The sequence below is a fragment of the Diospyros lotus genome, chromosome 12 (assembly GCF_014633365.1).
Source record: "Diospyros lotus cultivar Yz01 chromosome 12, ASM1463336v1, whole genome shotgun sequence".
In the NCBI taxonomy this organism is placed as follows: Eukaryota; Viridiplantae; Streptophyta; class Magnoliopsida; order Ericales; family Ebenaceae; genus Diospyros; species Diospyros lotus.
This window is the reverse complement of record NC_068349.1, coordinates 19,098,711-19,368,336: the sequence shown is the minus strand read 5'-3', so window position 1 is coordinate 19,368,336 and position 269,626 is coordinate 19,098,711. Positions and strand designations below refer to the sequence as shown.

The 269,626-nt window shown below is 36.7% G+C and overlaps 6 protein-coding genes across 16 annotated transcripts; 3 read left to right on the top strand and 3 right to left on the bottom strand.

Moving 5' to 3' along the window:
- Window positions 1–36,767: 36,767 nt before the first annotated feature.
- On the bottom strand, window positions 36,768–38,886 carry LOC127814028 (probable membrane-associated kinase regulator 2). Its single transcript, XM_052355247.1, has 2 exons — window positions 37,690–38,886; window positions 36,768–37,432 (listed from the first exon to the last, which is right to left on the bottom strand). The coding sequence occupies exons 1-2, from the start codon at window positions 38,693–38,695 to the stop codon at window positions 37,326–37,328; spliced, it is 1,113 nt and encodes a 370-aa protein (XP_052211207.1). The 5' UTR covers window positions 38,696–38,886; the 3' UTR covers window positions 36,768–37,325.
- Window positions 38,887–56,456: 17,570 nt separating this feature from the next.
- LOC127786642 (uncharacterized) lies at window positions 56,457–64,952 on the top strand. 4 transcript variants are annotated; one of them, XR_008020022.1, is made up of 4 exons: window positions 56,457–56,924; window positions 61,920–64,112; window positions 64,339–64,452; window positions 64,677–64,952. XR_008020022.1 is itself a non-coding variant. In XM_052314172.1 (3 exons), exons 1-2 carry the CDS (start codon window positions 56,569–56,571, stop codon window positions 64,075–64,077), a joined length of 2,514 nt encoding a protein of 837 aa, XP_052170132.1. In that variant the 5' UTR covers window positions 56,457–56,568; the 3' UTR covers window positions 64,078–64,112; window positions 64,339–64,670. The 4 variants fall into 4 exon arrangements, 2 of the variants coding, with proteins under 2 accessions (XP_052170132.1, XP_052170131.1); XR_008020021.1 differs by having other exon boundaries at window positions 61,920–64,452; XM_052314172.1 differs by lacking the exon at window positions 64,677–64,952 and having other exon boundaries at window positions 64,339–64,670.
- A 648-nt stretch (window positions 64,953–65,600) lies between these two features.
- LOC127786645 (guanine nucleotide-binding protein subunit gamma 1-like) lies at window positions 65,601–67,515 on the top strand. The gene is made up of 4 exons (XM_052314180.1): window positions 65,601–65,905; window positions 66,620–66,672; window positions 66,760–66,804; window positions 67,183–67,515. The coding sequence occupies exons 1-4, from the start codon at window positions 65,720–65,722 to the stop codon at window positions 67,268–67,270; spliced, it is 372 nt and encodes a 123-aa protein (XP_052170140.1). The 5' UTR covers window positions 65,601–65,719; the 3' UTR covers window positions 67,271–67,515.
- A 425-nt stretch (window positions 67,516–67,940) lies between these two features.
- LOC127786643 (uncharacterized) lies at window positions 67,941–177,858 on the bottom strand. Of its 8 annotated transcripts, none has more exons than XM_052314174.1 (11): window positions 177,739–177,858; window positions 177,197–177,250; window positions 140,663–140,722; window positions 123,609–123,710; window positions 108,217–108,293; window positions 107,960–108,083; window positions 101,170–101,234; window positions 87,069–87,138; window positions 69,715–69,790; window positions 69,426–69,516; window positions 67,941–68,501 (listed from the first exon to the last, which is right to left on the bottom strand). In XM_052314174.1, exons 2-11 carry the CDS (start codon window positions 177,243–177,245, stop codon window positions 68,394–68,396), a joined length of 822 nt encoding a protein of 273 aa, XP_052170134.1. In that variant the 5' UTR covers window positions 177,246–177,250; window positions 177,739–177,858; the 3' UTR covers window positions 67,941–68,393. The 8 variants fall into 8 exon arrangements, 6 of the variants coding, with proteins under 6 accessions (XP_052170134.1, XP_052170135.1, XP_052170133.1 ...); XM_052314175.1 differs by lacking the exon at window positions 177,739–177,858 and adding an exon at window positions 177,654–177,672; XM_052314173.1 differs by lacking the exon at window positions 177,739–177,858 and having other exon boundaries at window positions 177,197–177,732.
- A 26,111-nt stretch (window positions 177,859–203,969) lies between these two features.
- Window positions 203,970–214,546, bottom strand: LOC127787695 (respiratory burst oxidase homolog protein A-like). Its single transcript, XM_052315761.1, has 14 exons — window positions 213,678–214,546; window positions 213,399–213,558; window positions 213,143–213,191; window positions 212,402–212,515; window positions 210,869–211,291; window positions 206,952–207,338; window positions 206,753–206,848; window positions 206,437–206,552; window positions 205,852–206,019; window positions 205,619–205,778; window positions 205,204–205,401; window positions 204,986–205,114; window positions 204,552–204,630; window positions 203,970–204,403 (listed from the first exon to the last, which is right to left on the bottom strand). The coding sequence occupies exons 1-14, from the start codon at window positions 214,342–214,344 to the stop codon at window positions 204,294–204,296; spliced, it is 2,856 nt and encodes a 951-aa protein (XP_052171721.1). The 5' UTR covers window positions 214,345–214,546; the 3' UTR covers window positions 203,970–204,293.
- A 40,816-nt stretch (window positions 214,547–255,362) lies between these two features.
- On the top strand, window positions 255,363–256,064 carry LOC127787546 (uncharacterized). Its single transcript, XM_052315604.1, has one exon. The coding sequence runs from the start codon at window positions 255,363–255,365 to the stop codon at window positions 256,062–256,064; it is 702 nt and encodes a 233-aa protein (XP_052171564.1).
- The last annotated feature ends 13,562 nt before the right edge of the window (window positions 256,065–269,626 follow it).

Here is a 269,626-nt window from a genome sequence, read left to right as displayed (position 1 = left end):
ATTGTGAATACCTTTATGAAATCTGACCCATTTTTGCTTACCAAATATGCAGTGCTTACAAAACTCTAGTTTTCCAACACTCTGCCATTCAAGAAGTCTTTTTTTGCTCAATTTAGCCATACCTATTTCACTTATATGTCCAAGACGCATATGCCATAATTGAGTGATATTGGTATCAAATAAAGAAAAAGTAGAAACATAAGCATCTCCTATAACAATAGAACCCCGTAGAACATACAATCGACCGTATTGTTTTGTACCTTTCAAGAACACCTTTACTGACCTTAATAACTCCACCTTTACCAATGAATTTGTACCCATTAAAATCAAGAGTACTCAATGAAATAAGATTTTCTTTTAGATAAGGAACATGTTTGACATTAGTTAAAGTTCGAACAATACTATCAAACATCTTAATTTTAAATGTTCCAATGCCAACAATTTTACAAGAAGAATTATTACCCATCAACAACATATCCCTAGAAGTCAAATTTTTATATGTCGAAAATCAATCCCTATTAGGAGACATATGAAACGTGCATGTTGTGTCAAAGATCCAATCTTCACTAGGCTTGATAATTTTATTAGTTGCCACCATAAATTTCCCATCATTACTGTTATCTTCAACAACATTAGTTTCACTGGAAGATTCTAATTGTTTCCTTTTTTGATCAGATCCTTGTACCTTAAGTTTGTTATGTAACTTATAACACTCATTTTTTATGTGTCATTTATTCTTACAATAATTACAAGTTTTTTCTTTGTTTCTACACTTGGATTTACTTTTCTCTCTACCACTAGAGTTTCTATCACGTGTTCTTCCTCTAATTAACAAACCCTTCCCCTAATTTTCAGAATTCCCCAATAACTGCTTATCAATTTTTTTCTTTCAAGAATAAAGTATCATAAACTTCATCTAAGATGACAGTACCACGACTATGAAGTATGGTGTCTCTAAAAGTTGAATACAAGACCAGTAAAGAACATAACAAAATTATATCCAAATCCTCATCATCATACTTAACCTCCATGCTTTCCAAATCAGAAACAATTTCTTTAAAAGTTGTTAAATGGATTTCAATCGAGGTACCTTCTGCCATTCGATGAGAATATAACCTCTATTTTATATGCAACTTATTGGTTAAGCTCTTCATCATACATAGCTGTTCTAGTTTCAATCATAGAGTAGCAACGATTTTTTCTTTCAACCATCATGCAAAATTTGATTCGATAAATACATATGTATTTGAGATAAAACCTTACGATCCTTATGTTGTTTTTCCTCAATACTCCATAATTATGACATTTTTCCAAAGCCCAAAGTGCATCATCTAAATCCATCTGTACCAAAATTGCACACATATTAATATGTCATAGCGAAAATATAATATTCTGGAGTTTAACAAAGGAATATTGTGTTAGTGTTGGTGCCCTAATACTAGATTTTGTGACATTTATTATTATGTGACTGATGATATAATTCTTACAATATATAACAAAATATGTTTTCATATTTTGAGGTCATATCTTCATTCATAGCTCTCCAATCATTATATATGAATGAGTTCCTAGATTTTCTGTTGAAAGTCTTATTCTTAAGTGTTAAGAATATGTGACAATTGACCTTTGTAATAAGGATATCTCAATATAATTCACAATTCTTAGACTTCTCAAAATGGGACTATGATTAATCGAATACGGACTGACACATGAGATACTACATTTGATTAGTATAAGATATTAATGATAAATGATAGTGAGTCGTATGCCATAATCTATGAGATATATATAATATATATGTGGGTAGGTGGTAATGAAACATTTATTGAATGTGACGCACATGATAGATCACAGGTTTACTGAGAGGATCTATGATCTATCACAGGTTTCGATTATGTTATCAGTTCTTTGACCGAAGGCAACACAATTATCTTGTGTGTCGGTGCCAGAGATTTGTCGTTGCTAAGAACCATCTGATTATTAGGTGAGAGATTCACTGTGTAGTGGCATATGGAGGCATGTGATTACTAATGAAATTCATCAACCTCCAGCATGAGGTAAAGGCATTTTTGGGTGATGGCATTTTTGTTATTTTTGCACCCTTTGGTAAGTCTCTCGATAAGGCTATCGAATTGTCAAGTATGACCCTAGATATACGCCTCATAGTATAGGATTTTGGCAACCACAAAATAATAATTAAGGTTCTTGGAGAAACCCCACACCTACTTGTGTTCCTAGGGTTGAGTGTCATAATTTGATAACTAGTGTGGTTTGAGTGAAAGAGTGATTACTTAATTAGAATATTTTAATTTTATTTGTCAAAAAATTATGTTGCAAGAGGATTTAAAATTTTTCCCTTAAAAAAATACATCTCTTAATTTAGCAAGTCTACCCCACCATTGTGGGGATCACAGAGAACATCTAATTATGAATTGGTTTTTTAAATCTTATATTAAGAAAATTTGTTAATTTTATTCTTAAAAAATGGTAAATAATATAGATCAAATAATTGTTTTTACAAACATGATTAAATAGAAGAAATATTGGTACAAATTAATTTACAATAAGCCTTAACCTTGCCTAAACTCTACTCAAAGATCGAGGACTCATGCCACCAGCTTTGAGTATTTTTAACCTTAATTATTAGAAGGTGTTTGATATGGGAGAAATTTTTAAATTCTTAAAAATGTTAGATTGAGAATCTACATTATCATATTTGGTACAATTTTTTTAAGAAAGAATCCCAAAAAAATAACATTTTTAAAATTTATTTTTAATTAATTTTTTCACAAAAAGATTTTCATAGAGGGATTTGGGAATGTTGGATTTCCATGAATTAGGAAATGTTTTTAACAAATAAAAAAAATAAAACATCCCTTACCCTCTTATAACCCCGTAGTCATTTTACGATTATCTTCGTCATAACTTCCTTCTTATCGTGTTTCTCACACGCCCTAACCCTCACAAATATACATATTATGTATATATATAATACACATATATACATAATGTGTAAAAAAAATAACATTTTTGACTTTAGGTTTTAATATTTTATTTACTAAAAGGAATTTATCATTTTTAAACAAAAAATCAAATAAGGATAATTTTGAAAAAAAAAACATAAATTTTTAAGAACGTTGCATTTAAATCAAATATAAAAATGTAAGATTTCTAAAAAAGAATGCTCAACATTCTTGAAAATGTTTAAAATTAATCAAATATAAAATTACATAAATCGTAAGAATTAAAGATTCCAAAAAATATTTTCAGAAATCATGAATTTTAGAAATTTAAAATTTTCTCCTATACCAAATACCATCTTAAAATTATTAAATCATTTATTATTTTTTAATATTTTCATAGGAATAAAATAAATTAATTTTCCACTAAAATTATTTGTGGACCCGAGGGAACCCACTCCCTATACACTTAGGCCTGGTCTGGAATTAATCTTATCTACAATTTGATTGATTTGAAGACTATGATTTGATCTTTCCCCTCTATGGATTGTATGATTTAAATCTCTCTGATCTTTATCCTTTAGAGAGGACTGAGCAGAATTTCTTTGATGTCATTCACACTATAGACTTCAAAATCCAAACCAGCGGTTGGGGAAGGGACACAAATAAAATTGCCATTACTTTATATTTGCAATCAATCACAAAATAATAAAATATATATTTTTATTTTCTGTATTTATACATTTTTTATTTAGATATTTAAATTTTTTATTGTTTCAAAAATACCCTTAAACTATGTAAATTCGAGTCAATTATACTCTTAAATTTTTTGTTGTTTCAATTATATTGTTAAATTTATTATTCTTAATAAATTTATTGAGTTGTATAATTAACTCGAAATTATATAATTTAGATATGTAATTAAAATAATAAAAAAATTTAAGAGTGCAATTGAGTCAAATTTGTAAATTCAATGATATTTTTAAAATAATAAAAAGTTTAAATATCTAAATAAAAAAAACTATAGAGTTAAAATATATATTTAGTTTTTAATTTTTTATTAAAAATATCTACTAACAAAAAAGAAAATAAAATCGTAAATGGGATAATTAAAATAAAACCCCCCACAAAAATTGTTTTAGGGAAGCAGAAGAGATGGGATACCCCAAACCAAGAGGAATCATAGTGGTGAAGTGACTGTAGAAGACAAAATCATTATCAAAGGGCTTACTCACAACAATCCATTATTATGCATATAATAACTCACCCCCCCCCCCCCCCCCCCCCCGCCCCCCCCAAAAAAAAATATATATATATATATATCTCAAAGGCAATCAATTAATATGAAAAAACAAGTTTTAAGTTGGAAACATTTTGATACAACAATGATCATAAACTTTGAGTCTATTAGGCGAGGTAATACTGATACTAGTTATTTTGCCTATAATTCATGGTTTTTTTTTTTTTTTGATTAATCATAAGGTGTTTAATCTTCATCTAACTAATTATCAAGAACGGGTGACCTTTCCGCTGATATATTCTTCGAATAAATTTAAATACGAACACAGTTTATATACACTCAACGCTAGACATTCGGTACAGTCCATGCAAGAGTTAAGGATTTCAATTAGTCGCTACACTGATTTGAATCTCAATACTTTATGTAAAATATGAGATGCTTTATCACTATACCATGTCCATGGGAGGACAATTCATGATATTTTAATTTAATAAGTTTTATGTTGTCTATTGACTACTTAATGAAAGTGTCCTCCCGTCAAGGCTGAGATAAATTAAAAATAAGAAAAACATTTTAATATTTTAGAAAAAAAAAATTGCATGTTTGTCAATCCAAACCAAATAACATAAATTATGAAAAAGATAAAGAACGGTAAAAGTAATTAGACTAAATAATCTCCTCGAACTAAAAGATGAAAATATATGAGAAAATTAAGAATTTTATGATTAATGAAATTATTTAATCTCAACTTTAAACGAAAAATAATGCATACAAAGACACGAGAACCCATTTGTATAAGAATAAATGAGATGTATTAGGATCGAATCACATAAATTATATAAAAAATAATATAGAAAATTGAATGTGATCAAATCTCGAAGGAAGATCCCAAAATTTGGATAATGCACTCAAATCAATCGATGCTATCTACAACTTTTAAATGGACTAAACTGTAAACTCTTTTAGTCCACACAACTTGAATAACTTTAACTTGGTTACTAACTCTTAGATAACTCTAATTATTGAATGGGGATGCGTTCTAAATTTATATAAGGTGACCTATTTATTGGAAACTACCACACATCCCTTTTTAGGATTGTGAAAATATACCTAAGAGGCTAAACGATGTTAAAACTTTGGGTAAAATTTGCTTAGATTTCATTAACTAGTATTTTTAAAAATAGCACCTAGACCGTTCGGGTTCAATCTTGGCCCCCTCTCTCGACCCGTTTCTGGGCTCAATCTCGGCCCATCTCTTGGTCCTACGTTAACATGTCGCAACATCATTACAACCCCCACTGGGTATTCGCGCAGTCGCCCCAGATCTTATCCTCATTAATGGCGGATCACATCCACATTAATGAGGGTTCTATTGCCACCATGCTACCACCTGCGAATCTCCACCGGCTCAAGATATTTAGTTCCATCACCTGCAAACGCATGACGCATGCATGCAGGAGGACGTCTCATCCTCCTATATCAACCAGCTCTTTCAAGAGGCAATAGATGTTCTACCATCTAACCTATTGATACACTGTCATTTTCTTACTCTTACTCACTCGAGCGTCGGAGTACTTGCAGGTGCTACATGCCCCTCGGACAGATCCGTCGCAAGAACCCGCGCCTTGCTGTTGCGACCTTGCCTCCTTTTAGTCGGGAAGTAACAACACCAACCTCTCTTGAGATTAGTACTATGTTAAATAAGGACAGTTAATTTTATCAAAAACTCCAAAATGTTCCTATAATTAAAAAAAAAAAAAAAATATTGATGGTGGCTGGCCATGGCTGTTAGCCACCACCGTGGTGCCATCATCGATGGGTTTAGAACTCATCGGCGATATAGTTGTTATCGCTAGTGCGACGGGCAAAGAGGGAATTGGGAGAGAGAGAGAGAGAGAGCCCATTGTCGAATCTAGTAACTTTTGGTAAGAAACATGGTAATGTCTTGGAAGAAACCAAAGCTCTAGAACATAACAAGACAGGGAAACTCACACCACTCGTTGAAGATTAAGGAAGTTGGGTCCAATTTGCGTATACGGCCATCCCAAGAAATTGGGTCCAATAATGATATTTTTGTACAGATTGAAGCTAGATCCTAAATTCTATTACTGAAGCAAAGCAATAACAGTCAACATATCGATATTATAGTCAAGCCTCCCCCCCCGTAAACTAGGATTGAAGAGTGAGTGGTCGTCAATTAATTCTAATTCTAATGCTAAAAACTCTTCAACCTCCCCAAGTTTCCAAAGCTTTCTCGGCAATCAAACACACATTAAGAATAGAAAAAACACAACAACAGGAGGAAAGCGTTTAAGTAAAATCTTGATAAAATTCACCTGGTGTTTCCAAAGCCTCTGCTCCAGAAACCGTTTGCTTCAGGCTTCAGCGAGTTCATGAGTGCTCTTGACTGACAGTTGATACTGACTGACGAGAAGCGTGCTTTGCTTTGTAGACATCCATTGACGAATTTAACCACAAGGATTCAGCGCTGCGTTATTGCGATTCATTTCTTCCTTCCTGCGCCTCCGCCCTCGGTTGTTCGACGGCCCATTTTCGTCATTGGATCCCCGAGGCCGCAACTGAGAATATAACGAAACAGAACAATTCAACGAATATGCGGGGGTAATCCTGTTATTTCACATATAAACCAGGGCTAACATCGTACTCATGATCTCACTTGTTTGTTTAAAGTTTAAGAAAAAATTTATTTGCAACAACGTGTTTTGCACTGTTATTTTTTTTTCACTAAAATTGAATATGATAAAAATAAAACCTATTTTTACCCTTTTAAATATGCAGCCACCTTATATCACCCTAATTCTAAAGTTTGGGAGTTTTGTCTCGTAGACTTGGCTAACTCATGATCTAAGTTTATGAGTTTGTATTTTTTTTTTTCTTATTTGATATTGAATTCTTGAGTAATATTTTAGATTTATGATTTGTTCAAAAGTGAAGTAAAATTGTGTTTCTTGTAATATATATCTTGTAATATTCATTATATATTTATATATATATTTTGGCATACTCCTTGCAAAAATGAGAGTGAATAAAGAAGAACTAGAATACAAAATTGCTAAAGAGATCCGTCGCCTAGTTCTTCTTTCTTCGGCAATTTTTAATTTCAATTTTTCTTTATTTATTGACAATATTGCAAGGAGTATACCAATATATATATATATAATGAATATTACAAGAAACACAATTTCATTTCACTTTTGGATAAATCATGAATTTGTAACATTACTCAAAATTCAATATCAAACAAGAAAAACAAGCACATACTCATAAACTTGGATCATGGGTTAGCTAAGTTCCTCAATAAGAGAGTTCAGGAGTTAAAGAGAAACAAAACTCCAGAACTTTAGAGTTCGGGAGGTTTATTTTTTCCCAAACTCTAGAGTTAGCGATGCATTGAATTTTTCGATTTCTTTAGTGCGGGAAGATATGGTGATATAAGGTTGTTGCATATTTAGAAGGGTAAAAATGAGTTTTTCTTTTAAGTCATTTTTTTCATATTTAATTTTAGCAAAAAATAGTAGTAGAGAACAAAATACGTTGTTGCAAATAGAATTTTCCTAAAGTTTATTAAGGTTATATTAGCTTGATTTTCAACTCAAATTAAATTCAAAATTGAGATTAGACTCGTTTATTACAATTTTGCAACATTTTGGATTGGATTCATTTATACTAAATCAACTTTTAAGAGAGACCTTTGAAAAGAGCATTTGCATGTTTTAGTAACAAACATAAAATTAGTATACTTTTATGTGCCCTTGAAGTATGAAAAATTGCAACAACTATCATTTTCAAATTTTGTTGTGATTTCCCCTCCCAAGAAATAACCGTTGTTAAAATTTTTTTAAATATCAAAAGTTCCCTTATATTCTTTCTCTCTCTAATCTCCCTCAATCAATTTTTTTTGAGCTCAATCATCTTTCTCATAACTTCTATACTCGTTATCCCTATGCTGCAATGGCTAGTGTATTTGGTTAATATGACTATTGTCTCTCTCTCTCTCTCTCTCTCTCTCTATATATATATATATATATATTCCTTTGCATTCTAAAAAGATTGGGAATGATGTGGCAATTGGTGAATATAAAGATTTTGAGATAGGCATCTCTCCATTTGACTTATTACAAAGAAAACTAGGGGAAAAAAAGTCCAAGATAGAGAAAAAATCAAGAGACTTGTAGAGAGACAGAAAGTAAGGGGTTGATAATGGGTACACAGTGACAACTAATCTTGATAAAGGATATGATAAAGAGTAGCAAAGGCGATCGTTGTGGTTGTTTGTAATGAAAAGAATAGATAAAAGAAATAAGATTGGGGGAGATAGGGGAAAGATGATGGTTAATCGAAGATCCTCATAGTTATAAATTGATGGGAGAAAAACTATGATTCACACTTCATAATGACGTCAAAGGTGAATGATAGTTGAAAGAAAGATGATGGCTAGTCGTGAAAGAAAGATGACTAGATAACACTTACTTAAAAGAAAATAACACTTATCCAATAGATGGTGTTGGTTCTACTGATAGTAAATATATCCCAAGAGGGGGGAGTGAATTGGGATTCGTATAAATTTTTCGATAATTAAAACATTGATTGATAGCAAAACACTATATTTCGAAATATAGGGTATATGTTTCAAAATAAACCTTCATGTTAAGTAGGTTTTGAAACCTATTATATATGTTTCGAAATATACCTCATTGTTTTGCTTGTTTCGAAATATATAATGTATGTTTCGAAATATACCTTTCTGTTTTGCTTGATTCAAAATCTTTTAGTTTGTATTTTCAAATAGTGATCTTTGGCAAAGATGATTTACATAAGTAAGAGTATACCAAATGTGTTTGAGATCAAAGATATGTTTATATGAATATGTAAGCTTATGCTCAAGAAAAATATGTTTTAGACTTTGATAACAATTCTTTTGAAAGCTTAAGAAATAAAGGATAAGCAAAAGCGAAATATTAACTACACACAAGATATATAGTGGTTCAGCACCCCGCTTAGTCCACTACCTTCAAGCTTACTCACTTGAAGGATTTTTCAATCTCAATTACTTTTACTAATGATCAACCACAACAAGGGTTTTACCACGGTTCACCCCAAAACCTTGTACATTGAGTTTTTACAAGTTCAACTCAAACCTTACACCAAATGAGTTTTAGGCTCAACTCAAACCTTTGACACAATGAGTTTTAGGCTGAACTCAAACCTTACACCACAATGACTTTTAGACTTAACTCAAACCTTACAACAATCAACAAGATAAATAAAACTTATCTTTACAGCCCAATAAAATATACAACAATGAAATGCCTTACCAATGGCTGCACAAACCTCTTAGATTGAAGTGAGGAGAGCTAACGAGATGATACTTCTTGTTTTCGATGTGCTCCTCCTTTATACACACATAGCACTACAAATGTATGTATGGATCTTCTTTGGAAGCTCAATCAAACTCTTTGATCACCATTTGTGCTTGTGTATGTGTCTCTAGTGTGTGCTCTCTTGTTATGTCTAATTTTGTCTTCAAATGCCTGCTATTTATATCAAGAGATAGAAATCTGACCGTTTATACCCGTTAGAGACAAGATTTAAAACAAGGTTTCAAAACATAGATTATTGGTTTCGAAACATCACAAATTTACACTAAGATTTTGAAACATACTCCTCATGTTTCCAAACATACAGTCTTTCCAGCTGGACTTGCACTTAGAGACAACAATGAGTGGGAGACATAATCTATTTCCCACTAACATATAAAAATGATCTCCAGTTTCAAATTTGAATTTGAATTCTTAGAGCATGGAGAATACATTTAAAAATACTTTGAGAAACTTTTAGATAAATATTAAAATGCAAAACACAAACATCTCGGACATTTTAAATCTTTGCTGGTAGAAATGTCAGAGGTTTCAAAACATAACATATAGGTTTCGAAACATAGTCCAAAACCTGATTTGAAAACAAATGTATTGCATAGATGTTTTGAAATAGCATATACACTTAGAAAACATGAAAACCTTTTCAAAAGGGGTTTCAAAACATGCACAGAAACATGACAGATTTTTAGAAGGATTTGGTTCACAACACAATCCATAGCATGTATATATTACAACATATTTACATCCACATTTTCTTTTATTTATATTTTACCTTCCATTTACTTTAATACATAAATGTAAATAAGAAATTACCCTATATTTGGATTCAATAAAAATATCCAAAAAATCAAAATCCATAATAATAAGAAAGTAGAATTTTGGTTTTAGAACAAACTCAGAATTTAGCGATTTTACCATTTCCAAAATACATACTTTCTATTTCTTGAAAAATTCATTAAAAATAATTTTAATATTGATGGATATTAGCTATCGAAATACTGGGAGATAGTTTTTCAAAATGAAAAAAAATTTCTTATATGTCTCCTTATAATGAACTACCCTTCTAGACTTAGAAAAATAGGGTTTTGCAAATCTTGATACTTGGAATTCATTTGGTTTTCATTTTACAAAGTAATACTTGATATTGAAATTGATATATGTTGAAAACCATAATTTTGACTCATGACTTAGGGATTAAGCCAATAAATGTTTTTCATCATCAAAACTGATATACAAAAGTTAAACAATAGAAGGTTCATGAAGCAATAATAGTAATTACTTTTTTATTAAAATAAAATTCTTTACATTCATAAAACTTTACAAACTCTTTTGAATTTATGTTAAGATAACAAATTCATTTGAATCATGAAATAGAAAATTAATTAATTTTAGTGTAATTTATTTGGAGTAATAATGTAGATTAATTGTCATTTTAAGCTCATTTGAATAATATTAAAATATATTAAGAGAATGTATAATTTTTCAAAGTTCATTTAATTTGTTAGAATAGTGTATCTATTGTAGTTTAGCTATTATACTATGTTAGTACTGATTGCACTATACTTGTACTGCACGCGACCCATGGTCCGTTACTTCTTGCATATAATTGACTTAGTAATATCGATAAGAGATAACATAGATTATTCACCCATAGGGCTTTTCTCTTTAATTTTCATGGTATCAAGCCTGAACCCTAGAGTCTTGCTATGTTTCTTTTTCCAGCAGCATCCATACCCTATTTTCTCTTTCTTCCCACTTGTCTGGGCTTGTTTAACCATTTCTCGATGCCGTTTGAGAAATCAAACCACACCATTGTGTTTAGAAAAGTCCAATTGTCTTGACCCTAGAAGCTCGTCATATGAATCATCATTTTTTCTTCTATTGGTGCCACAACTTCAAACCTCCAATCTTGCTTTTTTGGTGGTTGTTTCAAGACACCAACCATACCACTGGAACCAACACCTTTTCCTAACCCCAAAAGCCTACCACTAGAAACTGTCGCGCCCTATGCGCCTTCATAACTATTCCAAAGAGGTTTATACACTGTTTTGGCTCTTTTTTGACCTTATTTCACTCAAATTTCGAGAATTAAGAGCTGTCTTCCATCCAAATCATGTCTACCACTAGTTCCTCTATTGATTCGGGATCCAAATCTAGTATTTTCTCTTTAATTGTCACTCATTCTCCAATCATTACCTCTTAAAAGCTTATTGGTAATGCCAACTATTAGAATAATTATATGGTAGGATATGTAATACCCCAAATCAAAATAATTAATATATTGAAATATCCCATATTTTATGATGTTAAAAGAGTCAAGTTCAAAGATCTTGAAGACAGTTTAATAATTTTAAATATTTGAGTCAATGGAAGGGAGTACCCTAGAATGTAAATGTCTAAAGAAAAGGGCATGTCATTAACAAGTATCTTGAGACAAGATTTATGACGCTGAAAGAAATCAGATCAGAGACAGTTTTTGGTACAACTATAATTCAGCCTAAAAAATTAAATGACCGTAAAGGATTTCCGAAAAGTCAATGGAACCCTAAGAGGATTCAAAATTTGCATAAGAAACAAACCTGAAGTGGTTTTAGGATGAAACAAAAGGATTCACGATCAAAACGTGACATTATATATATTCGGGCCTAAGTTTTTAATTCTAGATGAAAATGGGGTGAAAATGATATTTCTCCAAAATTATTGGGCCAATTGAGAAGAATGGAACTTAGGGGTTCAAGTGATGAAATATCAAAGCATGAGGACTTGAAATGAGGGTCAGAATGCAAAAGGAAGAAGCTAGATAGTGCCTGGTTTAAAATTAAAGCGATGGTGGTTAACTGGAAGCACTATGCATGATGGAGTGGTTTGCCTATGAGGGTGAAGGTAATCCCTAAGAGGTCTAAACAAATCTGGTTCCAAGGGGTTTTGATTACCAAGATCATCCCCATGACCATCACGGATTCCAGGTGGTTGTGTCGACATGTTATCATTTTGTTGAGACATTGAATGTTGCACAATAAATAGTTCAGTTGCAGATAGAGAATCTATAGAATGATGTGGATAAAATTGTTGCTCTAGACTTTTACCGGATCTAAGTCTCATACACAGTACAAGAATTTAAAGAAGCTAAAATACCATAATATACTCAAAGAAACATAATGAACTTACTGAAATAAGTGACCAGTTATCCGAATGCTATAACTGATATCCGGATGGGCACTGTCTTATCCAGATGTATACAAAGAATATCCGAATATATGATTTGGTTATTCGGATAGATCTAAGTAATATCCATATGTAAACTGTGGTATTCGGATGGGTCAGTCACATATCCGAATGGCTGCTCGATTTTTTTTTTGTTTTTATTAATTTAAATTATTATTATTATTATTATTATTATTATTATTATTATTATTATTATTATTATTATTATTATTATTATTATTTAGTTTATATATATATATTTTAAATGTCTATCAGGTGGCCTAATTAAGACAAAAGCACACTATTTTAACAGCAACAACTATCTGAGGATAATAATTTAAAGAAACTAGTATATATATCAACAGAAACAAAATTATTTTTTTTCAGGGAATAAATTATTACATACCGTAATCTCTCCGGCAACGGTGCCAAAATTTGACTGCAACACTCACTCAACAATTAGTACACTATTTATTGAAAATAAGATAGGTATTTATACTCGTCAGTGTACGAGTGAACGTGTAGCGCAAATTTAATTTCTTGATGAGTCCAGGTCAATTCACTAAAAGATTGTCTATGGACGGAAATAATTTTACCAGAAATTTCTTTTAAATTTGAACAATAATGTGTTTAATTAAGCCAAGAGTTACAAAGGATGAAATAAATGCTAATTAAATGTAGAGACCCTTGAGTCAAAGCAAATTCAATACCAGTCCCATGATTTCCCAATATTTAAATAACTGAAACACAAATCTGGACAAATTTGCAAGGTTCTGCTATATTTGTATTTCAAGATGATGATAGCTCTAGATTTAATAATTTTCATAAATTATATGAGAAATTCTAAGTAAAAAAAAACTACCATAAATTAAGGTACATTCAATATGCAGAAAAATAATTCACTTGAATCTAAGAACAATGGCATCTCTAGTTTTAGTAACCTCCATACATGATATGGAAACTCTAGGCTACGCTCATGCTTATAACTTAAATCCAAAAATTCAATGCACACACAACACTTAGGTTAACCATATTTCTATTCATGCATATGGAATTTGGTTATTCTAGACAGTCTATGACACTGAATTGCTCAACCACAAATTTCTATTATTATATGCATAGGATTACAAAGTATGGAAGAAACATAGACTCACAAAATGCAAACATTCAATGTGTAATTTGCAATGTTTAAAGTGTCAAGAACTCAACTTTGAAAATCAAAGGTGTAGATGAACTTACGTAACTAAAAATGCTGGAAATGGAGTTTCTTGAACAAAGACAAGACAAATCTGCTTAATCGAAATTGGAAGAAAAGAACATTGCGAGGAAATAAAGAAAATAAAATAAAATAACCAAGCAATTTGACAGTAGTTGAGTCTCTGCTTCCAGGTAATTGGCAAGGAGATTTTGATGATAGTCATGATCTGGAGAAAGAACTTTAGAAAAATTCCATAATAAAATTCGCCCTCTTTTTATTTCTTTTTTTTTTTTTTCTAACGGAACTCCCAATTTTCAAATCTTCCAACAGCTCTTTTTCATTTCTCATTATTCCTCATCATTCCTCTGCCCATGCTCTGCAAAAGACTTTCCATTCATGCTCACTTTTCAGATGTAAAGCATTTTTGTACTCAACTTGCTCCCATCGTGCGAAGGTGTGCTCTATGCAATTATTTCTCATGTATCCGGATATGTAATGTAATATCCGGATATGGTTTCACTAATATCCGGATACGTTGTGGAGTATCCGGATGTTAATCTTTTCCTCTTCTCTCTGATATCCGGATACGTTGTGGGATATCCGGATGTGTTGGGGGAGTCTTGTGTCTTGTATCCGGATATTTCATTGACGCATCCGGATGAGGCTTCATTAATATCCGGATATGTTGTATGACATCCGGATGTATCTTCTTTGGAATTTTTCTCTTGTATCCGGATGTGCTGAGGGACATCCGGATATTTACTCTTCATATCTAGATACGTTGTGAGGTATCCGAATATCTCTCTTAGCAGCTTCTTCATTTGTATCCGGATGCGCTAAAGGACATCCAGATGCAGCCTCTTCATATCCGGATGGCCTTGGATGACTATTCGGATGTGTCTTCATGCATTCGGATGCGGCATCTTCATATCCGAATGGCCTTAGATGGTCATCTGGATGTGCTGGGTAACATCAGGATGTTCTCTCTCCACACACCCAGATATGACTTTGATTACTTGCGCAATTTACATAGCTTAGTCAAAATTTCGAGAAGCCCTTGCAAAAATAAATAAACATGCCAAATTATCATTTTTATTAGATAGAAAATGGAAGAAAATATGATAATATTTGGCATATTTAACCTCTAATCACACCCCCCAACTTGAATATTGCTAGACCCTTAGCAGTTTAAATTATTTCCTGGGCTATGCTTAACCACAAACTCAACTTGGGTGATGAATTTTCCACTGTGGGGCACAAAAGTGATATGATAAGTAATTTCACCCACACAACAAAACTTACTCATTGGGCAGTTGCTAGTCGGCATGTAATCTAAAAATTCTATTGATTCAATCATCTTTTGAATTTTTTTAATTTTTTATTTTTTATATAAAAGGAGAGGTGGAGACAATCATACATGAGCTAATGATGTAATTAACACACAAAAGTGAGCACAAAATTCCTGCTGTAATGAACAAAAATGAATCAAAGTTGTAAACAAGTCAAACTTAATCCATTACAAAATAGGATTAAATGGTCCAAAAGAATTAATAGTACAGAATCATGAGGTACTAGGCACTGGAGCTAGGAAAATGAGAGAGAAAAGGCTGGTTCTTGCAACGGAGTGACACGAAGTCATCGGATTAATCATTGGCCCAGCTGTTAACCAATTCACGAAGTCTCTTTTGTTCTTCTTTAACTTCTTACAGCTCTGAAACTATCATGTCCTGCCCCTGTAGTAGATGCAAATGCATTTCTTCTTGCCTGCTCTGCATTTCTTGCATTAGTTTGCACAACCCCTCAATAGACTGTCCATTTCTCTCACTCGTGGCTACCTGAGGATCAATTTCTAATCCTTCTGATAGGTCACCCTTTTTTTGCATTGGATTTTCACTCCTTTTCAACTGTCCCACACTCCTATGTGAAGAGGCTAAACAGATCCATGCCATCGGATTAATTATTTCAACCCCTCTCTTTTCCTTAACTCCGTTCTTTACTAAGAACCACGTGATAAGCCCACCGAAGGGTAACCCACCGCTCCCAGCTGGGGTCCGGCCAGCTGAATCAATGATATCAAAAATATGTTTGGCCAAATCCACATGTACTCCCTTTAAAAGCCTCCCAATAAACATAGCCTGATCAATAGATACTGATGACACGTATTCCTGAGGTAAAAAATGAGAACAGACTAGCCTATGCAAAACATTACATTTAGGAGACAAGCGAGCCTTAGAGAATCTTGGTCCTAGCCATACTGCACCCTCCTTATCAGCCAATAAGTTTGCTAGATCTGTTTTTTCTAACTTAGGATCTTGTTCTTCCGGCATCTGAATAGGCGCTTCTCTAGGCAACTCAAACATCTTAACAATACCATGGGGTGTTAACTGCAACTCAATCTTCCTAACCAGAGTCTTTATACATTTTTGCCCTGAGTCATCTTTGTTTGCTATAATGTTGGAATAAAACTCCTTCACTAATGGCACTATAGCCTTATATTGGAAATCCACCCAAGTCTGCCATCCTCTACTTGTTATCAACGACTGTAACTCATAAGGGGGTTCAACATAATCAGATAATTTTATCCCTCTTTCACACAAAACTGGCCTTTTAGCAAATCCCTCAGTGTATTTCTGTTGGGCTTCAAGACTAATGAATCTAGGGTTCGAGTATGGGGTATTGGCATCATCTAAAGGGGTTTCTTCTTCTGGTCTTGGTCTCTTAGAACTTTCCCCTAGATGCTGTGAAAATTTGGTCCTAGGTGCCATGGCCGAGAAGCTACAATTTGTGGGACTTTTATGTTTGGAAATCAGGTTCGGCTTTTCATCGAACAGGTAGTGTGCACAGTCCTTCTTGTTCTTCCTAAGCTCATTCGAAACTATCCATTCCACAATATCTCAACAACACTCCTCCATCTCTTAATCAATCTATTCTCCCTTCTCAATCACCAAACCCGAACTTAAAAGAAAGCGAGAGTTTCGGTTTACCTCTTTGTGATATCCGAATACTCCCAAGCCCTAATGCTTCGATTAATCGGTGATGCTCGGCTTTCTTGAGTTGGCTTGCTCCTTCGAATGATGCAACGATGACCCTGGATTGAACACCGATGCTTAATGGTGATTTGGCAATGGATTTGGTTAGATTTTTGAAGGGTTTTGGTTCGGCCAAGAACAAAAATGAGCGCGTTCGAATGAGGTGTTAACTGTTCGGATGGGTTTAAATAGGACTATAGGTATTCAAATATGCATAATAGCATCCGGATAGATTCTCGTTGCATCCGAATAAGAGATATTCATATCCGAATATAGGCCTTTCATTCGGATATGTTGGCTAGGCATCCGAATATCCAAATTAAAATATATAAATAAATTATTATTATTTTTTTAATTAATTTTTTTTTATTATTATGCACTTAGCAATATCAATAACCATATAACCACTTAAAAATGAAAAACTAACTACAACGCATAAACAGTTTACATGATTAAGCATGAATTAATTTTATTTTTTTTAATTAAACTGAATTATTATTATTATTATTATTATTATTATTATTATTATTATTATTATTATTTTATTATTTTTTTAAACCATCATTCTTAATTAAAACTCACCCCCCCAACAGAATTGTGTACTGTCCGCAAACACAATAAAATGTAGATACAAGGTATACTTGAAAACTGCACTGGCTTGATACACAATAAAAAGAGTTGAGATTAGGCGTACCTGGTGATCGGCAATGTAAGAAGAAGGCAGATTTTTCTTTTTTTTGTAAACTGAATTAGAAGAAAGCATAATCGTGAAATACATAAAGTCATAATAAACAGATATCCAAGGTTACAGAACATTGAAGAAAGTAATGATAAAATACACACAGGAAATCCACAACTTAGTAATCTAATTCTCCAAATGCTCATTGATAACTTCGGCCAAAAACAATAGCTCCTAGTTCATCTACGGCTTCGAGTTCTCCATCTGGCCAGGGGTTATTGCTGGCATTAACAGGGTCTGGATTATCCATGAAAAACGCTTCATGTCCACCATTTGGAAGATGTCCAAAACTAGTTTCTAGGAGATTCCAATTTGGAACAACTTGCGCAATTGGACACGAGCTAGCAAGCAAAGATTCCTGCATCAATGCAAGCTGGCTTGCAGATAGATGATCTGTTATTGGAGGGTAAGTATGTGGGAAACACAACCATATATGGGGTCGTGAATCCTGGCTTGGGCTTCATACCAGAGTGAAAATACAGCCCAAGCACGGTCATTTTCTGGAAGTTAGGCCAAGATCTTTGAAGCGTTACTAGCACCAAACACCTTGTGAATGGCGGCAAAATCATCATGTCCTTGATTATAAGAGAAGTAAGGGGCAAATATGCACCCTTGGATACATTGTTTTCTCAAAAACTTGCAAGCATCACATGGGGAGCCGATTCCTGGCATGGTTTTTTTTTTATGGTATATTTTTATTTATTTATTTGTCAGGGGCTCGAAGCGGCTGAGGGTGATGAGTATTGGTAGTTGGGATTTAGGGTTTGGAGTTGGTGATGATGATGTTGGCGAGACACACATACAGATGTAAAGTCCAGGTGAAAGAGAGAGGTATTAGATGTATGAGACAAAACGAGAAATAAATAAATAACTTCATAAAAGTAAGAATGCTGATGATTTGGGGCTCACCGTGAAGTTGACTGAGGAAGATATCAAAGACGTGGATTGACAGATGTGGATCCGATCGATGAGAAGATGAAGAGACAAGATAGCGACGAGGCAGAGGTGATGCAGAGATTTGAGGGCGAGGGTTTGGTGAAAATCGTGCCAAGAGGGAAGGAGAATAATTGACCCTATCTAGGTCGACCCCTTTTTTATTTATCGATGTATTATTATTATTATTATTATTATTATTATTATTATTATTATTATTATTATTATTATTATTATTATTATTATTATTATTATATATCTATATCTATTTGTTGAATTATTCCCCTTTTTCTGGATCAATGAGATCCATATCTTCTTCTTCTCCAGATGACATCTCAAGATAGGGTTTTAACCGATGCCCATTGACTTTAAGAATTTGCCCTGACTCAAGATTTTCTATCTCACATACCCCATGGCTTGAGATGGAACAAATTTTGAATGGACCGATCCATCTAGACTTTAATTTTCCTGGAAATATATGAAGCTTAGAATCATAAAGAAGCACACGTTGTCTGATTTGAAGAATTTTTCGGTTGATGTGCTTGTCATGTAGCTCTTTCATGTGGATCTTGGATAGCTTAGCGTTTTCGAATGCTTCATTTCTAATTTCCTCAAGCTCATTTATTTGAAGCCTTCTATTGAGACCTACTTCATTCATATTTTCATTGATTCGATGAATGACCCAATAAGCTTTATGTTCTACTTCCACTAGTAAGTGACAAGGCTTTCCAAAGACAATCCGATAGGGAGACATGCCTAAAATGGTTTTATATGCAGTTCGATACGCCCAAAGAGCATCAATTAACTTGAGGGACCAATCCTTTCAGTTTGAGCTGACGATCTTTTCAAGGATCCTCTTAATTTCCCTATTGATGAGTTCGGCTTGTCCATTTGTTTGGGGATGGTATGGGGATGATACCTTATGAATTACCCCATATTTTTTCATTATGTTGCCACAAGTTTGTTACAAAAATGAGATCCTCCATCACTTATAATTGCTCGCGGCATCCCAAAATGGCTAAAAACATTTTCTTTCAAAAATTTCATTACAATCATATGATCATTGGTTCTAGTTGGTATGGCCTCCACCCATTTAGACACATAATCAACGGCTAGCAAAATATATTCGCACCCAAAGGAGTTAACAAAAGGTCCCATGAAATCTATACCCCAACAATCAAAAATTTCGAGCACAAAAATGGGTTGCAATGGCATCATGTGTTTTTTTGTAAGGCTTCCTAGCTTTTGACATCTATCACAAGAGGAGCAGAACTGATGCACATCCTTAAACAACGTGGGCCAATAAAATCCACTTTGTAAAATTTTTGCAATTGTTTTCTTGGTGGAAAAATGCCCTCCACAAGCAAGTGTGTCACAAAAGTTTATAATGCTATGTTGTTCATGCTCCGGGATGCATCGACGAAGGATTTGGTCAACATAATATTTGAAAAGGTAAGGTTCATCCCAAAAGAAGGTTCTGACTTTCATAAGGAATTTATGTTTGTCTAACTTGGTCCAATGGTCTGGAATGAGATCTATGGCCAGATAATTTGCAATGTTAGCATACCGAGGTACTAAAGATGTTGTAGAGACAACATTTACTTGAAACATTTGTTCATTTGGGAATTTTTCGCAAATTGGGTCATCAAATTGGGTAAGGTCTTGACTTGGGATTCTAGAGAGATGATCAGCCACTACATTTTCTATTCCTTTCTTATCCCTGATTTCATTGTGAAACTCTTGGAGGAGTAAAATCCACCTTATGAGACGTGGTTTGGCATCTTGTTTGGTGAGCAAATATTTTAATGCAGCATGATCTGTATAAACAATGATGAACGAACCCACTAGGTATGATCTGAACTTATCTAAGGCAAAGACAACGGCCAACAACTCTTTTTCTGTGGCAGTATAATTTTTCTGAGCTTCGTTGAGTGTTCGGATGGCATAATGTATGACATGGGGTTTTTTATTCTTTCTTTGCCCTAACACCGCACCTATCGCAAAATCACTTGCATCACACATTAATTCAAAAGGGAGAGACCAGTCAGGAGGCTATATAATAGGTGCTGAGATAAGTGAACTTTTTAATTTCTCAAATGCATCTTGATAAGTCGATGTCCATTCAAATGGGACATCTTGAGAGAGTAAATTGCATAAGGGTCTTGCTATGGCACTAAATGAGGCAATAAATCGCCGGTAAAATCCAACGTGACCAAGGAAAGACCTAATATCCTTAACAGTTTTAGGAACAGGTAACTTTTGGATGGCTTCTATTTTAGATTTATCTACCTCCATCCCCTTAGATGACACAATATGTCCTAAAACGATGCCTTGAGTGACCATAAAATGACATTTCTCCCAATTGAGAACAAGGTTTGTTTCCTCACATTGAGTCAAAATTTTGTCTAAATTTTCCAAGCATGTTTCAAAAGTATTTCCATAAATAGAAAAATCATCCATGAAGATCTCCACAACATTCTCAACCAACTCACTAAAAATACTCATCATGCACCTTTGAAAGGTGGCTGGTGCATTACATAATCCGAATGGCATGCGTTTGTATGCAAATGTGCCAAATGGGCAGGTAAAAGTTGTTTTCTCTTTATCTTCTAGAGCAATTTCAATTTGGTTGTAACCCAAATATCCATCTAAGAAACAACAGAATGCTTGACCTGCTATTCGCTCTAAAACCTAATCCAAAAATGGAAGTGGGAAGTGATAATTCCTTGTCATAGAATTAAGCTTTCGATAATCAATGCACATTCGCCATTCGGTTTGGATGCGAGTTGGAATTAGCTCATTGTTTTCATTTTCAACCACTGTCACTCCGGATCGTTTAGGTACCACCTGTGTTGGGCTTACCCATTTTGAATCAGAAATCGGGTAAATGATGTCAGCATCTAACAGCTTGAGTACCTCTCCTTTTACTACTTCTTTCATGTTCAGGTTCAACCTTCTTTACATTTGTCAGACAGGTTTTGCATCTTCTTCTAAAAATATTCTATATGTGCAGATTAGGGGGCTAATCCCATACAGATCCGCTACGGTCCATCATAAAGCTCTCTTATGATCTCTTAATAGATTGACCAGCTTTTCCTCTTGCTGAGAGGTCAAACTGGATGATATGACCACTGGGAAGGATTCCTGATCGAGCTATCGAACACCGATAGATTAGATGAATACTGATTCGGATTTGCAATAAGGGTGCAACCCAAAGTCGTCTCCCAACGAACCTCAAACGGATCTGTCAAAACAAGATTAAACGAGGGGGGTGTGATGAAAACCGGAATTAAAAGCGTTCAAGAATGAAACAAAGATGAACTAAAACGTAACTCGCTACAAACCCTACCTCTTTACCATGGTAATCCTCATCTCATTTATGAAAGCAATCTGTTTGGTTTGATTTTCTTTTGATTTGAAAAACTCTTCTACAACCGTAAAAGATTAAATCCAATCGAGCAATCGCTCATACAAATATACCGTTTCTTTCTAATCAAAGCCTCAACCGAGTACATCAATTAAACCCATCCAAAGATCATGCATGCATTCACACAACCGTATAAAAGAAACATACATAGACTTAGAGAAGGAAAAGAAACAGAATCATCAATAAAAACATGAAAATCGAGTTCCAAACCGGATTTAACAATATGACCGAGACTCAAACTGGGCAAGGGGTACGAGAATGTAGCGAATTACAATTGAATTATCCTTCCATCTTCTTGGTTGAAATCGTGAGAAATCCTCTCAAAATCGGCCACTTAATGTGCTTAAATAGAGCTTAGGGAGGAAACCCTAGGTTACGGCCACTTCACAGCCGATTTAGAATAGGATAACATGCGTTTTGGGCTTCGTCCCCTTCATAAAAATTATGGATAATGAATATTATATGAATTTGGGCTTTTAAATCACTTGATTTGGATATCGGACGCCCAAGTTATGGCCTTTTAAAGATTCAGCATCTGTGCAGCTTTCCTAATTTAACCCAGCTATCTGGTCCCGACTTTGAAGCGATGTTTGGAGACCCAAACGAACTCGGATTTGGACAAACTATACCATTACAGAAATCCCAAGAAGTCCTCTACAATATCTCTGAAGACATCATTCACGTTCTGGGATTATAACTTGGCCAAAAACTTGAAAGAAGCACAGAAGGTCAAATCTGTGAGTACACTTTTGCTTCTTTGTCTCCAATCTCCTTGTTTCCCTTCTTGCCATCAAAATTCCTCATGACCCAGGAAGCCCTAATATGTCCAAAATAAGATAAAATAGTGTGAAGCCCAATTCCTATAAAATAAAATAAAACAAAATCAAGATGAATAAAATGACACAACTAACGTGCAAAAAGACTAAATATGAGGGCTAAATAATATGAAAATATGCGCTCTATCAATTCCCCACCTCCTAAAAATGCATATTTGAGGTTACTCGGTAGTGGTTTCCTTTCAGGGGTAGGTGGACAGCTTGAAGATGATAGGGGTTTACTTGCTAAAGATCCGAGAGGTTCTGTCTTAGGGGTTAAATGAATTATGGGCATTGATAAACTAAGTTCGCCTCTCAAACTATCTAGCTGTTCTTTTTGTTCTTCCTACTTTTGATCTGCTTGCATGATTTCATGGATAAATTCTTTTTCAAAGTAGTCTTCACTTAATGTTTGAATCAAATCAACCTCCTCTATCTCATCCTCGATATTAGATTGCTTGGAAACCCTAAAGATGTTCATTTCTACAGTTATATTTCCAAAGGATAGTTTCAACACTCCATTCCTACAATTAATGATAGCATTTGATGTGGCAAAGAATGGTCGACCAAGGATGACTGGGACAGGAGGCTGAGGACCATGATGAGGTTGAGTGTCTAGCACTATAAAATCTACCGGGAATAGAATTTGTCAACTTGAACTAAAACATCCTCCATTATTCCTTGAGGGATCTTGACGGATCTATCAGCCAATTATAGGGTAACTCTAGTGGGTTTGAGTTCACCTAACCCTAATTGTTGATAAACATCATATGGTAATAGGTTGACGTTTTCCCCTAAATCTAAGAGTGCCTTATCCACTTTTTGGCTTCCTATGATTCATGCAATGGTTGGTCAGCCAGGGTCTTTGTATTTCGGAGGAGTTTTGAGTTGGAGGATGGAGCTAACTTGCTCGGTCAAGAATGCCTTTTCATGCACATTGATTTTCCTCTTGACAGTGCACAAATCCTTTAGAAATTTGGCATATAAGGGTGTTTGTTTGATTGCCTCTAATAGCGGGATGTTGATTCTTACTTGTTTAAACACCTCATAAATATCTGCATTTAATTAGTCCTTCTTTGTGGTGGTCAATCTTTGAGGGAAAGGAGGTTTTGGCTTAAATTGGGTTTCTTCTAGATTCGTTTTGCCTATTTCCTCTTTCTTATTTTGCTTTTGTTCTTTCTCTAAAGTTGTTTTATTAATTGTATCATGGTGATCAGCTTTCTCTTTTTCCTCTTGAACAGCAGGGTGCATTGTCCTAGGGTCAATAGTTTTCCCACTCCTTAGGACAGTTACAACTTGAACTTCCTCATGACTGTTCTTTTCATCGGACGATGTTCCTACTATATGAGCTTGGCTACTAGGATTAGGATTTGGTTGAGATGGAAATCGTCTAGGTTTTCTTACACTCATTGTTTGGGTTAATTTGGTCAATTGACTTCTAATGTCCTCCATGGCTTTATTGGTTTGTTCTTGAAATTTGGCCACTTGTGTGTTGGTATTCATCTGACCTTGCATGAATTGGTTAAGGGTGTCTTCTAAAGATCTCCTATGAGGAGGTTGGTATGTATTAGACGTAGACCCTTAATTTGGTTGAAATTGTTGGGGTTGTGATGGGAAGGGTGCCTGTGGTTGAGCTATGGAATCATTTCTCCATGAGAAATTTGGATGGTTGCGGGAGTTGGGGTGATAAGTATTGATGTAACGACCCATTAGAGGGTTTAGATTTTTATTTAGAAATTATTGAATTTCTTAATTAGTTTTGTTTGGAGAATTTTTGCCAATTAATTGTTAATGTGGCAATTTAGAGATTTAATTGAGAAAATAGCATTTAATTATATTTAATTATTGTGAAAATTAAATGCAATGACGTGTTGGTCATTTAAGGATTTGATATTAGCATTTAATTATTAAATAAAGTTATTTCGATTAAGGGATTAATTAACCCAGTCGTGAGGAGGATTCGGATTGAAAGACTCCTAGTTATATTATGAGAGTGAGATGGGCTTTAGGGCTTCAAAGTATATATATATATATATATAGCTTGATGGCTAATAGCTCTTCACATCGTGTGAAGAACAAAAGAGAGAAGAAGAGGCAGAGAGTTAAGAAGTCTTAGCAGTGTCTTGCTTAGTGGATTTCCATCGGAAGAATCGATCAAGAAGATTATAAGGCAAGTATCATTCCCCTGTAATCCTTTCTTACAGGTCTTGATTGAGTTTGATATCAGATTTCCAGAATTGAATTAGTTCCAGTGCATGTATATATATATATATATGTGTGCGTTACAGTGAGTTATATCCGTTCAGTGCATGTTTATATATGTATTTACATGCGTACAGTGAGTACCAGCCAGTTCATGCATGTTCCTTACAACGTTTTCATTAGTTATGATCAGTAAATCATCCCTCAAGTTACTTCATATCAATTGGGATTGTTCCCCAAGATTTCTTTTGGAATGGTGTAGTAATGCTAAGTTTGAATCCAAGATTTAGTCTCTGCTATCGTAAGCTTCGTTTTGTATAAGTTTACAGTCATTTGAATGAGCCTCTTTGTCATTCGAATGAGCTTAGTGGTATCCGAATAAGTTTCAGTGTTATCGTAATGTTTTTTTCCCTTATAATGTATCAGTCATTCGAATGAGTTCCTTGTCATTCGAATGAGTCCTGAGATATCATATCATTCGTATGAGTTTTTGAGGTCTTTAGACTGTCATTCGAATGAGCCTTATTGTCATTCGAATGAGCCCTCGAAGATTGATCAAGTTGTTGCTTGTATAGCTTAGCATTCGAATTAGCCTTCTTATCATTCGAATGAGCCTTCTTGTCATTTGAATGATCCTCAAATTGATTCGAATAAAGTTACTGTTGCATTCGAATGAGTCGCTTTTTGCCAGTTCAAAAGTTGGAAATTTTCAAAATTCATTCGAATGAATTTGAGAGTCATCCGAATGAGTCCCAGATCAGATCTGTATAGCCTTTGAATATCATCTATCATTCGAATAAGTCTCTGTCATTCGAATGAGTTTTCTGCCATTCGAATGAGTTTGCTGAAATCCCTTTTTTTTTTTTATTCGAATGGGCTACTTTTTCATTCAAATTGCCTCCTTAGACTTTCTCAATCATCCAAATAGTATCAAATGGCATCCAAATAGCTTCCAATAAATTCTTGATTCAAGTCTTAAATTTAATATAAATATTCAATTATTCAAATATTGAATTTTTAAGCCAAGATATGATAAAATCCAATATGCCAAGCCTATACTTAGAAATTTCAGAATATTTGAATCTCAATATTTCTAGTAAAAATCATATACCATGTTTAGCAGTTCATTATGACATGGTCAGCATTATTTTGTGAGATTATGTGCATACACATTGTATGAGCATTGAGCATGACTTATGTGGAGCACTACATATCGTGTGCCAGCATTTATATCAGCATTGCATTATGCGCGCCAGGCGGCTTGTCCGCGGGGATCCCACTAGTATCAGTACAATTATATCTCAGTTATGAGTTGCTCGCCTGATGTCGACCAGGGAGCTAGGGGTATGTTGCCCAAAGTATGTGCTTACAGTTTTTATGTTTGCAGGACTCAGATCAGTCAGGTATGTGTTACAGTTATGTGGGCCTATGGGCCAAAGTTGCATACCTGCATTTAGTTTATAGTTTATGTGCATTACATCTTACAAATGCCATCCAGTGATTATTATATCTCTCAGTACAAGTTCAGTAAGTATTTTTATCAGTATCGATATTCTTCGATTCAGCTTCAGTTATTCTTTCCAGTTTATTACTTGCTGAGCTTTGTAGCTCACCTTGTACTCTTCACCATTCCAGGTCCTAGTGGGGGAGTACCAGATGTGGGGCCTAGCAGCAGTGTCCAGTAGTGTGTGTACGTGGAGCCGCTCAAGACCAAAGATGTCTGGGAGTTGTTAGTTTGTTAGTTAGTGCTTGATCAGTTTAGATTCATTTTATTTTCCAGTTTAGGGAATTTCCCTTAGATGCAATTATGATTTCAGTTTTTGTTGACTCAGAGTCTTATTACAGTTAATTGATATATACAGTATTGGTATCAGAATTCAGTTATCAGTCAGTTTATTTTATTATCCCCAGTAGCACCTCTTCTCGAGCAGTTCTAGGAGATGGGGTGTTACAATTGAAATTTGGATTATGATTTCCCGAATAAAAATTTCCCCCTTGATTTCCTAAATATTGCCTTCCTTCATAGTTGTATGAACGTGTATTACTGGTTTGACCATACAAAACCTCCTTGAAAGCAGGTAGTGCAGGGCAATCATCTATCTTATGATTGGAAGTTTCACATACGGCACACCTGACCTCAATCTCATTGACGGTTGGAGATTTTTTTAACTCTAGAGTTTCTATTTTCCGGGTCAATGAAGCTATCCTAGCATTCAAATCATCACTTTCATTTAACTGATATTTACCCCTAAGCTGTGGATAATCCCTTGAATCATTGGAAGATGTTGGCCCAATTTCTCAATTTCTTGTATTTTCTGCTAAAGTGTCAAAGAAGTGGAATGCTTCTTCTAGGGTTTTCTCATAGAATTCTCCATTACACATTGTTGACATGAGCATTTTTAGTTGGGAGTTAGGGAGTCATGAAAAAAACTGACTACTCTCCATTGCTCAAAAGCATGGTGGGGACAAGCATGGAGTAGATCCTTAAACCTTTCCCAAGATTGGGCAAAATTTTCAGTTGGCTTACAAGCAAAATTCATTAGTTGTCTTTGAAGGGTAGCAGTTCTATTGGCAGGAAAGTATTTTTTTAAGAACTTTGTTTGCATTTCTCTCCAAGTACCAATGGATCTAGGCTCAAGAGTATTTAACCACATTTTTGCTTTATCTTTTAACGAGAAGGGAAAAAGTTTTAACCTAACAACATCCTCATTCACTGTTTGGTCCATACATGTAGCACAAACTTCCTCAAACTCTTTCATGTGAGTGTAAGGATTTTCAGAGTCCATTCCATGGAAAGTGGGTAGCAACTGGATAGTGCCTGGTTTAAAATTAAAGCGATGGTGGTTAACTGGAAGCACTATGCATGATGGAGTAGTTTTCCTAGGAGGGTGAAGGTAATCCCTAAGAGGTCTAAACAAATCTGGTTCCAAGGGGTTTTGATTACCAAGATCATCCCCTTGACCATCATGGATTCCAGGTGGTTGTGCCGACATGTTATCGTTTTGTTGAGACATTAGATGTTTCACAATAGATAGTTCAATTGCAGATAGAGAATCTATAGAATGATGTGGATAAAATTGTTACTCTAGAGTTTTACTGGATCTAAGTCTCATACACAGTACAAGAATTTAAAGAAGCTAAAATACCATAATATACTCAAAGAAACAAACTGAACTTATTGAAATAAGTGACCAGTTATCCGAATGCTGTAACTAATATCCGGATGAGCACTGTCTTATTCGGATGTCTACAAAGAATATCCGAATATATGATTCTGTTATCTGGATAGATCTAAGTAATATCTGGATGTAAACTGTGGTATCCAGATGGGTCAATCACATATCTGAATGGCTGCTCGATTTTTTTCTGCTTTTATTAATTTGAATTATTATTATAAATTTTTTTTAGTTTATATATATATATATTTAAATGTCTATCAGGTAGCCTAATTAAGACAAAAGCACACAATATTTTAACAGCAACAACTATCCGAGGATAATAATTTAAAGAAACTAGTATATATATCAACAGAAACAAAATTACTAAATTTTTTTTTCAAGGAATAAATTATTTACATACCGTAATCTCCCCGGCAACGATGCCAAAATTTGATTGCAACACTCACTCAACAATTAGTACGCTATTTATTGAAAATAAGAGTGAGTTATTTATACTCGTCAGTGTACGAGTGAACGTGTAGCGCAAATTTAATTTCTTGATGAATCCAGGTTGATTCACTGGGAGATTGTCTATGGACGGAAATAATTTTACCAGAAATTTTTTTTGAATTTGAACAATAGTGTGTTTAATTAAGCTAAGAGTTGCAAAGGATGAAATAAATGCTAATTAAATGTAGAGACCCTTGAGTCAAAGCAAATTCAATACTAGTCCCATGATTTCCCAATATTTAAATAACTGAAACACAAATCTGGACAAATTTGCAAGGTTCTGCTATATTTGTATTTCAAGATGATGATAGCTCTAGATTTAATAATTTTCATAAATTATATGAGAAATTCTAAGTAAAAAAAAAACTACCATAAATTAAGGTACATTCAATATGCAGAAAAATAATTCACTTGAATCTAAGAACAATGGCATCTCTAGTTTTAGTAACCTCCATACATGATATGGAGACTCTAGGCTAGGCTCATGCTTATAACTTAAATCCAAAAATTCAATGCACACATAACACTTAGGTTAACCAGATTTCTATTCATGCATATGGAATTTGGTTATTCTAGACAGTCTATGACACTGAATTGCTCAGCCACAAATTTCTATTATTATATGCAAAGGATTACAAAGTATGGAAGAAACATAGAATCACAAAATGCAAACATTCAGTGTGTAATTTGCAATGTTTAAAGTGTCAAGAACTCAACTTTGAAAATCAAAGGTGTAGATGAACTTACGTAACTAAAAATGCTGGAAATGGAGTTTCTTGAACAAAGACAAGATAAATCTGCTTAATCGAAATTGGAAGAAAAGAAAATTGCAAGGAAACAAAGAAAATAAAATAAAATAACCAAGCAAATTGACAATAGTTGAGTCTGCTTCCAGGTAACTGGCAAGGAGATTTTGATGATAGTCACAATCTGGAGAAAGAATTTCAGAAAAATTCCATAATAAAATTCGCCCCTTTTTATTTCTTTTTTTTTTTCTAACAGAACTCCTAATTTTCAAATCTTCCAACAACTCTTTTTCATTTCTCATTATTCCTCATCATTCCTCTGCCTATGCTCTGCAAAAGACTTTCCACTCATGCTCATTTTTCAGATGTAAAGCATTTTTGTACTCAACTTGCTCCCATCGTGCGAAGGTGTGCTCTGTGCAATTATTTCTCATGTATCCGGATATGTAATGTAATATCCGGATATGGTTTCACTAATATCCGGATACGTTGTGGAGTATCCGGATGTTAATCTTTTCCTCTTCTCTCTGATATCCGGATACGTTGTGGGATATCCGGATGTGTTGGGGGAGTCTTGTGTCTTGTATCCTGATATTTCATTGACGCATCCGGATGAGGCTTCATTAATATCCGGATATGTTGTATGACATCCGGATGTATCTTCTTTGGAATTTTTCTCTTGTATCCGGATGTGCTAAGGGACATCCGGATATTTACTCTTTATATCTAGATACGTTGTGAGGTATCCGAATATCTCTCTTGGCAGCTTCTTCATTTGTATCCGAATGCGCTGAGGGACATCCAGATGCAGCCTCTTCATATCCGGATGGCCTTGGATGACTATTCGGATGTGTCTTCATGCGTTCGGATGCGGCATCTTCATATCCGAATGGCCTTAGATGGTCATCTGGATGTGCTGGGTAACATCCGGATGTTCTCTCTCCACACACCTAGATATGACTTTGATCACTTGCGCAATTTACATAGCTTAGTCAAAATTTCGAGAAGCCCTTGCAAAAATAAATAAACATGCCAAATTATCATTTTTATTAGCTAGAAAATGGAAGAAAATATGATAATATTTGACATATTTAACCTCTAATCAGCAAGTACGAGATCATCCATTTGACATATTGGCATGCTTTGATATGTATACACCATGTAATTGCATTCACATGTCATGATGATTAAATATGCATATGTTCACGATGATATTATTGATCATGCATTGCATATGTTTGAGAGTACGGACAGGTATCGCTGCTCTACCACGGGTGTTGTACAACACCTCGGCTTGGTAAAGAGGTTGTAAAATGGGGAATAGCATTAAAAGTGTGTTTAATGCCTCGTCGGTTCAAACGAAAAGAATGAGGACATTTTGCATTTTGCATACATGCACGAAATATGAATTTTGTACCCTTACTTAGATGATTTAGCATCTAATTGGACTTTATCCCTGGAATATTCAAACGTTTCAGATGAAGACGTGGCAAAAGCAAGCATGGAAGAAGTATGTAATGGCACTTAGAAAAAGTGCATGTTGTATTGACTATATGTTTATGCAGCCTATGTATTTAAGTTCTGCTACTTTGAATTCTAAATGTCTTGAAGAATGATGATGCATAACCTTATTTATGGTTAATGTTAAAATTAAGGTTCGATTCTTGTCTTCTGCTATGGATTAAGTACCTAGCTTAGCTTAATTGATGTATGAATCCCATGCTAGCTGGGTAAATGAAAATTTTGGGAGTATGTGTTATGTTGAGATTGTTCTGGAAAAAAAAATATTTCCACCAATTTCCTAAGTTATAACACGCCTGGGAAGTGGGGTGTTACAGTATATAAATTTAAAAAAATTGTGTATCAGATATACACAGTGGAAGAAAGATTCTACACTAACCCTATTTACTTATGCAACACGATATTACTTCATAAGAAATACAATAAATGACGTACCTAAAAGCCAGATGTCAGGTGGGTGTAGAAATTGTTTCTAAACTAAGACAGAATCCTCTTTAGATTGTGGAGGGCCTAGACCATTCTTGTTGTACCACTCAAAATTGGGGGAAAAATCTAAAGCTCTTTCCAGAGAGACGTTCTCTTTGGGTATTGAGTTCCTCTCCAGTGAGAGAAAGCCTATCTGGGTAAACCCCCTTTTAGGTAAGCAAGCTACTTTTCAAAGAGAGCTTTTCTTCGAATCCTATGTTCTTTTTCGGAGAGAATCCCTCTTCGGGTCTTATGATTCTTTCTGAAGAGACATTCTCTCTGAACAAGATGCAAGAAACTTCCAACTCACAAGGATACAAGACACGTGTCCCCTTGACATCCTCAAGAATCATGCACTATAAATACCTAACTACAAGACTCAGAAAAGGACTTCCACTTTTGGTAAAATCTATACACACTTATTGCATTTCCAATATTTCTGATCTGTAATGATCTACGTCTATTATTGACTTAACCATCGAAGGGTCATCGCGGGTGAGGGATCCCTATAATCCTTCTAACATTCTATTGGTATTGATAGTGACCCGAAGAAAGATACTTGAGGTAAAAATCCTTCCCGACAGAAGCCAGTTTTCTCCAGAAGCCGACTGCATCCTTCCTTCTCGAGAGATGCTAGTTCTCTCTGGAAGCTGACCAAATCCCTCATTCTCGAGAGAAGCCAGTTCTCTCTGGAAGTCAATCACCTCCTTCTCGGGTGAACCTCAATCCTCCCCGAAAGCCATCCATTTGAAGTAGGCCACATCTAGAGAGATTCTTTCTAGAGAGGCATTCTCTCCGGAGTCATACTCATTTTGGGGCCAACTTCTCTCGGGTGACTCAAATTCTTTCGGGTGACACAAATCTTCTTGGGTGACTCTTCTCTCTAGGTTAACTAACTTCTCTCAGGAGACTTGACCCTCCTGGAGCCTACTTAGGCATTCCATAACTCATCCCACGTTATAAATTCTAATTGTTGTATTTTTGGCAACAATAGTCCACACTTAGCAAGTTTTTTGGTATCAACTCGTAGTCATCATCCTGTGCTAACCAGAGGATGTTGAGTCACCTGTACTCATCAGCTTCTCCTGAACTATTCAAAAATTCCAAGCTCAACGATTGAGCTATCTCCAGCTAAATATAGAAGTAGAAGTAGAGAAGCATAAAGTATAAGAGAACAAGCCAAAAGAAAGAAGCCAAAGTTCTTCCAAAGTAGAAGTATATGGTGGGCGGGACCAACCTCCCTTGCCTTACCATTTATCTCCCTAATCCAACGGCATGTACCTCTCATTGTTCCGAGTGCTCCATACTCCCTAATCTGATAGTCTGATTGTCTTCAAGTATTGGAATGTTTCTCAAGCGCACCTCATTATCTAGGTGATCTTCCAAAAGTCCAAGTACCGCAGGGTGCACCTGGCTGGGGTCCCCCGTCCTAGTATGAGCGCTCATTCAGGTAGGGTTAGGCAAGTTTGCCAAACTAGTTGATCTCGTCCATCTCGGCATCTTGCACTAAGATTTGGCTTTTAGTTGCGTTTCCCACAAACATCGCAAAATTGTTGTTGCCAAAATACAACAATTAAAATTTCTAGAAATGGGATGCCTGTGGATGCCAACAGTCTCAAGGCACGGTCAAAGCTCGCAATGAATTAGGGTAGGCTTCTAAAGAGATGCTTTCGAAGGATTTTTCTGAAAGGTATTCCTGAAGAGGCTAGGAAAGTCCTTCCGAAGGGTATTCCCAAAGTTCCCTCCCAAATGGTGAGTTTGTGTAAGTGATGATCTCTTAGGGTAGCCAAAGGCCTTTTGATATAGGGTGCTTCCGAAGGATTGCTTTCGAATGAGTCTTCCGAAGGGTTCTTCCGAAGGAACTTGAGGATACACAGGAGATGGTGCTTTCGAAGGGATGAGCGTGACCTTCCGCAGGAACGTGATCTTGGCAGGGCCTTCCGAAGGAACTTAGCTTCCGAGGGGAGTTGATTTTCTCCCAAAAGCTGTCCTCCTAAAGGAATAGGTGTGGCACTTCCCGAAGAACTGTAGATGGCAAACAAGGGTTAAAAGTCTCGTGGGATTTTCCTCCCACAATGGCCTTCCGATGCTTAAGTCAATAACAAAAGGAAAATAATCTTATGGAAAGGAAAATAGGCCAAGTTTCTATAGGAAAGTGAAAATGGGTTACCAATGTTCAGATCCCTTTTTGAGAACTGTAGCTGGGCTTTTATAGGGCTCGAGTATTGAGGATGATCACAAGTGAACACGTGTCACTGATCTTGAAAGAAACGTGGCCCTCGAGAAAGATCCTTTCCGAAGCTTCCTTCCGAAGGAGGCTGGATGCTACACGTGAGGAAGCTTGGGCTTCCTTCAAAAGCCTCCTTCTCCAACTCCCTTCTGAAGTTTCCTTCTAGAGCTTCCTCTTTCTCCTTTCTGATTATTGGGGTACAACAAATGGGATCTAGTGCATTAGTACTGGTATAATCGCTTAACTTCCTTGAAGAAATGACTCTCCTTGAAGAAATGAGTCTCCCCAAAGAATTTGCTTGAAAAGTCTCCCTAAAGAATTTCCCTGAATAAATGTCTTAAAGAAAAGTCTTCCTTTATTTAAAGGATTTGTCTTCCCTAAAGAAATATCTTCTCGAAAGGATTCCCCTAAAGAAATGCCTTCCTTAAAAGATTTGCCTTCCTTAAAGAAATGTCTTCCCTAAAGGATTCCCCTAAAGAAATGTCTTCCTGAAAGGATTCTTCCCTAAAGAAATGTCTTCCCGAAAGAATTCTTCCCTAAAAGATTTCACTAAAGAAATATTTTCCTTCAAGAATTTGTCCTCCTTAAAGGTAAGTCCCTAAAGAAATGTCTCCCCGAAAGGATTCTTTCCTAAAGAAAATTATACAGTGTCCCCAAAAAAATTAAATTTCCCCCAAAAAAAATTTTGTGTTAAAAAATCGTGCCAACCCCCCACTCCTTTTTTCATTGTGCTATTTATAGGGAATAGTGCCACATTTTTCCTTGGACAATTTTGCTCTCAAAACTATGCATATTTACATTATTAATTATTCCTTTGCCATTTATTCATGATTTCTTCTTGGAAAAAATATTCCCACTTGGGATTACTCATTAATAAATTCAACAATTGTATTTATTGATTTAAAATATGTCCACTTTGGATTTATTAATTAAGGACATCCTTAGGTGAACGCTCGAATGTTCTATGGCACAACACTACTAATTCATATTTTGAATAATTCTTAAAAGATAGAAACTTTAAAATTCTATTACTCAAATACATTGATCCTAAACATGAGCAACACTAAGAAGTATTGCTTGAAAAATATACAACATTTAAATTCTTTCAAGAACTTGAATGATTTTGCTTATCAAGCAACACGCATTTAACATTATAAGTTCTTCAAGTGTTATTTCATTAGATTTCAGAACATGATAACTTTTAAAAATTTAGGCCGCATTCTCTTTATTATTTTTAAATTATTTTTAGTTTTTAATTTTGTAAAATAATGAAAATGCGTTTACTTTGTCCTTTTTAAAAATACATTTTCAAAAATAAGAAAAAAATTTGTAAAGGAAATCCAAAATAACAAAAAGTTGTTTTGGTTATTTTTAAGCAAAACAATCTCTAAATCCAAAACAAGGACCCTTACAAGTAAAACATCTAACTCAGTACTTACTACATACTTGTCGTTCATACTTTCTACTAATTTGAGCGTTGAAAGCTAAATCAAGAAAATTAGTACTACCTTCTCTTACAAATACTCATATCGAAATTGATTCATGGTGGTTGGTCCCCAATATCATCAATTATTATCAAATTATTAGAAATAGTAGTGATACGAGCATTTTCACAATTAATGCGGTTTTAATGCAAAATTATTTTTATTTTTATTTTTAAAATTAATCATACTGTTTTTAATTATAAAAATCACTATCTTTTATATTGTGACAAAGAGATTCCTTCATATGAGCCAACAAACATTACATCTTAGGCACCGCCTGGAGAAAAACAAGTCTCAGCCGCCTAAATAAAAAGATGATCTCACCACATCGATTTTGGTTAACTAGCATTTGGTGTATATATTACATTATTAATTACAATGAAATTATGGGTCATTTGATAAAACGATGAATTGATCTGATAAACTTAACTAATAATGAAGAGAGGACTCCACAAGACTTAATTAAAAGGACTAAGTAAGAATTTTGAAGATTTTGTTGTAAAATTATACATAATTCACACACACATATATATATATATATGAATTTGTAGTAAAATTTTAGATGAATAGAATAATTAAAATAAATAATGTAGTTTACTTTTATAGGCATCGGTGGTGGGAGCCATTTGACACGTGACTTGTTGATGTGTGATTTGACTTTTCAAGAGAAATGTTACGAATGAGGTCGGAGAGCTTAAAAATACTTTTAAGAATGAAATGTCCCGAAGAATATTTCCTAATACATATCCATAAAGACTCATCGAAGTTATCAGGTGACTTGACTTGAGGAAACTCTTCGAATGAATCATGGACTTATATAAGCTTAGGAGCTAGACTAGCCAAAGGCTTTTTGGAGTCTCTCAAAAACTCTTGTCCGGAAAACTTGAGTCTTCATTGAGTCTCCGTCTTCTAGGAATACTTTTAGGATTTTTAAATTTTTAATTTTAATTTTTCTAGTGCCCCCACAATAACAATAATTTTTGAATAAAAAGAAATAACCCAACAATGGGTTCTTCCTTCGCTGGGTCAATAGCGACAAACAATGGCTATTTTTTGTGTTTTTATTTTTATTTTATGTATATGTTACATCATACTTTTTAATGAATTTTTTAATAAGAGAGTAAATTGTAACAAAATTTAAAGTTTAATAATTTCTATAAGACAAATTAAAATGTAAGAACTAATTTATTACAAAATATAAAATTTAAGGCAACGATATCATTTACCCTAAAATTATTTTAAAAATCCATGAATTTAAGTTAAATTTTAATTATAATTATTTAATTAAAAAAACTCAAATTCACCCCTAACACAAGAAAAGGAACATTGAACTGATGGAATCATGAATTAAAATCCAATGGCAAAGGAGGCCAAGGAAAATCGATAAATTTAATATAAGGCTATCTATGCCTAAAGGGAGGAGGCCCCACTTGAAAATTGACTTTCATATGATAAAACAAGAATTCAAGAAATAATTGAACAATAATGAGATGATTAAAACGCTATTGATTGGTTTTGGCAAGCTTGAGAGTGACAAAAAGCCACCCACACTCATCATTCATTATCATTAACATCTACATATAAAGATAAGATATAGATACAACAAAGCTTGAACCTGCTGCAATGCACACACACACACACAGCCACTCCACTCCCCTCCCCCCATAACACAGTGCTATATTATTCTTAGACTTCAAAGTACTGGCACTGACCACTGACCCCTGATTTTGTAGATTCATAAAGATCTGATTACCCTCCAAAGAGAAAAAATATGGAACCCTTTTTCTACCAAAAGACGATAGTGAGTGAGGTTGGTTCCATCTGCACGGGTCATTGTCACCAGCTCCTGAACGCCATTGCTATTTGCTGCTGCCATCTCTCTCTCTCTCTCTCTCTCTCTCTCTCTACCTTTGAAATCTCTTTTCATGAATTTACAGAGGAAAGCCTTCAAGTGGGATCTCATTTTTCCACTGTTGGACACTGTAATGGTCAAAAACATACCAAAAGATAACGGAAAGATGATTCCATCAGCCCCCCTTTTGAACGCTTTTCCCCTCTTTTCTGCTCAAATCCCACTATCTTTCTGCTTCTCCGGGCAATTTTCCGGCAGGTTCTTTGATATCTCTGGCGATGGGTCGCTGGCTGATCTCGGCAGAAGAGACGACTCCAACTCTGAAAACGACCCACAAAGATATACAACGGTATAACTGTTAGGACCGCGCAAACGCAAACAATATCAATATATGGAGAGAGAAACTAGGAAAAATATTTAACCAAGTAGTGAGTTTTAGATGATTTTCACCTTTTTTGTCTATTACTGACTTACTGGTTGTTCAAAGGGACGTAGCTGTGGATATGGCGACTAAATCGGATTAACTTCCCTTAATCCGAATCAACAAAAATAATGATAACTGGAATCGATTATATACCTGCACTGGATGAGTTGAACGATCTCTTGCAGTGCAAAATGGCGCTTTGAATCCCATCCTGTTGCTCCAAAAACGAGTCGTCCCGCCGGTTCGCCGAAATTGAACCAGAACCTGCCGCCGCCGCCGCCGACGCCGATCGGCTTTTCCCCAAATGCTTGCAGACCACTCTCAGCCCTGCCGGAATATTCCCCTGTTTCTGGCACTTCACGTTGCCGGAACGTTCATCCACGTTCGTCGGTTCAGTCTCGGCCTTCGCCGCCGACGGCGAGTTAAGCGGCTGAGACGGTCCAGATTTTGTCGATCCCAAGCTTATCTTCTCGCCGTATCGCTTCGAGACTCGGATGTAGAGAGGTTTTACCATCTTCAAGTACTTCAAACTCAGCTTCTCGTCGGAAGCCGATTCCGTCTTGCCCTGTGGCTTCTTCTCGGCATTGTTGTTTCTCGTGAACAGAGACGCAATCTTCGCTTCTTCAACCTTCAATTTCACCTTCAAGAACTTGCTCTTCTTCTGTCTCTCCTCCGGCCGTTCAGCCTCTTCCGGTTTTTCCTTTCCCGTCGTCGATTTCTTCAGCTTCAGCATCATGACTCGAAGCTTCGTCGCCGGTTTCGACAAAGAGAACGGCGATTTCCAGTCCGGTTCCGAGCCGTTCGAAGCCGCCGGCGAAGGCTCGACGGGCACGAGCCGACCCTTGAAGAAGAGATCATCGGAAGGAGAGCGCGAACCGAACGAGAACGTGAGCTTCAACTCGCTCTCGTTCTCGCTGTCCGTTGCTTCCGGCTCTTCTCCATCCACGTCGTTGTTACAGTTCGTGCAGTCGCCGTCTTCGTGCTCTCTTTGTTTCTCCTTGTTGGGCACCGTGAATTCCAAGTCAAAGAAGGGTTCGTCGTCGTCGTCGTCGCCGGTCGTGGCAGTAACAACTGTTGCAGTCTGGGTGGTGGTGGCGCTCTCGACGACGGTGGTAGCGTGGCCGCCGCGCCAGTACTTGAGCAAGCTGAAGGCGTCCATGGAAGGCAAAAGTGAGTAGTGGGAAAAGAGGGTGGAAGAAAGGGGAGGGGAGCGGCGGAGTGGAATGGAGGGAGCAGAAGCAGAGTAGTAATGGAAATGGTGAGGGTGTAAGCTTTTTGCAGAGCGTAGAGAGAGAGGACGCACAATTGGCAGTGTCCCTGCGGCCTGCAGCGGTTATATTATGGCATCGTGGTACTTGGATTGCTATCTCAAATTTTGAAACCATTCCCTTCTTCAAATTTAAATAATAATAATAATATTATGTTTGAAGGGCTAAAAATGTCTTTTATCATGCAATTTAATGGTATTTTGGTCCTCTTAAATCTTGATTGATCAATGAACTTGACCTTTCCTTTTCTTTTTTAAACAAAAAAGTCTAAGTATTTAGGTAAGCCTAATAAATAAGAGGTAAGAGGATATCAAATGTAATCATTCCAAATTTAATGCTTTCTGAAACAAAGATGAAACTGATTGAATGGGAGGGTGTTTTGAAAGAGATTGGACATTAGATGTAATTATGGTTGTTGTTTATGCTCCATCAATGGAGTCACACAGATATGTGGTTTGACAAGAGATTGTGCAACATAAAGAGGATTTGTGAACATAACCCCCCTAGGTTAGTTTTTATTAATGGGTGAGTCTCTCTCTTATTTTATTTTTTTTTTCTCAACTCTTCTCCTTTTTTTCGTAATTGATGACAAAATGAGTCGCGAAATATAACACCTCACTTTTTTGAGTGTGCTATAATTTGAAATAATTTTAAAATAATAATTTTTTTCCCTTCAAATTAATGCTAAACTATATCATTCTTTATATCTATCCTAAAATTTTTATATATTTATCTCGAAAGAAAATCATCATAAACATCAAATGACGAAACTAGAATCGAACTTGACATTTTAATATTAATCATAAATCAAATTCTTACATTACATTTCTTGAACTTAATCCCCAATTCAAGGCTATTCATCAATGAAACACAAGCTCCTTAACATGACTTAAAATATAACATACGTTCTCAACTAACATTAATCATAAATAGGGTTATACATTACCATTTCTCAAAACGTTCAAAATTCAAAATAGCAGAACTTAAATACATGGGCTACATAACATCATTCAATTCATCATGCATTTTGCTAAATGTCATTTCATGTCTCATTCATCCTTATTCTGCTACAATCTCCATCTGGAATGTTTGAATATTCCAAGAGTAAAGTCCAAGTTAGATGATTAATCATCTAAGTAAAGGTATAAAATTATTTTCGTGCATGTATGCAAAATGCAAAATGTCATCATTCATCATTTCCTTCCGTGAATCAACCGTACCTTATGCTACCCCCATTGCTACAGCTTCCTATCCATGCCGAGATCAATGGATGCAGCGGTGCCGGCCCGCATTCCCGTTGAATCGACCTCACCTTAATGCTACCCCCATTGCTACAGCTTCCTATCCATGATGAGGTCAATGGGTGCAGCGGTGCCGATCCGCATTCTCATTTGCACCTTAATGCTACCCCTCATTTCTACAGCTTCCTATACCATGTCGAGGTAAATGGGTGTAGCGGTGTCAACCTGAACTCATATGCAATGCATGATCAATAACATCATCGTGAATTTATACACATTTCATCATCAATACATGTAAATACAATCTACATGATGCATCGCATATCATGGCATGATAACATGACAAAATCGTTCACATAAAATTGGGTTTTGAAAAAACCATTTACGGGGTAGGACCACTCACAAACCAAGCCTTTTCATAAAACTAAATGCCAATTGAGTAGTACCACTTACCTCATTTACATCTCATAATATCTTGATTCTCGTGCCAGACTTCTATAATACCCGGTATTACGTGGTATTGAAAAAGAAATAAATTTGGACTATTTTGCCAGGAGCTCGGGTGGTCCGGGAAGCCCAAGGGTCAATCTCGAGAAATTAATTAAAAAAATTTCTGAATTGGCGGCCGGGAATACCCCAAGACTTGGATGTCCAAGGAAAAGGGCATGAGATTGGTGAGCGTCTTGAAAAGAGGCCAATGACATTGGAAGCGGTACGATCGGGAATAATTTTTGAAATAAATTCTGTATAAACCCGAGTGGGTGTCAATACCGAATAATCGGAGATGACCTCCTGGAAGCTGAGGGGACCCTAGGGGTGGTTCGATTTTTTTGAGTAAGACAACCCTCAAGTGTTTTCGGGTTGAATAAAGGTCCCGTGTAGGCGCAGGGACGAGGTCGGTATTTTCAAGTAGCGGTCGGTTATTAATTTTGATAAATTGAGGTTTGGTGTAGCTTAATGGTATAATTTAAAGCCTTGGGAGGGTCCAAGTGCAATTATCAAAATTCCCAAGTGTAATTAAAGTTTTTTTTAAGTGGGATTAATGTGAAGTTGGGGAATTAATTTAATTTGTGTATTATATATTTATGTAATTATGTCTGCGCGCGCGAGAGGAAGCTTCGTTGAAGCTTCCTAAGTGATTGCCTCTGATATTTCAAAATCAGAGAGGCACAAATGTGTAATATACACACATATATATACATATAAATATACATGAAGCTTGGAGGCCAAGTGTGTAGCAGTGGCCATTCTCTTTGAAATCTGAGAAACAGAGAGATGAGATTGAGGAGAGTGAGCGATCGAGAGAGAGCATGGCCGAGAGAGGCCTCATGCTCGAGAGAAAGGGAGACCACGAGAGTGAAAGAGAGAGCATTGTGAGGGAGAGTGAAGATCGGCCATGGCAGAAGCTGCCATGGCCACGGTTAAAGCAGCTGTTCGAGGAGCTAGAAGGGGCTCCAATGGCGGTCCAGCAAAGCCGATGGCCGCAGTTGAGGTCGGCGATGCAGCAGCAGCGAGGAGGCAGCCGCGGCCTGTAGCAGCGGAGCTTGGTGGCCGGCCATGGCGGACGCGAGGGCAGCAGCAGTGCAGCAACAGCGTCGCGCAGGGGAGGCCGCGATGGCTCGTGTTTGAAGCGTCGATGGCCGGCGATCGCGCAGCAATGAAAAGCGACCGACCAGTGGCCGAAAGTGAGCTACAGCGGTGGCCGACCAGTGGCCGGTTGCTGTGCGCGCATAGGCACTGCGCGCGCATGGAGTTCGCGCAAAAGAAGAAGAAGAACAAGGGCGCGGGAGGTGAAGAAGAAAGAAGGAAAAGAGAAAAAGAAAAAGAAAAATAGAAAAGAAAAGAAAAAGAAATATGGAAAAATTCTGGAAAATAGGAGAAAATCCCGAAAAATTCTAGAAAATGGGGGAAAAGTCCTGGAAATGATTTTGAGGCTCGTAGAGCATACTGGAAGCTCGAGAATGGAATTTCGGGCATGAGACGGCAGCTCGGGAAGCAACGTCGGCGTGGGCGTTTGGCCGATTTTTCCTTCCAAATTGAATGAGGTAATTAATTAATTCTTTTGAATTAATTGAAGTAAATTAATTTAATTATTCTCATTATGTGAGATAATGAATTAGGTAGTATTAGTTGGATTAAACCCTGTGTTGGGGTTATTTGAAATTTGTTAATGAATGATTTTGGTGATGTGCGGCGTAGTTGAGGGCATTGGTTTAATGCCAGAGGTTAATGGAGTTGGGATTTTGTGTGTGGTTGCATCTAGGTTCGACCGGGGAGACGGTGATCCTAGAAGAGCTTGAGATTCAGGTTGGAATTCGTGCCGAGGCAGAGATAAGACTTCGAGCCAGGTAAGGGACGGCCCCATGTGGAGGTGGCCTTACAAGTCGATAAATATGCTTGATAATGTTTTTATGTTGCATTGGCATATAGTGGTTATATCTTGTGTGATGCAAGCTCTAGTGGACCTATGGCCATATGGAGGACTAGTGTGGTAGGGGCTGATAGGTTGATGCCTCAAACCTTAGTGGGTTGTGAGGATAAGTGGGCCTAGCCTCATTTGCATGCATTTGGCATACATAAACATGATTGTATTCATATTTACATGCATTGCACCCTTACTGAGTCTTTATGATTCATGAGGTTTTACCTCATGTGTAGATGATGCAAGTCCGGATGCAAGCAGGGATGGAGCCGGGAGGCCGTTGTGGCAACTAGCTGTGTTGCCCGAGTTATGTATTTTTAATATTGCTTGTATGTATACCCTTGTGAATAAACGTCTGTGTTATTGAGCTTAAATGTATTTAATTGTTGTAATCATCAATGTGATAGATGATTGTGAGATTGCTTGTTAAATGTGGCATAGTCGGTAAAGCCAAGTTTCGGACCGAGTCAAGATCAGCAAGGTATGTTCTCATAAATCCCCAATACTCAGCGAAGTGTTTGCATGCTAGCTTTGTGCCTGGGTCACCTCTGGCTTGTTATGGGGTGAGCTGAAGAGAGGTGAAGCTCACTCGGGTTTCGGGTCTTAGTCCGCTGGATTTTCTTATTTGAGTTGGGACTGATTCCTGAGTGGAGCGAAGGGAAGGACGAAGCCTAGTTCCCACCTAGGGCGTTTCCTGTTGAAACATAGTCCAACCCTTCAGTTGTGGATTGTCGGGTGAGTAATCCTATCGATTATTTACCGGTGGCGCCCGTAAGTGGGAGCGAGTCGTTACAGTTGGTATCAGAGCATAGCTAGCTATATAAGTGAGGAAGCCTAGCGTGCTTGGGTGTTGTGTATGGTCGGTTAAGTGATTGATGTGAGCGATTGCCAGAGTAGTGAGTCGATGATGTCTGGTATGAATTCGGATATAAGTCAGAATGTCTTAACTGCTGAGTTGGGGTCGAGAACAATTGATTTGAAATTTTGAGATTTCAATGTAAGGGTTGGTCCGATAACCTTGAAAGTTAGACATGTGATCCGAGGACCCTAAGAGATTGGGTCGAGTCATTGAGGCCTGCAATGGTTTGAATGGTATGTTGGGATATTCCTGTTCTAGGGATGAGAAAATACCCTGGATTGAGATGATATAAGTATGAGAGGTATACGGGTCGGGGCAATGAGGAACCGGAAACCTAAGTGTGGGTGTTGGTGTTAAGTAAACCCGAATGTGGCATTTCGGGGTTATGAAGAGTATTAAGGATGGGAATTTCTTGAAATTGAAGTGTTAAGGCTCGTGTGGGGACACGAAGCCGAGTCATGACTAGTCCGAGAGGGGATTAGTGGAGCGTCCCTATGTTAGGGATCTGCTGAACGTGTTCGAGGGAATAGAGTTGTCCCTTGGAAGTGGTGCAGTAAGGCATGTGCGCTTGAGATAAAATGAGCTAAAGTGAGTGTTAGCTCGAGGCTCAAGGAAAAAGATTTGACATCAGGCGATGTGATCGTATTGTTAAGATAATCTCGGAGGGGATGTGCCTAAGGTATGAGTGGACCCTAGTTGGTTTCATGATGAGACGGGGTCTATCCTTAGGAGTGATAAGTGTGTGGCAAGTGGACCCTAGCGGGTGTTTGTATGAGATGAAAATCCCATGTGAGTCGAACTGGAATCCAGGGGAATCCAGATTTGGGATTAAGGAGTTGGGCATGTGTTGATATGCGTGAGAGCCATTGGGTTAGAAGTCCTAGTTGTGAAGGGCCAAAAGACCGTTCATGTGATTAATGGATGAGGGGCCAATCAAAACTCTCATTATGACGCTTGGGGTCTGGTGGGATGCCTTAGGTTGGGAGATGAGAGGTGAATAGACTCTCATTATGATGCCTGGGGTCGTGATGACGCCTAAGGTTATGAGACACTTTATGGGAGACGCGGAGGTCACCCAATGAAGGGTATGAACGATGTGTGGTCCGAGGGTGATGAGTGTGTGGCAACAGGACATCCATAGGCTATGCGCGCAATGGAAATGCCAACTTCGGATGCCAAGTGGGCAGGGGCATGGTGAGCCATGTGAAGGCCCCGAATTTTATATTCCAAGTCATGGGAGCCTGAGAGAGGCCTGTTGGAAGGCCAAGCTGGGCATCGCGACTGAATACACTATGGGTGTGCAAGGAGAGACGAGAGGTCTCAATTTACCTGGAGGGTAATGGTAGGTGCTCGATGGTTATGGGTACCGGAGCTTGAGATAGACTCAGCATGTTGGTTGTTGTTTGAGAGTCTCTTAAGCGATAAGAGATGTAGAGTCTTGAGGAGCGAGACTCATGGTATGAGCTTAAGGTTATCAAGGCAAGGATAATCAAGTAAGATGGCTTGGTAAGATGGCGGTGGAACCATCGTAGCTCAGGAGGGCCTTAAGTAGCCTTGATGCTAAGGGTGTAAGGCTCGGTGTAACGGATCTGATGCTATAGACCGTGTGGCAGAGGACTAATGAGTTGGCTCGCGTTGAGGGCAAGTGGCCCATGGGCCTGAGCAATTTAGTGAACTGCAGGTGGCGATCAAAGGCTGAAGATCTGGAGCAGCACCCTAGGAAATTTAGTCTGGTGAGATCGAGAATCTCCTGTAAGGGATAGGACATTTAGAGTAGTCCTAAAGAGGAATAGCGGAGCACGTTAAGGATCTAATAGATTGTTGTCGAGTAGGACGTCTGGTAAGAATAGTGGTTGCGAGCGTGGCAAGGTAGTCATGTCGAGTTCGATATCAGAGGTGTGACTGAAAGACGGAAAGTCACATTACGGGGTGCGAAACAGATCAGAGTGGGACCTGAGCCATGTTGTTGGAAACTGTTGTTGGGCCAGTGTAAGGGAGCCACATGGTAATAATGATTAGGTGTTGACTCTCTGAAGCACAGGGCAACACGATAGGGAACCAGTGTTGGGCCAGTGTATGGGAGTGACATGATGATGATGACCAGGTGTTGGCTCGCCTAAAGCATAGGGCAACTTAGTGATTATGCAGGTGGTTAGGGGCTAAAGATTTGTGATATGCACGATAGGGGTGGCGAAAGCTGTGGTCAGTTCCACAACTCAGCTGTGAGTAATAAACAGTGTTGAGGCGGTTTAGCGAATGTTAAGATGTTGTAACACCTCGAGATGTTTGAAAAAAAAAATCGGGAAAAGAAAACGGGTCTAGCGTGGGAATAACGCTACGACTGATGCCTATCGTTGACGGGTCTAACACTAAGGACCACTGGATATAGACGGTTAGTTCACGGGAGGGACTGCAGCCCTCTATGTGGAGTAACCTGTCTGCGGTGGAGACAGTTAGACGCCGAAGACTTGGGGTATGCTGTAGGTTATGTCTGGGCCAGACCTAAAATTTTCGTAAGGGTTGAAGAATCCCGATAGTGTCTTTTGTTGTCTAGGCAGCAAGAAGATTTGTGAATCAAGTGGGTGATATCTTGTAGTGTGGAAACAAGATGTGTGGCGATACTCATTGCTAAAGGATGCTATCGCAGTTGTGGTTAAATTGATCGCAGTTGACCGAGAAAAATTTGAGATGATAGACCTTGTGTGACCTTGCAGTGATGCATGAAGATGGGTCGATTGGTGGAGTTGGTAAATGACTCGAGAATGCTACGTAAGTGCCGTGGAGGGTGAGACTTACGAGCTGGAAGCCAACCATGAGCTGGGGTTATTGAAGCGTGCAAAGGTTTCAAGTATGGGGATCTCTAATCATGTGATGTGAATTGTGGCAAGCTGAACGTGTGGCAGAGGCATGGTTTGAAATTCGCGAAGGCTTGCAATTGCACGGTCTAATATTGGTCCTGATGTGTCGATGCGAAAATGAAGAAGTATCCTCATGTAGCACTGGATGGATTTCCGGTTGATGACACAGGATCAGTTGCCAGGTAGTAGCACCTAATGGCAATGATAGGAGCGTGAGGCTCGAGGATTGTGATGTAAATCCTTGTTGTTTGACCGTGTACATAAAGGTTCAGCGGGTCCTGGTGGCTAGACTAGACGAATTTGGAGAAAGAGATCCAAGGGGATAAAAGATGGTCTGTCAAGGCAAAATTGTGCCACTTGAAGGAGTGCTACTCCGTAATGAGAGTTATAAATGGTGGAGTTGAAATGTGTCCTGGGTAGAACGCGAGAGGTTTTCTTGAGAAAAGTTGAGCATTGGGAAACAACATTAAATGGACCTCCTAAGGCACTACCACTCTAACAAAATAGATTACTCGGGGAAAGCTAGCAGGATGGCAAGAGCTTGAGTAGGAATGTGAGTCCTACGGCATCGAGTGGAAGTGTGAGTTCCACAGGAGTAGCATGGGTGATTTCCAATGGATGGAGTTTATATCGAAGCGGTAGTCGTTGATTGTAAGTGTAGTGCCTGGAGGAAGATTGTGTTGGTTATGAGCTGGGCGATCCGGCTAAAGCTAATCAGGTTGGTTAGTCGGAAGTGAGGGCGAATTTAAGATGTCGCCAGTGGGTGACGAGAGCTCGAAAGAAGAGCTTGTGGGACGAGATTTGTTCCTAGATATGGTGTTTAGGTGATGAGATCACCTAATAGCTGTGAGTGATACAGCTAGAAGGATGCCTTAGAATGTGAGCAATTGATGAGATTTAGTCTCGTGGTTAAGGCTAATGGGTGTGAAAGAAAGTAACTAGGGGAGTCGATTGGTGATCAATCGGGGATAGCCGATGGCGACCGAAGACGCCGACCGGTGATAGCGGCGGCAGTAGTGCAGCGGCGGCAGTAGTGCAGCGGCTGGTCAGGGTCGTGGGGAGACGTGAGAGTAGTCGGTCAATGGCGTAGGTGACTCCTAAGTCGCGGTTGCAGCTGGATGTGGCGCTAAGCGATGGCAAGATGTCGTCTTAGTCGGTGATGATGGCATTAGAGCCCATGTGGCCGCTCACCGAGTGGTGTGAGCTGATTGAAGCAAAAGTTATGAGAAGTCCGGGAGAAGCCAGAGTCTCTCAGAAAATTAGCTAGCTGCTATAAGCATAGTAAAATGATATGAGGAAGGCGGCCTAGGGGTGGGGTCGTGCTGGTTGCATTGACCAATGAGAGTCAAGGAGTAGCGAGCCTTTGAAATGGCATGGTGGTGTCATCGTCACTATCAGGGAAAAGATGTTGTCAGGAAGGTCAAAGGAAACCATTATGTATGGTTTGTATCAGGTGTTTATCGCAAATTGAGAATGAACCTGATTTAAGTTGGCCGAAAAGTTTCGTGCCTCTAGAGTAAGAGGCTCTGTTGAGAAATGGTGAGATTTGAAAAGTCCCAATGAAATGGAAGCTGGGCGAGTAAATTTGGCTAAAAGACCACTACTAGAGTGAGGGTGTAATCATGTTAGCTTTTTGTGGTGCGGACCAAAGGCACGAGTCATCCTACAGGTGCAATGCAATAAGTGATTGTGCAGATAGTAATAAGACAATCACTTGTGCCACGCACCGTGGGTGATGACGATGGCCAATTAATGGTTCTGCGACCTTAAGCGAAATGGTAGGATCCTTGACTCGCAGTAGGGTTTAATAGCCAATGTAAGGCCTAGCATAGGGCATGATTGTGAAAGCTGAATCGGGTGAAAAATTGAAGAGGGGTTGCTCAGTGAAGAGTCCCCTAGTATGGGTATGAGACCTCCCCTACTAGCATGCAATATCGGCCAGAAAGGAAGGCCAAGGTATTATGTGTGCTTGTGCAAGAAACTCCTGGTTGGCAGAAGGTTGTGGCCCGAGCATGGTTAAGCTCGAGGTAAGATGGTAATGGTGTGTGCATCGTCAAGCTCGAATTGGACTCGGGTAATGCAAGTATGGTTGAAATGTGTAATTACCTGACATGGTGTTAGGTATATCGATTATGCAAAATCGTATCGATAAATGAGGGTCGGCTGGTCAAAGTAGAAGACCATGTATGAAATGGTCGAAGTTGGCAGGGTAAGCCAAATGGTTACTTCCCAAGTAGTGCTAGCATAGTAAGTTGATCGGTAACGAGAAGTTGCCATGAGGATCAACTCAAGCTATGCATGCGTGTGATTAATGGCTATATGCTAGGGTGGAATGGGTGTTCGAGTGTCTAGTGGGCACTAGAAGAGACATTGCGGCTGATGATCAGTGCTAAGACGTTACTGGTTGGACCAGCGTAAAATCGTGGCCATGTGTGATTGGCAATGGGAAACATTGCCGTGTGTGATCGGCGTAAAATCATGGTAGACTGATCAGTGATGCAATGTTAACGAGAGTTTGTTGTGGTTGATGTGAAAAATGGGAAGTGGACTGCAAAAGCGATGTTTCGAGGCAAAGGAAATCCATCAGGAGATGGATGTCGTTGCAGTAAGCGTGACCAGTGACCAGCAGTGCCATTTGGTTGGAGGCCAAGACGGTACTTGGTTGATGAATGTCCTCGAGAGGCGGAGGACCAAATGCCTAAGTGAAGCCTTGAGGTGGGAATAACCCGAGGTAAAGGCTGAAAAATAGTTCGGCTACGAGGTTCTCGAGTAGGGGATTCGGGGAGTAGCCGGAGAATGTGATTATCTTGGGCAAGAAATTAAGGCAAAGTGAATTTCGAGGACGAAATTCTTTAAGGAAGGTGGAATGTAATACCCGGTATTACGTGGTATTGAAAAATAAATAAATTTGGACTATTTTGCCAGGACCTCGGGTGGTTCGGGAAGCCTAAGAGTTAATCTCGAGAAATTAATTAAAAAAAATTTTGAATTGGCGGCCGGGAGTGCCCCAAGACTTGGATGTCCAAGGAAAAGGGTATGAGATTGGTGAGCGTCTTGAGAAGAGGCCAATGACGTTGGAAGCGATACGATTAGGAATAATTTTCGAAATAAATTCTGCATAAACCCGAGTGGGTGCCAATACCGAATAATCGGAGGGGACCTCCTGGAAGCTGAGGGGACCCTATGGGTGGTTCGATTTTTTTGAGTAAGGCAACCCTCAAGTGTTTTCAGGTTGAATAAAGGTCCCATGCAGGCTCAGGGACGAGGTCGGTATTTTCGAGTAGCGGTCGGTTATTAATTTTGATAAATTGAGGTTTGGTGTAGCTTAATGGTATAATTTAAAGCCTTAGGAGGGTCCCAGTGCAATTATCAAAATTCCCAAGTGTAATTAAAGTTTTTTTTAAGTGGGATTAATGTGAAGTTGGGGAATTAATTTAATTTGTGTATTATATATTTATGTAATTATGTGTGCGCGCGTGAGATGAAGCTTTGTTGAAGCTTCCTAAGTGATTGCCTCTGATATTTCAAAATCAGAGAGGCACAAATGTGTAATATACACACATATATATATACATATAAATATTCATGAAGCTTGGAGGCCAAGTGTGTAGCAGTGGCCATTCTCTTTGAAATCTGAGAAACAGAGAGATGAGATTGAGGAGAGTGAGCGATCGAGAGAGAGCATGGCCGAGAGAGGCCTCGCGCTCGAGAGAAAGGGAGACCGCGAGAGTGAAAGAGAGAGTATTGTGAGGGAGAGTGAAGATTGGCCATGGCAGAAGCTGCCATGGCCACGGTTAAAGCAGCTGTTCGAGGAGCTTGAAGGGGCTCCAATGGCAGTCCAGCAAAGTCGATGGCCGCGGTTGAGGTCGGCGACACAGCAGCAGTGAGGAGGCAGCCGCGGCCTGTAGCAGCGGAGCTTGGTGGCCGGCCATGGCGGACGCGAGGGCAGCAGCAGTGCAGCGACAGCGTCGCGCAGGGGAGGCCGCGATGGCTCGTGCTTGAAGCGTTGGTGGCCGGCGGTCACGCAGCGATGAGAAACGGCCGACCAGTGGCCGGAAGTGAGTTGCAGCGGTGGCCGACCAGTGGTCGGTTGTTGTGCGTGCACAGGCGCTGCGCGCACATGGAGTTCGCGCAGAGGAAGAAGAAGAACAGGGGCGCGGGAGTTGAAGAAGAAAGAAGGAAAAGAGAAAAAGAAAAAGAAAAATAGAAAAGAAAAGAAAAAGAAATATGGAAAAATTTTGGAAAATAGGAGAAAATCCCGAAAAAATCCAGAAAATGGGGGAAAAGTCCTGGAAATGATTTTGAGGCTCGTAGAGCATACCGGAAGCTCGAGAATGGGATTTCGGGCATGAGATGGCAGCTCGGGAAGCAACGTCGGTGTGGGTGTTTGGCCGATTTTTCCTTCCAAATTGAATGAGGTAATTAATTAATTCTTTTGAATTAATTGAAGTAAATTAATTTAATTATTCTCATTATGTGAGATAATGAATTAGGTAGTATTAGTTGGATTAAACCCTATGTTGGGGTTATTTGAAATTTGTTAATGAATGATTTTGGTGATGTGCGACGTAGTTGAGGGCATTGGTTTAATGCCGGAGGTTAATGGAGTTGGGATTTTGTGTGTGGTTGCATCTAGGTTCGACCGGGGAGACGGTGATCCTAGAAGAGCTTGAGATTCAGGTTGGAATTCGTGCCGAGGCAGAGATAAGGCTTCGAGCCAGGTAAGGGACGGCCCCATGTGGAAGTGGCCTTACAAGTCGATAAATATGCTTGATAATGTTTTTATGTTGCATTGGCATGTAGTGGTTATATCTTGTGTGATGCAAGCTCTAGTGGACCTATGGTCATATGGAGGACTAGTGTGGTAGGGGCTGATAGGTTGAGGCCTCAAACCTTAGTGGGTTGTGAGGATAAGTGGGCCTAGCCTCATTTGCATGCATTTGGCATACATAAATATGATTATATTCATATTTACATGCATTGCACCCTTACTGAGTCTTTATGACTCATGAGGTTTTACCTCATGTGTAAATGATGCAAGTCCGGATGCAAGCAGGGATGGAGCCGGGAGGCCGTTGTGGCAACTAGCTGTGTTGCCCGAGTTATGTATTTTTAATATTGCTTGTATGTATACCCTTGTGAATAAACGTCTGTGTTATTGAGCTTAAATATATTTAATTGTTGTTATCATCAGTGTGATAGATGATTGTGAGATTGCTTGTTAAATGTGGCATAGTCGGTAAAGCCAAGTTTCGGACCGAGTCAAGATCAGCAAGGTATGTTCTCATAAATCCCCAATACTCAACGAAGTGTTTGCATGCTAGCTTTGTGCCTGGGTCACCTCTGGCTTGTTATGGGGTGAGCTGAAGAGAGGTGAAGCTCACTCGGGTTTCGGGTCTTTGTCCTCTGAATTTTCTTATTTGAGTTGGGACCGATTCCTGAGTGGAGCGAAGGGAATGATGAAGTCTAGTTCCCACCTAGGGCGTTTCCTGTTGAAACATATGCCAACCCTTCAATTGTGGTTTGTCGGGTGAGTAATCCGGTCGATTATTTACCGGTGGCGCCCGTAAGTGGGAGCGGGTCGTTACAACTTCTAACATACTCAATTCGGATCCTCAACATACCTTGGCCATCATATTTATTCACTAATATAAATATTCCATTTTTCCTAATTTCCTTGTAACTTTCCTCTATTTCTTCCTATTTTTTTCTTCAATAAATCTAAACTAAATATTTCTTTAATATTTTCTCAAATATTTCTCTATAACAATTAATAAAATAACTTTCCTAATTTGTTGAAATTTTCTAGGAAATTTTATTTACCTTAATTTAGCCTCAGACTTCCTCGGTATGCGTGGCATGACCTCGAAACGTGTGTTCGAATAATTTTTTTCTCCAAAATCTCCGGAATAATCATAAATTTTTATTTCCTATTTTTCAGGATTTTTCTCCATCTTTTTTCTATTTTCTTTCTTTTCTTCTTTTCCTATTCATCTTCTTCCTTTGCTTCTTTTTCACCCTACTTCACGCACACACAACCATTGCTTACCTCCTGCGCGCATAGACCCAAGCTCTATTTCGCGATCGCAATGCCCGGCCGCCTCCGCCCATGCTAGAAGCCACACAACCGCCGCCGCCAGTCGCCCGTTTTGCCTCGCCACTTACACGCACAGCACCCCGACCGCATGCTTGCCTCGCGGCTAGCAGCTGCGAGCTCGCGGCCATGGCCACCTTCGGCCTTGTCAGTCACTGCACTGGCCTCCACTGAGCCCTCTGCACCTTGCTGCCATCACCGCAACTGTTGCTGCCCTATTTGCTGTGCGTCGCCCATGGCTGCTTGGAGCTTGTGGCTATGGATGCTTGCTGCTGCAATAGTCACTTTCGCCGCTTCCTCGCGCCTCCTCGCACAAACTCTCTTCCATCTCTCGACATCTCTTCATCTCTCTCAAACTCCCTCTTCTTTTTTATGCTCTCGGCTAAACTCTCTACAACTTCCTCTATTTTCATTTCTTCATTTTCCCTTCCCTATTTAGCCAATCCAACGCTCATGCCTTGGCCAACACTCATCAACCTCGTTGCCCGATGCTCTCAATTGGAGAATCAATTCCCTCATGCTTCACACCTGCCCCCTCACACGCACAGACAACCATCTTGGGAGTCCTTCACGCGTGCATATGCATTGCACATTATATATACATTATATACATATTATACATTTAACCCCCACCACTTCTCCTTAATTGCACTTAGGGTTTTGATAATAGCTCTTGGACATTCCAAGGCCTAAATAAATTACCCTTTAGCCACTCAAAATCTTGATTTCTCTAAATTAATAACCGATAATTACTCAATAAAATCGATTTCGCCTCAACGTCCTCACCGGGCTATTAATTCATCCTAAAACCACCTCAGGGTTGATCGTTACGAAAAACTGGAGCCCCCTCAAGATTTTGTTGACTTCTCAAAAGTCTCCCATGATAATTCAATTTTTTAGCCTAAATCTTAGTTGTACCGAAAATCGTTTCAATTCTGATTTCTTTTAATTCCATAAGTTCTATTTCAGAACGCTCATCGAGACCATGTCATTTTCCATAGACATTTACACTCTGGAGCATTCCCTATAGTCGATTCGGGGATCTATTTTGCTATCAAGTCCATTTTTCGATATTCTAAACTTAAATTACGTGGTAACTTTACAAAAAAAATGGGATCTTACACGAGGCACCAGACGACGAGAGATAAGGCAACAATAGTAAGGTAGTTACTGGAGGAAGAGAAATGGAAAGAGAGAAAGGAACAGGGTGGGAAAAAGATCCACTCCTATTAAAAGGGGTGAACAAATTCTTACTCGAACATAAGCACTCTTTTTCACTTCCAGGGTGCTTAATTGGGGATTTTAATGAAGAAAGCCTAACTTGTCTTGACTTTCCATTTTTTAGGTATTCTTTCTTGAACACATGATTAAGTTGGCACATCGAGTACTTGATTCATAGGTGTTAGCCAAGTATTAAGCCAAGATAGGGAAATTAACCTATTCAAAATTTCTATAAAGTAATTATAAGGATGTGCTAAAATATTTGGTTGATTCTTTTTCGTAGAAAGGTTAATTAGTTTTAAAGAAGATGAGATATGTAAAATCAAGTAATGCACACCCACAATCAATGTGTTGTTGGGCGACGCCCATGCACAACACTTGACTGGCCTACATTGGGCATGTCAATGCGTTTTTCGAAGTTTGAAAAATGGTAGTTTTCAAAAACTTAACGTAAGTTGTCACGCCTATATCAAAAAATCATATAATTGTATTTATATGCTTTTAATTATTATTAGCATGTTATGGATGTATTGTCGTATATTGATTTTGGTCATGGACTTAGAACACTACATGGATAGTGTATGTGTTATGAATGTGGATGTAATAATTATTTTTCTTTAATGGCTTGCGTGTCGAGTTTTTCCATTTTTGATAGTTGTAATAAATTTTGCTTTATTTAGATTTCATTGTAAAAGTAGTTTATAATTAATATAAAGCAAGAAATTCAAATTGATCGAGGCATGACTTGGAGTTTATGTGCGGGTGGCAAAATGATCAAGAAATGAAGGCCCAATGTAAAGGGTTATACTTGTAATAGTTATAGGTGTTTCTCTTTGCACACCCACGAAAGCACTGCTCAATTTTAGTGGCTAGAATTTGGCCTCGTATGCATGTTTAGTCCATGACCATACCAACTATTTTATGCAATGTTTTATATATATGGTGGATGTATGTCAAATGGTTGCTTGTGAAAAGTAAGACCTAATAATTAAAGATTGAAAATCTCCCATAGATTTTAAAAATTAAATTGTAACTAGTTAAGACCTTAAGAGTTAAGTAAATCTAATCGGGGCTCTCCATCAAAGTAGAAATTAGAGTATTTTAATTCGTGCGTCAATCGACTATGAAAACATAGGGATTTCACACACATTAGTTAAGATATTTTGATTTCTGTATAACATTTGATGTGATAAGAATGTACAAATATTGTGACCCAAGCAACTATAATGTGAAGGGATCAATATTCAATTGTGCATACTTGTCAGCATGATGGTATAATTTGACTATGTTCAATTGCTAAAAAACTATAATATGAGGTTTATTAGATTGGGGGCCAAAGGAATATATTTGGGTTGCACATAAGATGTACTAGACAAGAGTTGTCAACTTATTAAAACTATCATTCTAATAAACTATAATGTGATGAGTGATAAATTTAATAAGAATCCAAATACTCACTAGAATTCATACCATCGTGGATTCGTTTTTACTTCAATTGGAATAAGGAATTAAAAAAAAAAAAACTTAGTAGGAGATATAGTTTGATTTAAAAATCAAAATCAAATAGTTAAGAAAATACAAGATATTTAACAATCAATTTATTTTCTACAAATATATCTAATGGCTTCAATTAACCCACTCGTTAAAATTATTGACACTAATCGCTTAACTAGACCAAATATTATGGATTGGCTCCAAAATTTGAAATTAGTTTTAAATTTGGAGATAATTGCATATGTTTTGGATGCGTCAGTTCCTAGACAAACGTCTGAACAGGTTACTCAAGAGGAGCAAGATACTCTTAATTGGCAAGATGATGATCTCATGGCAAAGAGTTATATTCTTGTTTCTATGAATAACAAATTGCAGCCTCAACATGAGAAAATGCCCGATGCTTATACAATGATTAATCACCTACAAGAGTTGTATGGTGAGCAAAATCGAATAGTTAGATATGAGACACTTGTTGTTGTCTAACTACAACAATTACATTTATTTGTTTTGGGATCAACCAAAGCAGTTTTCTTCAACATGGCCAAGGGGTCCAAGGTATCACTAGCGGGGCCAAAATAGATCTCGATTGGGTCATAGGAAGAGCCCAATGGGCTATTAGCTCGGAAAGGTGTAGCGTTTTGGAAAAAATTATTATTTAATCAATCAATGCAAATAAATTGGGTGTAGCGTTTTGAAAAAGCGAGGGGGGTAAAAAACTTATGAGAAAAGCTGATATGAGAGTTTTTAAACTATTTAACTTTTAAATTTTTTAAAGAATTTAAATACATAATAAAATAAACATGACAACTTATACTTATAATGAATAACTAAGGGTAAAATTAATAAACACTCATTTAACTTTAAAATTGTAATTATTTATTCATTGAACTTTAAATTGTAACTAATTATTCATTGAACTTTACTCAACATTAATCATCCATCACTCGTTATAATTCCGTCACTCGTTAACCATCCATCAATCGTTTAATTTGAATAATTAGTTTAGTTTTTGACCTTTGGTTTGTGAAGTAAGTGATATCAAATACATACAAAAATCTTTTAATATGTTTCAAGATCAGATGGTGATATAACGGGTGTTTCAAGATTAGACGTTGATGTAATGGAGTGATGGATGGTTGACGTTGAACAAAGTTCAGCGAGTAAGTAGTTATATTTTTAAAGTTCAATAAGTGTATGTTAAATTAATTTTTGTTACATTAAATTTCGTTAGTCACGTCAGATTCAGTTAGCATTTTTCGTTTGTAATAGTTGATGGAGTTATAAAGAGTGATTGATGGTTGACGTTGAGTAAAGTTTAATAAATAGTTGATTATAATTTAAAGTTTAATGAATAAATAATAATAATTTTAAAATTTAATGAGTATTTATTAATTTTATTCAAATAACTAATAGGCAGATTTGACCGCTTAGCCAAACACCCCATAATAATTTCTATTTGGGTGGATTCGATCACGATATTTATGACACTTTTACTTCTTTTCTCGCGAACCAAGCAGACGGCAACTAGGGTTAGGGTTTCAATTTTCTGGGTTTCTGATACAGGAATCTGGCGAGATGTACAACGGAATTGGCTTGCAGACCCCTAGGGGTTCAGGAACGAACGGCTACATACAGAGCAACAAATTCTTTGTAAAGCCGAAGACCGGGAAAGTGGTGGTGGACAACGCCGGCAAGGGCTTCGAGGCCGGTCAGGGCACCGCCGGCGTCACCAAGAAGGCCAACAAGGAAATCCTGGAGCACGACCGCAAGAGGCAGATCGAGCTCAAGCTTGTGGTCCTTGAAGACAAACTGATCGATCAGGGCTACACCGATGCTGAGATCGCTGAGAAGCTCGCTGAGGCTAGAAGGAATCTGGAAGCCGCCGAGAACGCTGCTGAAGGCCCCGGCCCCATATCGGTTTCTGAGAAAAAGTGAATTCCTAATCCCTTCTCTTGTCTTGATTATGTCTTTGAGCTTCGTATAATCCGAGATTTAGGATTTGATGCTTTTACTATTTTTTGGTCTAGACTTTTCAAAACTTTTTTTTAGGTGTTCGGGAAAGTTGGATTGTCCAAATTTGTTCTAAGTGTGTTCGTGAGATTTGAACTATCCAAGTTTTGTGTCTAAGGGCGTTCTTGAAATTTCGTCGAGCGAACCTATATATATATATATATATATATTTTCTTGCAATCTGACCATCTTTTTGTTGTTTTCCTTCCTAGAGTGTGGGTGACGGCCATTGCTGTTTACCTTTTTGTGTTTTTTGTTGGATGGAAATTTTTTCTATAACGTGCAAGTAAGCTGGTGATAGTCACCAAATTGATTGTAGTGGATTGTAATTTTTTTCTCCTGTGTGGTTGATTTAGTTTATTGATTTGATTGCACCAGATTGCAATTCTTTTCTCCAGTATGCTTGGTCGAGTTTATGCATTATTTATTTTTGCATCATAAACCAATTTTTTTTGGAAAGGAACCCCTTCTTCCCAGATGTATTAACCTTGCCTAGTAAAAACTCTAGCATATTGGTGGTGTTGAGGTTTATGATTGCTTCTGAACCATAATAAGGACAACTGTAAGCACAAATTGCCCTATAACTGTATTTGCAATTGGGATATATTTACTGCCCTTTTATCTCTTTGCATTCATAATGGACAAATTGATTAGACATGCTAGATTCTATATATGGACAAACACTTTTGAATCTAGAAGTTTTAAGCTAAACGTATTGAAAACTGAACATTTGGAGTGTAAGTGTATGGTAAAACTCATAGATCAAGTCATTCTGAGAAAAGATTAGTTTAGATATCTTGGATCAATCATCCAAAATAATGGAAAGATTAATGAGGATGTAGATTGAATTAAGGCACGGTGATTAAAATGGAAAAATACATTTGATATTTTATGTATTAGTACGATTTTGTTAAGGAAAATTTTTATAAGATGACTATAAAATCAACTTTGTTATATGACACAAAATATTGGGTGATATAAAAGTACGAAACGTGTGTAGAATATGAACATAATTTAGACGAAGATGTTACAATGGTGTTATGACCATACAAGGAAAAATAAATTAAAAATGAGATTATTTGTAATAAGGTTGGAGTGATCCTACTAACAATATGATGCATATGATTGTGATATAATTAAGATGAAAAAACCAATAGAGACTCTTGTGAGTAGAGTGGATGAAATGGAATAAGTATTTAGCAGAAGAGGTAAAGGAAGACCCAACAAATTTGGTGGAGACTCTTAGGTATGATATGAGTTATAGATTATAGAGAGAAATATTTGGCAAGTTAGAATTTATGTAGCTAGTCCTACTAGTGGATTGAAGCTGATATATTGTTTTATATGTGGTGTTGTAGTGGACCAGAGAGCCAACTAAGAATGCTTTTTGTGTGAATATTGGCTCTGAATTTTATTCTTACTACAATCGATTTTGCTTAAATAGGTTGTAAATTTGTTAAGTTATGATACTTGCATGAGAAAGATGAGGAATTGGTGGTGAATTGTTAGTTAAATGTGATGGTGTTCTCTTTGGGTCAATTATTCCAAAGTGATGGGCCAACTGTCCAAGAGAGGCTTGGCCCAATTTGGGATAAAAAAAAGAATTGAGTTAGGTTAACTCTTAATGATCTCGGAGCCTATCTATACGCGTAAAGCTAGGTCTAAGTTAACTCATGTTAATTGATTTTAAACCAAAAGGATTAGGGAAAATTGAACTCCATGTCGAGTCCCTAAGGCTTGTTTGACTTAATGGAGACCCAAGGTACTAAATAAGTTTACTTCAATAGTGCATTTGGATGGAATAGAATTAGCCTTGTTTGAGAGAGACTTTAATAATGGAATAAATGGAAATAGATGGAGGAACTTTCCATGCATTTCTATTTGAAGCTTCATCTTTTGCCTTCCCCGAATTGGGGGAAATGTGTGGAAAACTTATTTTTTGTTTTAACAACATTGACCTTAATGGTCATTTGTTGCTTAATATCTTGGCATTCCATCCATTTACGTCGCTTTCCCAAACAAGGAGAAATCTTTTCCATCACTTTCCATCCTATAATTATCCCAAACGAGGAGGCAGTATTTTACATTTCTATTGCACTTATTTTCATTCCATTCCATTATTAAATCTCTCCAAATAAAGCCCAAATTAAATATCCTTTGACTCCTACTGAGATAAGATTTGCAGCCCAAATCAGGAGAAACCTTACATTAACTTTTTGAGGGTAAATTTGAAAATGAATTAGTTTAGGATCTATTGGGATTGTTGTGGGGATGGTGAGGATCATATGATGTGTGGTATAAGATCAAGACAATTAACGAGGAAATTGTTTTTTGATGACTTTCTATCACATCCTGTTCACATGCACAGTGAATTTTAGTGGTTTGGTATGTTTTCTACATGGACTTGATGCATTTTAAGAAATGTATATGCTTTTTAGGTTATAGAATGGGCTACACAAGCAAACTGTGTTCTTTAATTTGTGTACATCACAAGATAATTACTACTTTCTATTTCTTACATTATAAGTATTAATTATATGTTGTTATATCTACATAATGAAAGACATTTGAATCCAATATCATAATATATGTTCTAGAGTGCTCCATCATTAGTAACTGAATGTTTTGGATTTTAAAATTCTAGGATTTGACATATAAAAAAAAGGTAATGATTAGTAAAATTCTAGCAAAAATGATTAGTAAGTATTCACCCCCTCCCCTCCCTCCCCTTTGTCACGACCCCAGGGTTATAGAAGTAATTGTTTCATGCATGTATTTTTCCTTGGTTTGTACCTCAGGCTGCTATAGTATTGTACTGTCATGTACTAAGGGTAATTAGAAGGGCAATAATGTAATTAGTTATATTAGTTTGTTAGAAGATATTTGGGTGTTTGTTAGGAGCACATGGGTGCTGTTAGAAATTAGTTAGGGAGCTAGCTAAGACCTATAAAAAGGCCCATTGTAAGAAGAGAGGGTATGCGGAAATTAATATTGAATCTCTGATTTCCTCTCTACATTTCTCTCTATTACTCTCTCCCTTTCTACTGATTTCTTCCCCCCATTTCTGCCCCATTTCTCCCTCCTACAATTCTGATTCATTCCCCAATTCCTCTTCTAACCCATCACGAACCCTAGGTTCGTGACATGTACCTTCAGTTTGTTACTAACTGAGGATATAACTGCCTATATATAGGCTAAAGTAGGAGAGAATAGGCATTGATGAATGAATTGAATTCTGAATTTTCCCTCTCAAATTCTCTCTCCCTTTCTATTTCCTCTGAATTCCCCTTCCTTTCTTTGGATTTCTCCCTCCCTTCCTGCTCTCTCTCCCTTGATTACTTCTAAATTCCCTTACAAATCCTAGGCTAAACCTAGGTGCATCCTTTCCCTTAAAAAGAAAAAAATTCATTAGATTTGGACTTGCTTTCAAGTTATTTTCTTTGAGGGCATTCTCTTCCTACCACTCCAAGAATTGGTCACATTTTTCAAATGTTCAGCAAGAAGACTTTAGCTGAAATATAAATGTCCTTGATATTCATAGTTATCACAACTGATTAGAGTGGCTGGTTCATTGATTTTTACCAATTTTGCATGTTTCTACCAAAGCTGTTATGAAAATTTGGAATTTTAAATGTTAAACATTCAGAAGCTTCTTGAACAAAACTACAAAGTTTAAACCTCAAAACACTGAAGCCAAGGGAATTTAAACTTAGGCATCTTGTGTGGAGAAATGCATGGGCATTACTACTCCAAGCCTCATTTTGTGGATATTTAGTGCCAGTAATTGTTTATTGTGGAATTAACCTCATGAAAGAGTCATCCATAATTTTACAATGTCAGTTGAACCAATAAGGGGTTAACTGGAAGCTCCGGTTCCCATCTTATAACTGCATCAGAATGTTCTTTTAAATAGATCATGATTTTAAGCTACTTGAAATCAATATTGTTTAAGTACTTGTTGCAGATGCAAGGTGCTTTCAATTTTGCTTTACTATAGGCATGTATCTTTCTTCTTTTTCTTTTTGGGCTCGTGGGCATGAATGTCTTCTCCCCCCCCCCCCCCCCCCCCCCCCAACAATTTTATGATTATAATCACTTTAACCAATTTAATTTTCTTAATCTTCATTTACATTTGGGTGTAAATTTAAAAAGTCAAAGAAGCAAAGTTGGTTGTATTTTTTTTGTGCCAAGACAGATCAGAAAAGCAAACAAAATTGGCCAGCTGCCTGAGGTTGCAAATTTAGTGGTAGCTATGCAATATGTATGCGAATTTACCATTCCAATCTTCCATTAAGCTTGCTTAATCTTCAATTATATGCGCATGTAAATGCCAACAAATCCAATAGTTGGTTAGACTGCTGAATGCCAAGACTGATAAGAAAGCGATTTGCTTCTGCTTGGGCATTGAGCATTTGTTTGTAGATTGTAAACCTACTTGCCTATGCTTTGCAATACAGGGTTAGATGGGAAAATGTGCCATATTCTTTGAGGACTACAAGGAGGCACACATTTTTCTGTGGAGATTTACTTAAACATGTGATCATCCATGCATCCATGGTTCTTTTTGTTGCCTAATGGTATTTATAATTTCACTGCTGTAGTTTGTGTTTTCAGGCTGCATGAAGGGATTATTCGAGGGAAGGACATATTTCTTCTGCTTGAAATGACATGGAATAGCTCATCATTTTCTTATCCTTCTCTTTCCTACTACTGTTCTTTTAGGGAAATAACTGTTTATCATGTCTGTGAGACAATGCATCCAACTTATTTCTTCTTGTTCCATCCTTTGAAGCTTGAATTAATGAGAAACACCCTCTTCCTTCATGAGTTTGCTTTAATTTGGTGCACTTGTTAGCTAGATGTGTGTTTTTTTTTAATTATCAATGGATGATGGATGTATTGCTTGGTTTTTTCAGGGTTTCAGATACACAGACACACCAGATTGCTGCTCGGAAGGAGAAACAGATGGAAACATTAAGAGCTGCTCTTGGGATAGTCGCTTCTGAGGCCCCCACACAAAAAAGGGATGATTTGGATTCAACCAGTGGAGAGAGCAATGGTGATGATGAACTGGTAGACAACCAAAAAGGTCTTAACAATGATAGCAAGCTGTACAAAAAAGACAGTGATGATGAAAAAGAAAACTTGACAAGGGATGTAAAATTTAGGAAGAATGAAGATGGAAGGGGTGGGGTTGATGAGTTTGGAAACCACAAGAACCAGGATGACAAGAAGTGGCATGATTCTGAAAGTGATTCTGAAAAGGATGTAAAACGGACAAGGAAGAATAATCAGAAGACTAATCAAGGGAGTGATTCTGACCGTGATCTGGATGTTGATGGTAGGAACAAAAGTAAAAAATCATCACAAAAGGACAAGGACAGTCAAAGATTTGACACTGATGATTCTGAGTCAGATGATGAAAAGTATGAGAAAGCTCGAAAGAAGCATGACAAGAAAAATAGAAGATATGACACTGATGATTCTGAATCTGATGATGAGGGTTATGAGAAAACCCAAAAGAGGCATGACAAGAAAACTAGAAGGCATGGCAGTGATACTTCTGAATCTGATGATGAGGATTATGAGAAAACCCAGAAGAGGCGTGACAAGAAAAATAGAAGACATGACAGTGATTATTCTGCATCTGATGATGAGAAATATGAGAAGACTTGCTCAAGGCATGACAAGAAACATAGAAGAGACAGTGGTTATTTGAGTTCTGATGATGATAAATACCAGAAAGCTCGTCGGAGGCATGACTCAGATGACGATGATTCTGGTTTTGATGAAAGCTCCAAGCTTAAGACTCTGAAGGGAAAGCATCATTTGGAAATGAACAGGCGAGATGATTCTGAGTCTAAATCTGATATGTATAGCAATGATAGAAATAAAAGAAAGCAAGTGGAGAGGAAACGGAATCCAGAGAGTGGCAGTCACAGACTGGAGAAAAAGAGTTACCGTTTGGAGGAGCACAAGAAAATTGACGGGAGACATGAGAAAGGTAACAGAAGGTATAATGTGGAAAGTGACTCGGAGACTGAGAGAGGAAGAAAATACAGGAATATAGAGAAGAGTACAAGGCGGCGACATGACTCTGATGGTGATGACTATCATGCCCAGTATAAGAAGATAGAAAAAAGCCAGAGAAGAAGGCAGCATGATACCGAAGAAGATGAGAATGATGACGGTAAGAGTGATTCTGGCATTGAATCAAATGAATATAAGCATGGGAAAAGAGATAATATCAAGTCCTATGGGAGGAAGAAAAGTAGCCATGGAGGTGATTTAAGTAGTGGTGAGGCACTAGGTGGATTTGGATCTAACCTAGATGAAAAAGCTTTTAGATCTAATGTTGGTAGGGATGAAGATGGCAAAAAGCAGAAAAGTACACCTGGAAAGGTTGATGATGGCTTGGACACATTCAGGAAATTAGAGGAGCTTTCCCGCTCAAAAGGTGATACAGTGGATAGCCATGGAAGTCGAGAAATGACGAGGGCAAAGAGGAAGGCGGATGACAGAAATGTGGATGAGAAGCCAGAGGCAAAGTCTAGAAGTCGGACTGTAGGGAAAGAGGTAGATCACAGTAGGGAACAACAGAAGGATCCTGAAACAGATAGTAGATCATACAGACTTAAGGATGACCAGAAGAGGGATGATTATTCAAGATCAAATAGATCTGCGAGGGGACATGAGAATGACAACACTGAACGAGCGGGCAGAACTCATGGCAGGGATGAACTATATCGTCACAGCAGGAGAAGTGATCGGGATTATGAAGAGCAACGAGGTGGCAAGAGATATTATAGCAGGGATGAGGATGAGAGCAGGGGAAAGAAACACAAGAGAGATGAAGAGGATATATATAGGAGGGACATGAAAGATGAGGAACAATATCAGCATGGTAGTAAAAGACAAGGAAGAGATGAGGAAGAAGTACGTGGAAGTAGGAGAGATGAGAGTAGGCACGCAGAATCCTCAAAGAGAGTAAAATATGAAGATTCTGGGTCAGGTGACAGGAGAAGGTACGACATTGACAAGCAGGATGATAGACGCGCCAGGCCACGAGACTGAAGTTGCTTGTTATCTTAGAGACAGGCTTATGGATGGTAAGGATCTGTTTATCTCCTACATTTATTGAGTGCATGTGTCTTTTTGAGCTGCAGAAGTATATACGAATATAGAACTGATTTTACCAAATATTTTGGATTAGTGGGCATGCCCTTGGTTGGATGAAGATAAGCATGCTCCCATCTTAAATTCTCTTTTCCCTTGCCAATGCTTCTCCTATTAAGAATAATGAATGTGCAAGCTCACCTATTCATTCTCATTGAGGTGGTAAGCATATCCTGGAGCATAAAGTGATAGCTGCTATGCAATTTCTTTCCATGATAAACCCCCAATTTTGTGATTGAAGTAAATATCATGTCTCACATCCTGATGGAGTCTGTAAGTGCCTTTCAGCTGTATTTACTTACTGCCAACAACATTCACTTGCTCTCTTTTCAGCTATATTTCTTTTATTATTTATCGCCATTATAATTATTATTTTCAAGCAAAACGAAGAACCCCCTGTTACATTGGTTCCAGTCACTTTTGTGATTATTTTGAACATTGATTTGTTTTTATAACTGGGGTAGAGCTCTAAAATGTTTGCTTGTGGTTGTGTGCAGTGAGCACCTCTGTTGCTTGAGCACATTAAAGATGGAATCAATGATTTGGGAGAGATGGAGATGGTCGCTTTTGTTTACTCTGCCAATATATATATATATGTATCCTCATGATGCTTTGCTCTGCTTCTTTGTATGAATGAAAGAATATAAAAACACAAGACTAGTACTAGCCTCTTTTGTGTTGCAAAACTTGTTCTGGGCTTTCCTCAGTCCTTAATTTCACGAGTTCTATCTAATATTTTCCAATCCGAAGCAAAAAAAAAAATTATGATTTCATGTATGGTGGGTATTATTATTATTATTATTGTGATGTCATTTCATGTGATGTGAAAGTAGTAAGCATTTGTTAGTGGGTGGGGTATAAAAATAATGACTCCATTGAAATTTTTATGTGTTAGATATTCTATTTGAAAATATTAAATATAATTAAATTGGCACCGCCTCCCCTTTCTTCTTTCTTCTTCTTTTGCAATTGGGATGTATCCTTCAGAAATCTATCCGACTCTTTGATAACCCAACAACCAACCAACCAACCAACGATATATGTATGTACGGACACACTAATTCGGCATAATAAGCACAGGTTCAGGCTGGGGTTGGGGAATTGAAATTATTCAAAACTACTCAAATAATATGGAATATGCATTCCATTTAGGATTAATTAATTTGTAAAAATAATTTATTCTTTTTATTTCATTGATAAATACAGTATTATTATTATTTTTTTTACCTCTTGCTTATTTTCTGACGGAATTGCATTTTTCCAAAATATTATTTTATTAGAATTATAATAATTTCTCTAACGTTTTTTTTAAGTCTAAAAATTAATATATATAAAAGAAAAAAGAAAAAATGATAATGGGGTCAGTGGTCAAATCTGGAAGGCGGAGACTGATGGGTAATTGAAATTCCCATCACAATAATCAGTCCATCATCTCTGCCTTTTTAGTTTTCGAGCATCAAAATATCTGCCTTTTTAGTTTTCGAGCATCAAAACAAACACAAACACAAACACATCCATCCATGGAGGAGGAGAAGTGCTGATGATGGAGGAGTCGGCGTGCAACGGCGGCCACCAGCTCCCAGTTCCGTCAGAGCAAGAGCAGCAGCATCAGCTTCCTCTTGGAGCGGGGGGAGCAACGTCGTCTCCGAATGCGAATTTCATTGGAGGAAAGCATCGGATGGCAGCGGCAGTGGCCCACCTTCATCAACAAATCCAAATCGTTCAGGTCTCTCTCTCTCTCTCTCTCTCCCCCCAAATCCTACATTCAATTAGATATAGCAGCTGCTGAAATTAAGTTAACTTGGAAATTTCTCCTTTTGTTTTTCTAATTCCTAGAATTAGATATTCATGGCTTCTGGATACATATATCGTATATGTGCCCCTGGCTGGCAAAAAATAAAAATCACAGAATTTGCAGAGGCTCAAATCTATTTCAGATGCCCTTGAACCCCCTTGTTGGAACCCACCTTCCATTTGTAGTTAACACGGGCAACGTCTCAAGCCTTTTTATCCCTGGGTGGGTCAGCTACACCAATTTCATTTCTACATATATATGGCCTTTTTATCTTTTGTAATGCAAAGTCTTTATAACTTACATTTTCATTCAGTTTTTCTTGATTTTCTCTACCTTTTTATGCTAAATAATTGTTCCATTTCATCTACTCTACAGCTTAGCTTCCATTAACGGGAACAAACCATCTTAAATCACTTTACATTCTTCTTCTGTTTTCTTGTCGAGTCTTCTTCTGAGTATGTAATGTTGCACACAGAAGATATCATCATGTGCAGGGCCCCAAATAAAAGTACCTATCAAAACTAAAGAAGTTATCAGGTTGTCTCTTAACATTCTGAATGGTCAAGAGATCATGATGAAAATTAGAATTACAGTTTCCAGATGTTTTATCTTCGTGTTTACTTGAGGATGAAAGTTCTGATGCAGGAAGAGCTGCAGGAGCTCGAGACGTTAGGCGAATCATCTCTTGTTTGCAAAGAGTAAGTTAATAATCTTTTTTTTTTTTTTTTTTGATCTCCAATGTAAGCTGCATATCCCACTTAAACCCTCTTTTTATCTCTCTGCAGCGTTGTTTCAACAGTTGAGTCTATTCCAGATGCTCTGCTTCCTGTGTAAGAATTATCTTCATTTTTTTTTTTTTAATGTTATTTGTTTCAAGGAAGTAGTTCATATCTGCTAATGCTATGTTTGGAAGGACAATGTTTCCATACGCATTAAAAAATGCACGTGCCTAATGAGTACATTCTAATTTTTCTTCTTTTCCTTTTTTCGTTTAATTTCTGCTGAAAAATTTTACTTCCAAGTATAGCAATTGAATAATTTTCTTTTAGCCAAAAAGGCAAAAACTATATCACCAAACTGTATCGGCCATTTCTTTGTTTGTTGGAAATTAGGGTTTCAATTAAGGAGTAATTTCTTTGCTAAAAACTATATCCCAAACTATAATTCTTTGTTTTGTTACAATTTTCTTCTTCTTGGTGTTCATACAGGACAAAGGGTCCGGCCAGTGTCAGCTGGGACTGGTGGTTCCAGGGAGCCCATGTCTCACGCGGTGGCGGCCGGAAACGGTGGATATGAAGTGGCCATGAAGCTAGCCAATAATGGCAGGAGCTGGTTACAAATGCTTCTGTTGGATTAACCCTCTTTTTATGGCCAGAATTGGTTATATATTTGGACATGAGATTTGTTTGTATGCTCGTGTGCATTGCATAACATTAGTTACTCAAATGAACACTATAAATGTAGAGAATAAATATGCCAACTGCTTGGAAAGAGAGACTACTTTGAAATCAATTGCATATCCTCCCAATTTCACCTTACAATTCTCTAACTAGTCATCCATCTGTACCTCTCTTTACCTTGTGTTTCTCATCTTCAATATGGGTGTTTAATAATTAATGTTTTTCTCTATCAAATAACGTTTATACTCAAAAAGGAAAAATCCCAATCAGATTTATGGGATCAAATTTCTTGCTTTCCAGCTAGACTTGATGGCTGCTCTACAGTTCTGATCATACAATTTCACCAAGAAAGACTGTACTTTCCCAATTGTGAATAAAACAACCATTTTGGTGAACTTGCTGCAAGACCACACCAAAACTGAGTTGGTAAAAAGAAAAAAGGAGCCTCATTAGATGCTCAACTGAAATGTGTCCTGGGCCAAAAGGGCATTAATGATACCAAAGCTTCTAGAAGTTGCACCTGTGGATGTTTCTTGGGCAATGGACAGCTACCAGAAAGACGAGCATAAGCACATTCATTTGTTTGGTCATTTCATCATTCATTCCATTAGGCAATTGCTGCAATCAACTCTTTGGGATAGCTTTTACAGAATTTGGTTCAGCAATTACACGAGAATACTAAGTTCAATGTGAAGAAAATTGCAATAGTTGTATATCAAGTTACATGGCATAAATAAATGATTTGCTAGAAGAGAACCACTAGTTAGTGCATTGCAGCTGATGCTACATACATCATTTTACAGTATTACTTGTTAAGTTCTTTTACACCCAGAAATTGGGTTTAAGCGTTACATGGAATAGCAGTATAGAACAGGGTGACTGATGTCGGTACCAAAATATTGGTCCACCAATGAGTATTGCGAGGTGCAGCAGCAGAACTTCAAACAGGCAATTGAAGCGAGTTCACAGAAAACTCGAATAAGATTTAAGGGTTGCTGTTTGATAATGCGATACAGAAGTCATCTCCTTCTTGAGGCCCTAGAAAACATTTCTTGGATATTCTGAGACTCCACTCTTGCTTTTTTAGTTTGCCTTCCACTCCCGGTTGTTTTCTTACAGCTATTTTCCTGATGAAAGAAATGAGAATGGTTAGTGTGAGACAATGAACCAGATAGCACCTTCAAGCATCTGATGACAGAGGGCTTTTTCTGGGGATCCCTTAAACATGACATAGGAGATGTGGGATTAAGGCTTGTGATTTTTCTCTCTGTTGTCTTCCCTTTTTCCTTATTTCTTCTTGCTCCTTTTTCCTTCATCTGAGAAATCCAGATGTAGGAGATATAGGTTCACCTGAATCATTCACTACTAAACCTAGATCCAGGTTTTTTGACTGATTTAGTGGCTATTTGATGATTACTTTTTGTGATACACAATGAACTTTTAAAAAGGAACCAAGTTATTTAACAAAAAAAAGGGACCAAGTTCAAGTGTGAAAGTTAATAGGTTTGCCTGAATCATTAACTTTTTTTTCTTTGAACTTCAACTTTTAAAAGGGACCAAATAAAAGTGCCTGGTTTGGTAATGATTCAAGTACAAGTGTTTAGTGATTACCCTTTTTGAGGTGACTAACGGTGAATAAAAGACCTGTAAGCACATCAACATGGGGTATCAAATTGCACCCTTCAACTATTCAACCGGCCCCAAAAAAGTACAAGTATGAAATTGGCAATTGGCATATGACACAGGGTAAATTGGCCTTTTGGCCAAAAACTAATAGAATAAATCTGCTTAGTTTCTATCTTTATAGCTTATGTAACAAGTCTTATGTATGCCCCAGTGTTCTTGAATTGTCTCGTTCAAGAAAAAGTTGATAAATAATAGAACATGTTTGGATGAGTGTCTAATACAAACAGTTTACCTTCTCTGTAATGAGTATTCTTAGAAACATTGTAAGAATAGCAAACTGATCCATGGAAATAATAGAGAGGAAAGACACTGAGCTCTATTGCATTGCATGTCAACTATATGCTTCTGCTTAGATAATGAAATACCTGTATAGGATCAAAAGATAGCGGATTATTTTCTACTCTGCTTGGAAGGATCTTAATGTCTTGATCTTTAGGTACTTCTTGTAAATCTAACCTGCATATGCAATCAATATAATAAACTTGGTAGACTAATCCAAAAAGAAAACCCAGTGAAACATTGCTTCTGGATTTGCATTATATTCCAATCCTGTATAGAGGGATATATGCAATTTAAAAAATGAAAAAACATGAGCGAGAATTCAATAATATGGATGAAGTTAAAGATAAAACAATTCATGACATTAAAAAATACTTTAGATTGCCGCACAGGAGCTTCAACCAAGGTTCATCCTTCAAATACTCCCTCAGTATTGAGACTGCATCAGCTACTGCACCATCAAAAGATGTCTATTAGTGATAAGAAAGAGATTATTTCACCCAGGTTTTGGAACTGTTTCTTCTGATAAGAACAACAGCACTCTTTTAGTATTTCTATATTGGCATGCCAGATGCAGGCTGTTACGAAGGAGACAATGAGTAACAGCAGTAACAGCATTCAAACAATAGTTCCGCTATATTTTCCCTGTATCATTATCTGATCATTCAGGGTAATATGGTTACTATTTATCCATTATTCACTAAATCAAGGTCTTATTTGGAAAATGTGGGAAGGGTGTAATTGGGAGTCATTACAAATGTAGTGTGTTGTGTTATGTACTAAGTGAAGGAAAATTGAAGATGATCTTTGACTGGTTTCATTTCTAGTGGATGACAATTTGTATTCTTCCAGCCTATGAAACTAATATTTGTAGAGTACTTCAATTGTTGGCAATGGCTTGTGATCAAGCATGTAAGTGTTAGTTATGGGAGACCATCAAGGAACTACTCTTTTTGTTTTGCTACTTTCAAACACTAGTCTTTTATAACACATGCAAACATAGAAGGGGAGGACCAGATAAATTTGATGATGATAAACCAGAGTTTGGTGTGTGAAAAATTAACAGGAGGATACTGAATTACAGTCTTTTACATTCATGAAAACACAACTAAAACTGACATAGGACAATGGCATTACTTCTCTCTAACTTTATCTGCATCTTTATGGCAAAAACATATACATCTAATAAACTGTCATCTCCATGTCGAATGTGATAACTCCTTGACATGTTCAAATCATACATGCAAATGTGTCCAGTATTTTAAGTTTTACCTGACACTTCAAAACACATCCAATTGCTAAACATTAAACATATTACAAGTTTGAAAAAGAATAATACAAATTTGAATTATATTTGTAATAACATAACATGGACTTATTATCTCATTTTTTAGGCTTTTTAATCTTAACAATTCCAAATCCGATACCTTCTAAAATTTACTTTAAGAATAGGGCTTTCTAAGGTTGGCCTCAAGACTCTTATAGTGGGATATTCCAGGGAATGCACAACTTTTAATCATAAAAATTCTGATTTCTAATTATTTATGGATCTGGAAAGGACCTCTAGCAGTTGGCAAAAGCTTGTTCCAGTTCAAAACAACCCCCCCTCCCCCCCCCCCCCCCCCCCAAAAAAAAAAAAAAAAAAAAAAGAAAGAAAGAAAGAAAAGAAATAAATAATAATAATAATAATAATAATAATATAAGAAATAATGAAATTCTGTGTTCTGTTACCATCATTTTCTTTTTACTAGCTTGTCTATAGTGTGTTGAATCAGTGCCTATGCCCATAACTATCCATGCTTTTTATTCTGTTCCTCTTGTGGCAATTTACTTTTCTTTCATTGGATATGTGCCCATCCAAGGCAGCCTGATTGAAGCTCAACACTGCAACTAACTTCCAAGTTTAACAAACACGTCAACTATTGTTAGTCTGGTTTCACACAATAAACAGTGTAGTTCCCTTGCTATCTTGATGACTTTCAACCCTCATGGATTAATAGTATCTGCTAGTTCTGCAAACTGTTTCACTTTGGACTGTGAACTCCCATACTGTGGCATGAAGTTCAATGCTTTCTGGTGTCAGGAAAACTCATAAACCAAACCTACGGGTTTTTAAGTAGTATGGCTCTAATATATTGTTTTGAACAGCAGAGAAATTAAAACAAGATTAGAGATTAAAAATTAGTCTTTGGGGACTTCAAGACAGGTTTATCAGGATGTGAGTATGTGGCAGATCTATGCACTGAACAGTGAGTCCGTAATTCTTCTTTTTTTTATTTTTTTTATGCTTGATAGTGAATCCATGATTCAAGTAAAAGCACTTGAACAGTTGAGTTTGTGTACAACTCATAGGCTATGAGTTTGCATTCTTGTCAATTGTTTATTGATTGTAGTGCTTGATTATCTAGACTGGCAGAGGCAGCTGATGGTTCTACTGAAACCATTTGCACAAACAAAAAGTAATCTCATTGTTTCATTAGATTATTATCCTCAGCACTATACTAGTGATGCAGAATCCAAAGCAAAAAAAGTAATCCCAATTACTCAAAACCAATAGCAATATTAAATATTATTTATCAAAATTTGCTCTTCGATACTTCACTAAAGAATTATTTATTTATAGACAACTAATATATAAAAAACCTATTTTAACTAGGATTTCTTGATATAATCTAATTAAGATTATAAGGTAATATCAATCTAATTAGGATTCTAGGAAATAAAAGAAATTAGGAAACAAATTAAAATAAAGAAACTAATAAAACATTATTAATTTCTACTTTTACGCCTAAAATATTGTTTCTCAAAATATTTCTCTATGATCATCATTCTCCCCTGGTTGAAAGGAACTCAGATCCGACAAGTTGGACTTTAAATACCACTCCAAGAGCTTAGGATATAGAACTCAAATTCAGTAATCCAAATGTTATTGAATCTGGTCGATCTTTCCATCTGACAAGAAAACAACAATAACCATCACCATGAAAAGAAGACACAATGTCATCGTCAAGCATAACATCAATCACATTCTTGTGCAGAGGTATACGTGGGATAAAAGGAACCTGGTTGTGGAAGCATGTAGCATTTGAGTAGCAGCCTTTACGTATGTTTTGATGATTGATAATTGCAATGCTTATATATGTTGCTGTTGTGTTAGTATAAGCAGTGGTTGTTAGTTAGGCTGTTACTGAAGGCGGTTTCTATTGTTATAAGATTGCAACAGCAATCTGTTGGTGAGGCGAGCTGTATATAAATCCATCTACGCACTCTCCCTCTTGTAATTTTGTTTACATTCTCATTTCAGTAAATTTGAGTGAATTCCTTTTCTTCATTTTCTTTCGTGTCTTTCTTCTTGTGCCCTAGGGTTTCATTACACTGGTGACCTTACAAGTACATTAGTAGGCAAGAGAGGAGGCTCAAATGTGCCTAGGTAAGGAGTTAAATCTTCCACATTGAAAACATGACAAATAATAATATTCATATTATTAGGTAAGTTGAGTATATAAGCACTAGGTCCAAGTTTTCAAATGATAGGAAAGAAGCCACTAGCTCGAGCATGCAGTTTCTTGAAGGAATGTTTAGGGAAGTGCTCAGGGCAAATTCAAACAATGACACGGTCACTTTCGTTGAATTCCTAAGCCCTACGATGCACATCAATAGTACGCTTATAGTCAACATTACTCATTGCAATTTTCCTTCTGATTTGAGCATGTAGGTCATAGATGTGTTAGGCAAAATTTTCAACAAGCTCAAAATTATGGGCATTTGGGGTAAGGGTACAAGATCAATAGGGGTGCGAGGGGAATAACCATGAACAATCTGAAAAAAACTTTTACTAGTGGACCTATTAATGATTATTATAGGCAAATTCAACAATTGACAAAACCAAATCCCAATTACCAGGCTTCTCGTCCCCAGGACACCTAAGCAAGTCTCCCAAACTACAATTCACAACTATAATTTGTCCATCAGTTTGGGGATGGAAGGTAGAAGTGAATTTTAAACTTGTCCCAAAATAGTTTCCATAGTGTTTTCCAAAAATAACTAACAAATTTGACATTTGTCTTTTAAAGTTCTCCAGATTATGTATCCCTCCTTGTTCAAGGGATTAGATGCTAGGAACTTTTAATGTGATGTATGTGAGTTTGCTAAACACAAAATGATTACTTTTCCTCTCAATAACAATAAAAGTTCTCGTCCCTTTAACTTGATCCATAGTGACATATGGGGTCCCTCTCCAGTCCCAAATTTATCGAGAGCTAAATGGTTTGTTTTATTTGTTGATGATCGTACACGGGTGACTTGGATTTGTCTTTTAAAATCCAAATCAGAAGTGTGCACCATCTTTCTCAATTTTTGTAATATGATTAAGACTCAATTTGGGGATGAAATCAAGAAGGTAAGGACAGATAATGTTAAAGATTTCTTCAATTAAACTTTGTTCGGTTTCTTTAAACAAAAAATGTATAATTCATGAGTCTTTACGTATTTATACCCCTCAGCAAAATTGGGTAGTTAAGAGGAAAAATGGGCATGTTCTAGCTGTTACCAGAGCTTTGCTATTCCACAATAATGTCTCTCAACATTATTGGGGAGAGGCAGTTTTGACAGCAGCATATTTTATTAATAGACTTCCCTTTAGAAGTCTCAATTCAAACAGTCCAATTCAGTTGCTTTCTAAAACTTCTCCAAACTTTATGCCATCTAATGAAATTAGTCCTAGAGTGTTTGGCTATGTGGTTTTTGTTCATAACCACTCACCTCATAAGAGTAAGCTGGTATATTTGTTGGGTATTCCTCCACCCAAAAATGATACAAATGTTTTCACCCTCCATCTAAACAGTTCTTTGTCTGAGCTGATGTTAGTTTCGTGGAGGACGATCGATTTTTTAGTGATTCTTATCCTAAGGGGGAGAATGAATTCCTGAAAGAACCTAATAGAGAAGGGTTTCTTCCTACTCTCTATGAACCTCTCTCAAAGGATTCTTCATCTCAGCCAAAAGATATCTCAAAGGATTCTCTAAATGTGATACGCAGGGAAACACTCCAACCTTATTTTAGTCCACTAAAGGTGTATTCAAGAAGAAAGACTATGGTTCATAACCCTATGTAGGCTGTATCATCCGAATCAAGTCCAGACTCTTATAACTTCAATTCTGAACTTGCTTCACCCCCTATTCAGCCTATATTGTCCCCTAACTTAGCTGCATCTGAACCTGACCCAATTCCACATAATCAAGATGAACCCGAGCCTAATGACTTGGAAGGGGACCCGAGCCTGCACACAAAACACCCTATTCATTTGCTCATGACCTACTCTCACTTATCTTCTGCCCATAAAACTTTCTTAACCAACCTTAATTCCATCCCTATACCAAAGACCTTGTCTAATGCATTAACTAATGAGAGTTGGAAGAATGCTATAGAGATGATAGCCCTTGAAAAAAACCAAACTTGGGAGTTGGTTAAATTACCAAAGGTGAAGCAGGTTGTCAGATGTAAGTGGGTGTTTACAGTGAAGTATAAATCTGATGGGACTCTAGAAAGGTAGAAGGCTAGGTTGGTGGCTAAGGGGTATACCCAAATTTATGAGGTAGACTATGTAATATCCCAGATTTTCAAATTCAAACACGATGTAATACTTGAGGTTATTAGGTTCTAATACTGAAGGAAATAGGTCCTTTCAAGGGATTATAAAAGCCTTGAGACAAAGATTCAATTTTTGAGTCAGTGGCAAAATCGTAAATACTGAAGTTCGGGTAAAAGTGTAATTTACTTAAAAATCTTGGGGTATTAGCGTAATTTATCCATTTTCTGGGGACTAAAAAGTGCAATTAAAAATGGCCCAGAGACCAAGTTACAAGGGCCTAAGTGCAAATTACCTAAAGAGCTCGGTTCAAGGTGTAATTCTTGAAACATATAGCTAGATCATTAGAATAATGAATTAGGCCAACTAAACCATTTGGGAGTAATGATTGTGGATTCCAAACTTATTCTAATATAGTTAAGTCATGATTGCGGATCTCAAATAATATTTAAGCCATCATTGGATCATTTTGAAATTCAAGACTTAGCTTCCAAAAGTCTTCAAACCTTATCCTCAAGGACACATGGCAATCAACCATTGGTCACTTGGAAGATAAGATAAGGTCACATGATGGCTCATAATGACCCCCTGAGGTGGCATTGCGTGATTGGCCAAGAAAAACTTACTTAGTCTCCAAGTTTGCTAAAGTCTCCAAACCTTATCCTTAAGGACATGTGACAAGCATTCATTGGCCACTTAGAGATAGGATTTGAAGTCTTATGATTGGAAATGTGGAAAGTGCATTTAACCATGTGGGATGTAGTTGTTAATTAAAGGTGTAATGATGGGAAATGTAGAAAATGTAATTTACTATGTGGGATGTAATAATAGGGAATCTTGAAAATCAAATTAAACATGTGATGGCACATATCTCAATGGATACTTGTCGTAAGGGTATGAAATGGCATAAATCTATAGGGACACGTGGCGCGATACTATGAAAGGAATGATTTCCTAACTTATCCAAGCAACACATGGTACACCCGGATTGGCCAAGGATGACTATAAATATTAAGCCTTTAGAAGGGACATTCTCACCATTAAACAAGAGGGAAAAGAATGTGAGTTTGAGAGGAGAAACTTTGCCAAAAAAAAGAGGTGGAAAAACACTTTGCCGGAAAATTTGGACTGCCATCGTAAAAGGAGTGAAACAACATCAAAACAGCGAGAAAACCATTCCCGAACCTTGTGAACAGTACCCTAACGCATCCAAACCAGCAAGGTGAGTGCTTCTTGCATCCTTATGATACATACCGAACATTTTTTCTTCACACGGGTAAGGGTGATTACTTGCATAAGCATGACTTTCCTTTAAACCAAGCATTTTCTCTTACTTTGTCATGCATCACTTGGTGTGTGTGGCTAGTTGAAGTTAGAATCTCATGTTAGACTGGTGAAAAGTCATGGAGATGTGAGAACATGATAGATCAGCGGAGGTGATTGCAACACCTCGGCGTCACTACCACACGGGCGGTTTCATGTCATTTGCATAACTCATTTACATGTACGCTTTCCTTCTTTGATGCACTCACTTAGATGTCAATATCTAACTTGGGTTGATGCCCCTAGAACATTCAATGTCCCAGGTATATTAGCATGCCAGGTACCCCGGAGACAAGCAGGAGAAAAGGCTACGAGGAGGCTGATGTTTAGTTTAACTTCATGTTATTCATGTGCTATGGATCTTATGTAACCTTTGGATTTGTTTGAGACTTGTGTATTACAATTGTACAAACAGGGGTTATGTAAGGCTTGGATTTGCCTTATATGTTGTTGAGGGTGTGAGTCGGGGTTACTATGTGCTATGAACATGGTAAGAGTTGTTTGTTGGATTTTGGAAGTTTTCGAATTATGCATTGTGAATAGCAGCTAGGATACTCAAGGTGGTAAGAAGTGTGTGTGTGTAGGTGTCCTGCGATTGTACCTTCAGTGATGTATTGTCTTTTGGAGTATTGGAGGTCGCGAGCATTTCTCATACTTATAAAGGAAATACAGTGGAAACCCCCTTTATTTAGCTTTGGTTAAGCTTTCAGGTTCAATTCAATGCTTCCGTTGGTAAGGGTTTCCATAACGCCCGTGGGTGATGTTTTCTTATATTTCACGTTGTTATGTATTTGGAAAAGTGGGGCGTTATAGACTACCTAGACACTTTTGCTCGTGTAGCAAAAATGAACATTGTCTGAGTGTTACTATCATTGGCAGTTATGTGTGACTGGCCATTACATCAATTTGATGTAAAAAAATGCCTTCTTTCATGAGGAGTTGGAAGAAGAGATTTATATGGACATTCCACCTGGGTTTGGGTTGCAAACAAGAGAGGAGAATGTGGTATGCAGGCTAAAAAAATGCCCTCTATAGGCTGAAACAATCCCTTAGAGCCTAGTTTGGGAGGTTTGCCAAAGTTATACTTGGATTAGGCTACAAACAAAGTCAAGGTGACCATACATTGTTTGTTCATCATTTAGTTTCAAGGAGGATAACAACACTTTTGGTGTATGTTGATGACATTATAGTTACCGGGGATGCCAAAGACGGAATGGAGCATTTAAGGGGATGTTTGACAAAAGAATTTGAGATCAAGGTGTTTGGGAAATTGAAATACTTTCTGGGCATTAAGGTGGCTCGATCTAAGGAAGGAATATTCATCTCCCAATATAAATATGTGCTGGACCTTTTGACTGAAACAAGCATGCTTGGTAGCAGGGCAGTTGAGACACCTATTGAACCAAACCATAGAATTGGGGTTGATTCTGAAGCAAGGGCAGTGGATAAAGGTTCATATCAATGGCTCGTAGGGAGACTTATTTATTTGTTTCACACTTGGCCAAACATAGCTTATGTCGTGAGTGTGGCTAGCCAATTTATGCATGACCCTAGAGAAAGCCATCTCAAGGCTGTGCACATAATTCTTCACTACCTTAAGGGGTCTTCGGGGAAGGGTGTTTTGTTTAAAGGGGCCAGCAACTTGTCCTTAGAAGCATTCATCGATGCGGATTATGCCGGGTCACTTATGGATAGGAGATCCACCTCAAGCTATTATACCTTCTTGGGCGGAAATTTTATTACTTGGAGGAGCAAAAAACAGAGTGTGACAGCAAGATCAAGTGCTGAAGTTGAGTTCAGATCCATGGCTTTAGTTATTTGTGAACCTTTTTGGTTGAAAATTATCCTAATAGATTTGAAAGTCCAGTGGGTAGCACCTATGAGACTCTATTGTGACAAGAAGTCTGCCATAAGTATTGCTCAAAACCCAGTCCAACATGATAGAACCAAGAATGTTGAGGTTGATAGGCATTTCATCAAGGAGAAGCTTGAGAGTGGATTGATTTGCACCCCTTTTGTTCCTACTGGAGGGTAGCTAGCATATGTTCTAACTAAAGGTTTACCAGGTCCAATTTTCCACAAGATATTGAGCAAGATGGGAATGCATGATATACACTTACCATCTTGAGGGGGAGTGTTAGAAATCAACGAGTGAATTATTCTTTCCTATGGTGGATTCTTTCTTGTTTTTATGCATACCGTGTATTGCTGATTTCTTGCTCTTGCTAATTGTTTGCGTCTTATTGTTCTGATTTGTTTCCTTGTATTTCATTGTATCCTATCTTTGTAGGATCTTTCCTTAACTATACATATTTCCTAAGTTTAGGAAACTTTCTCTCATTCGGTAGTTGCCTATTTAGATTGTTAGGCATGTATATATGTTGTTCTCTACGATTGAAGAATAATGGGATTGGATTATTCTTGTTGTCCTGTTTGACACAAACGTTTCAAATATGAAAAGCTAGGATGACTAAGGCGTTTATGTCATAACAAAATCTCAAAATTGGAACTAACAATGAGAGAAAACTATGAGTTAACTGATTAGGAGGAGCCCTGTTGTCTGAAACCCAATAGAGCCCATTCTTCTTCTCAGCATTGCCAATCGTCTTCCCTGAGGATCAGTCCTGAAAAATACAATAAGAGGGAAGAAAGATTACAATGCAATCCATATCCTTTGTTAACTTACTAACAGATAGCAAGTTACACTTCAAATTCGGCACTTATAGGATGGATTTTAAGTTGCAACCAGATACACAAACATTCCCTTGCCCCATAACCGAGGACATAGTGCCATCTGCCATCAATACAATCAATTCCTTATCTCTAGGCTGGAATTGCTCAAGTATGGTCGTCGACCCAGTCATATGGTCAGATGCACCAGTGTCTATAATCCAATAACTTCCATTCATCTTCCTAGTTAAAGGGAAAATTTTAGATTACCTTTTTCACTTTTTGGGCCATAGATGCTAAGGGATTACCTGTTGAGACATCTGAATCTTTTGCAATATGAGTACCATTCAACAGCTTCTGTAGGAATTCCACTTGTTCAGTAGTTAAATTCAAACTCATACCTCTTTAAGGTGTAGGAGCACTTGCTGTTTAATAAGCTGGCCTTTCTCTCTCTTTTATACTGGGTTTCTAGTTTGCTAGCTTCCCATGTAATTTCTAGCATGTATTCTTTGTGTGATAGGGCTTATTACAGTGTTCACACTATTGCTTGTCCCTAGGATTGTCTTCTCTTTTGATTGTAGCAAGGGCATAACCTACACTTGGTTCTGCTGCTGTGAGCATCACTCTCTTCTTGCTTTCTTCTCTTCTAACCTTTACAAATACTTTTCAGAGGGATGGAAGTGGTTTGGTACCAAGTAAGTGTCCCCGAACCTCATCTAAAACGGAGTTGAGTCCTTGGAGAAAATCAAAAATCCTTTCCTTCTCCAGCATCTTGTTGTATTTTTGACTAATAGTACAACACTCCAAAGTTGGATCATAGAAAAGATCCATCTCTTGCCATAACTCCATTAGGTTATTGTAGAATTCCAGCTATGCATCACAATGTCCTACATGCTTTCTATCTACTAGTGCCGTGAATGAAGAATGGGCTGTTGAATCTTATCATCTTATCTGGAAGAAGAGTTTATCATCATCGGAGATATTTTCTTAGTTATCTGTTCATGAATTTTGTTTATCTTATGAATTAATCTAGTGTATAATCTAGTCTTAAAAATTAGGAGTTCTCATCCTAATATCTAGAAGCTAAAGACTAGGAGATTTTTTAGGAATTCTTTGTGGAAGTTTGTGTATATATTGTAATCTGTTCTCTTGGATTGAACAAGTGAAAAAGAAGGAAAAAGAAGTTCCAGTTTCTTCATGGTATCAGAGCAGTAAATCTAATCCATTACGGGCTTGTTTCCGATAAGCCATCATGGCTAACATAGTCGAGATTTCAACATCTGAAGTATCGTCCGAATCCAGAGGAATGGCCGTTCCAATGTCCAGCATTCTTGAAGGTCCTATTCTTCAAATTACTAGACACAAATTGAATGACCAGAACTTCATCCAATGGTTACAATCAGTCATGTTGTTCGTTTGTGGAAGAGGCAAGGAAGATTACCTCACCAGAAAAGCAGTGCAACCTCAAGAAACCGATCCTACCTACAAGATTTGGAAGGTAGAAAACAGCATGGTCATATCATGGTTAATAAACTCCATGACGAATGCAATAGGAGAGAACTTCCTGTATTATAAAACCGCAAAGGAGATATGGGATGCGGTTAAGGAGACTTACTCCAACGTTGATAATACTTCGGAGGTATTCAAAATAAAGAGTGTGCTTCATGAATTAAGGCAAAGAGATATGTCTGGAACAGACTATTTCAATTCTTTAACTCGCCAATGGCAGCAGTTGGATATTCTTGAAGAAAAATCATGGAAGTGCTCAGAAGATGCTCAACAATACAAGAAGATTGTTGAAAAAGATCGAGTCTACCAATTCCTCCTTGGACTCAACAAAGATTTGGATGATGTGAGGGGAAGAATACTAAGTATTAAGCCACTTCCTAGTGTCAGGGAAGTCTTCTCAGAAGTTTGTAAGGAGGAAAGTCAAAAGAAACTAATGCTGGGATCACAACACCCTTTTCTCTCGGCTGAAAACTCTGCCATGGTAGCCCAAGGAAATTCCTCCAATTGTGACAAGCAACAGAAGAACAGATCAGTGTGCAAACACTGTAAGAAAGTTGGGCATACTAAGGACATATGCTGGAAGCTTCGTGGCAAACCAGCAAACTGGAAACCAACCCGAGAGAAAGAAGGATGTGTGAATACTACTGAATCACAAATAAATGCTGAGGCCAATCCATTCAGTAAAGAACAACTTGAAGCCCTTCAAAAGATACTGCAACAGACTCTTCAAAATACTGCTACTGGATCTGGTAGACTAGACTCAAAAGGTAACTTTCTTCATGCCCTAAGTGTCCAACAAGAAAATCCAAAGGCCTGGATAGTTGACTCAGGTGCAACAGATCACATGACAGAAAATATATCTTTGTTTAACAAGTATACTCCTTGTCCTGATAGTAAGTATATTGTTCGCATAGCAAATGGAACTCTATCCCAAGTAAAAGGCATAGGATCTATTATAGTTTCAGGGAGCATCAGCCTTGAACCAGTTCTTTATGTTCCTAATCTCAATTGTAACTTACTTTCAGTGAGTAAACTGACAAAAGAGAGAAACTGCATCACTAAATTCTCTTCCAACTTGCGTTAATTTCAGGAATCGGACTCGGAGAAGAGGATTGGCAGTGCTAAGATGTGTTCAGGACTCTACTTACTTCAAGTTGAAGATGTTCAACTATCACAATCAGGTCCAAAACCATGTAGTGCACTAAACTCTAGCTTAAATACCCTTAGTCCAGCCATGTTGTGGCATTATCGATTAGGACATCCAAATTTCATGTATCTCAAGAAATTATTTCCCTCATTATTCAATAAGAAGGTTGCGCTTTATCAATGTGAGATTTGTCAACTTTCTAAGCATACTCGTGCTGCATATCCTACTCGTTCTTACAAATCCTCACATCCTTTTTCTATGATACATAGTGATATTTGGGGCCATCTAGGGTCCACAATATCATCGATGCTAAGTGGTTTGTCACATTCATCGATGACCACACTAAACTGACTTGGGTGTTCCTAATGAAAGAGAAATCAGAGCTTGGAAGTATTTTTGAACGCTATCACAACATGATCATGAATCAGTTTCAAACCAAGATTCAGTGTTCAAAACTGACAATGGACGGGAGTACTTCCATTCCAACCTTAATGCCTACCTATCCAAGTATGGTATTGTCCACCAAACTTCTTGTGTTGACACTCCACAACAAAACAGAGTTGCTGAAAGGAAAAATAGACATCTTTTTGAAGTCACTAGATCTCTTATGTTGACCTCCAACGTTCCTAAACATTTTTGGGGTGAAGCAGTCCTCACTGCCACCTACCTTATAAACCGGATGCCTTCCCGTGTGTTGAACTTCAAAACCCCATCTCAAACTCTCCTTAAAACCTACCCTCACACCAAATTACTCTCATCCATTCCTCTGAAAGTATTTGGGTGCACTGAATTTATTCATAATACTTAGCCACAACGCAGCAAACTCGATCCAAAATCTATTAAATGCGTCTTTCTCGGCTATTCATCTCATCAAAGGGGTTATAAATGCTATTCTCCAGCCAACAGAAAATTTTACAACACTATGGATACTACCTTCTTCGAAAATCAGCATTTTTACACCAAAACTGATATTCAAGGGGAGCATCACCCTCATGAGAAATATCAATTTCTGGATCTTCAACCTACCTTTATAACCCCTCAGCTTTAGTCTTCCAATGATCCTAAGGAGCTGATTGTATATTCAAGACGTCAGAAAACTCAAGGGAAAGTAGAGAACTGCAACATTCCAACCACTGACCAAGAATCAACTCCAAATTCTAAACCTCCTGAATTTGATATAGGTAATATAATTTATGTTTCTATTCCTGAAGCTAACATTGAAACCCAAGTACAAGAGATCTCAGTTGATTTAAACATGCCCATAGCCCTGAGGAAAGGAGTCAGATCCTGTACCCGACATCCAATAGCGAAATTTGTCTCATATGAAAAATTATCGCCCAGTTTTCGTGCATTTTCTACTCAATTGAACAATGTACAGATTCCAAAGAATATTTATGAAGCTCTCAGGGAACCTAAGTGGAAGATGGCAGTGATGGAAGAAATTACAGCACTTGAAAAGAATGGCACCTGGGTGATAACTGACCTTCCCAAAGGTAAACAACCAGTTGGTTGCAAGTGGATTTTTATAGTTAAATATAATGCTGATGGAAGTTTAAACCGATTCAAGGCTCGACTAGTTGCCAAAGGATTCACCCAATCTTATGGAATAGACTACGAGGAGACATTTGCTCCAGTGGCCAAATTAAATTCAGTTCGAGTCCTACTTACCTTAGCTGCAAACTTGGATTGACCACTTCACCAACTTGACATCAAGAATGCCTTTCTAAACGGTGACTTGGAAGAGGATGTGTATATGGAAATACCTCCAGGATTTGATAACCAAGGTAAGGATGGGAAAGTATGCAAACTTAGAAAATCATTATACAGGCTCAAGCAATCTCCAGGAGCATGGTTTGACCGGCTTACTAGAGTTCTAAAAAGGTATGATTTCCTCCAATGCCAATCTGATCATACATTATTTGTGAAATTTTCAAAGGAAAAAGCGCTATTATTATTGTGCATGTAGATGATATAATAATCATAGGAGATTACAATGAAGAAATTAGTAATGCAAAGAGGCTGCTAGCAAAGGAATTTGAAGTAAAAGACTTGGGATTCCTAAAGTACTTTCTCAGGATGGAAATAGCTCGATCAAAAAGTGGAATTTCTATTACTCAAAGGAAATACGTTCTAGACTTGGTAAAGGAGACGGGTATGATTGGGTGCAAACCAGTTGAAACTCCAATGGATGCAGCCTACAAGTTTGATGAAATTCAAGGAGATAGTTTAACAAATAAGGAGAGATACCAACGGCTTGTGGGAAAACTCATCTACCTCTCCAATACCCGACCTGACATTGGATTTGCAATGGGCATGGTAAGTCGAAGCATGAATAATCCAACAAAAGTGCATCTCAAGACTGTTCATCGAATTCTTTAGTATTTAAAAAGAAATCCAGGAGAGGGCCTATACTTTAAGAAAGCAGAAAATAGAGGAATATATGTGTTCACTGATGCAGATAGGGCTGGTTCCATAAGTGATCGTCGATCTACAACAGGCTATTGTGCCTATGTTTGGGGAAAGCTTGTTACATGGAGGAGCAAAAAACAGCTAGTGGTTGCAAGAAGTAGTGCTGAAGTAGAATATCGGGCCATGCCACATGGAATATAGCTTATGAGGCTGCTAAGGGAGCTAAAAATGCAACTCAATATGTCTATGAGATTATTATGTGATAACAAGGCCACAATAAGTATTGCAAAAAATCCAGTCCATCATGATCGAACCAAGTACATAGAATTGGATCGACACTTCATTAAAGAAAAGGTGGAAGCATGTATAGTGAACTTGACTTTTATTCCAACTGTGTCTCAGACTGCGGATAACAAAGGCACTGTCGAGACAGACCTTTGAGAAATTGAAGTCCAAATTGGGTATGCTTGATATATATAGCCTAGTTTGAGGGGGAGTGTAGAATTCCAGCTATGCATCACAATGTCCTACATGCTTTCTATCTACTAGTGCCGTGAATGAAGAATGGGCTGCTGAATCTTATCATCTTATCTGGAAGAAGAGTTTATCATCATTGGAGATATTTTCTTATTTATCTGTTCATGAATTTTGTTTATCTTATAAATTAATCTAGTGTATAATCTAGTCCTAAAAATTAGGACTCCTCATCCTAATATCTAGAAGCTAAAGACTAGAGATTTTTTAGGAATTCTTTGCGGAAGTTTGTGTATATATTGTAATCTGTTCTCTTGGATTGAACAAGTGAAAAAGAAGGAACAAGAAGTTCCAATTTCTTCAGTTATTGTAATATTTCGTAACTCCAAGACTACCTTGTTTAGTGGTTCCAATGGCTAATCTAATCTCAAAACACTAGGTTGTGTTTTCAAGATTAGAATAGATCTCTTGGACAACATCCCACACCTCCTTAGCAGTCTTGTAGAAGAGATAAGTTCAACCTATCTTCATCTCCATTCAGTTTATGAGCCATGCCATAATTATTGAATTCTCTACCTCCCATCTTTGATATTCACTAGTATCCTCTAATGGAGTTAGAATAGCTCCTGATAGATAGCCAAATTTTTCGTTTGCCCTTGATTACCAACATAACAGATTGAAACTATTCCCGAAAGTTTATTCCATTCAATCTGTGTTGTGTTATCTGCAAGGTGTGGCTATCAGTTGATAGGGTACCAGTAGGGATTGTTGTAGCCGGAATTGCTGCAGGTTGAGGATTGGAACTGAGAGACGATTATGCAGTTGTAAGGGTTGGATTCTCATGGTTTGAAGTCGCCATGTTATTCGGATATTCTGGCTAGGATGAACCGAGCTTTGATACCATGAACATAATAAGATAAGCTAGGTAGAAAACCCTAGGATTAAATTGAGTTTAGGAGAGAAATCAAACTCTTAATGTATTTATTGTAGAGAACCTATATTTATACATGTTGCTACGTTAAATGATCCTAACTTTTAGGAGATAGGGTACAATCCAAATTTGAGTAGAATACAAAGTTAATTTCGGAACCTATTCGAATCCTTCTCTTCTTTATCTTTTCAATCTTCAAGCACTGCTTATCTCTATAATCAGAATACGATCACTGAGTCCCCATTTGCCACATATCATCAGCTATCTTACCTAGCTAACTCAGACTCTCCAACATTTTCTATTACGAAAAAAGGGAGTCGTGCGTCTGGGGAGGACGAGGGGAAGGACGGCATGCAGATGGCATGCCTCTCCCCCCTCAGCCTTTTCTTTCTCTCCTAATCGGTTTTGTCTAATTTGGAGCATGTGAGAAGGTTTTAGGGTTTGGCTGCATAAGAGGAAGTGAAGAAGAGAGTTGAAGTTTTTTGGCTGCATTTTGCTCCTGCCTTTTTTCTCTCTCAGCAATTAGCTCTCTTCACCTTCCAGAAAGCTAAATCTTCTCCTCTCCTCTTGCTACCCATTGCTCCTTCTTGTATTTACTATTGTAGCAATCCATTCCAACAATGAGACTATTTGGACTTGGATTCTTGTTTCTTCTAAACCCATATACAACACCCATCACCTACAAGGAAGCTTGGCTAGCACATAAGCTTCTTGTAGGGTTCTTCCATTGCTTGGAGCATGGACTAACTCGGTCTCTTGCGCAAACGAGGGGCGGATTGCTCATCCAGTTATCATATTCAGAGCAGTATGTGACTGTTTGAAAGCTACCTCGAGAGCCTTTGGTGAGGATAGGAGCTGCCTCGGCTGCATTTCAGCATTCACAACATCATCAAAATCTTCTAGTGAGGTATAACATCTAAATGCCCTATGGATGGTTTTGTTTATATTGCATATGGTTGTTAGATACTAGGTCTTGCAAGGTGATCTTGTTTTCTTCCGTTACCTTTATTATAATGTTTTTGAAAAAGTTTTGAAAACCAACTAAAACCCTTGCATGAACCACTAAGTATTGGTGTTCCCTTTTAGCTGACGATGATGACTCCTTCAGGTAGGGTTTTTTTTGTTTGTTGTTGCTGTAAAGGTAGCTGATTCTAAAAATTCTTAGAAAATCCATGAAAACGATTCAGTACTTTCAACTCTGAAACTAATTGATGCAAAACCCAAACCAAAAAAGCAAGAATAAACCCAACTACTTGAAACCAATAGCAATATTCAATATTATTCATTAAAGTTTGTTCTTTAATACCTCACTCAAGGATTATTTATAGACAACTAATAGATAAAATCTATTCTAACTAGGATTCCTTGATATAATCTAATTAAGATTATAAGGGTAGTCCCAATCTAATTAGGATTCTAGGAAATAAAAGGAATTAAAGAAACTAAGAAATAAATTAAAAATAAAGAAACTAATAAAACAATATTAATTCTACTTTTATGCTTAATATATTATTTCCCAAAATATTTGTCTATGATCTTTATCAACTAGTTGACTAAACTGACATAATAACTAATGACTTTTAGAATAGATTGCCAGAAAAAGTTAATCCACACATTTGATTATCCATGAGACATGGAAACTAACAAGTTCAGAAATTAATTACTCACTGAAACCATACATGTATCCTTCTCATCTCGTGCCGCATAGTTCTTATCCAGGGTAGGTAGAATCTGCTTTAGTTGGTCTACCTACACATACACAAAGATTAAGGGGAAAACAAAAAAGGCAAGATCCTTAATAGAAATGAAGTTTATAGATTTGCTTGTTTTTTTTTTTTTTTTTTTTAGAGGGGGTGGGGGGGGTGGGGGTGTTGTTAACAGCATGCCCAGTATCAGTCTTGAGCTAAACAGAGATTAGAAAGAGTTACCGATGCAACCAGCCCCTCTGCATGAATTAGAGTAATGTTTCATGCATAAGAGCCACAGCCTGTTAGCTTATATATTGGTTATGACTTTTAGGCCGCCGTATTATAATACAGTGAGACATTCCCTCAGCATCATATTTGCAAGATAAAAAGGTAGGAAGCATCACAGAGAGGAACACAGCTGGCTGGTAGAGAAACAGTCAGATTGGTGACAGGTACGTAATGGATGTAATTGATGGGGCTGATTTTTCATCTTCTTCAGTAGTTTGAGGAAAATGACAGGAGGAACATGTGTAACAGTTTTGGCAGGAGAAGCTCATTCCATTTATCGTAGTGAGTAGGCACTATCCACAGGGACGCTCACTGGTAGTCCAACTTGTGAAAACCAACGGTCACAAGCGGCCCTAAGGCTGGTAGGTCAACCCTGGAGGTGGTTGTAGTAATGAAAATGAGGCACAGGACAGCAAGTCTGAAATTGGGAAAGGAATAGATCCCTGGGGTATACTGAAGGTGGTGATGCAGGCCATTGGTGGTCAAGTTAATGAAATTTTACTCAAGATGACAGGTGGAAAGACTGTTGCACTCAGGAAGGAAAATGTGCAGGCTAATAGTTTACTTCTCAAGTTCTATCACAGTAGCATTGTGCTGCAACCAAATTGTCATTTATCTTGGGTGGGTAAGGATGAGTAATTTGAGGATTTTGGATAGGATGTCTACTATAATTATAGTTGTCAAAGGCTAAAGGCTCTCAAGTGCTTGGAGCCTAGATGCAAAGCGCAGGCGCGACCCTTTTGGATGCAAGGTGCACATTTATTTAAAATCTGTATAAACATACTTATACATCATTATTATCAATATATACCTATAAAGAAGTAATGCAAACTTATAAAATCATAACAAATGCAGAGATTTTAGGAAGAAAAACTCGGCTCTTATTCATCAAAGTGAACGGTGTATAAATACAGAATACATCTTTGCTAGTTTCCTATTATGTACACTAAAAATAGGAAGTTATATCTACACTTCTTAGGAAACCTACAGCTAGCTTTGAAAGAGTGATTTATTCTCTCCACTCACACTAGGAAATAAGTTGACTTTACAAAAAAGGAAACTCAAAAACTAGGAATTAGAATAATTAGTCAGCTAATGACTGATATTGCTTGAAATCTCTACACTTCCCCTCAAGTTGGGCTAAATATGTTGTTCAAACCAAACTTGCAACTCCCTTTGCTAGTTTCCTTTGGGAGTTTCCTTTAGTGAGTATGTTTGCAACTAAACTGTTGATAGGTGTATAAATAAGTTAAAATACCCCTTCTTCCTACTTCTCCTTAATGAAATGTCAATCAATTTCCACATGTTTTGTTTGGTCATGATGAACTGGATTCTTTGCAATGCTAATAGCAGATTGGTTGTCACACAATACCTTCACTAGTCTCGGAACACTCATTTTCATATCTTGTAGTAATCTTCTCAACCATATTCCTTCACAAAATCCTTAAGCCATAGCTTTGAGACCACAGACTGTTTTTTACTGCACCAAGTAACTAGATTTCCCCACACATGAATAGTATTCGGAGGTTAACCTCTTGTCTAGAGTCGAACCAGCCCAGTCTGCATTACTGTATACTTCCACCTTTTTATTTACAATTTTTTTCTAAACAACAATCATTTGCCTGGAGTTAACTTTAGATACCTTACGATGTGAAACATTGCTTCCATGTGTTCTCCGTTAGGATTACTCACAAATTGGCACACTACACTAATAGAAAAACCTACATCCAATTTACTTTGTGATAGGTATATAAGATTTCCCACCAGTCATTGATATTTCCCTTTATCAACTAGAACACTTTACTTGCCAGAGTCTAATTTTGTAGTAGATTCCATGGGAGTGTTAGTAGGTCTGCAACCCATCATACCAATTTCATTTAGGAGATTTAAGACATACTTCCTTTGGGAGACTGAAATCCCATCTTTTGACCTCAAACTTCTATGCCTAAGAAATATCTTAAGTTTCCTAGATCTTTAATCTCAAACTCCTTTGCAAAAGACTTCTTTGAGGTATCTCATTTTAGAAAAATCATTCCCTGTGACAATAATATCCTTTACATAAACAATGAGAATAGAAATTTTACCTCCTAAAGAATATTTGACAAAGAGAGTGATATCAGCTTGGCATTGACCATATCCATACTTCCTGACTGTCTTTGTGAATCCTTCGAACTAGGCTTTAGGTGACTATTTAAATCCATAAAGTGATCTCCTTCTTCTACATACCTTCTTCTTTGTAATGTTAGTTTCAAATCCCAAAGGAATTTCCACATAGACCTCTTCTTCTAGGTCTCCATTTAGAAAGACATTCTTTATATCCAATTGGTGGAGAGGCCAATCTAAATTTGTAGCAAGGGAGAGCAACACTCAAATGATATATAGCTTAGCCATTGGGGCGAAAGTCTCTTGGTAATCAATACTATAAGATCATGTGAAGCCCTCTGCCACAAGTTGGGTCTTATATTTTTCAATTAGCTCATTTTTTTTATATTTCATGGTAAAAACCTATTTGCAGCCCACAGGGTTTTTTCCAAATGGTAATTTTGTGATATCCCAAGTTTCATTCATTTTCAAGGCTTGAATTGTAGAATCCTGGCTTTCTGATTTGTTTCCTAATTTAAGAACACTGATTTTCTAATCCTATGGAATTAATGATTCTTTTTTGGCAATCCCCTAAGCTGTATAGTTTCCTAAGTTGTATTTGGAAGTTCCTACTTCTATATAATTGTACTTCTCGATCAAAGGAATGTATAGAAATTCATTATTCTCCAAATTCTTCATGGTATCAGAGCAGTTTAAACTAAACCATTGATCTAGTCCGAATAAGTCACCATGGCTAGTGGAGGTGAGAACTCGGTCTCTAAAGTATCATCTGGATCTAAAGGAGCAGCAACACCAGTTTCCAGTCTTCTTGAAGGCCCTATTCTTCAGATTACTAGATATAAGTTGAATAACCAGAACTTCATCCGATGGTTGCAATCTGTCATGTTGTTCGTATGTGGGAGAGGTAAGGAGGATTACCTCACCAGACTTGTTGTACAACCTCAAGAAACTAATCCTACCTTCAAGATCTGGAAGGCAGAAAATAGTATGGTCATGTCATGGTTGATAAATTTCATGACAAATGAAATAGGTGAGAATTTTATGTATTACAAAACGACAAAGGAAATATGGGATGCAGCTAAGGAGACTTATTCCAATGTTGACAACATCTCAGAGATCTTCAGAATAAAAAGCGTGCTGCATGAGCTACAACAAAGAGAGTTGTTCGCGATAGACTACTTCAATGCCTTAACTTGACAATGGCAGCAGTTGGATATCCTTGAAGAGAAGGTTTGGAAGTGCGTAGAAGATGGTCAACAATACAAGAAAATTGTTGAAAAAGATTGGGTCTACCAATTCCTTCTTGGGCTCAACAAGGATCTAGACGATGTGCGAGGAAGAATCCTAAGTATCAAGCCCCTTCCGAACGTCCAGGACACCTTCTCAGAAGTTTGCCAGGAAGAAAGCCGGAAGAAAGTAATGCTAGGCACGCATCATTCTCTCTCCTGCTGAAAACTCTGCATTGACAATTTACGGAGTTCAATCTAATCGTGACAAGCAGCAAAGGAATAAACCAGTATGCGAGCATTGTCGGAAAATCAGGCACACAAAGGACACATGCTGGAAGATACATGGCAAACCAACAAATTAGAAGCTAGCCCAAGAAAGAAAGGGTCTTGGAAACATGGCTGAGTCTCAAAATACTTTAGAGACTAACCCATTCAGCAAATAACAACTTGAAGTCCTCCAAAAGATGCTACAACAAACCCTCCAGAGCACTTCTGCCCCCATGGGAACCGATTCACTCACCCAAAAAAGGTAACTCCATGCATGCACTAAGTGTTAGGAAAATCCAAAATCTTGGACAGTTGACTTTGTGGCAACAGACCATATGACTGGAGATATGTCTTTGGTTACCAATTATAACCCTTGTCATGGTAACTACATTGTTTGTATAGCTGATGGATCTCTCTCTCAAGTAAAGGGCACATGTTTTGTAATGATTTCTAAAAAAATTAACCTTGAATCGGTTTTTTATGTTCCTAACCTCAATTGTAACCTGCTTTCGGTGAGCAAATTTAAAAAGGAGAGAAACTGCATCACAAAATTCTCTTCCAACCTGTGAGAATTTCAGGAATTGGGCTTAGAGAAGATATTACCTTCTTCTAGTCTGTCACATTCCTAGGGTTACCTAGGGTTGTGATTGGAATTAGGGAGAGCACTGGTTGATAGAATTAAAGGAGGGAGAGAGAAATCAAAAGAAAGAGAGTGGGAGAAATTAGAGAGGAAACGAGAGGGAGAGAGAATTAGGGAGATAAGAATCCACTTCATTCATCAACATGCCTTTCTCTACATATTAGGGCCTATTTGTGGGCTATTCAACAGTCGATGAAATCTAAAAAATAGTACCCATGTGCTCCTAACAACTCACAAAATACCTCCTACTAAGTACTACAACCTTATTACAATAATACCCTTCTAACTCCCCTTGAGTTGTGACATTCCCCTCCCCTTGAAAGGTTTCTTGTCCCTAAGAAACTTATTACAACCAAGCCAAGGTTTCTTCATCCAATGCCCATCTTCACCCATTAGTTTCTTCTTCGTTTTTCCTTCTTCTTATCTTGTTTTTCCCTTTTCTTTTGCTATCTCTTTTCTTTCTCCTCAGCAGCAACAACATTATGTCTTGCTGCCACACCAATGGAAACATGAATAAGCAAAACAACAAGGGTCTTGGTCCCTTCAACAAAGAATCCCTTCCCTTTCTTCCTTTCCTCTTGTCTCACTTTATCCTTATGCGTCCTCCATTGCTCCAGAGCAAAAACATCCTGCTAGAAGGTTTTAGTGTAATCAATTTCATGCAAACATCCTCCCTTAACCTCTAACCCATCTTGAACTGCCCTCCATTGGTTATCCACTTCGATCAAGGCACAAGTTTCCTCCTAATTAACTGATTTCTCAGGAGTTACTTGAACCAGAATATGTATACAATAAGAAGATAAAACACAAAATAGATACAAAAGATAAAAGAATAAAAACAACCTATCTCTATCTTGATCTTGGCCATAGCTTCTTATCCTTGTTCCAACGCTTCCCCTCAAGCTGGGAGTAGATATCAATCATGCCTAACTTGTTGATCGAGACTTCAAATTGGGTATTTGGCAAACCTTTCGTAAGAACATCGGCCACTTGATGGTTGGAAGGAATATATGAAATCTTCAATAGACCGCTGTTTAATTTTTTCTTTAGGAAATGTCTATCAATTTCAATATGCTTGGTTTTTTCATGTTGCATCGGATTGTAGGCTATACTTATAGTTGATTGATTATCTCCTAAGAGTTCAATAGGACCTTGTATCGGAATTTTCAAATCTTTTAGGATAATCTTTACCCATAAGAGCTAGCATACACCTAGAGCTATAGCTCTAAATTTTGCCTCAGCACTGGATCTAGCCACCACCCCTTGCTTTTTACTCCTCCAGGAGATCAGATTTCCTCCTAGAAATACACAGTACCCGATTGTAGATCTTCGGTTAACTAGTGAGCCACCATAATCCGCATCTGTATATCCTTGAAACTTTAAGTCTGTCCATGGAGTGAATAAGATCACTTTTCCAGATGTAGCTTTAAGATAATATAGAATCTTCCTTACTGCTGCCATATGTTCTTCATTAGGATCATGCATGAATTAGCTGACTAGGCTAACAACAAATGATATGTCAGGTCTAGCATGTGACAGATATATTAATTGCCCTACCAAGCATTGAAATCTCCCTTTGTCCACCTCTTGACCACCTTTATTGGCTTGCAATTTTGTATTGGGATCAACAGTTATCTTTCCTCCTTTTCCCCCTAATAGCCTTGTTTCATCAAGCAAATCCAAGATATATTTTCGTTGAGAAAAGAAAATATCTTTCTTTGAGTCTGCTACTTCTATGCCTAAGAAGTATCGCAAATGACCGAGATCTTTGATTTCAAATTCATGAGCTAAGTTTTGTTTGAGACAATCGTGTTCAGTTGTGTCATTCCCTGTCACCATAATATCATTCACATAGACAAGCAAAATTGTTACCTTTTCTCCTATATGTTTGATAAATAGAGTGTGGTCTCCTCAGCTTTGGTGGTATCCCATAGAAAGCATGGCCTTTGCAAATCTTACAAACCATGCACGAGGGGACTGTTTGAGTCCATATAGGACTTTCTTGAGTTTACAAACCTGAGTCTTCCCATCTCCTTCATGTGTAAAGCCTGGAGGGATTTCCATAAAGATTTGTTGAGTTATATGGTTATAGTCTAGGGTTAATCCTATGTTAGAACCCACGGCCCATGGCCCATTGTATTTGTATATATATATAGGTGTATAGTCTATGAATTTAATTAAGTGGTATATACATATTAAAAGTTAGGGTTTCCTTCCTAAGTTTCACATGGTATCAGAGCCATACAAACCCTAGCTTTAAATACAAACCCTAACAGCCACCATACAAACCCTAGCCGCTGTCGTCGTCACCCACATCACCGACGACCACTGACCGCTGCAACCTGCCATGCCACCGCCGCTCCCGCTATTGGTCAGCAGCGGGTCTTCACCGTCCACCCACCGATCACGCATAGCATCACCGCGGTTGCGTTCGCCGACCTCCGATCTGTTGACCTCCAGAGGAACGTCGTCGTTGCCGTTTGCCACGCACCGCCTCTCTCGCACTGTTCACGGAGCCTTTTTTGCTCCGATCTCTTTCACCAGTGCTCCGATCGCAACGCCGTCTTCACCATTGGACTCGCCTACTTCAGTCCATCCCAGCCCCAGTGGTTTTGTCGCCATCCGTCGCCACCGGTCACTGGCTTCCACCATCTGCCGTCGCTCCAGTGCGCCTCCACACTTCATTCTCTATGCTGGATCATCTAGCCTTTATTTTTTGGCTTATTTAACCCTTTTGTTTCAGATCCGTTGATCTTGTAGGGCTCCTTTGTGTCCAACATGGCTGGTACCAGTAAATCTGGCTCCTTCTCTGGTATTTTGTCTCCCTCTCCAGCCATTGCTACTGAGAAGTTGATGGGCAGTTCCAATTATATCTCTTGGTCCAAGGCGGTTGAACTATGGTGTATGGGTCAAGGTTTACAGTATCATCTGACTACCTAGGCTGAGAATGTGACCACAAATAAACTTGAGTGGCAGAGAGCTGATGCCTTATTATGCAATCTCCTGTGGCAGTCAATTGATCCCTCTCTTCATTTGATATATACTAACTATACCACGTGCTGTGAATTGTGGACTCAGGCCAAGGTGTTATACACTAATGACATTCAACGCCTGTATTCAGTGGTGTTTAATCTGCTCTGTTTACGACAACAGGGTTTGACTCTTCCTGATTTTCTTGGTCGGATGGCCTCTATTAAAGCTGAATTTAACTCCTTGTTATCTGCTGGTAAGACTGCTACAGAGGATCTAGCTCAGCAGGATAAGTTCTTCATGGTGTGTACTCTTGCTGCCATTGGTCCTAGGACTTGCTCCTGTTCGTGATCAGATTCTTGCTAGTCCTACTGTACCTACCATGGATGAAGTGTATTCTCGTCTTCTTCGGGTTTCATTTGTACCTACAGTGCCTCCCTCTTCTGCAGGTGATCATTCAATCATGGCCTTACAGGTTCAGAGTAGTGGCGAATAGGGAGGAGATCGTGGTAATCAGGGAAAACACCCTAAGTGTAACTACTGTCACAAGTGGGGCATACTAAGGAACAGTGTTATAAGTTGCATGGTCGCCCTCCTCGTGTTAATGTTGCTCATGCTGATGGTTTTCGATCTGAGTCCTTTGATGGTCATCCACCGCAATCTGTCCTTCTCACTGGGGCTGACTATGATGAATATCTCAAGTATAAGACGTCACAACAAACCTCATCCACAGTTGCTTTTGTCGCCCACTCTGGTGATTCCACTGCCTGTCCCGCTCAGTCATCCTCTTTGGGACCATGGGTCCTGGACTCAAGTGCTTCTAACCATATCTCCGGTAATCCCCATTTGTTCTCTCATTTTACTAACTCTATTTCTTTACCTTCTGTAACATTAGCCAATGGGTCCAAAGCGGTTGCTAAAGCTATTGACACTGCCAAACCCTTACCTTCTCTGCCTTAAGATTATGTTCTTTGTCTTCCTCATTGTCCCTTTAGTTTTGTCTCTGTTAGTAAACTTACGCGTGCCTTAAATTGTTCTATCAACTTTGAGGATCATTCTGTTACTATCCAGGATCGCGGTACGAGACAAATGATTGGCGTCGGATGTGAGTCGCAGGCTCTCTATCATCACAGCCTTCCTGCATCGCCTGTTGCTTGCTCGGTGACTGAGTCTCCTGCTCTTCTCCAATCCACCAAGTCTTCTTTCTAGGCTCTTTTGGTATATGTGGATGATGTTATCATCATCGGAGATAGTTCGGAGTTGATACAATAGGTGAAGCACCAACTTGACAGTAAGTTTAGTATCAAAGACCTTGGGTTTCTCAAGTATTTTCTTGGCCTTGAAGTGGCACAATCTTCTACAGGCACGTTTATCTCTCAGCATAAGTTCATTCATGACTTAGTGTCTGGGACAGGTTTGGATGCAGCCAAGCCATCTTCATTTCCTTTACCCAAAGGGCTACACTTGCACCCTGATGAGGGGGTTCTTCTATCTGCTCCAGATCAGTATCGCCGTTTACTTGGTAAACTCTTATATTTCAATCTAATTAGGCCCGACATTAGCTATGTTGTACAACACACTCAATTCATGACTCGTCCTCGTCAGCCACACCTTGTTGTCACACTTCAAGTGGTTCGTTACTTAAAGGGGATAGCATCTACAAGTCTATACATTCCAGTTTCTAATGTTTTATCCCTCAAAGCATATTGTGATGTAGATTGGGCTTTGTGTGCCTCTTCCCATAGATCACTTATCGAATATTGTATTTCCCTTGGCAATGCACTAGTGTCATGGAAAACAAAGAAACAACCAACCGTTTCGCATCCTCAGTTGAAGAAAAGTATAGGAGCATGGGTACAATTGTTTGTGAACTTCTTTGGCTTTCTTATTTGCTTCAGGACTTCAACATTCCAATGTTTGGTCCTATTCCTCTTCATTGTGATAACCAGGTTGCCATTCACATCACGACAAATCCCGTGTTTCATGAACGAACTAAACACTTGGATATCAATTGCCATCTTGTACGTGATTAGTACAAGCGCAAGTTTATTACTCCTATACATGTTTCTTCTTCGGAATAACTTGCGGGTGTCTTCACTAAGCCTCTCAACTCAGCTCAACATCGGTGTCTTATTTCCAAGTTGGGACTGTTGGATCCCCAACTATCTCCAACTTGCGGGGGATGTGTTAAAACTAACTAACCAACTACTCCATTGTCTTGTTGGTTAGTAGTTGAATATTTCTTATTTTGGTTATTTAGTTGTTACGGTTGTTATAGTATGGTTAGCATGGTTGTTATAGTTGGATTTCCATTATAAATATGAAACGATTGTGTACATACCAGTGGAATCAAAATAAGATGATTTCTTCCTTTCTGTTGTATTGTGTCGTTCTTCTCCAAATCACGAGTCCTCTGAAAATCTTCAGAATTAATGATTCTTTTTTGGCAGTCTCCTAAATTGTATAGTTTCCTAACCTGTATTTAGTAATTTCCCAAGTTGTATTTAGTAGTTTCCTAAGTTGTATAGTTTCCTAAGCTGTATTTGGAAGTTCCTACTTCTATATAATTGTACTTCTTGATCAAAGGAATGTAGAGAAATTCATTTTTCTCCAAATTCTTCATGAATTTCCTCAAGAACAACCTTCTTCCACCTTGGTTGTTTAAGGGCTTCTTGTATGTTATTAAGGCCCTACACTTTATCCAGACTTGAAACAAATGTACTAAAACCCAGTGAAAGACCCTTATATGATATATAGTCTTGAATTGGGTGTTGTGTGCATGATCTAACCCACCCTTTCTCAATGCTATGAGCCAATTGAGTTCATCATCAATAAGTTTATTGTTGGAATTACCTTCACTTACCCTTAGTTCCAAGTTAGGGCCTTGGTCAGTCTCAAGACATGTTCATTGTTCAATACCTTCTTGATTAGACTTCCTTCGAGAGTAAACTTGAAGTTCATTGGTAAAGGGATGGGAAGGATGTTGACTTGTGGAAGAATTGGGGTAAGGTTGTGATTGCTATGAACTTGAATTGGATGGATCAGGTTGTTGCAGTTGCTGTTGACTCGAAATGAAAGGAATGTTCCAAAATTGATATTCCTAAGGGTCAATTAGAGTGTCCTCCCCCTAAATATCAGTTTGCTGATTTTCAAAGAAAGTTAGATCCATTGAAATAAAGAATCGTTTATGTTTTGGGGAATAATATTTGTAACGTTTTTGATGAGGGCAATAGCCAAGAAATATGCATTTGATGGATTTGGTATTGAGCTTGCTTTAGAATTGGTGATGGACATAGACAGAAGCAAAACAACCAAAGACCTTTAGGGGAATGTGAGTGAACCCAAGAGTTTGGGAAAGATTGAAGAAGAATTTGACTTGGTGTTTGATGGTTGAGAATTCATGAGGGCATTCTATTAATGAGATAGGTGGCCATAAGAATGGCTTCACCCCAAAAGTGTTTAGGGACATTTGAAGAAAACAAAAGTGATCCGACCACTTCCAAAAGATGCTAGTTTTTACGTTCAACAACCCCGTTTTGTTGGGGTGCATCAACACAAGAGCTTTAATGAATAATGCCCTAATTTAAAGATAGTCTCCAAGGATAGAATTGAAGTATTCCTTGGCATTATCAGTTCTCAAGATTTGAACCTTGGCATGAAATTGACTTTGGATCATTGAATTGAAATTTTAAAAGATTTGACTAGCCTCAAATTTTTCTTTCAAAAGAAATACCCAAGTAAAGCGTGGATGATCATCAATAAAAGACATAAACCAACAAGAACCAATAACTTTTTTTACTCTAGAGGGTCCCCACACATCACCATGAATCATAGAAAAAGAATGGGATGCTTGGTAAATTTGGTTAGGATAATTGTTCCGAATATGTTTAGAATATTGACAAATGTCACATTGAAACAAATGTGGATCTTTATTTTTAAACAAGGAAGGAAACAGTTTGCTAAGATAGACAAAATTTGGGTGACCTAACTTGTACTGCCATAACATAATTGCACTATCATTATCAAAAGAAAAAACATAGGAATAAATAGAACTGTCTAAGGTTAAGCAACTATTGGGATGAACTTGTCTACTCTGGAAGTCATCTTTCTTGAGAAACATGCCTCAACACTGCCAATCATCCTCCCCAAATTCAAATTCTGAAATTCGCATAGATTGTTTGAGAACATGGCAACACAATTGTGATCATTGGTAAGTTTACTAATTGACAATAGATTGTAGTCTAAGTTAGGAACCAAGAGAATAGAATTTAGTGTAAGTTTCTTGCATAGAGCTATAGAAACTGTCCTTACTACCCTTGATAGGGACCCATATGCAATCTTTACAGTCCAGTTCTCATAACAGGGATCAAACCTTGTCAATAGCTTGATATCTCCGGTCATAGGGTTTGATACTCCTGAATCAACAATCCACACATTTGATAGTTCACGTTTAACAATGAATCCGGAGTCAACCACTGAGGGTTGAGTCATCTTTTTCAACAATTCCATTTGTTCCTTGATAAAAAGGTTTACTTCTGAAGCTGTAGTGGTCTCCTCCATAAAAGCTATATTGCCCTAACCTTTCCTCTCATGAGTAGGTTTCCAATCTATTGGTTTACTGTGTATCTCCTAGCAGGTGTCCCTTGTGTGACCTATTTTATGATAGTGATCACGCCAAGGATGCTCCTTTTTCTATTTGGTTGATTGTTGATTCCCCCAAGTGGTTAGGGCTAAAGTTTCCAAATTTGGAGAGGCAGTCTTCAACATTATTTTCATCCTACTCCCCTCTCGACAAAATTTTGAAAAAGTCTTTCGAATACTTAGTAGAGGTTTTGTACCTAGAATTCTGCCTCACACTCCATCTAGGTTTTTGTTTAAAACTATAAGGAACTTGTATAATCTCTTCATTTCAACAACCTGCTTGTATATGGTTGCATATTTTGGACAATTCCACTGAATTGTATCATACTTATCCAATTGAAGCCACTACCTATTTAGTGAATTAAAGTACCGGGTAACACTGGACTCTCCTTGTCGTAGATTATCGAGTATGCTTTCAATTTCAAACAACTCTGATGCATTTTCAAAGTGTGAATAAGCCTCCTTGGCGGCTTCCCAAATATCATGTGCAGTATCATATAGCAAAAATTTCTCACCAATCTCATTAGTCATGGAGTTAATAAGCCAGGACATTACCATGTTGTTCTCAAATTTCAACATCCGAAACTTTGGGTCTTCCTCCTTCGGTTTACTTGGGACTCCAATTAGGTAGCCATCCTTCCCCTTTCTGCAGATGAACATCATGACAGATTGGGACCACTTTAGGTAGTTTTGCACTTTCAACTTGTGGCCGATGATGGTAAACATGTTGTCTGCGACTCCCATGTTGTTGGTCAGACAAAGGATGATTTCCGAAGATAGAATGTTTTTTCTGGCAATGTTGTGATTTATGGGTGTGTAGGGGGCTCTAATACCATGCAAAGATTTTAGGAAGAAGAACTTATCTCTTATTCATCAAAGTGAACGATATATATATATATATATATATACAAAATACATCCTTGCTAGTTTCCTATTATGTACACTAAAAATAAGATGTTATATCTACACTATATTACTATAATAACAACCAAATATTATTTCAACCATTATATTAAGTTAATAACAATTAATATTATTTCAAAAAAGTACTACAAGTCTAAAATATCAGCATAAAGCATTGTTTCAAATTAAACTTTCAACACAAGAGACAAACTCAAGAAATGACAACTAAATGACATGCAATTTGCAAACATAACAAATCACAAGAAATATTTAAATCATCCTAACATAACAAAAATCAACATGAAGCCTTGTTTCAAATCTTTAAAAGTTACATTCATTTCTCAATCCTCATCAAAATTAAAAAAAAAAATCAAAAAAACAACAGATGTATGCTATTGTGGTTTCATATTGAAAAAAAAAAAAAAAAGATTCTCCAATGACAATCAAGCCAAAAGCTTTCAGAAATAAAAAAGAAAACAAAAAATTACCTCAAGTTTCCCCCAACAAATTTAATACCGAGATTTGATGGTCGAATCTGCTATTAGGTCTCTTTCAATCCTTTCTTCTTTCACTTTAGGGTTTAGGGTTTTATGTTGAATAGCTATTGAGAGGTTTTGTTTTAAGGTTAGGGTTTATGTTAGATAGCTAATGGGTGTATTGTTTTCTCAAATTCTATTTTCTTTTTTTGGGACACTACTCATTAGATTTTAACAAGACCTTCCAAAAAACATTATGACATGGGTGCAAAAGGCACACACCTTAAGGTGAGGCATGTGCCCCATGGAGCAAGGCACACTCAGCTGAGCCCACAGACTAGGAGTGCCTTTGACAACTATAATTATATATGGTTATTGGTCTCTTTGGGAAGTAGATTTAATTATATCTCAGTTCTTTTCTGCCTCCAGAGTCTTTGTGGCTCAATGAGGCTAATGGAATTTTAACTTTAATAAAACATGCTTGGCACCTTTAACATTAATTGCTTCACCAATCAAAAAAGAAAAGAAAATTGTCATGGAGGATCAAATATCAGGAGTAAAGATGCGATAACTACCTTATAGCTCAACCAACTCAATACTTTTGAATCATTAAGTCTGAAAAACTTCGTACATCCAACTTCTGCAAGGAGAGAAAACATTATTAATAGATATTAGTTTCTTAGTCAAAATAAGAAGCTTCAACTTGGCTTTTATCACTATGAACTTACCACATTTTCTTCTTTTTCTTTTTTGGGGGGTGGGCTTGGGTTAAATTAGAATGTACTTGCTAGTGCAGAATATGCAGTTAGGACATTTTAAACCATGACTAAGAACCTATATGCAACCAACTGGTGAAGTAGGGGTGTGAATTTGGGTTTTTTGGTTGGCTTTTAGTGATTTTGCAACCAAACCAAAACATTGAATTTATTAACATTTCAACCAAACCAAATTGATATTTACATTAAACCTGTTGAGTTATATGGTTATAGTCTAAGGCTTATCCTATGTTAGAGCCCATGGCCCATTGTATTTGTATATATATATAGGTGTATAGTCTATGAATTTAATGAAGTGAAATATACATATTAAAAGCTATGTTTTCTTCCTAAGTTTCACATGGTATCAGAATCAAAATACAAATCCTAATTTTTAATACAAACCCTAGTCGCCGCCGCCGCTGCCGCCGACACCACCCACATCACCGATGACCACCGTCGGTCGCGTCGCCATTGACTGCCGTAGCCTGCCGTGCCACCGCCGTCGCCACCCACTGCGTTTCCAACGCGTGCGCGTGCTACTGGTCAGCAACAGGTCTTCATCGTCCAGCCATCGATCACGCACACCACCACCACCGTTGCGTTCACCGGCCTCTAATCTATTGACCCCCGGAGGAATGTCGTCGTTGCCGCCACCACGCGCGCGCCTCGCACTGTTCACGGAGATGTTTTTGCTCCGATCTCTCTCACCAGTGCTCCGATCACAACGTCGTCTTCACCATTGGACTCGCCTCCTTCAGTCCATCCCAAATCCGGTGGTTTCGTCGCCATCCACCGCTACCGATCACAGGCATCCGCCATCTGCCGTCACTCCGGTGCGCCTGTTCACTGTGCTGGATCATCCAGCCTTTATTTTTTGGCTTATTTCACCCTTTTGTTTCAGATTTATTGATCTTGTAGGGCTCCCTTTGATCCAACATGGCTGGTACTAGTAAATCTGGCTCCTCCTTTGGTATTTTGTCTCCCTCTCCAGCAATTGCTACTGAGAAGTTAATGGGCAGTTCCAATTATATCTCTTAGTCCAAGACAGTTGAACTATGGTGTATGGGTCAAGGTTTACAGGATCATCTAACTACAAAAGCCGAGAATGTGACCACAAATAAATCTGAGTGGCAGAGAGCTGATGCTCTATTGTGCAGTCTCATGTGGCAGTCAATTGATCCCTCTCTTCATCCGATCTATACTAACTATACCACATGTTGTGAATTGTGGGCTCAGGCCAAGGCGTTATACACTAATGACATTCAACGCCTATATTCAGTGGTGTCTAATCTGCTCAGTTTATGACAACGGGGTTTGACTCTTCCTGATTTTCTTGGTCGGATGGCCTCCATTAAAGCTGAATTTAACTCCTTGTTACCCTACTGGTAAGACTGCTACAGAGGATCTAGCTCAGCGGGATAAGTTCTTCATGGTGTGTACTCTTGCTGCCATTGGTCCTGGGCTTGCTCCTGTTCGTGATCAAATTCTTGCTAGTCCTACTATGCCTACTATGGATGAAGTGTATTCTCGTCTTCTTCGAGTTTCTTCTGTTCCTACAGTGCCTCCATCTTCTGCAGGTGATCATTTAGTCATGGCTTCACAGGTTCAGAGTAGTGGTGAACAGAGAGGAGATAGTGGTAATCGGGGCAAACACCCCAAGTGTAACTACTGTCACAAGTGGGGGGCATACTAACAAACAGTGTTATAAGTTGCATGGCCGCCCTTCTCGTGTTAATGTTGCTCATGCTCATGGTTCTCGATCTGAGTCCTTTGATGGTCATCCACCGCAATCTGTCCTTCTCACTGGGGCTGACTATGATGAATATCTTAAGTATAAGACGTCCCAGCAAACCTCATCCACAGTTGCTTCTGTTGCCCACACTGGTGATTCCATTGCCTGTCTAGCTCAGTCATCTTCTTCGGGACTATGGGTCTTGGACTCAAGTGCTTCTAACCACATCTCTGGTAATCCCATTTGTTCTCTCATTTTACTAATTCTATTTCTTTACCTTCAAAGCAGTTGCTAAAGCTATTGGCACTGCCAAACCCTTACCTTCTTTGCCTTTAGGTTCTGTCATTTATCTTTCTCGTTGTCCTTTTAATCTTGTCTCTGTAAGTAAACTTACGTATGCCTTAAATTGTTCTATCACCTTTGATGATCATTCTGGTACTATCCAGGATCGCGGTACGTGACAGATGATTGGCGTCGGATGTGAGTCGCAGAGTCTTTATCATCTCAACCTTCCTACATCGCCTGTTGCTTGCTCAGTGATTGAGTCTCCTTCTCTTCTCCACAATCGTTTGGGACATCCTAGTTTGGCTAAGTTTCAGAAGATGGTCCCCAGTTTATCTAGTTTGTCATCTTTTCATTGTGAGCCTCACACTTTTTTTCCAAAGCGTGTCAATAATCGAGCTGTGTCCCCATTTGCTTTAGTTCATTCTGATGTCTAGGGTCCTAGTCGTGTCGTGTCTGTTTTGGGTTTTCAATATTTTGTAACGTTTATCGACGATTATTCTTGTTGCACATGGTTATATTTAATGAAAAATCGTTCTGAATTATTCTCAATTTTTGAATCCTTTTGTGCTAAAATCAAAACGCAATTTCATACCTCTGTCCAAGTATTGCGCAATGACAATGCCCCTGAGTATTTTTCTCTTCCCTTTACTACCTTTATGTCTTCTCAAGGGATCTTGCATCAGTCATCTTGTGCATATACACCATAGCAGAATGGGGTTGTTGAGCGTAAAAACAGACATTTGATTGAAACTGCTCGCACTCTTCTTCTACATCATGATGTCCCTTTTCGCTTTTGGGCTAAAGCTGTCCTTGCTGCTTGCTATCTCATTAACAAGATGCCCTCCTCGATTCTTCAACACCAGATTCCTCACTCTCTCTTGTTTCCTGATCAACCATTATATATTCTTCCTCCTCGTGTCTTTGGTTGCACCTACTTTGTCCATAACCTGTCTCCCAATCAAGAAAAATTGTCTACTCGATCCATTAAGTGCATTTTTCTTGGTTACTCTCGCCTTCAGAAGGGTTATCAATGTTATTCTCCTGACACTCGTCGCTATTTTCTTTCAGCAGATGTTACCTTCTTTGAGTCATCTCCTTTCTACTCTTCGCCTCCTTCCGGGTGTCAACCCATTTCTAAGGCAATCCCTCTTCCCGTGAGTCCTCCTGCTCCTATTCTCCCTATTCCTTTTTCTACCCCTTTGTAGGTTTATCAATGGTGTCATCAGCCTCAGTCTCCTCCCGGTGGAGATGTTCCTGCACTTTCTCCCGTATCTCCTAGTACTTCGGCAACTCCTGCTGCCTCACATTTTGCTCTAGTCTCTCCACCTACTGCGGTCCTGCCCTCTGAGGATCTGCTTCCTATTGCCCTTCGAAAAGGTACCCGTTCTTCTCGCAATTCTCACCCCATTTATAATTTTCTTAGCTATCACCGTCTCTCGTCTCCTTTTTGTGCTTTTGTGTCTTCCTTATCCTCTGTTTCAATACCTAAGACTGTTAGTGAGGCACTTTCTGATCCAGAGTGGCGACAAGCAATGGTGGATGAGATGATTGCTTTGCATTCCAATGATACTTGGGATTTGGTTCCTTTACCCCCCGGGAAATCTCTTGTCAGCTGTCGGTGGATCTATACTGTCAAGGTGGATCCTGATGGTCAGGTTAATCGCCTTAAGGCCCGTTTGGTTTCCAAAGAGTATACTCAAGTTTATGCCCTTGACTATGATGACACTTTTTCCCCTGTTGCTAAGATGTCCTCTGTGCGTTTGTTTCTCTCTATAGTAGCTATGTGCCACTAGCCGTTGTATCACTATATGGGTTGAAGCAGTCTCCTCGAGTTTGGTTTGGTCGTTTCAATGCTATCATTCAAGACTTTGGTATGACTTGTAGTGAGTTTGATCATTCAGTTTTTTATAAACACACATCACAGGGGATGTGTATATACTTGGTTGTCTATGTGGATGATATTGTTATTACAAGTGATGATTAGGATGGTATTATTCAGTTGAAGAAACATCTTTTCCATCATTTTTAGACTAAGGACTTGGGGTTACTTAAATATTTTCTTGGCATAGAAGTTGATCAGTCTAGTTCTAGTATTGTTATCTCTCAACGAAAGTATGCGTTAGACATTCTAGAAGAAACTAGAATGTTTGATTGTAAACCTATAGATTCTCCTATGGACCCTAATGTAAAGCTCTTATCAGGACAGGAGAGCCCCTTGCTGATCTTGGAAGATACCGTAGGCTAGTTGGAAAACTTAATTATCTCACTATCACTCGCCCAGATATTTCTTTTTTAGTAAGTTTTTACAGTCTCCTTGTGATAGCAACTGGGATGCGATAGTCCGAATTCTCAGGTATATTAAGGGAACTCCAGGTAGAGGACTATTGTATGAGGACATAGGTCATACTTAAGTAGTTGGATATTCTGATGCTGATTGGGCAAGTTCTCCTTCTAATAGACGGTTTACGTCAGGATATTGTATTCTGGTTGGAGGAAACCTAGTATCTTGGAAAAGTAAGAAGCAGGAGATTGTTGCTAGGTCGAGTGCAGAAGCAGAATATCGTGTTATAGCCTTGGCAACGTGTGAATTTATCTGGTTAAAACAATTGCTTCAGGAGCTCAAGTTTGGGGAGATATCACAGATGAAATTAATTTGCGACAATCAAGCTGCATTACATATTGCTTCCAATCCAATCTTTCATGAGAGGACCAAACATATCAAGATAGATTGTCACTTCATTTGAGAGAAGATTTTATCTGGCTGTATAAAGATTTTATCTGGTTGTATTACCACAGATTTTGTCAATTCCAATTACCAGTTAGCAGATGTCTTCACTAAGTCTCTCAGGGTTCTCGAATTGAGCATATTTGTAGCAAGCTTGGTGTATATGATATATATGCTCTAGTTTGAGGGAGAGTGTTGAGTTATATGGTTATAGTTTAGGGCTTATCCTATGTTAGAGCCCATGGCCCATGGCCCATTGTATTTGTATATATATATATAGGTGTATAGTCTATGAATTTAATGAAGTAAAATATGAATATTAAAAGATAGGTTTTCTCCTTAAGTTTCACAAAACCAAAATAACCGTCTAGATTGAAATGACAGAAATAACCAATTTAACCCAAAATAACGTAATTACAACTTAAGCAAATAAAAGTTATACAAAAGTTACAAAACAATGAAGCAAATAAAAGTTATACGAAAGTTACAAAACAATGAAGCAAACAAAAGTTACAAAAGTTATACATTTTAGCATTATACATTAAATTGTTGCTAGGCATGCAGCACTCAGCAACGTGACATCTCAGAGTGGCTAGAATGACATATATGATATATCCATAATTATAGAATAATCTTAATATATATTTATACAGCATTCAATTATTTTGGTTTTAACTTGTTTTTTTATTTTTTTGGGGAAAACCAAACCAAAAAAATTTATGAAAATTGATACTGAACTGAACCAAATAATCCAGAAAAACCAATCAATTGAAATAACCAAAATTCAATATTTCGGTTTGGTAAAGTCAGGTTTAACTGAATTGTGCCCACCCCTTAGGAATAGCTACATGCCTATCCCCAATGACTAAGAAAACCAAAAATGTTCTCATTATTTTGGTTTTCAACCTTCAATCGGTAATCTTCCAAGTCCAAGAAGTCAAAAAAGTTTAGTATGAAACCCCTTGGGTTTGTTTGGGATAGGGATGGGGATAGGGGATATAACAGTCCATAATGGAACTGAATAAAATAGAAGGGTAAGGAAGGGAACATAAAGGTTGTTATCTTGCCCTTATGAGAATGAAACATAAAGGAGTTCATTTTGGATGGAGAATGGAAGAAGATAGAATGGTAAAGTCACAAAAAAAAAAAAAAAAAAACTGACAATTATAACCTTCACTTTCAAAATTTTATTGAGCTTTTATAAAAATAACAAGGACAAAATAGTGAATTCAATAAAAATATTTGTTGCAGATCTGTAAATTTATTGTTTATTTATAGAATAGCTATGACAGCTAGGAAATTATATATTTACTATTTAGATTAGTTGATTCTTGATTCTTAGCAATCCCAGATTTTTAGGAATTGATAGAGAGGTGGAACCTCCTTAATTAGGTGAACTTTTGTGTATAAATATTGTCTATGTACAGCACATTCAGAATATAAGAGAGATTTTATTTTTTCTCCGCAATATTTATGAATAATTTAATACTACTTCTTTCCCAAGGCAAAATGGGATTTGGGAGGGGAAGGTATCGTGAACCCCTCTCCCTTCCATTATGAAACACCCTCCCAAACAAAGGAAAGTTTCCCCTCCCCTCCCTATCCACCATCCAGCGAGGGTTCACAAGTGACCTTAGTTCAACCCTCTTTTGTAGCAATCAATTTAATAGATGTTAGGTCTGGTTTCATTCACAATGGGTTTTGTATCTTTTTAGTGCTCATCACTGAAGAAACAATTGAATCCCTCATTTCTCAAATAGACTTTCAACAGAAAATATATATTCTGCCAAAAACTTGGCCATGATATCATATAGTAGGTTTTCAGCAACAACCATACTTTTGAGAACAATCACATAGAGCATTACCTTTAAAATCACAAACTACTTGCATATATTTCTCCGCAATGGAAAACAAACATTGATATCCAGGATAGCCATTAATGAAAATTATCTCATCTAGCTGACGAAACTTCCCCAGATCATCCCCCTTCTGCACCATTAAAAAGGAGGTACATAAGAACCTAATAGTATCAAGGAAACTACAATTCTAAACCTTACAATGAAAATGGTGCATATCTTAGGTTACTAGACCCATATATAAAGCACCAATAAGATGGTTGTACCTTCATTCGTGCTTCCTCAAAAATGGGCAACAGGATGAAGACCGGATCAATTGGAGTTGCAGTATATAGGCTCCCATCTGTTGAAATGACAGATAATTAAGTAAAATAAAATGTAGACGATAAATTATTGTTTACCTATTAAAAGTTTACCTAAAAAAAATAATTCCTACAATAGAAATAATATCATAAAGCAGAAAATCAGGTATGAGGTAACATGTTCACCTAAGTATCAGGTATAACCTAGAGGCTGTGTCATAACACTTTTGCTTTCTCCATAAAACTAAAGCTGAAAAACAAGAGCATGTTTGCATATGAATCTATTGCTTTTTCCATTAAACTAGAGCAAAAAAGAAATGGCATGCCGTGTAAAGAACTCGTAATAGTTATTTAATTTAAAACATTAGCCTCTTTAGCGATCCTATTTGTTGAGAGAAATGATAATATAAAGGCCGATTAGACTGTTATATTCTGAACTTAGGGTCAATTTTCAATTTTAACCAGTTTTGACCTTTGCTTCAATTTAGTCGCCGAACTTTAACTTTTATTTCAATTTTATCCTCAATCCACTAAAAACGTGCTCCAGCTTATGTGGCATGCTAATGTGTTCAGTAATGGACACATTAGCAAAATGACGTCGTTTTGCCTTTGCTTTTGTCACAAACCGTAAGGCAAAACAACGTCGTTTTGGCTGAAATTAATAATCAAATCTGGAGTGGGCAAAATGGCGGGTTGGGTCAACCCAGATTTGGTTTGGCTGAAGCTTCTTGTTAATGGCAAAAACAAGGGAGGTTCAATGAAGGCCGACAAAGGGCGATGACTGGCGACGGCGACGAAGTGGCTGAGCCGTCGATGAAGGCGTGCAAGAGGCGTCAGTCGCAATGGCAAGGTGGTCGACATCTGAAGGCGGTCAGAGGCAACAAATCTAGGCTGTTTTCGACTGCGTTCCAGGAGGAAGACAAGGCGACAATCGATGTAGAGGTGACCAGAGATGGTGTCGCTTGCGGCGGTGGGGGTAAAGGAGGAACACATGCCACTGTCGACCATCGCTCGCGGCCATTGCCACAACAAACAAAAGCTCGAAAACCCGCCACCCGCTCTCACAAAATCAAGAGAACGTCAGACGGATTGCCAAATTAAATAAAAAACAAGAACCAAACTCAAATCAATCAAAAACCCACTTCACCAAAACAATAAAAGTCCAAAACCTAGATCCCAATTTAGTCCCAAATAAAAATAAAAATAAAAAACCAAGACCCAATTCCAAATCTGGACTTCTGTTCCGAAAACCCCAACAAAAGCACCAAATTTAGAGCGACCCATTCCGACGAGACAACGAGTAGCACAAACGTCGATCGGAGACGAATCGAACCTTCGAATTTGCTATCTTTTTGTTTATTATTTTGGTGCAGCTGAGAGAATCAAAAGCAGGAAAAGCAGTGGATTGTTTTTGATAGAGAGTGAGAGGGGAAGCGGGGTAGCTAGGTGTCTTCCTCCTCTATCGCCACCACAACGAGCAACACCATCTCCAGCCGCCTCTACACCAACCGTCGCCTTGTCTTCCTTCTGCAACGCGGCCAACAGCAGCCCAGATCTGCTGCCTCTGATCGCCTTCAGACACCGGCCACCATGCCATCGCAACTATTGCCTCTCGCATGCCTTCACCGACAGCTCACGCACGCCGTCACTGGTCATCACCCTTCGCTGGACTTCATTAAACCTCCCTTGTCTTCATCACCCAGATTTGGGTTGACCAAACTAGCCATTTTGCCCACCACATATTTGATTATTAATTTCACCCAAAACAACGTCGTTTTGTTGATTTGTCCAGCATTGGACACATCAGCACACCACATCAGTCGTTACGTAAGTTGGGACACACGCCTGGTCGATTGAGAATAAAATTGAAATAAAAGTTAAAGTTTGATGATCAAATTGAAACAAAGGTCAAAACTTGATAAAATTAAAAATTGGCTATAAGTTCAGGATACAACAGTCTAATTGATCTAATATAAAAGATAAAATTAACCCTTTTATCTAACAACTTAAACTTTTAGATTTAGATAGTAGTTAAAAATTCAACATAGTATCACAACAGACTCAAATCTTGAGTTCAAACCTCAACACTAAGCCAATATTTAAATCATTATATGCATTTAGACTAGTTATGAAACACCCCACTCTCCCGAGCGTGTTACTAAATCAAAAATTGAGAGATTTGTTTTTTACAAAATGATAATTATTTCAACTTTCATTGTTAAATTAATTCCTTCCCCCTTAGCTCCTCTAGTAAATCCCTTAGACATATTTCTTTTGATTAAATAAGTTAACCCAATGATCACTAAGGAGCCACACCCTTAATTCATTTGAAAATGCAACCATTTATTTTAAAATCATGATAAAAGGTGATAATCAGAATTTTAATGCATCTAAACATATTTGGATTGAACCTTAGTGATATTGTCATTTTACACTACATCTGAGTTGTTTTCAGCCCACCCTTGGGCTTAAGAGACCTACCAATTTTTCTTTGTTGTGGTTGTCACCCAATGTCTCACTGAAATTGAATTTTTAAAATATACAAACCAACGTAAAAATTGGTGAAATTTTTCCAATGGTGTCAAGACCAAGGTCTTGAACCACTTGTTGTAAAATAATATCGGATTAGAGCAGGATTGTAACTAATAATTTGAGAAAAACAATAATAATAATAATAATGAAGAAAATTGAACACAAAAAATTTACATGTAAAACCCCCAAACAAATCAGGATAAAAACCACGGGCAATGATAGAAGAATTCACTATGAAAAATAATAGGAGTTACAACTTTCCCTCTAAATCACTGTGAGATAAAAACAATCTCTTTTAAAAATTGGAGAAAACACTCTTTTCTTTCTAACTCTCTATTTTTCTTTTTGAAAAAGAGGATATTGGGATGGAAACAATTGAGTTTGGGGAGGCCAATTTATAGGCCTCCTCTACGCGTTTTAGTACATGTTGGCCATGGCTACACGCTGCTTCAATTTCAAAAGCAGCAACCATTTCTTTTTGTTCCTAATGTAGAAACGAGAAGGAAGAATGGAAAAGAGAGAAATAGGGAGAAATTAGAGGGTAAACAAAGAATTGAATTGAGAGGGAATATGAGAATTGTATTCAAAATTCTTCTTGTTCTCTAATACAAGTTGCAAGAATAGTTACAAGATGTAACTGACTGCTAACCACCAATTGTAGAGAGATAATCTGCTACAATGGTCTGCACAATTCTCCTGCAACCTACGAGCTTGACATAAGGTTGGAAGACATATATTTCAACCTTGAGTAAAAATATGGTCTCGAAAGGAAACCATTTGACCCTTCTAAAAATTGTATAAATTTGATTGTTCTTAGTTTTGCTCCTACTGTGATGCATTTTTTCCTTTTAGAGTATTTGACTAACCAAATCCCTACATTTTCACGCAAGTCGTACCCCATTGGAAAATTTACTCATTAGGCTACAACATATCCAAAATTCAGTTAATTATGTAAGATTTTAACCTTCCTAAATGAGACTCAAAGTCAGTTGTTCCTTCAGATTGACTACACTGCACAGTCTGACTATCTTTTTGCACACAACTTAGATTCTAGTAAAACAAATTTTCCTATAAACTAGACTTGCAGAGGTATCATGTGTACTTTTTTCATGTTTTTATACAACTTCTACAGGCACCAATAAATTGTTGAAGTGGACTGCTGTGCCACAGCATGTCTTCCCGGGTTCTATGGATAGGCTTTACAAGAAAATTCATAACTAATTCTAGAAAAATCATTTTTAAATGGTTCATGCGCCCACAGTTCAGTAACACATTCTAGTTTCTGGAAAAAAAAAAAAAATACTTTTGTGCATAAATGTAAATCAAAGTTCTGCTTGGCCAGAACAGAAAGCAAGACCATGAGACCTCATCTTCCAAGTTATAAAGGTTTAACTTCACCACCATCTTTAACATCACAAGGACTACAAGGCACTTTATATGGTTAATTTTTCGAAATGACTCACTTTAACATTCAAAAGCTTCCCAACCTATTAGGGGTTCTCTTGAGTTTTAACTACATAGGCAAGCGAAGTTGAGATACATAAGAGGTTATTACACACAAGATCATAAGACTAACCATATGCATATGTATGAACCCAAGGGTTTACTAGGGCTAAAATAGTAATTAGCCTATTTTACATTTTACTAGTATTTTCCTTTGGTTGTATTTTTTTTGTTAGTTTGTTTTTTTTCTATAAAGTAGCTATATAAAGCTACTGAAGTCTGTTGATAGGACATGTGAATGATATTGAATTTCAGCTTTCCCCTCTCATCAATTCTCTCTCAAATTCCCTCCTGTTTCCCTCTACCTTCTCTCTAGTCATTCCCTTCCTCTATTATGTCTGCAACTCTCCCTCATTTCTATCTACTATCTTCGTCATTTATGTCCAATTATTCCCCAATCCTTCTGTTCCTAGTCCAAATTACCTCGAATTCTTCTGATTTCCAATCTAAACCCTAGGTAAATGACAATTTCATATCAAAGCAGTCGTTCATCAGTTGTGAGTTCAAAAATTCAATAGTTGTTCTGATCTGATTCTAAAAAAATCAAAGCCAGATTCCAAGCTGAGCAAAGGGATCATTGGAAGCAAATTCAGACGGTGATTCTTGGCCATTGATAGGCAATCGTTTCTAATTTGATTCTGAAGGTCTCAAAGACTACTCTCTTAGCCGCTACAGAACTGGCAAACTTCAGCTGTTGTAGTTGCAATTCAGGAAGGCAACCTCAGCCATTATCAGAACTGATTGAGCGATGATTAAGGAGATTCCGATTAGAAGTCCAATGACACATAATAGCAAATCAGTTAAGCGAATTCCACAGGCGGTGATTCCAATTGAATTCTAGGCTGTGAACTTTGGCAATTCTAATCTGATTCAACTTGAAGGTCAGTAGGCGGGGCGAAATTCAAACAACTCTTAGCGGAAATGATTGAGTTGCGAATTTCGATGATTCTGGCAAATTAGAATGAGCAAGTAATTCTCGCTCCGAGTCTTGAAGATGAAGCTGACAATTGACTCTCGGTTGTGAAATCCGGTAAGTGTTGTCCGACTTTTGGAGGCTAGTAGGCTAGGCATTTCCAACAGTAATTCCGACGATTCCGATTGCCATTCCAGTAATTTCTTAATGGTTAGGCTCGAATTTTGGAAGTTCAATTGACCAATTGGATTAGGCAAGTATTGGAGTTAATCTAGGTTCGGCCACTGTAATCCAATGGCGCTCGCTCCATGGTTGTGATTCCAACAACTCCTAACAGCTAATTCTAGCGATTTTGGACGGCAGAATTAGGGTCGGCTGACTCACGACTACGATTCCGATAATTTCAGCAATTGATCAAGGTTCGACTGTTGATAGGTTATTACTAGCAGGCGATTCAGTGAAGCGATGCTAGAGGCGATTATCAAGTTGTTGATTCCTCAATTCCAACTATGATAGCGGTGGATACAGGACTGTTAAGCAATTCGTAGCAGGTGACCAAGGCAAGTATAGGAAATGATTGTATCAAGCGAGTTCTGGCAATCTAAGCCGATTTGTAAATCCCAACAATCTCCGATTTGAAGGGGACTATGGTAGCCAATTGTGAATTTGGACGCAAGTTCATAGACAACTATGGCAATCTTAACTCCTAAGGACATCAACACTAAGATGAAATAGATGGAGACACAATTGCAACAAGTGACGACAACAGCGACAGATATGTAGATCCGCATGGGGACCATTGAAGAGTCCATGGAATTGGTGATAAAGAAGAAGTTGGACAGCACAGTGGATCAAATGCGTAAGAAGATGTGCGAACGGAACAACCGGATATGCAAGGAAGCCAGCAGTATGTTACACAAGCAGCTATAGGAGTTTGAGGTAATATTGTCTAAGATGAATCAAGTCAGTATTCCAACTGAGTTCTTTGATAAGTTGGGAGGAGATGTTTCAAATAATTACGACCGAAACAAAGAATTCTTGGAGGAGAAAAATGTTGAAAGTGAACCTCTAAAATATTCCAGCGAACAGAAAGAAAAAAATGTTGTTGAATTACCTACATTGGATCAAGAAGTTCTGACTAAAAACTCAATCAATGGAGAGGAAATTGGTGATAGAGTCCTCTCGCATGATTTTGGGTTACAGGAATCTAAGCAACGAACTGAAGTGAACCAGACAATGGTAACTCAAGATTCCAGAGATGAAGAGAGATTGGACAAGGAGATCCGTGTAGACCACATTTTACAATTGAAGCTGATGATTCAGTGGATATGTAGGCTATAAATCAAATTGGAGATCAGAACTGCGAAGAGAATAGCTTTCATGCATCTGATGTCTAGACAAGAATGGCAGTTGCAAGAATAATCACTGCAACACCATCAGAGAAGGTTGATTCAAAAGATGGAGTTGTTGCGGAAGGAGATATATTGGCAATTGACACTGCAGAGGAAGGCAATTTGCCTACTGCAAATACTATTGAAACTCCATTTAAGGAGAACTCCGTTGACATGAATTCTGTTACAGTTGTTACGCAACCAAAAGAGGGGCTAATACATCAGGATGTGCCTAATGAGAGCTGGCAGGAGAAAAATGAAGGATTATTGGAGAGATTGACAGAGGAATGTTAGGACTCCCATTAGTCTCACCTATCAAAGGTGTAAAAGAAAAGGAACAATGGGGGCAACCAAGGGAATTGATTCAGGGACAAAAGAGTCAGAAGTTGGTCAGAAGGAAATATTCATTCACGTGGCTGAAATAGAATGAGAGATAGGTGTAAAAGGGGAGGGAGGAGGAGAGAGAAGGCATCTGGAAAAATTGTTGAAGAAGTCATTGGAGAGTAAGGCCCTCTCAAATAGGCCTGTTTTGTTTTCTTTCCTTGTATTCGCTAATATCCATGGTTGTAACTTGTAAGCTACTGTAATTGAGGAGTTCCTACTGTTTAGAGCTAAAACTCAATCAATTGTGCAAGGGTTCTATCAAGGAAGCAAAGCCCCTTGCATTACCCCAAGTGCCTAGTCTAGTAAATGGAGAATCGACTAATGTATGGGATTTGGTTTTGGGAAAAGCTAAGGATTCCTTAGCCTTGGTTAAAACAAGCAATGAGAAAGTGAAGACAACACTAACTAGAGGATATCTCACTGCCAACATGAAGGATTCTAACCCTAATCAGTACAATGGTGGTGTTGTCATTTCAAAAGGTGCAAACTAGTTTTCGATGGTGGTTGTAACAGAGTTAACAGAAGCTGAAGCTGGTGATTCAAGAGAGCAAGGCATGCTCACTGAAAAGAGAGATGTTGACTTCTCTCTCAATAATAAGAGGGAGACAAGGAGAGAGTTGGACACCCTGCTTGTTCCGCATGATAAGATTGGGAATATGAGAACTTTGATTGCGCAACCTCTAGAATTACAATTAATCAAGGCATGTCCTAGTAGCAACTTTGGAAAGTCTCCTAAGAGTTATGATCCTAACAGGAATTTCCTCAATAAAGAACAGGTTCAAAGTCGTAAGGAATTTCGAGGAAAGTTGGTAGCTGGAGGAAAGCTAAGGAAGATAGGTAAAGAAGTCAAAAGTTTTGATATGAAGAACAAAACTCCTTTTGCTTTGTTTGTTCTTACTCCAACTGGCCAATTTGAATTTTTGTCTATTGTATTGAAGGATGGAACAATGACTGAGATTGGTGTCGCAGCAGCTCCTAGTTCTGATGCTCACAGATAGCTTTTGTTTGAGTATCCAAGGCAAGCCCACATTTCTCCATTGTTGCACCTAAGGGTTCATATTTTTGCACTAGAAGATGGCAGTTGGCCTGTTCGAAAGCCATTAACTGCAACTAAGTATGCGTGTTTAACATCCTTAGTTGTACTAGATGGAGATGAACTGTTAAAGGAAGCCACAAACACAGTTAGTCATTCCTCTGGACTCCAAACAGTCAACATTGAAGGAGTGGTGATGGGGAAAATTGGTGTGAATAGCAATCGACAGGTTTTAGCTGCTAACTGCGACAACCAGAGTGGTCGCTTCTGGTTTTGTTTCAGCATGAGTCCAAGAGAGCTATTGACAATTTGTTAAGCTTACAGAAGTTTTTCAACATTGTGCCATCCAAGTTGTGAAGAAAAGGAAAAAGCATATTGGAAGATGTGGAGGGTTGGCATTTCTTGGGGATAATAAATGTTTTAAGGTGGGGGGAAATGTCAAGACAAAAGGGTTTATTAGGTTTGTTGAATTGGGAGTGCTGGAATTCTCTCTATGTGCCAATATAGCCACATACATACATGGTTAGATCCTCAAAATAACAGAAATAGAAAATACAAAGTAAAAATAGAATTGAAATAGGAAAAAGATATGGAAACCAAACAAAAGACAGAGCTGATTTATCCTAGTTCAGATTGCAATAGCAATCCTACATCCAGCCTTTAGTCCTACAATCAATTCACTATGAAATCTTCAAAGAATCAGTACAAGAACCGTCTTTTCTTTCACACGAGTACAATGCTCTATGAGATTACAAAGAACTCTCCTTTTACAAGCCTCTCCTCTCACATTACAACACTTCACTCATATACAGAACATGAATGATAATTGCGACTACACACCTATGCCTCCTATTTATAGACAAATTAGGGCAGTAATTACAAGGACTTGTTAAAAAGAACACATTCTCTAATATACCCCTCATAATATACTAAATAAGTTAGTCTCTCGAACTTAGTTTATTTTAGCCGCTTGAATCACCCAAGAATTCTCCTGATTTCTTCTTAATCTTCTAGGCTATTCTCCATACAAAACACAAGGGCTAAAATAGTAATTAGCCTATTTTACATTTTACTTGTATTTTCCTTTAATTGTATTTTTTCATTTTTTTTTTTTCTGTGGAGTAGTATATAAAGCTACTGATGTTTGTTGGTAGGACATATTGTGAATGATAATTGAATTTCAGCTTCCCCCTCTCATCAATTCTCTCTCAAAGTCTCTCCCATTTCCCTCTGCCTTCTCTCTAATCTCTCCCTTCCTCTATTCTTTCTGCAACTCTCCCTCATTTCTATATATTATCTTCTCTACTTCTGTCCAATTCTTCCCCAATCCTTCTGTTCTTTGTCCGAATTACCTCGGATTCTTTTGATTTCCAATTGAAGCCCTAGGCTAAACCCTAGGTAAATGACAGCATACACAAATGACTCGTACCCTATCATGTATAAATGCAAAAAAAAAAATCTCAAAACACCGTTAAAATAGATGATCAATCATCTTCTTTAAATCTTAGAGTTTCTCTTTTCCCTTAGAAGTACCGGCTTCACCTAAGCACATTTGAATGCACGAGGTAAGTGCTTAACATTTGGTAAGGGTTAAGAAAATATTTTTGCATAATTATGTTGATTCCCAACTAGAAATATAAGGAATGTTTGACTGGAATCGTTCCTTAATTTAAGAGATTGATTGGCCAAATCACCTCCAGTTTAGAGACAGATTTTAAGGAGTAATTACCAGCTTATCTTTTTTCAATACTTTCCTATTTTCTATACAATCAACCTTTCATATTTTCCTATACAACTTATCTTTCGTAGTTTAGCACAAATGTAATCTTTCCTATGGTGTAAATTTCTAACCCTATAAATGGAGATGATATACAATTTCACTTCTCCTATTCCTCACATGGTATCAGAGCCCTAGTTTCACTCTTCTTGTTGCCTTCATTGTCCGATTATTGGGTGCCTTCATCACCACAATGTTACCTTCATTACTCCTTTTTTCAGGCCTTTAATTCCTAACATACCTACTAGCTATTGTACCATGGCTGAAATCTCCAAGACAACCACTCCTATGCCTGCAGTAGATGTTGCTCCATTTGAACAACAACCTGCTAATACTCCTATTAGTGAGCTACAAAGGATGCACCATTCATACTGACTGGATGGTAGGAACTATCTCCAATGGTCTCAACTGGTAAGAACTTTTCTAAAGGGCCAAGGAAAGATAGCCCATCTGACTAAACTAGCACCCCAGGCCTCTAATCTGGCACTTGCTACCTAGGACATTGAGGACTCGATGCTAATATCTTGACTCTAGAGTTCTATGCTGCCAGAGGTAAGTAGAAACTACATGTTTTTGTCTATAGCCAAGGATATTTGGGAAACAGTAAAAAGAACATGTTCTAAAGTGCAAAATGCCTCTATTATCTTTGAGATTAAGACAAATATAAACAATACCAAGTAGGGATCTATGTCGATGACTAATTATTACAATAGAATGAATGGTTACTGGCTTGAGTTAGATCACTATCAAGACATAAAGATGTTGTGCAGTAAAGATGCTACTACTCTTGCTTCCATACTTGAAAGGGATGGGATTGTAGAGTTCTTAGCTAGTCTCAATCCTGAGTATGATCAAGTGAGAGTTCAAATCCTTGGCAAGGAAAACTTCCATCCTTGAATGAGGTTTTTTTATGATCCATAGTGAAGAACATAGAAGAATAGTTATCCTTAATGAACCTAATCCTGAGGGGTCAGCCATGATTTCCAACAAGGTAGATGTCTCATGTTCTAGGCCACAACAAGGAAGAAATGACCCTCACCCTAGATGGTTACAACAAAGCCGGGAAGGTTTGAGGTGTTCATACAACAAGAAACCAAAGCAACTAGAGATACATGTTTCAAGCTTTATGGAAAGGAGATTGTTTTAAACATGATGGGAGGCTTCTAGAATCTGTAGCCTAGAAATCAAGCTCAAGCCCATCTCATAACTAAGGAACCTGGGAGAACCCCTGAAAAAACAAATTCTGATGCAACTTCAAAACTAGGTGAACTCAATGCAAAAGAAATCAGCAAGCTGAAATCATTCCTAAAAACTATTCAAAGTAGTTGTTGCTATCTAGCACAAATAGGTACTTGTCTTAATTCTAAGAATTTTAATGCTTCACAAATTGTTAGAAATGGATTCTAGTTTCAAGAGCTACTAATCACATGACCTATGAACCCAATTGTTTTTGAAACCTATAAACCTATGTCTAGTTCCAAAAGAATAATTGTAGCCAATAGTCACACAGTTTCTATAGCAAGTCCAAGAAGTGTTATACTCAATGCATCACTCCCTCTTCAAAAAAATGTTTTTCATGTCCCAAACCTTTCTACCAACCTTATTTCTATTCACCAACTAACCAAAAACCCAACCTTATTTCTATTTGCCAAGTGACCAAAAACCTCAGGGAAGTGTTATACTCGAAGCTCCTGTTGTTTTGTTTGTTCTCATTCCAGCTGACCAATTAGGATTTTTGTCTACTGTAATGAAGGATGGAGTGATGATTGGAATTGGTTGCAACAACTCCTAGTCCTGTTGCTCTCAGACAATTTTTGTTTGGGTATCCCGAAGCAAGTCTATATTACTCAATCGTTGCATCTATAGGTTATTGCAAATATTTTTGCAGTAGAGAATGGTCGTTGGTTCGTCTGAAATACATTAACTGCAGCTATGGATGTGTGTTTGCCATCCTTACTTGTATTAGATGGCGATGAACTATTAAAGCAAGTCACAGGAATAGTTAGTCATTCCCTTAGACTCTAAATAGCCAACATCGAAGGAGCGTTGATGGGGAAAATTGGTGTGAACAGCAATCGATAGGTTTTAGCTGCTAACTATGACAACCAGAGAGTGATTGTTTCTGGTTTTGTTTTAGCCGATGAGTCCAAGAGAGCTATTGACAGTGTGTTAGACTTACAAAAGTTTTCCAAGATTGCGCCATCCAAGCTGTGGAAGAGAAGAAAAAAGCATATTGGAAGCTGTGGAGGGTTGGCATTTCTTGGGGACAAGAAATGTTTTAAAGCGGGGCAAAAGGTTTCCGATTGTTGGAACAAGGTGAGTATGAGTGAAAAAACCGAGAGGAAGGAGTCATATGGTTAGTGGTTCTAGAATCAATAATCCATAAGTCTTTAAAGGATGTATCCGAGGCATTTAAAGCATGAGAAATTGGAGTTTTACTTGAGTGTATCAATGAGCAATAACATGAAGATGATGGTTTGTCAAGAGTACTTAGGAGGTGTCTTAACATTTCAATCTCTTCCTTGTTGAATTGTTTTGGTTCGTGGGTCTGTTCTTCCCCTTGTGGGGTTACCATATTGGCTTGCCTCTGGCTCCGATGCTGATGTTCGCCTCTATTTCCCCATTCCTTACTTGGTGGCTTTCTATTCAACCTCCAACACATCTCCCTAGTATAGCTTGGTTTCTTGCATAAAGTACACCACAGGTTATCACGGTTGTCACTGCCTGTGGATTTGGAGACTATTTTCCCATTCTCTCTAATCGATTAGTCCTTCTTAAATCCATAGCTTCCTTCATTTGCCACCATTGTTGAGGTTTCAACTGGTTTGGGTTCCAATATTACACCCTACCAACTTTCTTCAGTTAGTACAATCGAAATTACTTCATTAAGTGAAGGTAAGTCATCTTTACCTAGGATTAGAACCCTCACCTGATCATACTCCACATTGAGACCTGCAAGGAAGTCGTAGGTTCAGTCTTTCTCTATGAAAGTTTTCAATGTTGCTCATCATCAATGTTTTTCTTCTCAATGACCCAATAGTAATCCATCTCTTGCCAAAGTCCTTTTAGGAGATTGGATACTCGGTGACAATCTTGTTCCCTTGTTTTGCTAAAGCTATTTTGGTCTTCAATTCTTAGATTTGGGCTGCATCTTTAACCTTCGAGTAGGTTGGTTGGATAAACTCCTAAACCTCCTTGGTTGTTGGTACAAACATGAAAGTGTCATCGATTTCAAGTGCCATAGAACTCCAAAGACATGCAATTATCATAGAATCATCTTCATCCCATGCTATATAGGCTAGACCTTCCTTCATTGGTCAGGTCCCTATGATATGACTAATCTTCCTTTCCCTTTCAAAATGGTTCAAATCAATTGGGACCATTTGAGATAATTCTTCCAGACCAACTAGTACGCAAGATTGATTTGTTGCCATTCTCCCGATGACAAGAGCCCCAAGGTTGTTGGTGTTTCTCTTATGTCATGGGAACTAACTTCACCAGTGGTGGCAGACATCTCTAGTTAATGCAAAGTGTTAAGGGAAGAATGGGAAACAAGTTATTGTCGCAGCAATGAAGGCTGCTGGTCGTGGGCTATCGATAGTAGTAGAAGTGCAGTTGGTGACTACAGATCAGTCGGCAATGAAGGCTCGAGAAAGAAAGTCCTAGGTTTCTAATCTAGGCTTTGATACCATGTGAAAAAATATGGCAATATCCTTCATTGAATTAGTAGACATATATATACAAAAGCTGCTTACCTAGATACGAAAACAAATCATCTAATTGAGCAATCTTCTATTTACAGTAATATATACATAATCACATCCTAATTACAGCTTCAAATCGACAAAATATGGACTAATCAGATATAATCACAGCCTTGATTTCTCTGCCTTGATTCACAACAAATACAACAAAAACAGTCTATAGGTATATGTGAGTATATAACTTAATTTGGCCCACTACAATAAACCTCTATTTTCCTTTAATAACAAAGCATTAACTAGAGCATGTCTACATCCAAGAGCATTACTTCTAGTACAATGGAAGAGAAAATGAAGCACTTAGCAAGTACAATAAAAAATGTTAGTTGGAGTTGTTGAGCAAAATTGCTCCAATCAACTCATTCTGTATTTTGATGTTTAACAAAACATAATTTCAATAAAACTATTTTTGGTATATTTAAATTCCCTAATGGATTTTTTATGTCTTATGGTGGAAAACATATTTTAAGTATTATAACATTTTGTGTATCAAAATGAACCAAGAAATGCTATTTTTCTAAGTTTGGAAGATTAGCGCATTATAAGGGGTCATATAAGAAAATGTTTTCATTTTTAAAAACTATTTCTCGGTATTTTGATAGCTAATATTCATTGTTGTTACAATGATTTTTAATGAATTTTTCAAAAAATAGAAGATATTAATTTTCGGAGTGATAAAATCGTTAAATCCTGAATTTATAATAAAATCAAAATTCTATTTTCTTACTGTTATAGATTTTGATTTTTTAGATATTTTTATTAAATCTAAATGGGCGGTACTTTCTTATTTACATTTATGTATTTAAATAAATGAAAGGTAAAATATAAATTAAAGAAAATGTGGACATTTACTTAAACTAAAAAAATGTAAATATGTTGTAATGTATACATGCTATTGATTGTATTATCAAGCAAATCTAATTTTTCTAAAAATTTGAATTAAGAGTCAACTCCTAGTGAGGGACAGTCAACTGTGGGTTATGCAGAATCAACCCAGCCGAGAGCAAGTTATGCAGAGTCGACCTGGCAATATTAGTGTATTTCGAAGAGTCGACTCCCACTTAAAATAGAAGTCAACTCCCAGACTCCAACAGTCGGAATTTTCAGCTGCTAAAAGAGCCGTTAGAAGCCAAATCTATAAAAGAAAAAGAAGAAATCTGAAGAAAAGGAATGCCCAATCAAGATTAATCTTTCTAAAGTCACTCTCAAGCACTCAAGAAAAGCAATCCAAGGCCCAAGTGTTAAAGATACATCATTTGGAGCCCAAGGCAAAGAAGAAAAAGTTTTCTTATTATTGGTAACTCTTGTATTATTTATATTTGCCTTGTAATATCATTGTGTTTAATACCATTTTAGTCCAAGGTTATCTGGACATAGGATTTATTTGTATTAATTGTGGATTGTGAGTGGCATCCTAGAGCCCGTTGTAACCTAGGTGTGTTGTATTAGTTTCCGGGGTGAGCTAAGGGGAAAACCTCGGTGTTATGTAAAAGTTTCCTAGGTGAACTTGTGAAAAATCTAGGTGTGGTTATAGTGGAACCACAAGTGTCGGGTTGACCTTGAGAGAGTGGACGTAGGTGTTGGAGATACCGAACTACTATATATCTTGTGTTAATATTGTGGTTATTTGTGTATTTATATTATTATCAATCCCAAACAACATATATATTTATAACAAGTATTTTCTTTACATAAGAAAAGCTCAAGAGTTTAAAAAGGGAAAAATTCGGTTTAATAAGTTTTTATCACTTAATTCACCCCCCCCCCCCCCCCTCTTGAGTGGCCATCGTATGTTAAGGGACCAACAAGAGTTACAAGGAATGATAGTTTATACATGTATGAGATTTATGTTCAAGGGGAAAAAAAAAGAAAACTCTTTCAATTAATATAGGAGAATTTTCCATCCACAAAAAAACAAAGGAAAATTTCGAAATGTACGCTAACATATTATGCATGATAAATTGGTAACTATCATGTTTTCCCAAATTCGCATACATTATTGAACTAATGCAAAGGAAGAATAATTATACTACACAAAAAATTGTTGATAAAGAAGCTTTACCTTCACAAACATATTCTCCCACAAACCAAGATCCATATGATTGCTTAACCCAGTGAATTTCTTGAAGAGCTCCATTGATAAAAAGGTATGATGTTTTATTTCCTGTCACGCAAGAGAAAAATGTTCTTAGTTTGAATATTGAAACTTTATAGATTACAAATGTCTAGTATAGAATTTTTAATGAGATATTGAATCAATAATTTTGAAACGGTTCTAGGATAAAAGTTCCTTGAAACTGAATAAACCATCATTACCCACTCGGTCAATTTTCAGATTCAACACAAAAGTTTATACCTTATCAGACATAATTCAATGCAAAATTGCTGGATGCAATCAATTGCTTTATAAAATAGGCCTCGCCGTTAGCAAACATGAAGCTAACATTGTCCAATTCCAGAGAGAGAGAGAGAGAAGAGCTTGCTTTAAAAGAAGCCGAGGTTGATATATCACTTAAACATTATGTGGACAGATATGGACATGTTAAACCAATATGATACAACATGGACTCGCCAATGCAATAATGTTCAAAGAATAGGCAAAGCCAAAAATAAACATATTTTATTGTATACATTAAATTAATAACAATAGTCATGCCTTTAACCTTTTCCTGTTGGATATGTTAATGCTCTAAATATGGGGAAAAGAAAAATTTGCAAAAAGAATTTTATCTATTTATAGAACTCTATACAACATAAAAAAATTTCCAACTAGTTAAGGCTTGTGATTGTTGTTGTAGAAAATATGTAATTAGTCAGTTCTTGAATTTTCTATTTGATTGTACAGTTTGATATAATTTTATTTCTAGGAGATTTCTTTTCCTATTACCCTATTTGGCAATTTCTGAATGTAGAGCAGTTACATCTATACCATATATATGGATTTGTGAACTTCGAATGATATGATATCAATTTTCTGTAAAATCTACATGGTATCAGAGCAATCCTAACACCGATCCGTTCAATCCAAATCTGCGACTAATTTCATTCCAAATCTGCATCTGATAACTTTGGTTTGTTATTCTCAATTTTGTATCTAATTCCATTTCTATTCCACCAAATATTTGGGTCCTATTTCTCTCATTTTTCATTTGCAATGGCATCCACTGTTGAGTTTCTTCTTCCTCTCAAATTCCCTTAGTTCCGACCCCAACAGGAGGATCCAATTCCTCCGCTCTTCTTATTACTGAACATATGGCCACAATTATTTGCAGTGGTCTCATTCTGTCATGATGCTCATTTGTGGCCAAGGAAATGATGATTATCTCACTAGTGCTGCCCCTAAATCGAAGACCGATGATCAAATGTACAAGATCTGAAAAACAGAAAACAATATGGTCGTGTAATGGCTTATCAACTCCATGACAAATGAAGTCGGTGAAAACTTTATTCTCTACGACACAACACAAGAAATTTGGACAACCACCAAGGAGACATATTGTTACATGGAAGATGCAACATAAGCCTTTAAAATTAAAGGAATTCTCCATGATTTCCGTCAAGAAGATCTCACCGTCACCCAATATTTTAGTCGATTGACAAGATATTGGCAACAACTTGATATGTGTGAGACAACAACATGGGAATGTCAAATTGATTCTGGAAAGTACAAGAAAATTGTTGAGAAGAAGCGGATTTCTCAACAAGAATTTAAATGAAGTCCGGGGGCAGATATTGGCCATCAAACCTCTACCAAATCTGAGTGAAGTTGCCTCGTAAGTGCAACGTGAAGAAAGTAGAAAGAAGGTGATGATGCGCACTACAAATCAACCACTAACTACTGAAGTTTCTGTCATGCTTTCTCAAGGATGCTCACTGCACCAAGAAAGGAAGACCTTAGTGTGATAACTACAAAAAGGCAAGAAACACCTGAGATACATTCATGGAATATTCATGGCAAACCCACTAATTGGAAACCAAGAACTAAGAAAAAAAGTCTAGGACACCACACTACAACATAGGAGAGTTCTGTTGCAGTTCCAAATGGCCAATTTAGCAAACACATTGAAATTATTCAGCGATTAATTTCCCAAGCTCAACAAACTTCAATTACTCCAACCACTGCCTATTTAACAACAGCTACAGCAGCCCAAAAAGGTAATTCTCTACACTTAAGGCTAAAAAGGTGGATAGCAATGGTATTTGGATAGTTCATTCTGGAGCTTCTGATCATATAACTAGTGATGTATCTCTAATTCAAGATTTCCAACCTTGTTCTAAAAATTATACTATACGTTTTGCTGATGGCTCCATATCAAGAGTGTCTGGAACAGGTTTTGTTATCCTTTCCAAGAACCTTACTCTTGAATAAGTTTTATTGGTTCCAAAGTTGGATTGTAATCTACTATCTATTAGTCCGCTTCCATGGGAAAAGAATTGTGTTACTAATTTTTTCCCAAATCATTGTGTTTTTCAGGATTTGAATTCGAGACAAATGATTGGCAACGCTGAGTTGCATTCAAGACTCTACATGTTCAAAGCGACCGAGTCCTCTAAAAGACAAACTCAGAAGACAATTGATGGGATATGTCAGGACCCAGGGGTCTAGAAGTAATAGATAATAGATGTATTCCTTTGTCTGTATTTGCTATTAGTTTGGATTGAACCAACTATACTTAGAAGTAGTCACAATTATAACTAGAAGACAGCAACAGCCTTAAGTTATAATTGGTTTGAATATTTGGCAGCACTATTGCACCAAATCACCTATCTGGATAGGTATATAAGACTGATCTAACATAATTCATAGGCATCAATCAATACATTTGAATATTTCTGATTTCTCTCCAAATTCTCTCTCTCTCTCTTTCTCTCTCTCACGATCTTACTCTCCCTCACTAACTATTCTTCTGATCCTCCCTATTCTTCTGTTAAACTCCCTCTCATTCTCCCAATTTCCAATCCAAACCCTAGGTACATGACAATTTGGTATCAGAGCATCGTTCCTCGGCAATTTTCTTATTGATTAATTTCCAACAAAAAACGACGACTACTATTCGACCTATCGTTCGACGCAACTGACTCTCAAAATTTGATTCCGTCGCAAGGAGGATTGATTCTCGAAATTTGGAGACAACTACGGAAACCAAAAGCAGTGGCGTGTGAAGGCGAAGTAGAGCCGATGATCCTCGGCCATTGAATTGCGATATTGGCAGTTGTTTCCTAGCGGCTGGGTCTAAGTCACTACATGTGATCGCGGAGAGACAACTAAGTTCAGCAAACGTCAACAGTGAAGCACGAAGCAAATCCCAACAAATTTGAGTGATTCCGGCATATCTGAGTTCGAGTCTTAAAGACAAGTCCAAATCTTGAATCTTGGTTGTAAAAATTCAAAAGTGTTGTACAACGGGATTTCCAGCAACTCAGGTGAAGTGAGTTAACAACGTTTTGAGACAGATCAACCACGCTCACCGATCAATAGTGACGTGAATTTGGAGCATTAGCTGATCGATGATTGGTTGCGAAACGGAATGGGTCACATGAGGCGATTCAGGAAACAACAACGAATTGATTTAATAACAGAGCAAATCCATTTCTAGTCATGTGATTGGAGTCGATCCATTCAGGAGTGTTGGTCAGAAATTGCAAACGAGCAGGTCGGGCGATTTCGAATTGGAAGGCAACTTGGCCAGATAAATCCGATTGTGATTCCGACAAGTTCTTAATGGTTGAGCTCGTATTGTGGAGGCGCAATTGGGCAGCTGGAGTATGCGAGTATTGGAGACAGGCATGATCAGTGGGACTCCTAGGGAAGTTCCAGTTGATCGGAATTCCCAGACGAGCAAGGCAATACCATCCTCGAAGCTGTTCATAGGAGATTTTCGAAAGAGTTGCAGCCGAGGCAATCAATTTCGGAGGAGTGAGGCAGGAAAAACTTACACAACCTGGCATAATTCTAGTGAGCCTTGTTCGAAAGTGGAAGGGCGAAGTAATTCTAGCAAATTCCATACGTGATCTAAATCGGAAGCTGGTAGAATTCCTACGACTCAAAGAAGCAGGTTCCGAAGAAAATTCTGCTTGTTCTCGAACATCGACTTCTCTCGCTCCTGATTCAAGTTTGACTATTGAAAAGCAAAGCAGTTTCGGCGAATTCCGTTGGTTGTATCGGAGTCAACAGACATAACGAGCGAATTTTAGCAGTCGATCACGAAGTTGGAAGTGGTTTCTAAAAATTGACTCTATTTTAATGTGGTGATTTATGATGATAGAGAGGTAGATTCATATTGGATCTATAGAATCGACGGTGGATAAGAAGGTAAACAGCGTTGTCGATATGTTGCGAGAGGAGTTCAGTCACGTGTGAAATTTGGGATGAATTCAGAATATGGATGATGGACCAATACATGATAATGTTCGCTAGACAAAATCAAGTTAGATTACCTGCTTGTTTGCTTTCAAAAGAATATTTTGATCCAATTATTATAGAGAAGCTACCAGATCCTACGAATAATCCTTGTTCTCCTCATGAGTTCCTAAAAATGAAGCCACCTAAGCAGGAGTCAAGATTGTGGAAGACCGATTCTTTGCCTACTTTAGATTTGGGCAGAAGAAGAAGTATTCTAATTTAGGCAACAATGACAAGAAGGACGACTACAATATCGGGAATAATTTTGGCGGTGAAAAGCATTATCTAAAAGGAAACCATAACGATCAACATGTTAGGACAACAAATCCAAAGGGACAATCTGATCCCTTGGAAAAAGAAGTCCATGAAGAGGAATATTCTAGCAAATAGAAAGAAATAGATGTGGTTGAATTGTTTGCATGGAATCAAGAGGTTTTGACTATAAAATTAATCGATATTGAGGAAGTTGGAGTTGGAGTATTTCAGCAGGATTCTAATTTAAAAGGTTTCGAGGAACCATCTGACGTGAACCTATCAATGGTAACTCAAGATGAAAGGAGTTTGGATAAGGAAATCCGTGTAGACCACATTGTACAAGGGCAAGAAGCTGATGATCCGGTTGATATGCAAGCTATAAATCAGATTGGAGATAAGAACTGTTATGAAGATAGCTTCCATGCAACTGATATTCCGGTCAGGGATATTGCTTCATTGGATAATCTGATTTTAAATCATGTTTGGAATGAAGATAGTGATGGAGGCCTGGTTTCAACCATTAAACAACCTATGGAACTTTCTCATCATTTCCTATGTAATCAATATAATTGAACAAGAAGGGCAAGGAAATTTGAGTCCCTTACTATTGCTAGAAATGGTATGTTTAGAGGTATGTCCTTAGATGACATATCTTCTAATGTTGTGAGGGTGTGTGGACTTGATAAGGAAGTATGGGGACAACTTGTAATCGGAAGACAGCTACATAAAAGAACAGAAGCAGGCTTTATGGCTGGACACAAGGTCTTGCATGAGATAGACAATTCAATTTTTCAAGGAAGGTCATGGTACTGTGTACCAGTTCAGCAAAACATTGCTTTGGAGATGACATAAAGTATGGCTTCAACAAATTGATATCTATCGAGGTTTCAGCGGAGGAAAAGAGCTAAAGGAGCCAGAAATTCTACTCAATACGACAACCAGCGAGTGGTTGCTTCAGGTTTTGTTTTAGCTGATGAGTCCAAGAGAGCTATGGACAATGTGTTAGGCTTATAGAAGTTTTTCAGGATTGCGCCATTCAAGCTATGGAAGAGAAGGAAAAAGCATATTCGAAGCAGTGGAGGGCTGGCATTTCTTGGGGACAAGAAATATTTTAAGGCGAGGGGAATATTAGGACCCAGGGTCTAAAGTAATAGATAATAGATGTATTCCTTTGTTTGTATTTGCTATTAGTTTGAATTGAACCAGTTGTACAAGGCAGTAGTCTTCAATTATAATTGGTTTGAATATTTGGCAACCCCACTAGCGCCAAATCATTGCTATCTGGATCAGTATATAAGACTGATCAAGCATAATTCATAGGCATCAATCAATACATTTGAATATTTCTGATTTCACTCTCTCTCTCTCTCTCTCTCTCTCTCGATCTTACTCTCCCTCACTTCCTGTTCTTCTGATCCTCCCTATTCTTCTGCTAAATTCCCTCCTCATTCTCCCAATTTCCAATCCAAACCCTAGGTAAACCCTAGGTACACAACAATATTACTTTTCAACTCTTAGGTCTAGTAATGATAGTGATATTATGTTATGGCACTATCGTTTGGGTTATCCTAGTCTTTTGTATCTCAAAGAACTCTTTCCATCCTTATTTAATAAAAATTCAGTTGATTTTACATGTGAAGTCTGTCAATTACCTAAGCATGTTCACAATTCTTATCCACATCAAACTTACCAAGAATCTCATCATTTTTCATTAATTCAAAGTGATGTTTGGGGACCTTCTAAAATTAAAAGTGTAACCCAGGCAAAATGGTTTGTTTCGTTCGTAGATGACCACACTCGTCTCTCATAGATGGTTCTCATGAAAGAAAAATCTAAGGTAGGTCAACTATTCAAAAACTTCCATTTCATGGTTCAAACTCAATTCAATGCCAAAATTCAAATTCTTTATACTGATAATGTCAGAATATTTTAATTCTATTCTTAGAGCATATCTAGTTCAAGAGGTTATAGTCCATCAAAGTTCTAGTCCTAATACCCCTCAACAAAATGGGATTGTTGAAAGGAAAAACAGGCATTTGTTAGATGTTACTCGAGCTCTTATGATATCCTCTGATGTTCCTAAAATTTTTTGGGAGTGATGTTATTCTTACTACTACATACTTTATTAATCGAATGCCTTCTCGGGTTCTCAAATTTCAGACTTCATGTCAGGTCTTTCTCAAAGCATACCCTACCAGTCATCTAATCTCATTTATACCTCTTAAAGTGTTTGGTTGTACTTCTTTTGTCCATATTTCTCATCAAAATCGAGATAAATTTGATCCTAGAGCCATTAAATGTATCTTCCTCGGTTATATTCCAAATCAAAAGGGATATAACTGTTACTCTCCACTCATAAAGAATAATGTGGGGGTTGGAGTTGTTCTCATGTAGAAGGGTCACCCAATAGCCTTCCTCAACCCAGCCTTAGCTCCCAAACATGTGGGACTAAGCATATATGATAAGGAATTTTTTTTTTTTTTTTTATCAAATGTAAATATGTATAATGATAAGGAATTGTTAGTTGTATTAATAACTGTTGAGAAATAGAGGCACTATTTGAAGAGTGGAACCTTTATAATCCGCTCTAATCATGAGAGTCTGCAGTTTTGAGAGTTTGAAGTTTCTTTTACAGCAAAAACTACAAACTCAGTTGCAAAGGGGTATGAGTAAGTTGATAGGCTTGGACTACACTACTCAGTATCGAAGGGGGGGGGGAAATGTCACTGTAGATGCTCTGTCCAGATGTTTTCATGAAGGGACGGTTGCAGCCATTACCACGGTTGTTCCTAATTGGTTACAAAAGGTGACAACTAGCTATACTCTAGCTGTGTGGTCTAAAGAGCTGCTAAAACAACTGCTTATTGATCCTTCTAGAAAACCAGGTTATACTGTATCTAATGGGCTAATCCGATTTCATGGCTGGATTGTAATTGGGGATTGTGACCAGCCTAAGTCCAAAATTCAGCAAGCCTTACATGGGTCACCAGTGGGGGGGTCATTCGGGCATAAGGAACATGAACAAAATTAAAACAAGCTTAGTGATGGAAAGCTGTACTAAAGTAGGAAGAAAGAATACTCAATTAAACAAGAATGCTTTCTCATAATTTTATTGAACTCAAGTGTGGTATATATATATATATACGAAGACCTCTAAAATATCTCCTAAAATACAAGAATACATTTGAATAAACATAATAAAATTTGAACTTAAATCTCCTCTGAAATTATCTTCCACAAACTGTTGAATCCCCCTTTTTCCTGAACCCCATCATCTTATCTTGTAACCTCTCATATCTTATCTACTTAATTTGGAAGACTCCCAACAACCTTACCTTATCATCTTATCTTCTATCACTTTAATTTGAAACACTCTCAACAGCTTTATCATCTATCTCTCGAATAGAGATAATCAAGATTCAACTTTTAATCTTTCCAACACTCTCTGTCAAACTGGTGAGTAGATATCAGTCATTCCCAACTTGCCAACTAAGAAGCCGAATGCTAGTTTGGACAAGGCTTTTGTATGAATATCAGCTTCCTGATCTTTTGTAGAGACATAGGATAAGTTAAAAACTCCAAAGTCCATCTCATGTTTGATGAAGTGGCTATCAATGCATACATGCTTCATCCGATCATGTTGCATAAAGTTATGGACTATGCTTATGTCACAACCCCAAGGGCATAGGAGTAATTTTTCTATTGCATGTATTTTTTCTTTATTGTACCTTCAGCTGCCATAGCAGCGAAGTCCTAAGTCAGTCAACATGCATAAGGTTCTATTGGGGATGAATGGAGAGGATTTCGTGGCTGATCTGAGATTACTGAAGTTAGGGGGTTGTGATGTGGTGCTTGGGGTGGACTGGATGAAGGGCGTAAACCCTATTAGCTTCGATTTCAATAAGATGGAGGTGACTTTTGAGAAAGATGGAAGAAGGACCCTAACGGGTAGCCATGAATCGGGAGTATGCAATATGATTTTGGGAAAAAAGCTACAGAAGATGCTCAACAGTAAGTTCTCCCTAGTGGCACAGTTATTCTCCATTCATGCCATGGAACCAACAAGGGACAATTTGGAGTAAGAAGGGGAATTAGCAGTGACTATGAGCAACCACACCCAAGACCAATGGAAGGTACATAAAATTGACTCTCTTAATATGCTTTTAATTTAGTTTAGGGACCTCTTTGTTGAACCTAATTCCTTCCCACCCAAGAGACCCTATGACCACACTATCATTCTTAAACCCAATAGAGAGCATGTTAATGTAAGATCTTACCGTTACCCACCTAGGCAAAAAACTGAAATTGAAAAACTCATCAAAGACATGTTGCAAAAGTCTATCATCCAACCAAGCCACAACCCTTTTGCATCACCCGTATTACTTGTTAAAAAGAAAGATAGTTCATGGAGGTTTTGTGTTAACTATTGTCAACTAAATGCCATTACCATCAAACACAAGTTTCCTATACCTATTGTGGAGGACCTGCTTGATGAGTTCAAACATGTTGTTTTTACCAAGCCAAACCTTACATCAGGCTATCATCAAATTCATATAAGGCTCGAAGACATCCCCAAAACAGCCTTTAAAACCCACCAAGGGCACTATGAATTTATAGTAATACCCTTTAGCCTCACCAATGCCCTAGCTACCTTTCAGGCGTTGATGAATCAAATTTTTTAGCCCTATTTACTCAAATTCATCCTAATGTTTTTTGATGATATCCTAATCTATAGCCCTTCATTTGCCAAACACCTTGACTACCTAAAAACCACCTTGAAGTCCTTAAGTTCAATAAATTGTATGTTAAAGAGTCAAAATGTGCATTTGCACAAAGGTAGGTGGAGTATTTGGGCCATATTATATCCAATGCAAGGGTAAGTACAAACCCTAGTAAGGGGGCAGCAATGGTTGCTTGGCCTAGGCCCCACAATGCTAAGGGCCTTAGGGGTTTCTTGGGATTAATTGGTTACTACCGCCAGTATGTTAAAAATTATGGAGTTATCAGCCGACCCCTAACCGAGTTATTGAAGAATGATGGATTCCATTGGGACTTTAAGGCAGAGGAGGCCTTTTGTAACCTTAAGCAAGCCGTGAGTGAAGTGCCAACTCTAGGGCTACCAAACTTCAGTAAGCCATTCACTCTTGAAACAAATGTTAGTGCGAATGGGATTGGGGCTATATTGGTTCAAGAAGGCAAGCCATTGGCTTTTCTTAGCCAGGCACTAGCTCCTAGGCATCTTGGATTGAGCATCTATGAAAAAGAACTTTTGGTAGTACTGGTGGCTATGGACAAATGGAGGCATAGGGAGGTAAGTTTGTGATCAAAACAAACCATGAGAGTCCGAAATTTTTGCTACAGCAAAAGTTGCATACAAAATTGCAACAGAAGGGAATGACAAAGTTGATGGGATTGAATTATGTAATTTAGTATAGAAAAGGGAAGGAAACCTAGCTACTGATGCACTATCTAGGTACTATGAGGAGGGAAGTTTTGTTGCAATTACAACAGTGGTTCTAGATTGGCGCCAAGAAGTGCTCTAGTTATGAAGCAGATGGAAACACTAAAGAACTTCTTCAGCAGTTAGTAGCGGACCCAACAACAAGACTGGGGTATGCATTGACCGATGGCCTCATCAAATACCAAGGAAAGTTGGTGATGGGGATGATGATGGATTAGAGAGGAAGGTAGTAGAAGCACTACATGATTCTCCCATAGGAGGACACATTCAGGCATTGTGAACACCTATCACAAGGTTAAACAACTTTTCCATTGGCCAGGGCTAAAGAGGTATGTGACGGAATTTGTGTTGAGATGCCATACTTGCAAGAGGTGCAAGTCAGAGATAGTGGCTACCCCAGGGCTATTACAGCCTTTGGATGTTCCAAGAGAGCCTTAGGAAAGTATCTCAATGGACTTCATTGAGGGACTTCCCAAATCAGAAGGGTGAGATTGCATTATGGTAGTAGAGGACAAGTTTACAAAATATGGCCATTTCATTGGATTGACCCATCCCTACACTACTCAGGAGATAGCTAAAGTGTTCTTGGACTAGGTGGTAAAATTGCATGGAACCCCTAAAGCTATAGTATCTAACCGGGATAAAAATTTTATCATCCTACTGTGGAAAGAGTTGACGAGATTATTGGAGGTTAAACTCAACATCTCCACTGTCTACCACACTGAATCAGATGGCCAGACAAATAGAGTCAATTAGTGTTTGGAGACATATTTGGGGTGCTCCTGATTTCTACAACCTAAGACTTGGCACAAATGGCTTGCTATGTCTCAGTGGTGGTACAACTCCCGCCATCACACCTCCATAAAGAGGTCTCCCTTTGAAGCTCTTTATGGTTACGAGCCATCTTTGCTACCAGACTTGGGAAATTCCTCTACAATTGCAGCCCTAGATACCTAACTACAGCAAAGGCAACAGGCTTTGAAGGTACTTAAGACCAAATTAGACAACCCCAAGAATCGTACGAAGGAGTTTGCAGACAAAAAAAATGAGTGAGAGAATTTCAAGTGGGGGAGGTGGTGTATTTGAAGCTCAAACCAAGTCATCTGAAGGCCCTACTAAAAACCCCCAGCTCGAAGTTAAACCCAAGATTCTATGGCCCATTTCCCATTGTCGCAACGGTGGGAAATATGGCCTACCAGCTGCAACTACCAGAGGGCTCCAACATCCACCCCGTGTTCCATGTCTCACTTCTCAAGAAATCAGTGGGAGCACAACCAATAAGCTCAACCCTGCCTTCCATCCCCAATACTAGTGACAGTATAAAGGAGCCTACAATTATAGTCAACAAAAGGGTGATCTACAGACAAGGAGCTTTTATCACTCAAGTTCTCAACCAGTGGTCTAACCTCCATCCTAATAATAATACTTGGGAGTATCTTCCAAATATCCTCAAGCAGTTCCCTCGAGTGGCAACCTCCTCAACATTTCTTGAGGATAAGAAAATTTTGAAGGGAGGGGTAATTGTCATGTACTAGCGAAGTAGGGGGGAAGCTACTATAATTAGAATGTAATAGAGGGCGAAAGTAGTATAATTAGCAAAGTATGTAGTAGGGGTAGTACTAAGTTTGTTGCTGCATTAGCAACTTGTACATTCCCAACACATATAAGCGATTACCCGGACATGGGGGAGGTTAGGATCAGCTATAAATACAACTAATCCCTTCTCACAGAATATATGAAAATACACTAGAAGTTCTGATTTCTCTCTCTATTTTCTCTATTCCTCCCTCGTCTCTATCTTCTTCTCTCCCTAAAATTCTCTCTCGTTTCCCCCTATTTCTCTCTCGATCCTTTTATTGATTGAGAATTACCAGTCAAATCCTCAGGAAGTTGACATCTGAATAAGATGAAAAGGTTTTGACATTTGATACGAATGAGAAGGATAATTGTTCTTGGTTTGTTTAGCATAAATACAGTGTTCACACTAAAATAGAGAAGGAACTTTATTGCTAAACAATTTTAGATACAACAATTTGGGAAAACAAAACTAGGAGGGCCAAGGCGTTTATGTCAAAGCATTATTTCTGAATGCGAAGAAACTGGCAATAAAATATTTTCAGGTAATTGACTATTAGAGGTAGAACTAGCACCGTTGAGAATATAGACTGTTTTTCTCCATAGCGCTGTCAATCGTCCATCCATCCCAAAGACAAGTCCTGAACACACAAATCAAACGGAAAAAACCAGTGTTCTAAAAGGCGGCCAGGCAAGGCACCAAGCAAACCCTGGCCGCCGCAAATACCTTCAAATCGCCCCCTTAGGCACGGGGCCCGAGCGACGCCTAGGAGGCCAAGGCGACGCCTCCCAGACGTGTTTTTTGCGCCTGATTTTCCCCTCCCTTTTATATCCTCTCCTCTCATGACCGTGGTTTGGGCTCATCTATCGCTCGACTCCATCTCCATCCCAGATCAGATGGATGGATCTAAGATCTGACAGCTGGATCTAAGCGACGATGATGCAACATCCAGATCTAGCAGTGCTATAGGAAGGAGACGGTGATGGAATAGCCTAGCGCTCGAATAGCGCCTAGTGCATTTTAGAACACTGAAAAAAACTTATTGCACATTTATGATCCCTTGAAAGCTTGTTAACGAGAACAAAATTGCAGTTTAATTTTGAAACATGAAGTATTAAGTTTAATCTTAGTCCTGGCACATCAATAGAACCACAACCCACTGCTTTTGATACCGAGCATTTCCCACTTTGATTTTAATATCATCATCACACTCTTCACAGGTTGAGAAATTAGTTTAGTTTCCAGTCATATGATCTAATGCACTAATATCAATAATCCCCCTTCGATCTATACAGCTATTTGTAAAACATGAAATGCAGGTGTTACCTTTATGAGCAACAGTGGCCATGGATGATGAAGATGCATCTTTTGTTTCCTTAAGTAGATTTTGATTACTCAATAAGATTTGTAAAAATTTTATTTGTTCAGCAAATAGACTCATGTTACCAAATTTTTCTGTCATTGGATGTTTCAATGGCAAGGGCTCGGTCAGGCTCACGATTTGTCTCCCTCATGTTGCGTGATTTCCAGTCAGCTGGTTTTCCATGTAGTTCCCAGCATGTCTCCTTTGTATGGTTAGGCTCGTTACGATGACTACACCATAGTTGCTCCTTGCCAATCTTCTAATTTCATTGGTGTGGAGCATGTGTTTTGTTCTGATGAGTAATTAAGGCAGATAGGGAAGAGTCTGACTTAGTAGTAGATGAACTGGTAAGCATTACCCTTCTCCTACTCTCTTCTCTTCTAACTTTTGAAAAACTTGACAAATACTAGCAAAGGGCTTAGTACTTAGTAACATGCCACGTACCTCGTCCAGATCTTTATTTAATCCCAGTAGGAAGCAAAGATCCACTCTTTCTCAAGCATTTGAGAGTGAATTTTACACCATCTTATGAATAGTTCCAATCCATATCATAAAATAAATCCATCTCTTGTCATAATTCAGTCAATGATTTATAGTATTCAGTGATTGTTTATGGCATTGTCGTGTATGTTAGATTTTTTATCACCCTTCAAAACACTGCGATGTATTTTCCAAATCTAAGTATATCTCTTACACAGCCTCCCATATTTATTTGGTTGTCTTGTAAAACAAGTAGGTTCTCCCGATCTTAGGTTCCATGGAATTGATCAGCCATGCCATCACAACAGAATTTTTTGCATCCCAAGCACCATAAGTCGAGACTTTTGAATCTAGTATTAGAATTGCACCAGTGACATACCCTGCTTTTCCTTTACCTTTAAGAACGAGGAAGATAGACTAGAACTATTCTCTAAAATTGGTTCCATTTAATTTGTGTTGAGTGATCTAGAGGGAATGGTTTTCAAGAGATGAGGATTAGACAGGATTTTGAAAAAAAGAAGTCATACCCTCTCGAGAGGAGGACAATGAGGAATTGGTAAAAGGATTGGTCCCCGGCAATTGATGGCTCTAATACCATGAACAAAATTAAAACAAGCTTGGTGAAGGAAAGTTGTACTCGAGTAGGAAGAAAGAATACTAGATTAAACAGGAATGTTTTCTCATAATTTTATTGAACTCAAGTGGTATATATATATCCATGAAGACCTCTAAAATATATCCTAAAATACAGGAATACATTTGAAGAATGATAATAAAATTTAAACTTAAATCTCTACTGAAATTATCTTCCACAAACTGTTTAATCCCCATTTTTCCTAAACCTTATCATCTTATCTTGTAACCTCTTCTTATGTCTTATCTCCTATCACTTAATTTGAAAAACTCCCAACAACCTTACCTTATCATCTTATCACTTTAATTTGAAACACTCCCGACAACTTTATCACCTGTCTCTAGAATAGAGATTGCTAGAGAAGATAAAGGAGGAAAAAAATTCAAGTTATAAATGAGAGGATGAGAAGAAAAGAAGATAAAGATTAATATGTGAAAAGATGAAGAAGAGTTCAAGCTGAGAAGATAAGGAAAAGGAAGGATAAGGCTGCTCCAAAAAATCAGATAAGGAAGTCCTAAATTCAATCCAATCCTATTATGAAATATATGTTGTTGTAATCTAGTTCTATATTTTAGGAGATTTCTTATGAATTTGTGTATATATATTTTTCATCCCTCGGATCAATGAGATTGTGCAAGTGTATTCCTCTCATTGAAACTTCCAGCAGTTTATTTTTCAGAAATAATCAAGATTCGACTTTTTAATCTTTCCAACAGAACACCTATCACAAGGCTAAGCAGTTGTTTTATTAACCCAACCTAAAGAGGAGTGTGGTAGAGAATGTGATGTCCTGTGATGCCAGCGCTGTAAACATGAAACAGTGGCGACACCTGGGTTGTTGCAGCATCTGGAAAGACCAAAGCAGACCTAGGTATGTCCCTCTTAAGGATTTTGTAGAGGGGCTGCCGAAATCAGAGGGCAAGGATTGCATATTCGTGGTGGTGGATAGGTTCACTAAATTTGCCCACTTTATAGGCCTCTCTCATCCCTTCATAGCACAGGAGGTGGCAAGGGTGTTTTTGGACTAGGTGATCAGCTTACATGGCGTGCCACAGACCATAGTCTCTGATAGGGACAAGGTCTTTACTACTCTACTATGGCAAGACTTGTTTAAGTCTTTGGGCGTCTGATTGCACATGTCTACTACTTACCACCTTGAGATGGATGGCCAAACGGAGCGTGTGAATCAATGCCTAGAGACCTATCTGTGTTCTCTTTGTTTTGCTCAGCCACAGGTCTGGCACAAGTGGCTTCCTCTAGCCCAATGGTGGTATAACTCTTGTTACCACAACTCCATTAAAATGACCCCCTTTCAGGCCTTGTATGGCTACACCTGCCACTCTGCAGTCCACATCTACAGCTGTTGTGGATGACTACTTACAGCAGCAACAGGAAGTTTTACAAGTGTTATGAAGGGAATTAGCCACTGCCCAATACAGGATGAAATAATTTGCTGATTTAAGGCGCAATGAATGGGAGTTTTCAGTGGGAGATCTAGTTTACTTGAAGTTGAGACACTCCCACCAACGGGTTCAAACTCACGGCCAAGTGTCTAAGCTTAGTCCTAAATTTGTTGGCCCCTTCCCTATCGTGGCCAAATTTTGAGACTGCAGGTTACAAGCTGCAACTGCTTGCCACTTCTCACATGCATCCCATCTTTCATGTATCCTTACTCAAGAAGTCAGTGGGTGCCCAGCTGGTTTCTCCTACTCTGCCTGACAATGTTTCTGATGCTCCTCCTCTGGTGGAACTAGCTTTTATATTGGATAGAAGGGTGATCCATAAACAGGGGGCTCCTCTAACTTAGGTGTTGGTTCAGTGGACTCATCTTCATCTTGACAACACGTGGGAATATCTCCCTGATCTGTTGCAACAATTTCCTCAAGCAACTAGGCTCCTTTCCCTTTCTTGAGGACAAGAAGAGGGGGGGGGGGGGGTAATTGTCAGGACCCTACAGTTCTATTGGGGGTATTTTTGTCCTTTGGGGCTAAATTTGTAAGGTAGTTAGTAGCTGTTATACTTAAACAGCTATTGGAAGTTGTAAGTTGGCGCCAAGGAGAAGCTATAAAAGGCTTCCCAACTGAATGAGAATCATTGATAAATATTCATAGCAATTAACTCTCTCTCTCTCTCACTCAATTTCTCTCCCTCTCGATCCCTCTAATCTCTCATCTCCCTCTCTGCATTCTTCTCTCATCCTGCCCTAATTCTCTTCCTCACAAGAGAATTTCCATTGTCAGTCACGAGGTCCTGACATTGTTGTTATATAGAACTCCATATACAAATTGGAACACCTTTGTTTTAAAATCCGACAACTGGCCTTCTGAAAGAAAAGTAGAAAGAAAAATGTTATTGGTACACCTTTGTGTACACCTTGGGCTACATAAAGGTGTACCAATGACAAAAAAACCCCTCATGAGGCGTATAGAAGCGCGTGAGGCGCATGTGAGGCGCAGGGTATTTTAGTCATAATACCCCTTTATGTAACCCAAGATGTACAAAATGGTTGTACATCTAGCATGATTCAAGTAGAAAATAGGTAACACTCAGTGTTTTCTTATATTATTACCAGATCTTAAGTTTTCAAGTTACGATGTGTTTCAAAGCCAAGGGAAATGTTTGTCTGAATGATTGACATGTGTGTCTTGATATGAAATCATATAGAAGATACTATAACATATTTTGATGGGCAACGTTAAGAAATATTCAGGAAGCCTATTGCATAAACCAACCAGAAAGAGTGATAAGCATTGTTTAACAACAAAAACTCGAAGTCTTCCCAAGGAAATATAGAAGAAATTAGCAGAAAATGAGCTAATATAGTTACCTATTGCAAACAATAGAAGTACAAAACCTAAAACAACAGAACTACATAATAAAAATAAACTAAGCAACCATATTGCAAGGTAGATTATACAAATAAAACCAAGTTCTATGAGATTACCAGATTTGGGATGGCGAAGTAACAACAATTGTCCCTTGCAATTTCCGGTTACATCCAGTTCTGTGAATGTAAGGCCATGAACTTAGGTTTTATCATTACTAGCAAACAAGAACAGGTATAAATGGAAGGAACAAAATAAGTATATTTGAAACCTAAGAACAGTCTGACCAAGAATGATAAAGAATTAAATGAAAACAAGTGAGGGAAACATTAAGGGCCCGTTTAGTTCTAGAAAACATTTTCTAATTTTCAACTCCAATTTTAAAACTAAACATACTCGACATTTTATGTTTCAAAAAAAAAAGCGTTCTTTTCTAGAAAATTTAGAAAACATATTTTTTAATGTTTTGCAATTCACAGTATAAAGTTAAAAAATTAGAAAATCTACTTTTTAGTTATTTTCTTATTGGAGATTCAACTATTCAATAGAAAATTGGAGCTGAAAATTTAGAAATGTTTTCTGGAACTAAACAGACCCTAATTATTCTGCCATTCAGTTGCACATACAAATGAAACCTTTTCTTCACAACCTGTTAGCTGCAGGAGTTATCCAGGTACTGGATCTACTAATTGCACTGAAATTCTAAATTCTGGAGTTGAGATGTCATACTGCTTAAATTCCCCTTATAACCTAAACATAGCACATCCAGCAAACATACTAATGTAGTTGTACAATATCTATATTTGCAGAAACAAATAAGGGAAACTTATTCAAAAGTTTAAGATATAACAGGAGTTTGATCGTACATCCAACTGGAAGCATTTAGCTCTCTAGATTATGGTGTTAGCATTACAGTGAATGACTTCGTACAAAAGTGTCCATGCAAGATATCATGTGCCAGTACAAACCCCTTTCATACATAGAAACAACAACCAATGGGATTTTCACATCAGCAAAAAGAAAAGGAGAAAGCAACTTCAATAAAATAATAAAATAATAGTAAAGATAATAATAAATAGTAGTGTAGAAAAGAAGACAAGTTAGGTTGGTGGCTTTTTCTTCTTTTCTGTGAGATAAAGATTGATAGATACAATCTTCCATTAGCTCCCCCACGCCCCCACAAATCAAACAAACACAAACAGAACAACACTTGCATAAATCTCTCAGGTTCCAAGTATTTAAAATCCCAAATGTTCAACTGTATCACTATCATATAGTTCTAATTTCCAAAGTCATTGATCAACATGTATTTCTGTATAGATTTCGAGAATATCAGCCAACTAATTATTCTGTTTCCTAGTTTGAGTTGAGAGAATAAATCTCTTTCTCTCTCTCACAGCTAGCTGTAGGTTTCCTAAAGTAGTGTAGATATAATTTCCTAATTGTGGTGTATATACTAGGAAACCAGAAAGATGTAATCTGTATATATATTCCATTCACTATGATGAATAAAAAAACAGTTCTTCTCTCTAAAATTTTCTGCATGGTATCAGAGCAGGGGAAAATCCTTCTCTTTTGTTAAACGCTAGGCAGCCCTTATCTTTCCTTTACCACACCAGCAGCGACTGCCACACCTAGGCAGTGACTACCGCGTTATCCGTCTTTCAATCTTTCCATCACTCTTGCAATCTTGAGATCTGTGAATCACAACATGGTCGGGAAAAGCAATTTGTCCTTGAAGATCATCCCTTATCCAACCAGCAGCACGGAAGCCATCGAAAACAATATGTTCACTATCACTGGTCACAAGTTGAACAGGCAGAACTACCTCCAGTGATCCCAATCCATCATGATATTCATCTGCAGAAAGGGGAAGGATGACTACCTAACTGGAGCCACAAGCAAACTGGGGGAGGAAGACCCAAAGTTCTGGATGTGGAAATCCAAAAACAACATGGTAATGTCCTGGCTTATTAACTCAATGACTAATGAGATTGGTGAGAATTTTTTGCTATATGACACTACATAAGATATCTAGGAAACTGCTAAGGAGGCTTACTTACATGTTGAAAATACATCGGAGCTGTTTGAGATTGAAAGCATACTTGATGATCTGCAGCAAAGAGAATCCCATGTTACCCAGTACTTTAATTCTCACTCAATAAGTACTAGCTTCAACTGGATAAGTTTGATACGATCCAGTGGAATTGTTCGGAAGACGCAACCAAATACAAACAGATTATTGAAAAAAAAAAAGATTATACAAGTTCCTAATAGGTTTAAACAAAAACCTACATGGAGTGAGAGGGAGAATTCTAAGTACAAAACCTCTACCAAGCATTTGAGAGGTCGTTTCTAAAGTACATCAAGAGGAGAGCGGGATGAAAATAATGCTGAAGACGGCCACTCCAAGTCTGGAAACTTCAACTCTAACCACTCAGGGCACTCAACACAACCAACCAAACAGAAAAAAAAGCGTCTTTGGTGTGATCATTGTCATAAAATAGGTCACACAAGGGACACCTATTGGGAGATACATGGCAAACCAACAAATTGGAAACCTGCTCATGAGAGGAAAAGTCGAGGCAATATAGCCTCAAAACCAAATATTTTCAACAAGGAATAGGTGGAATGGCTGAAAAAAATGTTTAGCCAGTCACAAACCATTCAACCTTCAATGGTTCCTCCAATTCCATAGCCTACAAAGGTAATATCCTAAGTGTTTTCAATGCTAAAGGTGAACTATCAACTGTGTGGATTGTTGACTCAGGAGCATCTGACCACATGATAGGAAATATCAAGCTATTGACAAGATTTAAACCCTGTGATGAAAATTGAACTATAAGGATTGCAGATAGGTCCCTGTCAACAGTAGTAGGGACAGGTTCTATAGCTATATCCAAGGACCTTACCCTAAAATTTATTCTCTTGGTTCCTAACTTAGACTACAATCTATTGTCAATTAGTAAACTTACTACTAATCACAACTGTGTCGCCAAGTTCTCAAAAAATGTGTGAATTTCATGATTGGACTTTGGGAAAGATGATTGGCAGTGCTAGGCATGTCTAGGACTCTTATCTCCTCAAAAAGAATGACCTCCAAAGCGAACAAGTTCATCCTAGCAGCTACTCATCTTTAGAACGTTCTGTTTGTCCCTCTAATTTTCCTCTTGATAATAATGGTGCAATTATGTTATTGCACTACAAGTTAGGTCAACCCAATTTTGTCTACCTTAGGAAACTGTTTCCTTCATTGTTTAAGAATAAAGATCCACATTTATTTCAACGTGAAATCTGCCAATATTCTAAACATATTCGGAATAGTTATCCTAGCCAAAATTACAAAGCATCCCATCCTTTTTCTATGATTCACAATGATATGAGGGGGCCCTCTCAAGTCAAAAATGTTTACTAGTTCTCATTGGTTTATCTCTTTTATTGATGATCATACATGTCTTGCTTGGGTATTTCTTATGAAAGAAAAATATGAAGCCAAGTCAAATTTTCTAGAATTTTAATTCAATGATTCAAAATCAATTTCATGCCAAGATTCAAATCTTGAGAACTGATAATGCCAAGGAATATTTCAATTCAATCCTTGGAGACTATCTTTCAAATCAAGGCATTATTCACCAAAACTCTTGTACTGATACACCCCAATAAAACGAGGTTGTTGAACGTAAGAACCGACATCTTTTAGAAGTGGCCAGATCACTCTTGTTTTCTTCCAATGTCCTAACTTTTGGGGTGAAGCCATTCTTACGGCCACATATCTCATCAATAGACTACCCTCAAGGACTCTCAACCACCAAACACCTAAGTCAACTTCTTCTTCAATCTTTCCCACACTCTCGAGTCCTCTCACACATTCCCCTAAAGGTCTTTGGTTGTTCTACCTTTGTCCATCTCCATCACCAATTTCACAACAAGCTTGATCTCAAATCCATCAAATGCATATTTCTTGGCTATTCTCATCATCAAAAAGGTTACAAATGTTATTCCCCAGAATATAAGCGGTTTTTCACTTCAATGGATGTAACATTTTTTTGAAAATCAGCCCTATTATTCCAAAACTGATATTTAGGGGGAGGACACTCTAAATAATCCTCAAGAATATCAATTTTGGCACATTCCTTCCATCTCTAGTCCTTTCATCTCGAGCCAACAGCAGCAGCAACAACCTGGTCCATCCAATTCAAGTTCACAGCAATCACAACCTAATCCAAAGTCCCATCCCCATACCAATGAACTTCAAGTTTACTATCAGAGGAAGTCTAATCAAGAAGGGATTGAACAACAAACATGTCTTAGGATTAACCAAGACCCTGACCCAAATCTGAGGGTAAGTGAAGGTAATTCCAATATAAACCTATTGATGATGAACTCAATTGGCCCATAGCATTGAGAAAGGGTGTCAGATCATGCACACAACACCCAATTCAGAACTATATATCATATAAGGGTCTTTCACCTGGCTTTAGTGCATTTGTTTCAAGTATGGACAAAGTGCAAATTCCTAACAACATTCAAGAAGCCTTTCAACAACCAAGGTGGAAGAAAGCTATTTTTGAGGAAATCCAAGCCTTGGAGAAGAATGAGATTTGAGATATTACAAACTTACCATTTGGAAAAAATCCTATGGACGGTAAATGGGATTTTGCTGTGAAATATAGAGAAGATGGGTAGATTGAAAGATATAAGGCATGACTTGTAGCAAAGGGCTTCACACAATCTTATGGTATCGATTACCAAGAGACTATCACGACCCTAAGGACGAACAAGAGTATGATTGTAATTAGTAAAGGGGAGTAAGGCTATAATTAGCCTAACACATGTAATAAGCAACTATTGTACCTACCAATTAAAGTTGTAGCCGCTTGTACACTTTTGGTTACAACTTAAGGCAACCTATAAAAGGGAATTAGCTGCCTAAGGATGGGAATTGGAGTTTCTTGATTTCATTTAGTATTCAAAATGTCATCTTTCACTTACATTTGGAATCGTCAAAACCAAATTAGTCTACTTCGAGATATCATTAATTGAAACAAAATTGTCTCTTTTTTTCTTGAAAGTGTTCTATGATGGTCTTGACTATGGTGATACCTTTTCCCCTGTGGCTAAAATGTCTTCTGTGTGTTTGTTTCTCTCTATCACCACTATGCGTCACTGGCCATTGTATTAGTTGGACATTAAAAATGTATTCTTACATGCTGAGCTTGAGGAAGAGATTTATCTGGAGCAACCTCCTGGGTTTGTTACTCAGGGGGAGCCTAGTTTAGTTTGTAAACTCCGTTACTCACTATATGATTTAAAACAGTCTCCGCGAGCCTGGTTTGGTCACTTCAATGCAGTTATTCAGGAAATTGGTATGACTCGCAGTGAATCTGATCATTCATTTTTTTACAAACACGCATCACAAGGGAAGTGTATATACTTGGAAGTCTATGTGGATGATATTGTCATTACAAGTGATGATCAGGATGGTATTGCTCAGCTGAAGAAACATCTTTTCCATTATTTTCAGACTAAGGACTTAGAGTTACTTAAGTACTTCCTTGGCATCAAAATTTCTAGGTCTAGTTCTGGTATAATTCTCTCTTGGCGAAAGTAGAGATGTCAAAAGGGTCGGATGGCCCGCGGGCCGCCCGCCCCAGCCCAAGACGGGTCGGGCACTGTTCAAACGGACCGGGACAAATAATTTGGGCCCTCGGCCCAACTCGTCTAACATCCCTACCCAGCCTGACCCGTGGCCCACTGGGCCGCACCCGTTGGGACCTTATGGGCCGGGCCCATGAGGCCCTTATGGGCTTGACTGGTTAGGCCCACTAGGCCCGGCCCGTTGAGACCTTATGTTATTCCCAACGTTCCTTGCTCATTTATTTTTTTAACTATGTTATTTTTTTATCAATTATTAATATTGGATGCTAAAAAATTTATATTTCGCAATATATATAAATAATAACCATCAATATATTTAAAATTTTTAAGCTAAATTTTGTATATATTTAAATTATAAATAAACATTCTCCTTTTTATATGTGCATTATTTTTCATATCAATTTACAAGGCATGTAGAATTTTGAAATATAAAATGATAAAATAATATTTAAAACCTAAGATAGAAAATTGTTTAAAAAGAAAAAAAATGATTTTTATATATGCATTATTTTGATATTTATACATGTATTATTTTTTAAAAAAAATTATTTAAAAAAAGAAAAAGGGGTTGGGCTCGGTGGGCCTGGCTTACCAAGGCCTGTGGGCCAGGCCCACCGAGCCTGGCCCTGTGGGCTAAGGCCCACGAGCCCGCTAGGCCCATGGGCTGGCCTAACCCCCCTACATATAGGGGTCATGGGCCGGGCCAAACCCTACCCACGGCAAAAAGGGTCGAGCCCAGCCCAGCCCAGCCCGACCGGGTCCTTTTAGTAAATGGGCTGGCTCGGCCCGTTTAAAAAGCCTGTGGGCCGACTCGAGACGGCCCTTTTGACATCTCTAGGCGAAAGTATGTATTAGACATTCTGAAAGAAACTGGGATGCTTGATTATAAACTTATAGATTCTCCTAGGATCCTAATGTAAAGCTTTTACCAAGACAGAGGGAGCCTCTTGCAGATCCTGGGAGATACCGCAAACTGGTGGAAAAACTTAATTATCTCACTATCACTCAACCTGACATTTCTTTCTCAGTCAGTGTTGTCAGTCAATTTTTACAATCTCCTTGTGATAGCCACTGAAATGCAATTGTCTGAATTCTCAAGTATATCAAAAGAGCCCCAAGTAAATTACTATTATATAAGGACAGGGGTCATACTCAAGTAATCGGATATTCTAACGCTGACTAGGCAGGTTCTCCATCTGATAGATGATCTACTTCAGGATATTGTGTTCTGGTTGGAAGGAACCTGGTATCTTGGAAAAGTAAAAAGTAAGATGTTGCAAGGTCGAGTGTAGAAGCAGAATATCGTGCTATGGCCTTGGCAACATATGAATTTATCTGGTTAAAACAATTGCTTCAAGAACTCAAGTTTGGAAAAATATCACTGATGAGGTTAATTTGCGATAATCAAGCTGCGTTACATATTGCCTCCAATCAAGTCTTTCATGAGAGGACCAAACATATCGAGATAGATTGTCACTTCATTCTAGAGAAGATTTTATCTAGTTGTATTACCACATATTTTGTCAATTCAAATAACCAATTAGCACATGTCTTTACTAAATCCCTCAGGAGTCCTCGAATTGGGTATATTTGTAACAAGCTTGGTACATATGATATATATACTCCAGCTTGAGGAGGAGTGGTGAGTTGTATATTGTTGTGTGTGTATATCTCTCCTAAGGTTAGCCTTAGGCTTATGTCATGACCCATGTAGTGTTTGTATATACATAGGTTGTAATCTATTAGCTCTAATATACAGAAAATATCTATCTTGATGCACACTTATCATTTTGGTATCAGAGCCGGTCATCCTTGACTTTGAAGGCGGTGATCAGATCAAACAGGGGAGGCGTACAACAAAGCAAAAACAATGGCGAAAGGAATGCGTCTGAAGCAATTGGAGACGCGAATGGAGGTGCTAGAGTTTGGAATGACTCAAAACACATGAGGAAATTACTCAGGGAAGGGAGGATCAAGTTGCTGCAAGGGAAGGAATGCAGCATGAGTTGGAGATACACCAGGAGACAATTGAACAATATGGACAAAGGATCCATAGAATATTCAATATGTTCTCTGCCCTTCCACAATTCAAGTTGTCGTCTAAATTTCCACCCCGATTGACTGCGAATCCTAGTTATTCCGGCCACCGAATACTCTCGCGGCCCGACGAAATGGTGGAGCCAAGTGAGCTGTCAAAGGAGGATATTGGAATACTGCCAAGAGGTTTGAATTCTCATACTAATGTTCATACCCCGATGCCACATCTGGAGATTCCCCTATTTGACGGATCCAAGCCTAGGTAGTGGATCCGTAAATGTGAGAGATTCTTCCAATTGTATAATGTGCTTGAAGTGTAGAAGGTAGCCGTGGCAGCAGCCTATCTTAATGATATGGCCGATTCTTAGTACCAGGGGTTGGATTACAGCTAAGGAGATGGAGGTGGGGTGGAATGAGTTCGCTGAGGAATTGCGTGTAAGGTTTGGGGAGAAAAATATGTTAGACATGATTGAGGAATTTAAGATGCTGAAGCAAGTGGGAACGGTGACAAAGTACCTAGATAAGTTCGAAGAATTGAGAGAATTGATGTGGAATGTTCAGCCATCCTTGATTGAGCAGTGTTTTGTGTCAGATTTTGTGAGTGGCCAAAAGGGTGAGCTTAGCTTGATGGTTAAGATGATGATGCCTACTTCGATAAGGCAGCCGCAGAGAAGGCCAGATTGTAGGAGTTAACGTTAGAGGCCATATTTGGGAAGAATAAGCAGTGGCCTAAGTCCAATTCCAACCCCCAACAAACTGTTGTAATCAAACCCTAGGGCACAAACAAAGAACAAGAGAGGAAGAAGAAGAAATACCTCTCAAGAATTTCACTAAATCAGAGAACAAAGTATGAATTACAAAAGATTAAAATCAAACAAAGAGACGTCGCTATTTATATAGCAGCTATCTTATAGAAGGCACCTTATAACCGAGGAGCCTTATAACCACCTAACTATAATAAAACAACAGTAGTAGCAACACAACATGACAACATAACATTAAAGATACAATAAGAAGCCTGCTATGCTTTTACATTCCCCCTCAAATCAGACTCCATAGAAGAAGAACTTGTAATCCTGGAGTTGCTTGTAGAAGCACCAGACCTGCCATGCACTAGAGACATTTTAAGACAAAGTTTATCACACGGAAACTAAAACCAATCTCTTGCCAACCTTTTGATAAAAATGTCAACCACCTGATAAGCTGTAGGAATATATCTAATTTCAACTTCATTTCAACCTTTTTCACGTACAAAATGAACATCAATCTCAATATATTTTGTTCGAGAATGAAAAACAAAGTTCTAAGCAATACTTTTTGCAGCCAAGTTATCACTCCAAACAACTAAAGTAGTAGTACAAGGATAACCCAACTCTAAAAACAATTATCTTAACCATAAAAGTTCTGCAACCCCATGGGCAACAACCCGGTATTCAACTTCTCCAACAAATCTGGCTACCACTGATTGTTTCTTTGACCCCCATACAATCAGATTTTTGCAAAGAAATACACAAAGACCACTGGTAGATCTCCCAATATCCTTGCAGCTAGCATGGTCTGCGTCCGTATAGACAGCTAGGAGCATATCATCATACGAGGGGGAGAACCACAAACCCAAGCCAATTGTCCCTTTAATGTACCTAAGGAGTCTTCTATAAGCTGACCGATGTTGTACCTTAGGTTCAAATAAAAATTGACTTAATTATTTAACCACAAAAGCAATGTCTAGGCATGTATAGGTCAGATATTGCAATGACCCAATGATAGTCCTATACAAGGACGGATTAGTAAATGGATCCCCCTCATTAGTCCAAGATACTCCTGAAGTTATAGGTGTATCACACGGTTTGCAGTCTTGCATTACAGCTTTCCTCAACAAGTCCAAAGCGTACTTAGATTGGGTCAAGTATAAACCATTTGTATCCGTAACGCCCCACTTTTCTTTTTCCAAGGTACACATACAAAGATGCATGATAATACTAGCAACCACATGGTAATCAAAGGGCGTTTATGGAAGCCTTTGCCAACGGAAGCAAATGATCGAACCTGAAAGCTTTATAAAAACCATAAGCTAGATATTTAAGGCTTTCACTATGTGCTTTTAACACAAAAACCACCTGAAAAGCCATAATACAACTTGGGAATCTAGAGATCATTTAGGCTCCCTTTTTACAATAATTAAAACTCACACTAAAGCTACAATACAATGTTTTTACAATTAAAACGTAGAATAACTAGCTATCCGAGAACCACTTCCTTTCCTTTCCACTGACTTGATTCCGAGGCACCTGTCACGACTAACCCACCTGGAACGTTGAATGTTCCAGGGGTATGAGACGTCCAAGTTAGATAGTTATATCTAAGTGAGTGCAACAAGAAAAGATAGCATGTATGTAAATGAGATATGCAAAATGATATGAAACTGCTTGTGTGGTAGTGACGCCAAGGTGTTGCAATCACCCCCGCTGATCAATCATGTTCTCACATCTCCATGACTTTTCACCAGTCTAACATGAGATCCTGACTTCAGCTAGCCACACACACCGAGTGATGCATGACAAAGAAAGAGAAAATGCTTGGTTTAAAGGAAAGTCATGCTTATGCAAGTAATCACCCTTACCCATGTGAAGACAAAATGTTCGGTATGTATAATAAAAATGCAAAAAGCACTCACCTTGCTAGTTTGGAAGTGCTAAGGTACTGTTTACAGGGTTCGGGAATACTTTTCTGCAAAAATAACATACTTTCGAAACTCAAACCTAAAATATTTTTACATAGGGTTCTAATAATAAATTTAAAGACCAAGTACACAAAATTTGGGGCTAGGGGGGCATCTCACGCGCCCTCATGCGCTTGGGGAAGGACCCCCACGCGCTGCACTCGCAGCAGTCAGGTGGCGCGTGAGCTGCATGCGCCGCCCCTCCCGTTTTGACGTCTTGTGATTTTTCAGCCCGTTCTCCCTCGTCCGGACTCCAATTTGACCTCCATTTGAACCCACGCGACCCTTATTCAATTATCTATCGAACTACGGAAAGCGAATAGAATTACCTTGCTGTTTTGATGTTGTTTAACTCCTTTTACGATGGCAGTCCAAATTTTTCGGTGAAGCGTTTCTCCACTCTATTTTTGGGCAGAACTTTTCCTCTCAAACTCATTTCCTTTTTGCTCTTGATTAATGGTGAGATTGTCCCTTCTAAGGGCTTAATATTTATAGGCATCTATGGCCAATCCAAGTGTGCCATGTGTCGCTTGCCATGTATCACTTGGATAAGGTTGTAATCATTACTTTCGTAGGATCGCGCCACGTGTCCCTAGTGATTTGTGCCATTTCACCCCCCTTGCGACATGTGTCCATTGAAACATGTGCCCATTGAAACATGTGCCACCAAATGTTAATTAGGTTTTTCAAGATTCCTCATAATTGCTCATGATTATGTTTCCTAACTAAGTTAGCTTATTTGGTCTCCTTAACCAATTAGTCACAAGATATTTTTAACTTCTTCAAATAACTCTTTAGCACAAAACTTCTTTGCACTTATATCACTTGAGCCCTATAACTCTTTAAACCTCTACAAAATACCTTAAGATAATGCCCCTTCGTGGTAGTTTCCATGATTTTTCGGAAAACCCTTCATTCGTTCCTCAGCGATTACCCCGGAACTTCACATGCATCCTCCGATTTCCAAGAAAACGTTTATTTTTTGAACAACAACAATGCCTAGGAAAACTTCGGGTATTACAGTATCTCGATAAGCCTCAAACCCTAAGAAATAATTGACAGATCCTAGAGTCTTCGGGGCAAAGTATTTATCTAGGTCATAAATGCATGACTTAAGAGTTGTTAGGTCTAAACCAGTTAGCAAAATATCATGAACAATGCCTAAGGAAACTTCGAGTATTACATCCTCCCCCCCCCCCCCCCCTAAAAAAAGATTTCGTCCTCGAAATACACCCCAAGGTCTCCACATGGTTGAAGAGGTGTGAGAAGTTTTTCTGCATTTCTTTTTCTCTCTCCCAAGTGGCTTCCTTAATGTTATGGTGTTTCCACAACACTTTCACCAGTGGTATCACCTTGTTTCTCAATACTTTCTCCTTTCGGTCCAAGATCTCAATGGGTCCTTCGGGATAGGTCAAATTCTCTTGTAGCTCAATCGTTTCTTCTAGAATCTTCTGGGAAGGATCGGGTTCGCACTTTCGTAGATAAGACACATGGAACACATCGTGTACGCTTGACATTGATGGGGGTAGTGCTAACCGATATGCTACTGGAGCAATACGTTCCAAAACCTCATATGGCCCAACGTAGCGTGAGTTTAACTTCCCTCGTTTCTTCCCTTGGTGCAAGATCTTCAAGTATACCTTGTCTCCAGTTTGAAATTCCAAACCCCTCTTTCGATTATCGGTATATGACCTCTGTCGGCTTTGGGCTGCCTTAATCTTTTCCTGAATCACTTTAATCTTTTCGTTAGTTTGTTGCACCATTTCAGGTCCCAAAAGTTGACTTTCTCCCACCTCGGTCCAACATAGAGGTGTTCTGCACCTTCGACCATAGAGAGCTTCGTATGGAGCCAGAACAATACTACTGTGATAACTATTATTATATGCAAACTCAATCAGGGGTATGTGCTCCTCCCATCCTTTTGAAAACTCAATCACACAGGCTCGCAACATGTCTTCCATGGTCTGGATTGTCCGTTCTGACTGTCCGTCTGTTTGGGGATGATATGCCGTACTCAGCCGCAATTGGGTCCCCAAACATTTTTGCAAACTCTCCCAAAATCGAGAAGTGAATCTCGAATCTCTGTCGGATACTATACTCACTGGAGTTCCATGTAGTCTGATTATCTCTTTTATATACAATTGTGCTAACTTGCTGACTGGTTGCCCTACTTTCATGAGCAGAAAATGAGCGGACATTGTTAGCCTATCCACTATTACCCATATTGCATCATTTCCCGTAGGTCCTCTTGGCAAAACCGTAACAAAATCCATAGTGATATGCTCCCACTTCCATTCGGGAATATCTAGGGGTTGCAGCTTCCCAGCAGGCTTTTGATGTTCGATCCTTTGATAGGTGTTACATCGACTCACGTGACGAGCTATGTTTTTCTTCATTCCCAACCACCAGTACAAATTCCTCAAGTCCCCGTACATTTTGGTAGCACTAGGGTGGATAGTGTATTTGGCTCGATGCGCCTCTCCCAGAATGGTTTGCCTGAATTCCTTGACCCTGGGCACATAGATTCGGTCCATGAACCGTAACATACCATCAGAAAAACTGAAGTCAGGGTTTTTGACCCTTCCCCGATCATCCACCCACAACTTCACCCTCGAGTCTTCCAGAGTAGCTTGCCGAATTTGTTCCACTAGATGGGAATGAACCACCAGGACAGCGACGTAGACGGACGTTCTTTTAGGAATAGTGCCCATTGACAATTGGCTGAAAGCCTCCACCAATCCCCACTCCCGAGCCATCAAATTAGCTATCAGAGCAGACTTTTCCATGCTTAACGCATCAGCCACAACATTTGCCTTCCCGAGGTGGTACTGGATCGTACAATCGTAATCCTTCAAGAATTCCATCCACCGCCGCTGCCTCATATTCAAATCCTGTTTCGGAATGATGCAGAAAGCCCACACGTCCTCAGCCCATCTAACTTTTCTGCCCTTTGCCCGCGTGTAGTGTCAAGTGAGCTAGGGCCGCTGCATCGGCGCCCGGATGTAGTGACAAATGAGCAAGGGTTCCCGCATTTGCTTGGACGGATGTGGGTAAAGAAGTTAGTCCAACATCAAAATCAAAATCAAAACCAAAATCAAAATCAAAACCAAAACCAAAAACAAAATCAAAATCAAAACCAAAACCAAAACCAAAAACAAAATCAAAATCAAAATCAAAATCAAATTCAAAGTCAAAGCCAAAAACAAAAACAAAATCATAGATTAAGGATTGGGTCATGGAACATAGGAACATTAACAGGCAAAGCTATGAAAGTGGTAGATGTGATGATTAGGTGAAAGATTAATATTATGTGCCTTCAAAAGACGAGATGGGTAGGGAAAAAAGCAAAAACTTTGTCAGAAAATGGATATAAAATATGGTACACAGGAAATGATCGAGCAAAAAATGGAGTGGGGATCATTATGGATAAAAGCTTAGTAGATGAGATACTGGATGTAAAGAGAATAGGGGATAGGATTATTATGGTGAAGGTTATTCTAGGAAGAATGACTATGAATATCTTTAGTACATATGCACCACAGGCAGGGTTAGGTGAGGAGATAAAAGCAAAATTCTGGGAAGACCTAGAGGGACTCATACAAATGATACCAAGAGGAGAGAAAGTGATTATAGGAGGTGACTTAAATGGTCACGTGGGTAGAGACAGAAACGGCTATAGAGAGGTACATGGAGGGTATGGATTCGGGGAAATTAATAATAAGGGTAAGTCTATTCTAGATTTTGCAATGGCATATGGGCTCATCATAACCAATACTAGGTTCAAAAAACGGGACGAACACTTAAATCACATATAAAAATGTCACAACAAGCACCCAAATAGATTACTTCCTCATGAGACAAGAGAACCGGGTATGTTGTAGGGATTGTAAGGTGATACCAGGAGAGTGTTTGACTACTCAACATAGACTTCTAGTACTTGACGTCCAAGTAAGAAATTAGAAGAGAAAAAATCACATAAAACAAAATCTAAGAATCAGGTGGTGGATTTAAAAGGGGAGAAACAACTAATCTTCAAAGAAAAATTAAGGAGTAAAAGAGAATGGAATGGAGAAGGACAGACAACTAAATGTGGAGAGAAATGGCTAATGCCCTGAGAAACACAACAAAGGTAGTGCTTGGAGAGACAAATGGTAGAGCCCCTAACCTTAAGGAGTCTTAGTGGTGGAATGAAGAAGTGCAATTGAAAATTAAAAATAAGAAAAATTGCTATAAGGTTGTATATCAGTGCAACAATGAAGAAAATCAAAAAAATTATAAAGAATCAAAAAAGGCAGCAAAAAAAGCTGTTAGTGAAACAAGGTCAAAAGCATACGAGAATCTATATAAACGACTTGATACAAAAGATGGAGAAAGGAATATATATAAATTAGCTAAAGCAAGAGAAAGAAAAACAAGGGATTTAAATCAAGTGAAATGCATAAAAGATGAAAATCAAAATGTATTAGTGAATGAGGGAGCGATTAAGGAGAGATGGAATGAGTATTTCACAAAATTATTCAATAATGATGGCAACACAAGAGTTAGGTTGGGACATCTTAGTAACTCCGAAGGAAACGTGAGCTATACATTTTATCGACGTATAAGTCCAAATGAAATAAGGCAAGCATTAAAAAAGATAAAAAATCATAAGGTGGTGAGACCGGATAATATACCAATAGAAGCATGGAAATGCATAGGAGAAGAGAGTATCTCCTGGCTAACGAAATTATTTAATGCGATTCTTAAATCAAAAAAGATGCCAGATGAGTGGAGGAAGAGTACTTTGGTCCCTATATATAAGAACAAATGAGATGTTCAAAACTATGAAAATTACAGAGGAATTAAGTTAATGAGCCATACCATGAAACTCTAGGAGAGAGTAATAGAGCAGAGGCTCAAAAAAGAAACAGAGGTCTCAGAAAATCAGTTTGGTTTCATGCCCGGTAGGTCAACAATGGAAGCTATATACCTACTGAGGCGCCTAATGGAAAGGTATCGGGATCATCAGAAGGACCTACATATGGTGTTTATAGATCTAAAAAAGGCCTATGATAGGGTCCCTAGAGAAGTATTATGGAGGGTTTTAAAGAAGAAAGGAATCCAAATAGCCTATATACAAGCCCTTAAGGACATGTATCATGGTGCAGAGACAAGGGTTAGAACATGCGGAGGGGATACTGAACCGTTTAAAATTACAATAGGATTGTATCAAGATTCTGCACTAAGTCCATACTTATTTGCTTTAGTAATTGATGAACTCACTAAAGATATTCAGACAGACGTGCCATGGTGTATGCTATTTGCAGACGACATAGTGTTAGTGGATGAAACAAAAGAATGAGTGAACACTAAGCTTGAGTTATGGAAAAACAATTTAGAATTTAAGGGATTTAAATTAAGTAGAAAGAAAACAGAATATATGGAATGTAAATTTAGTAAGAATGCAAGAGTGGAGGATGTTATAATAAAATTGAAAGACCAAATCTTACAAACAAAAGACCATTTTCAATATTTGGGCTTAGTGATTCAAAAAGATGGAGAAATTCACGAGGATGTCACACATAGAATTAAGGCAGGTTGGCTAAAATGGAGAAATGCATCGGGGGTGTTATGTGATGATAAAATCCCATTAAAATTGAAAGGAAAATTCTATAGGACAGCTATAAGACCAGTTTTGTTGTACGGCTCAGAATGTTGGGCAGTCAAATACCAACATGAGCAAAAGACGAGTGTAGCGAAGATAAGGATGTTAAGATGGATGTGCGGCCATACAAGAAAAGATAAAATTAGAAATGAAGTTATTCGTAATAAGATAGGAGTAGTGCCAATAGAGGAGAAGATGAGAGAGACTAGACTAAGATGGTTTGGTCATGTGAGAAGGAAACCAAGACACGCTCCTGTGAGGAGAGTTGATGAAATGGAACAATTAATCAAAAAAAGAGGTAGAGGCAGACCTAAGAAGACTTTGAGGGAGACATTAAAGTTTGATATGAAGTGTATGGATCTCAATGAAGATATGACAAAAGATAGAAATACATGGAAGTCTAGAATTCATGTAGCCGACCCCACATAGTAGGATAAAGGCTGGATATGTTGTTTAAGCTCTTATGATCTGTAAAGATCTCGAACTTTTCCCCATGCAAATAGTGCCGCCAAAATTTCAAGGCAAACACGACCGCAGCCAACTCCAAATCATGGGTAGGATAGTGCTGCTCGTGATTTTTCAATTGCCGAGACCCATATGCCACCACCCTTTTATTCTGCATGAGTACACACCCCAAGCCAGTTTTTGAGGCATCAGTATAAACCACGAATCCTCCTGGCCCACATGGCATGGCTAAAATGGGTGCAAAGGTTAGTCTCTTTTTAAGTTCATTAAAACTATGCTCACACGCCATATTCCATTCAAACTTAACTCCTTTTCTCGTTAACTGGGTAAGTGGTAAAGCGATATGAGAAAATCCTTCAACATATTTTCTATAATAACCTGGCAGCCCCAAAAAACTTCGTACCTCAGTCACGGTCTTAGGTTACTCCCAATTTCTTATCGTCTCAACCTTTGAAGGATCCACCGCTATTCCTTCCTCTGATATGACATGGCCCAGAAAAGCTATTTGGGTTAGCCAAAACTCACATTTAGAAAATTTGGCATATAGTCGATGCTCCCGTAATGTCCTTAGAACTGTTTCCAGGTGTTGCTCATGTTCCTCCCTACTAGCTGAATATATTAGAATATCATCAATAAACACAATCACAAACTGGTCTAGGTATGGCCTAAATATCCTATTCATCAAGTCCATAAAGGCTGCTGGTGCATTAGTCAACCCAAATGGCATCACCAAATACTCATAGTGTCCATAACGAGATCTAAAGGTAGTTTTCGATACATCCTCCTTCCTGATCCGCAACTGGTAGTGGCCCGACCTCAAATCTATCTTCGAGAACACCCTAGCACCTTGTAACTGGTCAAACAACTCATCAATTCTAGGGAGCGGATACTTATTTTTTATAGTAACCTTATTCAATTGGCGATAATCTATGCACATCCTTAGACTCCCATTTTTTTTCTTTATAAACAATATAGGTGCTCCCCAAGGTGACATGCTAGGTTGGACAAAACCCTTGTCCAAAAGGTCCTGCAGCTGACTTTTCAATTCTCTTAATTCTGCTGGGGCCATCCTATAAGGAGGTATTGATATAGGATTTGTCCCTGGTAGGACATTTATGGCAAGCTCAATTTCCCGATAAGGGAGTAGTCCAAGTAAGTCTTCAGGAAACACATCAGGGAAGTCTCTTACTATGGCCACTTCCCCAAGCTCAACTTTTTTGTTATCCTCCTGTACACAAGCTAGGTAGCCATATGCTCCTTTCCCTAACATCTTAGCAGCTTTAAGGACTGTTATCCATTTGATTCTCCCACTCCCATTTTGTCCTCAAAACTTCTCCCAAGTTCCATCATCTGCTTGTAACTCAACTATCTTTGCTTGACAGTTAATTTTTGCATTATATTTAGTCAAGAAATCCATCCCCAAGATTATGTCAAAATCCTGAATATATAGGGACGTAAGTTTGACTGGAAACTCATTATTCCCCAATACGATCCGTCCATCCCCATAGCCTGTATATGTTTCTACTTGTCTTCCAAAAGGGGTAGATACTATCATGGGACACCCTAGTTCTCCCAATTCCAATTTTAAACAACATGCCAATGCATGCGATACAAATGAATGAGTAGACCCTAGGTCTATCAATACTTGCACCGACGTATCAAGAAAGATCATTGTACCTTGTATTATTGACGGGTTGGCACTGGCGTCTTCTCCGTCAAACTGAACACGCGTCCCCGCTGCGGCTCCCTGCTTCCTTTATTTGCCCCGAATTGAACAATACCTTTCTTCTGAGGGCAGTCGCGAGAGATATGACCAGGTTTCTGGCAAGTGAAACACACAGCCCCTTTGGGCAATCCCGAGTCACGTGGCCAGTTCCTCCACAAGAATAGCATCCCTGGGCTCCTGTCCTACAGGGTTTTCCTAGATGATATTTCTGACATTTCGAGCACGTACCTTTGGTCTTGAACTTCCTCCCTCGAGTCCCCAAGTCATGCTTTCTTCCCAACCTTCCGTCCTCGGGCCCACGAAATTCCGTTCCCAAAGTCTCCATTCGCCGAAAGTTGCTTTCTACCGTCAAGGCTTGCAAGCACCACTTCTGCATAGGTGCGTGTCCCCTAGGAGCTTAAAGCTAGTTGAATTTTCCACTTCAGTCCCCCAAGGAATTTCTGTGCTTTGGCTTCCTCGTCCAGGTTGTATATAGGCATATACTTGATTAGCCTTGTGAAGTGGTCCTCGTATTGGGCGACAGACATGTCCCCAGTTTGTTTTAGATTCATGAACTCTCGTCCTTTCTCCATTTTCTTACATAAAGGAAAGTATTTCGTATTAAAAAGTTCCTTAAACTGCACACACGTAGTAACTGGCGTACCTTGTCCTTCAGGACCTTGCAGGGTTCTCTGCATCGTTTTCCACCACTGGTCAGCTTCATCACGAAGCATAAATGTTGCACAACCAACCTTGTTCTCCTCCTCACAACCAATAAAGTCAAAGATCTTTTCGACCTGCTCCAGCCAAAACTCACTTTCACAGGGATCGGTCCCTGCCTTTCCTCCAAAAATAGGCGGGTTCAACCGCTGGAACTTGTCGCTAATATTAGGATTTCGAGGGATAACCTGACCCGCTGGTTGTGTTCCTCACATAAGGGTGACCATACTTTCCAAGACCCATTCCATTTGATCCATACAAGTCCCTCCTCCTTGGTTCCCTTCTGGTAGTGGGTTACCTTGGGGCGTCTCCGTCCCTTCCTCGTGGAGGTCTTGCATCTTCTCCTCTTGAACGTTGTTTATGAGCCTAGGGTTCCTGGTTCAGCGAATGTTTACCATCTGAAACCATTTACAATAAATTTCAAGAACAATTTATAAACATATTCTCCCAAAGATGTACACCCAGTTAATAAAAAAAAGCATGCAACCATACGTCCTAACCTTCTATATGACAATCACCCACCTATCCACACCCATATGATGGGTCTTATAAAGCCATTATCAAGCATGCAAATCCCTAAGTCCCAAATTCCATATTGTAACAACCTCTTAGGGTTCTTGTTACACACTCAGGGTCCTTAGGTTTACAAGACATCCTCAATATTCCTACAACATCAACAACCTTCCAAGTCAATTTGTCCAAAATCCTCAAGGTTTCTAATCCTTCACCTACAATCACTTGTTCATTTCACAAATCATTACTCAAAGTATCCTTATCAAATAAAATTCAAATTCCTAAAGAGCAGCAACCAACAAATCTCCAAATGATAATAACCATCACATAACCCTCACTTCTTCTTCTTTTTTTTTTGGAAAGTAACAATCATCAACTTCTAAGAACAATAACCACCAATTTCCAAGCAATAATAACCATCAAGTTTCAAGAAGCAATAATTAGAACTTTATATGTCAAACCAAAATTGCCTCCCAAAATCCAATATGCTTCTTAGTTATGGCAATAAAGTGGTTTTAACCTACCGAACGACCAACTTACTCTTTCCTGCCTTAATCCACTTACTGATCGAGTTTAGGTGTCATTCCTTCAGGTTCCTTCTTCCTTATGTTTTACATAACCTGTCACCACAAACCATCAAGATTAGTATGACTATAACATCTTGTATATTACATCACCGCCTTTTTATTTATACATACATAGCGATTCATTCCCTTACCACGACCTCCCTACCTTGTTATTCTAAGTATACATACATAAGCCATATCCGCCACTATCACTATTCTACGTGTACATATGTGTAAGCCATATCCGCCACTATTCCACTTCCCCTATATACATATCCAAAATTTACATGAACCGAAATTGTCTTCCTACACCTCCATCCGTCATCACTCCTCGTCCTTGGACCCAGATGGGGGTGTCAGGGCACGTTCCTCAGGCTCCTGCACAGGTACCTCCTCAAGCGCAGGCATAACCTGATCAGCCACGGGCATGACCTGATCAGCCACGAGAGCCTCGACCTCACGTAAGCGGTTCATGAACGCTATGAAATCAGGGTGGACCTCGTGAATAATGAGATGATTTCCTGCATCCTTCCACTCGGGGGTGAGCAAGGAAACTAAGTAGGCTATTTGTAGTCCTGCCAAATGTGGCACCACTACGTCCGATGGAAGCTCCAGGATGGTAGGTGACACAGCATCAAGAAAATCTCCTAAGGCATCTGCAGGGATCATATACACTCCCCCTAATTGCATGGTCCACCATCCCATGATAATGCGCTGGTGTTGATGTTCAACTACGTTGGGGTCCATTTCCTATATTTAACCAAAAACATCCTCAAAGTCAATCATGTAAGGAAACTAAATCGAGTTATGTAAATCTAGCTCTGATACCAACTGTAACGCCCCATTTTTCTTTTTCCAAGGTACACATACAAAGATGCATGATAGTGCTAGCAACCACATGGTAATCAAAGGGCGTTTATGGAAGCCTTTGCCAACGGAAGCAAATGATCGAACCTGAAAGCTTTATAAAAACCATAAGCTAGATATTTAAGGCTTCCACTATGTGCTTTTAACACAAAAACCACCTGAAAAGCCATAATACAACTTGGGAATCTAGGGATCATTTAGGCTCCCTTTTTACAACAATTAAAACTCACACTAAAGCTACAATACAATGTTTTTACAATTAAAACGTAGAATAACTAGCTATCCGAGAACCACTTCCTTTCCTTTCTTATGACTTGATTCCGAGACACCTGTCACAATTAACCCACCTGGAACGTTGAATGTTCCAGGGGTATGAGACACCCAAGTTAGATAGTTATATCTAAGTAAGTGCAACAAGAAAAGATAGCATGTATGTAAATGAGATATGCAAAATGATATGAAACCGCTTGTGTGGTAGTGACGCTGAGGTGTTGCAATCACCCCCGCTGATCAATCACGTTCTCACATCTCCATGACTTTTCACCAGTCTAACATGAGATCCTGACTTCAGCTAGCCACACACACCAAGTGATGCATGACAAAGAAAGAGAAAATGTTTGGTTTAAAGGAAAGTCATGCTTATGCAAGTAATCACCCTTACCCATGTGAAGACAAAATGTTCGGTATGTATAATAAAGATGCAAGAAGCACTCACTTTGCTAGTTTGGAAGTGCTAAGGTACTGTTTACAGGGTTTGGGAATACTTTTCTGCAAAAATAACATACTTTCGAAACTCAAACCTAAAATATTTTTACATAGGGTCCTAGTAATAAATTTAAGGACCAAGTACACAAAATTTGGGGGTAGGGGAGCATCTCACGCGCCCTCACGCACTTGGGGAAGGACCCCCACGCTCTGCACTCGCAGCAATCAGGTGGCGCGTGAGCTGCATGCGTCGCCCCTCCCGTTTTGACGTCTTGTGGTTTCTCAGCCCGTTCTCCCTCATCCGGACTCCGATTTGACATCCGTTTGAACCCACGCGACCCTTATTCAATTATCTATCGAACTACGGAAAGGGATTAGAATTACCTTGCTATTTTGATGCTGTTTAACTCCTTTTACGATGGCTGTCCAAATTTTCCGGTGAAGCGTTTCTCCACTCTATTTTTGGGCAGAACTTTTCCTCTCAAACTCACTTCCTTTTTGCTCTTGATTAATGGTGAGATTGTCCCTTCTAAGGGCTTAATATTTATAGGCATCTATGGCCAATCCAAGTGTGTCATGTGTCGCTTGCCATGTATCACTTGGATGAGGTTGTAATCATTACTTTCGTAGGATCGCGCCACGTGTCCCTAGTGATTTGTGCCATTTCACCCCCTTGCGACATGTGTCCATTGAAACATGTGCCACCACATGTTAATTAGGTTTTTCAAGATTCCTCATAATTGCTCATGATTATGTTTCCTAACTAAGTTAGCTTATTTGATTTCCTTAACCAATTAGTCACAAGATATTTTTAACTTCTTCAAATAACTCTTTAGCACAAAACTTCTTTGCACTTATATCACTTGAGCCCTATAACTCCTTAAACCTCTCCAAAATACCTTAAGATGATGCCCCTTCGTGGTAGTTTCCATGATTTTTCGGAAAACCCTTCATTCGTTCCTCAGCGATTACCCCGGAACTTCACATGCATCCTCCGATTTCCAAGAAAACGTTTATTTTTTTAACAACAATGCCTAGGAAAACTTCGGGTATTACAGTATCTCGATAAGCCTCAAACCCTAAGAAATAATTGACAGATCCTAGAGTCTTCGGGGCAAAGTATTTATCCAGGTCATAAATGCATGACTTAAGAGTTGTTAGGTCTAAACCAGTGAGCAAAATATCATCAACATAAACCAAGATGAACAAGACATAAGTTGAAGTACGTTTAATGAACAACAAAGCATCAAAAGTAGCTCTAGAGAAACCCCAGCTCTATAAAGCAGTCCTTAGTTTAGTATACAAAGCTCGAGGAGCTTGCTTGAAACCATATATAGATTTTCTCAACTTACAAACATTTACAAACCCTTCAAGTTGAGTCATAAAGACTGCTTCTTGCATATCACCATTTAGAAAAGCGTTATTTACATCCACTTATTAAATATCCCATCCAAAAGTCACTACTAAAGAGAATAACACCTAAATAGTGAGAGCCTTAACAACTAGACTGAAAGTTTCAGCATAATCCACCCGTAGATTTTGAAGAAAACCCTTGGCCACCAACCTGGCCTTGTGTTTAAGAATAGTCCCATCAAGCTTATACTTGACCCGGAACACCCATTTACACCCAATTAAGTTCATATCCTTAGAAAAGGGAACAAGATCCCAAGTATGATTTTGCTGCAAAGATGAAACTTCCTCCTCCATGGCTTTAACCCATCGTGAGTCTAAAAGAGCCTCATGAACCGAATTAGGTTCAAGAGAGCAAACTAAAGCATGAGGAGAGGTAGGTACAAGATGCTTGGCTTTTGATCTAGTGACAATAGGATGAACAGAAGGTGCAAGTGCAGTTTTAGGTCTAGGTTAGTGAGGGTTAATAACAGGTGACTAAATCTCAGGACAAATAGTCACAAGTGGAGCAGATGAATTTTGGAATCTGATGAAGAAGATGTAGATAGGACAGGAGTTGAGGACTATGCTACTTGAGGAGGAGAAGAAAATGAGGTGAAAGAAGGAAGAGATTGAAATACTGAAGTAGATACCCCATTAGACACCCCACTAGAAGTTGACTTAGAAGAAGAAGACAATGCAATGAAGGAGAACAAACTAGGAAAGGGGAATTCATTCGGATTGAATTAAACATGTCTTGAAACATATATCTTCCCTGATAGATGAAGACACTTATAATTGGCTTGAGGAAATCTAGTGACTTAGCGAAGCAAGAAGCAATCGGTTGTATCTAGAAGCAATGCAAAGGCCGAATTTAGAGCAATGGCTCATGGATTTTGTGAAGGAATATGGCTGAAAAGACTACTCCAAGAGCTGAAAATAGATACGATAGAGCCAGTACATGTATTGTGTGATAACCAATCTGCCATCAGCATTACTAAAAATCTGGTTCATCATGACCGAACTAAACATGTGGAGATTGACAGACACTTTATCAAAGAAAAACTGGAAGAGGGAGTATTCAACCTGATCTACACTCCTACTAGTAACCAAGTGGCTAACATTCTCACTAAAGCTCTATCAAGAAGAATATTCGATGAATTGAGTTGCAAGCTTGGCTTGAATAACATATTCAGCCCGACTTGAGGGAGAGTGTGGAAATCAAGGAGGTTCAGAAGTCATTAGGCAAGATATTAGGCAGCTTTGAAGCAAGGATAAGGGTAATCAAAAGCCGTGCAACGTGAATGGATAAGAAGTCGAATTTTTAGAAGAAGATAATACTATTTTTCTCATCTAGTTTTCTATTTAATTTCTATGTTTTAGAGCTAGACAATTTGTAGTTTAAAAAGCTTAAGATATGTTGTATATAGGATAGACTTCTACCTAAGATGGGTGTCTTCCATTCTACTATATATTTATTTCCTATGTTCTGTGAAGATTATTATTGAATTACAATACTCGATTTCTTCATGACATATAACCACCTCTATTGTTAACAAAATCACCATTTCGTGATGAGTGTGAAGCGACATTTACATTCGTTGAAGGAGACAGAATCGAGTCAAAATTAGTTGAAAGTGATAACAAATTTTTGGATGTTAGTCTCTGTTCATGCATTAATAACAGATATTGCACCTTCTCTAAGTCAATTTCATCCATTTGGTATGTAATCAAACTCACTAGTGTCTCATAGTCATGATCAAGACCATTTAAAATAGCAAGCAGCAATTCCTTATCATTTAGAGGCTCTCCCATAGCTGCTATAGAATGATCCATCGTTTTAATCCTTAGAATGTAATCATTCACAAATGAAGAATCTTTCTTTATAGACCGTAATTGTTGCTTTAACTAAAATGATTTAGCAATCGTTTGACGCGAGTAAAGGCTTCCTAAAGAAATCCATATCTCGACAGATGATTCACAGTGAATCACTTGTGCAATAACCTCTTTATCAATAGTGGAGAACAGCCATCCAAGCAACAATTGGTCTGATCTGATCCAATTCAAGTTGGTAGCTTCACAGGTTGTTGGATCTGACGGGTACTTCGGTGGAGGTGGTGATTTATTGAGAAAAGACAGAGAGTCACAAAAATCTGTGCTTTCCAGAAAATGTCCTTAGCCACCGCAGAAAAGTCTGACTGTGAGGCTAGAAAGAAAAAGGAGGTGCAAGGTGATGAGGAGGAAGGACTACAATCTGAATTGAATGCCATTGAGATAGAGCTACAACTCTAATACCATGTAACAAAACCCTAGGGAACAAACAGAGAACATGAGAGGAAGAAGAAGAAATACCTCTCAGGAATTTTAATAAATCAGAGAACAAAGTATGAATTACACAAAATTAAAATCAAATGAGGAAACGTTGCTATTTATATAATAGTTATCTTATAGAAGACTCCTTATAACTGTCTAACTATAATAAAACAACAATAGCAGCAACATAACATTAAAGATACAATAAGAAGCCTGTTATGCTTTCACAACTGCACGGGTGAACTTGAAGGGGACAAGTATTGGGGTTACGTTTGGACCTCCTAAGACTAATACTAATATGGTTAAGGGAACCACAATGGAGCAGAGGAGGCACCTAGGACTCTGCTACAAATGTGGTGATCAGTACAGCCCAGGTCATCAATACAAGAGACAGTTGTTGAAGATGGAAGGAATGGAAGAAGAAAAAGAAAAGGAGGTTGTCAGGGAAGTCATTGATCCAATAAAGGAAGTAGGAGTGGAAGATGAGGGAGGGAAAATCTCTTTTCATGCTTTGAAGGGAGGGCTTGCAAGAAAAATCATCAAGGTTAAAGGGCAATCAAGATGGAGGAGGCTGATGGTCTTAATAGATAGTGGTAGCACCAATAGCTTCTTAAATGAAGCTACGACCACTGATCTAAAGTGTAAGTTGACAGCCACAACCAGTGTTCTAAAACGCACTAATCGGGCGCCCGATTGGGGCCTAGCGCCTAGGGCGTCTAGGCGAGGACTAGAAAAACTTTTTTTTTTTTTTAATATTTTGATGTTATTTTTAAGTAAATTAAAGTTGAAACAACAAGTGAAATAATGAAATTAAGCTTGAGAAAATAAATTGTTGTTTGCCAAGAGCCAACAACAACAACCAGAAGCAACAAGAAGTTGTTATAAATATTAAATAACATTAACAAATATTAAAATATAAATAACATTTAATTTGTTTGCTACAAATATTAAAATATTTAAAACATTAATAAATATTCAAACAACAAATTCACACATTAACAAATATTAACATAAATAACAAAAAGAAAAGAAGCAACAGCAAGCAGCAGCAACGCTTGCTGCTTGCTTATTGCTTACCGCAGGGTGAGAAGTGAGGAAGACGAGAGAGAGAGAGAGCTGGAAAGCAGAGTGGAATGAAGGTCGACAGCAAGTCCACCGTTCATGACAGTCGGCGGCGAGGTGAGACAAGAAGGCTAACAAAAATGGAAAGCGGCGATGGCGACTCCGCAAGAGACGGCAGCAACGTGCGACGAGAGAGGCTGAGACAGAAAGGGCAAGCAGCGACAGCGACTTGGCAAAAGACAGTCGGCGGCAGTGTGCAAGAGAGAGAAGGGGAAATCGACGAGAGAGATAAGAGGTAAGGGGAAACAAAAACCCTAATCGGCCAGGCAGTTCACCCGGCTAGGCGGTCGCCTTGGCCGACTAGGCGCCGCCCGGTACCGATTAGCCAGGCCAGCGCCTAAGGGGGCCGATTAGGCCATATTCACGGCGGCCAGTGTTCGCCTAGCGCCTCGGCGCCGCCTAAGCGGCCGCCCAGGCCAAGTTTTAGAACACTGGCCACAACACCCCTATTAGTTATAGTGGTAAATGAGAATCGCATGTATAGCCACTATAAATGTGTTGATTTCAAATGGCTCATGGGTGTCATGAAACAAGAGGAAGGCTGGAAGTATGAGAAATTTTGTTGCGGATATTAAGTATAGATTAGCTATTTTCTTTCCATTATTAATTAGACTTTTCCATTTCCAACTGGTAGTTTGTTAAAGGGGCTAGAATAGGACAAAAGAATCTGTTAGAAGAGAGAAGATCTATTGTGGCAGCACCTATGGGTCCTATAAATACTATGTCAGTCTCCTGGAAGAGAAGCAATCAATTAACCAATTTCAGATTCCCATTTCCTGTATCCTCTCTCTCCAATTCTCTCTCTCCCTTCTCTCTCTTTCTTCCTATCCAAACCTCCCTCCTTTCTCACGGTTCTCTAGCGTCTGCTTCCAATTCACACCGAGTTGGAAGTTCGGTTGTGGTCACAGCGCAATTGTGACAATGGGCAAGAGTTTTCAATGGACCTAAGGGTCTTGGAGCTAGGTGGATGTGACATCGTATTGGGGGTTGACTAGATGAGGACAGTTAGTCCTCTAACATTTGATTTCAATAAATTGGAGGTCACAATTGATATTGCCGAGAGGAAACTAACATTGGTGGGAAGCCTAGAGACAAGAGAATGCAAGTTGATCTCGAGGAAAAAGCTACAAAAAATGTTGAAGAAGAGGAAAGTCCAGATCTCCGAACTATTCTCCATTCAAGTTATGGAGGTAGAAGAAGAAGAATGCATTGAAGGGGGGATGCAGAGAAAGAGGAGACAGAAGCAAAGTTGCCCCACAACGAGGTAACCAACCTAGACACACTCAACTTACTTTTGATTGAATTTAAGGATTTGTTTGCTGAGCCTACCTCATTACCACCTACCCGAGCCTTGGACCACTCCATTCCCCTCAAACCTAACTCTGAACCAATGAATACACGACCTTACCGATATCCACAATACAAAAGTCTAAAATTGAAAGGCAAGTCAAACAAATGCTACCCTCTTCTATTATATAGCCCAACCAAAGTCCCTTTGCCTCACCAGTTCTTTTGCTCAAGAAAAATGATGGTACCTAGAGGTTCTATATAGACTACCGCTAGTTAAACACTCTCACCATCAAAAACAAGTTTCCAATTCCTATCATAGAAGATCTAATGGATGACCGACATGGAGCAACTATCTTTTCCAAACTAGACTTGAGATCAGGGTACCATCATATTAGAATGCACCCTAATGACATTCCTAAAACAGCTTTTCATACCCATCAAGGCCTATATGAATTCCTTGTTATGCCTTTTGCACTTACTAATGCCCCTGCCACTTTTCAAGCCTTGATAAACCAATTGTTTGCACCCAACCTAAGAAAAATCATCTTAGTATTTTTTTATGGCATACTCATCTATAGCCCAATCCTAACACTACAGCTAACCCACTTAAGGATAGCTTTTGAAATCCTTAAAGTCAATCAATTGTCTATAAAAACATCTAAGTGTTTGTTTGCTAAGAAGGAAGTAGAGTATCTAGGGCATGTGATATCTGGGGAGGGGGTCAGCATAGATTCAAAGAAAATTTCAGCCATGACAGAATGGCCAAGACCTACAACTGCGAGGGAGTTAAGGGGCTTTCTTGGATTGACTGACTATTATAGGAGATTTGTTTCCCATTATGGAATTATCAGTAAACTCGTGACAAGGTTGTTGAAGAAAGATAGATTCCAATGGAATTCAGAAGCAGAAGTTGCCTTTACAACCCTTAAGGAGGCCATGACACAAACCCTAGTCCTTGCCCTACCGGATTTCTTAAAGACTTTTGTGGTGAAAACTGATGCTTGTGAAGTGGTTGTAGGTGCAATGCTCATGCAAGAAGGGAGACCATTAGCATACCTTAGCCAGGCCTTAGCCCCTAGACACTTGGGACTACGTGTGTATGATAAAGAACTTTTAGCAATATTGGTGGTGGTGGATAAGTGGAGGCACTATTTGGAGGGCATCCATTTTATCATCAAGACTGATCATGAGAGCTTGAGCTATTTGTTGCAGCAAAAAGTCCACACCCAATTGCAGAGAAAAGGGGTATCCAAACTACTCAGAATGGACTACACAATCCATTTCAGACAAGGAAAGGAGAACAAAGTGGCTAATGCACTCTCTAAAAGAGAAGGGGAGGTTTGTTGTAGTGCAATCATAGCTATAGTACTCAATTGGGTGAAGGAGATCACAAAAAGTTATGAGCAGATTGAATGGATTAAGGAATTACAAGGGCAATTGGCTGTAGAGCCAAATGGAAATCGAGGGTATTCACTTTCCAATGATTTGATACGTTACAAAGGCAGGATAGTGGTGGGTAATGACTCGAGGCTAAAGGAGAGGATTTTGCAGCCCCTCCATGACTCCCTTTTGGGGGGACATTCAAGAATCAGGGCTACCTACCATAAGGTAAGTCAACTTTTCTTTTGGCCAGGGCAAAAGAAAGAGGTGGTGTCCTTTGTGCTGGCTTGTCCTACTTGCCAGAGATGCAAACATGAGCACGTGGCACTTCCGAGGTTAATCCAACCCCTTGCCATTCCGAAGCAAGCTTGGGAAGGAATATCAATGGATTTTGTAGAAGGGCTACCTAAATCAGAAGGTAAGGATGTGATTTTGGTGACTGTGGACCGTTTAACCAAATTTGCCTACTTTATAAGTCTGACTCATCCCTACACAGCCCAAGAGATCGCTAGACAATTCATGGACTCAGTAGTCAAGGTACATGAGGTTCCAAAATCGATAGTGTCTGATAAAGATAAGATTTTCACCAGCAATTTCTTGCAGGAACTATTTAAAGGATTGGGAGTTGGTTTACATATGTCTACAACCTATCACCCTCAAACGGATGGGCAAAAAGAAAGGATAAACCAAATACTTATAGGCTCACTTACAATGCATCTATTTTGCCAAACCTAAAAGTTGGAACTGATGGCTATCTATGACACAATGGTGGTACAATACAAGCTACCATAATGCTCTAAAAAAGTCCCCTTTTGAGGCACTATTCAAGTACAAGGCCCCTATTCTACTAGCCCTGATGAATGCCCCCACAGTTGTGTCTATAATGAAAGACTATCTACAACAACATCAGAGTATGATACAATTGCTGAAGAAGGAGCTTACTACAGCTCAAAACAAAATGAAGCAGGTAGCTGACAAGAGGAGAAATGACAGGGAGTTCAGTGTGGGGGACAAGGTGTACCTTAAAGTCAAGAGGTTTCTCTAGCATTCTTTCTCATCAACTTCAGTTTCTAAATTAAGCCCTAAATATTTTGGGCCATATACTATACTTTCTAAGGTGGGCAAGGTCGCCTATAGGCTACAATTGCCAGAGGGAACCCCACTCATTCGGTGTTCCACGTGTCTGCTAAAAAAGGCAATAGAGCCTACAGCCACTACAAGTCCAAACTTGCCTATAGCAGATGAAGACGGGGGGAGGTGACTATGGAGCCCAAGGCCATTGTGGACCGAAGGATTACTTATAAGGAAGCACTGCCACTGACGGAGTTATTGGTCCAATGGAGCCACCTACACCCAGATAATACTACTTGGGAGTATCTACCATATTTGCTGAAGAAGCAGCATCCCCGAGCAGCTCATCAATTGTAATTAGTAGAAAGGGGGTAAGGCTCTAATTAGCCTAACACATGTAATAAACAATTGTTGTACCTAGCAATTAAAGTTGTAGCTACTTGTACACTTTCGATTACAACTTAAGGCAGCCAATAAAAGGGAATCTGACACCGGAGGATGGGAATTATGAAATCAAACAGAACATAATTCTTTCCCTCCAAATTCTTTCCCTCCTATTCTCTCTCTCAATTTTCCCTCATCCTTTCAAATTCTCTCTCTTTCTCAATTCAAATTCCTATGGCTACTATAATTCCAGAATTATATAAGTCTCAGATTCGAGACTTATCAGAGACATTCGCCCCAGTGGCTAAGCTAAATACCATACGAGTACTACTTTCCCTATCTGCAAATTTGGATTGGCCTATAACACCCCGCTCTAACAAAGCGTGTTATTAATCCAAGAATTCGGGAATATATTTTTTTTTCCCCACACATACACTCATCTCGATACACAAATCAATTCCCAATAATCTCGTCGTACCTTCTCAGCATATCAAACTTAAAATCAATAAGCTAAGACAGGCAATATCATCATAAATGCGGAAATAAGATCGAAACCTCAAATGACATAACCGTAACACTTCATTTATAACCAAGTAACTAGATCGATGTTCAACTAAACATAGTTAAAATACATAGAGATCATTAAAACATAGAGATCATTAAAACATAATACATAGAGATCCATCTTTCATTACTAACAACTAAATACCTTAAACATAGTTAAAATACATCGTAAAGGTCACCTACATAACCAACGACTATATATCGACAATCACTTTTCCTTTAGCACTGCTGCTTTCACCTGAAACGTTTGAATATTTCAGGAACAAAGTCCAAATTAGATGTTGAATCATCTAAATGAGAGTTCAAAAATATTTTCATGAATATATGCAAGACCATGAAACAAACTGACATATCTCGACATGTCCCAACCCAAGAGAATCCCATAGCACTTAACCCATACCATGGAGAAAGAGCAATCTCTCTAAAGGCAACATAACTACATCGATACATTGGCACAACACCATCCTAGCTTAAGAGGGTAACATCAACGCCTCTCCCTGAGACAATGGAAAACCATCGCTACCACTTCCAGCACGAAAAAGTCAACATCAACACAGGAACCCGGGGAATCACCCCACTATCGTGTCAGGGATTACATTTCCACTCAAAAGCATTTCAAATCACGTCAACACTAACACTAGCCACAAGCAGATCAACACAAACCCTGGGAATCCGAATCCACATCCACCTCAAAAACAATGCTATCACTCAAAAGAACCTGAGGTGGTGTCCACTCTCAACTCCACCACTTAAGCCGATCTAAGGTGGTGTCTACTCTCAACCCTGCCACTTGTGAACCCGCCAGGGTGGTGTTAACTCTCAGCCCCCGCCACAAGTGGGCATTAATCCTTAGCCCGTTTCCTTAGTGTTATCACTCAAATGCTACAACTTAGGTTGACATCCCACATCCCACATGGACAAACAGACACCCTAGTGTAACTTCCCTAGCAAACCTGCCCGGCACGGAACCCCAGGTAGTCATCTCGACAAGCACAACCGGCACAGGATATCCCTGTACATTATTCCGACAAACACCCTTGGGGAATTACAGCTACATTATCAGGGTAACATCCCACATGGACAACACATAAACATGCTAATGCCGCATACCATGATTCGATGCATTATATAAAACAACATTTCCATGCACATAATTTAATACACAAAATTCAATGCACATGCATAAAACATTTTGAAACGAATCTCCCACATGAAACCAACCATCCTTAGGTTAAATCATTCACAGGCAACAAAACCATTTGCATGAAATCATATCAAGTTTGGGGTCAAAACACCCACATTAAACCAAGTTTTAGGATAGAACCACTCACAACAAAATCAGTTTCAGGATAGAACCACTCACCTAGAATGTATCTCAGAACACCTCGATTCTCGTGCCCAACCTCAATTACCGTGTCAGCCCTCAAATAATCGTACTATTATTCAACTTCGAGTCTCAACGATCTCTAGACATCATATTTATTCAAAAGAATATCAACATAAATTTTTCCACAATTTTCTTATAATTTCTTCTATTTTCTTCCTATTTTTCCCTCGATAATTCCAGAATAAATACCTACTCAAACATTTTTTCAAATTTTTCAATACCATAATTCATAAAATAATTTTTCAAAAATAATAAAAAAATTCAAAAAATACCAATGACTCGCGCCCTACGCGTGTCTGCGAGTGAAGACTAGCGTGTGCACCTCACGCACCGGTCGTCTTTTCCGACTCCGATCACCGGTGATTACTCTGATACCCGATCTAATCCCACTCCCTTGAAGTACTCTTCAAGTCGATCCTAGGGGTAAACTCCTTGGCTTGAAAACACCACCGGAAGCACTCCAAATGGCCGGTTACAGGTCTGGCTCCAGCGAGATTAGCGATTTTCCAGCCACCTCTCGAAACCCCCTTAAACCGACACCAAAACGCTTCAAACTCTCCATAAATGATCCTTGCCACTTCAAGAACAAAACCCCTCTATCCAATCCCTCTAAAACACTCCAAAACACAAGAAATTTGATGCCTCAAACCTTCGAAACCCTCGGCCTATTTATAGGCGAAAACTGACCTCTCTTCGACCAAGCTTGGTCCCCAAGCTTCGGCCTAGGCCTTGTTGGCCCTAGGCAGTCTCCACCAGCCCAGATATAGCCGAAATCAGTGATGGGAAAGGCGGCCACTGTCCATGGCAGTGTTCACACTATAAGTTCTTGAAATTACACTTCCATCCCCCACCAATTTCAAAATTGCATTTAGGCCCTCATTTCAAGTCCTCAAGCTTTGATACTTTACCATTTGAACCCCCAAATTCCAAGCTTCTCATTTGGCAAAACAAATTTGGGAAAATCTCATTTTCAACCCCTTTCAACTAGAATTAAAAATGACACTTTTAGCCCGAATGCATGATTTGATCGTGAATCCTTTTGTTTCGACCTGAAACCACTTCAGAGTTGTTCTACTCGCAAAATTAAAGTCTCCTTATGGTTCCGTTGATTATTCGGAAGTCTCCTACAACCATTCGATTTTTAAGCCTGAATCATAGTTATACCGAAAACTGTTTCTGATCCAATTTCTTTCGATATCATAAATCTTGCCTTAAAATGCTCGTCAACACCATATCATTTTCCTTAGATATCTAGGCTCCAGGGCATTCCTTGCAATTGATTCAGTCTGTGAGAAATCACACTATAGCCCTAATCTTCTGAAGATTTCACTTACGCCCTAATGGAAATTACACTTAAGTCCTTTAGAATTTCTCGGGTGTTACATGGCCTCTCTATCAATTAGATGTGAAGAATGCATTCCTAAATGGAGACCTAAAAGAAGACGTTTACAGGGACATTCCTCCTGGATTCGAAACTATCATCACAAAAAACACAGTATGTAGACTAAAGAGATCACTTTATAGACTCAACAGTCTCCTAGAGCCTGGTTCGAAAGATTCACAAAGGCAGTCACGAAGCATAACTATGGTCAATGCCAAGTAAATCACACCCTCTTTGTCAAACATTCCTCATGAGGTAAAATTTCTATTCTCATTGTCTATGTAGATGATATCACTGTCGCAAGAAATGATTTTTCTGAAATGAGATACCTCAAAGAAATTCTTGCAAAGGAGTTTGAGATTAAAGATTTGGGAAACCTAAGATATTTCTTAGGCATGGAAGTTGCAAGGTCAAAAGATGGGATTTCAATCTCCCAAAGGAAGTATATCTTAAATCTCCTAAATGAAACCGATATGTTGGGTTGCAAACCTGCAGACACTCCCATGGAATCTACTACAAAGTTAAACATTGGCAAAGAAAAAGTTTCAATTGATAAAGGGAGATATCAACGACTAGTGGGAAAACTTATATACATGTCACACACTAGACCAGATATAAGTTTTTCTGTTAGTATTGTGAGTCAATTCATGAATGATCCTAAAGAAGAACACATGGAAGCAGTGTATCACATCCAAAGGTATAAAGTTAACTCCAGGCAAATGATTGATATTCAAGAAAGCAGCAAGCAAAGAGGTGGAAGTATATAGTGATGCAGATTGTGCTGGCTCAATTATTGACAAGAGGTCAATCTCTGGATATTGTTCATTTGTGTGCGAAAATCTGATCACTTAGCGCAACAAAAAACAATCTGTGGTCTCTAGAATCAATGCTGAGGCTGAGTTTAGAACTATGACTCAAGGATTTTGTGAAGGAATATGGCTGAGAAGATTACTACAAGACTTAAAAATGAATGTTGCTAGACCAATGAAGGTATTGTGTGACAATCAATCTGCTATCAGCATTGCTAAAAATCCAGTTCATCACGACTGAACAAAACATGTGAAAATTGACAAGCATTTCATGAAGGAGAAGTTGGAAGAAGTGGTCTTTCAGCTTATCTATACTCCTACCAACAATCAAGTTACAAATATTCTCACTAAAGCCCTGCTAAGGAAAATATTTGAAGATTTGAGCTACAAGCTTGGTTTGAACAACATATGCAGCCCAACTTGAGGGGGAGTGCAGAGATTTCGAGAATATTAGCCAACTAATTATCTGTTTCCTATTTTCTTACTCTCCTTTGCTGTAAAGTCAACCTATTTCCTAGTTTGAGCAGAGATAATAAATCTTTCTCTCTCTCACAGCTAGCCTTAGCTTTCCTAAGTAGTGTAGATATAATTTCCTAATTGTAGTGCATATACTAGGAAACCAGAAAGATGTATGCTGTATATATATTCTGTTCACCATGATGAATAAAAAAACAGTTCTTCTCTCTAAAATTTTCTGCAGTTTTCATAAGATCTGAGAAGAGAAATTGTTGAGCATGAAGAACTGAGTGTAGCCTTAAGCATTCATAGGAGAGGAATGATCAAAGCTGAAGTGGGTGCATAATAAGCATAGCCCAGAAGGTTAATGTCAAAGGGGTGTGTCTGTTCATTGAATCAGGAAAACGAGGCGTATCTATACTGTATATTGTCAGGAGAGTTTAATAAAGCATTGTTCATCTGATGGTGGCAGTAATATAGAGGCAATTTTTGTATAATGATGCAATAATTGTGGCTCTAACAGGTGACTATGATATTGGTATACATAGAGCAGTTTGTTTTTTCTTTGGTGGCTCTCGAGTTCATTGTTGTATCTACTCAGTACAGATAAAACTTGACAGCAAAAGGTTCACATTTGACTATGGTGGATTTGATGGTTAAACTGTCTATATGCATATGCACATCTACATCATTTCAAAATTGAATTTTGGTGAATGATGGTTCAATTGTGTGTGCTACACAACTTCAGTGTCTCATAAGGAGTGTGCACGTAATTTCATGCATATTACTTCTTTGTTGATGTAGACTCTGTTTTGTTTTAAGAATTGGTTCAGGCTACCATAGTGATGGGAGCATTCAGGGAAATAAGGATGAATTTAGAAGAACAGGAAAAAATGACTTTATTATCAACTACGTAATAATGAATAAGGGTAAAGTGGTAATTACCCAAGAAACTTTTAACGGTGGTGTGTAATATAATTAATCAAAACTGAAAAGAGTGGGCACAAAGCAAATATATTTGAAACATGATCCAGGTAATTTACCCAAATTATATACCAAAGGGGAAGCCCAAATTCCAACCAGGGGCAACCAGACCAGTAGCTAGCATTTCCGAGGTCATTAGAGTATGAAAATTGTTAGTTCCAATACTTCTGCTTGCAAAAAATACATTCCAGCATTCCCTAGTCCCAATTAGTTTTTTTTTACTTTTTTACTTTTTCAAGTGCTAGTTAATTTTATTCCAGGGCCTGACCATTTTACCATTTGCGTCGACATATGAAAATAATAGATCTTAGGTGTTCAAAAAGACCTCGCCATATGAACTTTTGAAATATTCTCAGTTTCAATAATATATCTTATCACCCTGTTAGTATCTATTCCTGCCTCATTAATGCATAAGATCATTTCTATTACGTCAAGGACTAAGATCAATAACCAATACCACCAACGCATATGAAGTACAAAAGGCTGAATCAGAAGTAAAAGAGAACAAACAGTTGACTAGTTACCCGGCGCAATGAGAAGACGAGCTTCATCAAAACCTTCCCACCATGCCATTGAAGCTTTAAGGAAATACCAATAATCAAGAAAATTGTTAGCTTCAATATTCATTCCGCAAAAGGCTAAAACCAACTTCAAAAGTTTGTTGGGCAACCAAATATATTTCAGTTTTCCCCGTTATCAGACACTTGCAGTACCCGTCTATAAAAACAAAATGCCTGTCTAAGAATTGCATTGCAAGTCTCAAAAGAATTTCAAAACTAATAGAAAAATAAAAACAATCCGTAAAGACTTTTTTGTTCATGAACTTCAAAACCCAGAACTTTCAATTTGTTTTAGAATAAACTATATTAATGGTCGGCGAAAGGGAGAAAAGGCTTTAGGTTAGGGTTTCAATAAGCAAGGAGTGAATGGGGTTAGGGCTTTAGGGAGCAGAGGGTTTAACATTTCACCGAGAAAACTCACGATCAACAACTAGAAATGGGTGAAGATCCTTGGTGCTCGATTAAGAGAACGAAGATGGGGAAGAAGAGGGAGAGAACGAACAAACCTGTACCGTACCCCACTTACGAGACCACAACCATCTGTCAAATAAGAATGGGAGAATGAGAGAGGGACAGACACCAGGACAGAAAATCAAAGCCGTCGAGAGCGAGATAGAGAGCGAGCGTCCAAACTGTAGAAAAATTTTATTTTATTTTTGGTGTTATATTTGATTTGAGTAGGAAAACAATGAAAATTAAAAAGATTATTTGATTTTGTTTTCAGTTGTTAAAATGAAAAGAAAATTTGAAAATTCTATTTGATTTTTAAATTTATATTTAATTTTTTCACATTAATGATGGAATTTATTTTTTTATTTTGTTAAAATAACAAAAATTGTGAAATATTCGAGTAGAAGATTATAAAAAAATTAAAAAAATTCAAATAAAGATATAAACTAACTCAAAATTCAAAAATATGAAAATTCCAAAAAAAATAACTAAGAAAAAGAAACCAACAAAATCAAATATATTCAAAAAAAATAAGAAAAATAGTGCCTTGTCCTTACTCGAATGCTCGATGGAGATAAAGGAGATAACAAAGATAGATGGTGACAGACAATAATTAATGATAAGAAAAATCAATAATGTTCTGTCAAATGATAAAGAAAGAGATTAAAAATATAACTAATTTTTTACCCAACAATGATAAAAAAAACAAAGAAGATGGATAAATTTTTAGTCAACGATAATAAAGATGTTTGATCTTGCCTAGCTTTGGATTTTCTATAGAGATGAAGATGAAGATGATGTAATGTTGAGTTTTTTTTTATTATTATTTATTTGGAGAGCAAAGTTTTCTAGTTGATTTAGACATAAATGAAAAGAAATGAACTTGAAAAGGGTTTTAAACCCCTTCTAGTTGTTTGAGAATAATTTTTGGAATGACTCTTGTTACGGGGGGGAGTGAGAATTGCCACCCAAATAACTTTTTATATCAAACTATGAGATAAAAATTAAAAAAAATAAAAATGAAAGTGATTTTGAACTGGCAAAAGGCTTATTTCATGGACATGCACGTGCCCCGAATCCAAGCTAGACATATTTATGTATAATAGGAAAAATGCACTCAACACCTAAAATTTGATTTAAATACATACAGTATATTTATGATTTTTATAATAACAATAACTTCTCTTAATTTTATATATCTAATTGCACTAAACTCTCGTTATTTTCGCTTAAATTTTTCAAAAATAATTAAAATACTCTCACTCTCTCTTCTTAATCCTTAATCTCTCCTATCTTCTCTTCCATCTTTAACCTTCTCATTCTCTAGTTCACAAAATAGTGGAGGATTTGCTTTGCTTCATTATTATTGTTATTAAATAAAAATCAAGGAGAAATTATAGTACAATATTAGTACTATACTCATCTATACATATATATATTTATATATATGTTGTGAGTAAGGGTGTGCAATCGGTTATAACCGAACCAAATCGCCCAAAAATTCCTAACAGAAATCGAACCGAATTGTCCCTAATAACCGAACCGACCCGACCGATAATCCTAGTATAACCGAACTAATCGAAACCGAAATAACCAAAGAATAAAATGCAATAACCGAACCGAACCGACAATAGCCAAACATGAAACCAAAACCAAAACTATTTTCCAAGTCCTCAATCAGAATTTCCAAAACAAATAAGCAAGAATCATAAATAGCCAGAGAGTTTTCCAATCGGAATTTTTCAGAACAAGTGAACAAGAATCACTGAATCAGAAGAAATACACGTACCTTTGAGTCTTTGACGCAAGAGTTGACGAGCTTCGAAGCGCTTGGAAAGAAAAAGAGTCTGGTCGACGAGCTTCAAAGCGCACGTCGCTGTCGTCGATTGCCCCTCCACCACTTCGACAATCGCCACTACTAGCGCCGTCTCCATGGCCCAGATCTTGGAATAGCCCTTGTCGATCGTCCAAGCACAAGGAAAAGAAGAAACGAAGGCTAGGGATGGTGGGGTGAAGGTTAGGGTTCGATTCAGTCGGGTGTGGGTGAATCGCGTACCTTTGAGTCTTCGATTCGGTCGGGTGACTCAAAAGAAATACACCATCGGAATCGATATCGTAGTCTCGCCTACGAGTGGGAGGGTAGGGGGAGATAGAGAAAGAAAGAAAATGGGGGAGAGTATGAGTGTTGGTCGAGTTGGGTGTGGCCCGAACTCACTCGCTGCTCGCAAGCGAGGGTCGGAGGGTGGGGGGAGATAGATAGAGAGAATAGAAAGAAAGAAAGAGAATGGGGGAGAGCATGAGTGTCGGTCGAGCTGGGTCTGGGTGGGTTCCGTGTTTGGGGGGGGGGAAGGGACTCACGATTCACGGTTAGGGGGGGCTCAACTCACAGTTAGTTCGGTTAATCGAACTGACTGAAAATTTATAATATTGTAAACTGAACCAAACCGTTTTATAAAAAAAATCGAACCGAAATAACTGAACTAAATAATTTCTTCAAAAAAATCGAACTGAATCGACCAATTGGTCGGTTCGGTTTGATTGGTTCGATTTATCTGAACTTCTGCTCACCCCTAATTGTGAGTAAGAAAAAAACCCAAAAGAAATAAAATAGATTGTTTATTTCTTTGTTTGCGTGCGCGTGTATGTTTCATCTACAGTTCTTTCTCGATTGATTCAACTCTAAAGAGAAAACCATAATACCATCTACTCTAACTTGAATATCACATTGCTCCTTACCGATATCGATACAAATATAACCTATAATATCTAAAAAAATTTACATAATTTTAAAGTGTTAATTTATGAAGAACAATTACTAAAAATAGATATGTTTAATGAATAAATTAAAAATTCCTATACTAATGGGATTACTCAAAGGTCCTTAGGATTTTGGGGTATCGATTTTTTAAAATTTCGGGTGCTAGTATAATTTCCATGATTTTTTAGAATGTTTAGAAAATTGACTTTCAAAGAAAAATCATCAAAAATGAGTTTAATGCACAATTATCCAAAAATTAAAAGTATTATTGTGATTATTCAAACATTAAAAGTATTATTGTGATTATTCAAACTTTAAATATTTGAGTGGTTTAAAAATATTTTTTTATGAAAAATAATTTTTCAAAATGATTTCTTAAGTAAAAGTTGTAAAAATTAGGTTTTAGATAAATTCAATTGGTAATCAAATAATAATGTATGTTATAGAATAATGAGACTTGAATATTTATTTAATTTAGTGAATAAGTGTGATATCAAATTAGTATTAGATATAATAGTGTATTTGACCAGTGAGTGAATATGTGTGTATATATAAATATATATTTATATTAGGAAGTAGTATATTTGTTCAAGAAAATTAGCTAAAAAATAAGTAGATATATATATATAAATATCTAAAAGAGAAAAATAAAGAAAACAAAATTAAAGAAAGATACGAGTGTAAAATAGGACATATGAATACTATTTCGTGACAACTAAGGAGGAAATGAATAAAAGTGTAAAATAGGAGTGTACGACTAAGAAATGAGGAGAATTAGGTGTTTCAAAAATTTTATGATTTGAAATGATTTTATACAAGAACTATTTTGAACTATTTTTTGCTCTTTTATAATTTTGAAAATAATGTTGGAAATATAAATTAAGAATGCACAATGTATAAAAATCAAATGTAAAAGAATATGTAAGAGACAATACATACAAGATTTATAGTAATTTGAAACAACTCGATCTATTTTACCAATTTGACTCCTTACCAAATATTTTCAAAATCCACTAAAGACGTGTTTGTTTAGAGAGGCGAGCACTATCTTCTATAACTATAGTTTTTCAGAGACTCAATTATAATATTTACAATATTTTTTAACAAAATCAGCTCCAACTTTTACAGTACCTTTTAATAGACCCAGCTATAAGTTTTGCAATAGCTTTTTAAAGGCTCGGCTATAACTTTTATAGAGTTTATGAGAGAAAAATGTAAAGCAAAAGCTCACAATGAAAACAACTTTCAAAGACGTATGAGCAGAAGCTCATAAGACAAATGACCTAAAAAATATATAAATGAAAGATCAAGATAGATTTTTAAATACAAACAAGGAGAATTAAAAAGATAAAAAATAAAAGCACTTCACTTTCTTTCGGTATCAAGAACTTGAAGACAAGTGAGCAACAAAAGTTGGCTTTCAATTCAACTCTTCTTTTTCATTCTCCTCAAGAGAACATTTTAGAGTTGGTTACTCATGTTGGATCTTTAATCCAGTGTTGGGCTTATATGTAAAATAATTATGCATTGTGGATTGTCAAATAATGTTAAGCCCAATTAAAAATGATTTATTAAGTTTTTGGGCAATTTGGGTTTTAATGTATCTGATGGAGTGTGAACCTTTAATGTGTAGAGACCTAACGGGTAATTTCTATTTTCTTGATGGGCTGAAATAGAAATATTAAAAGATAACAAGGAAATTATTTACATATAAACAACGGTAATGATCCCTGGATCACACGAATTAGTTTTTGTTTCTGTATCCCATCATCATAGACAAGTTGCAAAGGGAAAGTTAAAGGATTCTCTCAGAAATTGTGTTGATATGGAAGCCTAACTGCACGACTCTATAGAGAATAATATTTATGGATTCAGGTACGCTTTCGCCTATTATTTTATTTATTCTTGGTTATTTGATATGAATATTCTTGGAATTTGGGTGATAGTTTTTACAAAAGTTTAAAATCTTGAACAAGTGGTATCAGAGCCCTTTTCATGTTGATTCATTGAGAATCGTATTATTTTTTTATCCATGATTTATTTTTGGTGTCATGGAATTTGAGTTCTTTTTGGATATACCAGTTTTTTAAATAAGAATTTATGGATTGAGTGATGGCACAAGCCTCTAACCGCATCGATAAGGAAAAGTCGCAGCATTAAGGACAACAAAGTCGTGGCCATCTGGCCACGGCATTAAGAAAACCGTAGCCAATGACCGCGACATTAAGGGAGAGTCACGGTTGTTTGGTCGCAGTATTCAATTTCCCTAGAGAAGGAAACCCCTAGAGTTTCCAAACACAGGCCCATGAGGCCCGTGAAAGTTTTGGATTGCAAACTAAGCCCGCAATAAATTAGTTAATTAATTAAATTTAGTAAATTAGTTTAAAACAATTTTTTTAAAAATTAGTTTTTCACCATTTTTCTTTAAAAGTAGTTTTTATTTAAAAAATATATTTTAAGGAAATAAGGGATTGGGCAGGCTAGTGTAGGATCCTAGAGGGGTTGACTCGACCCGGTCCAATCTTGACCTGGTCAACAGTCAACCTAATCAATGTTTGATCATTGACTTTGACCCAATTTTTTTTTGGCATTATTTTGGTGCAATTTTTAATTCAGATATTGGCATAGTTTTTATATATATATATATATTTATATTTTGAAATAAATTAATTAAAACAACATGTCGCCAAAGTGACATCTCATGTAGAAATTAATTTGTTTTGAAATATAAACGGTTATGTGCGTGTAACTTGTATGAATATTTATCGGCACAAAGAAAGGTAAATATTTAACATAATTGCACGTGCACCTATGGTAATAAATGCGTGATAATTATTCGATTTTACATGTGACCAATAAATCGATCCAAAGAAAAATTTAGGTTGTGTTCTCTTTACTGTTTTCAAGTCATTTTTAGTTTTTAATTTTCTAAAATAATGAAAAACGCGTTCTTTTTATTGTTTTTAAAAATGAATTTTTAAAAAAAAAAATTGTAAAGAAAACTCAAAACAACAAAAAGTTGTTTTGAGTGTTTTCATCCAAAACAAACACTAAACTCAAAATACATTTATTTATTTATTCATATTTTATTATTTTAATGGAAAAAATATTATAAAATTCATTAACTTTAAAATGTATACATTTTTTTAATAATGTATTAACATTAAATATTTATAATTTACTGAATAATCAAATTTATTGAATAAAATATCATTAAAAAATATTTTCAAAATTTCAAAGAGAACGCATTTTCTAATTTTCTATTTTGAAAAATAGTTTTTCAAAATGACATAGAGAGCGCATTTTTAATTTTCTAAAGATAGACTACCAAAACAGAAAACTGAAAATAAATTTAAAACTCAAAACTGAAAATTGAAAAATAAAGAGAACGCAGCCTTATTGTTTGATATGTTATTATTATTAGTGTTTGATTACTACACCAAGATATCAATTAAAAGTTAATATTTTATCCAAAGATGAAATTATTAATGGAGTGTCCAATATCTTGAGATGGAATTTGCCTTTATTTTTGTTTTGAGACTTATATGAGATTGTTTTGTTTATTCGTCGTTCTTTGTTCAGAAATTGCCCATGCTAATATCACTTCCACCATCAATTCTGTTCCTATGTTAAATGACTATAACTTCAAGTCATGGCAAGAGAACCTCAAAATAGTTCTTGGAGTCATGGATCTTGACCTTGCAATAAGGGTTGATTCTCTTGCACCTTCTACGGATACGAGTACCTTTAATCAAAAGAGAGAGATGGAAAAGTGAGATAGATTGAATCGCATTTACATGATGATCATATACTACAAAAAATCAACATTTTAGTGATGGAAAATTCCATCGCTAAAACATCAAAATCTGTCGCTAAATTTTTCAGCGACGGATTTAGTGACAAGTACATTTCCTTGGCTAAAAAGGGCGTCGCTGAAATTTAGCGACGAATATTTTTAATGACGAAATCACTGACTGGATTTTGACCTATTGCTGAATTAGCGATGGAGGTTACACCTGTTGTTAATTTATTTTATAAACAAAATAAAAATATATTTATTTTTAATAAAACATAAATTTAAACGTAAATTTATAAAAAATAAATTGTTTAAAAAATCTATAAATAAAATAAATATATTATTTATTTTTAATATATTAATAAATAATAGTTTTTAATAAATAAATAAATAAAATAAAAAATAAAATAAAATTTTTAAATGTAAATAATTAATATATATTAAAAATATAAATTATATAAATAAAAATTTAAATGTAAAATTTTATATTTATTTAATATAAAAAAATTATTTATATTTTATATTTATTTAAAAATAAATTTATATATATATAAATAAAATTTATGATAATTAAAAATTTATTTTAATTAATTGAATAGAAATTAAAAATTTATTTATATAATTATTAATTTAAATATAAACAAAATTAAAATTCATATAAATATATAAAATAACAAAAATTAAAAATAGTGTTTTTCTTGTAGTGATGGTATTTGTATTTCTAATTTAAAAATTATATTTACTAAATAACTAACTCAACAATAATATTTATAACATTATATTTGTACTTCTTATTTTAAAATACAAATGAGAACTAATTAAAATACAAATATTAAGATTTTTATTTAAAATTATTATAATATATTTAATAAATAACTACTTAAAAACAATTTTTACAAATAAATTGTATATTTAGTTTATTTTTTATGTATAATTAATATTTCAGTAAAAAAATTGACATAATAATTTTTTATTTCTAACTTTTTTATCTTGTTTAACTCATCAATAATATATACACAATAAAAAATAATATATACATAATATACAACTATATAAATGTAAAATAAATAATAATATACATGCAATAAATATGAAAAACATGGATATTTTTCATCTAAAAAATATTCAAAAATCACTTTAAAAGTTAAAATAACAAAAAACTAAAAATATAATGTATAGAGAAAAAAAAATATCTTATAAATTTTGATGATACTCGTATATTCTAAATGAAAACTCTACAATAAAAATAAAATAAAATAAAATAAAACAAAACTTTAAAAGTGAGGTGAAGTGCAGAGGGGGAGAGGAGAAGGGAGACAGAGAGTTAAGAAGAAGGAGGGGGGGATTTATATAGGGGGAATTTAAAGGGGATGGGGAAATTCAAAGGAGGGCGTGCGGCGAGGGGGTTTAGCGACGAGTATCTTCCTGTTGCTATTTAGCGACTAGTAGATGCCCGTCGTTAAACGGAAAAGAGGGGTTTAACGACAAAAAGATGCCTGTCGTTAAACAGGAAATGAGGGGAGCGAGTGAGGATTTAGAGATGGGAAGATGCCCGTCGCTAACCTTTTTCCCATTTAGCGATGGACATCTTCTCGTCGCTAAACGAGAAAGAGGGGTTTAGCAACAGGAATATGCTCGTCGCTATTTAGCAATGGGTATCTTTCCGTCGCTAAATGAGAAATGGGGGAGGCTTCAGCTACGGGCATCTAGTCATCGCTATTTTTTTTTTTTAAAAATAAAAATTTTAAAAAAATATTTCAAATATTTTTAACAACATCATAAAATACAAATAATATACACATAGAGAAAAATATATTTTATACTCAATAATGTATATAAATAATAAACAAAATCCCGAATTTGGAGTATCTTACTTTCACGCAATTCATAGGTTCAACAAGCAATCAATATTTCACGATCAATGATACATTGGAAGACTCTTTTAGGTCTTTCAATATCAATAGATTGATTGTTTCGCTCCTGTACATTCCAAAAAGAAAAAAAGATCTTTGAGAGTTATTTCCATAATCTGAAATAGAGTACTTGGATTCTCCCAATAACTAAAAAATATAACATGCTTGAATTTAAATGGTGTTCGCAGTGATGGATGAACTAGATCGAAAAAAGAAGGGTCTAGTTGTAAGATATCTAATAAAACGCCCACACATAACCAAAAAAAAGGGTAAGAATGAAATTTACATCACAAGCTAATTTATCTTTGTCCTCAAAATACCCCAAGACCTTTTTGTTGGGAAAACCCTGTACACACCTATAATCCAACCTCGTTCAAACTAGCCCCTTCTTTGGCCTTACTTTTATCTGGAATCATGACAAAAAGAAAAGGGTGGGCCACAAGGCTCAGCAAGTATACAATATATCGCAAGCAATGAATGAAAATGAATTGAGGCATGGATAATTACTATAACATGGAATAAAGCTTTATCATAATAATTCATACATTCTCGCTTCATACATATTATTTCATCATGCCTCTCATTCACTCTTACTACATGCCAATGCAATGCTTAGTAATATCATACACTATATTGTGGACCATTGTTCGCCCATGCTCTAGTCTATACTAGGCACGCCTTGTGAGCCGAAGCTCCCAGTGTAGGCAAACGTTTGTTGGCTTGCTAAGATATCCTCTTTCTCAATTGCTGTCATAATCGCTGCGCAAACCCATAAGTGTGCTACATTCTCACATATATAAAATGCCATACATATGCCAATCATCACATGCCAAAAATGTTGGTTAATACCAAAATAGACATTCATTGTAATTATTAGAATTACTCACTACATTATTGTAACGATCGAAAATTTTACCTCAATTCAATAGCGGAAGCAAATTGACTAAAAATACACATTTCAAGGGGTGGAAGCGCAAATAACCGTTAATACATACCTCGGGGTTTACAATAGTAAAACATATCGATAACCATAATTAAACATGAAACCAGCACCCCTATATCCAACACACCCTTTAGATCTTTTCGGTCGAGAGAGCCCTGTACACATGGCTATTGGCAAGGATCTGATACCACTAAACTTGACCTCGAACTTTCCTTTCCTTAACTTGGAATGATGTTAAAAACAACATGAGCCACAAGACTCAGCAAGCATATCTAAACAAATGGACATCATAGGAAATTGTAACAAGAAGGAATCACCACGACTAGACATAATAAGGATTCCCACATTCATTCTCACGTCATGTCTCGCATATATTCGTTATACTTTACGACACATGCCCATGTTAGGTTCCACAGGCTTAAACAACACATATTCATGATTATGGTAATAGCCAATCAGACCCGGTTCATATTGTAACGCCCCGTTTTTCGAGCGCGTTAAAACTTAGGACAATTCTGATATAATATTTTTTTTTTCAATATTACTAAAACTAAACCATATCATTGCTCTTATCCATCCCAAAATTTTCATACATCTATCTCGAATGAGAATCATCATAAACATTAAATGCGGAACCTAAAATCGAACCTAATATCTTAACATTAATCATAAATCAATTCTTACATTCTCATTAACCATAAATAAGGTTATACATCATCATTAACTATAAATGAGACTATACATCATCATTCTTCAAAACGTTTAGAATTCAAAGTAGCAAAACTTAAATACATGGGCTACATAACATACATTCAACTCATCATATAACTCATCATGCACTTTTCTAAGTGTTATTTCATGCCTCATTCATTCTCGTTTCTGCTACAATTTCCATCTAGAACGTTTGAATATTTCAGAGGCAAAACTCAAGTTAGATGATGAATCATCTAAGTAAGGGAACAAAACATTTAATACTCATGTATGTATGCAATACACATAACATCATAACTCTCATATTTGGGTCAACTGCACCTTAAGATTACCCGCCATTTTTACAGTCTCCCTGTCAGACCGGGGTGTATGGGTGCACCCTTAGCAAAGCAACGGCGCCAGTACCTAATCCCAAATCCATGCAACGTATGACCGTGAATCTCATCATGCTCATATGCATATTTCATAATCAAAACATGTAAATGCAATCTATATGACATACTCACATCAAGGCATGACAACATGATAAAATTATTTACATAAAATCAGATTTTGGGGTCAAATAACTTACAAACCAAGTATTTTCATAAAACTAAATCCAGTTGAGAAGTACCACTTACCTTGCAAAAAGATAGTTTTGCCCATTGCATAATTTTTGCCTCAAAATTCGTGTCAGACTTCCAATCGTACTTAATTATGAACCTTGACGTACCCTGGACATGATAATTACTTAAGAAAATCATATTTCTTATTTTCTCTAATTTTCTTAATTTCTCCCATTTCCTCCTATTATTTCCTCTAGATTATCAAATAAATATTTCCTAATAAAAATTTTTCAAGTTCTCTTCACAATAATTCCTAAAACAATATTCCTAAGCCCTTGAAATTTTCTCATAATTTTCAGAATCCATACTTTATTTATTTCTCATTTTCTTTTCGATTTTCAAGCATCTATTGCATCAAAAATCTATAATAAATATCAATCATGCATTTCTCTTCCAATTTTATCATAAATCTAAAATATCATTATCATATTTTTGGAATTTTTCAAGAAATTTTTGAAGATAACTTACCTTTCCGCGGAGCGATTCGGTTTTCTTCTATACTGCAATGAAGCCTCGATTTGCGTATCCAACAACGTCTTCTGCCACAAATTTTCACACGAACTACTAAACTTAGCCTATAGGATTTTTCTATGAATTTTTTGATATTTTTCTCTATATATTTTTTTTCTTTTTTTCTTTCTTTCTTTTTTTCAAATCTTTCTCTCACTCTCAAATCTTTATTTCAACATTTCTTCTTCTAATTCAAGTCTTCCAACCTTTCAAGTTTTCTCTATTTATAGAAGGTTGAATTAAATTTAGCATAATTGTAGTGACCCACGATCTTTAATTATTTTGTCACATTTTTTAATTATTTTTCACTAAATCTCACTCATAATCTTTAATTATTTGTCCACATCCTACTTTGTCTCTCACATTTCTTAATTATTTCACCCATTATATTTGATTATTTGTCCACACCCTACTTTGTCTCCCACATTTCTCAATTATTTCACCCATTAACTTTAATTATTTTGTCACATTTCCTAATTATTTTCCACTAAATCTCACCCATAATCTTTAATTATTTATCCATACCCTACTTTGTCTCCTACATTTCTTAATTATTTCACTCATTATCTTTGATTATTTTGTCACCTTAATTATTTTCCACTAAATCTTCTTTTAAATAGATTATTCTTTCATTTAGTTCATTAATTTTAAGTCCACTTTCTTAGCCTATCGACTCTAAGCCCATTTACTTAGCATTTTTTTTTTCAACTTAGGCCACTAGCTCTAAGCCTATTTACTTAGCATTTCATTTTTCAACTTAGTCCATTAGCTCTAAGCCCATTAGTTTTCTCAATGATAATCTCTAATGGATGTTAAAAATATTTTAAATAAAAAAGTAATTATTATTATTCTTAAAATACTAGGATATTACACATATTGTGTGTCGTGCACCGTCATGCACATTCGTGTTCACATTGCCTTTTTATATCATGTACATGCTTAATAAAATACAAATAGCCCTCAGGCTCAATATGTTCAACAATATCATATGCAATATTATAATCCATAATACTCATTAACCATACGTCACCCTCTATGGCATGATAGCACACGCTTATCCTGCTCGGACGTCACCAGCACAACAATAACAGTGCCCTCGCTCAGAGGCCAAGGGAACAACTACCCATCATAACCCTCATCTGATAAACCTAAATACAATGCCATGCATGATCATATGCCACTCACACTACCATGTATATGCAAGGGTCTTCACACAATTGTTATAGAAATATTTACTTGCGTAGTTTAAGGGCAAAAGCCCACTTGTTCCACGTTATGCAAATCACATTATTGAACCTATATTGGTACATTCCCAACCCATTTACGGTATAAGGTATTAGCCCCAATATTTGTAGGCGTCATATGGATATCCCATACGATTCCAGGGTCAAGATAGGAACCCTTATGTAAAGCCCCCACCCAAGTCCCAAAGGAACCAGAGCGGATGCCCTACTAAAATAGGAACAACCTAAACCTAGATAAACCTGTCATGCATGCAACTGATAGATACTAAAAACCTGATAAATGAAACTTTCCATCACGGCATGAGTATCAAAACCTCAACCTATTATACAATAATTGACCTTTAGGCTTACATAGCCCAAGCATGCATAACATAAAATACTAGCACAGTGGTCACAAAATATAGCATAGTACACACAAACCCAAAAGAAAACTAATAAGAGTACACGCCGGAAGTGATAAAATGCATAAAAAGAAACCCCCAAGCTGACAACTGCTAGGTCTGCATGGCCTTGTACACCGCCTACCCTGAAAGTTGGGAACCGCTAGACTCGCCCACAACTGGGTCCTTACCTTTACCTGGAATGAAGAGAAAACAAGGTGAGTTCAAATGACTCAACAAGCTCATAAAGAAAGGAAAGGCGGATAGAGTAGGTGCTAAGAGTAAACCTGCATCTCAAGTGCATAACAAACTGAAACTCATGCATAACATGCCATGCAATCTTATAAAGTGATACTTGTACCAACTGTAGAAATAATAATGCTCATATACAGGATATTGGGGCCCAAATAAGAAATGCACTAGCATCCAAGTCCATATCACAAATTTGCTGCTGCCCTGAAGGCAAACGATACCTGTCACTTGAGTCAAAGCTCGCTCGGGTAAGAGCGACTAACACCTATTGGCACGCATAAGCGTCCAAGATAGAAACTGGGCACGTCGAAGCATCTCTGGATAACTCAATTCAGGAAACCCGACACTATATAACTGTATCTCAAGAACTGGCGCCAAGACTGTGCAAATGCAATAAATAAGGGGTGGCATAGTAGACCGGACAAGATACAAAGCCCCCATAAGCCAAGCATCTTGCCAAGTCTCGCCCAACTAGTAAAACACACGTTAAATGTAAATGCTCGTGCCTAACAACTAATAAATAAATATCATGGTTGTGTGACAAGCACTCAAGATTAAATGGACAACCCCAAAATGTATAAACCCGTCTCGAGCATACAAGACATGTATTTGAAAATATCGTTTGTGTTTAACTGGTTGGAACATAGACGGTAATGTTATAAAAATAGCTTTTCGTGCATAACAAGATTTGTTCAACCCATCACAGGGGCCTACCCAAATTACCTAGCTTCATTCCTCAAATAAATAGGAGAGTGAACAAACTCTTCCCAAGGCCACTACATAAAGGCTCAACAATTCGGCAACACTCAACTAATGTTTACCAAAATTTAGTTTGCCAGTACCCAAATTCGGACAATCCATGCGTCATTTAGGAAGAAGGTCCCCATTTTTATCAAATATGGACTTATGTATATATATATATATGTATATATATATATACATATAAGCGAATGGGGAACTCACGGGTGTCTCTGGACTTAGCCTCCAGTGATACAAACTACCCATATTGTAACAATCTAAACTTGAATTAAAGATTAATGGAAGAAAGGAAAAGGAAACTTGTTGCACCCTTGGCCAACAAAGACTCTGCTACATAAAATTATATATATAAGTAAATATGTATATATAGTTGCGAACCACCCAGCATCAACGCGCAGACAGTTTAACTCACTCTCCTATCCAAAATCATACACAACTAGGATGGAAATCAAAGATAACTAGGAAGAAGAGAGCTTGCTTGAGAATTTATTCTTCTTCTTTTTCTTCACTGCGCTTCTTCCACCCATTGTTCTTCTTCTTCCTTCGTCTTTCGGCCGAACTATAATGGGCTTTCTTTCTCGGCTATATATATATATCATAAGAACGCTTAGGACACGAGTGGGACACATGTCAAATTTTAAAGATGATTCTCCACTACCTAAGCTCCATTTCACCGAGATAATGCTCTAGAATGTCACTGAAAGTGGAGGATATCCGGATATGGCAAGGGATATCCAGATATGAGAGGTAAAAATGGAAATTCTAATGGATTCGACACCCTTCCGAATTTTGGGCATAACTTTCTCGTCTGAGCTCTAATTGAGGTGATTCAAGATGCTATGGAAAGAAAAGAGAAATATCTACAATTTTTATGTTTTGTGCTTTTCAATATTCAAACTGAATCGAGGAGCTACAAGGGAAAATCAAAATTTTGAAACATGGGGTATCCGAATTCAAAAGCTTATATCCGAATATTAACAAATCATATTCTGATGTTATAGTCCCGTATCCAGATATTACTCACAAAAAATCAAAGAAACATCCGGATATGCCTTCATCCATCAGGATATCACTCACAAAAATTCAAAGAGACATCCGAATATGCCTAATTAAGACAATCCGGATGCTTCATGCCTATATCCGGATGCCTCAAGCTCTTATTCGAATATAAATTAAACTCATCCGGATACTCCAAATATGAACTCAACACTTAATTAATAATCACCAAAAATAACATATTATACCTCACGACTAACCCACACAACCTCAAGGCATGATACAATATTAAATAACTAAATTCGAGTCATTACACCTTATACGACGTAAGTATTTGTTCCACTTTACTTTTGGGATTACGGGTAACGCACTTCGTTACTCACAATATTAGCTGGTCTCGCATATTTGATAATATTAAATATTAGAGGGAGGCTGGTCAGTTGATCGCCACAATCACATCGAGTCTTCCCAGTTCTTTATAAACCTAGCCCACATTGGTTCGGTATCATTCCCAAAGAAGTAGGGGCGATACAAAGCCCCGTGATGGTTAGAAATAAATATCTCCAGAAGGCACATATATACTTTCAATAACAACTCACATATTATAAAATAGTTACCACGCGTATTTACATAATTGATGAGTGAAACTGAATCATAGTAAAGGAGAAAATAAATTATGAAAAATAATGGAGACTTGAGTAGGGATTTAAGAACATAAGAAAAGGGTAAGAAGCTTGCCTTCAAATAATCGTTTCTTGTCTTCCCGTACTCCCGCTGCGAAGTAAAATATTTTATAGAAAGTAGTAAGATTATGACTCCAAAATAACTAGATTTAATCATGAGAAATCCATAAAATAGACATACAACACTTCTAATAATTTTACCCACTTACCTGACTATTTTAAATACCAAATAATCTCAAAAATTCGTTAATTTCTCTCAAGTTCTTCTCACAAATTCTCGCTGCTCGACCTCTGCTCTATTCTCCCACTTTCCCCTTCAATTTCCTTAATTTTCCTCACTATTTAAAGCATTTTCATGCCTTGGCAGTCAAGCTGCAATCCAAAAGTAAAATTAATGGGAGGCTCAAGTCCGCCCTTGTGTCCACACTGCTGCTTCCAATTTCCTCCTTTAAGCTATGTATATATATATACACATATACATATATATATATAGGACTTGAGATGGCAGCAAGTGAGAGCCTTCTCTACCACACCATATTTATACATAAATATAACTTGAGCACTATTTCACAAAGCCCATTGTTTCCTCTTGATCCACTATTACCATCTGACTCACCCACAACTTCACGCCCACAAACTTCGTGCCCACAGACTCACGCATATATATATATATATTTACATTTAAATATAATTTATTAGAATTATAGAAATTATATATAAATTCATAAATTATATTCTTAATTTCATTTTAACCTTTCTACTTTGCAATTACACCTTCAAATATAAATTTTATTTGGATTAAACTATCAAAAACCCAAAATTAATAATTTAAGGTTACTCGATAAGGTCAATTTCATCGCCGAACCCTCACAGGATATTTGTTTCATCCCAAAACCACCTCAGAGTTGATCTTTACGAAAAATTGGAGCCCTCTCAGGTTTCCATTGACTTTCCAAAAGTCCCTTACGATGATTCAATTTTTCATTCTGAAACACAACTGTACTGAAAACTATTTCTATTTCGATTTCTTTTAATATCATAAATCCTGACTCGGGACGCTTGTCAATACCATATCATTTTCCTTAGACATCTAGACTTTAAGATACTCCATGTAGTCGATTCAGTACTGTTAACTGTATAAAATTATACAACCCCAATTTATCTACAAATTGCACTTATACCCTTAGATAAATTACATTTGAGTTCTTTTAGAAATTCTCTGGTATTACAACTATGCACAACTTAACCATTCACATTTAGTAGTCATTTATAACATAAACTCCAACACTCCCACATAATAGATTTCCCCTACCCTTCAAGTATAGTAATCAAGATCATGTGTTGATGAATAACCTTATTAAAGACTCACATGGATAATTGGAGGGAAATCGAAACATCAAAAGAAAGAATGAACTACCCGTGGTATCAAACGGTCGACAGATGGAAGGGATCTGTCGACAATCATAATCCAATACAAGCCATCGTTCGACAGATGACCCTTAATCTATTGATCGACATAATCAAATTCAGACGTCGGGGGACAAATAAGAAGCATCTGTTGACCGACAGAATACCCAATCAAGGTCGGTCGACAGATGAGAGAAATCTATCGACCGACATAATACAATTTCGGGATCAGTTGATAGATGAAATGAATCTGTCGACCGACATAATACAATTTCTCAAGCAGATGACAGATATAGCCAAATCAGTCGACAAATCGCCATGAAAATGCCAAGATTGAAGCAAAAATGCATGCAAGAAGTCCAAATTCTTGCACACTTCTAAACTTTAACAACAACTCACTATTCCTTAAGGACATGGAATGAACCAAGACTCTATTCGACGTTTAAAACGTTTTTCTAAGATTTTAAGAAAGTCCATACGAAGTACAAACATCGAGTTACAAGCCCTTTTAGAAATGGGGTAGGAATTTAAGGACCAAAAGTCTAAAGGTGGATAGCCAAAGTATACCATAACAAGGAAACAATCGGGTTATGAAAATTTTTAAGAAAGGACACAATATGATAATTTTTACAACAATCATAAAGGAAGAAGTCTTGTTGTATAAGAGAATGATAGGAACTTGCCTTTGTTGAAACCAAAGAGGGACTTGTTGTTATAAAATTGGAAATCCACACTCCAAGCCAAGAAGAAATGGAAGAAAGAAATGGAGAAGAGGAAAAAAAAAGAAAGAGATGGCCAATCTGGAGAGGAGAGAAGAGAGAGAATAGGAAGAGACAAGAAAAAGAGAAGGTATGAGGGAGGAATGGGCTGCCATCACCTCTCCAACCACCCCCTTGGCTAATTACCATGCTCTCTTCTTTTTTAAACACACAGAAAACCCTTATTAAACCCATTTTGGACATTTGCCCATTTTTCTCTTTTTTTTTCCGTTTTTTTTCACCCAATAATCCACACAAAATTATTTATATAAATACCCATTTATGAAATTTCCATTTTACCCTTAATTTTATCACACTCAACATATAAAACAAACCTTTTTTAGTCATTTCACTATTTCATTTCCATTTAATTAAAACACCTCATTTTACACACATGGCCTCAAACCCAAATCAATAGCCAACTCATTTTCTTTTCTTTTTTTTTTTCTTTTAGGCCTAATGAATTAACTCTTCAACTTGACCTCCAACCCATTGCATTTAAATTTTCAACCCTCGGCCAAAACCTAATTTAGCCACTACTTAGGATTCTTCAATTCATTGCTAAAGCCCATGCATTAAATTCTTAGCATGTAACTCAATTAATTTATGGCCTCATAAATCACAACATTTCTAGCACTTAATTCTCGATGCTAATTTATCACACATAAAAATTATAATGAAATTAAAACTCTGGACCTCCTAACGGGTCGTTACAAATCTAATCAAGAAAATGTGTCTTAGATAATCCTTATCAAACATTGATTTTGATTAGGGGATTAAATTAGGTTTGGGAGACCTAATCCTACTATGATTGTAATTTTGAGCCTATAAATAGGCAGGCATTATTAAGTTGTTAAATGGACCATTCTTAATAATCTGTGAAGCAATATATCTAGATTATTATAGTTATATGTCATGTGTTTCAGAGCTTGATAATAAAGTCTCAATATATGGTGTGACCAATTTATCTGAAGTCGTAAGATTAATTTGTTTTAAATAGTTGAACTAAATCCTATTAATTTTTTTATATGTCATTATTATGTTATGGATTTTCACGAAACATTATTAGAATTATTCAAAAATACAACAATCGAAGTGCACTTAACCAAAAAGTTATATGAAGGAAAGCTTTGACTCAAAACTAGAAAAAGATATAGTCCTTTAAAATGTAAAACCATACAAAAGTTTGAGAACGAGAGATTGAAATGTAGGAACCAAAAGAGGTAAAATTAAGGTTTATTAGTGATGTGTCATGGTCAAGACCCACCAACACCCAAGCCAACAAAAGCAAAGACCTAAAAGGCTGTCCAAGCAAAAGAAAAGACCTAAAAGGCTGTTGCACGAGAGCTAGGAGACTTGAAGATTTCCTGAAAACTCTCCCACGAAGCAATTTTGCAAAGGAAGGGAAGAAGCCCTGGGAAACCTAGAGGTCTCCCAAAGACTCTCTCACAAGATATTTCTATTAAAGAAATGCAAATAGATAATTCTAAAAATTCTTCGAGCAATCTCACAAAGGATAAGTGTTATTCATAAGAATCTAAATTTTGGTTAATTTTAGAATACCAATAATACTTATCACAAACTCTCAATCTCCTTTATAAATAAAAGATCTCTCATTCTTTAAGGGTTAGTCACTTCTACCCACAAAAGAGCTTTGCTAACTCTTCTGAATACGAGGATTCAACTTAAGTTTCATAGTATTTATGCGAAGAAATGCCCCTCTGATTGTTTCCTTTGTTGCAGAGTCTTGACGACTTGAACACTATTTCTCGACATCTAAATTCTATTATTATATCTAGATAACAACAATTTGATTACGACTTTTGTTTTTGTTTTCTATTTTTCTGCAAGGGCACTAAAATATTATCTAGTAACTTTTGTTTTATTTTTTTTACCTTATTTTAAATTTCATTATAAAAATATAAAATATGTCAATTTATAAATATGGAAACATATTTTTATCTTAGTAGTTGAAATTACAGTGTTTGATTGCACACATTTACCATAGAAAATGTGTAATTATTACATATATTTTCTATGAAAATAATAAAATACTCTTAATTTTCTATGAAAAATATGTGTATGGTACAAACATTTAAAGATTATTTCCCTAAAATTCATTTTCTAAGGGGGTGGGGTAGTTTTTGTTTTCTAGACAATTATTACCTATAATTAAATTTTAGATAATGTAATCAAACATACTATTAGAGTGTGTTTGATTGAATTACCTAGAATTTAATTCTAGGTAATATTGTCTAAAAAACAAAAACCATCTCACCCCCTTGAAAAATGAATTCCATGGAAATAAGCTTTAAATGGTTGTACCATACATATTTTTTCATGAAAAAATTAAGAGTATTTGATTGTTTTTCATAAAAAATGTGTAATAATTATATATTTTCTATGAAAAATGTGTGCAATCAAACACACTCTTAGTTTTACATAACTTATATTCAATTATTATATGCCATAATATGTTATTAGTAATATCATTGTAAACTAAATATTAATGATTAAATTATTATTTATAAAATTAATATTAAATGAAATATTCATTATATTTCTAATATTATAATTTTAATAATAATATAATATTAGTGTTACTATGGGATAATCATTGAGACATAGTTGGGGATTATTATAATATTCAATTTTAATTAAATTTTATGTTAACTTTACATAAACATATCTAAATCATTTTAAACATAATATATAAAAACCTATCTAAAATCTAAAATTTTACAAAAATAGTCATTATGCTTTGGTGGATAAAAATCTATAAGTCTACAAAACAAAAGAAATCATTTGAATGATTTTATGCATTTAGAACTATCTCTTAGAATTGATTTTTTAGTACCTAAAGCACTTTAAATAATTTTTTTGAGCTTACAACGTCACCACCACTATAATCTACTTTTTAGGAAGTGTATTTATTATTTTTGCAAACTTTATGCGATAAAGATTAAGACCGTAGGTAGTTCAAAAGGATTTAAATATGTTTGTATGAAATTAAAGTGAAGTTTAAGGGAAAGGGAATATTAGGGCAAACATATATAATAATCTTTATTATTATTTGTCGACGTTTGGAATTGGTTAACCATGATTCGTCGACCCGTACTGATAAAATAAATATAAATGCAAAGAGAAGAAATAAATAGCACAAATAACAAACAATACGCAAGAGAGTTTTTACATGACTCGACCAGAATGATACCTAATCCATAACTGTTCTCTGATAATTTTGACAGAGTAACAGTATGTAATTGATCATACCCATATAATGATTTTCAACCCCTATTTATAGAGTGGCTATTTATAATTTGAATGACTTTTAAATATAGAAGGATAATATCACGGGGATAATATGTCCTTATCAGTTCCACAAAATCGGGAATAGATTCCACATTATCAGGGATTTTGTTTGCTTTAGATAAGGTAGGTGGACATTGCCTTCGATTATTATGCAGCATTTTTGGTCCTGCAAGCTGATTGGATTGGCCAGCGAGCTAAAGGCATTGCTAGGAGCTCGCTTACTCCTGTGGTCTGAGCTCGGGTTTCAACGACATGGACCTTGCTGAGATGTCCTCGGCCGTAGGCCCATTAGGTTTCGAGAGGTTGGGCTGGCCTGCTCAGTCGAGCCCAATTCATAAGAAGTGGTTCAGAGATTATTCATAACACTATTAAACAAAATTTATAGATGAATTAGCTTAGGTTAATGATATTATTATAAAATTAGTATTACAAAACTAATAATTTTTTCTTAATTTTAATTTGTGTAATAATTATATAACAAACTTTACTTTTATGATCAATTATATACTTGGGCTTGCAAAATTATAACATTTTCAAGATTTGCCAACGTAAGTAAACTTTAAACTTATAAATCTAGAGGGGCAATTAGGAGGAAAAAGTGGTAGCTTAGTTAATTTGCCAACATGAACTCTAATAAATAAACTCTCAGCATATATAAACTCTAAACTGTCTTTTTACTTGTGAATGTACACCTTGCCCCATTTGATTTACGAATTACAGTTCACATTAGCAAATTATGGTCCCTTAATTTTTAATTTGACCTTATTATGAAATTGTGATAGATATATGATGCAACAATAAATTATGTTTTTATTGGCTAATTCTTTTTAAGGATGCCTTTTATTTTGTTAAAAATTATGATAAATATCAGAAAGTAAGTAACATATATAGCAGACATAAGATGTCATTTAACGTAATACTTGAAATTGAACTTTTGATATTTGGGGTATAGATTTCTTGGACTATTTGTTTTTTCATTTGGTAATAGAGACATATTGATTGCTGTTGACTATGTTTCCAAATGGGTAGAATCAATGACATTACCTAAGAGTGATGCTAAAGTGGTGACTAAATTTATGAAAAAACACATTTTTACTAGGTTTGGCACTCCTGAGGCAATCATCAATGATGGAGGTTTACACTTTTGTAATAAATAATTTAATATTTTGTTTGCCAAATATGGGGTTACACATAAAGTTGCCAATGCTTATCATCCCCAAACTAGTGGATAGGTAAAAATTTCTAATAGGTAGATTAAAAGGATCTTGGAAAAGAAAGTGAACGGGTCTAAGAAAGATTGGTCTCAAAAACTTGATGATACCTTGTGGGCCTATAGAATTGCATTCAAAGCTCTTATTGGAATGTCTCCTTATAGATTAGTATTTGGTAAAGTATGTCATTTGCCTGCTAAACTTGAACATCATGTATATTAGGCTATTAAGCATTTAAATTTTGATATGCAAGCTGTAGGTGAGAAGAGGCTTTTGCAACTAAATGAGATGGATGAATTCATGTTAGATGCATATGAGAATGCTAAATTGTACAAAGAGAAAATTAAGATGTGTCATGGCAAAAATATCTTGAATAGGAAATTTGAACCTGACCAATTGATTTTATCGTACAATTCTAGGTTAAAGTTTTTTCCTAATAAATTGAAGTCTAGATGGTTAGGTTCATTTGAAGTTATTAATGTTTCACCTTATGGAGTAGTGAAACTTGGAGATTTGGGTATTAATATTACTATCAAGATTAATGGACAATGGTTGAAGCATTATTTTGGTTGACCTATTAATCATCAAGTGTCCACAATCACACTTTCCACTCCCCAATGAAGGTGGTCAAGTCAAGCTAAGGACTTAAAATTATAACTACCACTTACCTTTTCCTTAAATTTTTAATTTCATGATTTCCTTATTTCTTAGCTTAATAAGGGGCAATTGACCATATTAGTACTAGCTATTTCTTTCTTTTCGAGTGTTGCTTTGTTTCTTGTGTTCTCTAGTGTCTACAGGTTTTATGGATAGTGGTTGTGGGTCAAATTCAAGGCTAATTTTCAGAATTTTCCAGTAACTATTTCCCTCTTTATAGCCGGTTTCATCTTTCTTTATATATGTTCAATTGTCTTCCAACTTTAGCGCATGAGGCGCATGCTTCGAATTCACAATATGGGGAGTATTTTTCCATTTTCTCTATTCTTTTATTTGAACTTAAGTTTGGGGGAGGGAAATAGCAAAAATTTTCAAATTTTTCAAAATTTGCTTTTTGGGCTAAATTTTTGCAATTTTCACAAGCTAGCTTAGAGAATCTTTGGAGTATTGATGAGCAAAGTCATGAGTGATCTTTTGATTGAGATTGTTTAACTTTCTTGATTGTTAACTATCTAAGATGATCTTGATTGCTGCAATATATAATTTAAATTCTAAATAAATGTGAATCATGTAACTGGACTTAATCTTTATCATGAATTATGCAAAAATTTATTCATTCCATGCCTAGTACTTGTTGATTGTGTGTTTGTTAGTGAAGGTTTATGTGAGTTAATGAAAATTTGAGATCTTATGACATTCTAGAACTTGTTTGAACATTCTTTGAGGCAAAATCCTAGAAGACAGTCATGCTTAGAGAAGATTTAGGCCTTCTTTGAATCGTTTGAGCCTTTCAAGCCACCCTAATTACATTAATCTCTAGTTTGCCCCTTTTGAGCTTTATATAGAATGGTACATGCTATGCATGTGAAACCCCCATTCAAAATTTCTTTGTTAGCCACATTAAACCCGAAACCTTAAGCCTGTAAAACCATGAATACGCACTCTACTTGAGCACTTAACATGTTATCTTGAATTTTGGTATGCAATTACAATGCTTCATGTTTATTTGGTGGAGTTCTAGTGATAATTGAAGGCAACATTAAAGGCAACCCTATTGCTGATGCAAGAAAATAAGTTTGGGGTATGCAAGCTAGAAGAAAATGATGAAAAGGAAAATCTGAAAAAAAAAAAAAAAACAAAAGAATGAAAAATCAAAAGAAAAGCACATGTTGTGTATGATCCCTATTCCAAAAGAAGAGGTACTTGTGCAAAAGTGAAGAATGAGCTCTGAATTTGTTCGAGATGGCGAAGTTTTGCATACAAAATTGTGTTAACATTTCTCTTATGTTAAGTTATCTTGTTTGCATTATCTTTATCTTTTCTTTGTAACTGATACTCATAGCCTTACATTAGAAGCTAGTAAAAGTCCTAATGATCTATGCATGAGATTGATTATCTACATTAGTGGTGAAGGATGTGGAAAACAAGCCTATGGAATGTCCATTTACATTATTCATTCAAAGATTTATCATACACTATGATTTGCATAAACTCAACCTAATAAGCATGCATGAAGCTTGACTTGCATTATTTATTCACTCTCATTTTTCATGATTGAAGTTTATTGGCATGAGAGTTTGGATTTTGCTTGATTTGTGCTCAATCGTTATTTGGATTATGTATGTACGCAATCACTTGAATCTTGGATGTTGATTGATTGAGGAGATTAGGCATGACCAATTGTAAGTTCATTGCTTGATTATATTCATTCTTTGCTCGAGGACGATCAAAGGCTAAGTTTGGGAGAATTTGACGAGTTGAAATTCTTTTCACAAATTAAATGCCCAATTTTATGAATTCTAGATAATTAGTGTGTTAATTAACTTATTTTTGAGTTAATATTGCACTAATATTTATTTTATTATGTGGCATAGTTGGAAGAGAAATTAAAAGTCTAATTGGAAGTCAAAGTTCTTAATTAACATGGAAAAAGAAGTTGGAGTCGAATTGGAATCCTACATACACAAGTACTGAAATTCCAACCTGAACCTTTTCTTAGTTTTCGAGCCATAACTTCCTCCAAAGATATCGGATTTGAGTTTTCTTATATGAGTTGAAAAAGTAAGACAATTATCTACAACTTCCATGAGTCCATGAAACTCAATTTTGAAGGGAAGACAGTCTAAAACACGTGCAAAGTTTCTAGACATGGGTAGCCTTGTTGTGAAAGGAGACCTATTAGTTTGAGAATCTGTTTCCAAGTTGGTTTAGGACTTCTTAGAAGAGACATCTATTTAGGGACGTGGAAAACACATTAGAGAGGAAATTGGACATCATGAAACCCTAAAAAAAGAGGAGAAAAGTGCAACTTTTGGAAGAGAAGACAAATTTTCTTTTGGGTAGATCGTTTTATTTCATTCCTCTTTGTTTGAGCTTTTTATTCCACCTACTTGTCCACTCATTCCTAATTTTTGGAGCAGCCTAGAGGGACCAAAAATAAGGTTTTGGAGGTAAGAGGTTCAATAAAGAGTGATTCTTCATCAAGGAGTCAAGGTGACATCAAAGAAAATCGATTTTATCATTTAAATTCTATTTTTTCTTTGATTAGTTAAGATCTCAATTATGCAACAACTCTTGGATAATTTTGGAGGATATATTATTCATTATATGTGACTAATTAACTGTCTAGGGTTTCTAAAGGATCATATGTATTGAAATTTTATTAATTTAATCAATTTTTTTGTTGTAATTGTTATTTCGACTATGTTTATTTCATTCTAAACTCAATGCTTATAATTACTTGATTACTAATTACATGATTTGAAATTTCTTATGATGCTAGAGATAGATAAGTAAGGAATAAACTTTTGGACAAAATAACATGTGTTAATGGGGGAAAACATTCACTTGATTACATGTATAATTTTTTATTATATTTGTGATAAATATTTTCATATTATGAGTACCTATACTTAATGTATTCTTTAATTCTAATTCACATAGATATATAGTGAATTAGATTAGTTAAATAAATTTGTTAGACTTAGATATAAGGTAATAAATAAATTAGAGTGCTTGATTGATATAGTTCATAACCTAATCAACCAAGATTGAAGTAATTCGATAAAGTGAATTTACTAGATGAATTTAGAAAATCTTAAGTTTTAATCAATTGAATTTTAATTCTTTAGAATTTAAGTGATTGTTAGTTGTTTATTTTTTTTCTTTCTAGCTAATTGCACAATTTATGATTTAATTTCTTTGAGTAATCCATTATCTAAATATAGTTAGCTGTGACTAATTTTAATAATTAAGAAGTTTAGTTATCAATTTCTATGAAAATAATCTTTATTTATCATTTTAATTGTTTTAAGTACCACGCTTATTTACATTACATAAAATAAAAAACAGTGTGAACCACAACCATTTGATTGCTTGGGCTTGCTTTGAGATCTAAGTAAAAATGACCCGAAACCAAGCATGATATTATTAATATATTATTATTACAAGAGAAAACAAAAAATAAGTGATACATACCAATTCTCTTCTCAAAACCGGACGGACTGTCTGTATATACAGTTCGTTCTCCTGCTCCTGCTCCTGCTGCTGCACATGCACCCGCTTTCTTTTCCTATTTTCTAATAATAATAATCCTAGGGTTTAAATCTCTGTTTAAACCAGGGCGTTTGGATTGGGTCGCCTGTGGCTGTGTGTGGATTGGAGTGAACGCACAATACTACTGGTAGATACAGAAATGCACCTCTAGACAGTTTTTTTCAGAAGTGCTCCTTGTGAAATTCGAACTTGGTGGACCCTTTTTGATTGTATTCACAACAGAGCTTGCTCAGTTCTTCGGCCAACACTGGAGCTCCGCAGTAGAAAACTCCTGCTCCCCAAAAGAAAAAAGAAAAAAGAAAAAAATGATAATAATAACAACATTTAAATTAATAATCAGATCAATTAAAAGAATAAGAAGAAGAAAACTTTACTAAATTAATTGATTGGGATATACAACAGTTAGTTAGTTGACCCACCTATCTTTGCATCCCCATGCTTTGTGCATACTTTCGAGAAGACCTTTTTCCAATTAGGCCTTGCAAAATGGGTTCTCACCTGCACGAAGAAAATAAGATTGTGACTTGTGACAATCCAAACCGAGATACATTGCCATCGATTGGATCCAAATCTACATGGATCATTTAAGTTCTCAAATGATGATATATTCTTATCTAAAATAAATTCTGCATTGAAGTTAAGACTTGCTAAAAAGTCGCATTAAGAAAGGCATTCTGCGTAGAATTTTGTCACATTGTTCTTTTATGGAACTTCTAAAAGTCGGCTGGTATTATAAAAGTTATGTCATTAACCCTAACTTAGATAATGATGATAAAGAAAGTTAAAACTCATTCAACTTAACTAAATATCCAGACATTATGTTGAAATTAAGGACAGAAGTGATGAATCTTACCTTGGTGCCCGAAACAATATCAACCCCATTCTTTGCATGGTTTAGTGCTTGCACCATGGTGATGAGGGCAGACCTGGCATCTCCTTCTTCATAAACGCTGGTTAGGTAATTGTGCATCTCAATGACACCCTAAGTTGCAAGATGCCAATAAAAAATGGATTATTGTGAATTCAGAGACCATTGAAGTACAAATCAAAGATCTAAATCTTTCATGTTACCCTCTGATCGAGTTCGGCAACTTCATTCATGACCCCTTTGAACCAATCAAATGATCCTTGCTCCCGAGTCACCCAGTAGAAGTAGGCATTTGTTGTCTTCAGAGTTCTCTTTCGTTTCGGGTAAACTTTACACTGAGAGGGGGAATCAGTAGCTCCACCACTCTGATCCGAGCTCCTGCTGAAGTCTGAAACTGATTCCTGGAAGTGTAGAAACAGCATCATAATTTTGTACTTTGATTTTCTCAACATGATAATTAATCCTCACGGTTAAGGATTTCAGGTGTAGTGCAACTAATTGAAGATGCTGTAAGAAATCAAAAGAGAACTATAATGGGAAGAAGGATATTCATTATCAGAGTAATGGGTAAACGAACTTCCCAATGGGTGTGATCAGTCTCTAATTGAAGTTACTTACTGCCTGTTCCTCCATTTTAACAATGTTGTTGAGCAAATCTTTCAATATGCTGATAAAAGGTGTTGCTCCAATCCCAAGTCCAACAAGTAGTAGGACATCATATTTTCGGTAATCTTGTGCTGGAGCTCCATAAGGCCCGTCTATCAAGAGCTTTGGAAAACTGTAATTTCAACATCTGAATCAGCAATCAGAAAAGAATGATATGCACTGTACAAACGCGCTAAAAAATTTACCTCCTTTTCTTTGTCTCATCAGCTCTGACCAACCCACTCTTCCCAGAAACTGGAGGTTCACAGGCCTCAGAAAATACCGTCTTAAGCTGTTGTGTCCAGTCACCTAGCTGCCGGATGTGAATGCTAAGATAGTCGTCACCAGGAGCTGAAGTTATTGAAAATGGATGCCTGGAGCATAACTTATCAGACATTGGATCCAACATCACGAGAACCCAAAAAAAAAAAAAAAAAAAAAAGAATGGACTAAATGGAGGTTCCACTTTAGGCCTTCAATATATTTTGCCTTAAAAGATTCTTTGAATGAAAATTATTGTAACAGAAATTGCTTCCGGGTTCTGACCAGTGGCCATAAAAACAAACCAGATTGATTAGTATACCATCTAGTTTGCTCCAACTGTCTTTTCATAGTCATGTTATCAGCATACAAGAAAAATGGATTGACATCCCAGAAACAAAACATCATATACCCATGTAAGAGGAGTTCATTTCCATCATTAATTAATTGGAGACTAAATATATAATTGGTAACTGAATGTCTATTGAGAAATAAAAACTGTTGACTTCAGGGCGTCATAAGGGATTTACCACTCAAATGGAGAAACAGAAGGGCACTGGACAAACAAGTACTGCCCGCTCTTGTACTGAAACTGGGTAGGCTTAGACATTTGCAATGCGATAACATTTCCCGGATATATAGCAACCTGATGATCATAAGCCGTTGGTATACTTAGGAAACACGAACACTTCATTTTAAGCGCTGTGCATGTATCTTATTTTTTTTAAATCGTTAAATTTCCTCTTATACAACAATATTTTCTTCGCTGGATCCACATTTGCAACCCAAATGCCTAAATGCACAAACACTTGATATATGTCATAAGCAGTAGATATTGTATCTAACCTTCAAAAGATGGACAGTGTAGAACCCAGATCGAAAGAATCTCAGCGTTCTTTCTCCTGCATATATGAGAATAGGAACAGCAAGAAACATCCATGTCTGCAAAAGAAAGGACCAATTGGATGCTTCATGCAACACATTATAAGCTCAAGACACTTCTCAAAATCAAGAAGAAAAGGTAAAGGACTTCAAAGTTACACACCGTCTTGAGGTACCATTTGTGCACAAGATACAGATGCAATCCGTGGACGATGAGCAAGATGTAGACAAGGACAAAAAGATGGTGTGAATACCAAAAGGCATTGTATCCTGTCAATCTGTCAAAGGGCTTGGGCAACTTTATAAGGCTACGCCTGAACCACCGGGTTGCAAGCGTAAAGGCAATGGTCATGCAGATCACCATTAGAATTCCTGTCACACCTTCAACCCCTCGAAGCAGGTCCACATACTTGGGCTTCTCGTGGCCGAAAGTGTTGGTGAAGTATAGCTTGTATGTTTCGTCAGATTCGTGGATCAACCTTGGGAAATCACAAGTCAAGTGCGTCCCAGCATGTACTATGACACCGATTACTATGGCCGCAGCAATGGTCTAAAAATGTAGATTAACAAGAAGGGAAACGGAATTATCAGAAGGTTTAATCAACTAGGTATATTGTTCTTAAAAATTAATTCACAGCATTTGTTGCAGTCTTAATGGAAAAATTATCAGACCTTGAGGGCTTTCCATAACAAGCAGAGCTTTATTTCTTTTGGTGCAGTGTTCATGGAAAAATTGTGACACAGAAGGAATCTGATCAGATTAAAAAGAAGATCTTATTGTACATGACTTATTTAGATCAATCAGTGCTTCTTGGGTAGAGTTCAATGATGCAGGAGTTGTTAGATTTTGATGGGGTCCAATCCAAAATAACTTAAAAAGCCGATCTCTATATCTTGATGGATGATCTGGATATCAATAGAATAAATGGGCCCGTCCCATCTCTCACTCTATGTAAATGATACTTACTACAACTAGGTTTGTGTGTCCTCTCTTTGAGGGAAAAAAGAAAAAAAAAAATGACTTTCTAGTGTTGGGGACTAAATACGCAAGGGCTTCATCTCCTTCTTGTAGAGCAAATAGGTGAAGATCAGACTCAATGTCATGGCTACAACCAATCTAGGTTAGTTATTATCTTAAATCCATTTATGTATTTGATAAGATCTATTTCTGATAGAATGCTTGAGTATGGGATCAAGTGCAAGTCAATGTCTATCAGAATAATTTCTAAAAGGAGTCTCCAGGTAGCAGAAATCTCAAGGAACTGCAATCTAGAAATATCTCAGGATACATTGAGTCCTGTAGCTAACTTGTTAAAGATTAATACTGATGCAGCATTTGAAAACAGCAGGGTTTTTGGAGGAACTATACTGAGAAATTTTGAAGGTGTTTCCAAAGGAGCTAAAACTTGCTTGCAAGGTGCACAAGACTCTCTAGCAACAGAGGCTTTGGTAATATAGGAGACAGTCGAATGGGCTGAAGTTCAGGGCTGGCAAATAATTCATTTTGAAACTGATTGCAAAAAGTAAGCTGTTATGGCGAATAATAGTAGCACTGATCTTCGATGGCAGATATGCTCTATGATTTATGACATCAGGAAGGTTCTGAAGATGCACTAGGAATAGTCTTTTAAGTTTCATCAGGCGGTTGGTACACTCTGTAGCACATCAGTTAGCAAATCGGCCGAAGCCAACCAATATTGATTCTATACTAACATCTTTTTTATCTCCCTAATAGAGTAGCAGTCCAGTGTCAGAGAGAGACCTATTCATTTTTCTGATCTCTCTGCTGCAACAGTGTTTTCCCTCCAAGGGCAGTGTTTGAAGATCCCCTGAGAGGATCTTGACTTTTTCTATATAATGCTTCTCTTTGTTTGATGAATTTTTACTTGGAAAAAAGAAAAAAGAAAAAAGAAAAAAGAAAAAAAAAAGAGTTCATTTGCAATGGCATGATACTACAGTTGAGATTGCTAGATTTTACTCGAGAAACGATCTAGCCTGCTGCTAGAGAATTAGATGTTTCTTAAGCTATATTTTTCCATTTATAATCCCATCGTGATGATGATTCATGACATCCGAGCAAAGCATGACGATTCCTTCAAAGATAAAAGTAAAATATTGTTCTATCAACATTGAAATCATGAAGGATGAAGTGGCAATAACATTTTCAAAAATACAGTCTAGATTATTTATTTAAAGTGATGAAATCTAAAATATTTATGTCAATTTGATTTTTTTTGTTTGTATAATAGTAGCATATAAAATAATTATTTGCATTTAATCTACTAAATAATGGTCTACGCCCCAAAATCAACTTTTCTTTGTTATGGAAAATATTAGAGTTTAGAAGGTTAATGAGAAGCAAAATACCCTGTGTCCAAAATCATATTGTGAAGTGTTAAGTCACATGCACTCTAGTACAAGTACTAGAATAAAAAAAAAACGAGAAAAATAAAGGAAAAGAAATTAAAGCGTAAAGGAAAAGAAAAAAAGACCGTTTCCTATATACAGAACAGATTCAATTGGACAAATCACTCAACCGAAACTAGAGAATTGCAATTCTCTCAAGTCTACAAAATAAATTCGTATTAAAATTTGTACAGATATTCCAATGTAGAAAAATTAAAGAACATTGTTTTCTTGACAAAACAGAAAGTTAAGGGTTATTTATTTAATTTTTGATAGGTAAAGATAATGGGAAAGGGGAAAATGTCCAATGGACATTGAAAAGTTAAGGATTATTTAGATACAAAGACTATTTCTTATTTTTATCTTCACATTTTTGAACAAAAAATAAAAAAAACACGAGTTAATTTGCTAAATATGAAAAATAATTTTATTATTTTAGAAAATGAAAAAATGTTTCGACAATAGTTATATAAAAGATGCCCATTTAATTGTTATATAATGCAATACCTAATTGTTATTAATACCATTATTTATTGTTATAAAATTAACAATATTGTTGCAATATTTATTTATGATATTGCTAATATTATAGTTGTAATGATAATATTTATAAGTAAAAATATTATATTAAAATATCAATACAAAATTCATGATATTAATAATAAATATAATAATATTTTTGGATAATAATATAATAATATTAATGATAAAAATTAGTGATATTAATTATATAATCTAATTATTTTCCTACAACTTGATAAATTTATAGTACTATTGAGGTATTATTTTTCTTATTAGTAAATTTTACTTGTTGATACTAATATTTTGATATTATTATGATAATATAATTGATTGTTTGTGAATTTTAAAATATAACATTATAGTATAATAAATTAATTATTATTAATGATTTTTTTGCTATAAAATAGAATTTTTATTTACTAACAGGTTTTATATTTCTGTATTATAATATTATTATTATTAGTAAATTTTAAAATTATATTTTTACTGTTTATATTGATATTGATATTGATATAAACATAATTAACATTAGAAGCTATCATACTTTTTTATTTATTAGAAAATACTGGAAAACTACTTTCTAGTGAAAACATCTAAAAATGTTTTCTAAAAACAATATAAATTTAAAAACTGAAAAGTATAGTTTTCTATTTTTAAATGGAAAATATTTTCATATAAACAAACCTTTTAGTTTCTGCTTTTCTATGAAAAGAAATTCTGAAAACACAACTCAATAGCCCTATCCTCTTTTCTTTTGTTGATAACTTATCCACTTTAAAAACTACAATTTACTACCGTCCCCAATACAAACAGGTAGTCCAAAATTTTCTTTTCATATCTTTGTTAATTTTTTGTCTCTTCATTACTTGTTTTCTTTTAATATTTACAAGTTGTGACAACTTCAACATCCCCTGGTTTCCACTTGTAACAAGGAAATGTCAACATTTGCTGCCTTCAGAGTTAACGTCCTATGCACGCATATAGTAGTACTATCACTATTCTTCGTGCACAAGCAAATGGATTTCATTTTTACTTCAACAGCTAATATCAACTGATCGAGATGATTTGGCCTTAAAAAAAGTCATATGTGGATTCCAAAAGATGAAAGTGCCAACCAAGCTGTAGTAAGAATAAAGAGGAGCTGGGCCTTACCTTATGAAAGTTGATGTTGTCATCAAGTGGCGTAAAATACCCCAACTTGGTGGACCTCAGCCAAGTAATGGTGTTCCTGCACACAGGCAGTAAGACGAGAGCCATGTTGAATTTCAGAGTTTCGCCTGCGCCTTTAGCAGTGAGGAGGCAGTAACCCATGACCTTGAACGCATCCTTTTGTTTGTACTGGAAGAACTTCCACAAGAACAGCCCAGCCATTATCAGGATCCACAAGCAGATAACCCAAATTCTCCTCCAGTTCTCTTGCAGGAAGTAAAGTAGCTTTGTGCTCATCCTTTTTAGTGGGCTTCTCATTCTAAGCCCATGTAGGTTCTGGCTCAAAGCCTGGCTTGTGTAGCTTAGTGCTTGACTGTAGTTCAGATGCGTATCCTTCTGTAGCAGGAGTGTCTCCAGCTGCCACAGCTGCATTGTCAAGGCCATCAACCATTGTGAGAAAACTGATCAAAAGTTGAATCAGTCATTAATTATGTCACCAACAGATAATGTGATTAGATCTACTCATTTCGACACTGCCGGCCACTGCAGTAGCCAGTGTTGATGTGTGTTCCAGTGCTCAATACATGCATATGAGGCCCAAACAAAAGAAATTAAATACGAGTGGTCAAATCAGTTCAAATTATGAAATTAAAGAGCACAAAGGTCAAGAACTCTAATTCATGATTCAATAAGAATGTATCCTAACGATAACTATATTTGGGTGGTTGTTCAAAGCAGTTTCCTGCCATTAATTTTACGTTTGCACATCCGTGTTTCCTATCTACATTAATAAAGTTGAAAAGTTGATTATCCTAATAAGATAGAAAAGTTCAAACTAACATTTGCCTTTTTCCTTTCTTTCCCTGTTCTCTCTTTCTTTCTTTTTTTTCATTCTATTTCTCAAGTCTTAACCAAATTTTGGTAGCTGAATACATGATTCAGCAAACCAAGAAGTACAAGTGATTCCTCTCGACATGGCCATAGAAGTAAACATAGGGGACGGACCAATCAAAAATAGTCGTAATCGAGCATGAAATAAATTAAAAGAGTCAAACCAATCAAAAAGTATATAAGAAAAAAGAAAGAGAAAAGAAAAGCAATGAAGAAGCGGTTGAACCACCAATAACTTCACTACTCTTCAGTTAGCCACGTGATCAACCAAGGTGAGAATTCACAAACTCATTATAATTAAAATAATTTGTTTCTCTTCTTCTTCACTTACAGTTGAACAATTGGTAACCCAATTGTGAGAAGATCTCAGTCGTTGTCATCTAACTAATTAATGACTTTGAACAGAGAAGTCTTTACTTAATTACCAACAACTCCTATGGTCTTTTAATAATCCATAAATTCCTGGATTTGATGAAGAATTTCAATTATCTAAAATGATGAGAGTGACATGAAGAGTGAGGTCATGCTAGCATCTAGGAATATATATCAATATGGAGCCATGAATTAAAAAAATACTAAAATCATAAAAAATGATATTTGTAGGAGGTTCAAGGGGGAAAAAAGGAAGGTGATATATAGAAAGACCTCAATGTAGCCAAGCCTTTCAGGATCTAACTCTTCCATAATTAGAGCTGCATATTCCTCCGCCTGTTCCTTCAATCTTGACAACTTATTTGCGGAAGCGCTCAGCATTATGATCTGAAAAATTAGGGGAAATAAGAATTTTTAAAACTATAAACTTCAAAGTTTATAAATAAAAAATGAAAATATTGGAAATTGACCAGAAAGTCCCTACCAACTCCAGTGGAATAGGAGCATTCGAGATGACATGTGTCTAGTTCATGAATATATTAGTTCGAATATGCTTTATTGTATTAAATTTTTACGTAACGTACTATAGAAGGACGGCTAAGAACATGGGAAAAGTCAGATACAAAGAACTCAGAATTTTGTTCATGCAATGCATTTCATAATATTATATTTATAGTAGCCAGGTTCTGGAACTTTTCTGATTAAGGGTCGCCGAATCACGCCTATCGCTTCTTGTTTAACCAAATAAAACTCTTTTGGTAGCCATAGCCACAACCAATCACGAGGCAATATCTTATACAATAATGCTTTTGTATATGCATCAAATACGTGGGGAGAGAGAGAGAGACAGAGAGACAGAGAGAGTTTCTTAGTTTCTACGGGGAAAGGTCAGCGATCCTTTTCTATGTCACCGGAATATGTGTTGTTGATTAGTTCATATGTAAAGCAATGAAACTGTTTGTGTCAATTTAATCAATTCTAATTCAAATAGATAAATAAATTTGAAGCAATTACCTCTTTAACTTCCTCTTCAGTGATCCTGCCATCCTCATTCTTGTCCACCCTGTATCATTAATATGTTAATAACAAATAAAACAAAAAACATTCTAAATATAACAATTCGAAGAAACAATTTTGTCCTTTCTTCACTAATTATTACAGGAAGCGTCGCTTGCGGCCTTGAACAGCTCATAATAAAAGATGGTTATCTGGTTTAATGATTAAGTAATTACGATTTACTTAATAAAAAAAATGATAAGCTATTGCATACATGTCGAAGAAGATCTGGAGTCGAGAATCGAAGCTCTGATCGGCGATCTGAGTCCAGTACTCGTAAAGTTCGTCTTTGCCGATCTTGTCAACCTTCAATCTTCGTTTCCTGGATAGGGCGTCGAACAATTCAAGTGCAAATTCGTTCGAATCTCTCATTCCTACATCTCGAACGCAATTGAAAATTTTATAATAAAATATCTAAACATAAATCGAATGCAAAAACAAGAAAGCAAGAACTTCGATAGCTGTATATTCAATTAATAGGAATAGTTAAGACCTATGCATTGCGGGAAGTCGGCACGACAGAGATAGCCGTCCTTTGCAATCCGGTCGAAGTTACGCTGGACTTCGTTCCAGGCATCGGCGCCATCAGCTTTTCTACTGCTGATGAATCTGAGTCCTTGAAGAGCTCTCTGAGCACCGGAACGAGTCCGATCCAGGCGAGCTCGCTGTCGACGAAGGGCTCGAGCGGCCAAAGCTAAATCCAAACGGCCACTGGCCCCTACGACGCCGTTCTGAAGCCCCGTAGGGGGGGAAGAGAGGACACGAGAAGCATGGCCATGACTCCACGAGAACCGCCTCAGCTCCGCTTTCAACTCCTGAGAGAAGTGCTTCGCTTTGGCCACCGCCTCCGCTGTCAACTCCTGAGAGAACTGAAACAGACGATTCGACGAACTCCGCCGCATCGTCGCCGACGGCGATACCGAAGACGGAGTCTCACTCCCGCCGATGATACTAAGGTCATAATCAGCAATAGCAACCGAGGTTGCCGGCTCGACACTGCGGACCACGATGGTGTCATCGTCTTGGAGATCGATAGTGACCTCAACGAACTCCTCCTGCACCGATGCTGAGTCAGTCGCCGGCGAGGATCCTTCGCTCAAAGCGCTACCGGGAACGGAGTCCGACCCCCACCGCCTTTGGTGCCTCTCGAATTCCTTCATCGATCTTCTAATTTTACTTTACGAAATATAATTAAATTTGGAGTATTATTAATTTGGTCTCAAACAAACAGAGTGGACGAGCTAATGATAATGATGAGGAGAGAGAGAACGTGGAGACGTGGCACGTGTACGCGTCCGTCCGTCCGGAATCTCCCTTCACAGAGAAGACATAAAGCGCGGTGCGGTGCGGTGCAGTGCAGTGCAGTGCAGGAGGAGAATGAATGAACGTATGGAGAGAGAGAGAGAGAGAGAGAGAGAGTGGCGGGAACTGGGAGCGGGGAAATGGGAAGCTGCGAAGGGGGATGGAGGCTGATTAATAATTATTAAAAGTAATGTAAATATTACTGGGAAACAAACAATTGGGCATTAAGCGCTTGCAACTGGTAGTGGTTCGGTTTTTTAATATATATTTACAAATTAATAATTATTTTTAGATTCAGTCAATATTTTTAAAAATATTTAATGCCACGGTGTGAACAATACCTATAATCTATCTATGTATGTATGTATATATTAATTATTATTGTTATAATGATGAATGGAAAATGGGAAAATGGGATATGGGGGTGGGCGTGAGACAGGTATTTGTGTTCCCCGGGCTTCTAGAATTAGATTGGTGACATGGCTAATAGCCTAGTACACGTACTTCAAAGTTAATTTTTAGTGCATATAAAAAAAATTGTACTACCTGTGTAATCATAAAAATATAATAGAGGCATGCAATCATAATAAAAACTATATAAATAAAAAAACAAATCAGATTATCATACTTTAGAACCTAAATAATTTTGAAACTGATCAAGTGTACTGTACACCCCCTCCAGTGTTGAATGCATGCAGACTTAGAAGCAACTATATATATATATATAAATTATAATTAACACATCACAAGCTACTTGTAACAAGATATATATATAGGGAATCCATGACTCTAAACTTTTCACCCAAAGCAATATAACTTTGATACCACTTATTGTTAATTTAGCAGCATTAATTTGGGAGGAAAATTGTTCATCTTATTTGAACTATGGTTGCCATTATATAGATAGGTTATATTGCAACTAATTCCAAAAAATAGGCCACTAATTTGACCACTAACTTAGTTATTATTAGTGCCTAAAGACCAAGTCTAACATCAAAACAAAATGTGATAAAAATTAGGAAACAACTTCATTTAAACTCCCCATACAAGATTGATATTCAATATTTTCTTTTTTAAATCTAGTTTTCTCATCTAAGATTAGGACCAGATCAAAAATCAAAAATGTTCATCTTTCGATTGAACACCAAACTAAGGTGGTTCGATGTTGGACTAGACTAGATTGACTATTTCGATCTAGTTCAATTTGATTTTTTGGTTTGAACAAAATTTTCATACCCTACCATTTCTTTATCTCTCAAATCCATCAACCAATTCTAGTTCATTAGAATCTGTGCGATAGGTTCCATTGTTCCAATACTAAAACCCACACAACACAAGTTTGAAGAACTATTAGCTTAAGGAGGGTGAATTAAACTCACACAAAAATTAGAAATTCTTGCATAAATAAAAACCAAGAATGCAGTGCACAAGGTTTATAGTGCTTTGACCAACTATCTACGTCTACTGTAATATTCCGCATTGAGCGATAGGAATGATTAAAACAATTTATCCTGATGGACCTACGCAAACTTCTCGGAGGGTTACCCATCACTGAGCTTTTCTAGTTCAAGCACACTTAATCCGGTAGTCCTTTACCTATATTCAGCCCAAAATGTATCCAGCTGGTGTCGTTTCCTTCCTTACTTATTTTCGATATATACTACTCTTCTCTAGGCTCTTGGGGTATTACATCCACTATATTAACTCCTCATTAAGGATTTTTACAACTTATTATTCAACTTTTGAGGGGTCAATTTGAACTGTTACACAGCTTTTGCGTGATCAATTGGAACCTTACAATCAACTTTTGTGAATTTAGCTAGAATCGTTTGCAGTTTAAAGAAGCTAAGAAGTGATTGAATCACTAAGACAAGCTTTTACAATTAAGCACTCAACTAAAGAAATAACTTATCTCAAAGAATCAAAGAATAGAAAAGATTGACAACGGGAATTACTCTATCTCTGATAGTAGTGTATAAGGATGTGGATTTGTGAGCTTGTATGCTCTGAGATTTCAGATAGAATGTTCAAATTAGCCTTCAAGTTTGTCTTGAGTCCCTAGTACATTTATATAGCTTTTCCCTCTTTAATGTCATTGGCTTCTTGTCTAATGGGCAAAAGCTTGTACTTGTTATTTGCAAAAAAAAAGAAGCATTCTTTCTACATGCAAAGTAACAATTAGATTAAATTTGAAATTGAATTCCATTCTATTTGCATGAGAAAATTATCAAATCGCATTAAATGAAGCATTAAATGTTTGAAAATTATGTTCTGTATGCATTTAATGTTGTCAATAATGACTAATTTTGTGAATTTCAGCATAGTTACTCAAGTAATCTTTGAAGTTAGTCGATTAACTTTTGATGTTACTTGACTACAAAATATACATTACTCGATTAATCTTTTCAGTTGTTTAGGATTTGAAATTGTTGTGTGATGGATAAAAGTCCATTAAAAGACAAAAAAACCCAAAAGTCCAAAATAATCTTTTTGGGAGGGTCCTACACAAATATGCAAACTAGATAACTCCAAAATTCAAAAATCTCTCTGAATATTCTAAGAAAATGATAAATAATTATCCATAAAAATTTCTAATTCTGAGAGGATTTCAGAATCTTGGAATAAACAATCATTCACAAGAAATTCCATCTGCAAAGGGGTAAGATAAATATAATCTATAAAAGATAGATGTTATTTATTACAATCCTAATCCTAATTAGATTAAGATTAATCAAGATGGACATTATCTACAAGAATCCTAATCTTGGACTACTTGAGATTACTCAATATTCCTTTATAAATAAGCAATCATTCATTTCTAAAGAGGTTTGTCTCTGATATTGGTTTCAATACAGTTTCTATCTTCTTCAGTGTTTGACTTAAATATTGGAGTGTTTGCGTATGGATCTCCTCGTGCCTTCTGATTGTTTTCTTATTTATGCAGGTTTAGGTGGCTTAACGACGACATTTTCAATCAAATAAAATAATTGTTGTATCTTACCAACAACATAAATAAATACTCGATTATAATTGCTTTTGTTACTTAACTAAGATATAACGTTAGTCAATTAATAATTCAAGTACAAAGACTAACTCTCTGTCTAACAGTTTTTACTCGACTAAAAATCTTGTTTACTCAACTAAGTTTGAAGTTACTCGATTGACATCAACTTCTTAGTCTATTAAAAGTTTAAGGGTAGAGACTTGATATTTTGCTCTTGATTTATTACTCAATTAATAAATTTCATTACTCGACTAATATATGTTACTCGATTAACAATATCTCTTTAGTCGATTAATGCTGTAAGTCCAAAGACTTGTCATTTTGTTTCAAATTTATTACTTGATTACAAAATATGTTTACTTGACTAATATGTCAATTAGTTGATTAACACTTTTATACTTGATTAAGAGTATTCTTATACTTGTTTAAGTAATATACGACAAGTAATTGATTAATGCTTAGTTTTTTTTATCTTACTTGATTACAAGGTGAACTTAGTCTGACGGCAGACAAGGGGGAGAGGATAATCAAGAACAACAATTGAAGGAACCAAACACTCTTAAGGAATCCACCAAAGTATGTAAGGCTAGAATTATAGAGAAGTCAAGAAGGCATTCAACTAATTTAGAAACTTTTTTTTTAACAAAACATAGCATCCAAACTACTACACAAAAGACTTTATATAGGCATGGAACATTCCTCCATGTATGGGAATTAAAAAGTCCATTAAATATGATTTAGGAACACTAAAAGACTCATAGAATATGCAAAAAGGGCATTCATAAGACCAAAACATCATTTTGGAACTTGAAAGTGCTTTGAATATGATGTTTTCTTTACTTTGGAAAGTTCTAGTAGTCTATAGTAAAATGGTATAACTTTTAATGTAGAACTCCAATTCATAAGCCATTTGTGGCACTAGAAACTAGACTTCCAAACTTTCAAATAACATATAATTGGACTCATTTGTTGAGGTTTTACCCTCCCGATAAGCTCCCAAAGTGACACCTCGTGCATATTAGTAGTTAAATAGTTTTGCCTCTTGTTGATTAATGAGCCTTGGAATACTCCAACATCACTTTCCCTCGGTTAAAGAAGACTTTCCCTCAAGTATGCTTCATTCGTGCCTTCAAAATAAGGAGATAAATTTGAGAGTCTGAAAGTGTCTGACACTCAATAATGACTTAGTAACTCTATCTTATATGCATTTTCTCCAAGCCTTTTAAGAACTCGAAATGGTCCATTAGCTTTTGGTTGAATCTTACCATACTTTCCAAGGGAAAAATGATTTTTCTAAGATGAATCCACACTAAATTGCCTTCTTTGAATGATGCATGTTTCTAGAATTTATCAACTTGCTCTTTATACTTTTCATTTTGCCTGACAATCTTTTCTCAAACATGCTCATTAAGTTTCTTGATTTGTTTGACTCTTTCTTTGGCATCTCCACTAAAAGAATGAGTGACAAGTAATGATATCAAATCTAATGGACCATTAGGACTAGCGCCATAGAAATTTCAAAAGGGCTATAACCTGTGGTCTTGCTAGGAAAGCGATTGCAGGCAAATTCGGCAATAGTTCCCATTTCCAAATGTTTCCCTTAATCAAGCTCCTCAAGAGATTTCCCAAACTCTTATTCACAACTTCAATTTATCCATCCGTTTGGGGGTGATGCGATGTGTTATACTGAAGTGTTGTCCCAAGCTTCCTCCAAAGAGTACTCCAAAAATGACTCATAAATGTGTGATCTTGATCTAAAGTGATGGTCTTTGGAATCCCACAGAGTTTGACAATTTCTCAAAAATACAAATCAGCCACATGGGTTGCATCCAAGGTTTTGTTGATGGAACAAAATGAGCCATTTTGAATATCAATCAACGACCATCATTACCAAGTCTTTATTCCACTGAGTCCTTGGCAACCCCAAGATAAAATCAATGGTCACATTTTCCCAAGGTCCATTTGGAATAGGTAAAGGGTGTATAGTTTGGTATTTTGAGCATGAGATTTGGAAATATAACAAGTGCAACACTTTTGGATATGCCTAGTAACATCTCGAACCATTTTGGGCCACTAAAACTTTTCCTACAGTAGGGAAAGAGTTTTATCTCTTCAAAAATGTCCACCAAGGTCACCACTATGTACTTCTTGAATAATGGCTTCTCTAAGAGAGCAAGATGGACTGCACAAACAATTATCTTTGAAAAGATAACCATTATACATAATGAGTTGTTGATGAGAACTAGAAAGATTTTGAGAACATTCTAACTAGACATTTCCAAATTAGGAATCACCCTTATAGAGCACTTTTCATCTCTTAGACACAAGACTTGAATTTTCATTGTAAGGAGCAAAAAATGCCTTCCACTTAATGCATCGACTACTAGATTTTAAACTCCAGCCTTGTGCCTTATTACAAAAGTAAAAGCTTGAAGGAATTCGACCCACTTTGCATGCCTATTGTTGAGCTTATGTTGGCCATTGATGTATTTTAATGCCTCATGATTCGAATAAACAAACTCCTTAAAGATGAGATAATGTCGCTAATATGTTAAAGCTCGAATGATAACATAAAACCCCTTGTCATAAGTAGAGTAGTTTCTTCTTGTGCCACTTAATTTTTCACTAAAATATGCAAGTGGTTCACCTTTGAGGCTTCACAACTCACATCAAAGACTGTGTTAAAATTTGGTAGAGCAAGAATATGGGCCTTGTACATTTTTTGCTTTATTAGCTCAAAGCTTTGTTATGCCTTGTCGTTCCACTTGAAAACTCCACACTTTAAGCATTCCATGTAGGAGAAATGATAGTGCTAAACTTGAATGAAGTGGTGATAAAAAGAAGCTAAACCATGGAAGCTTCAGATTTCTTGAATAGTCTTAGGAGTAGGCCATCTAGGGGAGAGTAAAACTTCAATTTATCCAAAGTAATCGAATTGAATCGACCGAACTTGTCTATTTAATTCGATTCTTTTCTTGCATTAGTTTGATTCAATTAATTTTTCTCAAAAGTTTGGTCTTCAGTTTTTTGGTTGGAAGAATCAAAGTAAACAAATTGACTGAACTTTAAAACGATATTGTTTTGATGTTTATAAAATGACGTCATTTTCTTTGGTTTTGTGTGTTTTCTATTGGTTATTTTAATTTTCTTCGATTTTTTTTGCATTTCTTTAGTTTAGTTAATTCGGTTCGGTTTATACAATTTGAGTTCAATTTTTTCGGTTATCAGTTAGTTCATTTTTTTCAGTTAATTGATTAGTTTGGTTCAGTTTTGCTCCTTAGTTCGGTTTAATTAGTTAGTGGATTTTGATTGGTTCGATAATCAAACCAACCATTTGCATTCCCCTAAGGCTAGCTAGCAATAGCTTCCACTTTGCTAGGATCCGTCGTAAAACCTTCATAGGAAACAACATAGCTTAAAAACACAAGGCTATTAGTGCAAAAGTGATATTTCTTCAAATTGGCAAACAAGTGTTGTTTGCGAAGTGTAAGGAAAATTAAGTGAAGATGCTCCATGTGTTCCTCTTGATTCTTGCTATAAATCAAGATGTCGTCAAAATAAACGATAACAAAATTTTCAATATAAGGCTTGAAAAATTGATTCATGAGCTGCATGAAAGTAAAAGGAACATTAGAAAGACCAAAAGGTATTACCAACCATTCATAGAGACCATCTCTTGTTTTGAAAGCTGCGTTCTATTCATCTACCGATCTCATGCGAAATTGATCATAGCCACTCCTGAGATCAATTTTGAAAAAATAATAGTGATAAGTGTCTTTTATACACTTATTTTGGTCTATAAACTTAGCTTTTATGCATTCAATGAGCATGATTTCTACTTGATTTGGTTCTATATGTGGTTATGTAAATGTGAAGCATATGTTGAAGACATTTAGAGTAAAAAGTGATGATGTTGTCGCATTTTTGGAGCTAAACTGAGCATTAAAGGAAAGGTCAAAGGTCTACTCGGAGTCGAGGTTGATGAGGTTGCAAAACATTGAAAGGAGGACGTCATTGGTGAAGTGTTGGAAATCAAGGAGAAACGATTCACGGTGCTATCACGCAAAGCATTGCGTGCTAGTGTTGTGGTAAGAATTCATTTCTGTGGCTCACGGTGTTATCACGCAAAACATATCGTGGTAGGGTAGTGGCTGTTGAAACTTTCTGTGGCTCATGGCTCTATCGCGGAAAGCATTCTAAGGTAAGGTCATGGTTGGAAAATTATTATGTGGCTCACGTCCTTATCGCGAAAAGCATTTTGTGGTAAGGCTGCGGTAAGGCTCTAAGCTTCGCGAAAAGGCCGTTTTAAGCCCGTTTTATTCCAAATCAAGTGGGGATGGACTCCTTGAAGGTGCATGACTTTGATAACCTAAAAAGAAATATATAAAGAAGGATTCTTGGAAGATTTGAGGAGTTTTTTTTGGAGAGAAAAGAAGGCGAGCCGAGGAAGAAGAAGGAGATTTTCTTGAAGAATTTCAGTTTTGGTTGTATTTTTATGTTTTTTCTTCTCTCCAACATCATGAACTCCGTTTTTATTTTTCTTTCATTGGTTCAAACTATGTTAGGCTAAGTACCTTGTGACTAGGGTGATTGATGAAACCTAGTTCAATGATTATTTAATTAAAGGTATTCGGGTTTTATCATATTCTTGTCTTTTGGGTTGATCGTTTTTTATGCATTAATTCCGTTTTGATGCTTGGTCGCCATTAGAACGTGTTTGTGATTTATATTGCTTTCGAGAGATTCAATATAGATTAACACTTGGTAATAAACGACATAAGGTTCGATAATAGATAGAGATACTGTTATATCTTGTGAAATCTTATTTAGATGATCATTGTAGATAAATGCATGTTAGTATATTTGTGGATTAATTAGAGATAATTAATCTCATATGCAAACATAGATTCGATTGACCATCAAGAGAGGCTTTTGATTAACTTAAGATCATCGATTTTCAGCTCCAAGAAAGAATCATAAAACCTGATCATTGGAAGATTGAACCAATTGAAGAACTATGGTAGATTCATGAACCCTAGTGCATTAGATTTCTGCATTCAAAAACCTAAAAAATTATTTTCTATTTTCCATTCAGTGAGTTAGTTTTAGTTAATATAAAACTTACAGTGAATATTCTTTTAATTGTGTGTGGCTTATTAAAGTTAATAGTGGTTAAAGTAGGGATCAAAAGCTAATCCTCGTGGGAACGATTCTTTATTCATCATTATATTATTTGTTACGATTCCGTTCACTTGCATGAAAGAATACATGAACAAATAGCACAACAAAGGAAATCGATACTTGATAGTGATTTTGTTCACAGCTTTATTATCAATACACATATGCCAAGAACCATTATTGGGAACTAGTAGGGCATGAACAACACAAGGACCGAGGCTTTCCCTTATCAAGCCTTTTTCTAGTAACTCTTCAACTTGCCTATGGGGCTCCTCATGTTCTTTATGACTCATCCTATATGTTGGTTTGTTAGGAATAGCAACATCTGGCAAAAAATCAAAGCAATGTTGGATCTCTCGCATGAGGGGTAATCTGGGTGGAATTTCCTCTAACATAACATCATGAAATTCTTTAAGCAATGGTTGCAAGATAGTTGGTGTTTCTTTCTCCCCATTTGCCTCAACAAATACCGAGGCATAAATTTATGAACAATCCTCTAATTCCTATATAAATTGAGATTTCAAAAGTAGAATGTTTCCTTCACCAAGAGAAGGTTTAGGAATAATTTTAGTCTTAGAAGGGCCCAAAGTGATATTGATTCCATCCTTAACAAAGGAATGAGTGTTCTTGTAGTCGTTATGCATAGACCTTTGATCGTATAGCCATGGTCATCCTAGAAGTAAATGGCACACATCCATAGGAACAATATCACACAAAACCTTATCCTTATAACTTTTTCCAATTGAAAAGTCAACAAGACATATTTTTTCCACCCTCACTTCATTTCCTTTGCAAAGCCAAGAGAGTTTGTAAGGGTGAGGATGATTTTTTTACTTGAGATTAAGCTTTTATACCATAGTAGTAGAAACAAAATTCTCACAACTTCCTCCATTAATGATGACTTTGCAAACTTTGCCATGAGATGTACAAGTGGTATGGAAAGTATTATTTCGTAACCACTTTTCAACTTCCACTTGAACCATACTCAAATTTCTTTGAGCAACAAGAGATTCTTCTTGGTCACCATAAATAATATCTTCTTCACCACTTAAGTTATCATCAAGAGTAAGAGAGTTGAGATTAGCCTCATCACAAACTTCTTCTTCAACAAGAGAAACAATTTTTTGATTTGGATAATCAATAGCGATATGACCAAATCCCTTACACTTAAAGCATTGGGTTAGCTTTGAAGTGCTTGGATTCTTAGGCTGAGAGCTTACTTCATTTTTTGTCATTGGCTTAGAGGATGATCCTTTAGCCATGGGCAAAGGCTTAGAAGAAGAACTCTCCTAATTAAATGATCCCTCTTTACTTGAATAACAATGACTTTTTTCCTTTAATTGCTTCTCAACTCAAGAAGCGAGTTTGTAAACATCTTTTAAAATCTAATAAGGCTATAACTCGACAATATTAGCAATTTTCAATTTGAGACCAGTAAGGTATCGAGCTATTATTTGCTCATTGGTCTCGTTAACATTGCATTAGAGTATCAAGTGTTCAAACTCAGTGGTGTGTTCTTCCATGGACTACACTCCTTAGCAGAAATTGCAAAATATGATGAAGGCATCTTGCTTGTATTTCTCTGGAAGAAACCTTTTTTTGAGTTCCCACTTCATCTTTTCCCAAGTTCTTATCTTTTGCTTTCCTTCATGTTCTCTATGTCTCTTCAATTTCTCCCACCAAATGGAAACATGTTTCTTTAACTTAATAGCTACAAGTTTCACTTTTAGGTCATCTCTAATGTCTTGTAGAGTTTTGTTAGCTTAACAGGAGGTGAATTAAGCCTTTTTCACCCTTAAAAAAAATTAAGAACTTAAAGCAACAAATAAAAAAATAGATAAATGCAATATACAAGGATACATAGTGGTTTGACTATGTCTATTCTACTACCTTGCTTCCTCACCAAGAATTTAGACAAACCAACTTACTTAGGTAGTTTTTTAAACAAGGCTCAGTTACAAACCTTTACAGACAATGACTTTTGAATAAGATCAACCACAACCAATGCCTTTTACTAGGGTAAGGTTTAACCTTGACAAATTCACAAGGAAGACGTGAATAACAATTACAAGAGAAGGAATAAATGATACACAATTTCAGATACTTCTCTTTACTATACAAAGAGATATAAAAAGAAAAAAAAATTGAAAGTAATAAGCTCTATCTCTTTTTTCTTTTGATGGATGTAAGCAGTAAGCATTCTTGAGAGTTTCTTTCTCTTTTCAAGTTCACAGCATTGTGATCTTCATTAGGCATCCAACTCATTTTATAGTGTTTTGCTATTCAATGCTATTGCTAAGCTGCCTTTCAAGAAAGAGAATGTTCTCTTTTTATGTCTTAATTGTTATATTTTGTCTTTATAAGACTTCAAAATTCAGTTAAAATATCATTTAATGTTCTGAAAAGTAGAAATAGATCGCATTTAATGAGCTGTAACGGTTATAAATTTCAAATTTAGACAGATGTTACTCGAGTACAAATCTATATTTGTTCGACTAAGTTTGATCTTTACTTGATTATATCCATTTTGTGATTGACTATTTTTATTGTTTACTCGAGTACAAACTACCTTTTACTCGACTAAATTTTTAACATAGAAAATTTCAATATATACTCGATTTTAAGGCTCTATTTACTTGAGTACATAAAGATCTTTACTCGAATACAAATTTTCATACTCAATTAATTTTATGGTCTAGAGACTTAACATATTTCAGACATGTATTTACTTGATTACAAAAACAATCTACTCGAGTACATATGATACATTACTCGATTATTTTTTCAAGTACTCGATATATACAAATACAATCCAGAGATTAACATATTTTTCAAAGAGGTATACTTGATTACAAATTCTATTCACTCGAGTACCAATGAAACATTACTCAATTATAAAAATTAATTACTTGATTAATTTTGACTCAATAGAAACTTGTATTACTTACTCAAATACAAACTTTTATATAGTCGAGTACATTGAATCATTACTCGAATATACCTATATTTGTAATTGACTACCTATTGAATAGTTAAAACTTGCTCGATTATAAACACATTGCACTCGATTATAAAAACTTACTTACTTTGAATTTAGCCTAGAGCTTTTCTAACAAAAGAAATGCTCAATTATACAAAGAAATTTACTCGTGTATATGAACTAAATCATACATTTACTCGATTAGAAAGAGCTTGTTACTTGATTAACATAACCTATAATTTGACTTGATTTAAGAACTTTACTACATTACTCAATTAAAACTTTGACTAACTCGATTAGTATAGATCTTACGCACTATTTTAGTCATCATCATATTTAATATAAATTTACTTATTTTCTCATTAAATCAAAACAAACAACTTAAAATTACACTAGTGTGTCCCTTTTCACAAAGCTCACAAGAAAGAAAAATAAACAGTCGGCTGAAATTCTCAAATTATTCAATTTTTTATTTAATGTAGCAAGAGAAGGCAATTGTGATCAATGGGCTTCTTAATGTAGACCTATAAGAATGAGAGGGAGGGAAAGGAAGAAAGATTCTATGAGCCAAAAAAAGGTAGGCACGAGGTGTGGTTTCTTTCTTATTTATTTTTTTTTTTTTTGGGGGGGGGGGGGGGTGTGGGGAGATAAAAGAGAATATTATGGGTATCATTAAAATTTTAGAAAAGCCAAAGTAATAATAAGGGATATTTAATGTCCGTTTACTAAATCTCAAAAGGCAGTCACTAGAATTTACCAAAAATATAACACTGGCAACAATAAGTTACATAAATTAGAGCAATTGGGCTCAAATTAATTGGAGGTGTGCATGGGCGCTAATTTGGGGCGTCTCATTTATTTATTTATTAATTTGAGAGGGTGACACAAACGTGAAAATAGTTGGTTAATTATTAAGTGTGCAAGTCATGCTTTGCTTTACTCAACTAATTTGTATTAATATTAATTGCTTTCGTATCCTAGGATGGAATAAAATAAAGGAAACAAATTTTAGAATTGACCTAATACTTACTTATAATTCAAATTTATCTAAGGAAGCGTCGCGTTGACGTGAAAGTGAAAGTGAATTTTTTTTTTTATATGCTTGTTTTATGGATATGGTTTTTAATATAATCTATTGTGTCTTTAATAAATTTACTTAATAAACTAATACACACTAATATCGGACGGACCTTAACTCGATCGGACCACCCCTTTCCAGCGACGTCCTTCGCTAATATCTTACTACAACCACTTGATTGGTTTCCTAGCTATCCCTATTGATTTGATTCAACTACCTTGGTTGACACGCTCTAAGTAACCTATTTTGATCAAGCAATAACAATAAAATAAAATACCTATTTAAATATTAATCATTCTCATTTTTTCCCCCTCTTGGAACGTGACATTCCCTTTATTAAATAAAGCAATATTTTTGTTGTAACCTTCAATCATGGGTCTACTCCCTCTCTCTCTCTCTCTCTATTAATTGGGTTCATTTAATTGAATCTAAATATGAACTCTAATGGTTTATATAGTTGAAGATCCAACTATGTTCGATTGCGAGTTTCATGTTTCTACTTACCATTGGAATGCTTTGGCTTTAATTTGGCTTAGCCGGGGTGCTTAAAAGTTCTAAACATGTGATGCAACAAGTGACAAGTCTTGTCTCCGAATTTGTCAATATATAGATTCAATGATTTCGGTATTTAAATTCTTCATCTCTACAATTTCTATTGAACCTTTATATGTCTTTATTCATTATCATCAACTCATGTCTCTCTTTATTTATTGTGGTTGGAACCCTAGATTGTTAGGGTTTCCATTGCAAAACCCTAGCAAAATTGTTAGGTTCTACCTTGAAAATCCTTACAACTATTATTGGAGTTTAGGTTCACTAGGGGTGGCCGACCGCTGGCCATTATTAGTGTTTCTTTTATATTTTTATTTTATTTTAAAATTAGGAGATAAGAGTGAAAGAATACTTTGATTATTTTGTCTCCTTGTTAAATAATAGGAGATCGATGTTATTGTTAATTTTTAGAACATGAGGGGTGTTTACATAATTAAGCCAAACCTTAAAAGATGCTTGTTGCAATTTGTCCTAAAATATAATGGCAACAAACCTAGTGTAGGAATTGAAACTAAATGAAAAATTAAATATATATATATATATATAAATTTAAAATTAAAAAAGGTGAGAGTTAAGGACAGTTTGAAATTGTTCCCATTTCAACAATTTTCATTCCATTTTATTCTCTTTCATTTCTCCCGCCTCAAAGCCCATTTCTTCTCTATTTTTAATTAAAATAATATAGTTAATTATATTAATCAATTTTATATAATTAATTAATAAATTAATACTATAATTATATTATAATCTATTCTTATCTCCTTCTTTAATTGAAGAAGTACCCAGCACATAGATCAAATGATGGGTGAGCGATATGCTAGTATAATTTGATGGGTCGTGAGTTTGATTCCTCCCCTACACAAGGATCGAAAATCTAATATGTAATTTATCTTTCCATACATAATCGAAAACACGAACATAAGAAATCGCGCAAGAACAGTGATCTCAAATACCTCATAATTGTTGATTTGTGGTAGCAATTATTTAAAAATAGTAAAAAAAAAAAAATATTAAAAACTTTTGTTTGATGAGATATTAATGAGAAGAGAGAATTTGCTCCCAAATAGACACCAAATCGCCCTTAAAGTCTAAAAGCAAGAATCTTCTGACTTAATTGCAAGGGTAACATCATTCACCAACCCGCATAAAGAATATTATATTATTAATAATATACATTACTCAAAACATAAATAAAAACTTTTATTTTTTTTCTTACCTAGTTCGCCTCTAATTTAATCATTATTTTTAAATAGAAATATATTATTATTTTTATCTTTAAAAATACATTATGTTTAAGATGAATTAAATCATTTATTAAATAAAGCAATATTTTTGTTATAACTTGTCTTCTTCCAAACGAGAGTTCTTTCGGATAAGACATCATACCCGAGAGAAGATGTCCTCACAGAGGGGTTCTCTTGTACAATATCGAGTCTCCCATTCGGAAGGTCAATGCACCCCTGCACGTGCATGTCATGTTTCCTAGTTATCGATAAGTGCCTATAAATAGCCATTGACCTCTCATATTCAGAGTCTTTTTCTTCTTCTCCCTGCCAATAACACAAGTTCTCTTGGAGAAGTACATTTTTTCTTAAACGACCCTCTATTGCATTTTACCACACATTCTTGCATAATTTTATTTACATTCAGACTTCACCACAGTCTCTTTTGACTTAAGCATTAGAGGGCTCATGCAGAACAAGTACTCGCATAGTTTCTAACCTGTTTCTTGCCTTGTAGGTCTTCTTTAATGCCCGCTTTAGTTCTCCCGGACATACAAGCCTTGTCCTCTCATCAAGTTCTACCAACTTTCAAAGCTCTTCTTGTGACATAAATTTTATTTGTTGTATTCAGACAACAGTAATTTAAATATTTTATTATATAATATGTTTAAGATGAATAAAAAAAATATAATTTTTTGCCTAATAATTTATTATATAAAGTAAATTAAAACATTTGGAGCAATATGATTCTTTTTTTTTTAATATTAGATTCCTTTTTTTAATATTAGTCACAATTCGTTTGCTTTATTCATAGTAATTCTAACTTCTGTTTTCTTTTTTGGGTAAATTTCACATATTTTTTAAAGTTTATTTAAATTATATTAATTATCTTTATGTTTTTAAGTGTATCATTAAGCTCCTATACTTTATATATCACATAACACTAAATTTCTTGTCATTATAATGGCAATCAAACTTTTAAATTTCCAAAATGCCAATCCTTTCTTGTACATTGTAATTATACAAAAAAAATAAATAAATAAAAAGGAATTTAGAGATAGCCAATGGTCATTGTCATGGGTTCCTCAACAAAGGGAGAGAGAGATGGGGTTTCTCCCCCAATGTTCTATTGCTCTTTTTAGATTCGATGATTAGTCCCTAAATCTTAATTTTTTTGGATTACAAAAAATAAAAAGGAAAGAATTGCAAAATTAAAGATGATTTATTCAAAATGGTTGAGTTTTTATCAAACCCAGATTTCGTGGTTCTTGAACGGTTGATCGAAGAACCCAAATGCCTCAGTTTGATTGAAATCTAACCATCTAGGTTCGAATTTAGAGACAGAGATAATGAGAGAAAGATTGAAACTAGAAAGAGATGGGAAAAGGGTGGAGATAGAGATAGATATAGACTTGCTTGAAAAGAATCATCGTCATTATCTTTCTTTTTTTTTCACGTTACATCCCATCAAAAAGGGTTTTGTTCCAAATAGCTTACAAGAAAGAAAGACGGACAGAAGAAAAAGAGAAACTAGCTAGGGACACAATAAGAGAAAAAAAGAATTCCGGCAAGTATCTAATTATTACTAGACCAACAATGGTGTCTCTCATAAATGACAAAAAAATAAATTTAAGAAAGTCTATGTTATTTTTTTTTTAAAAATATAAGAATAATTGATGTATCTTCATTAAATTTCCAGCGTGATCTATCTATAAAATTTACTTCCTTTTTTTATAAACTCCCGCGCTTTACAATTATTTCTAAAATGTAAAATATATTGATCTCACTTGAGTATTAATTAAACCTTAAGACTACAATAAAGATAAAAATACTCTTCTGTTATTGTTATTATTATTATATTTTTTCAAAGCGTTTAAATTTGAGGGATTTAAAATTTACATTAAAGTTGGTAAGCGTCACGGTAAGTTCGGTTAATTGTATCAATCATGACTTGGCACAAAAGTCAGTTGTCATCAGCATCTCATCGTTGGCTGCAAATGCAAGTACAACGGCAGTTGGGGTCCACGAGAATAAGAAAACGACGACGTCAATTCAACTCGATTTTTCACATGTTTGTAATAGAGCTCAGCTTTAAACCTTCTACAAAAAAATAAATTAATATTAGGAGGAAGCTTTATTTGTGACACTTATCTTTCCACTTTCCACCCAAATAATTACTTAATATTAGGCCAATCAAAAGGTGACAGATGACTGTCACCCCACTAATTAATATTTGATTTCTGAAACAAATGTGTAAAATCATATGTAATCCATTTTTATTATTGTTGTTATTTAATTATAATAATAAATTTATAGATAAAAAATCATCTTAGGATAACTCACATGTAGATCATTTGAATGATGGTAACATCAAGAGGGATAAATGACTCTCTCAAGGTGAAGCGACAATGATGGATGAATCTCTTAGGAGGAGTAACAACGATGAATAACTCTCTCTCGAGTAGCCAACGATGGATAAATCATTTGAGTAGGTTGAGAGCGATAGATGACCTATCCAAAAAGAAGATCAGTTAGAGGTGCCGATGAGGATCCTTGTGCTGACCCTCTGATATCTAAGTTAGGTTCTTGAAAGTATAAAGCAGTCGAATGTTAGAAAGAAATATGAGTGTGAGAGATTGCATACCGAATAAGGAGAGAGAGAGAGGACTCCCTTATTTATAGCGATGGAAGAGCAACTCGATATCGGGTGACTTAATTTTTTTTGCGAGTAACTTGGAGGTGGTTTTGACTGGGTCTTAAAAGAGTGATGGCACACGAATTGTGGGCGTGCCCATGGCACCCTCGAGTGGGGGTCATTGGATGAGGGTTACTTGGGGGTGTGGGTGCAAGCATGCACGGGGTTACGCAAGCAAGGGGCTAGCAATGAATAGGGCCGCGCATGGTTATGCAGGGCTGCACAGGCTTGGGGCACCCTCGGGTAAGGGTCACTTAGGGGTACGAGGCACCCTAGGTGACGTCACTCCGAAGTGCAGGTTGCGTGCATGCGAGGCTGTGTTAGGTTGCTCGGAGAGAGAGTGCGGGGCTGGGTAGTGCTACAGTGACGAGACCGTAGACGCGTGTGGGGTTGTTGCTAAGCCTCTGTGACGAGTCGCAACTATGCACGCGGGGGCTCCCTACTTGGCCACGTGATGTTGTCTTCTTTTAATTCTTTCGTTTATTTTTATTGATCTACTATATCCACTTACTTTGTAGAACACATCAATTACGTTAATGATGGCTGAATTTGGCGACTTTATTTTAGATTTATAATCGAACCACAGGATCAATTTTAAAATTAATTAAAAATTGAGCGACACTTGTCACGAAACCAGAGACCTTGGTGAAAAGGAAATTAAACTCATGCAATTAAACACATTATTGCCCTGTAATTTTATAATTAATAGTCAATTAATTAAGACATCTACATGCTTTCATTACAAATTATTTTCATTTAAAATACTCATGCAATTAAACACATTATTGCCCTGTAATTTTATAATTAGTCAATTAATTAAGACATCTACAAGCTTTCATTACAAATTATTTTCATTTAAAATAACATCATCATCGTCATTGTCTTCTTCTTTTTTATTTTTAAACTCATGAATTATATTAAAAGGTAAGTTTTATGAACCTAATTAATTTATTTGTTTATATTTTTAAAAAATAGACAAGTTGGTAGGAGAGTGGTTGGTGCTTCTAGAACACTTCCCAGGGGTCAACTGGACCCACCACGAAGCTTCCATTAGCCAAATGTCAACGGCCACCAACTCTTTTGTTTATAATTAAAATTAAAAAAAAAATAGAAACCATTCTCCGACGCCAATGCCTCCTCTTTGTTTTATATATATATATATATATATTTCTTTTTCAGCTAAAAGTCGCGTGGGCAATATGAGTTTTTTAGTTAGCCTTACTGCCCTGCAATTTTGTTAAGGAAAGTGGTATTGTTATAAATTTTTTGTCTAAAAACATAATAATGTCGTTAAACTAATAGGTGATAATATTTATTAGATATGATCTATTATATAGTAACTAAGTTTAATTATCATCATTTATATATTATGGTATCCTTTATAAGATTATTAGATCTTATGTTATATTTAAAATTTTTAAAAAGTTTTTCTTTAATCTTTCTCACCACCTTTCGATATAAAGTTCCATTATTTCTTTTGATTTATGTTATTTGTGTGTCTGTCAATAATCTTCTTTATATATGTTTAAATCATTTTAATTGTAACTCTTACATCTAATATTGATAAGGAGTCACCACTTGGATATGTATATATGATTTCATTTATCTTATCTTTTTTAATATATATAGCAACACATATCGTAATATTTTCATCCCAATTACTTCTTAATTCTGCATATATATATATTGATCCTTGATTATTGCTAAACATTTTAAACGATGCCTTGAAAATGGTGTTATAACCATCAGATCGATGGAATTTCATTTTAATTTTGAAAGGACTTTACATAGACAAATCACTTCATTAACTGTTTTATTTTTATTGCATGAGTAGCATATTTGTAACCGCTCGTCCTTTCCAAGTTTACAATTAATCTTATATACAAAAATATGGGTAAATATCACAAATCGTTTGTTTAAATTACACCAATCATTATTATATTTTTTAAAATAGCTTAGTCTTCCTTTGCCATTAGGAAAATTCTATTTGCAATCATATGTTTTGCTCTCAACAACCCACTCTTAATATTCTTAAAATATCTTGAGATGAAAACTCATATTTGCCCTTCATTTAAATCTTTAACGCTCAATCACCTATCATTACTCCTCAAGTGCGTGCATCCACTTTCTCACCCACCATCGCCATGACCACTTTAGTCAGCCACAACTGAACATCTCGCAGCCACTCTTATTCAACATAGAGCATTGCGTAGCCACTATTATTCAACACCGAATATTGCTCAGCCCATTTCTCTTGTCAGCCATGGAAGATTATTATAAGCAAATGGTTACGATTGACTTTCATGAAGAAGATAACAAGTATTTTTGTTCCGACGAGAAACAACACAAATTGATTGAAGACGAAGTTTGTGAGGTATTTGAAAATTTAGTATATCTTTGAAAATTTTTGTTATCTAATCACAAACGGTAATGTTGGGGATGTGCCTCCAACCGAAGGATTCGGGAGGTCAAGGATGCCCCGAATCCTCAGGTTCGAGGCAACCAATGATTCGGGGACTCAAGTAGTCCTCGAATCCTTGGATACGGGGATTGTGTGAGTCCCCAAATCTTATTTGGGGCTATTTCAGTTATTTATTTATTTAGTTTTTTTATTTACATAATTTTTTTTGATAATTAAACTCCTTTTCCATTTCAACAGTCCTTTGATGCTATTGAACCTTTAAATACTAATGAGGTATGATATATTTTTATTAAACTTTTATTTAATTATTTGAACAATATTTGAATTCTCTTTTTTATCAGTTTTTTAGCAGTAAAGAAGAACTTATTGGATGGGTTAGAAAAGTTGGAAAAGAAAATGGAATTATTATCGTGATAAAGGGTTCTGAATGTGGGGATCTTGAAAGACCATTTAGAGTTCGCTTTTCTTGTGAATGAGGTGGGAAGTATAGACCATAAAAAAAAAAGAAAAAAATCAAGAGAAGAATTAAAGCATAAGTCAACGGGTTCAAAAAAATATAGTTGTCCATTTCATTTACTTGGAGTGAAATTTTTAAATGACGAATGGAAGTTGAAGGTTACATGTGTACTACATAATCATGCACTAGCAACTCAACTTGAGGGTCATTCATATGCAGGATAACTTACAGAGAAAGAGAAAGAAATATTGAATATAATATCTAATAATCTTGTGAAACCTAGAAATATTTTGATAGCCATACAAGCACAAGATGATACAAACGTCACTACTATCAAAACTATATATAAGGAACGACAAATATATAGACTTATAAAGAAAGGTATTCGATCACAAATGCAACAGTTGATGAAGAAATTAGAAGAATGTAATTATGTGGAGTGATATAGATGCGAGAGATCAACAGATTGTATTACATATTTATTTTGGCTCATCCGATGGCTATAGAGTTATTAAAAGCTTTCCCACGTGTGTTAATAATAGACTATACATACAAAACTAACAGGTATAAATATCCACTACTTGAGATTGTTGGTGTGACATTAACTAAACTAACTTTTCTTGTTGCATTTGCATTCATAGATCATGAATATGAGGATAACTACACATGGGCAATGGAAACATTAGAGAGTTTGATGAAATCTAATACATTTCCAGGAGTAGTTGTCACCGACAGAGAATTAGCATTGATAAATGCAATACATAAAGTGTGTCCAAATACAAACACCTTATTGTGTAGGTGGCATATATCAAAAAATGTACTCGCTAAGTGTAAGAAGTTGTTTGATAGAAATGAGATATGAGAGAAGTTTATATTAGGTTGGCAACTTGTTATTTTTGCCTCAACTGAGAATGAGTATGAACGTCGCCTTCATTACTTAACAGTTGAGTACCATGCGTATGACGATGCACCTGATTATGTTAGAAAGGCATAGTTAAATAATTATAAGGAAAAATTTATTGCAGGGTGGACAAATAGGATAATGCATTTTGGAAATGTTACTACTAACATGTATTCTTTATAAAACTCATGTCATATATCCTTACTTATTATTTATATTATAATATCTTCAAAAACTACAATACAATCTAATATAACAATATGCTTTTGTTCAAGGGATGAGAGTGCGCATGTAAAGCTAAAGAGATATTTTGGATCATCTCAAGGTGATTTTGAGTCATCATGGACAATCATCAACTCTCTTATTGAGTTACAGCATACAGAGATCAAAGGATCATTTGAGAAGAGCTTAACATTGGTGCAACATAATTTCAAACTAAAACTTTTTAGAGAATTACGAGGTATTATCTTTAAAAATGTAATGAATATGGTGCTAAAGCAAACACAGGTAGCTCATAAAGTGAGGGTGGATAAGATTGCATATGGATGTGTGATTAGAAGCACACATGGTTTGCCTTGTGCACGTGAAATTGCAAAGTTCATTATTCAAGGACGATCAATTCCTTTATCAGTTGTGCATCCTTATTAGAGAAATTTACATTTGATGCAGACTGCTTCTGATGATGATATGTCATCTTTACTCACGATTGAGCCAGAGATAGAGACCATATATAACAAGTTCCAGTCAGAACCAGAAGCAGGTAAACTAGTATTGAAATAGAAGTTGAGAGAATTAACCGATCCTGCTACGACTTCACTGATGCCGCCAAGTGTTAAAGTTCAAACAAAAGGTAAGACATCATCAAAGAAAAAATATCAATTTGATACTTCTATCAGACGTGATCCATCGTACTTTGAAATAATATAATTTTATCATGATAATACATCCCCAACAACACAGAGTTCAGCTAAGATAGTGAAGGAATGTAAACTTTCAAAATGTCCTGCCAATGTGAAACATAGATTGCGAGGTTATGATGATTCTTTCCCAGCAAACATACAATATTTCATACACAATATTGTTAATGTGGATTCCGATGGACATTGCAGGTTCCGTACCATTGTTGCATTACTTGGTATTCGTTTCAATCTGATTGGAGAGTTACATGCTTTTCGTGCTGAGTATTTATAGTTATACGGATCTAATATGCTTGTGGATGAGTTAATGCACACACTCTTTTGCTTTGAGCCCGTTGCGCCTCACCAGCACTAGATGACATTACCTGACATAGGCCATTTGATTGCTTCAAAGTACAATGTGGTCTTGATCCATTTATCTAGGCTTCAGTGTCTTACATACCTTGCGCTAGGATCAATGCCTCATTCATTACTACAACACAGAATTCTTAGTATCGGTTTTGTGAATGATTATCATTTTATTTAGGTATTTTTATTTGAGAAGTTCTTTTGTGTATTTGTATAATTATATAGTTATTAGATTGTTATTAACAATATTTTTCTATTATTACTTATCAGGTGTTTCTTAAACCAAACTCACCAATACCTCCGATTGCACTCAAGTGGCATACATATCGAGTCAATAGTGCACGAGAATGGGAAACACTATAGCTAGAATTCAAGCTTTTTTGTCTATCATTGATAAAAATGTGGCAACCAAAGATATTATTGATTTAAGTGAAGGATAACAAAAATGTGTGACAATGTTATTGATTTAAATAATTTGAATTTTTTTTGTCAAGTTTTTTTATAAAATTATAGTTGTATTAGTTTTAGTTTGTTATTTGGTGTATAGAATGTAATGTTTTTATAAAAAATGATGTTTTGTATAGAATTATAACTTATCCGGGGCATGGGGATGCCCCGAACCCAGAGTTTGGGTCCCCAACGTACGCAGCGAACCTTGAGATTTGGGAAAGTCCCAAACTCCGGGGTTCGGGGCTCCTCGAATCCTAGGGTTCAGGGCATCCCAAGTCTCGAACCCAGAGATTTGGGGATTTGGGGAAGTCCCGAACTTTGGGGTTTGGGGGTCCCCGAATTCTAGGGTTTATTTATTTATTTTTAATTTTTCAGTTGCTTTAATTTTAGTTTTTTTAATTTTTTTAAAGTTACATCAAAATTTATATTTCTTTAGTTTTAATTTTTTTTAGTTGCTTTAATTTTAGTTTTTTTAAGTTTTTTTTAAAGTTACATCAAAATTTATATTTCTTTAGTTTTAATTTTTTTTAGTTGCTTTAATTTTAGTTTTTTTAAGTTTTTTTTAAAGTTACATCAAAATTTATATTTCTTTAGTTTTAATTTTTTTTTCAGTAGTTTTAATTTTAGTTTTTTTAGTTAAATGTAAATTGTACATAAATTAAATAAAGTTAAATTAAATAAAATCTAATAATAAAATATTATTACAAATAACTTAATCCACTTTGGAAATACAACTAATAACACCTATAACTACTAATAACAACTATAAGTAATTCATTCTTGATGCTCCTCGTGGTTGAATTAGTCTTGCTCGTCTTGAACTTGATTCGGGGGTTGAGATGTATCAAATGTCGACGCTTTAGTAGTATTACACGATGACGATGGATTAAAGCCTATAGGAGAAAATAGAATATCATTACACGTCTTTTTCCATGCATCGAGAGATACGGGCTCTACACTTGACATGGTACGATCGAGAATATATAATGCGAGTCGATTACGCTGAAAAAAATAATTATATCAATTTGTTCTCAATTTAAATAAACTATATTCAATAATAACTTAAGCATAAACTTAAAATCTTACTGCTTCAACAAGACTGAGTATATCTTCGCCACCTCTATCAAACCTTGATCAACGTGTAGAATTTTGTATGAATCTATGAGTAATATGTCCATACCACGCCAAATAATCATGTGTAAAGTGCCATGGAAATACACAATGTCTACCATGTCGATGTGGAGACAATAAATGAATATCCCACAGATTCCAACTGTCGTTAATAAATGTATAAATTACCCAATATGATGTCATGCCTACACCTCACTTAGCTTCAAGAGGCGATAATAGAGGTGGAGAAATAGTCTGCACATACCCAAACTGTTGTAACACCCTCTCAGGATGATATGGTTCGATAACAATTCCACATTTCAGATAATCTGAGAAAAATGTAATCTCTAATAATGGATGATGTGCACGAGCCCTCCAGTACGTCATCCAAATTACTTGCAAGTGTTTTTGATTTGAAATTTAATTTTAGAATATATTAATTAATTTAAAAAATCATAGTGCACAAGATAAATACTTCGTCTGGTGATAAATCATCAATTTGTTTTCTAACAGATTGCAAAAGATCACTATCACAAACAGACATCCAACGAAGAATCCGTGGTTGCTCATCATTGTATAACAAGTTGTATTTATTTATATTAAATGAAAAATGTTCGTATACCCATGTCTGTGTACATTTGATAAAAAAAATTATTAATGTGTTAAATATATGTAAATATAAGGTATAGGATTATGAAATTAAAATAATTTCCTCAAGTAATGTAATATATCCATCGATGCCTCAACCTCTTGTCTACACGCAATGTCAAGCTGTCTATACAAATATGCTAGGCAAATAGCTCTTCATGCATAACTACCAATCATACTCAAATCATTCAACAATGTCAGATACGCGATTGGAACTAATGTACCACTTTTATCTACAAATAAGGTACAACCTAATAAAAATAAGAGATATGCTCTATTGACATGGTAGATCTCTTAATTCGAAACTGAATTTGGTATATGCATAAATGTTCTGATAATATCCCAAGAGTCTAGAGAAGGGTAGTATATATCGAGGATAAGTAAGGAAGGAAACAACACCAGTTGAATACATTTTGGGCTGAATGCAGGCTAAAAACTCCTTGATTAAGTGTGCTTGAACTAGGGAAGTTTAAGGATGGGTGTCCCCTAGGAAGTTCGCGTACGCCCATTAGGGTAAGTTGTTCTGGTCTTTTCTATCGCTCGATGCGAGATGTTACAGTTCTTCTCAACCAATTTAACTTCTTAAATGGTCCTCGATTTTCTGTAATCTGTTGTGCTATTGTATATACTGAAATCCCAAGTAAACCACATAATAAGTCACGAGATTCATTACCAGTCAAATGATGAGGGATAGATACAGACCTTCCAATGATTGAGATCTTCAAAATAGCAGCCACATCATATAATGTAATAGTCATCTCCTCGAATGGTAAATAAAATGTATTCGTCTTCGCCTGCCATCTTCTTGTAAATGTTGAGACGATAGTGATGAGGGGTCAATATTTCCTAAATCTTAACGAATTATATCCTCATTTTGATTTTATATTTATGCTTAAAATAAATAATTATACGTATTATATATTATTTTCAGGATGAAGCAAGGAAGTTGACTTCTACAATTAATTAGGGGCATAAATCGAAAACCTTGAATGACCCATTATTGCCGCTCAAATTCTAAGGCTAATTATGGAGTCTAAATGATGTTTCAAGTGTACTTGGGTCAACTATTTAATGAATCCAACACAAAGAAGGTTCAAGCATTTTAATCACAATGAAGGTCCAATTATTTTAATCACATAGAAGGCCCAAGACCAACCAAAGGCCCAACTAAAGCCCAACTTGTAAAAGACTTTTCTTTGTTTTATATTTTTATGAGTGATTTACCACCTAAAGTCTTTTGTATTTTTATGAATGCTTTACCACCTAAAGTCTTTTGTATTTTGTGACTTTCCACTAGTTAAAGTCTTTTGTATTTTTTTTTGTTAATGCCCCATTAGCTTAGTTATGATTAGGTTTTGTGATAATGGGGTAATTTTATTTGTGTGGTCCTTATTGCATCTTGTGGGCTATAAATAGCTCACTTAGGTGCACTTGTAAGGAGGCTATTTTTTATTCTTGAATGAAATCTTAGTTGTGTTCTTTGAGAATTGCTCTTATTCTCTCTTCTTTTCTTTCTTAACTTGAATTCTCTTGTGATTTTTCTATTTTTCTTTCTTTTCTTGAATTCTTATGTCATTTATTGTTACTTTATTATCCACCGCCTGAATAGTCGGTTAATTTCTGCCATTAAATTTTTGCAATTTTAATTCATGTCTTTTTATTATCCACCGCCTAAATGGCCGCTTAATTTTTGCTATTTTAATTCCTATCATTTAAATTACGCCATTTAAATTCCTGTCAATTAATTTTCAAATGAAGATGAGTAGCTAAATCCAATGTTGGGTTAAGACAAAGACAGTGTCCAACGCCAATGATTCCTAAAGAAAACTGCGCTTCAAATATGTAATATTAATCTGATTTAATTTGATCAGTATGTGTATAATGGATCTTTGAGTTTGGGTTGGAACATAAGCCTAACTTAGAATTTTCATGCCATGTATGGAGATTGCTAGACCTGAAAATATTTTCATATCCAAACCCAAATGATTAATCTATAGTTACAAATTATGTCTGTTAAATACAATTTAATTTATGATAATTGTTTAACTTATAATCTCTTATGTCATGTATGGAGATTGCTTAACTAAGAATTATCATTATCTTAAATTGTAGTTACTAACAGACATATTATTTGCATTTTGATTTATGGTAATTGCTTAACATAGAATCCCTCATATCATGTATGGGGATTGTTAGACTTAGAATTATCATCATCTCTAAATGCACTTAATGGAAAAATCTCAAATTTGAACTCAGATTAATATTACTAATCTTTTTTATTAAATTGAGAATTAATTGGTGTTGGCACTGAAATTGTTTTGACCTAAGTACTTTTACTTTTTATTTTTAATTTAAAATATGCATTGATATATTTCATCGCTGTTAAATTAGGTTATTTACTGTCTTACTCTATTTCTGATCATGTGTATAAGTATTCCAACAAAATAACAAAAAAAAAAAAATAATAATTAATAACCAACTTATTTTGGTATTTTTGTTTTCCATCCATATAATCTCCATGTGGATCGACCTGGTACTCACTAGAATATAAATTTAAAACTGTACTCAACGCACACTCGCACATTGGCGAGAATAAACGCCTCACCCATTTTTGTTGAAAATAATAATTTTATATTTAATTTAAAATATTGTGTAAGGTGAGGGAGCAGTCAGTTTTTGGCATCGTTGCCAGGGCGATTTGAGGTATGGAAACAAATATTTTCAGAATAGTGGGCTAAAAAATAAATAAATAAATAAATTACTATTGTACTGTGTGAGACTGAGATCATGTAAAATTCTAAGATGTTATTTTGATTCATATCATTTTGTAGAATTTTTACCTGCAATTTAACTAACAAATTTATATTCACTCATGTCTCAACACTTTTATGATATACCTACACACAGTTATGAGATGAGGTATTACCAAGACCATTCAGAAAGTCATGATATGTCCTTTGATTATTATCCTTTCTCTTCCCAACCTCCACCATTTCAAATGAACGAAGGGTCTACATTTAACACCTACCAATCTTTGGAAGACACCTTTGATCAATTTATGCAGAATCAAATGGAAACTAATGCAGAAGTGGCCAAATTCTAAGAACAGACCAATAGAGCCATGGAAGACATTAGGAGCCAATTAACCCAATTAATTCAGACTTTGAGCATAATGGAACCCGATCGATGCTGGTCGGCGCTGTCGAACACCGATAGATTAGATGAATAATGATTTTGATTTGCAGCAAGGGTGCAACCCAAAGTCGTCTCCCAACGAACCTTAAACGGATCTGTCAAAACAAGACTAAACGGGGGGGGGGGGATTTGGTGAAAAACAGAAAACAAAATAAACACGAAGACAGTAAACTGAGATGCAACCAGTTGCAACCTTTCCTCCCTACCTGGTTATCATCATCCACCATATAAAGAACCTATTTATCTTTAATCCCCAGATCTAACAAAATATGCTTGACAATCGCCGAAGACTAAATCGAAACAAATATAAAAATCACAGAAGATCTTCTTGATCAATATACAAGTTTCAATTTCTTTTAGCACACAGATCTAAAACCGACATGAACAATCGCCCACTAAGTTTATGTTGTTTCTTGCAAACCAATACCCCAATCGAGCCTATTAGTCAAATCTGCCCAAGCATCATGCATGCATTCATACGATCGCATAAAATACATACACACTTGAGAAGAAGCAAAGAAACAAAACCATAAGATTAAAGATGAAAACAGATATACAAAAACGTCCAAAGATTCAAACCAGATAAGGAGTATGGCATGCAATCGGTTACAAAATCCTTAGCCTTCCATCTTGACAAGAACAATGGAGAAAAAGGAAAATTGGCTACTGTTCACGTGAGAAAAGAATTCTCCCCAAAATCGGCCACTTAATGTTCTTAAATAGAGCTTAGGGAGGAAACCCTAGGTTACCGCCACTTTACAGCCAATTTCTAATAGGATAACGTGCATTATGGGCTTTGGCCCCTTCATAAAAATTGTGCATCAGGAAGAGTAGATGAATTTGGGCTTTTAAATCACTTGATTTGGACATCAAAACCTCAAGTTATGGCCTTTTAAAGATTCCATATTTGTGCAGAATTCTAATCCAATTAGGATTTGGCCCAGCTTTTCGGCCCTAACTTGAAGCAATATTTGGAGGTCCAAAAGAACTCGGATTTGGACAAATCATACCATTATGGAAAGCCCAAGAAGTCCTCTACAATATATTTGAAGACATCATTCACGTTATGGGATTATAACTTGGCAAAAAACTCGAAAGAAGCACAGAAGGTCAAATCTATCAGCACATTGGTTGCTTCTTTGTCTCCAATCTCCTTGTTTCCCTTCTTGCCATCAAAATTCCTCATGACCCAGGAAGCCCTAATCTGTCCAAAATAAGATAAAATAGTGTGAAGCCCAATTCCTATAAAATAAAATAAAACAAAATCAAGATGAATAAAATGACACAACTAACGTGCAAAAAGACTAAATATGAGGGCTAAATAATATGAAAATATGCGCTCTATCAAATTCCCCCACACTTAGACTTTTGCACTCTTGGGAAAAACACTAGACACTAACACTCAATAACAAAATGGATGTGAAAAATGCAAAATGAGAGGCACGACAAGTTTTATAGGAATTCAACACTCAAAGATCATCTTTCTTACGCTTCCCAGACAAACAAGTAGCATGGCAATTTTACTTGGCAAGACGAGTCAAAATAAGCAGATCCTCATAGAATAAGAATATGCTCTCAAGTTCCTCAAATGCTATGCCTCACTCCACTCAATCACAATTCCACTACCAGATATGCTCATCTTCTAAATCTCCACTCTCAATGCTTTTTGCATGCAAATCAAAAGAACTTTTATTCATGGCTCTGAAAAGGATAGGAAGATAACAATGAAAAGTAAAGTAAACCTTAGGAAGAAAACATTCAAGACAATCCAAGATCAATGAAGAACTATTAAGCAAGCAGAAAATAGAACTTTTTTTTTTTTTCTTGAATGGTGGGTGCGTTTTACGCTCCATCCCAACCTTTGTGAGTGCGTTTTACGCTCCATCTCACCTTGGCCTTTGGCCTTTCTATCTATTTTTCTTTTGATTCCAAAGGACTTGCTTAATATGCTGCCATAATCAAGGGATGCAATGAATGTTAAGATTATTATTATTTTTTTTTTTGAGAAGATTGCGAGTAAAATGAAAGAATGCCTTAATCATCTTTTCACATGCACGAGCACTGATAGCTTCAATAAAGATTCAAAACAAGCTCTGGAGTGATACCCATAATTAGTGAATGCACGCATATCATAAGAAAGAACATGCATGAGCACAAATATGCTCACGAAGACTACCTCAATCAACCCACCAAGCCAAACTCATTGCCAATTTACTTGAGAGCCCAAAAAGATAAGATCGACTTTCTAATCATGCCAAATTCTTTCAAACTCAATTTGCCTCATTTTGCCAAAAATCTTTTTTTTTTTTGAAAAGAAGAACTTCTATTCTAAAACTCCCCCCCACACTCAAACATTACATTGTCCTCAATGTAAGCATGCAGTATGCAGTAAGAATCAGGTATAGGACAAGTAAGAAAAGTAAGGAGAGAGAAACAGCCTGATGTATCAAATGGAGGTGGCGTTGAGGAGATGCAGCTCCTCCACAATGTGCTCCTGAAAGTCCTCATGGAATGGCTTAAGGCGATGCCCGTTCACTGTGAATTGCTTCGCATTGGACGCATCCTTGATTTCAACTGCACCTATCTTGAGATCTAAGTTCTCTTGCTTGTCGCCTAAGGGTTCTATCAATTTCTGGATCAAGAAAACACAAAATGGCCCAAAAAGTGGTCTAAACGTTGGATTTTGGCCAAAATACGCCCTCCTCACTGTATAGTAGTGACTATTTCTCCCCACACCCCCATTACTTTGGACACCAAAAACCAAGGCATTCCGAGATAGTCATCGGCAGTGAACAGTGCTGTTTATGGCAAAAAAAACAGAAAACAAGCAAACCGAAAAGAAAAACACAAAGAATGAACAAAGAAAACACAAAGAATCAACAAGGAAATAAAAGAAAAGAGAAACCAAAGAGCAAGATACGAAGAAGCAACAAAAGAAAGCAACAAAGAATGAAAAAGAACTAAAAAGAAAAAGAAAGACAGAAAACAAATCTTGTTATGGCAGAACAGTTTGACGGTTCCCCGGCAACGGTGCCAAAATCTGGTCGACGCTGTCGAACACCGATAGATTAGATGAATAATGATTTTGATTTGCAGCAAGGGTGCAACCCGAAGTTGTCTCCCAACGAACCTCAAACAGATCTGTCAAAACAAGACTAAACGGGGGGGGGGGGATTTGGTGAAAAACAGAAAACAAAATAAACACGAAGACAGTAAACCGAGATGCAACCAGTTGCAACCTTTCCTCCCTACTCGGTTATCATCATCCACCATATAAAGAACCTATTTATCTTTAATCCCCAGATCTAACAAAATATGCTTGACAATCGCCAAAGACTAAATCGAAACAAATATAAAAATCACAGAAGATCTTCTTGATCAATATACAAGTTTCAATTTCTTTTAGCACACAGATCTAAAACCGACATGAACAATCGCCCACTAAGTTTATGTTGTTTCTTGCAAACCAATACCCCAATCGAGCCTATTAGTCAAATCTGCCCAAGCATCATGCATGCATTCGTACGATCGCATAAAATACATACACACTTGAGAAGAAGCAAAGAAACAAAACCATAAGATTAAAGATGAAAACAGATATACAAAAATGTCCAAAGATTCAAACTAGATAAGGAGTATGGCATGCAATCGGTTACAAAATCCTTAGCCTTCCATCTTGACAAGAACAATGGAGAAAAAGGAAAATCAGATACTGTTCACGTGAGAAAAGAATTCTCCCCAAAATCGGCCACTTAATGTGCTTAAATAGAGCTTAGGGAGGAAACCCTAGGTTACCTCCACTTCACAGACGATTTCGAATAGGATAACGTGCGTTCTGGGCTTCGGCCCCTTCATAAAAATTGTGCATCAGGAAGAGTAGATGAATTTGGGCTTTTAAATCACTTGATTTGGATATCATAAGCTCAAGTCATGGCCTTTTAAAGATTCCATGTTTGTGCAGAATTCTAATCCAATTAGGATTTGGCCCAACTTTTCGGCCCTAACTTGAAGCAATATTTGGAGGCCAAAAAGAACTCGGATTTGGACAAATAATACCATTATGGAAAGCCCAAGAAGTCCTCTACAATATCTCTGAAGACATCATTCACGTTCTAGGATTATAACTTGGCCAAAAACTCGAAAGAAGCACAGAAGGTCAAATCTATCAGCACATTGGTTGCTTCTTTGTCTCCAATCTCCTTGTTTCCCTTCTTGCCATCAAAATTCCTCATGACCCAGGAAGCCCTAATCTGTCCAAAATAAGATAAAATAGTGTGAAGCCCAATTCCTATAAAATAAAATAAAACAAAATCAAGATGAATAAAATGACACAACTAACGTGCAAAAAGACTAAATATGAGGGCTAAATAATATGAAAATATGCGCTCTATCAGATGCCCATCCCAACCCAATTCAAATTCAATGAGTAAATCGACCAGTGAGAATGAGAGTTATGAGTAGAACCTAAAGGTGATTGTTTTAAGGAGTGAGGAAATAATTGAGAAATTTGATGACCGTAGGACAATATACTCTATGGTTTTAGAAGAAGTGGTTGATCACAGTGAGTTGGATGTCAATGAAGCCTGGGAGGAAGAAGAAAAAGAAATAGAGGAAAAAGGCAAAGACGTTATAGATGAAACCCAATTTGAGCCTGATCCTCTTGCCCCTCAAAGTCTAACCATCACACTGAAGGATCCACAAAAATGCAGATGAGTATGAGGTGTTTGAAAAGGTAGTATTCATTCTTCCACTGTTGGATGCAATAACACAAACACTTTCAATTGTTGAACTTCTCAAGGACTTGAACGTTGTACAGAGAAACATTCATGAGTTTGAGAAAGTGTGCCTAACAAAACAAGTCAGTGCTATCCTTCCATCAAGAGCTTTCCTGAAAGTAGGTGTTGGATGAAGTGTGAGAATGAGAATTCAGTAGAGTAGGGGAATAATAATAATAATAATAATAATAATAATAATAATAATAAAAGAGTGTTATTGTTTATATAGTTATCGTTTATGTCGTCTTTTGCTTTGATTTCCATAGTAAGCAGATGGGATCAGTCCGATTTCGAAGACTGCCAAATATGCCTATCTTCTATCATTTTATTGCCGATTGAGAACAATGCGCAATTCAAGTTGGGGGTAAGGTGTACTTAGGAATTTATTGGTGTTTGGATTTGATCCACTTTGCAAATAATTTTGTTTGATTCAATAATATTGTGTTGTGTGGTATATATGATTTTATTGAGGCCCCAAAAAAAAATTAAATAAAAAAATAATTAAAAAAATATATAATAAAATTAAAAAAATTAATTAATAATAAAAAAATTAAAAAAATATATTTGAGAGAGGAAAGAGGGAGACAAAATTGATGTTGGGGATAGCTACTTTTCTCAGGCAGTGCAATCACACTGCCCTATAAAGGAAAATGCACACTGTCAAACATTGAAAAATGAAACGCTAGACGACGCCAAGCCTGATAGTGCAATTATGGCATATCTCGAGCCGAGTGTGGAATAGTGATGCCCATTTCTCTATAAGAGACTCCATATCTGTATAAGGCAAGCCATATTTCTGCAAGCAAGCTCAGTCTCCTCTCTTTTGTGTTAATCTCCGATCAGGTACTCTTATCCATTTTGTAAGATTCATAGTTTTTAGTTTTCTTTTATTATAGTTGTGCTTTAATTTAAAAAAAAAAATGGATCTTCAACTCTCAAAAATTCGTAAGTACTATTCATCTCTCCCAATGAATGATTTGAAAAAAATTTATGCCACTAGGTGTGAAAGACTTAGGATGTTGATGTATAATAACATCCCTGAAGATATTTGCTGGTTGATCGAAGCAAAAGTTCGATTACTAGGCAAAACTTCACCTAGTTTTAAGCACTTTCCAGGCTTGGGGAAGAGTAGTTTTGCAAAGAAACGAAGAGCGAAAAGAGTAAATAGTTGTCACAAATGTGCTCGATGGACCTGTAACACATGATGCAAATCTGTAGGGTTTACGTCCGTAAATCGTGAAGATAAAATTAGTTTCATAAAGGATGGACTGAGTAAGGAGTCTTTTGATGATATCCGATTGACTCTTGGGATGCATCCGTATGGAATAGTACAAAGAGAACTTCTTGCTTTATGGACCCAGTTCATAAGTGACCACCAACGCTATAGTCTTGAGAATTTGACTAAAAATGACCATGTTTGCCAATCTATAAGAAAATTGGATGGGAAGCCTATCCCCACTTCATAGAAAGTGTTTAACCCGTTTCTAAACGTAAAACTAGAGGAATATGTGAGCCACAATCACAACTACTTGTACATATGTATGATTTTTATTTGTGTTTATTTCTTGTTGAATTTTTGTATAGCTACTTTTGATCGCCAAACCTCTTTTCAGGGTATACATAAGGAACAAACATAATGGAAGGCCAATTAGTTCGGTGAATCAATACCATATGCGTACTATGTGGCTTTCAACTTGGGAACGATAGTTGTTACGCACTTACAGCAAGCAAACTTAGCCTAAAATTAGGAGAGAAAAAAAATAATTTGGTATATGAAGAGGGAAGTCGTGGATTGAATGGTTGTGTTTCGCAAGCTGCACATCTTGGAAAATCATATGTGGTAGGTGTAATGCCAATCTCTTTAGCTAAACCGCATATTTTTGGGATTACATGCGGTCAACTTATAGAAATGACTTCTATGTCTGAGCGCCTGGCTTGTAAGATTTATCAGTCAGACGCCTTCATTGCTTTACCAGGAGGTTTTGGAACACTTGAAGAAATCTTTTGTATAATCTCCTGGACCAAGAGTAATCTCTATACCAAACCCATTGGACTTTTAAATGTTAACCATTTTTTCGATGGGTTACTCTCTTTTCTTGATCAGGCTGTGGACCAAAAGTTCATTTCTCTTTCAGCAAGAAAGATTCTCATTTTCGCATCCAGCATTGAGGAGCTGCTAGATAAATTACACGCTTATGTTCCACAGCACGATCCTTATGAGCCTCGGATAGACTGGTCTAAGGCAATCAGAAACAAGCGCCAAAGGGGTCCGATTAATTTAGATTTATCACTGTAAGGAGTGTTCTTTGTTAAGATGGCTGAGTAAGGAGTACTTCTTGTACTCTTGAGACGCATCTATTTATTTTACAACTTGCAGGATTTTTCTTGGTTGTGTTCTTAAAAAAAAAATAAAAATTGTGGAATGTTGTTAGGCAAGTCTATGATAAGATGGCTAAGTAAGGAGTACTTTTTGTACTCTTGAGACGCATTTTGTTTATCTTATGACTTGATGGAATTTTTTATTTTGGTGTGAAAATGTAAATATATATATATATATAGTATGCTCATTTGTTTGTTTGAGTTTTAGCAGTTCATAGTAAATCTATGGACTTTGGAGTTACAGGTATTCCTAACAACCTTATTCTATTACTGCAATCCAAATTGGGGGGTGTAAGGTCTAGTTATGAATTATCTGGTTCATGTTTAACTGTGAGTTTGCTATTGCTTACTTATAGTATTGTGTGAATTAGTTATATTTATCTGCTCTTATTATTAAAAAAAAAAAAATTTGTGTGCTTTAAATAATGTTATTCCTAAAGCTTTGTAGTTATGCACTGATAGCCGATTAAGTTTACAATACAAAACATGAATGCATTGATTTCTTATTTGAAAAGGTATATGCATTAGAACAAGTATTTGCATTTATCGGGTATTCAAAATTAGAAATTGGTTATTGGTCATGGAGTCAAAGGTAATAGTAATTAGCTGATTAGTACACTGCATGATCACTCAATAAAAGTGGAGACTATTACCCGAGTGAGTGTTTGAGCCTAATAAATGTTAATTCTGAGTGAAATAACACTCACTCTAAATATGATTTATTGTTTATCTCATCTTTTCAATAACTTCAAATCATCAATTTGCTTTGAATGTCTAGTATGATAGCGGATGAATTTGGCTAGTTTCAAACTCTGAATTAGTTGACTGACTAACATCATTTTGCAGAAGTATGATAGAGGGATCAATTTCTTTCAATTTGGGCCTATTACCTTTTTCCTTATTTACATTAACCTCCCTTGCTAACTCATTCGAGCTGTTCCTAGCATATTTTCTTTTCTTACCCTCACCTAAATCGTAGCCACACGAAGGTTGTCCAAACCTAGTGTGTTTTTAGGAATCAGTCTATCTCAGTATTTTCATATATATAAAAAGAAAGAAAGAAAGAAAAAAAAAAGAGGGAAATTTTCTCAATTGTTCAACACAAGTGTTTCAAAATAAATGCTGAAGAAAATAATATATCTAGTTCGATATTAGTGTTTAAAAAAATAAAATCCCGACACACCTTTTGCACACTCTACCTTTTCTTTGACAACCCGTATTAACCTCATAGCCCTATTACAACCCGGTCTGGTCCCTCTTGATGCTATAAATCATATGATCTTAGAATTCGAGTTTGGAGTAGGGAATTATGTTTAAATTCAGAAGTTATTCATCTAGGGCATTATTCCAGTCATGAAGATATGTCAATTTCCCTGTTCTTTCATGAAAATACATTTCATGTATTTGGGATGACACCGAGTTTTGAATTTGTTCTACATTTACTCTTATAATGGTGCACCCCCTTGTGTATACACCTGAGGAATCATTTTTATTGGAGGAAAAATCCACAATAAGGTTTAAAGTCAAAAGTTCGAGGGAGTAAGTCTGTGTATTAGTCATCCTGATTGCCATTCCTAAGATTGTATGACCTTTAACCAGAAATCTGATTTTGAATATTCGACTGATTTTGAAAGTTCTACTCTAAGCATTTTGGTTTCGAATTTGAAATTTTTATATTCATTCAAGTATTGCGATTAAATCATGGCTGTGTATAATCTGATTGTTAAGGGACTAACAATATTTAAGTTGGAGAGGTTGATTAATGCTCAAAAATGTCAAAATTTTATTATATTTATACCCCTAGTTTAATCTTAAAATTGGTTTTAATTGAATATTTATATTCAATTCGTGGTTATATGCAGGTTTAAAAAATTAATATAAAAACATATAAAATATATATAATATATAAAAAAATAGTAATAATAAAATAAATATAAATATAATATAATATATAATACATATCTAAATATAATATATAAATATATATGTATCCATATAAGTGCATGCCATGCGTAATACATATACATATTAATGACATATATTTCAATTACATTATAGCGTGAAGCAGTGCCATGGAGGCTCAAATCAAAGAAGTTGAATTGTAATTGAAATGGGCAGCCCACTGTTTGTAATTAAAAGCTCCCAGCGCAAGCCTAAATTAAAGTCCAGCCAATTGAAGCTCAATTCAAGGAAGCCAACTTTGAAGCCCAACTCAACCCATGGGGAAGAAATACATGGAGACAGCAGATCACGCGTCCGCATGCCTCAGAAAGCTATTTCAAGAAAACACGCGAAAGTTTGTAGAGAATATTGGTAGAAGAAATATGCAGAAAATGATCAGAAGTTGTCTGGAGATTCAAATTCAAAGTATCCGTTACCAGAGGAGTATAAAGAGGCCAAAGCTAACAGTCAAGAAAAACGGTGGAGAGTCCCCATCCGCCATTTAGCCAAAATAAAGGGAAAAGTGCACTGTTCTATTCCTTTCTTTTGTTCTTAAATTCCAGTAGTTTTTATTTCTTCATGTTGTTCCAGTGTTCTTCATTTCAGTTACTTACATTCTGCAATTTTCGTTTCTATTCTTTTTATTCTGTAACTTTAATTCATTGTTCATCTACATTTCTTTAATTTCAATTTCAGTATTTACATTCCAGAACTTTAATTCCTGTCTCTTTAATTTTTTCTTTGGAGATGTGTGGCTAAGCTTAAACTTGGGCCAAGGCGCGAACAGTGTCCAATGCCATAGATTTCCAAAGATAGCCGAACTTCAAATGCATTACCAGAAACCTGATTTAATTTGAGTATTGCGCGTTCATTGAATTTTTGAATATGGAGTGGAGCATAAGCCAAACTTAGAGTCTCCATGCCATGTATGGAGGTTACTTAAATTGGAGATGCTATCATATCCAAATCCAAATGGGTTATCTGATTACTGCATATTAACTGTATTTTAATTTATGGTAGTTGCTTAACGTAGAATCTCTCATGCCATGTATGGAGATTGCTAGACCAAGAACTACCATCATCTTGAGATGCATTTTAATAGCAAAACCTCAAATTAATTTAGACATATGTTTCTGGTACCTATCTATCTGTTGGGAAGTTATGGAATTGGCACTGAACATTGCCTTGACTCAAGACTTCTTACAGTTACAGTACTTCATTTTTGTTCACTTAAAATCAAATGAATTGGCCTGACAACCCAATTTACATCGCGGCTCTATTTTCATTTTATTAACGATCTCCCAGTGAATCGACCTGGACTTACCTAGAAAATTAAATTGTGTTACAGCGCACACTCGTACACTGGCGAGTATAAACGCCTTGTGCCTACGTGCTTGTTTCTTTCTTTGTTTATTTTTGTATGTGTTTGTTTGAAATAAATGCACAAGGTTAAGCGCAGCCAGAGGTGTTATGAGGGGTCAATATTTTCTAAATCTTAATGAATTATATCCCCATTTTGATTTTATATTTATGCTTAAAATAAATAATTATACGCATTACATATTATTTTCAGGATGAAGCGAGGAAGTTGACTTCTACAATTAATTAGGGGCATAAATCGAAAACATTGGATGACCCATTATTGCCGCTTAAATTCAAGGGCTAATTATGGAGTCTAAAAGATGTTTCAAATGCACTTGGGTCAACTATTTAATGAATTCAACACAAGGAAGGCCCAAGCATTTTAATCACAAGGAAGGTCCAATCATTTTAATCACATAGAAGGTCCAAGACCAACCAAAGGCCCAACAAAAGTCCAACTTGTAGAAGACTTTTCTTTGTTTTATATTTTTATGAGTGATTTACCACCTAAAGTCTTTTGTATTTTTATGAATGCTTTACCACCTAAAGTCTTTTGTATTTTGTGACTTTTCACTAGTTAAAGTCTTTTGTATTTTTTCTAGTTAATGCCCCTTGGCCGCGTGCCTTGTGCAGCGGCGCCCCCCCTTTTCCATTTTGTTTTTTTTTAATTCATTTTAAATATTTTCTAGCAAATTAAATTTCAAAAAAAAAAATTCAAAAACACTTAAGGTATAAATGTTATACACATGTTCGACAATCATATAAATTTTATAATATGCTTTTAATTGTTAAATAGCATGTTGTGAATGTCTTGTTGTATATCGATATTGGTCATGGACTTAGGACACTACATAGATGATGTATGTGTTGTGTGGATGTATGGATTGTTTTATTTGATGGCTTGCGTGCCGAGATTTGCTGTTTTTGGATAACAGTTGTAAAATTAATTGTTTAATTTTATTTTCGTTTTTATTCTATTGTAAAAGTAGTTTATAACAAATGTAAAAACGAGGATTCAATCGAGGAGGCACGACGTGGAATAGAGTCATTAAAGGTGAAACAATCGAAGAAACGAAGACCCTATGTAAACGGGTTATGCTTGTAATAGTTATAAGCAGTTTTCTTTTTATGCACCCATGATAGAGCGCATATTTTCATATTATTTAGCCCTCATATTTAGTCTTTTTGCACGTTAGTTGTGTCATTTTATTCATCTTGATTTTGTTTTATTTTATTTTATAGGAATTGGGCTTCACACTATTTTATCTTATTTTGGACAGATTAGGGCTTCCTGGGTCATGAGGAATTTTGATGGCAAGAAGGGAAACAAGGAGATTGGAGATAAAGAAGCAACCAATGTGCTGACAGATTTGACCTTCTGTGCTTCTTTCGAGTTTTTGGCCAAGTTATAATCTCAGAACATGAATGATGTCTTCAGAGATATTGTAGAGGACTTCTTGGGATTTCCATAATGGTATGATTTATCCAAATCCGAGTTCGTTTGGGCCTCCAAATATTGCTTCAAGTTAGGGCCGAAAAGTTGGGCCAAATCCTAATTGGATTAGAATTCTGCACAAATATGGAATCTTTAAAAGGCAATAACTTGAGCTTCTGATGTCCAAATCAAGTGATTTAAAATCCCAAATTCATCTACTCTTCCTGATGCACAATTTTTATGAAGGGGCCGAAGCCCAGAACGCACGTTATCCTATTCGAAATCAGCTGTGGAGTTTCGGTAACCTAGGGTTTTCTCCCTAAGCTCTATTTAAACACATTAAGAGGCCATTAGGGAAGATTTCTTTTCTCACGTGAATAGTAGCCGATTTCCCTTTTTCTCCATTGTTCTTGTCAAGATGGAAGGCTAAGGATTTTGTAACCGGTTGCATGCCATACTCCTTATCTGGTTTGAATCTTTGGACGTTTTTGTATATCTGTTTTCATCTTTAATCTTATGGTTTTGTTTCTTTGCTTCTTCTCAAGTGTGTATGTATTTTATGCTATCGTACGAATGCATGCATGATACTTGGGCAGATTTGACTAATAGGCTCGATTGGGGTATTGGTTTGCAAGAAACAACATAAACTTAGTAGGCGATTGTTCATGTCGGTTTTAGATCTGTGTGCTAAAAGAAATTGAAACTTGTATATTGATCAAGAAGATCTTCTGTGATTTTTATATTTGTTTCGATTTAGTCTTCGGCGATTGTCAAGCATATTTTGTTAGATCTGGGGATTAAAGAAAAATAGGTTCTTTATATGGTGGATGATGATAACCGGGTAGGGAGGAAAGGTTGCAACTGGTTGCATCTCGGTTTACTGTCTTCATGTTTATTTTGTTTTCTGTTTTTCACCAAATCCCCCCCCCCCCGTTTAGTCTTGTTTTGACAGATCCGTTTGAGGTTCGTTGGGAGACGACTTTGGGTTGCACCCTTGCTGCAAATTAAAATCATTATTCATCTAATCTATCGGTGTTCGACAGCACCGATCAACCCACGTATGCACCATACGTTTCCAATGGCTGGAATCGTGCCTAGAATGCATGTTTGAGTCCATGACCATATCGACTACTTTATGCAATGTTTATTTTACATAGTTGATGTATGATGATTAAAACGTTGCATGTGTAAAGTGAGACCTAAAAAATTAGACCGAAAATCTCCCATATTTATAAAATTAAATTGTAACCGGTTAGACCTTAAAAGTTAAGGCAATTTAATCGGGGCTCTCCATCACGGTAGAGATTAGGGCATTTTGATTCGTGTGTTGACCGGCTATGGATACATAGGGGTTGCACACTGGTTAAAATATTTTTTTTAATTTCTATTTATCATTTGATGAGACGGGGATGCACAAATATTGAGACCCAAGAACCTATTATGTGAGGGGATCGATATTCAACTGTGCAGACTTGTCAGCGTGATGATATAATTTAACCATGTTCAATTGCCAAGAAACTATTATGTGAGGTACATTGGACTGGGAGCCAAAATAATATTTGGGCCGTACATGAGATGTACTGGACAAGAATTGTCCACTTATTGAATTTATTATTCCAAGAATCTATTATGTGAGGAATAATAAGTTTGATAAGAATCCAAACACCCACTGGAATTCATGCCAACGTGAATTCGCATTTTCCTTCATTGGGAGTAAGGAATCTGATAAACTTAGTGGGAGGCACTGTTTGATTTAAAGACCAAAATCAAATAGTTAAGGAAAATAAGATATCTAATAATCTATTTATTTTCTGCAGATACATCAAATGGCTTCATTGCACCCACTTACAAGAAATCTTGACAAGCACCAATTAATTGGACCAAATTTCAATGATTGGCTCTTAAACTTGAAACTGATTTTGAACTTGGAGAAAATTACTTATGTATTGGATGCTCCTGTACCCGTGCCTGCTAATGATGATGGAGGGGAAAGTGTTCCTCAAAATATTACTCAAGAGGAGCAAGATACTCTTACCAAGTGGCGAGATGATGATCTCACCGCTAGGAGTTATATGCTTGTTTCAATGAGTAGTGAATTACAGCGTCAACATGCGAATATGCCTGACGTGTACTCTATCATCACACGCCTACAAGAGTTGTATGGTGAACAAAGTCGGAGTGCGAGATATGAGATATCTAAGTCACTATTTAGGGAAAAGATGTCTCTGGGAGGATCAGTGGGAGAACACGTTCTCAAAATGATCTCCTTGTTAGAGAAGTTGAAGGGTTTGGGGGATGAGTTGAATCCTCACCTCCAAATTGATTTGATCCTTCAGTCTTTTCCAGATTCGTATGGAAATTTCATATCAAATTTCTATATGAATAAAATAGAGTGTACTCCAGCAGAGTTAATGAATATGCTCATTACGGCACAAAGCAACATGAAAACGGGTACTGTGATGGCTGTTACCTCTTCCAGTAAGACTAGGAAGGGGAAAGGCAAGAAAAAGGCCACACAAGTACCATAGGGGGCCAAGACAATAAGTAAGAAGAAGGAAAAAGTTGTTTCCAAAGGAAAATGTTTCCATTGTGGCAAGGAAGGGCACTGGAAGAGGAACTGCAAAGATTACCTCAGTTCCTTGAAGAAGGAAGCGGAAGGTATGATGATAGTTCATGAGTATTTTTCCATTGCTCATTGTTCTACTTTATGGATTCTAGATTCTGGAGCGACAACTCATGTTTGTGCTTCTGTACAGGATCTAGAGTAAAGTAGAAGGCTCACAGATGATGAGATCGTGCTGAAGGTGGCAAACGGGGCAAGAGTTGCAGCCACGGCTATTGGCACTGTTACTTTATCTTTATTACATGGACATAGTTTAGTTTTAAACAATTGTTTATGTGTACCTGGAGCTTTTAAGAACATTATTTCTATTCCTGCTTTAGTGAAAGAGAATTATGAATTTTCTTTTAAAAATAATGTTTGTGAAATTTATTTTGAAAATAAATTGATTGCTTCTGGTAATTTTGTCAATGATTTTTACATTTTGAATGCAACTGTTGAAAATGATAAAAATCTGCGTGTATTGAATAATAACAAGAGATAAAGGGATAACCCAAATCCCAAAATTCTATGGCATCATCGATTGGGTCATATAGGGGATGATAGAATCACTAAGTTGGAGAAAGATGGGCTTCTTGGCCCATTGGGTTCTGAACCTTATCCAACATGTGAATCTTGTATCCTAGGAAAAATGACCAAATCACCCTTTGTTGGACAAGGGGTTAGAGTTACAGAATTGTTGGGATTCATACATTTTGATGTATGTGGGCCAATTAATGTAATGGCCCGAGGGGGTTATCAATATTTCATAACTTTTACAGATGATATGTCTAGATATGGATATGTTTATCTTATGAGACATAAATCTGAATCTTTTGAAATGTTCAAAGATTTTAAAGCTGAAGTAGAAAATCAAACTGGTAAAAAGATAAAAGCCTTACGATCAGATCGTGGAGGCGAATATCTAAGTCATGAGTTTGAAGATTTTCTTAAGGTCTCGGGTATTATTTCACACCGCACTCCACCAGGAACACCTCAACTGAACGGGGTTTCAGAAAGGAGGAATCAGACTCTATTAGATATGGTCCGAAACATGTTAAGTTATTTTGACTTACCATTGTTCCTATGGGGTCATGCCCTTCTTACTGCAATATACCTTCTAAATAGAGTACCTTCCAAGTCAGTTCCTACAACACCACATGAGATATGGTTTGGTAGGAAACCAAGTCTTAAACATATTAAGATTTGGGGATGTACAGCTTTTGTGAAAAAGCTTAAATCAGAAAAACTTGAAACTCAATCTTTAAAGGGTAGTTTCATAGGTTATCCTAAGGATACCTTAGGATATGAATTCTATATTCCTGAGCTGCAACAAGTAGTTGTTAGCAGAAACGCCATTTTTCTTGAAAAAGAGTTTATTCAAGAAGGTGGAACAAAAAGGAAAATAGAACTTGGTGAAGAGTTCGCAGATCCTGAATCTATCCTACAAGATGTCCAATTATCAAGTGAAGAGCCAAGGCTGAGTCTTACACCTCCCAATAGGAGGAGTGAGAGGATACCTCGGCCACCTGAGAGATATGGTTTCCTAATTGAACAAGAGTTGTTCTTAGTAGGAGACCATGATCACTCAGATGACCCTACCACTTACCGAGAGGCGATGTCAGACATCGACTCACAAAGATGGCTAGAGGCTATGAAATCTGAAATGGATTCCATGTATTCGAACCAGGTCTGGACTCTTGTAGATCCACCAAAAGGTATAGTACCTATTGGATGTAAATGGGTCTTCAAGAAAAAGATAGGTTTGGATGGAAAGATAGAGACCTACAAAGCAAGACTAGTGGCAAAAGGTTATCGTCAAAGGCAAGGTGTTGACTATGAGGAAACCTTTTCTCCAGTTGTCATGCTTAAATCCATTAGGATTCTACTAGCCATTGCCACTCATTATGATTATGAGATTTGGCAAATGGATGTGAAGACAGCTTTTCTAAATGGTTATATAGATCAAGATATCTATATGGAACAACCTGAAGGCTTCACACCCAAGGATCAAACAGGGAAGGTATGCAAGCTTAAGAGATCCATTTATGGTCTTAAGCAAGCATCCAGGAGTTGGAACATTCATTTTGATAATGAAGTCAAATTGTTTGGGTTCATTCAAAACGTTGACGAGCCCTGTGTATACAAAAAGGTTAGTGGGAGCGCGATTGCATTTTTGGTCTTATATGTTGATGACATCCTACTCATTGGGAATGATGTAGGATTGCTATCAAAAATAAAAGTATGGTTGTCAAGTACGTTCTCCATGAAAGATTTGGGAGAAGCTGCCTACATTCTCGGCATTCGGATCTATAAGGATAGAACCAAGAGATTGATAGGGCTCTCCCAAACCAAGTACATAGAAAGAGTGTTGAAGAGGTTCAACATGGAGGATTCCAAGAGAGGCCTACTGCCCTTTAGACATGGAATCCACCTCTCTCGAGATATGTGTCCCAAAACACAAGAAGAGAGAGATCGCATGTCTAGGATTCCTTATGCTTCGGCAATAGGAAGCCTAATGTATGCGATGTTATGTACTAGGCCTGATATCGCTCATGCTATAAGTGTTACAAGCAGATATCAATCTAATCCAGGTGAGCAACACTGGATTGCTGTTAAGAACATCCTTAAGTACTTAAGAAGGACTAAGGATTTGATTCTTACATATGGAACGGGAGAACTTAAAGTGGAAGGTTACACAGATTCTGATTTCCAATCAGATGTTGATGATAGAAAGTCTATCTCAGGCTATGTGTTTTCTTGCAATGGTAGAGTATTCAGTTGGAAAAGTTCCAAACAAGATACTACCGCCGATTCTACTACAGAGGCCGAGTATATCGCGGCATCCGATGCTGCGAAGGAAGCCATCTGGATCAAGAAGTTTGTGACAGAACTTGGAGTGGTTCCCTCAATAGAGTCTGCTGTGCCCTTGTTTTGCGACAACAATGGGGCCATAGCGCAAGCCAAGGAACCAAGGTCTCACCAAAAGTCCAAACACATTGAGAGACGCTTCCACCTCATTCGAGAGATTGTTGGCAGAAGAGATGTCAATGTGCAGAGAGTAGATACATCAGAGAATGCAGCAGATCCACTGACTAAGGCCATGAACCAGAAGCAACTAGATTCTCATCTAGTCAGATGGGGTATGAGATACCATTCAGAATGGTCTTAGGGCTAGTGGGAGATTGTTAGATATAAGCCCTTAAGACCAGTTCTAGTGACACAATAGGGCTTGATCTTGTAATTCTTTAAACCTTATTTAATGGCAAGTTTTGTGTTTAATTGAAATTGCAATATGATTTGAATTGAACATACAAATATCCTTTAGTATAATAAGGAGTGGATACCATTCTTAATTGTTAAGAATAATCGAGACGGATAATCCACAATACGTTATACTATAAATATGTTCCTGGTCATAGAGTTCCTAACTTGGATAATTAGTAACTCGCAAAGGCTGGCACATCATCTTCCTCATTGTTTAGTATAAGATACCGAAAGACAAGATTGGTGGGTCTTGTACCACTCTGTATAAGATATAGAAGGAAGACGAGTGGGTGCTCGTTATAGGAACGAGTTCACTGAACGAGACTATTAATATTGAATCACATGGGTTTTATCTCACGGGTCAATGATTTAATATTAACTACGGATCTGCATTAGTCCTTAGACCTGAGATGACATGGATATCTGTGTATTAGTGGATTAGGATATTAGCGATATTATATGATTGTCCTAATCAGGGATAGCCGTACGTATCTATGTGCCTAGTTCAGTGACACACGAGGTATATGTGCATCAGACATGGAATCTATCACCTCGAGATATACGAGGAGGATGTCCTATGCGATCCAATAGTCACTTGACGATGAATCCTTGGCTGAGGTAATATGACGACGGAATTTGGATTCCGCAGAGGGTGTGTCATATTAGTCAAGTGTGATTATTGGATTTGGTCATACGACGAGATCGAGAGATTTGACCTACTGACCGTGATCTCATATCTCGTTAGGATATAGTATGATAGAGGGACTATATTACAGGGCACCGTAGTGTAAGGTTCACATTTTCGCTTCACATTAAATTGGGTAATCATGACATATTGCTAGATGTCACTCGTGATTTTAGAGAATTAATAATTGATTAATTCTCGTTATCAATTTAATTGTGAACCCCGAAAATCCCACCCAATAGAAGTCGTTTTAAAAGAAAAAGGGGCAAATTTAGTAATTATGGAATTACTAAATTATAAATACAATTATTTAAGAAATAAGAATAATTAAATAAGTAATATGATTATTTATTTAATTATTAATTTGGATTGAGCTTTTTGCTAGCACCTAAAGCTCGGCCCAATAGCATTTAGGGTTTTAGGGGAGTCTATAAATATAACATTAAACTCAAAATCCAATTAATCAATCAGTTGAATCAAAATGGAAATTTTGGAGAAAATTTTCGAGTCCCTTTTTCTCTCAAGTCTATTGAAGTCTTGACGATTTCGGGTGGACCGACTCGGCATCTCACGCGTGGGAGATATCAGGCAGGTTATCAGCAACGAAATCAGATTTCGTTTCGAGGTAATTTTTCGTTTTATGTCTTTGATTTAACCGTAAGATTTGAAAAACGTGATACCAATAAAATTAGATTTTATTTTCCGCTGCGTATAATCAGATCAATGTTTTCTAACACCCTAGTGTAACTTCCCTGGCCCACCAACCAGACACGAAACCCTAGGCAAAATCCCGACTTGCTTTCAGGATAATCCTAACGTTGTTCCATCATTTGCCCTTGGGGAATTACGGCTACACTATCGGGGCGACATCCCAATCCCATGCACGAGTATTAATATGCTAATAATATCATATTATGTAAAAATCATGACTTTCCATGTAATATGACAAAATGATCATAATTTCAATAAATATCATGCATAATGAAGGAAATATGTCATATATAGGTTCTTGGGACAAAGCCACTCACCTTTAGTATGAAGTTTGAAATACCTCAAAAAATGTGCACAGCCTCGATTTGTGTGCCAACCTAAAAAATAATGCAAATTATCAAGATCTTTGGCCAAATCACTTCCTAGCCAATCATTTCCAAGGAAAAATCAATAATCTAATTTTTTCACACTTTTTCTTATTTTTCCTCTATTTGTTTAGTCATAACTTCTTCCAAAATTTAAACTAAATACATAATCAAGAAATTTCTTAAATTTTTCTTCATGAAAATTCCTAAAATAACATTTCTAACCTTCATAAAGTTTTTGGGAATTTTACGAAACTTTTTCCTATTTTTTTATAATTAACTTTCCTTTCAAAAATTCAAAATAACTATTTCTCATGTAATTTCCCAACTAAAAATTCATAAAAGCAAAATATTATTTTTTCTTGTATTTCTGGATATTTTTCTAGAATTTTATCCATCTTATTTCTTTTTTTACTCTATTTTTCATTATTTTCAGCATTTAAAAAATAATAAAAATTACCTCCGATCATCTTCTCTTGCGCCGGCACACCGGAAAATAAAACTTACTATACCAGAAGATAGCACACCTTGATTCAATCATTTTGGCCAAATTTGAGCTTGAAATAACATCCCATAGACCTCTCTCAGGGCAAAATTCAATCCGCCCCCGGTGAGATTCGATTTTTCCGGCGAAGCTCCGATCACCCCTCAAATGAACTCGAAAATTCCTCAAACTTTTCAGAAATGATCTTCACCTCATGGGTAACAAAAAACCTATGGTTTAGTGCCTCAATTTGTTAAAAAATAAGGTCGATTTGAAGCTCAAATCTTGTAAAACCTTCGGCCACTATATCCTCTATTTATAGCCAAATTCGCACCCCAAAATGACAGATCTCGAGCAACCCAAGGCCTCGGATGTCTCCCCTTTCCATATATCCATCCAAAACTCACCGAAATATCCCTCAAAAGCTTGATTAAAGTGGCCAATTTTTTGGCCACTTTCGGCTGAAATTTGGCCATTTCGTTTAATGCCAAGACCAATTGTCGGCCTAGTTTTTGCCCCAAAGTCCCTCAGCCCACTCCCTTGAGTCTTCCCTCGACCATCCTCTGCCAATTTCAGAAAACTACACTTAAATCTTTTCGTTTATTCCTAAAACTATTGAAGGGTTGTCCTACATACCGAATATGAGCCCCCTCAAGGTTCCGTTGATTTCCTGGAAGTCTCCTATGATAATTCGATTTTGCAGCCTAAATCGCAGTTGCATTTGAACTGTATCGAAAATTATTCCTGATTCGACTTCTCTCGATACTAAAGTCATTTCTCGAGATGCTTATTAATGACACATCATTTTCCTTTGGCATATTAGTTTCAGAGTACTCCATTCAGTCGATTCGGTCAATTTTTCGGGTTATTTAGATACCAATCTTCCCCGAAATTTTATTTTCTTAATAAAACACTTATTCTCCAATAATCCGAATTTCTTGGGTATTACACCTAAAGGAGAAACTTTTATAATATTTGATGCGCTTTCCCTTCCCAAGTTAAAAAAATATAGCAAAATATGAGCCCAAATTGTGGGAATAAACTTGGCAAAGGAGTTATAGCTAGAAAACTAATGGCCCACAGTGACTTGCAATTAGTAGTGTAATAATTTTAGGGCCAATATGAGGCAAGGGGGTTGGTAATGGCTTAATATCTAAAGAAGGCACATGCGTTAGCACAATTGCTTAAAAAATTTCAGTTGTTGCAGATCAGCAGGTCATTGAATAGTCCTATGGTTGCCTTATCTAAGTTAGCTGAAGGGGAACACCAACTCTTGGTGTATCATGCAAGGGTTTTACCAATTTTCAAAACATTTTCGAAAACACATACAATACGTAGTAGAAATTAAATCAAGACCACCTTGTAAGACTTAGTATTGGTGACCATATGCAATGCAAATTGAAACCAAATCATAGAGGGTTTAGAAGGTATACCTCGTTGGCGATTCTGATTCAATGTAGAGGCTGAGAATCCTCCCGAGTAGCAATCGTTGCTCACCATGCAACTCCTGAATAGCTCACTCGAATGACCAATCCGACCCCCAAAAGTATGAGAGCCTTAATTAGTTCACGCTTCGAATGTGGATGAAACCTACAAGAAAGTTTATGTGCTAGCCAAGCCTCTTGTAAGTGATTTAAGTTGTGATAGAAAACTTAGCTTAAAAGGGAGTGAATAAAGTTTTTTTTACCTTTTTAAGAAAAATAAAATTGATTGAAATAAACTAAAAAAGTAATGCTGTAAATAAATAGAGAAAATAGTACACACAATATATAGTGATTCAGCCTTAACTGTTGTTGTGCCATAGATTTTTCAAAACATTCACCTAGAAGTGTTTTTAACGAGTAAATATAAGTGGACATATTTTTTTGAAAAATAAAACATGAATAAATGACAAATGAATAATTAATAATAATAATAATATTAATATTCAGGGTTTAGAGGATAAAATTGTATAAAGAAAAAGTGACACATTCCCCTATAAATAGCATAGTAAAATGAGCATAAAGAACTTTTTTTTGGCATGATCTCCAAAATGACATTTTCATTCGGTAACACATTTTCTCTCGGCACTCGGGTCCTCTCGACAGTCACATGGTTCTCTTGGAAAATAATATTTCTCTCAACGAGTGATATTTCCTTCGACAAGTGATATCTCTTACGAGAAGTAATATTCTCTCGGCAAGTATTGTTTTCTCTTGGCAAAACAATATTTCTCTCAACAGCCATATTTCTCTCAGCAAATAACCTCTCAGCAAAGCCTTCTTTCTGCAAGCTCTCTCTGCTACTACCTTCTTTTCGCGCCTGTGCCTTCTCTCCGATTGGTTCTGCGTGTGCCCAGCCACTTGATTCTCTCTGCATGCTTCTTCCTACATGACTATCCCCGCCTTTTCTTGACACTCTCGTTCTTCCCGGCGTGGACCTCATCTTGGCACAGTAAAGGAATAGCAAACGAAGCTCACTGCATGTATCCTCCTCCCGACCATTCTCCTTTTCAGCTGTTTTCTCCTTCCCAACGGCTTCCAGCTAGCCACGTGGCTGCATGGCCTTTCTATTGGATTGCGTCCAGCCACCTAGTTTCCTCCCATCTGGCCACGTGTGCTCCATGCCACCATTTCTTTCCACATACAAGCTACACACATGCTGCCACCATCTAATTGCAATGCTTCTATAATATACAAATAATATGCATAATTTAAGTATATTCAATCATATGAAATCCAATTCCTCAAGCCATAGTGCCCTACGAGCCCTATAATAAGTCTCTCCCGACAATTCACTTATGAATTAATTATTTGTTAGTGGAAGAGGAATTAATCCCTACCTTATGTAACCCGACTATAATCTCTATGGAAAATATTATATTAATTCTAGAATAATAGATAACTCTTGAAAATATTCTATGTGACCTCAGGATCTTATCTGGGTAAACTACTTAGAGGCCAAAAATCTGTTCTGACAACCCGCCATAAGACCCACCTTTCTCAAAAGACTTCCTAGGCCATTTAGTCATCTTGGGGGGATTTCTCTTAAGTCCGACCAAATTAGATTAAGGATCCCAGTCCTCACACTCATCTTATGCATGTTCATTCCTGACATCTGGTAAAAATACTATGAATAGCTCTTCTCTCATCGGGAAAAGCACATCTTTTATATTCATTAATTGCATACTTTATTTATTGCACACTTGACAGAACCTCCACGAGTTCCCCCAGATGACTATTTTCCTTCACATACTGACTTAAGTATTGGAAGGAAAACACAGGTGAGGAATCCTTGCGTGCCTTCTAACTTGTTCTTTTGAGCGCAGTTATACCCCAAACACATAAGCGGTTACTCCCAAATAGATTAATCCTCTACTGAAAATACCCCCAAGGCCTTATTCAAAACTCCCAACTAGATAATCTAGGACCAGTGTTACCTGACGTACATTTCCACAAGAAGACACTTGCCAACTGTTCACCTCGCTCTGCTGCAGCTTCAGCATTTCGGTATTATAAATTATGATTGTTGTACTTTTAGCAACAATAATTTGGTATTGTCTGTGGGAAACTAACAAAAAGCTAAGTTTGACTGTTTGAACAACCAAGTCTACTGGTGCCAAGAATCAATTGGGTAACACAAAAAGGAACACTAACAAACACACCCCATCTGGGGGGCTGGGGGCTTGCTTATCGATGGGGTCCTCCATTATGAAGCTGTTAGATGTAGCGTATGAATTTTCACGAACTCTCAACAACCATAAGTAAGGATCCTTAAATGGCTACAAGCACACCAAGGTCCTCGATAAAGCGTCACCAAATATCTTACTCACTAAATACGAGGGATCAAGCAAAGACTATAACATGATGCTTAATTGCCAAAGGAGTCCAACTAGTGTTGCCAATAAAAGGGTCACATCCATCTACCCAAAATCCTCATTACCCAAAGATGTTAGTTCCAAATGATGCCAAATGTATCCCAAGAGGGGGGTGAATTGGGATTAGGGTAAATTTTTTGATAGTTTAAAGACCTATTGATTGCAGAACACTATGTTTCAAAATATCAAGGAGTTTGTTTCGAAATCAACCTTTATATTAAGTATGTTTCGAAATATAAATAAGTATGTTTCGAAATCAACCTTTATGTTTAGTATGTTTCGAAACCTATTATGATATGTTTCGAAACCTTGTTCTCTGTTTTGCTTATTTTGAAACTTTTGGATTTTGAAAACGTTTCTTTTAAAAGCATGAACAATGAGAATAGACAAGTAAAATAGTAAAGCAAATGCACACAAGATTTATAATGGTTCGGCACCCCGTCTAGTCCACTACCTTCAAGCTTACCCATTTGAAGGATTTTCAAACACAATCACTTTCACTAGTGATCAACCACAACAAGGGTTTTACCACGGTTCACCCTAAAACCTTGTACACGATGAGTTTTTATGGCTCAACTCAAACCTTATACCACAATGAGTTTTATGGCTAAACTCAAACCTTACAATCAATAACAAGATAAATAAAACTTATCTTTTACAACCCAACAGATTTAATGTAATGAAATACCTTACCAAATGGTTGCACAAACCTCTTGGTATGAGGTGAGGAGAGCTTTGAAGGATGAGACGTCGATTTTAGTTTGCTTCTCCTTTTCACACCACAATGCACACAAATGATTGATTGAATGGATCTTTTCTAAGAGCTTGTCGAAAGGATTTCATTCACTTGTGCTTGTGTATGTATCAATGTCTCTTGTATGTGCTTGTAAGTAAGTGCTTCTTGTCTTCAAAGAATTGATATATATACCAAGAAACAAAATTTTGGCTAATTATAACCGTTAGAGACAAGATATTAAAGTAGGTTTCGAAACACACCTTATTGGTTTCGAAACAACATACTTTTACACTAAGGTTTCGAAACATCCAGCCTTTACAACAGGTTATGAACTTGAGACAAAATGAGAAGGAGACAGAGCTTTATGTTTATCATGATTTTGTTTTATTCTCCACTTTCAAACTTTTGAATTTGAAACAACAGAGTATGGAGATTAGATCGAAAGTAACCTTTTAAACAACTTTTGGATGAAAGGAAATTAAAAAAGGAAAAAGCATGTCGATTTTTCAAATATTCTGTTGTCAGGGACAAATATTTCGAAACATGATATAAAGATTTCGAAACATACTTCAAAAACATGTTTCAAAACATATCCAACTCAGATTTTAAATACTCTGCTGACAGAAATTGTAACGACCCGTTAGGGGGTCTAGACGTTTTCAAGTATTTTATTTTGGGTTCAAAAAAATTTTCTTTAATTAATTGAGGGTTGAAAATATTTTCTTTGCTTATGGAATGAAGAGTAAGTGGAAACGACAATTTGGTAGCCCATCTAAATGGGATTCAAAAATGTGGGGAAAGTCCAAATAAATTGGGCCATTGAGATGTGTTCAGAATTTTTAATTATATTATGAATGGGCTTGGATGATGAAAATTTATTTGGGTTAGTGAGGCATGGACTGAGCCCAATTGAGAAATGAAATTTGAAACCTTTAAAAGAAAATTATAATAAATTAAATGGGCGAGCAAATGTCAATAGTGTCCTTAGACCTTCGTTTGACTATTGTTAGAGTGAGGGGCATTCAAGTAATTTTTCATGGGATGCAGGGGGCAGACCTGCAGCCCTCCCTTTATCCCCTCTATTACACCGAGGATTTCCTCCTAGGTGTATCATTTATGGCGTCCAACTTTATTCTTGTCCTCTCTCTTTCTTAAACTACTTCTTCTTATTCAACATTCTTCTTCTTCTTCGTTGTTCATTCACTGCTGCTACGTTGCTGTTGTTTTTCTCTTTCTTCATTACTGTGGTGGAGTAAGTTAAGTGGAAGAGGCTGGTGGTGTTTTTCTTGGATTTTATCTTCATCAGGCAAGTTCTTCTTGTACTCCTTTTTTATTTCAGTGCAAGCTCGTTTATACATTCTATATTTCACTTCCTTAATTTCTTGATTTCTCTTTTATTGTTCTGCAAGTTCTTCTTGCACTCTCACTTTATTTTTCAGTGTGAGCTCCCTGGTTTATTTATTGTCTCGTGCAAGTTCTCCTGTTAGTCTCTTCATTTTAGTCACTGTGAGGGATTATATATATAAACATATAATATATATATATGCTTGTTGCTGCGTATGGTTCATTTTTTGTTAGTGTTCATTGAGTCTTCATATCTGGGTATCTGTTGGAGTCTCATTGTGGTCTCAGAATGGGGTTTATTTCCACCCCAAGTTCCATTCAGTGAATGGCAATTATTTGTTTAGATATAGATACGAGGCTTTGTTCGCTTCTGTATCTTCATGAGCTTAATCATATATATATATATGGCCAAACGCAGCTAACAAAAGCCTAAATGATGCATCCGAATAACATTCGCAAATATATATATATATATAAGTCCCATTCGAATGCCCTTTGAATCATCCGAATGTCACTGTGAATACTTGTTTGGCACCATATACGTATATATTGTAATAGCAAAAACCTTGAATCCTTTACCGCGAGCTCTTCATCACAAGCTCATGCCTCTATGCCTTTTTGGCCATTAGCCTTAACCGCGAGCTCTTTGCCATGAGCTCATGTCTATGCCCTCTGACCATAATCTTAATCGCGAGCTCTTTCCCGCAAGTTCATTTCTCAATCTCTTGGCTGCGAGCTTTTATCGCGTGCCTAACCTCAAGCTCTTAATGCAAGCTCATCTCGCGAGTTCTTTCCCAACCCCTTGACTGTGAGCTCATTCAGCGAACTCTTGTTCACCTCATGACCTCGAGCTCCCTCTGTAAGCCAAAAAACTCATGACCTCGAGCTCGTCCCAAGTTCTTCCCATAAGCATTAGAATGCGAGCTCTCTGCTCACACCCTATCCATTTACATTCCCTTAATTTAAGTAAATGTTTGAATTTTCTTTAATTTATATTTTTTCTTTCATTTACTTTAATACATAAATGTAAATAAGAAAGTACCCCCTATTTGGATTCAATAAAAATATCAAAAAAATCAAAATCCATAACAATAAAAAAATAGAATTTTAGTTTTAGTACTGTTACGGGTATTTCCCACTCTACTCCTTATGGGTTGGGCTCAACTCAGTGGACCGCCCCAATTGCATGAGGCCCAATAGACCTCGAGCTGAAATCGTCAAAGCAAGCTTGCACATTGCTGGAGCCCGAGCTCGGATCGCAGGTCCAAGTGAGCTCCCAGCAGTATCTCTGGCTCGTCGGCCTATCTGAGCGAGCTCCTGCGACCCTCGCAGTTCATCGGCCTAGCCGATTAGCTCGCATAACGAGAAGGTCATGCCAGAGAATATTAGTGGGCTAGGGGCTATCTTAACTGGGTCATTCAGGCCCAATCTGGGCCCATCTTCTTGGCCCATTTGATTAGCCCATGTCAGTCCCATCCTGTTCCCTTGCAACAACATCATTACAATCGCATCTAGATTTCCACACGTCCACCTTAGATCACATTCTCATTAATGACAAATCCCATCCACATTAATGAGTGTCCTGTCGGCGCCTTGCTACTACATGGGCATTTTCGCCGGCGCCGGGTATTCTGTTCCATCACCTGCAGACGTACAACACATGCATGAGAACATCTCCTCTCATATATCAACCAACTCTCCTGAGAGCCATGGTATGTTTTCCTGCCAACTTACTAATATTCTGCACTTTTACTTACTAGGGCACTGGCTTGAGCATCGGAGTATCTTGCAAGGACCAGCCGGCGGGCCAATAACGTGAACCAAATAATCCATTCTCTCCCTCTCTGATTCAACATGCCAACACGGGCCAACAAATCACGGTCGACCAATTCTGAATGTCGACATTTTGGCATTAGGAGGGCCCGCTCTGGTTAATATCAATGCTGAAAATGAGAAATACAAGAGCTTCCGAAGTGATGACCAACCAACCTGCGAACCATGCTAACCAGTTGCCTGAAATTCCACAAGTTGGGGGCACGGTGG

Coding starts and splice junctions, on each gene's coding strand:
- LOC127787546 (XM_052315604.1), top strand. CDS start 255,363: ATGGCTTCATTGCACCCACTTACAAGAAATCTTGACAAGCACCAATTA.
- LOC127787695 (XM_052315761.1), bottom strand. CDS start 214,344: ATGAAGGAATTCGAGAGGCACCAAAGGCGGTGGGGGTCGGACTCCGTT. Junction 213,192..213,398: donor CTCCAGATCTTCTTCGACAT/GTATGCAATAGC, acceptor TTAATGATACAG/GGTGGACAAGAATGAGGATG. Junction 204,404..204,551: donor GCATGGGGATGCAAAGATAG/GTGGGTCAACTA, acceptor TTTGGGGAGCAG/GAGTTTTCTACTGCGGAGCT.
- LOC127786645 (XM_052314180.1), top strand. CDS start 65,720: ATGATGGAGGAGTCGGCGTGCAACGGCGGCCACCAGCTCCCAGTTCCG. Junction 65,906..66,619: donor AACAAATCCAAATCGTTCAG/GTCTCTCTCTCT, acceptor GTTCTGATGCAG/GAAGAGCTGCAGGAGCTCGA. Junction 66,673..66,759: donor TCATCTCTTGTTTGCAAAGA/GTAAGTTAATAA, acceptor ATCTCTCTGCAG/CGTTGTTTCAACAGTTGAGT.
- LOC127786642 (XM_052314171.1), top strand. CDS start 56,569: ATGTACAACGGAATTGGCTTGCAGACCCCTAGGGGTTCAGGAACGAAC. Junction 56,925..61,919: donor ATATCGGTTTCTGAGAAAAA/GTGAATTCCTAA, acceptor TGGTTTTTTCAG/GGTTTCAGATACACAGACAC.
- LOC127814028 (XM_052355247.1), bottom strand. CDS start 38,695: ATGGACGCCTTCAGCTTGCTCAAGTACTGGCGCGGCGGCCACGCTACC. Junction 37,433..37,689: donor GTTCAACTCATCCAGTGCAG/GTATATAATCGA, acceptor GGTCGTTTTCAG/AGTTGGAGTCGTCTCTTCTG.
- LOC127786643 (XM_052314173.1), bottom strand. CDS start 177,299: ATGAATATTGAAGCTAACAATTTTCTTGATTATTGGTATTTCCTTAAA. Junction 69,791..87,068: donor ACGAGATGAGAAGGATACAT/GTATGGTTTCAG, acceptor TTGATGGTGCAG/TAGCTGATGCAGTCTCAATA. Junction 69,517..69,714: donor CTCCTGTGCGGCAATCTAAA/GTATTTTTTAAT, acceptor TTGCATATGCAG/GTTAGATTTACAAGAAGTAC.